At 48.5% G+C, this 285,133-nt stretch overlaps 6 protein-coding genes across 28 annotated transcripts; 3 read left to right on the plus strand and 3 right to left on the minus strand.

Moving 5' to 3' along the window:
• Positions 1–40,695: 40,695 nt before the first annotated feature.
• On the minus strand, positions 40,696–176,095 carry RGS3 (regulator of G protein signaling 3). Of its 15 annotated transcripts, XM_033237726.1 has the most exons (24): positions 175,947–176,095; positions 175,609–175,790; positions 158,296–158,346; positions 154,672–154,730; positions 153,627–153,721; positions 152,232–152,300; positions 142,281–142,341; positions 140,728–140,818; positions 140,052–140,107; positions 132,695–132,776; positions 131,759–131,864; positions 130,305–130,656; positions 129,373–129,412; positions 122,311–122,507; positions 119,325–119,408; positions 113,752–113,863; positions 107,261–107,304; positions 99,224–99,346; positions 54,121–55,095; positions 47,108–47,172; positions 43,960–44,061; positions 43,513–43,574; positions 42,728–42,894; positions 40,696–41,672 (listed from the first exon to the last, which is right to left on the minus strand). In XM_033237726.1, the coding sequence occupies exons 7-24, from the start codon at positions 142,317–142,319 to the stop codon at positions 41,487–41,489; spliced, it is 2,883 nt and encodes a 960-aa protein (XP_033093617.1). In that variant the 5' UTR covers positions 142,320–142,341; positions 152,232–152,300; positions 153,627–153,721; positions 154,672–154,730; positions 158,296–158,346; positions 175,609–175,790; positions 175,947–176,095; the 3' UTR covers positions 40,696–41,486. The 15 variants fall into 15 exon arrangements, with proteins under 15 accessions (XP_033093617.1, XP_033093615.1, XP_033093616.1 ...); XM_033237724.1 differs by lacking the exons at positions 175,609–175,790; positions 175,947–176,095 and adding an exon at positions 173,913–174,097; XM_033237725.1 differs by lacking the exons at positions 175,609–175,790; positions 175,947–176,095 and adding an exon at positions 173,913–174,096 and having other exon boundaries at positions 130,464–130,656.
• A 24,552-nt stretch (positions 176,096–200,647) lies between these two features.
• CUNH9orf43 (chromosome unknown C9orf43 homolog) lies at positions 200,648–219,993 on the minus strand. 3 transcript variants are annotated; one of them, XM_033237743.1, is made up of 14 exons: positions 219,907–219,993; positions 217,160–217,359; positions 216,910–217,045; positions 211,224–211,281; positions 209,159–209,259; positions 207,760–207,796; positions 206,852–207,024; positions 206,021–206,171; positions 205,265–205,322; positions 204,925–204,995; positions 204,615–204,702; positions 202,088–202,167; positions 201,368–201,431; positions 200,648–201,153 (listed from the first exon to the last, which is right to left on the minus strand). In XM_033237743.1, exons 2-14 carry the CDS (start codon positions 217,308–217,310, stop codon positions 200,924–200,926), a joined length of 1,398 nt encoding a protein of 465 aa, XP_033093634.1. In that variant the 5' UTR covers positions 217,311–217,359; positions 219,907–219,993; the 3' UTR covers positions 200,648–200,923. The 3 variants fall into 3 exon arrangements, with proteins under 3 accessions (XP_033093634.1, XP_033093633.1, XP_033093632.1); XM_033237742.1 differs by lacking the exon at positions 219,907–219,993 and adding an exon at positions 219,700–219,837; XM_033237741.1 differs by lacking the exon at positions 219,907–219,993 and adding an exon at positions 219,473–219,820.
• Positions 219,800–223,239, plus strand: POLE3 (DNA polymerase epsilon 3, accessory subunit). The gene is made up of 4 exons (XM_033237744.1): positions 219,800–220,250; positions 220,337–220,422; positions 220,749–220,867; positions 221,487–223,239. The coding sequence occupies exons 1-4, from the start codon at positions 220,185–220,187 to the stop codon at positions 221,657–221,659; spliced, it is 444 nt and encodes a 147-aa protein (XP_033093635.1). The 5' UTR covers positions 219,800–220,184; the 3' UTR covers positions 221,660–223,239.
• Positions 223,240–228,502: 5,263 nt separating this feature from the next.
• ALAD (aminolevulinate dehydratase) lies at positions 228,503–243,104 on the plus strand. Of its 3 annotated transcripts, none has more exons than XM_033237745.1 (12): positions 228,503–228,659; positions 236,100–236,290; positions 237,245–237,295; positions 237,793–237,889; positions 238,489–238,624; positions 238,742–238,825; positions 238,926–239,014; positions 239,598–239,653; positions 239,750–239,837; positions 239,912–239,998; positions 240,329–240,458; positions 241,079–243,104. In XM_033237745.1, the coding sequence occupies exons 2-12, from the start codon at positions 236,151–236,153 to the stop codon at positions 241,138–241,140; spliced, it is 1,020 nt and encodes a 339-aa protein (XP_033093636.1). In that variant the 5' UTR covers positions 228,503–228,659; positions 236,100–236,150; the 3' UTR covers positions 241,141–243,104. The 3 variants fall into 3 exon arrangements, with proteins under 3 accessions (XP_033093636.1, XP_033093637.1, XP_033093638.1); XM_033237746.1 differs by lacking the exon at positions 228,503–228,659 and adding an exon at positions 234,408–234,497; XM_033237747.1 differs by lacking the exon at positions 228,503–228,659 and having other exon boundaries at positions 236,173–236,290; positions 237,079–237,295.
• Positions 243,105–250,384: 7,280 nt separating this feature from the next.
• Positions 250,385–254,080, plus strand: HDHD3 (haloacid dehalogenase like hydrolase domain containing 3). Of its 3 annotated transcripts, XM_033237749.1 has the most exons (3): positions 250,385–250,577; positions 251,975–252,048; positions 252,976–254,080. In XM_033237749.1, the coding sequence occupies exon 3, from the start codon at positions 253,152–253,154 to the stop codon at positions 253,905–253,907; it is 756 nt and encodes a 251-aa protein (XP_033093640.1). In that variant the 5' UTR covers positions 250,385–250,577; positions 251,975–252,048; positions 252,976–253,151; the 3' UTR covers positions 253,908–254,080. The 3 variants fall into 3 exon arrangements, with proteins under 3 accessions (XP_033093640.1, XP_033093639.1, XP_033093641.1); XM_033237748.1 differs by lacking the exon at positions 251,975–252,048 and having other exon boundaries at positions 252,976–254,079; XM_033237750.1 differs by lacking the exons at positions 250,385–250,577; positions 251,975–252,048 and adding an exon at positions 250,621–250,644 and having other exon boundaries at positions 252,976–254,079.
• Positions 254,081–256,265: 2,185 nt separating this feature from the next.
• Positions 256,266–279,011, minus strand: BSPRY (B-box and SPRY domain containing). Of its 3 annotated transcripts, none has more exons than XM_033237752.1 (6): positions 278,739–279,011; positions 273,846–273,944; positions 266,693–266,923; positions 265,060–265,082; positions 259,142–259,266; positions 256,266–257,911 (listed from the first exon to the last, which is right to left on the minus strand). In XM_033237752.1, exons 1-6 carry the CDS (start codon positions 278,943–278,945, stop codon positions 257,385–257,387), a joined length of 1,212 nt encoding a protein of 403 aa, XP_033093643.1. In that variant the 5' UTR covers positions 278,946–279,011; the 3' UTR covers positions 256,266–257,384. The 3 variants fall into 3 exon arrangements, with proteins under 3 accessions (XP_033093643.1, XP_033093642.1, XP_033093644.1); XM_033237751.1 differs by having other exon boundaries at positions 265,060–265,085; positions 278,739–279,010; XM_033237753.1 differs by lacking the exon at positions 259,142–259,266 and having other exon boundaries at positions 265,060–265,085; positions 278,739–279,010.
• Between the last annotated feature and the right edge of the window lie 6,122 nt (positions 279,012–285,133).

A 285,133-nucleotide genomic window follows, 5' to 3' on the forward strand; every position in this document is an offset into this window, starting at 1 on the left:
AGATATTACGCACTTGAGGTAGGAAAGGATTTCTTAAAAAGCAGTAAGCATAAAGGAAAAATTTGCTGCATTTATTACATTACATTTTTATATGTCTGATCACCAGAAAGTGCAATCAAGAAAGTGAAAAGACATCATTGGGTGCAGTGGCTCACACCTGTCATCCCAACACTTTGAGAGGACAAGGCAGGAGGATGGCTTGAGCCCAGGAGTTTGAGACCAACCTGGGCAACACAGGGTGACCCCATCTCTATAATAATAAGAAAAATTAGCTGGGTATGGTGGCATGGCATCCAGCTACTTGAGAGGCTGATACGGGAGGATCGCTTGAACCTGGAACCTGGGAGTCTGAGTCCACCAGCCTGGGCGACATACCAAGATTCCATCTCTAAAAAATTTAATAAAAATAAATAAATAAATAAAAAGGACTTTTAAGGGATAAAATTAAACTCTGTGGTTTAGGAATGCCTATGTAGATGCAAACCTATAAAATAAAGCAAAATATGATCAAAAATCAACTAACTCTAGTAGAGAGAGAAAGGTGCACTGGGGGGTTCTAGTTGCTGATAATGTTCTATATCTTGACCCGGTGTTAGTTAGGTAGGTGTTGGCTTTAAAATTATTTGTTAAACTATACACATATGTTTACACTCTTTTCTCTCTATATGAAATATTTGAAAATAAAAATATCATAAAATATAACAAGAAAGAAAATGCTGAGAGATGTGCAGTTGAGAGAGAAACTATATGTGCCCGAGGAAATCAAGGAAGACTTCATGGAAGAGGGAGTTCCTCCCTGCATACTAAGAGTCCTCCACATGCTAGACCCTGGGATGACAAAGGTCACCAAATACACACTCCCTGCCCCCAAGGAATTTACATTCCAGGAAGGGAGACAGACAGGAATCAAATAAACATGCTGTAAATGCTTAAATTGCAGACCAAAATCATGGCCATATTGGTCTGTTCTTACAGTGCTATAAAGAAATACCTGAGACTGGGTAATTTATAAAGAAAAGAGGTTTAATTGGCTCATGGTTCCATAGGAACCACGGAATGCTATGTATGCTACGTAGGAAGCATAGCAGCGTCTGCTTCTGGGGAGGCCTCAGGAAACTTACAATCGTGGCGGAAGGTGAAGGGGGAGCCAGGACCTCACATGGGCAGGGCAGGAGGAATAGGGAGTGGGGAGGTGCCTCACACTTTTAAATGACCATATCTCAGGAGAACTCGCTCACTATCACGAGAACAGCACCAAGGGGGAATTCTGCCTTCATGAGCTAATCACCTCCCACCAGGCTCCACCTCCAACACTGGGGATTACAATTCAACATGTGATTTGGGTGGGGACACAGACCCAAATCATATCAGTGGCCTTGCAGGTAAAGTTCATGGGCCCTCACTCTGAATATGCTGGAGATGCCGAATGAGCTGAGATTTGACGGGTGGGCATGGGTTGCTCAGCATGGTGAGTGAGAGGGGGCAGAGGGTGCAGCACCCAGTAGAGGTCCTCAGGAGGGCAGGAGCTTGTCTGTGTCCCCTCAACCCACAACTGCTGAAAGGTCACGTGGCCATGTGCAGAGAACCAGTGAGGGAGTAGTATGAGATGAGCAGCATGGAGAGGTGGGAGAGGATATTTGAACTGGATTTTGAAGGGTGGATAGGAGTTCAACAGACAGAAATTATGAAATCCTTGAGGGCTTGGAATTCTGTGTCTTGCTCACCTATGTCTCCTACGTAGTCATGCTCAGTAAATACTGTTTTTCCTGGAAAGTGAAAAGCCAGAGAACAGAAGAATGGAGAGGTTATAAAACGGAGGCCACTGGTCTTGACCTCAGGGGAAAGGAGTGCAACTCGGGGAGAGAGTTTCCTTAGCATCCTGGGGTCTGTCTTCTCTGTCAGCAGCTTTTGTGGTCCAGTGAAGTCACCAACAGAGGGAGGTAGCAGCTGGAAAGGATGACTCCAAGAGACAAGTCATCTGCTTCTGGAAGCGGCTGAAAATGTTGCCCTACCTGCCACCACCACCACGAGGCTGGCTTGCACCATCTCTGCCACACCCCAACCCAAACCCCAGGGTCCTATGAGGGTGACAGCAGCAGGGCTGGGGATGCTGGAGCCAGACGCAATCAGAGTGGGCAGCCGCGGCTGCGGTGGCTTCGGAATCTGGTTGTTAGTGGGCGGCTGAGGGAGCCGTGCTGTCTCCCCTGTGTTTACTTGGCTCCATTGAGGGACTGGAAATTCGATCTCCGTGGGGACCAGGCCCTGGTAGCCCCTGCCTGGAGTCCAGTGGAGTCTTAGCCTCTCAGAGCTGGTCAGAGGCCATCCTGTTATCTGGGGAAACTGAGGCCAGGGAGTAAGTGGAGAAGGGACTCTCCCAGTCGTAAACTGAGTGATAACAGCCACCGTTTAGGGGGTACTTCTGATGTGCCAAGCACTGGGACAAATGCTTTCTGTATAATATCCCTGCAAGGAAAGTACTATTATTCTTGTTTGGAAACTGGTGCTCAGAGAGGGCAAGTAATTTGCCCAAAGTCACACTGAGCTGGAACCAGATTGGCATCCAGGTCTGCCTGATTGCCAGTGTCTCTAATCAGCCTGCAATCCTGCCCGCAAGGGCAATGTTCAGCATGTGGCTGGGGCTCCTCAAAGATCTCCGACCACAGTGAACCTGGAGTTGGGGACATCTCTTCTCACCTGGCCTGCCCACCTTCTCATAAGGAGGCTTCACACCTAGTGCCCTCCCTAAGCCCACATTTCTTGAGCCCCTGCAGCTCTGCCTGGCCCTCCGACTGCCTCTATTTACTTATTTATGTTTCTTTCTTTTTTTCTCAGGCGTGGGATTCAAACCCACGCTTCCACGGGAGACTGCATCCACTGCCTTTATGTCCCTGGAATGGGTCTGGGACTTTGAGCTCCCAATGGCAGGAATTCCTCCTCTAAACTGGCCATAGAAAGTGTATAACTATGAGAATGGGGTCTGTCCTGTTGTTCCTGATCCACAGCCCCTGACCACCACCATGCAGCACAGCTCCTGACACAGAGAAGGAATGAGAAAGGCCCCCAGCCTGGGCACCTGGCACGGGTGTCTGTGGCACAGCAGAGAAAGCTAGATCTGTGTGACCCTGGGGGCAAGGGATGCGACCTCTCTGAGCCCACAGCCCCTCTACCGATATTGACTTTTCGCCACACACTCCACGATTTCATGCAGGCAAAGGACTTGGCCCTCAGTGTGTACTCGAGTTTAATGTCCTGGATTTGAACTTTGACTTTTTTTTTCCTTTTGTTTTGGATTTTGACTCTCTAGTTTTCAGATTCTTCTAGCAATGTACTACAAAGTTCTGGGGTAAAGGAAATATGTGCCCCTGCCAAGATGCCCAGTGCAGTACCAGCAAGATGGCCAATGCCTAGAGCTCCCTTGTTGATCTGAAACCTCCCCTTTTCCTTACTTCTCCCTCTTTGTTCAGAGTTTGTAGACTTCTCTAAGCTTTGTTAAACCTGTTTACAACTTCAGGCCAAATCCCTCTCAGCGTAAAAGATCCAAGTGACTACTTAATCTGGTTGAACTAAGTGTCTAACTGTAATCCCTCTTGTGATTTGAGCCCATTTTCTCACATTCGGTCAGAAGTATGGAAGCAGCTGTTCTTTCTCCTCTGGGAATCCTGTGTCCTAAGCAGGGAGAAAGCACCCACGCCCCGCAACCCAGGAATCTCCCTCGTACCTTTCCTATAGGAAATTCCTGCACAGCATTGCTTTCCTCTCTTTGATGCAGCCATGCTTCTTTGGGCCAGTCCCTCACCCACCAGGCCTTTTAGGGAAATGCTTCGAGCTTTCCCAGCTTGGGGAATTCCAAGGAACTCAAATCAGACTTCCACGACCCTCCCCACTGCACAGGAAGGAACCTAGCCAAGGCCCGTTCTTGGATAGATGGGGAGCGAGAAGGTCACCCAGTGTGTTGGTGGCACAGCAGATTCCTGACTCACTGTCTGCTGCTCCCAAGCAGCTGGGCCCACCTGTGGGGCCCTCGCTCCCCCTGTCTCCTGAGGCAGGGTCCCCTCCAGCCAGTCTCAGAGAACAGAGGGTCAGGCTTTCTTGCATAAAGAATGTCAGGTATCCAGTGGTCTCCAAGCCTCCAGCCCCACTGTCACTGTCCTCCTAGAATTTCGTGCCCATGTCCTGTGTCAACATTTGTGACCTCAAGTGCAGACTGTTCCTCATGAGATGGTGAAGGAAAGAAAGCAGTGTCAACTCAGCATATCTACGCACACACGCATGCGCATGTGCGTGCGCACACACACACACACACACCGCTCTACGTGTGTTAAGGGCAGCAAGGGGGCTTTGTGAATCAGCCAGGTTTCTTAGCAATGCCTGGTATTCAAACTCTGTGACCCAGTCCTGGGAGCTCATCAGCAATCCCCACAATCCTTCCCAAAGCCCACAGCTGCATCAAAGAGCTAAGTCCTAGAGCCAAGGACCATCTATTCTCCTTTCCAGAGCAGAGTCCTCTCCCAGTTGGCCCAGTGAAAGAGAGCTCATTACCTCTCAAGGCATCTTACTCCACTGTCAGATGACTCAGGAGGCTGCCTGAAGGAGCAGAAGCAGGGCTGTGCAGTCAGAGAGACCTGAGTTCAAACCCTGGCTCCAGTGCTTCGTAGCTGTGTGACCTCAGGCAAGCCACTTCCCCTCTCTGAGCTTCTGATTCTTTTTTTTTAATTAATTAATTAATTAATTATTTTTTGAGACCAAGTCTCGCTCTGTCGCCCAGGATGGAGTGCAGTAGTGTGATCTCGGCTCACTGCAAGCTCCGCCTCCCAGGTTCACGCCATTCTCCTGCCTCAGCCTCCCGAATAGCTGGGACTACAGGCACCTGCCACCACACCCGGCTAATTTTCTTGTATTTTCAGTAGAGAGGAGGTTTCACCGTGTTAGCCAGGATGGTCTCAATCTTCTGACCTCATGATCTGCCCACCTCGGCCTCCCAAAGTGCTGGGATTACAGGCATGATCCATCGTGCCCAGCCAGCTTCTGATTCTTTATCTGCACAACAAGGAGTCAAATATTTGCCTTGTGGACTTGGTGTGAGCATTAGATGAGAAAGCGTACTTGAAATCCAAATGTCAGCCGCCACCTCCCTGCCCCCAGAGACAAGGGAGCATAGGAATCATAGTCTGTGATCAGTATCAACTAATATCAATGGAGAAGCGTGTCAGGGGCTGCGCTCAATGCCCTTTCCGGATCCTGCTATTTCATCTTCGCAACGAAATCTAAGGAAGCACTAATGTTACCCCCATTTCACAGATGAGGACGCCAGCACACTTAGAGAAGTGTGTGTGACTCGCCAAGGTCACATGGGTAGAAAGGGCAGGGCTGCGATTTGGGCCCAGGTACCCTGAACGGGGGAACCTGCTTGTTTAGCCACGGTAACTCACTATAGGCCCGTGGAAGTTGCAAGCCCTCCCCGAGATTTTCTCATGGGGGCTCTTGCCTTCTCGCAGTCTCACTGCTCCTCACCACTGCCTCCTCTGAGTCAGACCAGCTGTGGTTCATCTCAGTGGCCCTTTCATCACCATCTCAGCTCCTCAGTGTGTCTCCTAAGATAAACCATTCAGCCCCTTCCTCAATTACCAGGAAAAACGCCTATTCCCAAGAAGCATGTGAGTGGGTGTAGACTGAACTGATGATGGAATGTGGAGGCATGTTTACACCGCAGTACACACTTCACACTGAACATTTGACATCCCTGGTTTTCAATATGCTTTTCTGCCCAACTCTGCCCCTCCAAGAACCTTCCTCTGCCCACTTTGCCTCCGAGGGCCCCCACCTTCCAGGGACCCAGTGTTCCACCCATGCCTTCTCCTCTCTCCTCTCCTTCCACGCCTCCTCGTCCTGCACCCATTCGGGTTTGCTCTCTCTGTCTGTTAAGACTTGGAATTCCGATCCCTCCAACCCTTAATCCCAAACCTTCCCACAGTCACACCCACCAAGGGACCTTCCAGCTAGCCAGACCCACCCTCTTATGGGACAGTCTTTGAGGGGCTTCTCCATTCCTTGGCTCTGTGCCTGTTGACTCCAGTTACATTAGCATAGAAAAATTCCTCCTCAGATTAAGTAGCAATGAGCTCCTTTCCAATAACAATCTTAAAATATCAAAAGCCACAGACCTGGGAAATGATCCTGCCCAGAATTTCTCAATGAGACACAAATGGCCTTCATGATATGAGACTATCCTGTGCATGGCAGGACACTTAGAATCCCTGGATTCTCGGCATTAATGCCAAGAGCATCCTGCCTTCACCCTTGTGGCAACTAAAAATGCCACCCCATTTCCAAATTTCCCCATCTCTCACATAGGCACACTCATGCACAGCCCATGAACACACACACACACACACACACACACACACACACAAAATGAATGGAGATCCAATCATCTCTTTGTACACACGGGTTCATGAGACCCAGAGAGGCAAAGGTATCTGCCTGAGATCACACAGCAAGTGAGGTTAGAAGAGAGGACTGGCGGACTGGGGGAGAGCCTCTCTCCCAATATGCAGGCTGAGGCTGCCCTGCCACTAGGCTGGGAGCCAGAGGACAAGGGCCCTGTCTTGCACCCCACTCCAGATTTTTGCAAACCCAATTCCCTGGATCCCTTGGTAAGGACCAGCAGGATGCCAGACAGACACCAGCAGAGAAAACCTCAGCCTCTCATATTTTGAGGACTCGGCAGATTCTGCCTGGTTCCCAGTAAACCAGAAACATGGTCATGAAGTGAGGTTAACACGGAGTGCTGCCCAAGAAGGCTGAGCCAGCCAGCCCTCTCTGGGGAGGCCGAAATCCTTCCCAGAGCCTGAGACCCCTCCAGCCTGGCTGTGGGGAGTCAGCTGCTCTCAGCTGCCCAGAGATGGAGGTCAGGGGACAGGAGCGGGGATTTCCAGAACCCAAAAGCCAAGTGTGCCAGCAAGCCTATGCCTTCCAGATGTGAGGACCTACCAGGCCAAACACAGCTCCAGTCTCATCCAGAGACACAGTGCCAGGAGACGGGGAGGCAGGCTCAAGGAGGAAGATGTGATCCTTGACGCACCCCTTACAGTGCGCAGAGCACCCCCATTCACCTCTGTGAATCCTTATAGTGACCCTGCAAGGTAACCATAGCATCCCCATTTCACAGATGAGGAGATAGAGGCTCAGAAAGGCAAATCTACTACCTACTAGCTGTGTGACCAAGGACATGCAATGTAACCACCCTGGGCTTCAGCTTCTCCTTCTGGATCATCTGGAGGGTATGGCCTGCCTTTAGGATGTTTTTGAGGCTAAATGAGGCAAACCTTTGTTATAGTAGCCCAATGCCTAGCTAGCAACAGGTGCAGAAATAATGCTATTGGAACCAGCAGGTTGAGCAAGCCAGACTGGTAATGTAATCAAAAGCACAACCTTATTTTTGTGTCCCATTATCTCTTCAAAATGTAGTCAGTGGGACAACTCCAGGAAGGGTGGGTGGGGGTGACTTTTTTGCTCTTAGTAATGACCGTTCCTTTAAATTGCAAACACAGTCCAAGACAATCATGAGAATGCCCAGACCACTGCAGAATGCTCTGGTCCAGAAATAGAGAGAATGTCGCTTCTTCTCACCTCCAAGCCCATTCTCCAGGCTGCGGTTTCAACCCACCCAAGGTTTGAGTAGTCAGGAAGAAAGAGGATTAAAACGAGTGCACAGAGGGTTCTTTCTCAGGTCATTTTAAAATTGAGACACACATGACATTTCTTAGATGTCTGAGTGTGTGGTTGCATCTGCATCGGCTACACGCGCGCACACACACCCACACACACACATATTCTAATACTGTTACTTTTTAAGAATTCTGGTATGTATAGAGTATGGTAGATACTGCAGCTAAGTTATGTGCCTTGTGCTTTTCCTTTAATAAACAATGAACACTGTCTTCTCTCATTGCACACACTTTTTTTTTTTTTTTTTTTTTGAGACGGAGTCTCGCTCTGTTGCTCAAGCTGAAGTGCAGTGGCGCCATCTCAGCTCACTGCAAGCTCCGCCTCCCAGGTTCACGCCATTCTCCTGCCTCATTCTCCTGCCTCAGCCTCCCGAGTAGCTGGGACTACAGGTGTCCGCCACCACGCCCGGCTAATTTTTTGTATTTTTAGTAGAGACAGGGTTTAATTTATTTTTTGAGATACAATTCACATAACGTAAAACTCACTACTTTAAAGTGTACAATTCAAGCCTGGCATGGTGGCTCACACCTGTAACCCCAGCACTTTGGGAAGCCGCAGCAGGTGGATCACCTGAGGTCAGGAGTTCGAGACCAGCCTGGCCAACATGGCCAAACCCCACCTGTACTAAAAATACAAAAATTAGCCATTAGCCAGGCGTGGTGGTGGGTGCCTGTAATCCCAGTTACTTGGGAGACTGAGGCAGGAGAATCACTTGAACCCGGGAGGCAGAGGTTGCAGTGAGCCAAGATGGTGCCACTGCACTCCAGTCTGGGCAACAGAGTGAGATTCTGTCTCAATAAATAAATAAATAAATAGTACAATTCAGGGGCTTTTAGTATATTCACTACCTAATTCTAGAACGTTTCTATCATCCCCAAAAGAAATCTTATACCTATTAACAGGTTGGTGCAAAAGTAATTGCAGTTTTTGACATTTTAATTTTAAGTGGCAAAAACCACAATTACTTCTGCACTGACCTAATACTAGCCAATCTCCACTTCCCTTCCCCTCATCTCCTGGCAACGGATCTGCTTTCTATTTGTCTAGATTTGGCACCTTGGATAGGTTATATAATTGGAATTCTACAACATTTGACTATTTGTAACTGGCTTATTTTCAAGGTTAAACATTTCAAGGTGTAGCATAAATCAGTACTTCATTCTTTTTTATGGCTAAATAATACTCCACTGTTTAGATAGATCACATTTTGTGTATCCTGTTAGCAGCTGATCAACATTTGAGTTTTTCTACCCTTTGGAAATTATTAATCCTGTACTATGAGCATTCGTTTACAGGTTTTTGCGTGAATATATTTCCACTTCTCTTGGATCTATACCTCGGAGTGAAATTTCTGAGTCCTGTGGTAACTATTTTTTTCCTTTTTTCTTTTCTTTTTTTTTTTTTTTTGAGATGGAGTTTCATTCTTGTTGCCCAGGTTGGAGTACAATGGCACGATCTTCGCTCACTGCAACCTCTGCCTCTCAGGTTCAAGTGATTCCCCTGCCTCAGCCTCCCAAGTAGCTGGGATTATAGGCATGTGCCACCACACCCAGCTAATTTTGTATTCTTGTCAGAGGCAGGGTTTTTCCATGTTGGTCAGGCTGGTCTTGAACTCCCAACCTCAGGTGCTCCACCTGCCTCGGCCTCCCAAAGTGCTGGGATTACAGGCGTGAGCCACTGCACCTGGCTATTTTTTTCTTTTTTTGAGATGGAGTCTGGCTCTGTTGCCCAGGCTGGAGTGCAGTGGCATGATCTTGGCTCATTGCAACCTCTGCCTCCCAGGTTCAAGCAATTCTCCTGCCTCAGCCTCCTGAGTAGCTGGGATTACAGGCAAGTGCCACCACACCTGGCTAATTTTTGTATTTTTAGTAGAAACGGGGTTTTACCATCTTGGTCAGGTTGGTCTCAAATTCCTAACCTCAGGTGATCCACCTGCCTCATAACTCCCAAAGTGCTGGGATTACAGGCATGAGTCGCTGTGCCTGGCCCCTATGGTAAATCTATGTTTAGTTTTTTGAGGAACTGCCAAACTCCACATCCACTTCCAATTTCTCCACATCCTCACCAACAACAGTTATTTTCCCTTTTTAAAAAGTTACAGCCATCCTAGTGAGTGTAAAGTGGCAATTCATCATGGTTTTTATTTGCATTTCCCTAATGACTAATGCTGTTGGTCATGGGTATGCTTTTAAATTATGATTTTAATGGCCATGCAAATTCCATTGTAGGTTACTATAATATATTTTTAAATTGGCTATTATTGAATATTCAAGTTGTTTCTATTTTTTCAAATTCACTTATACATATAAGCCTTTATGAATCATAGTCATCTCTGATTCCACGACATTCATCCATTCACTCATTTATTCAACAGCTATCTACCAAGCCAGGCCTGTTCTAGACAAAACAGATCCGATCTCTGCCCACCTAGAGCAGACGGTCCAGTGATTTATTAAATGGTTGTGCAAATAAGTCTATCAGCAGGCTGACGAGTACCAGTAAGGAAACACACAGGACACATAATGTAAGAGGAGCACATCATTCAGAGTGGGTGGCCAGGAAAAAACAGCCAGGGGTGGGAAATGGGGAAGAACGTTCCAAATAGAGGGAACAGCATGTGCAAAGCCGTTGAGAAACTAACAGAGACCTGAGTGCCCAGGGCGACAAGAGCAAAGAGGGAGGTGAGGGCTGAGGTGAAGGGGATGGAAGTGGACATAGGATGGACTGTGCTGATTGGTAGCCCACTGCGGGAGGGCTGAATATGTTGACAATTGTTTTCTTTCCAATATGCCCTTTAAAAATAGCAAAGAAGGGATGAAGAGAAGGAAGAAGACAGGGAGAGGGGATTTCCGAAGATGGAACACAAAGGAATGGGGTCCTGCCCTATCTGTGCCTACACTGGCCAAGGTGAGCATCTGTCAGTTGTCCAGCCTGTCAGTCACCTGCCAGCGTCCATGCCCAATCTCAACAGCTTACACCACACACGAGACTGAGTGATCTTTACCCCTGACCAAGTGGGTATTTTGACCTAAGAGCAGCCAATCTTGAAGTTGGCCAGTGGGCTGAGAAGTGACCTGGTGTGGTATAAAATATAAACATTTGGTCTTGGTCTCTGATTCCTGGCACAGAGCTCCTAAAACCCTTGAACATATTGCCTTCCATATGCTAATGAGATGACTTATGAAGGAGCCCTAGAGAGCTTCATGATGAGGGCTGGTTACCCCTACACCCCCCAGCCTCCATGGGGGCAAGATGGGCTGGAGATTGAATTCAATCGGCAATGGCCAATGATTTAATCAGTCATAATGAAACTGCAAGAAAAAACCCTAAACAATAGGGTTTGGGAGCTTCAGGGCTGGTGAACACAGGGACTCGCTGGGAGGGCATGGAAGCTTTGTGCAAACCACCCCATGTTTTGTTCTCTGCATCTCTTCCATGAGTCTGTTCTTGAGTAGTATCCTTTATAATCCACTGGTAATAGTAAGTAAAGCACTTTCCTGAGTTTTGTGAGTTGTTCTAGCGAATTATCTAACTAGAAGAGGAGGTTATGGGAACCCTGAAATTCAGAGCCAGACAGTCAGATGTACAGATGGTCCCTGGATTGTGACTGGTGGCTGAAGGGTAACAGCCATGTGGGGCTCAGCTCTAAACTTTGGGGTCTGCACTGACTCCCAGAGTTAGTGTCAGAATTGAACTGAATAATTGAACACCTAGCTGGAGTTAGGGAATCAGAGATCTCATATAAGAACTCGCTTAATCCACTGCCTGTCCTGATGGGGGACTTCCAAACCAATCAAGTCCTCCCTCTGGGGCACTGAGTATAAGTTAAGAAGTTGGGAGTGAGAGTCGAAGCAGGAAAGATTCACAGAGGGAAGGAAAGAGAAACTGGGCTACAGAAGCCATGAGCTCACCGGAACTGGACAGCAAGAGAAACTACAAGGAGGCAGAGGCTGCAGGAAGCAGAAAGCATGCAACACAAAGGGGAGGAGAAGACACAGGAGGTAACAGGGCAGGTAGAGGAAGACACAAGCTGATCACCAGAGAAGGGCTGGAGATGACAAATTAGCCTGGCTCTGAGCAACTCTCCACTTCTCCTAAGAGCTTCTCAGGCTCTGAAAGCCCTGGCTAGGCTACGGCGGAGGTTCTGTTTTCCTCGTTTCCTCCTGGAGTCTACTGCAAGTGACCTGGCAGTATCTGCTCCTTATGCTGTCTCTGGTTCCAGGCACGTGGGCCTGGGCTTGGCTCAGAACTCCCCAGCCTCATTTTGCAGAAAAGGGATCTAGGAGAAGGAGAAAGTTCTGAAGATGGCATAGGAAACCCTTAGGGTGGGGCCGCCATGGAGAACAGGGGTGCTAGGGTGGGCATAGGGGTCCTGTGGGTACAGCTCAGGGATCCAGGAGCCAAAAGGCACAGATTTGACTCTGGGTCACTGGAGGCCCCTGAAAAAAGGCTGTGCCCTCTCTGGGTCTGAGTTTCCCCATCTCTGAAAGTAGGTGACTTCTGCATCCCACCCTAGTATGAATATTTGTTGAATCTGTGACATGAGAGGAAAAATCATTTACAAAAGAAAGAGCCAGAAACTTAGAAAGCCAATAAATGTTTAAGAAACACAACATCAAACATTTAAGATAACTAATACAATTTCATTTCTAAAATCTGAGGTTTCAAACTTCATAAAGTTGAGATATTTGAAATACTGGGCTCTGACGGCTGGTAGGAGGACCTCCTCTACACCAAGAGGACACCATCCACTCTAAGACCAACAGGGCCCCAAAATGAAATCTCTCAAATTCCACAACATCAAAAGATTCCTAAAGTTCCCCAGGTTTAAAGATTCTCTAGATCCTAAAATGTCCAAGATTTCAAAAGATGCTGAAAGCTCTGAAGTTTCCCAGGTTCTCAAACTTTCACAAGGCCTCAACTTCCCAAATTCTAAAAGTCCCAGATACACACTGTGAGCCTAGTCAGGATCTGGCTTGAGAAGCTTGAAAGCACAGGGCCACCATCTTTACCACCTGCTTTTTCTCCAGCCAGAGGCTGAGGCCCTCCCTTTGGGCACAGCTGTCCCTGAGGGCAGTGTTTTCTGTGATCAGGGTGGTCCCCAAGTGGAGTCAGTTGGGCCTTAATCCTTCTCCATGCCTCCAGGGGCCCTAACCCTTCTCTCAGTAAGGACAGCTGCTGTCTGGGGTCCTGGGCCCCAAGACTCACCTTGTCATTCATTCCCAATGGCTCTGTCCTCGAGAGCTTACTGTCTAGTGGGGGCCACAAACAAGCAAGAGAAAGGGTCCCTGGAAAGTATATTCACAGGGCAGTGGCCTGGCCAGGTGTGACCCCCTCTGGGCGGCCTGAGCTCCTGCCCTGCATGGCATCCCCACCTGCTGGCTGCACCCAGGTTACATCCCAAGGATGCCATTCATCAGCTCCAGCCTCAGGAGAAAGCATCTTAGAGGCTCCAGTCCATGGCAGGTCAGAGGGCATCTCCGAGACTGCTGCCTGCCTTGGCTTCTGCTGTTTTGGACCTGCTGGTCCAACTGCCCATCCCAGGCCTAAGCCTCCACCTCAGCCCCATCGGGACAACTCCAGCTCAGCTTCCGCTCTGGTTCTGCTGCTCCCTGAGCCAGGCCCCCACTTTCCAGCTCTGATCCTTCATGGGATGACTGTACCTCAAGTCTCAGGAGAGATGGAAGATGCCTGAGGTCAGCTCCCAGCCTCCAAGTCAGGACCCCTCCCCAAAGGGATGTTGGGTAGCACCAGGTAGAGGGAAAAGAGACTTTGGAGGGAGCACTGGCCCAGAACCCAGACTTAACTATATATCCCCAGGTTGCAATCTTAGAAACATCCATTTCCTCCACTATAAAGGGGGATTTTAATTTCTACCTGACTCGGTAGTAGGGGAATTGGGTGACCAGCTGCCTCCCTACTTGTTAAAGGACCTATCAGACGTACTCCCCTTCCTTTCCATTCCCCACCCCCAACCCTGAGTGAGTGTTGGGAGCCGAAAAGGTCAGTCTCTCAGGAACCAGCAGCACAGAAGGGGTGGTGCTAAGGCTCGCCCAGGGGTGGAGAGTCAGAGAATGGGTTTTAACACAAACACTAATTGTGGATCCCAGAATGGACTCCCTGGCTCCATTCATGAAACTGGTATTTTTAGCCCAGGATCAGCTGCCTGCAGCCCCAGAGGGGGTGGCCAGGCCATGTGTCATGTCTCAGTGATGATGGACTCACTCTGCCCAGGAAACAAGCCCACAGGGACCTGCTGCCAGATCCCAGGGCTGCCACTGTATCCGGGAAGAGGCAGATGTTCAGTTAAACCCTCTCATCCCCAAGGGCCACACCACAGGGTGTCAGGAATGACAATAATAATGAATATGCATTAAACATTTCCTAGGTACCCAGCACTGTCCTGGCATTACACGCATTAACTTATTTAATCATCACTACGAGGTAGATACTATTATTATCCCCATTTTATAGATGAGCAAACTGAAAGCTGGAGCAGTTAATTAACCTACCTGAGTCCACACTGCGGTAGCTAGTGGAGCAGGGCGATTTAAAGCCAGGGAATCAAACTCCAAAGTCCATGCTCTTTCTGTCTGGTCACTTGGAATCTGGACCAGGAGTGGACAGCCTTCAATGGCCAGTAGGTCCTCCTGCCTCAGCCCATTGAGTTTTCTGGGATTGCAGAGTGCATCTAGTCGGTCCTTCCCCCCTGCAGAGGTGAGGAAATTGAGGCCCACCATGATGTCCAAGGTTAAGGAACCATTTGGCCCTAATTCCCAAACCACAACTTTTCCCACTGAATGACTCCATGGGACAAGTTCATCTTGTCACCCGTTCACCTCCTCAGCCTATCCCCAGCTCCCAGATCAGATGAGCTTGCTTTAGGGCAAAGAGCCTGGACTCTGGATGCAGATATGAGCCCCGATCCTGATGTGTTATGTGACCTTGGGCAAGTTAGCTCACTTCTCGGAACTTCAGTTTTCCCCTCTGTAAAATGGGTGTGACTGGGCTATCTTCATAAGGCTGTGTGGTGGGTATAAATTGCCTGGAGATTCATCAAACATGGGTCTCCTTACTTTGGGCTCCTTGAACTATTAATTAATCCCTACTCTGAACAAGACACATGGTATACACCTTCCCAGGGTTACTCCTGGAAATGGAAGATCTGGTGATGGAATTGTAGACACTGTGACCACATGTTGGGGAGATATTTGGAGCAAATCATGCCATGACTGCATCTATCCAGTCTTCAGATTCCCAACAGAAAAGAATTTGGCAGAAAGAAAGGGAAGAGAGACAAGGCCTGTCCATGCTCTGAGCCAGCTGCCAGGGTAGGAAAACAGAACATGCATGGCAGAGCTCAGGACCAGCTTAACCACGTCCCCTCTGGATGACCATGGGTCAGTCTCTCCTCTCCCTGGGGCCTGAATCTCCCAAATGCAGAGAGGGAAACAAGACTCATGCTCTCCCTGTCCTGATTTCTGTGACTTGATTAGGACAAGCCCCTCCCTCAGGGGCTTGGGACCCTGTGTCCTGCCCCATACTCCAGCATGTGCGCGCAAGCACACACACACACACCACACACACACACACACACACACGGACTGTCTGCTCAGGAAGCCGCCACAGCTCAGCTTCCACATTCACTCTGGGCTTGCCCAGGGAACACGAGGGTGGGGCTCCTTGGGTCCTCAGCCTCTGAGTCACAGTCCGCAAGTGCAGCTCCCATCAGAACAGGCGACTCTTTCCAGCTCTGAATCCCAATCGCAAATTTCCTGACCGGAAAATCTGATTGGCCCAGGTGGCATCAGGGGGCCCAGTGGGCTGGGTCATGTGTCCTGTGTCATGGGCCAGGGGTGGAGCAGCTTCTCCAAGAAGAGGGTGCAGATGAGAAGGAAATGAAGGCACCTCTAAGTCAGAAGCAAAATGAGTTCACCCGGAATGTAAATTAGTTACGTGGAAAAATCTATCTACACTCATTTCGCATTGATCTAGAAAGCTCTCAGAAAGCATCTGGTATTGGGGTGAAAATTAGAAAGAAAAAAAACTACCCCTTATTCTCAGCTGCCAAAATAAATGTCAAAAATCCATGTCCCTGACCCATCAGAGAATCCTCTCATTCATCGATCATGAACTCTTACACTCCATACCATCCTGATACACGTGGATTATTGGTTTTTCATTTGAAGGAGTCATGATAACATGGTGAGAAGTAACTGCTGATACCTCACAAGGAAGAAATCTTTAAAAATATAGAAGCAAAGCAGAACTTTTAAAAGCAGATACAAGGGTTAAGCAGCTTGGGGGACATTCACAGGTCAGGCACAGTGAGTTTAGGAGTCCCTAAAATTTACATCAATGCATATGGTAGGTTAAAACTCACAAAGACAACCCTGGAGCATTGAGAATGAGTAAAATTACATTTCCTGACCTTCACTTAAGGTGGTATAAATAGGTAACACATGGGGAAAGACTTCCATTTAAAAAAAAAAATAAAAAGAACAGTTTTAAGTTTTTAACAGAAAAAATAAATCTCATCTGGAAAATGCATTCTTGTGGAATAATGCACTATAAATGATGTATGACTATATGAGGGTTTATAAGCCAATCCAACAAAAATAATAAATGGCACAATTTTGAAACCAAACTCTGTAACTAGCAGCTCGAGTTTCATTACTGGAGGAATAAAGTGCTTTAACAGTGATTTCAGTTGGATCAAGGACCCCAGAGACACTGCCAAGAGCTTGAAAGCAGATAATTGTTAGGAGCCATGCCCAGTTCCAGCCCACCCCATAATTTTACCCTCTAGCTTCATAACTCTACACTTCGTTATGAGGGGGAGGGAGGCTGAAGAACTGTGATGTGTTCAAACTTGAGACTGGGTGGAAAATTCAAAGTCCTTGGTGTCGTGGGTCCCAAAACTTACATACATCAAAATCATTTAGAGGTGCATAAAAACTTTAGGAGGTCTGGAAGAGGAATCAGAAATATCAGGAACAGGCATAAACACATTCCCTAAATGATTCTGATACAAGGTGGTCCATGGACCCCTTGTTGATGAACGTGGCTCCCCTCATTCTGCAGATGGAGAAATCAAGCCCAAGGAGGAATAGAAAAGTGGCTCAAAGTCACACAGCAAGTCAGAAGCTGAGCTGGCCTCTGGCCCACGCCTTGGGCTTCTTTCCACCAAATTCCGCCTGCCCATGGGCTGCCCCCTGGGGCTCACATTCCAAGGAGCCATGTAACGGGAAAGGAAATGTCAGCCGTGACTGTTCCGATGTTCGAAGGCCCATTGTAACTCCAGGTTCCGCCAGACACAGTCCTCAGAGCTCGGGCGGCCAAGATTCATGAGCCTGCTTTTTCCAGATGGGATCAGGGATGAGATTACAACAGCCAGTATTTATTTTTATTTCCCCAGGAAAATAAATTGGCAGTTTTGCTCCAAGAAAAGTGATCAGAGGAAGCAGTGTTCCTAACCAGAAGGAGGGCCTGGACCGTCTCCAGCCCCTCACAGCCCCCTCCAGGCCTGCCTCCCATCCTGAAGGTACCTGACATTAAGTCCCAGCCTCAGACAAAGCACCCTTTGGGCTTGGACTCAAGAACCCTCTCCTGCCTATCTACGGCAGTGGAGAAAAGTCTTAGGAGCTAGAGGGTTACTTTCTCCCACCTCAACTTAGGTGAAAGACATTTGGCGATGTCTGGATTTGAGAACTGGAGAGGGTGCTACTGGCCTCTAGGAGGTCGAGGCCAGGGAGGCTGCCAAATATCCCGCCAGGAAAAGGACAGCCCCCACAACAAAACTCCTTGGCCCAAAATGTCAACCGTGTTGAGGGTGAAAAATCCCCAAACATGGGCAAGTGGCCGCAGATGTTAGGAGTCGGGATGTGAGTCCGGGTTTTGCCTGTAAATGCTGTGTGAGCCTGGGCAAGGCTCTGCCCTCTCTGGGCCTCAGATTCCCAACTGCACAAGGAGGAGGCAGGGGAGGCTTGTCTCTGGGGCCCCTGCCATTTGGGTCATTCCAGGCTTGGGAGTGTGCCTTGCCTTACAACTAAGATGTGGCTGTCAGAGGGGAGGGGTCTACGCAGCCCCACTTGCCTGAGGGATGCACAATCAGCTTTGTAGTGCCCCTCCCCCAAAGTGCTGTATCTGGAACTCCTGCTCCACCAGGAACGGAAAAACCATTATCTGCAGATGACATCACTTTGCAAAAATGCAGGCGGGTGGTTGCCAAGCAGAACTCCAGGGAAACGGCGGGAAGGAAGGTCTCAGAGCATGCCAGCCACCAGCGCATCCAGCATCCGGCACCTGCACAAATCTCAGCACAACCCTGGGCAAGTTATTCCACTTCTCTGGACTTCAGTCCTTCCATCCATGCAAAAAGAGAATGCATCTGGGTTTTGCCAGGAGCCCTTCCACTGGAACAGTCCAAGATCCCGCGACTCTTTCATGTCAAGCCTCGGAGGGCTTCTGGGCTGCAGGAGCACAAAGGGAGCCTCTCCGGGTACAGGAGTCCAGAGTTAGGACTGAAAGGAGAGGAAATTGGCTGCCCTGCTTGACTGACCACACAGAGGCTGCTGATGCCACCAAACTGCTTGAGAGCACTGGTCATGTGTCCTGCCCACCGACCCAATTCCTTTCTTGGTCTAGCATTTGGAGCACATCGTGAACCAGCAGAGCGCTGGCTAATTGCGAGCCAGGGAACTTGCTTCAGTGGGGGAACCACAGTGACCTGCAATGCCCATCTTTCTACCTGTGGGCTCCCAGGATACGAAGGGTGGTAAACACCGGTTCTGATAAGCAAAGCAGGCTCAGGTCACACTGGATGGAGTCCTGGGTTGCTCCCCAGAGGCCTGGGTTCTAGCCACAGCCATAGGACCTCAGTTTCTCCTTCTGGACAGTGAGTAGTTTGATCCAGAGAGTCTGTGGGGTCTCCCTACGCTGTAGCAGGTGGTGGCTCCAGGAGCAGATAAGAACAAGTTACACATAAGGCAGAGCATGGAAGAGCTGTGTGTCTTCAGCAGGGTGACAATTCCCTCTCCTGCCTGCATGTTCATCAAGAACGGAATTGCCTTTCACACCTGTTGCTTTCTAAATGGAAGAGGAAGGCCGAGCACGGTGGCTTCACACCTGTAATCCCAGCACTTTGGGTGGCCGAGGTGGGCGGATCACCAGAAGTTGGGAGTTCGAGACCAGCCTGACCAACATGGAGAAACCCCGTCTCTACTAAAAATGCAAAATTAGTCTGGTGTGGTGGCGCATGCCTGTAGTCTCAGCTACTTGGGAGGCTGAGGCAGGAGAATCGCTTGAACCTGGGAGGTGGAGGTTGTGGTGAGCCGAGATTACACCATTGCACTCCAGCCTGGGCAACAAGAGCGAAACTCCGTCTCAAAAAAAAAAAAAAAAAAAAAGGGAAGAGAAAGGAAGGAGAAGGCAGATCAGCCTCAGTCAAGCTGAAGGGAGGGGTGGCATCTGGCATGAAGGGCACTGCCCCCGCACCCTCCCTCATTGGGCGCTGCCCACTGCCAGGAGGCAGTATAGCTTACAGGTTAGAATAATCAGGCTGGCATCACCTAGACCAAAGTCCAAATCTTGATCCAATTCCCTCTAAACTGTGCCAAACATGACTCTCAGTTTCCTCAACTGTAAAATTGAGTCAGCAACATATCCCTCTTTTTTGGGTGATTCTAGTTCCCCCCTTGCCCCCACCACCACCGGATTCATTCTCACCCCTCCCTGTCCTGCTCTGATCCCCAGGAGGCTGACCTCACCCAGGTAGGATATTGGAAGGCAGCAGGAAGAGAAAGAGGTCGAGGACTTTTCCCACTCCCTCTGCTGGGCCATAGTTTGGCTGTGGCTGCATCCCTGTCCCAGGGTGCCCCATCCTGTCGGGCAGCCCCTTCCACAGCTCCTGCTCTGTGATTCTGGTACCCAGTGCCCTCCTCTGGCCCACAGGGCTAGAGGTGGTTACAACATGCTGCTTTCACTAGTCTCTGGCGCATCGTCGTCCCCTACCAGGTCTTTTCATTATTTCTCCAAAGATGATTTACAAACAGCTGACAAGCACATGAAAAGACGCTCAGCACAATTCATCATTAGAGAAATGCAAATCAAATTCATAATGAGCTAGTACTTCACACCCGTAAGGATGGCTACCACCCAAGAAACAAAATAACAAGTGTTGGCGAGGATGTGGGGAAATTGGAGCCCTTGTGCATTGTGGGTGGGACTGTAGAATGGTATGGCTGATGTGGAAAACAGTAGGGTGGTTCCTCAAAAAATTAACAATAGAATTACCATATGATCCAGCAGTCCCAATTCTGGGCATATATATTCAAAACAATTGAAAGCAAGGTCTCAAAGAGATGCCTGGAACCCCATGTTCATAGCAGCATTATTCACAATAGCAAGAGGTGGAAGTCACCTCAATGCTCATGGACAGATGAATGGATAAAGAAGAGGTGGTACATACATACAACGGAATACTGTTCAGCCTTAAAAAGGGAGGAAATCCTGCCATACGTGACAAGGATGAACCTTGAGGACCTTATGCTAGTGAAATCAGTCAGTCACAAAAAGACATTCTATGTAATTCCACTTCCTTTTTTGTTTGTTTGTTTGTTGAGATGGAGTGTAGCTCTGTCACCCAGGCTGGAGTGCAGTGGCATGATCTCAGCTCACTGCAACCTCCGTCTCCTAGGTTCAAGCGATTCTATGCCTCAGCCACCTGAGTAGCAGGGATTATAGACGTGCGCCACTATGCCTAGCTAAATGTTTTTTTGGTCTTTTTAGTAGAGATGGGGTTTCACCATGTTGACCAGGCTGGTCTCGAACTCCTGACCTCAGGTGATCCACCTACCTCAGCCTCACCAAGTGCTGGGATTACAGGTGTGGTCACTATGCCCAGCCTGTGTTCTATGAGGTACCTAGAGTCATCAAAGTCATAGAGACAGAAAGTAGAATGGAGGTTGCCAGGGGTTGGGGGAGGGGGAAATGGGGAGTTGTTTAATGCGCGCAGTCTTGGTTTTACAGGATGAAAAAGGTCTGGAGATCCTCGCCCAATATGAACATATATATGAATACACTTAAAAATATACCATGGAATGATACATTTAAAATGGTTAAAATGGTTTTTAAAAACTTATCAAATTGTATTTTTGTCCAAGAAGTAGCAACCTGCAATGTACATATGCTTACCACTTAAGGACTTTTAGCTGGTCTGTGCTTGCGGGGCCCCTTCTAATTTTTCAGGGTCCCCAACCACCCTTGGCAGCTGTGACAGGCCCTCTCTCAGCCTCTCCTCTGGGCTCCCTGGTCTGAGGCAACCACGGACTGCCACATCCGTTTACCTGCAAGTGTCTGCCCTGGGGCCCTTCACCTTGCTGGGCTGGCCGTGGTTGGGGGACAGGGGGCGCGGGCCGTCAGGGAGGGAGACCACATTACCTCCCTTGGTTGCCACGTGGGAACTGGAAGATGGCCTAAGGCCATGGTATCGAGGTTCACCAATATGGTAAACTCTTCCGGCCAGCAAAGGATTCTGGTCAAGGAGGTGGAGCCACCGGCCCAGCCTGGATTTTCTGCCCTGCAATCGTAGGCCAGGCATCCATTCCAAAAAATATTTCCTAGGCTCCCACTACATGCCCGGCCTGGGGCCCTGAGATCCAATAGTGAACAAGACGCCCTGGCAGAGCTCAGGTCTGGCTGGAGGGAGCGGGGGTGCAGCAGGAAGGAGAGGCCCCCGTGGCAGAGCAGCCCGGGGCAGACAGACAGGGCTCACATCCCAGCTCTGCTCAGTACCAGCTGCAGGTCTTGGGAGAAGTCGATCCACCTCTCCAGCCTCAGTTTTGTCTTCTACAAAAGAGGGTGACAAACCCAGCCTCACAGAGCTACTGCTGGAGGGAATGAGACAAGATGACATGAGGGTCCCGTTTGGCACCACTTGGAGTTCCTTCCAGGAATGAGGAGCGAAGAGCAGGCGCCTCCACCCGGTTCCAGCACAGGCCGCTTGCAGGGGCCTGAGCTGCAGATGAGAGAGGCAGCTCTTTGGGGACAGAGCTGTAGCCAGAGGCCAGCACCTGGGGCTCCAAGAACCACAAACCCACAGCACGAAATCCTCCTCTAGAGCCTGGAGCCTGGGTGCCCGGGTCCCCACACTGCTGGCTGCTGACAGCGCTGGGTGAATGTGGGCAGTCCCGTCCCCAGTCTGGAGTCCACCTTCCTCCTCTGGCCAGCAGAGCTCAGGCTGGACACCAACGAATCCTTCAGCAATGACATTCCAGAAAAACGGAAAGCCCTCATGATCCCTTCTTACAAGTGGGAAACTAGAGGCCTAAGAAGGACAGTCTATTCAAGGGCACACAAGTTCACACAGCAGAGTCAGAAGTAGAAAGCCAGATCCCCGACTCCAAATCCATAGCACCTGTCCACACTAGCACCTCTCCAAAGGCTTGTGTCACGGGATAAGCCAGAGTACCAGGAAACTCAGTTAGAAGGTGTGGCTCCTTCTCTAAGGAACTCCTCGACAAAGCTCTCAGCTCCAATGAGGTAATCAGCCTCCCCTCCTCCAAGATCTAGAGAAGTCACTCCTTTAATCAAGAACCTTCCACAGCTCTCCATCACCCAGTGAACATCTCACCCAGCATTCAGGGTCCCAACCTTCCTCTCCAGCGGCTCCCCTGGGTCCCCCACCTTTGCCTTCCATCCTGGTCGCCACACAGTAATGACTATCCCCATCTCCTGGTCTTTCGGATTCTGTTTCCCCATCCTAGAACTTCCTTTCTCCTTCCTTTAAGACCATCTGAATGTTACCTCCTCCAGGAAGCCTTCCTGCTCCCCAGGTTAAGCATAACCTCTCCCTCCCCAAGGCTACCAGAGGAGGCAGGCTCAGGCTGTATCTGGATACCTCATGTGCCCATCTGTCTCCATGAGATGGGGAAGTCCTTGGGCACAGAGTCTAAGAAACTCCCACTTCTTGTCATCTTCTCATCCTCTATGCCAAGAATTGAAAGAGGAAGGGTTAAGTGACTCCTGGACCCACAACAGGACAAATAAACAGGGACTGTTTGGTGCCCATTTGGGACACAATTCCAGGTCAGAGGTGGCTAGAGGCTGGGCCTGGCGCCCAAACCCAGGCGTTGATCCCGCCTCCAACGGCTGTTTCTGTTTTCCTTTTCCCTGGGCAGAGGCTGTGGGGGTGTTCTGGGCCACAGCTGGTTTCTATTGCATCAAGGCTCAAAAAAGCCCTGAGCATATTTTTAGAGAGAAGGGGAAAAAAAGAATCTTTTCTTCCCTGACCCAGGATGAGGGCTTGCTCCAAGTTTCCATCTGCTCTCTCTTCTGGGTGGAGCTGGCCAGGAAGTTTCTCTGCAGGAGAATCCTTCAGGACGGCAGTTTGTGAGCTCATAGTTAGGGCAGAGTGAGAGGCTGCCGGCACAATGCCGCCTCCCTCCCCGACACACACACACACACACACACACAAATGTGCACACGCACACAACCTCGGGCATGGGATGTGGAGAGGAGAGCCATATGCCTGAGTAAGAACAGTGGAGAAGCAAGAGGGACTTGGAGCCACCAGTGGCTCCAGCCCAATCTTCCACTGGAAGCAGGTAGCTGAATGGTGGCCTGAACCAGGGGTTGCCGCACTTGCACTCCAGAGCCCTGGGATGTGCCGCATTCCCACTGGGGTGCCTGGATCCCCAAGACCTGGGCTCATCTGGGCCTGGAACACAGAACGTGTTTGATGCATCTTTGAATGGCTGGTTTTCAATTGTCTGAAGATTCTGTTGGGAGGAATGAAAGACCAAATCATTTTAAGACTCTGAACTCTTAGAGCTTTGGTTGAAATGCATTTTCTCAATCAAAAAATACTAAATGCACTAGCGCTCTACTGATATGTGTGTGTGTGTGTGTTTGTTGTGTGTGGTGTGACGTGTGTAAATCTATGTGTGGTGTATGCGTATGTCCTCTATTTGTATAACACGTATGGTGTATTTGTTGTGTTATGTGGTTGTGTGTTCTTTTTCTATGTGTACTGTGTGTATTTGTAGTATAATTTGTGTGGGGTGTGTGTGTGGTGCATGTGTTTGACATGTTTCATATGAGATGGGGTGTGTATGTGTGTCATATGTGTTTGAAATGCGCTGTGTGTGTATTGTGTCTGTAAGATACATGCTGTGTGTTTGATGCATGCTGTGTGTGTGCTTGATGTGTGCTGTGCCTATGTGTGTTGTGTGTGTCAATGTATGTCGTGTGTGTTGTGTGTTGGATGTATGTTGTATGTATAAGTGTGTGTTGTGTCTGACGTGTGTCGTGTAGCATGTGTGCTGTGTGTCTGACATAGGCTATGTGTCTCTAATGTGTGTTGTGTGTCTGACACAGGCTGTGTGTCTCTAATGTGTGTTGCATGTCTGATGTGGGCATGTGTGGATGCTGTAATCAGAGGCCATTCTTGGTACCAGCCAGAGGCACATCTGGAACTGGGGGAGGGGGCTGTGCAGAGGAGAGTGTCCCTGTTTCCCCCAAGCATACTCTCCAAAGTGACACCTTTTAGAGATGTTCCAGGCCAATCTGTTGAGCAAAGCACCGTGGGGAGAGAAGGTAGTTGGAGGGAAAGAGCCCTTTTCTTTTCTTTTCTTCTTTTCCTTTCCTTTCCTCTCCTCTCCTCTCCTCTCTTTTCTTTTCATTTCTTTTTTTGAGACAGGGCTCTGTTGCCCAGGCTGGAGTGCAGTAGCATGATCTCCGTTCATTGCAACCTCTGCTTCCCAGGTTCAGGTGAGTATCCTGCCTCAGCATCCCAAGTAGCTGGGATTACAGGCGCCCGCCACCACGCTTGGCTACTACCAATTTTATGAACTTGCTCCCCACCAGCCCCTGCCCCTGATGTCAGACCAGTCTTTGCCACTGGTAGCACCCAGTTTTAAAATCCTCCAGCCCAAACAGCTGCAGGCCACAAAGCCAAAGCACAGAGAAGCACATGGCCCAGCATTACCGACAGGACAGGGATCAGAGCCCAGACCCTTCCTCCTCCTCATGGTCAACCTGGCCTTTAAGGCCCTGCAGTACCAATGAGACAGCCTGCAGAGAAGAGGTAAGGCTGTGACAACGAAAACCACAGCACACCCAGAGTCATCATTACAGCCCAGCAACTGCACCTAGAGCTGGCTCTCAGGTGCCTGAGCTCTCTGCAAATGCAGCCTTACTTCCCTCTTGCACTCACCCATCAAGGGAGTATCATTGCGCCCTTGCATCAGAGGAAACAGGCTCGGACGGGAGACAGAGGTGAAGGCAGGCCCCTGAGCCAGGAGGGTAACTTCCTGGCTTTGGGGATCAGGTAGGGAAGTCGGCGGCAGCTTCCAGGGTCCAGGGTTTTACTCCACCAAGGGGCAGTGCCTTTTCTGTCCTATCTGCAGAGACACAGGCCCTGCCCAGAGTCAGAGCCAGGAGGCAGGTGGGCACACCAGCGTCATGGGCCTTTGCTCTGCCCAACTCTCCACCTTTCCCAGGCAGCTTGGTCAGGCCAGGCACCCTCTTCCCCACAAAGCCTCTTCTGTCCCCAGGCAGGAAGGGCTGCTACAGGCTCACCCTCCAACTTCCTAGAAACCGAGGCAGCCCAGGTAGGGCGCAGGAGAGTTTCTTGGAAGATGGGCTTTAAAAAAAAAAGAAAAAAAAGCCCAGATTCAATGCTTCCCCAGTCCTTTGGCCTTGGGCAAATCCTTCTCCGTCCCTGAGCCTCAGTTTCCTCCTCTGTAAAATGGGGGTGCCACCCGTTCCCTCCTGGGATGGTTGGGAGGAACACGTGCGGGTGCATGAAGTCCTTGGCACAGGCCTGGCACAAGGGAGGCGTTCAATCCACGTGCGTCCTGTTCCCCTCTTCAGCTGCTCTGGTCAGCCACGAATTGGACTTGACTGGTCCAAAGGTTCCCCTCCTGACCCCAGCAGAAGCTGCAGGGGAGAAACAGTGATTCTTGGAAAGTCACCACAAAGTCCTTCCAGAAACTGGAGGGCCACTGGTCAACATGTCACCTGGCATCCACACCAACCACCAGGCCCTGAGTAGCCTTACCTGACCTCTCAGCTGACCACATCGAACGCCACAGTCCTGCTCACCACTCCGTGTCTACCCCGCCCTGGGCAGTGGGGACTCATCAAACACCATCAAGTCCTCCCTCTCTAAAGTCATCTCGCTCAGCTCTCCCCTGCTCAAAGCTGCCAGGCGATGTTTCGGACAAATGGATGATATCCATATACATTTACACACATGCCACACCACACCACACCTGCAGAGTACTGCTGCATTTAGCACGGAGTCCCTAGTCTGCAGCTGGGCATTCCAGGCCCCTCTTTGTCAGGCCAGCTTCCCTGTTGTCTTTCCTGCACCTCTTCAGCCTGCACCCCAAACCCAAGCCACAGCCAGCTCTCCACTCCCACATGGCCGCCTGCTTTGATCACCATGGAAAGAGCTTAGTTTGGGGTCTGGGCCACAGGAAGATGTGATCCGGAGTCTGCAGAACCTCCAGGCTTCAGCCTCGCGGGGTCTCGTGCTTGCAATGCCACTACCCTTCTCTAGCAATCTATGACACACGTCCAGACCCACCTTGGTCTTCACCTCCTCCAGGAAGCCTTCCTTGATGCCCACTCCTCCAGGCCAGTATAGGTACCTTATTCCCAGAGGGAGCTGCCTGGTGTCCCCAGATCCTCCTGTCACTGATGTCCCATCAGGATGAAATAGCACTGGTCCCCACCCACCATCCTGGTGTGTCCTCTCCCCAGTTCCTATAAATGTGGGTGTCCACCTGCCAGTCCTCCTTGCTCTCAGCACCTGCAGCTGTCCTCTGCCCAGCAACCTCCTGGGCTCCATTCTGGAGACACCCCAACCCTCCTCTTATCCCAAGGGCCTTGCAATGCTGAGTTAACTTGGATAAGAGCAATCCCAATGCTGGCCACCAAACAACTTGACATTCAGGGTTAGACATGATGCTTCTTAGGAATTTGTCAACCATCTTTCCCCACAGAGAATCTCTCACAAGCTGGGAGTCGGGACACCTAACCTCTCAGAGTGTTCTGGAAACTCCTTCTCCCTTCTTGGGTCCCCTCACCCTTCTCATTTCTTTTTTTTTTTTTTTTTTTGAGACGGAGTGTGGCTCTTTCGCCCAGGCTGGAGTGCAGTGGCCGGATCTCAGCTCACTGCAAGCTCCGCCTCCCGGGTTTACGCCATTCTCCTGCCTCAGCCTCCCGAGTAGCTGGGACTACAGGCGCCCGCCACCTCGCCCGGCTAGTTTTTTGTATTTTTTTTTTTAGTAGAGACGGGGTTTCACCGTGTTAGCCAGGATGGTCTCGATCTCCTGACCTCGTGATCCGCCCGTCTTGGCCTCCCAAAGTGCTGGGATTACAGGCTTGAGCCACCGCGCCCGGCCCACCCTTCTCATTTCTAATGCCAAAGCTATTCAGAACTTCTGCTCCTTGGAGGTCCCAGGAGGAGCCTCACCTGACAGGATTTACTCTCTGCCAATATGCAAAAGTGGCTACTGTCAGTCATTTTAAATCGACATTGCTATGGAATGAAAGGTGTCTCCCACATTTCCAATGTTGAAGTCCTGACCGCCAGTTCTGGAGACTGTCACTGTATTTACGGAGGTTATTAAGTTACAGTGAGGTCATTAGAGTGGGAATGGCTGTCTTCCTAAGCCAATGTGACAGATGTCCTTATGAGAAGAGGAGATGAGGACACAGAAGGGTGCACAGGGAAGACCCATGGAGACACAGGGAGAAGATGGCCAACGACAAGCCAAAGAGAGCAGCCTCAGAAGAAGCCAACCCTGCTGTACCTGGATCCTGGATTTCCAGCCTCCAGAACTGGGAGGAAATAGATTTCTGCTACTTAAGGCACCACCAGGCTTGGGACTGCATTCTGGCCGCCCTAGCAGACTCATGTAGATGTTTCTCATGCATCTGGCTCATTGTGCCGTCCTCACCTATTAATGAGCCTGGGCAGATCAGACCATTCATCCCACAGGACCTAGAAACCACTACGCCCAGAATGCGTTTCCTGGGTGAAGACCTTCTGTGGTGAACAGAACTGGCTTCACCGGCTTTTTAAATCGTCAGACACGGGAAGATGGCGGCCGGACAATGTTGCTCCCTCCCCATCTGCGAAGCACCATCCCATACGCCCTGAATGAAAGGCTCCCCAACATTTTACTAATGAGTAAACCAAGGCCAGGGAAGACAAGTGATTTGCCTGAGGTCATTCATGGAGTCAGAGTCGTTAGAGAGGAGAGACTGAAGCCCATAGGTCCCAGGGGGGCCTGAGAGGTAGCAGGCTGGTTTGGGTGGCTCTGCAGTGTCCACACTCTGGAAGGAGACAGAGAGGGCCTGGGTTTGAATCCTGACTCCTCCTCTTATTTGCTGTGTGTGAGCAGGTTCCTGGCCTCTTTGAACTGGGCCTCAGTTTCCACATGTGAACAATGAGGCTGATAAATATGAGAGGACATGCAGTGCTCAGCACCGTGTCTGGCCCACGGAACGGGCTCAAGAATTGTTGGAAAGGCTGCTGCCGCCGCTAACAAACACAGCATTCCCAAAATACTTGCCGACTCCGCACCTGGCCCCACAGGAAGTCTAACAAAGAGCTTGGGTAGAAGCTTTTCCTGCCAGTCGGCATGGGGGAGGTGGCCACGCAACCTCTGTCCACCTCTGAGCACTACCCCCACTCGCTCTATCATTTACCCTCCTCCTGGCCTTATAGGGCCCAGGGGCTCGATAAGGTTCAATGGCTCATTGTTCTCCATCCAGGCCCAAACCAGGCCAGGCCTGCCGGGAACCAGCAACTAAAAATAGCCCCACCGGGTGTTTGGGTCCAGTTGCTTCTCTCAGTCCGGGGGTCAAGAGGTGCCCGTGCTCTTCCTGGTCACTGCTTTGGGTGAAGGCCAGCTTGGCCGACTGCCAGATCACCCTGACTGGAGAGCCCAAACTCACACCCGCAAAATATTTAATGGAAAATTCAAGAGCTGCTATGATTCCCCAAGGGACAGAGCCTTGGTGCAGACTTTCAGAGGGAGTTCAGAGTTCAGAGGTGGGGCGGGGCTCAGCCTGCCAAGGACTGGGAGAAAGGGCCTGGAAGAACAGGCTGGAATTGGCAATGCAAAGAGAGACAGGGAAGGCATCCCAGGTGGCAGGGACCGCAGAAGCAAGGGATGAGGAGGAGGCTAGGGGTGACAATGAGAGGCTGCAGGAGGGCTATTTGGCAGAGCAGGAGGGGCATCTTCAAGGTGAGGCCCAGGCTCATTCTAGAAGGGCCCTGAATGCCTGGTGAGACTTAAAAAAAATAAAAGAAAAAAAGAATAAAATGGGAAGACTCACTCTACCTGATTTATTTATTTATTTATTTATTATTATTATTATTTTTTTTTTTTTTTGCGGAGGGGACACAGTCTCACTCTGTTGTCCAGGCTGCAGTACAGTGGCATGATCTCAGCTCACTGCAACCTCCGCCTCCCGGATTCGAATGATTCTCCTGCCTCAGCCTCCCGAGTAGCTGGGATTACAGGTGTCTGCCACCTTAGCTGGCTGATTTTTGTGTTTTTTAGTAGAGATGGGATCTCACCATGTTGGCCAGGCTGGTCTCGAACTCCTGACCTCAAGTGATCCGCCCACCTTGGCCTCCCGAAGTGCAGGGACTACAAGCGTGAGCCACCATGCCCGGCCCACTCTACCTGATTTTAAGACATCCTATAGTACAGTAACCAAGACTGTGTGGCACTGGCAGAGAGATGGAAACACAGATCATTGGAACAGAGAACCTAGAACAGAGAACCTAGACATACACCCACAGGGTGTGACCAACTGATTTTTGACAAAGGTGCAAAATTTCATACCCACTGGGATGGCTGTAATAAAAAAGACATCATAAGTCCTGGTGCGGTGGCTCACACCTGTAATCCCAGCACTTTGGGAGGCTGAGGTGGGCTGATTGCTTCATCTCAGGAGTTCGAGACCAGCCTGGTCAAGATGATGAAACCCTGTCTCTACAAAAAGTACAAAAATTAACTGGGCACAGTGGCAGGCACCTGTAATCCCAGTTACTCAGGAGGCTGAGGCAGGAGAATCAGTTGAGCTGGGGAGGCAGAGGCTGCAGTGAGCCAAAATCATACCATTTGCACTCCGGCGAGGGCAACAGGAGTAAAACTCTTGTCTTTAAAAAAAAAAAATCATAACAAGTGTTGGTGAAGATGTGTAGAAACTAGACTCCTGACACACTGCTGGTAGAGATGTAAATGGCAAAGTTTGGCATTTCCTCAAAAGGTTACACACAGAGCTTGTTTATGACTCAGCAGTTGTACATCTAGGTAAATACCCAAGAAAAGTGGAAATGTAAGTCCCCCAGAGAACTTTGTACATGCCCATTCATGGCAACATTATTCATAATCGACAAAAAGTAGAAACGACCCAAATGTCCATCAACTAATGAATGGATAAATCAAATGTGGTCTATTCTGTGGTATATAAAATGTGGTATACACAATGGAATATTATTAGGCAATAAAAAGAAACTAACTACTGATAACACGCCACAACACGGTGAACCTTGAAAACATTATGCAAAGCGAAAGAAGCCTTTGCGAAGGACCACGTATTGTGTGATTCCATTTACATAGAAGGTCTACAACAGGCAAATCTGTAGAGGCAGAAAGTAGATCCGTGGTAGTCCCAGGCTGGAAGAGTGAGGTACATGGGAGGGAGTGACTGCTAATGGGTATGGTGTTGTTTTAGGGGCTGATGAAAATGTTCTAAAATTGATTGTGATAATGATTGCACAACTCTGTGAATACACTAAAAACCACTGAATTGTAACCTTGAAAGAAGTAAATTGTCCCATATGTACTTATACCTCAATGAAGCTGTTTTTTAACAAAGCAATTCAGCAGAAGGATAGTCTTTTCAGCAAATGGTGCTGAAGCAACTGGCTATCCTTTTTTATTTTTTATTTTTTTGAGACGGAGTTTCCCTCTTGTTGCCCAGGTTGGAGTGCAATGGTGCGATCTCGGCTCACTGCAACCTCTGCTTACCGGGTTCAAGCTGTTCTCCTGCCTCAGCCTCCTGAGTAGCTGGGATTACAGGCAATCACCACCATGCCTGGCTAATTTTTGTATTTTTAGTAGAGAAGGAGTTTCACCATGTTGGCCAGGCTGGTCTTGAACTCCTGATGTCAGGTGATCCAGTTGCCTCAGCCTCCTAAAGTGCTGGGATTACAGACATGTGCCACTGCTCCCAGCCGCAATTGGCTATCCTTGTGCAAAAAAAAGAAGAAATTCAACCTAAACCTCACATCATACGAGAATTAGCTCAAACTAGATCAAAGATTTAAATGTAAAACAATACAACGTTCAGAAGAAAGCAAACGAAAAAATCTTCAGGATTTTCCTGTACAACCCAGTAATTGCACTCCTGGTTATTTATCCCAGAGACATGAAAAGTCACATCCCCACAAAACTCTCTCTACAATAGTTCATAGCAGCTTTATATGTAACAGCCTCACTACCTGTACAGCTCCTAGGGCTTATTGAAAAGCTCCTAGACAATGGCAAGAGCATGATCCATTTTTTAAAAAGGACAAATTGTACTTCACCAACAGTAAAAACTTTTGCTTTGCAAATGACAGTGTTACAAGGATGAAAAGACAGGCTACAGACTGAGAATATTATTTGCAAATCGTATATCTGACAAAGGATTCATACATAGACTGTATAAACTCTCAAAACTCAACAGTAAAAAAGCAAACAATCTGATTAGAAAATGGGCAAAAGACATGGAAAGACATTTCACCAATGAGGACATACAGATGGCAAATAGTACGTGAAAAGATGTTCAATATCACCAGCCATTAGGAAAATGCAAATTAAGACCTGGATGAAAATCACCACATATCTGTTAGAACAGCTAAAATAAAACATTGGGACAACATTAAATGCTGGCAAGAATGCAGAGACGTTGGATCTCTCGTGGTACAGCTACTCTGGAAGATAGTTAGTTGGCAGTTTCTTAAAAACTAAACCTATACTTACAGCACAACCCAGCAATTGCACTCCTGGTCATTTATCCCAGAGAAATGAGAAGTTACATCCACACAAAACTCTCTCCACAACAGTTCATAGCAGCTTTATATGTCATAGCCCCAAACTGGAAATGACCAAAGTGTTCCTCAAGAGGCAAATGGCTAAACAAACAGTTGTACATCCACACCACAGAATGTTACTCAGCAATAAATAGGATTGAACGCAACATAAATAGGATACCCACAACATCTTGGATGAAGCGCAAGGACATTATACTGAGTGAAAAAAGACAATCTTAAAGGGTCACATACTGTACAATTCCATTTATATCACATTCTTGAAATGACAAAATTATATAGATAGAGAACAGATTAGTGGTTGCAAGGGGTTAGGGATGGGGAATGTGTGTGCCTATAAAAGGGTATCAAGGGAGATCTTTGTGGTGATGGAATAGTTCCATATCTTGATTGCGGTGGTGTTTATACAAGTCTGCATGTGATAAAACGGCATAGAACTCTACATACGTATTGTCCCAATGTCAATTTCAATTTTTGATATGGTACCATAATTATGTAAGATGTGCTCATTGGGGCACACCAGGTGAAGGGTACATGAGACCTCTCTATACTATCTTTGCAATTTCCTGTGAATATATAATTATTTCAAAATTTAAAAGTTTAAAACACATACACACGCTTTCACTGCAGTGAGAACTTTCCCCAGGTAGACCCTGACCCTTCTGCCTGGGGGAAAAGAGTTACAGTGAGCAGATCTGAGCCCAGCCCACAGGGAGGGGCCATGTCCAGCCCAGCTCCTCCTAAGTCAGTTGACTCCAGAAGCATAAGAGAGAATAAGTGATGGTTATTTGAGGTCATTGTATTTTGGGATGGGTTTTATTGATTCATTGATTGATTGATGATGATTATTTTTTTCGAGATGAAGTCTCGCTCTGTCGCTCAGGCTGGAGTGCAGTGGCACAATCTTGGCTCACTGCAACCTCCACCTCCTGGGTTCAAGCGATTCTCCTGCATCAGCCTCCCAAGTAGCTGGGATTACAGGCATGTGCCACCACACCTGGCTGATTTTTGTATTTTCAGTAGAAACAGGGTTTCACCATGTTGGCCAGGCTGGTGTTTAACTCCTGACCGCAAGTGATCCGCCCCCCTCAGCCTCCCAAAGTGTTGGGATTACAGGCGTGAGCCACAGCGCCCGGCCCGGGGTGGTTTGTTTTGCAGCACTGTTGTATCGATAGCTAGCTGACACATACCCACTTGCCCCACCTCCTCTCCATAGCCCTACGAGGATGGACATCTGTCATTGATGACAGTGGCGGAGACAGCTTGTTGTCCCCAACATCTGCTCTGCCTTTGTATTACCCGAGGGCAACAGAACCTCTAATTTTTATCTGGTCACATGGCTATCTAGATTAACACTACATTTCCCAGCTTTCCTTCTTCTCATTTATTTACTTATTCATTTTCAGAGACAGGGTCTCACTAGGTCACCCAGGCTTGAGTGCAGTGGCACCATCATAGCTCATTGCAGTCTTGAACTCCTAGGCTCAAGGGTTTCTCCCGTTTCAACCTCCTGAGTTCACTACCATGCCTGGCTGATTTTTTATTGTTTGTAAAGACAGGGTCTCATTGTGTTATCCATAGTGAGGCTCATAGTGAGGCTGGTCTCAAACTCTTGGCCTCAGGTGATCCTCCACCTCGGCCTCCCAAAGTGTTGGGATTACAGGTGTGAGCCACCGCTCCCAGCCTCCTTCTAAACAGGTGTGGCCATGTGCTCAGTTCTGGCCAATGGGGTGTAAGGGAAAGTGTCATGTGACAGTTTCTGAGCACCTTCTCAGATACAACTGAAATTTACCTTTTACCCCCTCTTTTTTGGCCTCCAGCCTTGCCTGATGGCTGGAGCTCAAGTAGCCATCTTGGACAGGAAGCAGAAGCTACATTTTGAGGATGGTAAAGTAACAGAAGAGTCAAAATCAGGGTTCCTGATGATCACAAAAAGGCCACGCCAGCACTAGGCTGCTTATACCCAAGTTTCCTTTATGGGAGAGATAGAAACTTCTGCCTTGTGTTTTTGTCACTCACAACAGAACTCAGTCTTTACTCATGCAGTGGCTTCTTATCCAGACTTTTTGTTCATGGGCTTGTCCTGTGCAACCCACCATGCTAAGCAATATATGGCCTTTTATCCAATAAATAATTTATTAAGCACCTCCCATGCACGAGGCACTGTGATTGATAAGGCTGGGGATACAGCGAGAAGTAAGACTGACAGTGTTCCTGCCCTGAGGGGCTTATGGTTGAAAGGAAGAGACAGCAATGAATGAACACATGCCTGTGTATAATTACAACCTGTGACAAGCGCCATGAAAGAGGAGTAGGAGAGTTTGGGAGCAGTCAGCAGGGGCCTTCTTATAGTCAGGGTTATCAGGGGAAGGGATACAGCCTACTGAAGAGCACAGGCTTCAGAGCCAGCCCAGCCTGAGTTCAAATCCCATTTCCTCTTGCTACTATGGAACCTTGGACAAGGCGCAGTCTCTCTGTGCCACAACTGTTTTATCTGAAAAATAGACATTTAGTTGATAAAACATTGATACTGCATTTACAATGTGCCAGGGATGGTTCTAAGCACTCTGCAGGTAGTAACTGTGGAGTCTTATAGCTACCTTCTAGTACAGGCACTATTCCTATCCCCATGTACTGAGTACTGGGTAAACTGAGGCCCAGAAAGTGAAGTCAGTTGCCCGAGTTTACACAACTAAGTGGAAGAGCTGGGAGTTCCCCTAAGCAATCTGTCCCCAGGCCTGGCCTCGGGGCACTGTGCTGTAGTGATTAATAATAACAGCTCTTAACTCCCAGGATTTTTGGGAGCATGAAAAAAATAAAACATCAGTCAAGTACTTAGCACAGTGCCTGGAAAATATTAAATGTTAGCTATCATCCTTATCCTCCTCCTCATCATTATCATTAACTAAGGGAGCGGGGGAGTCTCCGGGGAGGGAGGACGGCAAGTGCTAAGGCCCTGAATGGAAGGAAGCGTGGTGCATTCCAGGACCAAAAGGCAGACCAGAGGGGCTGAATGCAAACAGCTCACCCCTATACTGTATTTTATTTGAACACAACAGCTGTACTAGGTAAGAACTATTATTACCTAGTTATAATCTCTTTACTGCTCTATAAATGCGGAAACAGTGGCCCAGAGAGGTTAAGTGACTTGCCAAAGGTCACGCAGTAAAGAATCATCTGAACCTGGACTCAAGCCCAGGTCTGTCAGCCTCCGAAGCCCGTGCCTCGAGTTACCACCCTCCCCTGCCTTAGAATGGACAGAACTCGAGAGCAAGCCACTTCCTGCTGCAATAGCACCTCAGAAGGAAAAGCTACACAGCCTGACGTCACAGTTGGATGGTTCCTGGAGAGCACTTTGAACATGCCCCACCCACTTTTAAGATGGGGAATGTGAGGCCCAGCGAGGAAAGGGACTTGCCACTGACAGACTGGCAGCAGAACTGGGCCCAGAGACTGTATTCCCCTCCAGTCTTGGGGGGGCCATCAGCTTTGCCTTTGTTCAGGCCCTTCTTTTTTATATCTCCCTGGGGATAGCAAACTGCGCTGACTCCCCCGAGAGGGGCAGCTCCAGTGGGTGCTGTGCTTGTGTGCGCTGGGGGTAATGTGGGGATGGACTTTGCCTCAAGGGCAGGAGCTTGTAAAAAAACCAGCAGATCAGGCCCCCAGCCTGGCTGGAGGACACAGGGGGCAGTGTCCCCATGGGCATGAACCCTGTAGACTGTGGGACTCCTTGGTAAACAGACTGCTCCATCCAAGTAGGCCTTCCAGTACCCTGGGAAGCAGCTCAACAGAGCCCTAGCAGCTCGAATGCACAGCTCACATACACACGTGCATACACACGCCCATGCACACACACCCCGCCGCGTACAGAGGCAGCTTGGCCTGGATCCCAGCCCCTCACACCCCACAGAGCACCATCTGCTCCTTCAGAAGATCCTCACACAGGAGGAAAAGGGGGATTCTCCTTGTGTGTCAAGAGAAGAAGCCAAGGACCAGAGCAGAGAGGGGCCTCATCCAAGGTCACACAGAGGTTTGGGACAGATCTGAGCGCAGAGCCCAGAACTCCTGACTGCCAGGCCAGCTACCTGATGAGGCAGATGCTATTCGGTTGTTTTTGAAACAGCAGGCAGGCAGGACCCCGCTGAGCCCATGTGGAACCTAGGGTGCAAACCCCACCCCCTTGGGGCCCTGCCTGTGTAGCTGAGTCACTGGCCTTGGAGCAGATGCGGGGGCAGCTTCCTCCTGCACAGCTGGTTGGGGCTTGGCCTGACAGCGCCTCCTGGACCAGCCTTCCTCCCTCTGCCCCGCAGGGCACGCTCCGTCTGTGCCTGGCCCCGTGCTGAGGGTTCACACATATTCGTGAACCTGCTGAGTCCACACGAGTCCCAGGAGGTGGAATTATCATTCCCATTTCATAGTTAAAACAACTGAGGCTTGGAAAGGTAAAGCAACTTGTCACACAGTTCTACCAAGAACTGAGATTCCTTGCAGGACCAGACATCCGCACATTCATAAGCTCACTTATTCCTCAGACTTCCTTAGAAAAATTCTGCCCACAAGCCAAAGAGAACCATCAAAAGCCCCCATCTGCAACTCCAGCTGAACCACTAAGTCTCGCAGACTGACTGGAGATGTGGATTCTTTTGGAAAGGCCTGGCTGAGGCTGCCTGGAAGTCAGGGATAGAGGTCCCCGTCCCTGTTCAGCCACGATGGGCTGTCCACTTTCTCTAAATCCTAATTTTCTCATTTGTAAACTGAAAATAATACTCAGCCCTTCCTCCCAGAGCTTTGTGAGGATCAATGGCAATGAGGCATGGAATGTGTGGTGTGTGCCTCTGCGTGGTCTAGGCTCCTATTGCTACCTGCCGCCTGGTACCGCCCTTCCCACTCCCAGCCATGCCTCCACTCTCTTCTGTACCCGGCAGATGGGATCAGTCCCACAGCTGTTCCTCAATCCCCCACTGCCTCCTCCTACCCAAGGAAGGGGGCACCACTGCAGCAGGGGGTCCAGGGTACCCCTTTCCTCCTCCCTTCCCTGGCTAGGGAGAGGAGAGGCAAAGCCAGATGTTCCACAGATGTTGCCAGTTGTTAGCAAAAAACAACAAACAAGTGACTTTTTTGAGACCCCTGTCAGGTCCATTACTTGAGGGCCTGAGAGCTCGGAGGGAAAGGTGGGGCTGTGGGGGAGTGGCCAGGAGCCTGAGGTTTGGGCAGGAAGGGAGGTTAAGCAGAGAGGCCTTCTGGGGTGGGACGTCAGTGGGAGGAGTTTGGGGAGGGGACAGTAGGCTAAGGGACCCAGGGATGCAGAGGCAGGGAGGTAGGGCGGGGAGCTGAGAGCTTGGTGCAAGCAAGAGGAGCAGGGAGGAGTGAAGCTGGAGAATCTGGTAGGTCCAGGGGTGGCTGCCTGGGCAGGAGGCCTGCAGGGGTGGTACTAATTTATCCCTCCTTCCCCACCCCGCCCCAGGACCCGACTTCAGATGGAGAGAACTTTGGAACCCCCAAGGGGCTCCCAGGCCCTCCTGAGCTCCGTCATGGAAGGAATCAGCAGAAATCCAAGGGTCCTAAGCGCTGGGCAGCAGTTTGGACTCAATGGTCTCTTCCAAGCTGGAGAGTCTAGGAGGCCGCAGCTGGCCCAAGACAGGTCAAGAGAGCACGTCACTCACATGGCAGAGGCCGAGAGCGTGAGGGACTTGACTCTCCCACCAGGAGCCTGGCTGCAGTTGGCACCTCTGCAGCTATCATCCAACTGAGTGGCACCCCCTCCTGCTGGCATCCAACTGAGTGGCACTGCTGTGCCCTCTTGCCTCTCCACCCACCACAACCTATTTGCCAGCTGACCCCAACTGCTCCCGGCAGGGCCAAGATTGGGCAGCAGTACGGAACAGGCTGTTTCTGATTTCCTCCCTGGAACTGGCTGGCTTTGTCCTCCAGCAAAACTGTTCCTGGAAGGACAAGGATCTGGGGTCCGAGACTAAAGGGCCCCCATCTTCTCTGGCCTGGGCAAGTGGAGAATGAGTTTTGCCACTCATCCTGTGACCCTGAATAATGAGATTGCTAACAGCAGCTCATGTTTATGAAGCACCTACCCCACGCCACGCACTGAACTAAACTTGTTGCATGCACGACCTCACTTAGTCATTGCAACTCTGGGGTAAGTGCCAATGTGCACAATTTATAGATGAGAAAGCTGAGGGAAAGAGAAGGTATGCGACTTCTTCAAAGATTTGCAGCTGGTAGTAAATGGTGGAGTCAGAGACTGAGCCCCAGAGCCTGACTCCAAGGCCCTTCACCTCTACGGTGAAGAGTCCTGCTTCCCTTCCCTCCCCTCAGTCTTCCCATCTGTGGGATGGCGAGGAGCTGGACGGAATGACCTCACAGCTCCGCGATCCCACATTGACCGCCTGGAATTACCAGAGACCAGAGAGCACTGCTCCTTCCTCTCCTGTGAAAGAAAATGGGAACCAGCCCAAATGACACTGTACAGATGAGGCAACTGAGGCCTAAGAGGGCAGAGAATGTACCTAAAGTCCTCCAGGGAGCCCAGGCAGGGCCCAGGGAAGGGGGTAGGGGGAAGGGGGACCCAGACACCTTTCTAGTCTGCCCTCCAGCTGCTCTGCACGGCCAAAGCCGCTTGGAGGCCAAGGGAACCAGGGTGTGTGTAATGGAAACCAGGCAGTGGGGCCTTCTGAAATGGGAATTCCATCTGCCTGACTTTGTTCTCCTGGACTTTGGTTTCCATGGCAACTCTGGGAACCAGGAGGTTGGGAAGGTAGAAGCGGGAAGGCCTGGCCCTAAACTGAATCCCTAGAATCTAAAGAACTGGAAAGGTGGGTCTCCTTGTGGACCCAGTGGCTCCTCCCAGCAGAAGATGTGAGAGAGGCCAGGTCAGGCAGGGAAGTCCTAGGCCCAGACCCAGTGTTGCCTCTACCATTTTGGGGGAGTAGGGGGTAGTATTATAGTCCTCCCTGGGCACCAGTTTTCGCAGCTGTGAGGCCCCCACATCTCAGGCCTGGAAAAAACCTGGAAGGTGCCCTTGTTCAGAATTAGGAGCACGACTGTTCCCAGGCCCTTCCAGCCTCAGTGAGGCCACGAGTCTCTACAGTGGGAAAGCTCTTCAGTCTGTAAAGCCCAATGACACTCATTGCCAGGTCCTGGAGAAAGACCCAGTGCTGCTCCTGGAGGGGCTCACACTCTGGTGCCAACATGTATCCAGCACCTACGGTATGCCTAACCGCAGCTTAGGACCCTTCTACAGAACTGGCTCACCGGCTCTTCATCCCAGCGCTGAAAAGACAGTAGAATCATCCCCATTTTTGCAGGCTCAGGGATGGGCAGTGACTCGCCAAGGTTACAGAGCAAATCAGTAAAGACAAGACTCAAACCCAGGACTGCCTGATTCCAAAGACTGGCAGCCTTTGGAGACAGAAAAACCCATGCCTGACAGTACATGTGGTAAGGGCTAGTCAAGGAGAGGCCGCGGCTGCTGGGGAGCAGAGGGAAGGGCTTCTCTGCTGACCCGGGCTACTGTTGTTGCACAGAAGACTCTTCCAAAATGGGTTTCAAGGTTTGAAACCTGTTACAAGGTTTCAATTGTTTGATCTGCTGGTTTTTTACAAGCAATGTTTCAAGCAAGCATTAGGGATCCCATTTGCAAGAGGGGCAGGAAAAGTCAGGTGCGGTCAGAGCGGCAGTCAGACAGCCCACCTCTCCCTCCTGATGAAGGTCTACCCAGCACCTGCTCCACACCCAGGCCCTGGCCCTAGTCCCCTGTAACCCTGAAGAGGGCTCAGTCCAACTCCCTGAAGGCCTCCAGAGACCAACAATTCTGATCCTCTCACTGTGCAGAGAGGCCAACAGGGCTGGCCTTGCCCAGGGAGATGAATGAGGGGAGGCAGGGCAGGGAGGAGGGAGCTGTACATGTCATCTGCAGCTGCAAGTCTCTGAGACCCTGGGCAGGGAAGAAGATCCAAGGAGACGGGGCCCAGCTCCTCCTGCATCAACTCCATCTAGCTGCATCTAAGACAGCCCTGCTGAGCCAGACCCCACCCTGGGCCATGCCCTGGCCCCTGGGAGGTTGTATATGTGGGGTCAGCTTTGGCATCAGCTTATACGGGGCTCTGGGCCTCTTCTGCCCACTTCTAGGCAAGTGGCCCACGTCCTCTCTTGAAGGATGCCCTGGGCCGTTCCTAAATTTGCATCTTCTGTTAGGTAGGAGGGGAAACAAAGGTACAGTGGGGAAAGCCTTGCCTGGGGCTACAGGAAGACTCTGTGAGTCCCATCTCCTGTCTCTACAGCTGTTCCTTCTGTCCAGAGGCCTCCATAAGCTCACCACCACCCTTCCTGAGATTCTGGCCCCATCCACCTTCACCAGCCATCCCTGCACCAAGTGAAAGTTCTATTCGAACCTCAGGGTGTGGCGAGGCAGAGAAGTGAAGGAACTTGCTGAAAGACATGTGGCCAGCCGGCGACAAGCAAGGACTCCATCCTGTAGCTGGCAGAGTGTAGGCTTTGCAGCCAGTCAGACTTGGGCTGAACCCCTGCCACCTGCTGGCTACGTGACCTCCCCTGTCTGTGCTTCCATCTCCTCATCTGTAAAATGGGGATAAGCCCTACCTCCCAGGCTTGGGGAGGAGATGCAGTGACCACTAGAATGAGTGGCATGGCGCCTGGCACAGAGGAAGGCGTGCGAGAGCAGCCCTCACTAGTGTATCAGTGTATCTGGCTCCAGGATGGGGGTAGGTGATGGCAAGAGAGAAGTGGCTGAATCAGCAGCCCAATGACCAACCCTCCCAGCCCCAGCCACCCTGCGAAGGCTTGAGACCAGGAACACACAAAAAGGGTCAAGAACAAGAAATAACACAGGCCTTTTATTTGCTCCAGAACTCGGCTACTGTGTGGTCTGAGGGTGCCATGCTTTCCCAAAAGCCCCCAAGGGACACCCCACCCAGGGGGTGCCAGATCTCTGTGTGCAGCCAGACTGCAGTGTCCCCCAAGGCTGCCTCAGTCCAGAAGGCCAGGTGCCCACCACTGGTGCCCGGGACAAGCACATCCCCTGAAGCTGAAGAATGATGTCCACCTTTGCGTGGCAGCTTCTCACAAGGCATTGGCTAAAATATTGCACTTGTAAATCAGGAAAACTGATGAGGCAAGGATTTCCTATTACAGGACAACGTGCCAAGCATCCAACTACTATTTAAATAAATAAAACTCAAAGTGGGGGTCTGAGCTGCGAGCTCCAGTGGCCCTCCTGGAGGGCCTGAGAGCCCAGGCCTGGACCTCCTGCCCCATCAGCCAGTTCTTTAAGGAACTTGGTCAACATAAAGCCTCCGCGGTCTCCGAAGCAGGGAGCAGCAGCTCCAGATCTGGCTCGGCCGGGGCCCCTGACCTGCCAGGGTCCTTGGGCCCCCTCGTACCGGGGCAGTGGGGACCCCACGGGGCCCATCCTTCTACTCCTCCAGTAGCCTGGGCCCCTCTTGGTCCAGGCCTCGCTTCCGTATATCTATCCGTCTGTCCAGAGACACAGCCTCTGGGGGCTTACTTGCCCCCTCCGTCACAGTGGGGAGGGAGGCAGGTGGGCAGGAGACCCAGCCCGCCTGGTGTGAACGCTGAGCTCGACTCCAGTGGCTGGCCCCTAAAGCGGGGGACTCATCTTCTTCTGGTTAATAAGGTCCAGGTAGAGGTCAGAACGGAGAAAGCGAGGGTACGAGTCCTTTTCCATGAGCCCGAAGATGCGCTTCTGTGCCAGGTCGAAGCAGCCCCGCGTGACGCTCTGCAGGTTGTCCTTGGTGTGCTCCCGCGTGTAGGAGTCCAGGTTGACCTGCGGAGGCAGAGGGGCACGTGGTCAGGGTTGCCTGCTGGGGACTGACCGTAGGGCCCATGTGCCTGGAAGGGACCCATCCAGCCTCTCACCTCCAAGCCCCTCTGCCCACATCTTAAGGTTCATCTGAAGTGGAGACCCTCAGACCAGAGGATTCAAGTCCTGGCTCAGTCATTTCCTGCGGGGCTGGCAGCATTTATAAGGCTGAAAATACCACTCCGAGGGTTAGGCTTCCTGGGTTCAAATCCTAGCAGTGCCACACCTGGGTGTGTGACTTTAAGGAAATCACTTAAGTGCACTGAGCTTTAGTTGTCTTATCTACCAGCTAGCAATAATAGTACATTCCTCAAAGCGTGAAAACCAAGCAAGATCATCCATATAATGCGCTTTGCACATCCTGCCTGGCACACAGTAGACGCTAAATAGATGGGAGCAATTATGATTTATCTCTCTGAGGCTGTCTCCTTTTTTTTTTTTTTTTTTTTTTGAGACAAGGTCTTGCTCTGTCACTCAGGCTAGAGTGCAGTGGTGCAATCTCGGCCCACTGCAACCTCCGCCTCCCAGGTTCAAGCAACTCTCCTGTCTCAGCCTCCTGAGTAGCTGGGACCACAGGTGCCTGTCACCACACCTGGCTAATTTTGTAATTTTAGTAGAGACGGGGTTTCACCATGTTGGCCAGGCTGGTCTCGAACTCTTGACCTCAAGTGATCTGCCTGCCCCAGCTTCCCAAAGTGCTGGAATTACAGGCATGAGCCACCGCACCCAGCCTGTCTCTTTGTTTCACGGTTTGTTGTGAGGATTAAACATGAGAGCACATACATAAAGGGCTCAGCACATGCCTGGCATGTGGCAGTGCCTTGGTGGTGGCCATTTTTATTACTAACTGGGATTCTGTTCTTCCCCTGATCTTAGCTTGCATCTTCCCCGCTGGGTACCTGGGCTCATGGAGTCATTGTGGCCTCTCCCCTTCCTATGCTGCTGGCTGCCACCTTGCAGCTGAAGAGCCACTGGGTCCTGGGGATTGGAGGGGCTGAGGGTTTGCCCTGAGGTCCTACCTCCTTGCATGCCTGGATCGCAATGTATTCAGCAAAGATCTTCTTGGCCTTGGATGCCATCTTGGACTGTGACTTGACCTTCTTGAAGTCCTCACAAGCCAACCAGAACTCCAGATTCTCCTCGCTGAACTCAGTGCGAAGGAAGGCTTGGAACACTGCTAACCCGTCTGTGAGGAGAACAGATCCTGGGGTAAGAGGCAGAGTCAGTCTCTCCTACCCTTAAGACCCCCCAGCTTACCCCTACAGGACTTTGAATATGGGCGTGCTGGGAACGGAGTACAATGCCCGTCTCCGACAGCCAGGAGCCCCGGGATGTGGCCCCAGCCCTGCCACTGCCTCTTTCAAGGTCTCAGCCGGGTCTCTCCCTTTCTATGCCTCAGTGTCTTCATCTGTGAAATGGGGACTATCGATTCTGTCTCACGGAGCCATGAGAGGAGCCGATGGGACCGAGTCCATGAGATGGCAGGCACATTACTCCCCGTGAAAGCCCTCAGTACGTAGAAATGTTTATTCTTATTCTGGGAATACGGATCTGAGCACACAGGTCCCACGGGCCTCTGGCAGGCAGTGCCAGCTCCCATGGATGGGGAGGGGCTGGCAGAAGCTGGCTCCAAGGCCAGACCAAGGGCCTTGGCTTGGGCTCAGCCTCTCTGCACCAGCAAGGACACCCTGGCGGCCCAGGAAAGGGAAGGCAGCCTCTCTAGCACCAGCTATACAGGGTCTGGATGGGGGTGAAGGGGAGAGGGAGGGAGGGCGCAGGGAAGGGGTAGGCCAGCCCAACTTACATTTGTGAACCAGCAGCTTCTCCAAGGACTCGCCCCACTTGAGCGCTTCCTCTGAGGTGGGCCTGAGGGGTGAGGGAAGAAACACAGTGAGCGTACTGAGAGGCTTGGGGACCTGGGGGGAAGCTGGGCCTGGAGGCCTTTGTTTACTGCCCTGGGCCCAGGCTGTAGCTGAGCCCAGCTGGGGTGCCCAGGAAGGAGGCCCACCCTCTTTCTTGGGGCCAAGGTCCCTTCCAGCCCCCACCTCCATCCCACCTAGCCTGCCCCTAGGGCAGCCCCTCCCTGTGAGGGCAGCTGCTCGCCAGGTACTCGGCTCCGTCTGTGAGAGCCTCTGTCTCCCCAGAGCTGGATCAAGCTGGCAAGCCCCTTCCCCTCAACCCAGCACTCAGTCCTACTCCCCGGGGAGGCAGTGAGTCCCCAAAGGGTCCCCAGGTGCCAGGGAGGACCTACTTGAATGACTTCATCATTTTGTCTGCCTTGCCCGCAGGAGGGGCTCCAGGGGACTCGTTCCGCCGTCTGAAGATGCCCAGCTTGTTCTTCATGTCCTTGGCTCTGGGGGCAGAAGCAGAAAGGAGGATTGCTCAGCCTGGCCCACTCGCCCCCACAAATACAGGGTCGGGAGAGCTGGGTCAAGGGCACCTACTCCTTCATGGTGTGTCGCCTCTGCAGGTTCCCGTTGCGAGTGAGGTACATGCCTCGGAGCATCTCTGTAAGGCCCCCCACCTTGGGGCCGCAGAATGGTCTGCAGGAAACACCCCTCTGGCTCCTGTCCCCTACCCCGCGTCCTGGGCAGCTGGCAGCAAGGGTGCAGGCTGCAGCCACACGCGCTCGCTGGAATTCTGGCCTGATGACTGGACTCCCGGGCACAAGCCGGGCTGGGACTCAGACAGGAGGAGCCAGGAAATGGGAGGGACCAGGACGGGGAGCGGAAAAAAAAAATTCCTTCTGGCCAACCCTGAGAGGGAGCCGTGAAAGGGGCATGTGTCTGCAAGGGACGGCCTCTGGGGCCGCCCCGGCAGGAAGCTAGTCCCAGCTATTTGTGACTGGCCTCCTCGTTACCATGGCAGCAGGAAGACAGTGGTTGGGGGTGGGGGACAACAAGTCAGCAAATTGCTGAGAGGGAAGGAGGGAGCCAGGGGAGGCTCTGCCCACCAGGGTGGCAGGACAGGCTATTTTTAGCCAAGAACCATTTTTAGCTTTGTCAGTCCCCAAGGAGGCAGCAGAATTCAGCACTGGGTGAAACTGCTGGCAAGAAAGGGGTTAAATGCCTCTTGCTCACGTTCACGCCCCCACCCCCTCCGTTTTCCCCAGACCCCCTGTACAGGGTACCTCCCAGAGAATGGCTCCTGCCAGCCAGCCTCTCAGCCTCAGTCACACCCGCATTGGCGACATCCAGTCATGAATACACAGTGGTTCCCCAACGTCTTAGTAGTTTTAAGCCTGAATAACTTCAGAAGCAGAAGTCCTATAAACTTACAAAAACACCATTTTAAAGTTTAATTATGTAATGTTGTGTACACAGTTTTGTGATTTTCGAATAATTAATTTTTCACTTTAAGGTTTGGTCTCCATCCTCCCAAAGACGGAAAATGCTCACTGAAACCAAAAATGAAAATGAAAAATTGATTATTCAAAAATCACAAAGCTAAAGACGCGCAGAAGAAATTTGAATTTTAATCTTTCAAGGGGCTTTGGTAAGTTTGAAGCATTTATACCTCTGAAGCTCTTCAAGCTTAAAATGGCACTAAGACCTAGACACCCTGTCTAATGAAGGAGAGTCCTACGGGGAGGCTGAGCCCAGGCTTTGGAACCAGACAGTCTTGGGTTCAAATCCCAGCTCCAGCAGTTACCAGCTGTGCACTCTTTGACAAGTTTCCTGACCTCTCAAGTTTTCTATCAAGCTTTTTTCTCTGTCAAGCTGTTTCCTGTCAAACAGAAGCCAGCAGGCCAGGTCTCCAGGTCCCAGCTCCACCACTTTCTTACCATGTAACTTAGCCTCTGCACAGTAGTTTATTCATGTGTAAAATAAGGGTAAGGTCAATAAGAAAGAACGGAATGTAAAATAAAAGTAGTAGTAAAGATTAAATTAGATCATATAGGAAGTACGCACACAACAGTGCCTGGCATAATAAACAATAATGATTATTTTTATTATTAGCCTAGATGTTCTAAGACTCTTCGTCTAAGCTTTTAAGAGTGTGAGCTTCAGAGGCCAGGCGTGGTGGCTCATGTCTGTAATCCCAGCACTTTGGGAGGCTAAGCCTGGAAGATCACTTGAGGCCAGGAGTTTGAGAACGGCCTGGCCAACGTGGCAAAACCCCCGTCTCTACTAAAAGTACAAAAAAATTTGCTGGGTGTGATGGCACACACCTGTAATCCCAGCTACTTGGGAGGCTGAGGCACAAGAATTGCTTGAACTTGGGAGGCAGAGGTTGCAGCCAGCCAAGATCGCACTCCAGCCTGGGTGACAGAAGGAGACTCTGTCTCCAAAAAAAAAATGTGTGGGCTTCAGGCAATTCAAAAGGCAGCACCTATACTGAAAGGAGGCTAGACAGGGCAGCTCCAGCACCCGGGGTGCCTGCCCTCTGCTGCCACACACTGCTTCCCTCACCTCCCACTTCAGCGCCACATTCAACAGTCCTGGCACCCCCTGGACCCTCTCTCATCCTACAAAAGGTTAAGTGAAGATGGTTGGTGCAAAGGACTGTTTTGGTTTGTGCATTTCACCTTGCTAAGAAAGTGCAACTGGCTGTGGAGTAAGAGAAGCCAACAGTTGCTGCAGAAAACTGGAGAGGTCAAGGCAGCTGGGGCGAGAAAGGTTTTCTAGGGTAGTGGACCCCACCCAAGGTCAAGGCCAGGGAAAAGGGTTGCAGGAGGCTCCTCCCCATAGCCCAATTCCTGCCTAGTGGTGGGTGCTACAGGACCTGGAAGGGAGGGGCTTCCTCGGGGGGGGGGTCACTGGGCACGCACCCCACTGCCTCCTCCCTATACCTCCCCCGAGTCTCCAGGGCCTTAGGCCTGGGGATACAAGGAGACCTGAGGAGAACCCACACACACGTCTTTTTCATTGACACATCTAACAAACCTCCCAAAGTATAAGAAGGCCTGAGTGTGGCCAGAAAGGCTTGGGGAGTGCGGGATTCGGCAGCTGGGCCAGCAGCGCCCCCTCCCGGCAACGCCTGAAACTATTAGCATTCAGGAACTCAGGAGGAGAAAGAGGAGCCCCATGACTGTTAGTTCCACCCTTTCTCAGGTCACTCGTGGGCCCAGAGGGAGCAAAGGAGTTGTCGAAGCCATTTGGCCCTGCTTGGCTCAGAAGCTGGGCTAAAGCCAGGGCAACCGGGCCGGTGGCCTCTCGTTCACTGTCTTCCGAGTACCGAATCAGCACTTTGCCTCACCTGGAGAGAATGCTCAGGACCCAGGTGACCCCACTCTGGGGTCACTGCAAAGTTCCAAGATCCAGTTTTTCCTTGGTGTCTGTCTGGGGTTGTGGACAGGACCAGGCACAACCCCTTCTCCCCACCTGGACCCCTAGAGGAGAGACCCCTGGGGCAGGGGAGGAAGAGGAGTGCAGAAGCCAGTGATCTTCCCAACTTACAGGTTTTTGCTCTTTCTCTTCCGGGAGGCTTCATCATCATCCCCAACGGTGTCGGCCCCGCTCATCTGTGGAGAGAAGACAGACACGATGCAGTCTGAGCACTCAGGAGCTCCTGCCTAAGCAAAGAGAGGCTCGGAGACCCAACAGTTCCTGCCACCAGCCCCTTCCACTCCCAAATCCCCCCACCCCCGGCACACAGGTGAGGGAGGGAAACCCCCCTGCTGGGAACAGCCTGGCCATGAAGTGGAATTGGCCTGGCAGACCCTCTGGCCACAAGGATCTCCTCCTGGGACATTCAGGTCCCCAGCTTACTGGGGAGAAGCCAGACAGCTGGCACTCATGACAGAGGCTTCACTGCAGGCAGTGAGCAGGTGAGAGAGCAGGGCTTCTGCTGTGTCACTAGGCCAATCCCTGCCTCTTTCTGCACCTCTGTTCCTTAATTTCTAAAATCAGGATCATAATGATTAAGTCAGGATTCTGAAGCTCAAAGGAAACCTCAGATGGTCAGCAGTGCATAAAATAAATCATTACATAGGCCTGAGCGCACGTCTCTTGCCTTATAGCTTTCCATGGCTCCCTAGTGCCCTCAGGATAACGTCCAAACTCCATAACATATCTGGATCTACCATCTTAGGATTAGGGCAGAAAGTTCCATTTTAACATCAGTTACAACTCCTTCAGTTATCTCTCCAGCCTGGCCCCTACTTCAGCAACCTCCTCAACTCTGCCTTCCAACCAACAGAAGGTCTTCATCTCCATGTGCAATTCCTTCCCCGGAGGATGCTTTTGTGAGTCTCCCACCTGCCTGCCTGGATGGATGGATGGATGGATGGATGGATGGGTGGATAGGTGAATGGATAGATGAGTGGATGGATGGATGGATGGATGGATGAATATATGGGTTGGTGGGTGGGTGGATGGATGAGTGGATGGATGGATGCATGAGTGGATGGATGGAAGAGTGGATGAGTGGATGAGTGGATGGATAGATGAATGCATGGGTGAACAGATGGGTGGGTGGATAGATAGATGAATGCATGGGTGAATAGATGGATGGGTGGGTGAGTGGGTAGGTGGATGGATCAATGAGTGGATGAGTGGATGGATGGATGAATTATACCTTCGTTTAGCTCATACTATAGGCCAGACCCTGGATGGGGCATAATTCAGATACTATCTCATTAAACTTCACAATAAACCTATAAAGTAAATACAGGCTCAGAGAATTTAAGTCACTTCCCCAAGGAGACCCAGCATGTAAGTGACAGAGGTGGAATCTGCCTCAATTCAAGACCTGTGTTTCTCCACCAGAGGATGCTGCTACTCAGAAATGCAAGGTCAGAACACATTTTAATGTTTCCGTGAAAGACTCGGGAAGTGCTGCCTCCTTCCTGAGAATGCTGCCCCACCAGCGTTGTAAACACACATGTGTGTACGTGCACACAGAGGCACACACCGTATGGTGTGTGATTTCAGAGCAAGGGTTTGGAACCAGACCTGGATATAAATCCTGCTTTCATCAACTTTGGGTAAGTTTCCTTGCCTCTCGGCTTCTGTTGTTTTAGCTATGGCTTAGGCATAGTGACAGCCACTTCACAGGGCTGATGGAAGGTTCACCAGGATAAACTCTGGACCCCAAGGCCCAGTCCTGGCACCTACACTAACCTCAGTAACCAGTGGTCATTGCCCAGTGAGTGTTACCACTGTCACCGTTCAGTGCACCCTTCAGTGCACACACAGGCTGCAGTGACGCTGGCCTGGTGAGGCCATGCCCAAGGCCCCCACCCGTGGGAAAGAGCCCTCGGGCCCTGGGCTTCCTCCCATTCTAACCTCAGCTTCCGTACTTTATCGGCTCCACACAATGGGCCTGGGGACCGCTCCCACCCAGCGGCCATCCCCAGCCTCTGTGCTGCTGTGAAATGGGCTCTTCCTTCCACTGAGGGGAGAAGAGTGTCTTCAGCAGGTACTGACCCAAGCCCAGCAGCCTGACAGAGGTGCTGGGCAGCTCTGGCCCTAGGAGTCGGCCCCCTGGGCTGCTGGGGAAACCCCAGCACCAAGAAGAGGCTGTGGGCCAAGGAGAAATTGAGGTGAAAAAATTGGGTTCTGATTCCCAGCCCTAGGGACTCCCCATAGCTGCCAGGAGGCTTTGGCCTCTGACCTTGGAGGGGGCCAGAGTGGCCCCCCCGACTCCTCCCTCCCACAGCTGCAGCAAGGCCTGCCCAGGGCCCAGCCTGCAAAGGCCCTTCAAAGGAATTCTCCTTTCCATCTTCTCCCTACTGTCTCACTATGCGACCCTGTCCGGCTGAAAAGCAGATGAAGGTGAGTCCAGGATCATGCAGCCCTTCCTTCACTCCAGGCAGAATCCCCAGGCCCTGCCCAGCCTCATCCAGCCACCTCCAGGGACTAGGGGCTCATCACCTCTTGGAAGAGTAATTATAATTCTTATTGTAATTATAACTGTAATTATAGTAATGTTAAGAGTGTAGATTTTTAATTGCCTGGATTTGAAGCTCAGCTCAATCATTTATTAGCTCATTGACCTTAGCTCAGTTACATCCCTCTCTGTGCCTCAGTTTCCTTATTTGTAAAATGTGGGTAATAACTGGACCTCCCTCAAAGGGCTGTGGTGAGGATTATGTAAGTTAACACGGGGGATGTGCTCAGCACAGCAACCAGCACACAGCAGTGAGCAAGTACTCTCAGCTAGTGTGGGTTTTGCCATTATTTATTGAGCATTCACTACATGCCAGGCGCTGGGCCAAAGTGTTTTAACATACTTTATCTCATTTAATCTTGGCAACAATTCTAAGAGCTAGTTACTGATATTTCCCTCAGTGTGCAGCTGAGGAAACCGATGCCCAAGGCAGCTTGGTAACTGGCCTGGGCTCTCTGAACTGGCAAGTAGCAGAGAATTGTGGTCTGGGTCCAGAGCCCACTGGTGACAGAAGGCTGGTCTGTAAGCAGGGCTCAGCTGGTTTCCCCTATTGGTCCTGGTTGAACTTCTGGGGCTCCCTGGCCATCCATGGCTGCCCTCTCTGATCCAGCCCAGCCTGGCAAGCCCCATGGAACCACATGGAAACAGTGGATCTAAACTCTATACTTACTTGTTTACACATCTGAAATAATTCTTTAGGCTTTTTAAAAACAGGAGACTTGAAGGTATTATCATCTTCGAGCTGGAAGGCATTTTGGGGGTCCTCTTGTCTGACCTCTGACCTACATGGGAGCTTATGAAACAGGGCTGGCACCCTCTGTGGACCACCTCTGCCCAGGCCAGTCCCCTGTAGGGGAGGACGGAAGCAGGGCCAGGGAAGGGCTGCAGCTTGTGGTCTCCTCACTGTCAAAGAATAGCCCATGACCCTCTGTGCTGAGCCAGAAAGACTGGAATAGAATTCAATGGCAGCATCCTGGACCCGAACACAATTATTCTTCAGAGCGTCCTTGACTCCCCAGGAAAAAGGCCTGTGGATCTGCTCTGCAGGTCCTCCAGGGAGCAGCCAGGAAGGCAGGGGTCTGGCGGCAGGGGGCACCATGAGACCACTCAACTCAGCACAGGGTGCCAGACCCAGAGGACGGCCAGCTGGAGAATCGTGGGGGATGGGAGGGTGGCAGCGGGGGCGGGGTGGGGGAGTGGCAGAGGGGGTGTTCTCCCTCTCTGGACTCAGTTGGCCCATCTGTGAGATCACCATGGCCGAGCCAACCATCTCTGAGGCCTGCCTGTTCTGACATTCCTACTCGCAGTAGAAATTGCTCAGCACACAAGACAGCAGAATAACAGGAGTGTGGAGTGGTGACAACGGTGAGACTGAATGTCATCCTGTGGCAGGCAGCATGCGCTCTGGACAGCCTCAGTTTATCTGCACGGCAGCACAAATGACCAGCCCGAGCTTTCTATGTACTGCTCCCTGGAACCCTTGGTACAACTCCCGGGGGACTCTGTGTTCCATTTATAAGAGAAAACCGAAGCTTAGAGAAAGAAGCAACTTGGCCAAGGTCTCAGAGCCAGGGAGAAGGAGGCAGAGCTGAGACTTGAACCTGGGTCTGTCTGACTCCACAGCCTGAACACTTCACCCCTCCCCTCTTCACCTCTTGCCTGGCATTGCCTGGGAATAGTGGCCCATCCGCATCAGCGGACCCTCCCAGAAGAGCCAGGCCAAAGCCAGGAAGACAGAAGTCATGGGGGAACCCGCCGCAGTCCCTCTGCCAGTCCCCCACCCCTGGACCCTCATCAGCCTGAGGTCACAGGGTCTGCAGTAGAGCCACAGAGGAGTGACTGGACAAGGGTGAGACCTTGTCCAGCGCCATCATCACTTGCTGCTGTGTGGCTGGGGGCAAAACATCTCTTGCTAGCCTCAGCCTCCCACTGTAAGACAAGTGCCTGTCCACCTTGCAGCGGTGTTAGGAAGGTGAGAAATGGGGTCTGGTGCTACTTTGAATGGTGGCACAGCCAGTACTACCCTGGTTACTGCTCTTCTCTCCCTCCCCCTCCTCATCACATGATTACCATTTATGCAGCCCAGGTGCTGAGCGCCAGATACTCCCCTAAATGTTTTACCTGTGTTAAGCTATTTAATTTTCCCAGCAACCCTAGGAAGGATTATTACCATACCCACTTCACCAGTGAGGAAACTGTGGCTCACAGAGGGGCAGGGACTTGCCCAAGGCCCAGTACCAGTAAGAGATGGAGCTAGACTATGGTGTTTGTCCCATCTGGGCTTCATCTCCTTTTCACAAGGGTGGGTTTCATACTGAAGCTGCTGGCGGGACAGGGCAGGATGTGAATGGCAAAGCGCTCAGGGACTGGTGTGTGGAAGCCACATGGAAGGGTGGCCACCACCAGGCTGGAGGCAGTCTCAGATGTCTCTGCCAGCTCAGCCACTCAAACACAAGAAAGGCAGTGACCGGCTAAAAGTTGGTGGGACAGGGGAGGGTGCCAGTGGGAACCTTGGAAACCCAAAGGAGGAAGCTGAGACAAAAGAGAGCTGGTACAGGCCTGCTGGACTCCCAGGCATAAGTATCTGTCCCAAAATAGGAGCTGAGGCCAACTGAGCCGGGAAATTAGATAGATGCATACACATGAATGTGTGTGAATTTGTCTGTATATAAATAGTTTTATTGGAGCAAGTGTGCTGGGGGGAATAGAACTGGGAAGGGTGTAGTGGGGGAATCAGGATTGGGAAGCCCAAGGCAGGTGGGCCTCAACCGCCCTCCTAAGAAGAGTGGCCAGGCCTGATCTGAGTGAGCCTGAGGCCTTGCCTTGGAAGGACAGCATTCCAGACTCTCTCTTGTAGAAACCATCAAGAAATGGCCTCAGATGGTGATATTCAAACTTTGGCAAGATCATGATCTCTCAGGGCATGTTTAAAATACAGGGTCTGGGAACCACCCCTAGAGATTCTGATTGTGGAGTTCTGGGTATGGGGACTAGGAATCATATATTAATAACCTCCGCTTGGTGATTCCAGAGCACACCACAGTGTGAGAACCACACATGCTTACAGAGAAGGAAACGGAGATTCAGTTCCCAGGCCAAAGTTCAAGACCCTTTTCTGGAGGGCCCCAGCCTGCCCTTTGAGAATGACTAGCTTTCAGCAGAAGGCATCTCCCCAGATGCCAAGTCTGCCTTTTTGCTAGTGGCTAAGAAGCTGAGCAGGCTTCTGAGGACATGTCCCAACTTGGTGAGGAAGTATGCTGGAATCCGTTAGTGATGTCTGCCGCTGGTTGGAGGGAGGACTAGCAGCACCTGTGCCAGGCATCTGTCCTTTAGGAATGCTCTGCTCTAGCCAAAGAATGCGTGCCTCTACCTCTGCTTATTCTAATCCTGCTCAACCTTCAAGGCCAGGCTGAGAGGTATCTTCCTCCAGAAGCTTTCCCTGATGACCTTAGGCCCTGGGGTCTGTCATCCTGGAGTTCTAGATCTCTGAGTCAGTTGTACTCCATGGGCACTGACCACCCCTACTCACCTGGCCTCACACCAACACCTTGTACAGGCTGTTGCATTTCAGGAGAAGGAGGGGGCCCATCATTCCCTGAGGGCCACCACTCATGTGGCTAGTGTTGTCAGGCACCAGCCTCTTCCATTCATCCTCAACTGTTCTGGGATGTGAGTGCTATTAACCCCTACTTTTCAGAGAAGAAAACTAAGGCTCAGAGGAGTTGAGTGACTCAACCAAAGCCACATGGTAAGAAACAGAGCCCAGACCCAAACTAGATGGTGGACTTCAAGATCATGGCACAATCTGTTCACTGTTAGGCCACTTTCGAGGCTCACACAGATAACTTATTTCTCTCAGGCTGAGACCAGCCTCACACACTTCTGTGGCTCCTGCCTTGTTGCACAGCGCAGGGCCTGGTACACAGCAGGAAATCGATAAATACTTATTTATCTACATATAAATATTCATGAGAGGCAAACAGTGTGGTGGTTGGTTAAGAGCACTGGCCCTGGAACCAGATTCTAATTCTGGTTCAGACACTGATAAACTGTGTAACCTGGAGCAAATTAGATAACCTTTCTTTGCCTCAGTTTCCTCTGCTGTAAAATGGGCACCAAAATACTATCTACTTCAAAGGGCCATTGTGAGAGTTAATGAGTTAATGCAAACTGCTTAGGATAATGCGGACATGGAATAAATGTGTGTTGTCGTTGTGACTGGCTGATGGATTTCTAGTCTGGCTAAGCTGTAACTCTATTTCTCCAGCTACTACCTCAGATCTTTTAAATCCAAATACACAATGGCCTGGGCTAAGCTACACCTGTTCTGCTTTCTGTGGGGACCAGTGGAGCTATAAGAACACAGCATCTAGAGTCCTAACGTCATGTTAAGTCCAGGCTCTGCCTTCTTGGTCCCATTGGGCCTCAGTTTTACCTTCTGTCCAACAGGTGGAAGGTTCGCTGGGAGGCTGCCGGGACAGTGGGGGTGGAACACGGTGACTGCTCATTCCCTGCAGCCCGTGGGCCAGCCCTCCCCACATTGCATGTATCCTTCTCCCTCCCCCTTTAGCTTTCTCACCTTCCTGTGTCCCATGAAGAAGAGGGAAAGGTGGTGCATGGAGCCACCATTGCGGCCCAGCTCTTTCTTGAGGGTGCTGGGCGAAGGCATGCCCCAGGTGGAGGCGGCGCCCTCACCGTCTGAGCAGTGCAAGGTGGTGTCGGAGGCGAAGCAGGGCCCTCGCGGCTCCTGCAGCAGGCTGCCCTCGCTGTGCGTCCGGCGCCGCAGCGAGTTCTGCACACGCAGTGAGAGGCCACCCTCAGCCCCCTGGCCTGTCTCGATCATGCTGCTGCGCTTGGCCTCACTGCGCTCTCCATAGTTGTCATCGCTGGTGTCCTCATCCTCGTCCTCCTCCCCTTCCTCCTCTTCCTCCCCCTCCTCGGCCTCTTCCTCCTCCTCATCTCCTGAGCAGCCCCGCTCTGCCCCTGCCTTCTGGCTATAAGTGCTATCCAGCCGGACCTCGGGGATCACGAAGGCTGGCCTGGAGGCCGTAGGTTGGTCCCCGGTGGTTGCTAGTGGGTCCCCAGAGCTCATGGTGTCCTCAGTAAGGGCCTTGGCCAGCAGGGAGACCTGGCTAGGAGGCAGATCTTGACAGGGTGGAAGGTCCTGGGTGGGGGGTTCCTGGATGGCAGGGAGGTCTTTGGTGAGTAGAGGGTCCTGGTGAGGCAGGGGTTCTTGACCAGCAGGCAGGTCCTGGCAGGGTAAGAGGTCTTGGGCTGGAGGGGGTTCCTGGCATGGTGGTGCATCCTTGCTGGGCAGGGCATCTGGGCCTGGAGGGGATTCTTCACAGGTAGCTGAGTCTTTGCTGGACAGTGGTTCTTGGCTGGAAGCAGGTTCCTGCCCAGAAGGGGAGTCCTTGTTGGGTGGCAGGTCTCGTCCTGGAGGAAGCTCCTGGCCAGGAGAGGGCTCCTTGCTGGGTGGGCAATCCTCGGCACCAGGCCCCTTCCCTTCCTCCAAGGACATCTCCGTCTTCTCATCTGCCTCCGTCTCAAACATCTGGGAAACAAAAAGAAAACAAGAACGGTTCAGAAGAGGAGGCTCCGAGATGCCAGACACCATGCATGAGCTGACATGAAATCAGGCAGTAGCCTGAATCCCGGCCCCCCAGTCTGAAAGCTGAGGTGCCAGATGGAACCCCCAAAGCCCCTTTGACTTAGCTGTGTAACAATTCTCACCCTGTCTTCTTGCTTGAACTTTCCACTCCATCAAAAACACAGCTGGTCATTTACAGGAGAAGAGGGAGAGGTAACCACTGTCTGTCTAGCTCCTGCCTTGGCAGCTGCTAGGGCAGCTTGACCCCTCTCTCTTATATGGCCTTCCCAACAACCTTATAAAAGAAGCATCACTGTCCCCATTTTACAGAAAAGGAAACAGGGTCAAAGTCGCCTCTGGGGATAAAGGAGAACGGGCAGTTTCTGCTCATGGACCAGAACCAAGTCAAGCCCCAAACCCAGGGCAGTCACTGAACCCAGCCCAGGGTGTCTTCTACCTGAACTAAAGTTTAAAAAATCCTAATGAGTCATTCAAACAAGAATATGCTCTGAACGCTTAAGTATCTTTTTGAAACTAGTAAACTGGAATGAAACCGGAACTTTAAAATATTGCCCACACCTGGACTCACCAGATGTCACAGAAATATGGTACCTCCCTGAGGAATCACCCATCCAGGGATTTTTCAACTGCTTGGAGGAACCTCAAGGATTCCTCAAAAAACACAGCATCTCCTGCCTCACACACAACCCTCGGGATCCTAGGGGGTTTTGCTGAGTTTCAACAGTAGATTTCATGCACAAAGAGAAAAATGTTTCTCTTGATGAAAGTCTGAATAGCAGCTATGTCACCAGAAGATTGGGGCCCCGAGAAAGTCAGGAGTGTCCATGGTGCCACAACCTCACTGGGAGGCAGTTCTCAAGCCTGGGCTGGGCCCCTCCCACTCAAGGTCCAGGAATGCGGGAGCTGGAACTATTTATTTAGAGCCCAGGTTCTGTCCTTTAAGAAGCCATAGCTGCTGAGAACAAATGAAAGAGAAATACCCCACCCATACTCAGGAACTGAACAGATGCTTGGGAATGTGTGCACATGCGGGCACATGTGCACACTGGCAGAAAACTTCAGAGGTAAGTACCCCCAGAACGTGGATTAAGAGCTCTCATTGTAGAAATCATTAATGTCCATTTGATGGATGACAAAACTGAGTCCAAAGGCCAGTGACTTACCCACTATTATACAGCTGCCCTGATACCCAAAAGGCCATGCTCGAAGCTGAGAAGTCTTTGAAGCCCCGGGGGTCTGTAATGGTGAAGCCCCACAGCTGGGAGTCAGTGATCAGCCATGGCTTGGAGCAGCTGCAGGCTGCTGCACACACGTGTCAGGGGTCACGTTGGCATCTGGGAGCACAGATGTGAGCGGATGTGAAAGCGCGGCATGGGTAAGAGCCACAGCCTGGGAGCATGAAAGTGAAAGTGGAGCCCTGTAGAGCAGAGACGGTGGCTGGACAAGGGAGGGGAGGCCTCGGAGGACTCTAGTATGATCTGGCTAAGGTCAGGAAGGGCATGCCTTAGGCTGTGGCTCACAGGCCAAAGACAGGTACCTGCTGATGCTGTGGCCTTCTTGCCCTGGAAATCCTGCCTGCAGCTCAGAGGTAACTCCACACAAGGGCCCTCTCAGACCTTATAGTCTCAGACTCTGGATCAAGAGCGATCCGAAATCCCCACTGCATAGACAGAAAGGCTGAGGCCCAGAGGAGCAAAGGGCAACCTAGAATCACACAGGCATGTCAGGTAGAGCCAGTCACCAACCTTCAGGCCTCAAGGTGTCCATCTATGAAATGGGATAACCAGCGTGCCTGAGTAACAGATCAGGAGCGTATGCTGGAAAAGGCGGAAAGCTCCTACAGGAGATGGTGGTGTTGGAGGTAGTGATTTAAAAAGCATTGATCTAGAGGGAAATTCTGAAGTTAAGGACCTTAACCAGTGGCACATGTTTCCCACGTACCCCAAACTCTGTCAAACACCAGAGTCAGTGTTGGCAATTGTAATGTCAGGGCCTCCAGTTCAGAATTCTCATCTGGAAACTAAGGGTTGTGCTTCAGTCCCATCAGGCTGTTCCCAGGTGGACAGAAAGACCCTCCACTGGGTAGACAGGAAGGCTGAGGGCCCAGTCTGGACAGTGACTTAGTGACTTGCCCAAAGCCACCCTGCACAAGTCAGGGGCTAGGCTGGGGCCAGAGCCTAGGCCTTCTGGCCCTGTTCTTCTCAAGCCCACTTCTGATCTCTGTCCCCATGAACAACCCAGTCCCCAGCCCATCTCCCCACCCACCAGGGAGCATTCTCCATCAGGAGGAACAAACTGCCCTGCAGCCAGCTCCCTGGGGCCCCTCAGTCCTATCACCCTAGCACATGGCCAGACCTCCCCCCGACCCACCCCCCGGCCCAGCCACCTGCCTCTGATAGTCCTTGGGGAAAGGCGGAAGGAAGCAGCAGCCGGGTGCCCTCAGGGCCTGGCACAGAGTGGCACTGAGTGGGGAGCAGGCTGCATTTCCCCTTTCCTGGGTGGTGAGGGTGGGGCCCAGGCCTGTCCCAGCGGTGATGACAGTCAGAGCCCGCCTACCCCTTGGGGAAAGTGCAGCAACAAACCCAAAACCAGAAATGCAAGTCAGCCTGCCTCTGCCAACCCTGTTCTAAATCGAGGCCAAACCAAACAAAGCCAGGAGGGGAAGTGCCGCTCAGGCAGGGGTGCCGTCCCCAGAGGGCCCCTACCCAGAGGGATCAGCTGAGAAACTAACCAAGACGGAAGGGTTCACAGAGGGCCCAGTGGTTATGTGCTCAGATACCTGAGCCAGGCTGATTTTGATCCCAATGGGGCCACTTTTTAGCTGTGCAACTCCGGCCAAGCCTTTCAACGCCTCAGAGCCTCTGTTTCCTCATCTGGAATTGAGCCTAGTGATATCACACTGGACTCACAGGACTATTTGAGTCTCCTCACAGTGCCTGGCCCTGGAAAAGCTTTTGACACAATGGGAGCTATCAATGGTCTTATTTTAGAGATAAGAAACCTGCGGTCCCAGAGGGTATGGGAATTACCTAAGAATGAGAGGCTGATTCAGGATTAGAATTCACATCTCCTGCCCAGTGTCTCTCCCTGTTTCCTTGCAGCCTTACACACAAGTGTTTGGGGGCCCTCAGGGGGCTGTAGAGGGAGGAGGAACAGCCTGGAGTGCTGCCTGAGGCCCCTCACTGGGTGCATCCCACACCAGCAGATGCTGGTGAACAGGGCCCAGGGCTCATGGTTTTCTGTGCTCGCAGGCAGGCCTGTATGAACAGGGACTGCGTGCAGGTTTGGTACGGCCTGTGTTCTTGGGAGAGCTGGGGTGGGAAGTGGTTTGACGGGAGCTCCGGAGCAATTACAGGACACCCGAGAAACCCAGGGGCGGGGGTGGCAAGTGTAGGAGAAAATTAGGACAGGAGGGGAGGCAAAGATGAGGGGGAGGTTGCAGAACACATGGTAGGCATGGGATTGCCCTGTGAGCAACGAAATGCCACAGGCAGAGCTGTGCTGTGTCAAAGCTGCTCTGGGGAATGTGGGCAGGATTTGTGGGTGGCAGGGAGGACTGGGGCATGCACACATTCATGCATTCATTCATTCATTCTCCAAGCACTTAGGTAGGTACTGGGGGGATGGCAGGGAACAAGTCAGACACAATCTCTGCCTTCACTTAAGCAGAAAAAACAGAGGTTAGGTAACTAGTCTCAAGGAGCATGGGGATTGCTCTGATAGAGGAAGTACAGGCAGCTGGGGACCCTGTGAGGCAGCTGTTACAACCAGCTAGAGTAATAAGAATCCAGCCAGGGTGCCAGGGAGACCAGCCTGCTCACCCAGGGCCTTGGGTCCAGAGTGCTGGAAGCCACTGCCCCGCCCTTCTGAGGTGCAGGTCTGTGTCTTTCCCATCCATCACTTCTTTGGCTTGACTAGACCAGGTTAATTCTGCCCGTGTCTCATCTGCTGTAAGCACACAGGAAATGAACCAGGCCCTCTAAATGGAGCCACTATTTAGGACCTAATCAAATCCTCTCCCAAATCCAATCCAGAGCTCGGAACAGGCTAAGGAGGGATGGCAGCTATAACACCCAGAGTTCACACTCATACCAGCTTTGGCTCCTGGGCCCCAGACGCCCACCGGCTGTTGGGTTGGGGGTAGTGGTGGGCTGCTGGAAGTGACTTGTCCAACATCACACAGCTACTCACTGAGCAGCCAAGTCTGCTGACCCAGGGACAACCTGCAGCTCTCACTCTGATGATTCATCACAGCCACCATGGATGCCAGGCTCTGCATCTACCCTCGAAAACCACTTCCTGCACTGGGGGGTGTAAACTGGGGTTTGCCTCTGTCTCAGGGTGGCCCTTAACAGCCAGGATTTTACCAACAGAGCACTGGACATGCAGCCAGAAGACCTGGACTGGAATCCTCACTCCATCATTTGCTAGCTGTGTGACCCCAAGCTACCCCACTCCAAGCTTGGTTTTCTCTGCCATGAAAGAGGGTGAGGATGCCTGCAGCTTCCTATGCCAGAGACTAAGGGGACCAAGTCTGAGAAAGGGCAGGAAGGCACTCTGTGAACTGTAAAGTCCTTTGAGAAAGGGAGAGGCTGTTAGAATTCCTGCCCCACGTTGGACCTCCAGGCTTTCAAGATGGGCTGTTCCTTCAAGCGTGGCATGCTCTGGTTCCCTAGCTTCAGGTCCCTGACTCAATGCTAGCTTCCAGGAACCTTGACAGCTCAGCTAACACTTAGCTCTCCCGGCTCAGCGTCAGCCCAGCTCCTCCAGGTCTGGCCTCTTGACCACCCAGAGTCTGGCACACCCAGTGCTTCCTCCATCACCAGCTCAGAGACCCTCCAGGCCATTCTCCTGTCCCCTCTACCTCCACTCTCTCCAACACAGCAGGTTTGGCAAAATTCAGGAGGATGGAGGCGGTGCTTACATTAGGGGGAGCTCCAGATACTAACTTCACACTTACTTGCTGGGTGACCTTGGGCTTAACCTTTCTGTGCCTCAGTTTCCTTAGCCATAACATAGGAATTCTAGAACACAGGATTTCTAGAACCTCCTCACAATGTTGAGAGGAATAAATGAGCTAACGAGTATCCAGAGCTCAGCACCATGAGGGCACACATGAGCACCCAATAAACAATAGCTATGGTCACCCCAGCACGGCGTGGTTTTAACATCTCCCTCCCTGAATTTCCACTGACCCCTTCTCCATCCTCTCATGGGCCTGTCTGCCTGTCCCTCAGGACCTGCTGCAGGGCCCCTGTCATCACAGTCCTGTCTACTCCCTTGGGAACCCATCCACTCCCCAGGCCACAATCACTATCTGTACCATCTGGCTACTGATGACTCGCAGTCCACACTGCCAGCCCAGACCCCTCTCCTGAGTTGAGATGCCACAGGCATTCACCAAATCCTCATGGAATAGTTCTGCATCCAGACACTGTTCTAGGCTCTGTGCATAAAGGAAGGAATAAGAAAGACACGATTCCTGTCCTTGGGGAGCCTACAAACTAGAGAGGAAGGAGGGATATTGACCAAGTCATCACTGCTGTAAACACAGGATAAACAGAAACCAAGATCTGCGGTGTGAAGGAAAACCCTCGGGTGCTGTGAGGGAGTCCAGGGGAGTGTTGGGAAGGCCGCCCTGTGGAACGGCTGGAGACTGAAATCTGCTCAAGGGGCAGGGTGGGGCTCACTAGAGGAGGAAGCAGCACAGGCCAAGGCCCCAGGCCAGGAAGAGCCTTAGCATGCTGCTGAGACAGAGGACAGCCATGTGGCTGCAGCCCAGGAACAGGGATGGAGGCCTCCTTCTGCATATCTCATCAGTGCCCCCAACTCAACAAGCCTTACACTGAATGTGTGATCTCCCCACAAGTTCATCATCCCTCCTCTCATGACCCCTGTATCAATGAAGCCACCACCAGTTGCCCAAACCAGGGAACTGGCCAGCATTTTCTCCTCCTTTTCCTCCACGACCACCCCCATGGTCAGTCCTCAAATCCTGATCATCACTTATACAACTTCAAGGATCTTTCCACTAGGGAGGTTGGCAATAAGGAGGACAGAGTATATGGGAACTCTCTGTACTTTGTGCTAATTTCTAAAGCTACTCTAAAAAATAAAAGTTGAGGCCAGGCACGGTGGCTCAAGCCTGTAATCCCAGCACTTTGGGAGGTCGAGGTGGGTAGATCACCTGAGGTCAGGAGTTCGAGACCAGCCTGGCCAATATGGTGAAACCCCGTCTCTAATAAAAATACAAAAATTAGCCAGGCGACATGGTGTGCACCTGTAATCCCAGCTACTCAGGAGGCTGAGGCAGGAGAATCCCTTGAACCCAGGAAGCAGAGGTTGTAGTGAGCCGAGATCATGCCACTGCACTCCAGACTGGGCAATACAGTGAGACTGTCTCAAAAAATAAAAAATTAAAAAGTTGATTCATCTTTTTAAAAAAGAGTGTTGCTACTCTCTCCATGTCCACTGCCACCACTTCCCTCCAGACCACCGTCATCTCCCATCAGGATGATGCGGGGCTCACAGTGGCAGTGCAGACCCTGCTGGCCATTCTCTGTGCTATGTCAGGGGAGCTGTCTACATGCAAACCTCAACTTGTCACTCCTCTGCTTAAAACGTTGCTGTGGCTGGCTCCCCAATACCTCTCAGATAAAGTCCAAATTCTGTAGCCCTGGAAGACCCTGGGCTCTGTCTCCCTCTAGCCTCACGTCTGACCACTCCCCACCTGAAGTGTTTGATGAATGAATAAATGAACGAAAGAACAATCGCCGGGCGCGGTGGCTCACGCCTGTAATCCCAACACTTCAGGAGGCCAAGGAGGGCGGATCATGAGGTCAGGAGATCGAGATCATCCTGGCCAACATGGTGAAACCCTGTCTCCACTAAAAATACAAAAATTAGCTGGACGTGGTGGTAGGTGCCTGTAATCCCAGCTACTCAGGAGGCTGAGGGAGGAGAATGGCTTGAACCCGGGAGGGGGAGGATGCAGTGAGCCAAGATCACGCCACTGTACTCCAGCCTGGTGACAGAGCAAGACTCTCGCTCTGTCTCAAAAAAAAAAAAAAAGAAAAAAAAGAAAGAAAGAACAATCCAGTGAACCTCACAGGACCATCTAGACTCTTAGCCTCAAAGTGCAGCCCAAGAGTCAGCAGCAGCAGCACCCAGGAGCTTATATAAAATACACACTCGTTTTTTTAAAATGCTGAGGAGCATCTTACAAATGCCTGTCTGGACCCAATCTAAGACCTGCTGCATCACATTCCCTACGAGTAAGGCCCAGGCCTTTTTACTTTTTTCTGACTCCCAAGACAATTCCGGAGAGTGGCGTCAGGTAACAGGCAAGGTGACTGTCTGTTATGTGAGGCCCAGAGAAGGGAAGTGATAAGGCCAAGGTCATACAACAGAATCAGCACTAAAATCCAGCCCAGAACCTTGCCCAGGACCAGTTTCAACACATAAAACCCTCTCTATAATGAGGAGCCCGTGCAGAAGAGGCATGACCTTGGAGCAGGATTGGGGGCTGGCAAGTTCCCTGGAGGCAGCTACCCATTCATGATCCCCAAACAGAGGCCCAACTGCAGGAGGAGAGAGGGGCAAAGGAGACCACAGACGAATTCTGTGAGGTTCAGGAGGGCGGCACACCACAGTAAGGAGCGCACCCACTATACAGAAAGCAATACTGAGGAACAGAAGTTTAGCTCACCCCCGCACAGGGACTCTCAGGACAAAGCCAACACTCATGGAAAGGGAATCCCTGAGGAAACAGGAGATAGGAGGGCCCCTCAGAAACCCTCCCTACTCTTGGCTATCGCCTGACCAAGCCAGAAGGACCTGCCATTTGCAGCCTGCTGGAGACCCACCACCACCTGCCTGGATGCCCAGCTTCTCCCTGGGCGGCGAGGTGGCTCCTGGGGTCTGGGTTTCAGCATGGTGCTGCCCTGTCACACCCCCACCAGGCCCCTTCTCCTCTCGCCTCTGTTTCTGACACCACTGCTTCAACGTGGGGTGGACTCGTAGTCTCTGTCCCCACCCACCACCCCAAACACCCCTTCGACACCTCCAACTCTCTTCTCTGAAACGCAGGGAGTTGAGAGTTGAGAGCAGGGGAGTTCCCAGTCTCTTCCTGAGCTAGTAGTGACTGACACCTTGTAAGAAGGGGAACTCCGGGACCCCTGGGGCTCTGCTAAGGAATCGGTTCGCCTGTGGGATCCATCCTCACTCCCCTTCCCACCCAGCACTCTGCTTTTCTGCCTGCTCCGTGTGCATGTATGCTGGGGCCATCTCATTTCCCTAAGCTCTCTATCCCTCAAGTCCACTTCCTGCCCATCCCTGTGAGCACTGGTTCAATCTGCCTCGGATGCCCTGGCTAGAAGGCTCTCTGCTGCCCTGCCAAGACCCAGCCTGCCCTGCTGTCATGGCCCTGGGCAGGTCCTGTTTGGCTCATCAGAATCATGTCTGGCTTATTCACACCATTTCCCTCAAGACTTACTCAGCAAATACCGACAGAGCTGCAGCCATGTGCCAGGGCCTGTGCTGGCTATCGCTGCCAAACAGCAGCAAGCCATGTTCCCTGCCTTGGAGGTGCCACATCAATCTCTCACCCACCTGCTACCACCCTAGGAGGCTGTGGAAGTAGAGGCAGCAGGGACACCTAGGATGGCTCTGGGAGGAGGTAATGGGGGAAAAGATGGGACAGGATATTCCAGGCTGAGCCAGAGCCAGCAGGGAACATTCAAGGAAGTGGAGGTGGTTGGATGGGGCAGGAGCATGGATATATTAAGGAATTCCGACGTTACCCTGAAAGCAGTTTTACTTAGTGCTGCAGAGGTAGGGAAGGTAAAGCTAGAGGTGTTTGAAACAGATAATGATGACAAAGAGGAGAGAGAGACAGATCATTAACTGAGCATCTACTGCACGCCGCACACTGTGACGGTTGCTTATACTTTAGGCTCTACTTCCAACAATCCTGTGAGATCAGTATCATTTTTAATAAGAAAACTAGGACTTAGAGATGTTAAGTAACTTACACAAGATCAAAAAGCAAGTCAGTGGAAGAGTCAGAATCGAAACCACTGTCTGCCTGACTCCAAAGCCCTGCTCTTTCTACTCCTCTGTGATCTCCTTTCCTGCTCTCTTCACTTCCTCCTTCCCTTCCTTCAAAGGATGCTTCCTGAGGACAAACCTGGGCCAGGCTCTGTGCTAGGCAGTGGTGAGCAATACCAGACACAGGGGCCCTGCTCGGACTCCACATGGTTGGATATTGAGGGGCAGGAAAATGACACCTGGTATTGGGAGGGGCAGTGCAGAATTCTGTACACCTGGTGACCCTCCCAAATCCTCTCCCTCCCAGGGGCCCCTTCCAGGTGGGGAGAGCTAGAAGCGTGTGGCTTCTCTGTGATGTTTTATGCTAGGTTAATCAAAGAAGCTCTGCCATGCCAGGACGACCTCAGGAAAGGACACAAATAGCGCTGCAGTCATGAGGTCAGCATTTGGAAGCAGGAGGGCCTGGGGGTGAATCCCACTTCCTACCCATATGCCACCTCCCTCACAGCCAGTATGCTGCTTCCTCACAGGGCTGCTATGGGGCATACGGAGGCATTGCCTGACACACAGTAGCCCATGGTGGTGTGCCTCTGCTCCTTGCCTTCCTCTCCACAGCTTGACTCTCTCATGAGTGGGCACCAGGGACCAACCCAAAAACTAAGATTTTAACTCCAAGCAACAGCTCTGAGAATAGGGACAACTGAGAGCCAGAGGTGGAAGGAAGGAAGCCTATTGCTGATGAAGAACTGGGGCTTGAAGACCAGCAAATCTAGCTTCAAACCCTGGCTCTGCCACCTCATAGGTCAATGCACTGCACAGGCTGCTTAACCTATTCAGGTTTCCTCATCTGTAAAATGGCAATGTGAATATTGAGTATCTACATCACAGCTCTGTGGGGAGGGCTTAGCATAGGGCCTGGCACCTAGTAAGTGCTCAATAAGCACCTGCAATTTCTATAATCATAATTGTTACTCTCATCATGATCATTGACATCATCAGCTCCCTCTCCTGCATCCAATTCCGGGACAGGGCACTTGGCATATTCTGACCCTTACAGCAGCCTAGAACAGGAGTCCTATTAGTTGCAGGTTTCAGGGGAGGAAACTTGGAAGCTGAGAAGGCATATGAGTCTGTGCTCAGCCTGCCCCTAGGTTGGGTCGGACTGGCTCACTGCATGGCCTGGGCCAAATCACTCCCCTCACTGGGTCTTGCTCTCCCCAACATGTCTGTCCAGCTCTGCATCTCAGCTAGCCTAGAAAGATCAGAGTTCAGGGCCCAAGGCATAGCCAGGTCTCCTTGTGGGGGCATCAAGGGCAGGAGGAACAGAAAGGTCCCCCTTTCCAGATATGCTCCCTTCCTTTTCTGTCTGCCCCAGTCTGCCCCACTGCCCTCCTCCTTCAGGGCCTGCAGCTCTGGGGGCACTGGGTTGGGGGGGGGGGTCCACCCAGAAAAAAGAGGCTTTTTCACTCGAGGACACTGGAATGGACATGTGGACATGAGACTAAGCCACAACCCTGTGGCTGAAGGTCACCCTCCCAAGCCTCTGGTACCCTTGGCCTCACTGCTGCCTTCTGAGGCAGGCGCACCCTATCTCTGCTTGGGGGTGATGTCAGAGTTAGGTTTGGCTGAATTTACTATCTTCTCCAAACCCACCCTCTCGCCTCCCTCTGTCATAAGACTTTATCTTATCTCCCTCGGCCCTGCACCAACTTGCCTACCTTGTTCTCCTGTTCAAAATGCCTCCATCCCTCTAGGATAAAGTCCCATCCTCTAACCCTGTGTGTTCTGCCCCCGCCAACCTCTCCACCATACTGTTTCTCCTCCTTTCCCTCCAGCCAGTCTGATACACTCTACCCTCAGGCTCCTCTAAACTTATGCTCACACCATACGTCCTGCCTAGAGCAACTTCCCCTCCCCCGTCCACCTGCCGAAGCTCTACTCATCCTTCAAAATTCAAGTGACCCACACATGTATTGCCCCTCAATTTCTGACAAAGGTGGCATTGCCCTATAGTGAGACAGGATAGATTTTGAATGCATTGAATATTTATCCAAAGAAAATGAGTCTTGACCTGTACTTCATATAGTGGACAAAAATCTATTTCAAGTGGATTTTAGATCTAAATATGAAACATAAAACATCTAAAAGAATACATAAGAGAATACGTCCATAACCTTGTAATAAGCAAAGAAACAGGACTCAACAAACACTCTCCATAAAAGAAAAAAGATTAACAAATTGGACTGTGTTAAAATTAAGAACTTCTGTTCTTCAAATATACCCTTAAGAGAGGGAAAAGGCATGACCGGGCGCGGTGGCTCAAGCCTGTAATCCCAGCACTTTGGGAGGCCGAGACGGGCGGATCACGAGGTCAGGAGATCGAGACCATCCTGGCTAACACGGTGAAACCCCGTCTCTACTAAAAAAATACAAAAAACTAGCCGGGCGAGGTGGCGGGCGCCTGTAGTCCCAGCTACTCGGGAGGCTGAGGCAGGAGAATGGCGTGAACCCGGGAGGCGGAGCTTGCAGTGAGCTGAGATCCGGCCACTGCACTCCAGCTTGGGCGACAGAGTGAGACTCCGTCTCAAAAAAAAAAAAAAAAAAAGAGAGAGGGAAAAGGGGAGAAGGCAAATCCCAGAGTGGGAAGAGATACTTGGAATGTGCATATCCAACAATAAACACATATCTACAATATTGTTTAAGCTCCTACAAATTAATCAGAAAAAAAAAATCCAATAGGAAAATGGGGGAAAGACTTGAACAGGCACTTTTCAAAAGAGGTCATCCAAATGGCTAGTCAACACATGAAAAAGGGACTCAACCTCACCAGACATCAAGGAAATTCAAATTAAAGCTACAATTAGATATCACAATATCTAATACCAATAATGTTGGTACAGACATGGAATAACAGGCTCTTTCATGTACAGCTTGAAGTGAGTGTATTCCCGTCACACTTTGGAAAATAATATCATGGTATTTACTAAAGCTAACTCTGTACAACTCTATAACTCAGCAATTGCAAAACTTAGGTATTTACCCAACAGAAGCATCCATAGTACATCAAAAGATATGTATGAGAATATTCATAGTAGCACCATTCATTATAGTCTCAAACTGTAAACAACACAAATGTTCATCAACAGCAGATTAGATAAACTGTGGTGGTATATACAAGGAAATACCACAGAGCAACAAGAATAAACAAAATAAAACTTGATACAATATTACTGATGAATCTTGCCATCAAAATGCTGATCAAAAGAAGTCAGCATGAAATAATATGTACTCAATGATTCCATTTACACAAAGGATAGGCTCCATTCATCAATGAGAGAAGTCAGGACAAGGGCCAGGTACAGTGACTCATGCCTGTAATCCCAGCATTTTGGGAGGCCGAGAAGGGCGGATCACCTGAGGTCAGGAGTTCGAGACCAGCCTGGCCAACATGGTGAAACCCCGTCTCTACTAAAAATACAAAAATTAGCTGGGCATGGTGGCACGCGCTGGTAATCCCAGCTACTGGGGAGGCTGAGGCAGGAGAATTATTTGAACCTGGGAGATGGAGGTTGCAGTGCACTGCACCCTAGCCTGGGCAACAGAGCGAGACTCTGCCTCGAAAAAAAAAAAAAGGAAGTCAGGACAGGGTTTACCTTTGAGGTCACAGAAACTAAAAGAGGGTTATTTGTGGGGATTCCTAGGGTACCAGAATGTTCTATTTCTTGACCTGGATGGGGTCTATGCTTTGTGAAAATTCATTGGCTGTATTCTTCTGATTTTTCTGGAAGTATGCTATACTTCGATTTAAAAGGTTTATTTTAAAAACAAATAAAACCCCTCATCCCAGTGTCTCCTCCTCTGCTCCCTGGGCTGAGGCTCACTGCTCCTCAGTGAGTTCCTTGCTTTGTACACATCTCTGATTGCACATTCCAACTGCTTCCCTCCAGCAAAACGCTGCCGTGCTGCCTCCTGAATGCCTGCTCATGCCAAGCGCCTCATGTACATCTCTGCATTTAATTACAGCCACCCATGAGATAGGTGCTAGTGGCACTCCCACTGCTGGCAGGACACAGAGTCCAGTCACATGAAACATGTCTAAGTGCTTTACAGCTATCATCTCATTTAACCCGAGGAGGCTAGACCACTGCTCGAGGACATGAAGGCAGGAGAAACTCCATTCTTGTCCAAGAGCACATGACTGTAAGGTAGGAGAGAGCCTTCCCTCAAGTCCAGAGCCCCTATTCCTATACAACCTCCCTAGACAAGGAGAAGCATGAGGCTGGACTCACAAAAACAATTTCCATGGAGGGAATCACGTCTACATCTCAGAGGGGTGGATAGACTGGAATGGAGACCTGCTCTTCAAAGGGCAAGCATCTGTACAATCACCTTCAGCTTCACCTCTTGTAGGAAGATTTGCTGAGGCTCCCAGTCTGAACTGGGTGCTTCCCTGGCAGGTCCCACAGCTCCGCACCACCACCCCGTGCCTCTCCATTAAAGCTGTGTTGTTAATGTCCATTACCTGACCATCCTGGCACTAGATTAAAGATTGGAACTTTTAGATCGATGCCTCCAGTAATTTGCAAGTACATGGCACACAGTAGGTGCTTAACACACATGGAAGGAAGGAAGGAAGGAAGGAAGGAAGGAAGGAAGGAAGGAAGGAAGGAGGAAGGAGGGAAGACAAGGAAGGGAGAGAGGCAGAGAGTACAGTACAGAGCTGCTGCTGTTTGAATCAACTGGGAACTAACTGCAGGAAGTGAGGTCTCAGAAGTGAAGATTTCATGTTCTGGCTGGACATTACTTACAACTCTTGACTTGAGGAGTGGCACAGCCATGCCACCTCCCATTCCACGGTCCTTCTCCTGGCTGCCTCCAGCTTGCTGTCAAGGTTCCTGCCAGTCATTTGGTCCCCAGAGGCACTACCAAGACCTTTCTCTGTCTCTCCCCTTGTTCCCTTACCCTCTGCCACCCTTCCCCAAGTCCCCGAGCTCTGCTATTTGCCCAAAGCTAACCTCAGTAAGAGGTAACTGAGGACACCACAGAGAGCCCTGGTTATGTAGTGAAAAGCATGCCCAGTTCCAAGTAACTTCCTGCACACCCCCCTTTCTAAGTTGGGAGCCGCTGACAGTTCTCCAGCAGCAGCCTGAGCCATGGTGCCAGGTGCAAGCGGGCTGGCCCATGGAGGGCAGGGAGAGGGGAGAAGCCCTGGGCCATCTGGAGCACCGGGCATACCTGACAGCTATCCACACATCTCAAGTGATGACTCAGGCCCACTGCCAGAAGGAAGAGGGTATCCTGGGACCCTCTTCCCTCTCGTCTGTGCCTGGAAGCTCTGATTTCCCAAGAGGCTTACGGCTCTAACACCCCTCCCACCATCCTGCCCCCATCCCCACTCCAATCCTGGAAGCCAGGGTACAGCTGGTTGTGTAGGGGCAGGCAGCACTCCATGGGGCTGAGCCTGGCTGGTCTGCTGTGAGTGGCTCCAGCTTCTCCGGGCTTAGGGGGCTGAGCCATAAGCAGCCTTGTTTATTCCTGGGAGGAATGATGGTTTCCCCTAAGCAATGACATCTTAGAAACCATCTGGCTCCACAAACAACAACAAACCTCCCAGCTTCGGCTTGGGCTACAGCTTGCATGAGAAGCCTCCTGCCCAGAGGCACCTGGGGAACAGGCTGGGGGCTGCTTCCCTGCTGCACCAAGCCCTGGCCCTGACCATTGACTCTTGGAAGCCAGGAAGAGGAAATGGCCTACAGAGAATCAGAGAACTGGATATTTGGAAGGCACCTGGCAATACGTGGTCCAGTCCCTAGTTGCTACAAAGGAGAAACTGAGGTGAGAAACAAGACATATTTGCCTGAGATCATCAGTAAGAGGGACTAGAAGGTGCTGCAGTCTCCAGCCCACCGACCAAGGGCTTTGTCTATTGCACATGCTGCTTTTCCCAGAGGATAGCAGGGCTCTAGTCATAAGCCCAAAGGTCCAAAAGCGACATGTAACTGGTGAGTCCAGAAAAAGAGAGAGCCCCAAGATGAAACCTGGATACTCAGACATCCAGTTGGTGCAGTACAGAGAGGCCTGGGCTGGGGAACCTGAGCTCTTGTCTCTGCTTTCCTGCTGAGTCGCACGTCACCTTAGGCAAGTCCTTCCTCTCCTGCCTCAGTTCTCTATCTAGCTATCTATTAGGTTGGTGCAAAAGTAATTGTGGTTTTACATTACTCTTAATGGCAAAAACCGCAGTTGCTTTTACACCAACCTAATAGAAGGCAAGGAGACTGCCATCTCCAGGGCCTTAAGAGGCCAAATGGCAAGCAGCTGTTGGCCCCCAGGGACCCAGCTGGAGCTAGGCACTCTCTCCTCAGCTGTGCCTGTTCCGAGGGAGCCACACAGACCACTGACTTGAGGATCAATCCCCCCAGACCTACTATGGTTGGCACCATCCCAAGAGAGTCCAGGGAGCTGAGCTCCAACCCCCTGTAGTCTGTTCAAAGGATCTTGAGCACTGCATTTCAACCAGCCAGGGATACCCCTCCACTCTTCATGGCCCAGGCTATGTTGTGGATACCACCTAGCCCAACATGACCCCTGAGTGGATTCTCCCTATGGTCTCTGCCAAGATGAAGCCAAAATTCTCCCCGCCTCACCTCCTATCAAACCCAGCCCACATCCCTTGGCCCTATGGACACAACTTTGACATTCAGAACCTAGGCCTCTCCTAAAGGGGCTCCCTGACAGGCCCTCTATGCCAGGCACAGAGGTAGGAGATGGGCAGACACAGCTGACTTGCACGTCAGTGTTTGTCCTCAAAGAAAACCTGCCCTAGCCAGGACAATGCAAAGCCCCTCTCCAACCATGCCCCAGGCCCCTGGCCAGGTCCTTGCAACTAAGGGATGAATAAGGCCCAGATTCTGCATAAATAGGACACAAAGCAATATTCATGGGTGCCACCACCAATGGACAGACTCATTCTGGCTGGAGTATTTGCTCTAGTTGTGGAAGTTTGGATAGAATAAGACATGGAGAGGGGAGGGGAGGGGAGCAGAGGGGACAGGAGGGGAGAGAAGGGAATAGGAGGGGAGGGGTTTCCAGGTAGCTGGAATAGCATGTGCAAAGGCAAGAAAGCCTGGAAGTGCAGATTTCACTGATACTACATATTTATCATCAGAAGCCCCATCAACAATTTCTGGCTCAAAGCCCTGGAGACCTCTCACGAGGAGTGGTCACTTGCCTCAACTGCCTCATCTTCACCATGTGCCTGCTTCTCAGAAGCCAGCCTGGGCTTGCAATGAGCCCTGTTGTGGAACTCGGCTCCCAGAAGGGCCTGCCCTAGGCTAAGCCACACCACGTGTTAGGGCTGGGGAAAAGGGGAGGTGCCCCTTGGCTGGGCGCAGAGGACTCAAGGGGCCTTGGTGGAAACTTTGACTATGCCTGCAGTGCCCTGGCTGGGATCCCGCAGGCACCAGCAGGGCAGCCTCTGCAGCTCCTTCCCTCGAGGAGATGTACCCACTCTAGCACTGGGAGAGGGAGCCAGATAGCCACCCAGCCAGAAGGCCTGAGGGCAGCAGGATGTGGAAAGTTTTCAAGCATCGCTGCGGGGCCTGGTGTACCAAGCTTCTCAGGCCAGGAGGGTCAGATTTGAAGTTGAGTTATAATACTTAGCACAGGTCAGGGAAATGGTTTCCCACATATCCTGTTCTTGCTGTTTTAGGAGGCAGAAGTCCTCCATCCTGGTCCCTGCTCAGCCAGAGACCTGCTGCTCAAACTTGGACTAGGCTCCTCCCTTTCTGGGTCCAGGTTTATCCTCCTGCCCTGAGTCCTAGGGTTCAAGGGTTCTTCCTGGACACCCCGGAACAAGAATAGAGATGTGGACCCTCCAGGCTGGGAAAATAATTCGCTTCTGCCTGCTCACAGTGGCCAACTCTGTGGTGTGAGCCTGTCTCTACCACCACCCCCTGCCTGATGGGTCTCAGCTGGAGCCAAGGAAGCAGGTGCAGGCCCTCTCCCATGGGGTTGGAGCTCGGAGGCAGAGCACTTTGCTTGTGCTTCCAGTGGACATTTCAGCAGAGGCCGTCTCTGGGACCAAAGGCTACCCACTGAGACTAGTTCCAGAGACCACCTCTTCCCCCGCCAGTGAAGCTAGACACGAGCTTCCATCCCTGGTGCCTGGTGTGCGGCCAGCACCCCTGACACAATAGCCAACCCTGCTGACTGAGCACTCCCCTCCCATGCAGTGTCCCGACTTCTTGGCCACCAAACATTTCTTGTTTCTCCCAGAAAGAAAAGCTGGCTGGCCAGCCTAGAAGTGGGGAGCAGCCAACAGAGGAAGCATCCCCCCAAACCTGCAGGGCTCCCAGCCCCTGAGACAGCTGGACAGACAGACAGACAGACAGACACACACACACACACACACACACACAGAGCTATCTCAGAACAGAGCATAAATGGTTTGGTTGCAACATGCCTATCAATGGCTGCCCTGGGGAAGAAACAATAGAAACAGGGGCATAGGGTGGCTTGGACTCCCGCCCACCACATACACAGCCCTGTCACCAAGGCACCTACCCAGCACACTCCAGCAGGAACCCAGGCGACTCCTGGCTGCTGCTCCTGCCAGCTCGCCCGCCCGGGTCTCCACCCGGCTCCTCCCGCAGGCGGGCGGCCGTGGCTGTGGCAGCTCCTGGCGGCCGTGTCAAGCGGCCGCCTTCCCCAGACAGAGCTCCTTTGTGTCAGCAGGGCTATTTATGGACTTACCCAAGTTCCCCAGGGGAGCGATACCTGCTAGGAAAAGCAGAACCAAATGACCGGGTTCCACCTCCCACATCTAGGTAGCGCTTTAAAAACCCTTGCATCACCCATCCCTCCTCCTCTTCCTCCTCCTACTTGTCCTCCTCCTCTTCCTCCTCCTCCAGCGTCTTTCCCAAACACACACCCTGTCCAGCCGGCCACCGCCACTCTGGAGAGAGGCTGGATTTCTTTCTTCCATTAAACAGAAAACTCTGTGGTTTCTCAAAGCACTTTCATCCGAGATGGAGTCCGGGATGTCTCAAAGAAGAGAGTCCTGGGCCAGCCCGTCCTTCTGCCCACCCTGCGAGGGGCTCAGCTGGCTCCCGGGTTACATGCTCACACGCATGGGCTGTGGGTCCCCTGTGGCTTGTCCCCAGGGCCCAAGCTAGCCCCAAAGTGCTGCTCCAGGGGGAGAGGCATCCATCCCTCACAACGGCACCCCGTGGCACTGGGATCCCTAGCAGGCTCCACCCCACACACATCCTGAGGGCTCCCAGGCTGGGGCAGAGCAAAGCCGCCTCCAGCCAGCCTGCCAGCAGCCGCTCCCTACAAGACCAAGCCAATCATCACCGAGGCTTCCTTGTCACACCCCCACCCCGACACCGTTCCTGTCCCAATGGGAGGCTACAACTGAACCCAGGGTCCTGCAGCCAGCACACGCTGACTTCCAGAATGTGACCGCCCCCAGGGTGGGGGGCGGGTGGCAGCTTCAGTCCCTTCCCAGCACACAGCTGAATCTTTGAATGCAAAACTCTGGGGAATCCTATGTGGAAAGAGAACCTGGGGCTTCCTCTCCCGGAGACAGACAGCTGGGAGGGCAATTTGGACTGTAACAGTCCATTACAATTAGTGAATGACAGAGACATCCCTAAGGAGGAACTGCGGGGGCAGTGGAACAAGCCCTGGACTGGGAGGAGAGGGTCCCCAGCTCCAGTTCCAGCTCCAGCACTAGTTGATTGGGTGTCACTGAACAAATTCCTGCCCCTCTTTGAGCCTCAGTTTCTTCATCTGTAAAATGGGGCTGCTAACCTTGACCCGCCCACCTGTGGGATGAATAGAGGATTCTCTGAGCTGGCTCTTGGCTACCCTTTCTTGACCATGAACTCTGTGCCAGGCCCTGTTTCCAGAGCTCTGCCTGCATTAATTCACTGAATCCTCACCAGCAGCTTGTGAGGAGGACTATGATTATCCCAGTTACAGATGAAGAGTCCGAGGTACAGAATGGCAAAGGAAGTTGCCCACAGTCACTTAGCCAGTTGGCTATATAGCCAGGACTGAAAACTACTCGCTCCAATCACCTTGCCCGCTCTTAACCACCATACAGCCCGACAACTGCAAGACGCTGCTGTGCCAGCACAGAGCTGTTCTCTGGTGCTGCAGCTTGTCACAATGTCAACAAATGCACCCTGGGCTGTCCCTGAGACCCAAGTTGGGAATGCCCAACTTCTGACTGGCTCCCACCAGAGCAGCAGGCATCCTGGGATGATGGCACAGAGAAAATGGACAGAAGGAGCCTCTATTTTCCCGTGCCCAGCCCGCCCATCTTGGCCACCTAGGCTGAAGCACAGTCTCTCTGTCTCTTTCTCTCCCTATGGTAGAGACCCCCTCCAGGGTCTCGGGATGTTTCTGCCTGTATCCCTGCCCCTGTCTATCTCTGACTCTCTGTTCCTGACTCTCTCACATACACAAGCATACACATGAACACTGCTACAAGAAAACATTCTTTATCAGGTCGACTCAGAACAGCCCTCCTCTGAGTTGGTCACTCACAAACTCCAACCTGTGTTTCATCTTGTCTCTGGGGGCAGAACCAAGGCAGTCCTTGCAGGGCCCAGGAATCTTCTAGATTGGAAGGCTGTCATCCGGCTGGCTCCTGAAAAGCAGGATTCACACTTGGCCTGGGAAGCTAAGGAGGTGAGTCTCAAGAGATGGCCAATTCCAATGGAGCTGACCAATCACCAATGAGGCTGGCTGGTTTCCAGGATGGAATTTCCAGTGCATGGGATAAGATTTTCTTAAGGTGGGGAGCCTGAATGTAGGATTCCTTCATGTCACAGGTGCCCTCGAGCTTCAGCTGAGTTGTCACCTTCTTTCAATCAACAAACAGTTACAGAGCATAGACTGTGTGCCAGGCACTGTGCTGGGCCCCAGGGATGCGGTGGAGAACTGATAGGCTGGGCCTTGCATTCACAAAGCTGACAGTCCAGTGAGAGAAGCAGACATTAGCCATGGAGTGGGACTAATGACTCCAAAATTACACCCTATGCTGTGATGGGCAAAGCAGTTCTGCCAACCCAGTGCGCCAGTTCCAGAACGAGTCCAGAATACATTCGTCAATGCTCTGGACCATAGCATGGTGAGGAAAGGGTAGAGCAGCTCAGTGCCCCAAGGCCCAGAGCCTGCCAGGCCCGGATAGGAGAGCATCCCATGACTGGAGGAGCCCTGTGGCAGCCACTGCCCTCTGCCTCCCATAGCTCCAGACACAAATCAGCAGGGCTGGGGGGTCTCCCAGTGTATAGCCTAGGGCAGGATAGGGGAGTCACTGGCAGCCAGGCTATCTAAGCCAGAGGGCCCTCAGAGATCTTTCACTGTTGTTTCCCATTTACAGCCAGTGAAACTGAGGCCCAGAGAGGGAAAGTAGCTTTCCCAAGGAAACACAGTAACTGAGTGGCAGGGCTGAGATTGCTAACTCCCAGTCCAGTGCTCCTTTCACCACATCCCAATGCTTCTCAGAGGTACATAAATGATTGTGCTGTTCAGTACAGGATAAATTGGGATCTAGAGAGTGGTAAGATCTAGGCGGCCCACAGGCCCAGGGGTCAGCACTCAGGACCTGGGCCTCAATCACTGATCCACATATTTCACATAACAAACACTTATTTGACACATGATAGCACTGCTCTAAGTACTTTCTGAATACTGATTGACTGATTGATTAAATCCTCATAACTCTATCAGACATGATTTCTTTTTTTTTTTTTTTGAGACAGAGTCTTGCTCTGTCACCCAGGCTGGTGTGCAGCGGCACGATCTCGGCTCACTGCAACCTCCGCCTCCTGGGTTCAAGCAATTCTCGTGCCACAGCCTCCCAAGTAGCTGGGACTACAGGCATGCGCCACCACACCCAGCTGATTTTTTGCATTTTTGCCATGTTGGCCAGGCTGATCTTGAACTCCTGCAGGCCTCAAGCAATATGCCTATCTCAGCTTCCCAAAGTGCTGGGATTACAGGCAAGAGCCACGCACCCGGCCTCAGATATGATTTCTAATATCCCTATTTTATGGATGTGTAAGCAGAGGCATAGAGAGACTATGAAACCTGCCTAAGGTCAAACGCTAGTAAGTGCAGGGCTACAGATGAAGCCCAGTTCACTTTCCACTGTGTCCTGTACCATGGCCCAGGGCAGTCCATGGAACAGATGAGCCCATCAGTTACACAGAGAACTGTACAGCCCGACCACACAGGTCAGGCACTGTGCTGGGCCCTAGGGATGTGGTGGAGAACAAACTCCCCACTGTTCACACAGGTTGGCAGCAGCTCCCAGGGCTAGGACCAGGGAGGTTCAGCAGGGACCCACCTCCTATTTTTGGAATACAGTACCCTCAAGCAGAGCCCAAGTCTTTAGACAGAGATGCAGCAATAGCCTGGGATGCAGCCAGATGCCAGACACAGGCTGTTCCCCTACAGTCCACACCACAGCGAGGTTTCCACTGTCTTCCTTTACTGCTTCCACTGCGTGAAGACCAGTGCACCTTGTGGGTTTATGCTCCCAAGACCCCATCATGAGCATGTAATTCAGCACTTTGGGAGGCTGAGGTGGGAGGATCATTTGAGCCCAGGAGGTTGAGACCAGCCTGGGCAACATAGGAAGACTCCATCTCTAAAAAAAAAAAAAAAAAAAAAAAAATTAATTAAAAAAAATAAAAATTAGCTGGGCATGGTGGTGTGTGCCTGTGATCCCAGCTACTCAAGAGGCTGAAGTGGGAGGATGCTTGAGTCCAGGAGGTTGAGGTTGAGGCTGCAGTGAGCCATAATAATTGTGCCACTGCATTCCCACCTGGGTGACAGAGCAAGACCCTGTGAGAGGGAGAGAGAGAGAGGGAGAGAGAAAAAAGAAAAGAAAAGAAAAGAAAAGAAAAGAAAAAGACAAAGAAAAAGAAAAGAAGGGAAGAGAAGGGAAGGGAAGGAAAGGGAAGGGAAGGGGCCGGGCGCAGTGGCTCACATCTGTAATCCCAGTACTTTGGGAGGTGGAGGCAGGCGGATAACTTGAGGTCAGGAGTTTGAGACCAACCTGGTCAACATGGTGAAATCTCATCTCTACTAAAAATACAAAAAAGTAGCTGGGCATGGTGGCATGCGCCTGTAATCCCAGCTACTTGGGAGGCTGAGGCGCAAGAATTGCTTGAATCTGGGAGGTGAAGGTTGCAGTGAGCCGAGATCACATCACTGCACTCCAGCCTGGGCAACAGAGCGAGACTCCATTTCAAAAAGAAAAAAAGAAAGAGAGAGAGAGAGAAGCCAGGGAAAGGTGTGGTCCCAGGAATTCCAGAGCACTTCAGAGTAAGACTAGCCCCTTGCCCCTACTAAGCTGCTTAGCTTTCATCACCCCCAGACACCCCAAGACTGTGCTGGGTACACACTGGCTTCAACTTCTGTAGAGCCCTGCCACTGTCCCAACTCACTACAGAAGAAAGTGACAACCCCAGGCTGCTCTTTGAAACTCTCTGGAAGTGTCTGTATATGGCCACCGCAGTCCAAGCTTTGAATCTGCTAACTCACTTAGAAAGTTCTGAGCTTTTACTCCCTGGGGTTCACAGCCCTGGTTTGGGGGTCTAGAGACTCTATGCAAAAAGGCCCTCCCACTGCAGAATCGGCCAAGCAATGTTAATTAGTTATTTCAATAACCACTGAATCCCTGCTCTGTGCTGGAGCCAGTACTAGGAACTAAGGATACAGAGCTGGCCGGAGCAGCCCACCCATGGGATGGAACTTGGAGGGGGTCATGGCAGATGAAGCCACTGATGCTGCAGGCGGGGGCTGCCTTGCCATGTTTTGGACTCTAGGACCCTAGCACCCGGGCAAGGGACACAATCTCCTACTGCTTGCTTGGTGTAGGTCTTGCTCTTCCTGGTGGCACGGGCCTTGTTCTGGGGCACCTGCCACAAGTGGTGGGGTGGGGTAAGACAGAGCAGGTATCCTTAGGTTCAGGTTCACAGGGAATTCTGTGGCTTGTGGCCTGCAGAACCCAGGGTAAGCCCCTTCCCCTTCCTGACCTCAGTCCTCCATCTCTAAAATGAGACCAGGAAGTGGGTGTCTAGTGGCCCTAGCCCTACTCCTCCCCTCCCATGGACAGTCCCATGCCCCTCCAGGCCCTCTCAGTAAAGGAATCAGCTCAGCCAGTGGAATTTAGAGAGAGCACAGTCTTTGGAGTCTAAACAATCTGAGTGTGAATTATCCTGGGCAAGTCCCTTTACTATCTCTGAGTCTCAGTTTCCTCATCTGTAAAATGGGCCTCACTGGACCCTGAGGAGGACTAGACGACGTGGTATATGTGGAATGCCTGGTACACAGTAAGTGCTCAATAAATAAGAGCCATCATTGTTATTGCTATGATGTCATGGTTGCTATCATCTGTGAAAAGACAGAATACACCTTGAGAGGGTTAATGTAAATAGTAAAATTAAATGTGATAACACCTGTTGAGGGGCTAACAGATGAGGGCCTGGTGTGTTCTAATAGCTGAGAATCATTTCCATTTTTTGATAAACAGGCTATTCTCATCATGCCCAGCTTACAGATCAGGAAACTGAGGTATAGAAGTTACAAGGCAGAAGCCCAGAAGGCAGCATGGCTCCCAGGCCCATGCTCTTAACTGTACATTCTGCCCCTAATCTCTTATTCCCCAACTGTCTCCCCCTTGATATCTGCCTCTTCCTCAGCAACTTGAGGCAGCAATGGATGATTCCCAACCTGCTAACGGAAACGGTGGCTCCCAACCCTGCAAGGAGAAGGCCACAAGCAGCAAAAGCCAGGAGATCAAATGTCCCCCCCACAGAGCTAGCCCCCAGGCCTGCTGCTGGCTGGATTCTGCCTCCATCCGGGGCACGCTTTGCAGTCACCTCAGCAGTATCAGCCTGACCTTGGGCAGCTGTAGCAGGTCAGGATGGCTGGGAGCCATGACTGTCTCCCTTCCTGGCTCCGGTCCAACCAGCCACATGCTGTCCAGAGACTTCGAGGTTTTGGGAGCAATCCTCGACCCACTGTGCTTGTGCCAGCTCCAGGGCCAGGCTGTGTCCTGTCAGCCCATGTTCCTGGGAAGTGTTCAGCACAAAGCCACTGACTCAGCTACGGGGAGACCAGGCCTGTGACCTTGGTTGCTGGAAACAGTTCTCCACACACTCCCCTGGGTCCACCCACTGCCTGGACTGTTGGGGTTGAGCCCAAGCCATCAAAACAAAGGATCAGTGGGGGAAAGACCGAAATGCTAACTTTGCTGCTGCCTTCTGCGAACCCTGGGGCAAGGCCAATCCCCTCCACCACCTTCAAGCCTCAGTTTCCCTGTCCCTAAAATGCACCGGGGTTGAACTAGATCAGTCTACTCAAAGTGTGTTCTGCAGAACCATATGGGTTCACAGGCTGCTTGTTACCAGTCTGCAGTGAGATAGGTAGCAAGACTGAGTGTGTTTAAAGATCTTCGACTTGACATTGCCACGTCCAAGCATGAGATGAGTGGACTGGTCTCACTGAATAGGGCATGAGCTGGCTCAGGTGTTCTCAAGCCAGCGTAATAAATCACATGCAGTGTGATGCTACAAAATGTCAAAGACCCTCACCACAGGTAGCTTAAGGAGTCCTGATTTAAATGGCTTTGTTTCACGAGAACTCACTAACTCAGACCCTATCATGATACTTACATATACAGTAGGACTCGATCCTGCCACCCAAACCACCCCTCCTCCACTGCTCCCAACTCAGAGAATAGCACCAACTGTTTCCCTGAGCTAGACATTTTTTTTTTTTTTTATGGATGGAGTTTCACTCTTGTTGCCCAAGCTGGAGTGCAATGGCACAATCTCAGCTCACTGCAACTTCCGCCTCCTGGGTTCAAGCAATTCTCCTGCCTCAACCTCCCAAGTAGCTGGGATTACAGGCATCTGCCACCATGCCCCGTTAATTTTTTGTATTTTTAGTAGAGACAGGGTTTCACCATGTTGGCCAGGCTGGTCTCGAACTCCTGACCTCAAGTGATCCACCCGCCTAGACCTCCCAAAGTGCTGAGATTAGATGCGTGAGCCACCGCGCCTGGCCTGAGCTAGACTTTTGAGCACCATTCTTCTCCCAAACATTCCCCCTGCAATTAATCACAGAATTTTGCAGACAACTCCTGCTATACATCCTGTGGATCTCTCACCTCTCTCTCAATCCCTGGTGCCTCAGTCTTAGTCCAAGACGCCATCAGTTCTCCCTGGCCGAGGGCAATAGCTCCATACTGCCCCCTGCCTCTCATTTTGCCTTCCTCCTCACCATTCTGAACCCTGAGGCCAGCATCAGCAACACCCATCAACACCTGCACTCAGGATAAAGTCACACTTCTTCCTACAGCTTCTCAAGACCAGCGCTGTCTGATCCTGAACATACCTCCAGCTTCATCTCATGCTCTGTTCCCCTTCCTTGTCTTCCTGCCTACGCTGGCCTGCATTAGGGTCCCCAACTAGAACAATCCTTACATCCCAAGCCCCCCTGCCTCAGAAACTCTCCCCAGGTCCTCCCGGTAGGCGCTCTCATTAGGCCCTTTGTCACCACTGTCATCGATTTATTATATGCTGTTCATGACTGGTGTCCTGGCCCCACACTAGACTGTCAGCTCTGTCGGGTGAGGACCATGCTGGTTGATGAGCCAGGAAGTAGAGGACATCTGAGATCTGCCTAACCAGACCCCATTCACTTGAGGAACTAACCTTCCCTCTCTCATTCTCAAGCCAGGTGATTCACAAGGAACTGACCCAACTCCTGCTCCAGGGAAAGGCATGTGACCCAGGACTCAGTCCATTAGTTTAACCCATCCCACTGTCCTCAGTGGCTGGGATGGGCCTGTGATCCTACTTGTGCCAATGAGGCTCAGGCCCAGGGACTTTGATGAAATGATTGAGGGAGTCCAACTCCAAGGCCATGGCCATAACCCTGGCCCTTCTGGCAGCAGCACTGCTACCACTAAGGGAATGAGCTAACACCTAAGTAAATAGAACCAAGAGATGAAGAGGCTGAGGCCAGTTCTCAGTGACATTGCTCAAGGGTCTGAATCCAACTAGGCCTGAAGGCTATCCTTCCTAATCCAGTAAATTCCATTTACTGCTAGAAGCTAATCTGAGTTGGGTTTTTGTCAATTATGCATACTGCATTGCCAGTACTTAGCACAGTGTTTGATGGACATTAGGCACTGTAAACTTCTTTGCTCACTCACACAGTCATTCAACAAACACTCAGCAGAGTGAAGGTGACCACGTGTGTTCTATAAGAAGAGTCATCGTGGCTGCCGTTGACAGAGGTGACTACATGGACAGGAGTAGGAAGAGGGAGACCCACAAGAAGCAATGCAGCAGTCCCAGGGACAAAGAAGAGGCCTGAAGAGGGTGGCTGAGACCAAGGGAAGAGGAGGGAGGGGAAGAGTCCCAACTCTAAATTCACTGGAGAACCTCTGACAATCCCTGCCCGTCTCTGGCCTCAGTAGCCCAGTCTGTTTCAGATCCATCATCCTAGCATCCCCAAGCTTTCCCCCACTGATTACAGAGTTCCTGCCTGTTGATACTCAACATTGTCACTGGAGAGTACTGAGGGGAAGGGCAGGGTGGGCTCTGGGGTTGGGACCCAACAGGCAGGGAGTACAGTATAGCAGCTAAGGACACGGGCTCTGGAGCCAGGTGCTTGGGATTAGAACCTGGCCTGCACCTCCTAACTAGGAGACCTTGTATAATCTGTTCAATCTCTCTTTTCCTTTGTTTTCTCATCTATGACATGGGGATAATAACAATAGTGCTGGGAAGATTATATATTATCACAGAAAGAAAGCACGCTTTAATGTTAGGCACTATTATTATTATTATTATTATTTGTAGTAGGAAGTCCAGAAAGAGGAGATTGAATACATAGAATAGAAACCATTCCTAAATTAATAGAAAACTTCCCTGAACTAAAGGAAGACTTGGGTCTTCAGACTGAAAGGATTTACCTAGTTAGGACCAGGAAAAATTACCAAAAGAAAACAAACAACTAGAAATCATCTAGGGAAATTTCTGAATTCCAAAGATTGGAAAGAGGAATCCTGGTTGTTTCCATAAATAAATTTTAGAGAATCAAGGAAAAACTGCTCTTAAAACACTAAATACTGGGGAAGCCAGAGAACACTGCTCTCAGGCTTCTGGGAGAGAAGGACGATTCACTTAGAAATTTCTATTCAAGCAAACGATGACTCAAACATGAGGACAAATATTTTCAGGCTTACCAGGATAAGAAAGGATACCACCCACAGACCCTTTCTGGAAAAATTACTCAAGAAAGCTCTACAGACAAAAGTGAATTAAAATCGAGAAGTCAAGAATGAGATGATGTGGTATGTGAGAGACAGAGGCAAGCCATGAAAACGGAAACATTTAGAGCCTTAACTACTGATAACTAAAAGTGCAATTTTAAGTAAATGATTCTTAAAACAGAATAGTGCTAATGTTTAAAAATAGTCACAACCGGCAGGCATGGTGGCTTACACCTGTAATCCTAGCACTTTGGGAGGCCAAGGCAGGCAGATCACGAGGTCAGGAGTTTGAGACCAGCCTGACCAACAGGGTAAAACCCTATCTACTAAAAATACAAAAATTAGCCGGGCGTAGTGGCAGGTGCCTGTAATCCCAGCTACTCAGAAGGCTGAGGCAGGAAAATCACTTGAACCCGGGAGGTGGAGATTGCAGGAGCTGAGATCGCACCACAACCGGAAACTGAAATTCCAGATAATTAGAACAATACCTAGGAGGTATGGAAGAAAGCAGAGAAGTATGGTCCAGCCGACATGATCATTATGGGTTAGAGGCCATGAGGACAGGCTACTATGGATCTGGTGTCATTCCTGATGTTGAAATATGTTTGTGACAAAGGTAACGGTAAAGCCACTAGAATTAGGGTGTATAACTCCAAAGGAAATTTTGCAGAAGAATAATAGGGGTTGGCCTTGGGATGTTTACTACTAAACCATATTCTGAAGCTAAAGTCATTAAGTCTAACCTGATGTAGGAATAGACAGATCAACGAGGGAGATGAGAGAGCTTAGAAGCCAAACCACCCATATGTGGAAATTTGGTCTATAAGTGAAGAAAGGAAAGACAATTCAAAAAAATTGGGTTGGAAAAACTGGCCAAACCATTTGGGGGAAAAAACTAATAAGAGTTCCATCTGACACCAGGCACTAAATTAATTGCAGATGAATTTAAAATATAAATGCAAAAAATAAAAGAATAAAAGTACCTGAATAAAATTTAGATGAATATTTCTCATAATCTAGGGGTAGGAAAGACCTCAGAAAATATAGGTGCTCCCAACCCCACCAAAAAAACTTGATACAAAAAAAGTTTACTTCTAAATGATAAAAGATACTATAAAGTTAGAAGGTAAATAACAAACTAGAAAAATAATTATAACCCATATAATAAGCACATGGTTAATATTCTAACCACATAAAGGGCTCTTACAAATGAGATAATGCCTCAGTCAAAAACTGGGCAAATGACATGAACTGACAAGCCAAAGCAGAAATATAGGTGACTGATCAATATAAAAAGGGGCTGGGCACAGTGGCTCACGCCTATAATTCCAGCACTTTGGGAGGCTGAGGTGGGTGAATCACTTGAGGTCAGAAGTTCAAGACCAGCCTGGCCAACATGGTGAAACTCCATCTCTACTAAAAATACAAAAATGTAGCTGGGTATGGTGGCATGCACCTGTAATCCCAGTTACTCAGGAGGCTGAGGCAGGAGAATCGCTTGAACCTGGAAAGTGGAGGTTGCAGTGAGCCGAGATGGCGCCACCACACTCCAGCCTCTGTGACAGAGCAAGACTCCATTTCAAAAAATAAAATAAAATGAATCTCAACCTCACTAATAATGAAATAAATGTAAATTAAGATTAAATATAAATTTTCACTTCTTGTACCAACAAAGAATTAAAAGCAATTTAACATTCCATTTTACGCAGGGTGAACTCTCATTCACTGTGAGTAGGAATGCAAATTGTACATGTACTTAACCTCTGTTCTTCTGGTTTCTCAATTATAAAATGGGATAAGAACAACAGTGTTGGGGAGATGACATGTGTAAACAGAAGGAAAGCATTTTTAGAGCACTTCGGCAGTGTGTGCCACACTCTCTCCTAACAGAAAAGCGCAGCAAGATGTTTATTGCAACATTGCTCAGAATATCAAAACATTAGAAACAATCTAATCATGCATCAATACATTCAATACATTATGGTAACTGGGACTACAGGTGCCTGCCACCACACCCAGCATATATATATATATATATATATATATATATATTTTTTTTTTTTAGTAGAGACAGGTTTTCACCTTGTTGCCCAGGCTGGTCTTGAACTCTGGACTCTGGATCAGCCCGCCTCAGCCTCCCAAAGTGCTGGGATTACAGACTTGAGCCACCACGCCCAGCAGTACAGCCACTTTGGGAAACAGTCTGGTAGTTTCTCAAAAAGTTAAACATTAGTTACCATTTGGCCCAGCAATTTCACTCCTAGGTGTACACGTAAGAGAAATAAAAATATATGACCATACAAAAAAACTTGCACACAGATATGTATGGCAGCATTATACAGAATAGCCAAAAGGTATAAACAACCCAAATGCCCATCAACTGATGAACGATTAAACAAAATGTGATATTCCATATAACAGAATATCATTCAGCCATGAAAAGGAATTAGGTGCTGATATATGCTACAACATGGATGATCCTAAAAACATTATGCTTATATGAAAGAAGCCAGTTGCAAAAGTCCAAATATTATATAATTCCCTTTATATGAAATGTCCAATATAGGCAAATCTACAGAGATGAAAAGTATGAACTAATGGTCGCTTCGGGTTGGAGGAGATGGTGGAATTAATGGATGATAGCTAAGTAGTATGATTTCTTTTTGAGATAATGAAAATGTTCTAAAATTGATTGTGGTGATGGTTACACAAGTGTGTGAATATACAAAAAATTATTGAATTGTGTACTTTAAATGGGTGAATTGTATGGCATTTGAATTAAATCTCAATAAAACTACTCTAAAACAAATTATAGATATGACTAATAAGTCAGAAACATCTGTAATTTAAAGAAATTATTAAAAAAAAGGCTAACATACAAATATCCTTATTATAGAAAGAGCTCTTTGTGAATTAATAATTAAACTATAAAAGTCCCAATGGAAAAATGAGCAAAAGACTTGCACAGGCTATTCCCAAAAGAGGCAACACAAGTGACTAGAAGGCATATAAATAAATGTTCAACATCTCTAATAATGAAAAAAATGAACCTATTAAAAAATGTAATAATATACCATGTTGGTAATGATGAGGGGGAATAAACATTTTCTTATCCAGACTACCTCAGTTTGCTTGATTTGACAAGATTTTCAGTGCTAAAAAGGGAAAATCCCAGGCAAAGCAGGATGAGCTGGTCAATCTAGATGAGATTAGAAATCAGTACAACCTTTCTGCAGGGTAATTTGGCAATAGGATCAATAATCTATTTTATAAATATATAACCTTTGACCCAAAACTCTACTAACAGGCATTTATTCTAACAAAACATTCATTCATTCAACAAATATTTGTTTATTCAGTTCCTTTTTGAAATGAAGTTTTACTCTGTTGCCCAGGCTGGAATGCAGTGGCACAATCTCGGCTCACTGCAACCTCAACATGCCAAGTTCAAGCGATTCTCCCACCTCAGCCTCCCCAGTAACTGGGACTACAGGTATGCACCACCATGCCTGGCTAATTTTTGTATTTTTTGGTAGAGACGGTGTTTCACCAAGTTGGCTAGGCTGGTCTCGAACTCCTGACCTCAGTGATCCACCCACCTTGGCCTCCCAAAGTGGTGGGATTACAAGCATGAGCCACTGCACCCAACAAATATTTATTTAGAATCAAATGTGTACTAGATGTTGAGCTGGATGCTGGGGGTGCCAAGATATACCTAAGAGGATTTTTTTTTTTTTTTTCATTCAGAGATAGGGTCTCACTGCTGGAGTGCAGTGGTGTAATCATAGCTTACTGTAACCTTGAACTCAGGCTCAAGCCATCCTCCCACCTCAGCCTCCTGTACAAGGATTTTTATCTGAGGTTTTTGTAACAAAGAAAAATTGCAAGCAACCTGAATGATAAACCACTGAAGATTACTTAAACAAAGCATGTTTCATCTACACAATGAAATACTCCACAGGCACTAAAAATGATGTTGTAGAAGAATATTTATTGAAATGGAAACATGGATACACTATGCTGTTAAATGGGGGAGAAAAAGCAGGTTAGAAAATTGCACCAGTAACCCCAATTTGCAAATAAGATATATGTATGTATAAATGAATGCCTGACAGGACACATTCCAAAATGTTAACAGTGGTTTATCTCTGGGTGCTGGGATTAAGGATGAACTTCATTCCCTGTTCCTGGTTCATCTGTATTAAATGTTTTCTTCATAATAAACATCAATCACATGGATTACTTTTGCTACAACACAACAACAACAACAACAAAAGTCAACTGCATTAAAACAAACAAACAAAGAAAAAAACAACTTCCCATGCCCCATGAGTGGAGGCCCCAAGGAAGGGGGTTATAGAAAGTCAGATACATGTTCATGGCTTGGTTTTGCAACAAGAGCTACTATTAAGTACCTACTGCATGCCAGGCATTACAATAGATCCCCTTTGATCCTCACAAAGACCCCAGTGAAATCAGCGTTCTTGTCTCATTTCACAGATGTTCTGTGACCCACCAGTAATCCCATGGCTAGTGAGAGGAAGAGCTAGGATTTGAACCCTGGCCTGTCTGTCTCTAAACCTGCAGGAGCCTGCTACCACCTCAGCTGCCTCTGTTCCTGGGGAGGGGCAGGGAAAGGTCCTGAGCTACTAAGGCCTCTGTCCTGCAGGCCAGATCTAGGCTGGTCCTTGTCCTCCCTCCCTGCAGACAGTCCAAAGAAAGGAGGACAAGTCAGCAAGGGAGGGGACACCAGCAAGAGGAGGTGTGGCACTGGACAGCCGGCTGGCTGAGGTCAGGGCTCAGGATGGGCTAGCCGGGGACTCCTCGCCTGCCAGGCGACTCTCAGGAAGCCTGACCACATCCGGTCCCAGGAGTTCCCAGGCTCTGTGCGCCCAAAGGCAGTGACAGCAAACCTCACAAGGCCTGCAGCCACTGTGCTGAAAGAGCCAGGGAAAAACAGCCTGCCAACTGGGCCCTTCTCCCTGGGTTTGTTCACCACCAGCCAGTGCTTTCTGCTCTCTGGGCCTCCAGGGCCTCCTCACCTGTATGAGGAGGGGGTGTGAGAGCTGATGGCTCCAGGACCCTCCCAGATGGAATTATGTGACTCCATGGGACTTCCGCACATCGGGCCTGGCAGGAAGAGGAAGGGGGTGAGGTCTCCCCACCCAGCTCCTGAAGGAGCCCCCTCCTCTTCCCCTCAGCTCCATTCCCACTGCTATTTTTAGAACAGATGTCAGGGAGCATCTCCACTAGTCCAGCCATGCTCCTAGCTGCAGGTAAAACACAGCAGCCCCATTCATTCTGCTCCAGCAAGCACACGCCAGGAATTTAGACAAGCCAGAGAACTAGACAACCTCTCCCCACGCCATTAGCAGAGCTGCTTTCTCACTATTTCCATTACAGCCCAACATGGTGACTTGTATTTCCTAAGGCCAACACAGTGAGTTGCTGAGTGAGACAACTCTGAGACCATCTGTGCCCCTCCTCCACCCCCAGCCCAGCAGAATCTTCAGAAGTCACCAACTACATGCCCTTGGCCAAGTTTTGGCCTCTTTCACTTGGTTTCTACAATCTAGCTTGTTAATCAATTGATCTCAGTGAGGGAGGGAGGGAGGAGGCTTTCCAGCTCCATATTCAAAGTTTCTATGGTTCTACCAATATTCTAGTCACTCATAAAATAAATGCTATATTTCCAAAGTCCACCTGAGTATTGATTATAGGCCTCTGAATGCATTTTCCCACTCAAAAGTATGTTATAAATGGTGGTCAGCTTCCTAGGCCAGCCTACTTAACCCTTAATAGTCTTCCATCAAGTAGAAACAGTAGAAAACCATATTGCAATAATAGACTTAAACCAAAACAGAAACCCACTAACATTTAGGACAATTTTTTTGAAAATTTATCTTGGGTAGGGTTATCCCAGCAGAAGTGGGTAGGTACTAAAGGTAATGAAAAAGTCAATGGCGACTTATGGGGAAAAGTCTGAAGGAGACTTCTGACCACACCAGAAATGAAAGGACTACAAACCAGTGACCACAAATTCCACACAGAAATTAGCCTGATGCCTTGGACTGGGAGTTGGAAAGGTTAAAGAATGTACTTGCATACACATTCGGCTAGTGCCAAAGTAACTGCAGTTCTCATCATTACTTTTAATGGAAAACACCACAATTACTTTTGCACCAACCTATATATACGTGAAGTTGAAACAAAAGAGTTCAGTGTGTGTGCCCAGCCACCTGAGCAGAAAGGAAGGAGGGAATGGGAAGATACAGGGTTGGAGAGCCCGTCTTGTGCTGGCCTCCCACGAGGGAGGCTGGAAGAGGCACCTCTAGGGGAGAGGAGGCAGTAATGTGCTCATAATTTGGGTGTCTGTGATGAGGACCCCTTTCTGTCTAAAATATACCTATGTGTGATGAGTACATGATGAATATTTACCAGGAACAACATTTGCATAGGGCCAAACACATATACTCTGTTTCAATGTGAAAACTAAAATGCCTGTTCCCTTTCTTCTTTTCGCCTGGTATTAGAGTACTGAGGCTTTGCGGTCTGCCCATTCTCCCCTCTGAAATCCCTCATGGAACTGTTTCTATGAAACATCTGTGTGTCTCCAGACAGTGACTGTGATGAAGAACCTAGCCAATTCTCCCCCTAGACCAGGATCTCCACCTTTTCTGAGGGGAGTAGCTACTTTATCATACTCATCTTTACTGTTATATCCTGATATTCTGGAATCAGATGACTCCTGGAGACCATCTGAATTCAACTCCCTCATTTTTCTTGGTAAAGGAATGGATGATCAGAGATGTGAAGCAATTTGCTCAAGGTCACATGGTGAGTACCAGCAAAATCAGGACTCAAGGCAAGATTTTCAGAATCGCCCACTGGTTTTCTCTGCGAGCAAGGGGCCCGGTGAGTAAGCTCCGCAACCCACAGCAGCAGCTCCAACTGGGTTTCCTTTCCCTCTGGGAACTCCCCAGCGTCAGCGTGGGAACACGGTGGTATCCATGACCCTGAAGTGAAACTGGTCAGACCTTCATAAACCAAGTGTAGATCCATGCTCTGGTCTCCACAAAGCTGAGGTGCAACAGAAAAAGCTCTGAATCCAAAGAATCAGGAGACCTGAGCTCTGGTCCTGGCTCTGACACTAACCTTTCTCATGATCCTGGCCAGGTCATTTCTCTTTTTGCACCTGTTTCCTCGTCTAGTTCTAGAATATAGGAGAGTTGAACTGGACAGCCTAATTCAATCCTACCTCTACGGAGCACTTACTATGGACCAGACAACATTAGAACCACAGACAAATAAAATATAACATCCACTTGCTCCCAAGAAGGAAGCTCATAGTCATCCAGGTGCTAAGGATGAATTGTGCTAAGGCAGAAAAAGTACTCTGGGAACCACGAAGGGAGAAGTCAGGACTCCTGATGCGTGCCTGAGAAAGGTGTTCTCAGAGGAGCCATTAAGCCTCGAAGGTTGAGGATTACATCCGGCGGGGACAGCCAAGGAGGGCAGTCAACATCAGGCAGATCAAACACCCTAACTGTGAATGTACACAGTGAGTTTGGAGAAGGGGAAATAGTGCGGTGTGGCTGGGCTCCAGGTGCAAAGCAGGAGTGTAGTGCTACCAAGGAGACCCTGGAAAGCCAAGTTTTATTCTGAAGACAGTGGCCTCCCACAATGGTCTTTAAGCAGGAATGTAACAGCCCAGCCTCCCTGATCCTCCCAGCTTGGATGGTCCGCACTTACAGGAAAGTTGTATAGCTAAATAATCCAAAGCAGGTGCCCTGGAGCTGGGCTGCCCAAGTTTCAATCCTAGCCACCCACTAGCTGTGTGACCTTGGGCACGTTTCTTCACTTCTCTGAGACTCAGCATCTCCATCTCTAAATTGAGCATAGTGAGAGTAAATGTATAACAGGGATAACACATCTCATAGGTCTGCATGAGGATTAGATGAGACAGGGTAGGTGAAAAGCTTGGCCCTGTGCCTGGCTCCTCTTGTAAGAGCCCATCAGATTACCTTCTGGTATCATTCTACCTTTAAAACCAAGGATCTGGGAACAGTTTGGAGGATGGATGGCTCTATTGAGAGAAAGTCTTCAGGGAAGAGAAGGCAAAGACAGGATAGAGGGTAAGGTTGCACTGTCTTCTTCAGGAGCTAAAAAAAACAATAGCAAGACAGCTGAGACCAAGAGCAAGACAGCGAAGAAGGCAGTCTGTCCACCAATAGGGCAGCAGCAGGGAACTGGGAGGAGAGCTGGAAGCTGCCTGGAAACAGCTTTTTAGGGAGAAGAGTCTGCATCTCTTGGGGGAGATGGCTGAAATGAGATCCGATTCCCTGTTATTCAGGGCTGAGATTCTAAATCAGTCAATTAGCAAAACCTGGGCACAAAACCTGGCAGGTTCAGCATGGGCAGGCTGTCTCCCTACCCTCAGCTGGTCTCAGGTCAAAGGCCTCCTTCCAGTACTTACGCTGGGCACAAGCCACCCTGAGCCTGAAGTTATACCTCTCTGCCTTTGGCCAACATTCCATCACTGCCGAGCACTTCAGGACTCTGTCTGCTGATCCTTTTCATGCCAAATTCAAAAGGGGAAGGGGTGTAAGCTACCCATTCCAGAGCTCCCCGAGAACCTGTCTTAAGGAGCTCAATCTGATCTCTCATTTTAGGCTTTTTTCAAATCTTGTGGGAAGCTATTGATCTTTTCAGCCTGTGCCACCCTCAGGAAAATGCATTCTGGAAGTTTATCCTCCACTGGGTGGAAATTAAGGCATCTCATTTTATTTATCCTAAAAGCATCCCCTCTACAGCTTGATGGGCCACAGCTTCTGACATGCCGGATATCCCTCTCTTGCCTCTTCCTGGAGATGATTGATTTATCTTACTTCTATCCCTAAAAGGCAAACCTTTTTATCTGAAATGAGCGGTAGATGAGGTTCAAAGGCCTCGGCTTGAGGGCAAGCTTGGCCCTTGCCAGCTGTGTGACCTAGGATAAAACATCTAACTTCTCAGAGCCTTGGTCTCTTTCACCCATAAAACAAGGCTGCTGGGAGGCTGAGGGGAGATCATGCCTGGGGACCCCAGTTGCTGTCTCCAAAGTTCAGGCTCTCACTGTGGGGCTTTCGCTGTGCGGAGTCCTTCCACATTGCAAAACTGCCTGCATCTTCACTTTGCAAAACCCTCTTGGTGCCTTGGTGCCACGTGTGACAAATGAGGACTTTGGTGGGAGAATTTAGGGGGAAAAAAGTAAAGAATAAAAATATAAGACATATATAAATAAATGTCATTATTTCCAAAAGGTCTGCAAAGTCCCAACTCCCAAATGGCCAAAAGACCCAGGTCAGCAGAGATCCAGGACTGATGGCTTACAGGATAGATAAAGAGTTTTAAAAGACCCAGAGCCTGAGGCATTAAAAAAACAAACAAACAAACGTGAAAATAGGATCAGAGAGTCGGGGGTGAGTGGTGAACTAAAGAATAACTTTGTATTCAAGTTGCACAGATGGTCTTTCCAACAATAAATGGTTGTGCTCCCATCCTCCCAGCTCCTGGGCCTGAGACACCAAACCAAGACAATTGGCCCATCAGGAAAGAGGCCATTGTGTGCTTCTTAGCATGATTTATGTAGCAGGGAGGGGCTCGGCAATGCTTCCCGTGACTATAGCTCTCAAGTGCAATTTCGATAGCTTGTTCATCATCCTGGACAGCTAGGATGGACTGGGATGCTGGACAGCAGTGGCCATCAGGTCATGTTTCATCTTCTTGAGACTGTGGAGCCAAATTAATTGTTCCATCGATTTGAGAGGCAGTGCAGCAATGGTGCTATGGCTCACCACAGTCACTGCCCAAGGCCCACCAGGAACTGATGTCTGCTTCCCTAACAGCTGGGCCTGGGACCCTGATGTGAGCATCTGCTCAACTCAGCAGCTTGTCAGGACAGGCTGGGTGAAAAGTCCTGTCCCCAGGGCTGTGTGCTGCATTCAGATTGTCCATTTCTTTGTGGCCAGAGCTTCTGTCCTCTGCACCTGTCTGGTAGACACAGGTAGGTCACCAGGTCCAGGAGAGACGAGCTTGCTGCCTTCCCAGACAGGCGAGTCTCCTGTGCCTCACATTCCCCTTATGTCATTTTGTAAGGGAATCAAATGAAATCAAAGTGCAGCTTGCTGTCTGTGCAGACCCAGCTGCTCAGCCTCTCACAATTCCCCACCGGCCGGCTGAGCCCTGGAGGACAGAGATGCTGTGTATCACTGGTCCCAGTCCAGGCAGCATCTACTCCCCTGCTGGGTGGGGGGCATTGGTCTGGTCACGGGCAGATCCAGCCCATCCCCTATTAGACTGCTGAGTCAATATGTCTGATCTTTTCTAGGTTGAGAGGAGGATAAGTGGGAGGTAAGGGGTGTATTCTCTTCTAGGCCACTATTTTTGGGGTTCAAGTGGCCATAGCAGCTGAGCAAGCTCACAGGGGCACAAGAACCTTTCTCTAAAGATGCTGAGGTCTTACACAACACGAAGAATGTCCAAGGTCAGGCAGCCTCTCTGGCCTGAGCCAGCCCTCAGCCTCTCTGATCCTCTTTTCCTACGCAAGTGACTCTAATCCTCTTGATACACTTTTGCCCATGAGCCGTGCAGCAGGCAGTCAGTGGGGTGGGCTCAAACTGCTGTCCCCTTGGTTGGTCTTCCTTCAGCCTGTGGCAGGACAGTCTCCACTAGAGCTGCTAGGCCACCTCCAGCCCAGTCCCTGGCCCTTGGGAGCCCCACAGAAAGCAAGCCAAGTCAGTTTCCAGGGCACTGTGTGGCAGCTTCTATCACAATGCTCAGCATAGGATGGAAAGACAGCACAGTGGCCCCTGCTAAGGCCTGGGCAGCCGTGAACTCTCCCACCTAGCCCAGGCTGAGCACTCACTGCTCCCAACTTCCAGGAACATTCCTAGAACTCAGCAGTGGCCCCCTACCCAGGCCTGGCCAAAAGGTGGCTCTGTGAGGAAGGTCCTAATCCTCACTCACATCCACTGAGAGAGGGGCCATTGAGGAGGAGGGTAGGCAGGGGGATGAGGCAGGGAGTCATCTCTTCTCCTCCAGAGCCTGGCATTCAGGCACCCACCTCCCCAGCCACCATCCAGGACAAGCCAGCAGGACAGACCTCACCTGGTTAACTGAACGAGCCCTCTAACTGATCTCACACCCACTTGGATCCCTCCTGTGTGTAAACTGATCTTGTAGAAATGTACCTGCAACTCCCTTCCTCAAAAGCCTTCAATGGCTCCCCAGTGTATCTAGAATGAAATCAACAAGACATCAACCACCAAACCCTGCACAGTCAGGCCCTCACCCACTGTGTCTTGCCCCTCACTAAGCTCCAGTCACATTGGCCTGCTCGCCATTCCTCCAGCCCGACGAGCTCCTTCCCATCTCAAGGACTCTCCACGTGCTATTCCATCCACCAGGAACACTCTTCCCCAAGTCCAGGACTGGCTCCTTCCTCTCCAGCCCACAAGTCTAGGTTTAAAAGTTATGTCTTTCCCCATCCCCACCCCTACACACAGCAATCTAAGTACAATTCCCTCTTGAAGAAATCTGTGCTTTTTCCTTCATAGATGATCACAGCTTGCCATCACGTGTGTGCATGTGTGTGTGTTGGTGCTGACTTATTTAATGCTCACTCCGAGCTGGACTGAAATCTTGATGACAGCGAGACCGTATCCGACTTTTTCTCCACAGTATACCCAGCTCCTAGCACAGAGCCTGGCATAAAGTAGATGCACCCGACATATCCATCGAATGAATGAGTCAATGTGTACAGGTGGAAAATGAGTGAATGGGCAGAGATGTCCTCTGGCAGCAGCAGATCATGGCATTGTTCTTCATCAGGGTGACCTCTCCCAACCTCTCCTGCTGCCCCCAAGGCCGGTCCAGGAGCCATCACTGGAAGCCCAGACATGGAATGTCCTCCTCCTCCTTGGAAGGAAGAAGCCTCTGAGTCCTCTCCTCTTGGGGCTTTCTGCTGCCAGTCTCTGCATGCCCACAAGGCCTCTCACACCACTGTGGTCCTTCTGTTGACACACCCTTGGGACCGCTCCCTTCAGATGACCCTAGGCCCACCATCTTGATCCTCTGTTTCCGGTCCAGTTGAGGTGAGGTTACTGTGTGGTAGGGGATGCCCAAGAAAGGGTTAAGTTGCCAGAAGCAGAGTCCCGCCCTTGGGTTTGCTCAGCCAATCAGAGTCTGTCCTGATGAGGTAAAGCTTCTATCCTGGGTGGCATTGGTTGAGTTGACCGGCCCCATCTCCTGCTGGAGAGAGCCGAAAGGGTGGAGTTTCTGTGGAACCAGACAGAACTGGAATTAGCTCGCTTTCTACTCAGGCCGGGCTGCCTGACTGCAGGGTCTGCCTCTGCTCCTTTCTAATGCACTCACACACCCTGGCATCTCCAGGGCTGTCTCTAGTGGCCCCAGTGGAGATGACAAGGTGGCACACACCTCACTGTCACATCTGGGAGAAGTCTTAGAGCCAGAGCAGACAAAGAGGCCTCAGTTTCCCTGCCTGGGCCCCTGGAATATGGCAGGTGTCTACCAGGAAGTGACATGGAGCAGTTGTCACATGTGCTCCGAGCACCAGCAGCAGCTTCAATGAACAAGGCCCCCGATGAATCTTCCCATATGGGCAGCACTTTAAGACCATGACAGTGAGAACGATAGCAGCTAGTTCAGAGTTCGTCTTGCATGCCACTTTGCAAAGCACATCCTGAGTTCAATCCTCACAAGAAGACTCTTAATCCATCCACTTTACTGATGCAAAAACTGAGTCTCAGAGAGGCTAAGTGGCTCACCTGAGGTCACATCGCTTACTATGTTATTTTGAACTATCTGTCATGTCTGTCTCCGCCACCAGACTGTGATCTCCTGAGGAAAGGGAGTGATGGATTGCTCTGTGTGTCCCCCCTGTGGAGCACAGGACCTGCCCTGAGAACGGGGCCAGGCCCCATTGCACTGTGTCTGCCCTTATCCTAAGGGCTCGGTTTCCATGCTTCTCAGAAGGCTTTCTGGAGTCCAGTGCAGCACCAGGCACATGAAGGATACTGAGCAGGAGGCTCACGGCATAGATGATGCTTGGATAGCCAGGACCCCACTGGATCCTTCTTAGGACCCACAAGCATGGCTTTCATGCTGAGATCACCACTCCAGTGCCCTCCCCACCTCTCTCCTATTAGGAGAATTCCATAGGGACAGGGACCAGGTCTCATTCATCTCTGTGACCCCAAAGGATCTAAACCAGTATCTGGCACTGAGAAGGCATTTATTATGTATATTTGCTTGAATAATCAAAAGAACATATAACTGCCTCTTCCTTCTAGCTTAGAACCTGAATGGCCACAGGTGGGCCCGGCTCTGGGTTATTCTAGATTAGAAGCCTCGCAGCAGTTCCCCATGCAGGGAATTTAGTACAAGGATTCCCAGGCAGAAGAATAAAGGTAGGTGGCCCCCAGCTACAGACAATGAAGCAACAGAGGGGCAGAGCTCTGAAGAGGAAGGAGGGGGTGATGAACAGGAGTAGGAAGTTGAGACAAGAGAGAAAGTAGTTCATTTATTTCTACAAGAAGTGGAGACTAGATGGCCCCCAGCCCTCGGCTTTCACGAAAATCACAAAGCTTGGAGAGACAGAAAGAGCCATGGGCCCAGTGCCCAGATGGGACTACTGAGGCCACAGCAGTCAGCGGCTGCTGAAGGTCCCACAGCAAGGGTGTGACCTCCCAATTGTTCTTTAAGTCCATCTTCCCCTGACTCCCTCCACCTTCCCAACAAGCATATATTTCATCTTCAAGGTAAATTGCACTTATTATGTTTTGTGAATTTGGGAAGAGCTTTACATTCCTTAAGATATTTAAAGAATCCCCCACATCTGGGTGTCAGCAGACACTATTGAAAGTAGCATGGGAGTTTGGAAAGTTGCCTTACAAACCCCCTTTTCCCAGAGAGGCATTTGGGTGGGGCAGGGGTAGGGTGGGGGGTCTAGGCAGTGTTTTCCTTTGTTCAGCAGAAGGTGGAGCATCCGCAGAAAGAACACAGAAAAGGCATTCAAAGGTGTGCTACTCTTGAGGTCAGGAGTTCGAGACCAGCCTGGCCAACATGGTGAAACCCCATCTCTACTAAAAACACAAAAATTAGCCAGGCATGGTGGCATGTGCCTGGGGTCCCAGCTACTCAGGAGGCTGAGGCACAAGAATCACCTGAACCCAGGAGGCAGAGGTGGCAGTGACCTGAGATCACACCACTGCACCCCAGCCTAGGTGACAGAGCGACACTCCATCTCAGAGCAAATTGGTCCAGCAGGACCCTTATACCTGAAGAGCAAGCAGTCAGCCTCTGAGATCTGCTTGGCCCTTCTTCTTCTGCCCTGAAGACAGAGACCTTAGTGGCCAGCCCTTGGTAAAGAGGTTCCTGGTCACCCGGAGGCTGCCAGGACCTGATGGAACTGAGCACAAGTGGACAATGCTGTGGACCAGCTGGACAGCCAGGTGGGCCCTGTCAGTAAGGTTGCTAAAGCACTGCTAGAACTACCTACGGCTGGAGAGAATCATATTTACTGGAATTCCTCTCAGGAAGCATTCCGTAAGTGTCTAGAAGGAGTAAGTTGCTAAGACTCTTTGCATGTGCATGCTGGCGGTAGGGGTGGGGAAAGTTGAGCAGTGAGACCTCTAGGGCCTGCCTGACAAAAGACAGTTATATCATGGGCTTCCTAGGAGGGTGGCCCAAGTGGGGTGTGCCGGTGTGGTGCCAGGCCCAGTTCTTAGGCCTGGGAAGTAATTCTGAGGCTGTCCCAGCACTCGGGCCCCCTCCTTCATCCTTCTCCTGTCCAGCACACAGCTTCTCCATGGAACATGCGTTTGAAGAGTTTGGGTTTGAAGAGGTGTCCAAACTGCTCTGCCCAGGATTCCCATACATCCTAGTGTGGCCCTGAAGCCAGGCCTCAAACCCTCGGGCCCTTCCAGGGTCAGCCAGCCAAGCCCAAAGCCCTTCAGGGACCAGAGCCTGACCCAGAAACAGCCTGCCTTCAGTCACCCTCTGTTCTCCCGAACCTGAAGATGGAGAGATTCTCCAAGGTATTGAGAAGGCTGCTGCTAACACACTCCAAAGTCAGCAAACTCTGATGGTGAGGCACAAAGAGCTCTTTCCCCAAGAAGAGGAGGCACAAGCCCAAAGGAAAAAAAAACTGAGGGCATGGGTTCAGCCATTCGACGTCCCAGGGGCCACCCCATTGAAGAAGAACTGGCCTGGATTCTGACTGTGACCAACCCAGGATCAGTGGGGCAGGGCAACCTATAGGCACGGTGACAGGTTTCTGCTCAGTAGAAGAACCTGACAGTGGCAACCAGCCAGTGTTGCAACAAACCACCTGGGGCTGGGCAGGGGGCAATGCATTCCCCACAGCTATGGTTGAGCGAGTGCCTACTGCATACCAGGCACTGTGCTATAGCCCGTATATGCACCCTCTCATTTCATTCTCACAACAACACTTTGAGGGAAGGATTATTGTCCCAGGTTACTGGTGGGGACATCAAAGCACAGAGCAGCAAAGTGACTTTCCCAAGTTCCCACTGCCAGTTGGTGGTAGAGGGTGGCTCAGAAGTCCGTGCTCTTCCTACTGTCTTCCCTCATCCAAGTTATTCTTGCCACTAGCTAGTGTAAAACAAGAGAACGTTCACAGCTAAGATGATGTAATTCTCAGATCCTCACTCTTTTCGGGAATAGCTGGGGAGCTGCTGTCCACCACTGGCCCTCAGAAGAGGTTGCCAACTGCCTCTTCCCCACCTCCTGCCTCAGAAGGCCTGACCCCCACTGCCCCCTGCATAGGCCTGCTGCCCATGGCATGGCGGCCTGAGCGCACCAGGGAGAAGCAAAAAGGCCAGCAAGTTCATAGGCTGCAGCTCTCTTTCATCTCTCCTCTTTCCCCAGATCCAGCAGAGGAACCACCTCAGCAACTTCTACAGCCAACCAGACCTAATTCCCAAATGCCCAGCACTCTTAGCAAGAGAAGGGACCTGAATGACTCACCAATGAGGTAATATAACTGTACGTTGTGGCTGGCATCGGAGTGTCAAAGGGGAAGGCTGTGTGGTCCAGCTCCTATTCCATCCCCTCTCCCCAGGCACTGGATGGGCTGAGCAGTGCCTGGCCCAGAACAGCCTCCCCTGGGAGTCTCTAATCCTCCCTGATGCTCCTGCCAGCCAGTCACCAGCCCCCAGCAGTCGGCTCTACTTGGCTCTGGCCCACATGGAACTATATAGCATACAACAGTTTCTGCCGCAAACATCCCCTCTATCGCATCCGCCTGGGGCCAATGTTAAACACCAGTGTGCAGCCCCTGGGCACAGGCTATCCAATGGCAGAGGTGAACGCATGCCAGGCAGCATCAGGGAGGCCAGCCCACATTAAACCTTGCCATAGGCAAACCGAAGAACAGAGTGCAGAACTGATGGGCCACGCTTAATTTGACTCTGTCGCTCTACATGAGCACTGTCAGACCCACTCAGCAGACCCAATGACATACCAAGGAGGAGAGACATTCGGGCACAGGCCCCCGCTTGCCAAGAGCTCATTGCCCAGAGCCAAGTTGGAAGCTCAGGCTGGGCCCCAGCTCAATGCAGAGGCTCAAGGGTCCAGGCTGGCTGAGGGGAAACCAGGCAGTCAGGCCAGAGCCATTGTCAAGGCCCTTACCTTGCTGTCCGGGGGTGACGCCGCCAGCTGTTGCTGCTTGGCGATGTTCTCCGACAGGCACCAGCACACTCTCTTCTTCTGCTCCTGCGAGTGCGCTTCCAAAGTGAATAAGCACTCTGCCTTCTGACGTCAGGGAAAATAGAGAAATGGACAGTCAGGGCTGCTCCCTGGTTCAGGGGGCTCCCAGGCCCAAGCCCATCCCTGTGCTCCAGAGGGTGAGGCTGCAGCCGGGAGGGGAGTGTCCGCCAAAAGCCGCAAATGCACACTAATCCCCAGTGACATCGAGGCAGCCAGAGGCGCAGGGAAGTGGGTTCAAGGGCCAGCTGGCGAGCTGTTGGCCCACAGGTTGGGGGAGGGGAGGGAGGCAGTGGCTCCCAACACAGCAGAAGCCTGTGGAGAGCTGCAGGACAGAGCCGATGAGGTCACCCCCAGGGGCAGGCAGCACAAAGCAGCAGCTGGGAGAGCACGTGGGGAGCCCAGAGGGCCAGGGCCTCGGGCTGATGCTCTGTGGAGCCAGGAACCCTCCCCACCTCCCCGGGCTTACAGAACCCATCTCCCTCACAGCGCTCTCCTCTGATCCCAAGGCCAAGGCTGAACGGGTGGTTGGACGGGCATACCAACAGAACCCAAATAGCAACTCAGGGCCCTTTGGAAAGTCTTTGACGGGCAGGGTCATGTGGTCCTTTGCAGCCCCACTGCCCAGCACATGATCTCAGTCTAATTAGTGACTGTTCGGCTCAGTCGAGGGCAGCAACATCCCCAGCACTGCTGACATTTAGGTCCCGCTTCACTATTTAACCTTGTTAAGTACTACAGTCTCCTCTCCCCAACTAAACTATAAACCCCTTCTAGAAAGGCCTTTTTCTTTTTCTTTTTTTTTTTGAGACGGAGTCTCGCTCTGTCGCCCAGGCTGGAGTGCAGTGGCCGGATCTCAGCTCACTGCAAGCTCCGCCTCCCGGGTTTACGCCATTCTCTCGCCTCAGCCTCCCGAGTAGCTGGGACTACAGGCGCCCGCCATCTCGCCCGGCTAATTTTTTGTATTTTTTTAGTAGAGACGGGGTTTCACCGTGTTAGCCAGGATGGTCTCGATCTCCTGACCTCATGATCCGCCCGTCTCAGCCTCCCAAAGTGCTGGGATTACAGGCTTGAGCCACCGCGCCCGGCCAGAAAGGCCTTTTTCATCTAGGCCTCGTATAGTGCTTAGCAAGCAATGGCCTTGGTAAGCTCTGGTTGCCAGGAGGGACTTCTGGGATGAGGTGAAATCCAGGTCAGCTTTGGCACAAGCACCAGGGAGCTTCAGGGACCCAGAGAGTCGCCCCTAAAGCAGTCAAGTGTGCTAGGGGTGGGGTAGGGATGGTGGTACATGCCCAGGATTGCCATCCACAACCGGGTACTCTCATCAGGGGATTACAAGCTCTGTCTGCCTCCACTGGAATTTGATTATAACCCCAAAGGGCTGCGATTAGATGAACTCAGCCAGGGAGCTAAGAGCATCAGCTGATCCCTTGGAACAGAAAAAAAAAAAAAAAAAAAAGACAGTGTTTCTATCCAGCCCTTTCTCATTTTGCAGTTGGACAGGCCTGGTTTGAACCCGAGCTGGGCCACTTCCCAGCTGTCAACCTCAGGAAAGTCCCAAGCTGCCTGTGAAATGGGGATATAATGGCATCACTTGGCTTTCAGAGCTACTAGGAGGGCAAGCAAGGAGGACAACAATCAGGCCTCAACAAACAGTCACTAGTATTACTATTCAGCAATTCATTTGTTTAATAACTATTTATTGACTGGGCACAGTGGCCCATGCCTGTAATCCCAGTACTTTGGGAGGCCAAGGTGGGCGGATCATGAGGTCAGGTGTTCAAGAACAGCCTGGCCAACATGGTGAAACCTCATCTCTACTAAAAATACAAAAATTTGCCAGCATGGTGGCACACGCCTGTAATCCCAGCTACTCAGGAGGCTGAGGCAGGAGACTCACTTGAACCTGGCAGGTAGAGGTTGCAGTAAGCCAGGATCGCACCACTGGACCCCAGCCTGAGCGACAAAGCCAGACTCAGCCTGGGTAACGGAGCAAGACTCAGCCTTGAAAATAAAATAAAATAAAATAACTATTTATTGAGCACCTGCTCTGTGACAGGGATAGTCCTAGGCATTGGAAATAAAGAGATAAATGAGACATTTATCTTAGGGACAGTCCTAGGCATTCGAAATAAAGACGTAAATGAGACAGACTAAGCATGGGCTCTCAGGTTAGGGGCAAACACAATAATATTTATTATTTATACAAATAAACAATTAAAGAAATAATATATAGCCCTCCCTATCCATGGGTTCTGCATCCATGGATTCCACCAACAGAGGATGAAAAATATTTGAAAAAATATTTTAGGCTGGTCACAGTGGCTCCCATCCGTAAACCAGCATTCTGGGAGGCCAAGGCAGGGGGATCATTTGCGCTCAGGAGTTCTAGACAAGCCTGGGAAACACAGTGACACCCAGCCTCTACAAAAGTTTTTAAAAAAAAATTAGTTGGGTGTGGTGGTATGCGCTTGCAGTCCCAGCTACGTGGGAGGCTGAGGTGGGAGGATTGCTGAAGCCCAGGAGCTTGAGGCTACAGTGAGCAATGATTGTGCCACTGCACTCCAGCCTGGGTGACAGAGCAGACCTTGTCTCAAAAAAAAAAAAAAAAATTCATCTGAACTAAATATGTACAGATACCTTTTCCTGCCATTATTCCCTAAACAATACAGTTCAGCAACTATTTACATAGCACTTACATTGTATTAGGTATTATAAGTAATCTAAAGATGATTTAAAGTACATGGAAGGATGTGTATAGGTTATATGTAAATACTACCCCATTTTTTATCAAGGACTTGAACATCTTTGGACTTTGGTATCTGTGGGGTCCTGGAACAAATCCCTGGTGGATACTGAGGGACAGCTGTAATTACAACTTGTGAAAATGTCATCAAGGTCATAAAGGGAGAGGTCGTACTTGAGGTGATCAGAAAAGGCCTCTTATACAGGCCTTTTATACAGGCCAATACACAAGCTAAGCTAAGGCATGAACAGTAAGAAGGGGCCAGCAAAAACAATGTTTGGGAGAAGCTGTTCCAGAAACAGCGAATGCAGGTCTTGAGCTGGGGTGGACTATCGCATCAGATGATAGCATCTAGGGACTTCTTCTACCCTGCATCCAACCCAACCCTTAGGAATGCCACCCTTCAGAGTGGAGGCACATCCCACGCTGAGTGCCAGCCATTCCTCTCAGGCCCAAAAGTGCTCAGAAGTTGATCTTCCTAAAAGCATCTGGGGAAAGAGGAAAGAAAGCCCTGCCCGCTAGTTTCAGGGAACTGGGTGGTGCGCTGAGGCACTCCTGGAGCTTCCACTTAACAGCTTCCCTCCGCTGCCCAGAACCCTCTAGCCCATGGCAGGGGAAAGATATGGCCAGCAGAAGACCCCAAGATTTCCCAGGGAGAAGCCGGGTGAGGCAGATGCTGACCAGAAGGCCCTCTGCTCCCCGTCTCCAGTGTTCCCATGTAAAGGTTGGGGGTGAGGCAGGAACTGTGGTCCCTTCCAGCTTGGAAAGGCCATCACTCCATGAACCTGGCCCTGGCCCGAGACTCCTAGTCCTGCTTTTACCCAGCTGGGTGGGCTTTAGCCCATTCCTTAATCTCTCTGAGCCTCCATGTCCTCTTCGCTTTCTGTTCTGAAGCAGGAATTCTGCCTTAGTAATAATTCCTTTTGTCTAACTATCAATTTTAAAAAGAACTTTCCAGCTGGGCGCGGTGGCTCATACCTGCAATCCCAGCACTCTAAGAGGCCGAGGCAGGCGGATCACCTGAGGTCAGGAGTTTGACCAGTCTGGCCAATATGGTGAAACCCTGTCTCTACTAAAAATACAAAAATTAGCCAGGCGTGGTGGTGTGCACCTGTAATCCTAGCTACTCAGGAGGCTGGGGCAGGAGAATCGCTCGAACCCAGGAGGCAGAGGTTGCAGTGAGCTGAGATCGCACCATTGTACTCCGGCCTGGGTGACAGAGTGAGACTCTGTCTCAAAAAAAAGAAAAAGAACTTTCCCAGCCATGATCTCATGTTGATCTTGGCAATGCAGTGAAAGGCAGGGATGGTATGGATTGTTGTCCCCATTTTATGGAAGGGAATGGCCAAGGTTCAGAGCAGCTAAGGACCTCCCTGAGTCTCATCACCAATGAGGAGCAGAGCTGCAGCTCAAAGCCTTGGAGAACCACATGCTGGGATCTCATCTCCAACACCTGGGGAGGTCTCATCACCTGGTCAGGCTGCCACATCTGTGGCTGGCAGGAATGTTCCCCCTTGCAGACTAGACCAAGAGGCAACAAGAATGCAAAGCCTCCAGGAGAAATTCTGTAGGTGGCTGGGTCTCAGAGCAGCTGCAGAGTTCGCTGGCAGCTTTTTGTATAACTGTCCACTGCTCTAAGCTCCAGGATGGGGTCCCCCTCCCTACAAAAGTATGAAAAAGTTCCCCCCATGCTGGGAGGGCCTCTCACAATGAGAGCCACCTACCTTCAACACAGAGGCAGCCCCCTCAAATCCCATGCCCTGCACAGTGCTAAGACACTTACCCGTGATACCTTGACACTTCTTCCAACAACTTTGCAAGGTAACAGCCATGATTATGCCCGTTTTACTGACACCACAAGAACCACCCTTCACTGCCCCGCACCATGGGAATCTCCTTTGGAAAGCCATATTTCTTCACCTGAGATAGTGACCATATTGCCTGTCTCAACAGCAGAGTGTAGGGCTGGGTCTCTGGCTCTCAGAGCTTGAAGCTCTAATACTAGAGGACCCAGAAGGCTTCCAAGGCAGGGGGCAGAGCTGGCTGGCTTAGACGGGCAAACATTTTTGGGAGACCTAAGCTTTGGTCTCTCTCTCTTGGCCAGGCCAAGAGAGACAGCACTAAGCCAGCACCCTCCAGGGACGCTGAATTCCCATCTGCCTAAATCTGTCTAATTGGGGACACTCATTACCTTCCTGGCTTCCCTCACAAGTAACCCATCTCTTTTAATGCAGGGTGTGATCCAACTTGTCGGTCTCAACACTGATGCGCACTGTGCCCTCAATACCAGGCTCTGGGGTCAAGGCCATAAGCTGCCCTGAAGGCCTCTTCACGTAACTCACTCAGACAGTGCCCCCTGACTATGGGGTGGTCAGCCAAGCACAGACCTTTCAGATCCACTGGCCCTGGCCCAGCAGCACTGGGCACAGACCTGTGTATTTAAACACGGGCATCCTGAAATTCAACCAGACACCCACCTCCTCTTGGCCTCTTTAAAATCCCCTCTTGCCTTACCTCCTTGCTCCTGAATTAACTGTATCTTTGTAAAAACCAAAACCTCTTCAGCCATATATTAAGTTGGTTCATTTGCTTTGATAAAAATTCTGTCATTTAATTCAGTTCTCCTAATGACCCTATAACATAGGTAGGAAGGAAAGCAGCTGCTACCATTTTTCACATGAGAAAACTAAGGCTCAAAGAGGTTATGTCACTGGCCCCAGGAGGTCTCGGGAGAGGAGAGATTCACTGTTTGTCTTCTGCCTCCTCCAGAGCCTGTGATCTTACCATATTTGTATAACTGTATATGCACATTACAAAGAATATGAGCTATTCCTCTTAGCTTTCTTTTTAAAAGACCAATAAATCATTTGCGATTTCTCTAATGGAGAGTAAATGAATATGAAAAGCCCTTCCCCTTACTTTGAAACTGACAATAACAGTAGCTACCATTTACTGAGCCCTCATTGTGTGCCAGGCTCTGTGCTAAGTGCTTTGGATGCAAGTCTTACTGAATCTCATTTAATCATTACCACAACCCTGCAGGGTAGGCCTCATCAGCCCCATTTCAGAGATGAGTTTGTAACTTGCCCCAGATCACTCAGAAAATGGAAGAGCCAAGATTCAAATCTAGGTCTTCCTAACTCCAAAACTCTTAAATTAATGGAGCCAACATCAGATTCTAGGTTAGAGAACAGTCCCCGAACAATGCGCCCATGGACCCAACTGACTTCAGAGCCCCCTGTGTTCTGAAGCCAATTGTGGGCTGCATCTGTCCAGTGGATTTGTAGGAACTGAGAAACACATCTGTCCGGGCAATAGAGACCCAGAGCCCAGGACTACTTTAGGATAACACCACCCAGGACCTTGCAGCTAGAGAACAATCAGAGCTGCCACCACCCAGGCAATTGGGCATTTCTCAATGCAGAGTCAAAAAATGTCTCCAAATCCTGATTCTCTTTTTCTTCTCTGGGTGCCACCTGCATGTCAGGCAATGAAGAGAAATCACTTTTCAGAAGTTCCAACTAAGATCTGAGTTTCAGGCTCTTGATAGGATCCAAAACCACCCATGTTAAGAGTGGCCCAGGCTACAGAGCAAACAGGCATCTTGTCTTCCCTGAATTACAGATGTGCTTCTCCCAAATAGCAACCCACTAAGAGAAGGGAGAGGCTTCTAGCTGCCTGTAAGCTCAATCCCACAGCCCCTGGGGATCAGATCACCTGGCACTTTACTGAAACAAAAAGCCCCAAATCAATATCCCTTCACAATCTCTGGAAGCTGGGAGATCACAGATCCCAGGAAACAATACAGCAGAAGTCCTTTTCTCTGGGAAAAACTAACCCAACCTGGCAGGAAGCTCTATTGGCATTAAAGAACCTGGAGCCTCCTTTCAGGGACTGTCCCGGAGAATCAGAACCCAGTGTGGTGAGGCTGGAGGAGGAGCCTAGCCTGGTCATGGCTTCTCCTCTCTGCTTGCTTGGCTCTGTGGAACTAAACACCCTCCAGCACTGAAGTGATTCCACCAGCCACTTCCTGTACCCCAAGGGGAATGTGGCTGACACAGGGGAGGACATCCAACGCCCTCTTGGTCCTCAGGTCTGCATTTCAGGCAGCCCAGTTCCCCAGCTGAGCCGCAGCAATGTCCACTGCCTCTTTGCAACTCTCTGCCCTCCGCTAAAGCTAACTTCGCATCAACTGTCTTCTCCTCCAGGGGGCTGTTCAAAGACTCTCTCTTGGCCTTGCACTTCTTAGCTAGAAACAGAAGGAATGGTTTTCAATCACAAACTGTGTACAATTCCTTCTCAAAAGGGTGTGTTCCTCTTGGCCAGCCAATACAGACCATGTCCCACCTCCCATAAAATAGGTTCCCTGGACTGTTGCATGAGACAAACAAGCAAAGGCAGAGGGCAGGAATGTGTCTAATGCATCCTTGCTTGGAACAGACACTGCCCTGCGGTGAACAGAAAATTCACTGAAAATTGAAAAGTATTTGTATAGCTCAGTGGCTGTCCATTTTTTCATCTTCAAGGATCTCTTGAGTGAAACCTCAGCTTGAATGATATTTTATCTACCAAGCCATATCAAGTAATAAGTTACTTGCCAGATGTTGCTCAGCAAAGGCACAGCACTGCCTATCTAAGCTTCTGATCAGACTGAGATAACCAGGAATCTCAACCACACTGAGTGGGTATCATTCCAGACTGAAACCCAGACACGTGATGTTTGCTTTAGCCTGTATTATGTGGCCCAGATAAAGGTACAAATACCTTCAGACCTTTTGAAACACTGACAAGACCCCGTATGAGGGTCGTGGCTGGTACTCCCTGGGCAACATGGAAGCAAGAGGCAGGTGCAAGAATCAGGGCGATCTCTAGAGGAAGGGCTATTAACCAGTAAACAGGGTGATGCACAGCTGCCCAGCCACACCCCCACTGAGATTCCTGCAGTTCAGGAGGTCCTGCACAGAAAACCTCAAGGGTCTGTTCTAAGCACTTTCCTTTCCACTGCTCTTTAACACAGAGGTGAGAGAGGCATGGGGCAGGAACGGCTAGTCCCATTCTACCTAGCAAAAAAACTGCTACTCTGGCCTTGCCCAGGACTTTGGCCTGAGTGGGTGTGGAGGCTGGCATTAGAACACTGGTCTAGATCCCAGCCCAGTGTCTCCCCTCAAGCACCAGGTCGAAGATCTCTCTCCTCAAATCCAGAGGAAAGGACTCACCTCTGCTAGATAGAGCACGCAGAATTTCAGGTCTTCTGAAGAACCTTTGAGGGAACAAAAAGTAAGATTTGCATTAGAACTGGCTAAAGAGCCTCAGTAGTTTGCTCCAGCACAGTCAGCTGTCTTGCTCAGAAGGCTGTGTGTGGCACCTCCTGGGAAAAGAGAGGCAGGCATGGGAGGCAGGGAAGTCTCTGGAGGAAAACTGGCTAAGTAACTAACCAGGGTAATGTACAGCTCTAAGGCATTTGCCTGCGGGTCAGCCTGGCCCAAGGAATGCTGAAACCTCCTCCCTAGGAGAGGTAGCCAGGAGCACCCTCTGGGCATGAGGTACAGGGAGGGAGCCCTCATCCATCCCAGGAGGCCTCCTCCCTTCCATGATTTCTGCAGTGAGAGACCTGGAGGCAGCACACATCTGGATTTTCCTTTAAATGCTCCAACTGCCTTTGCCATTTTGAAATTCAATAGGGAGGCTTGTTTTCCACCAAGGAATGGTGGGCTGTGCAGTCATAGACTGGGTGGAGCCCAGAGATGGCTTCCAGGCCCAGGCTTCACCTCTCTGTGTGTTTTCCTAGAGACTTCTAACCCCTGGTCCAGGATCCCAGTCGCAACCATTCACTAGCTCTTCTCTACCTGGGAGGCATCTGGGAGGGCTGTCAGCAACTCCCTCCTTCAGCAGAGGAGCTAAGGTCCAGTGTCAACCCCGGGGAAAGGTGATTGCTCAGAGCGCTTCAGAAGCAGGAGGACCAGGAGATAACACTCAGATTCTGGGAAAAGCTTCCTGAAGGAGGGTCCTGTTGAGTTTGGACTCAAGGTGAGAAGAAAGGACATTCCAAGAGAAGCACAAATTGTGTTCAAGGAAGAGCAAGTGCAGAGAAGCAGACTGTTCCCTTCCTCCAGGACACCGGCCCTGCCCACTGCAGCCACTCTTCAGGGCCTGGCAGCACTCCCGCTTAGGGCACTTGTCTGGGCATGGGCCCGGGATGGTTCTCCCTGTGCAATGGGCCTCGTTGGGCAAACTGTCATTGTTGAGGGAAGCAACCACAAGCACGTAAAACAGTAAATGCTTAAAGGGATAGGACCCTGGCGCACCACAGTGCTCCATGCCAACCACTGTTCCCTATGCTTCCCATGGATATGCTTGACCCTCACAACAACCCCTGGTAGGCAGGGCTCTTTTCACTCAAGACTCTTGAGAAAACTGAGGCACAGATGAATTGAGTAACTTGCCCAGGAGTAAGAGAGAGAATCAAGATTTAGACCCAGGTAGGCTAGATCCAGTGCCCACACTCCCACCACTACACACCCCACCTCAAATGCCCACCACATAGGCCCTATCCAGCTCCTCTGTCCTCTCAAGGCACCAGACCAGTGCTGAGCTCAAGGTAGAACCCTTAACACATACTTGAAGTAACGAAATTGTCAAAGACACCAAAATTAGTTGCAAAGAGAAGACAGCAAGATAAAAATAGAGACTGTGGGTCAAGTCAATTCCTAAGAAAAGCTGTGAATAAGGGCCCTGGTGTGGGTGAAGTCCAGGGCCCCTTGAAGCAAGGTATATGGGCAGTTCTGAGACAAAGCTATCCCGAGGGTCAGGGGCTGCCAGCCAGAGCCAGATTTTAAAATCTCCCATAAGTAAATGAGGGTTCACTTCAGACTTAGGGAGAATAAGTCTTTCTACTTCTTCCCACCTAGTGATGGGCTGGGGAGAGAGGGAGTCTTGCCTAAGAAGTCCATCATGTTTAAGAAAACTGTAATTTCAAAGCTTCTGCTGGTTCCTTGTGTTGCTGAGGGTAGAGACAAGAGGAGGTGGTTTCTTTTGTTTAAGAGAACACACTGGGACATTTCTTTGGCTTTCCAGAAGCAAATTCTAGTGCCAAGTAAGAGTCAAAAAGATCTATGTAAGAAAATAACAGAAATTTGGGGGTTAGAAGCTGGCAGCGAGAAAAAAGAAGGTTCTAGAAGGAAGAGGAAAGCCCAGGAGATGACAGCTTCAGGGAAACAGGAGGCTGAGGTTAGGGGAATACTCCCTGAGACATATTCCCTATGGCAGGGAATGGTGGATGGATCACCTTGACAACTTTTCTATGCTGTGACACCCTTGCCTCCTTCCCCAACCTCCCTGCATTACTGCAAACTTTCCCTGAAATCTGTTCCACGTCACAGCCTTGTGCTGGCAGCACTTTGAGAGGAGGATGGAATGGGGGCAGCACTCAGCATGGTTCAGAGCCTCATAAAAGAAAAACAAACTGAAGAAGCCAAGGGTGCCAGAGAGGAGCTGCAGCTGTAGAAAAGCAGGCTGCAAGGGGCTGACCCAGGAGAGAAATTCTGCCCCTCCTAGAACATTAGAACTGGGGGCTAGAAGGGAGGAGAAGGGCAGCACACATCTGGGTTTTCCATTAAACAGTCCAACTGCCTTGGCCATTTTGAAATTCAACAATTAGCCATTGGGTTCCAGAGTGGGCCTTGCTTCCCTCAAGGAATACATGGACCATGCAGGAGGGATCCCCAATCATGGGCTGGGTGGACCCCAGAGATAGCTTCCTGGCTCAGGTCTGACCCCTCCATCACTTTCCCAGAGCCCTCTCTCACCTGGTCTGCGATCCAAAATTCAACAATGAAGCAAACCCCCTTCACTGTCTGAGGCAAGCAGGGTGGGTATTGCCCCCATTCTCCAGATATAGAGACTGAGGCCCATGGAGGGAGAACAACATGAATAGGACATACAGTGAGTAAGTGGCAAAGCCGAGCTTTGAAGCGAGGACTGCCTGCCTTGTCACATTTCTACCCCTCCATGGGTTACTCATCTACATTCCACCAGGCTATGAGCCCCAGAGGTGGCAATGTGTCCCTTCCACTGCTACCACCCCAGCACTGCTATCACTGATGTGGGCTCTGAGGACGTGCTCAGAAAATGGGGACTAGCCAAGAGTTAACTCCAAACACTGCAGCAGCTGAGACCAATGTAACTGACTTTCTGCAACTGCCTACCTGGCTCCAAGGTGAATGGAGAGCCCAAGAAGCAGCAGAACATTTCCAGGCCACTTCTGAGACACCAGAACAGGCCAGAAAGACACACTATGGGCGTGACACTCGCCGCCTGGGAGGCAGCAACACAAAGAGTAGCAAAGGCAGCAGGGCGGCAGAGGCAGGAAGAGACCACAATGGGCCCCGGCTGACCGGAGATGTCCCAATTGTTAGCGCCAGCTCTCCGCCTGTTCCCATTACACTGCCATTCGGCCCTGCTGAAGCCTGGGGAAGGCTGGGCAGGACGGGGGCCGACAAGATTTAAGTGACTACCACCCAGGAGCCCTGGGGGAGAGGTGCACCCCCAGCTCCCCAACTGAGGCAACACTTCTGCTCTTTTAGTCATTCATTCACGCAACAAACATTGATCAGGCACACACAGTGTTCCACGCCCCAGGCTAGGCCCTGGGAGTATGCTTGGCCAATGGAGCTAAGGACCCTTCAGACAAGTTACACAGGCAGACCTTGGTCCCTAGTGTGGGGCTGCTTCTCCCCGGCCAGGGAGCAGCCCTTGCCAGCCCCAGCCAACCAGAAAGGTTGGGTGCATTCCTTGTTTGCCATCTTCTTTGCCCCAAATTGAATTCTGCATACATGGTGATTTGAAAGAGACAAATAAGAAACCTAGGAGTCATGAGCAATATTAATCAGAGACCATTCTGCCCACAGAGGCTCCAGCTGAGGTCCCAAATGCATCCCTTAAAAGCCTCAGGCCCTTGCTGCTGCAGCAGGTCTCTTGGGGCACAGGGGAGGCAGGCAGGAAATTGGACGCTAAGACTCAGAACATTGGGTCCTGTGGCTCCAATTTGGACTGCAGGAGAAGGGGTCACTAAACTTCCATGAGCCTCTGGACCCACAAGCCTATCTCAGGGGAGTGGGGGCAGCTGGCGGAAGGCAAGGGCTCCATCAGTGCCTGGAAAGAAATCTTTTTTTTTTTTTTTTTTTTTTTTTGAGGCGGAGTCTCGCTCTGTCGCCCGGACTGGAGTGCAGTGGCCGGATCTCAGCTCACTGCAAGCTCCGCCTCCCGGGTTTCCGCCATTCTCCTGCCTCAGCCTCCCGAGTAGCTGGGACTACAGGCGCCCGCCACCTCGCCCGGCTAGTTTTTGTATTTTTAGTAGAGACGGGGTTTCACTGTGTTAGCCAGGATGGTCTCGATCTCCTGACCTCGTGATCCGCCCGTCTCGGCCTCCCAAAGTGCTGGGATTACAGGCTTGAGCCACCGCGCCCGGCCCTGGAAAGAAATCTAAGCGTTGGATTGTGCACCTATAAACGGAGCCATTTCCATCCTCTCAGCAGCTCTCAGGCTCCCTGGAGTTCGGCCCCAAACCATCTGTCCAAAAAATCCAGGGCAGGCAGACACATGCACGCACACACACATGCCCCTCTCCCACGCCAACCCAAGGGGCTCTTCTGGCCATGGTGGTCTCTCCTGAGAAGTGCTGCCTTGGCCATCCTCAGCCCTTGTGCAGCTCGCACTCCCTCTGCAGGGAGAGGAAGCCACAGTGCCAGGCTTGCACAAGGCTGCGGCTCAAACATAGCTCAGCACCTGGAGAGACTCTCTGTGACACCCCAAGTCCCCATACCACCTGCCTTGACCAACACCCAGTGGAGGATGGAGCACACCCCACCCCTAGCTTCAAGTCTTGGGCCTGGGGCCTCCAGAAGGGGAGATCCCAACCAATTCCCCATCCAGCCCCCAGAGGGGTAGAGACAGGATAGTATAGGCATGGTCCAGCTGCTCACAGCAAGCTCTGGGGTTCTGTGTGGGGGTGTCAGAGCTGGGAGGGACACAAAGCGCTGGCCCCACCCTTAGTTCCCAGTCAGAGAAACTGAAGCCTGGCAAAGGGAAAGGGCCAGCTGAAGCCACACAGCACAGCACAGCAGCACCACACCCAGACCCCAGACTCCCAGTCACTGCCCTCGGCTCCTCTACTGCCTTCTTCCCACAACCTCCACGTCCACCCAAATTACAGCCAATGTGAGCCTCTCTTCCCTCCCTCCTTCTCGCAGGAAGCTGAGCAAACCAGGGTCCTGGGTTATGGCCTCAGCCTTGTAATGTGCACAACAGAGTGAGGGTACCACTTATACCAACCAGGGCATATTACTGAGCCCTGCCCCATCCAGTGCTCCTCCCTCAAATGTGACAGGGTCCTAGACTGTCTGGGCTGGGGGCAGGGAGGGGGAAGCAGAGAAGAAAGGACTCAGTGTGAGTGCATGTGTGAATATGCACACTGCAGCCAGGCTGGAGTGACAGGTAGAATGGGCATATGGGAAGCTGGGTGTGATGAAGCCAGAGAGGGGCTGGGGGGTATGGAGAGGATGGCAGGGAAGCTCAGGAACAGAAGCCACTGGAGCTCCCACCTGCTTGCCTCCAGCAGGCATGGGGAACTCTGGGAACGCCAGTGCTGGAACTGGGTTGCTCAGGCAGCTCATTCCCACTGCCCCGTGGTCAAGCTGAGCCCGCCCGGAGGGAGGAGCTGACCCAGTGAGGTGACTTGCTTTTCCCTTCCATGGGCAGGGGAAAAGCCAGAGCCCGAGATGGAGAAGTTGTCAGTGGCTTCCTGTGGGGAAGTGAGAGTGGAGGTTCTCACACTGAATGGGTTTCCGAGGAGGAGGAATACTCAGGCACTGAGCACACAGGACAGTTTGCAAACAGCCAGGAAGCTTTCCCGGAGCAAACCCCGCCAAAACAGAATTCTTTCACTGGGTAATATTTTCCTCTCTGCCCCTGTCACTCATCCTCAAACAGGTCTGTTGTTTTCATGATCTGGGAGAGGAAACCGAGCCCCTCTCAGCGGAGACCTCAGGCGCCAAACCAAACCACCGACAGATACTCCCAGCTGGCTTCCCCTCCCACGAGTGGAGGGCATGGTGGAAAGTTTGGGTTAGAAATTCCCTCCATGCTCCCACATGCGCCTGAGGCCCAGCAGCTTGGGCTCTGCAGGGCCATGTAGCTGGGTAGGGCCAAGTTGCAGTCTCTGTCCACAGATCTGTAGGGTGAGTGGGTGGCAACAAGTATTTATTGGGCACCTGTTATGGGCCAGGCACTTTGCATTTATGACCTAGCTTAATCTTCACAGCAACCTTGTGAGTGACTATTTTTCTCCCTATTTACGCAGGAGGAAACAGGCTCAGAGAGGCTGAGGAAAGTGCCCACAGTCATCCTGGTATGGAGGGACAGCGCCAAGATTTGAACACAGGTCTGTCTGAATCCAAAGCTCCTCCTACCCCACTCCATAGCTTTCCTGGAAAGTCTCTAGAATAGAAACTTCCCTGAAAAGCTCAGGTATATCAGAAGGCTTACCAGCCTGGAAGAAATGCCAGTGTCTGAGACCTACCAGCCCATGGACAGAGCCCAGCAGCACACACTCCAGTGCCCTGTGGATGACTGGCAGCCAGGGCCCAGAGGGCTGCCCAGAGGGACTGGGGCAAGTTGAGAGGGGCTCCGGCCACCTAGAGCATCTGCTTACCTTCCTGCAGCTTCACACTGTGGAGGTAGAGAGGGTTCCTCAGGACGTCGCAGCGGCCAGGCTCGTCCTCCTTGGTGAAGAGCAGCAGGTCCGAATAGGCAAACAGTGTCACCTGGGTTGACAGAGAGCAAACAGAACTGGCTACTTTGCTGTCCCCTGGAGGCTGGGAGCCACTACCTCCCTGAGAAGGTGGGGAGCCACAGCCTCCCCAGGTAACACATCTTCATCATCTCACACAGAACCAGGAGCAGTGCTCAGTACAGCCTCAGCCAAGGGCAGACCTGACCTGCAGTCAAGATGGCCCCATCACCCTCCAGTTTCCTATACTTCTACTCCTCAAAGTAGGAAAAAAGCAAACAGAAGGGGGAAAGCGGCCCTCATGGCAGCTGGTCTCTGCAAGCCTCTTCACAGCCTGATCCCCTAGGCCTACCTCTCTCACCAAATGCTCCCGGAGTCTCCAGCCCAGCACCTGGGGCTTGGAGCCACCCTTAAGCTGTAGGATTTTCCATATTTGCTTTTATTCTGCTGTAAGTGTCTGGCTGAAAGAGCACTGGACTTGAGAGTCAGAAATCGGGAGACTCCTATCCCAGCTCTGCCACTAACTAGCCACAAAAAAATTGGTTTAAACTCCCTAACCCCTTCAGTTTTCTCAACAGTCCAAACAGGGAGAAGAGTCCCTGCCCGGCGTTCTTACAAGCTCCTTCCACAAGCTCTTTGCAGACTGAGTAAAGCGCCACACAATGTGAGCTAATATTACCAAATTCCTTGCAGATAAGTTTAATTGCATTAATGAGAAATCAGTTCAAGAAACAGCCAGTTACTCACACTCTAGTACAGACATGCACATCACTTTTATCTCTTTTATGCATCAGCTGCTCCAAAAATAAAGGCAGAGGCTATTCTTAGACTTTATAGGTAAACCAACAGGCACGCTCAGCATATTTTTATGCTAAGAAAATCCACTTGATCCTCTAATGCCACTAAAGATTACACTGTTCTTTGTTTTGCAAATCCTGCAGTGGACCTTCGTCAAAAGCAATAAAATCCAATTTTAGATTCTCCAAACAAAACAAAATGTTATTAATTATGTGAACTTCCCTTTGAGGTATCAAACACCTGACACCGTGTCTCTTCTGAAGAAGAACCAGCCAGAAGGGCCTGGCATGCACTGAAGGGTACCATGAGTGTGTGTTGCACTGTTGGTGACATTTACAAAGCCAACAGGTTAACATTCAGCTATCAACCTGTTAAAAATGACCCCACAGCCCCATTTCTGAGACTCTATCCTACAGAAACACTTACAAGGAGGTATCAATATGAACATACAAGGATGTTCTCAGCAGCATTTTTGTAATTTAAGAAAAGAAAATGACAAACATTCATCAAGAGAAGATGAATAAAATGAATTATGCTACCTTCATATGGCAGAATTGTATGCAACTATTAAAAAATTAAGTACAGCTAGCTATGTGGGCAGAAATAGAAATCTGTCTATCATAAATCAAAATAGTGCAATGTGCAAAAATACCTAGCACAGAGTCCAATTTTGTAAAACAAAATGATACATTTCTCATAATTATACCTTTTTAAAATAGCTAAGATACCACACTCCTCACTCCAGGGAGTGGGATTTTAATTGATACATTTTGATTTAATGTGTATTATATTTGCAATCACTGTTACTTTTATAATTTAAAGATATAGAATATATATTAAAAGATGGCTTGGCTTCTTGAGTGTAGCACAAATACAGAGGCTTGAGGAAATCCGGGCTGCAGAGACAACAGGGAGATGTCCCTGAAGGAGCTCTCAGGGGCTTTGGCTTCTCCGATGGAGCCCAAACATGAAGACTCCAGAACCCTGGGCTATAAGGCATCCTGGTGATGACCCTAACCCTTCCCACCACAGCCCTGTCTCAATGCAGCCCAAGAGAAGCCTTCATGTGTTGAACGCTTACTTTCTGCTCAGTGGATCCTCATTTGTAAATAACACCACTGCCCTCATTTACAGACGAGGACCCTAGAGATCAGAGAGGTTAAGTGACCTGTCCATGGCCACACAGCCAGGGACCATTACCCAGATATGGCTGACCTAAAGCTCTCACTATACAGAGAGGTAGCAATGTGCCTACAGCTGTTCAGTTCCTGAATGTGAAAGAATCCAGAGACCAAACAGGAGGAGCAAATGAGGCAAAAATAATAAATTATAATAATAATAATATTAAGAAAAGAGGGGAAGAAAAGGACCCAAGAGCTCAGAAGGAGTCAAGGAATTGGTTGTCTGAGAAGACTTCAAAGTCTGAGCAATGGAAAGAAGGCTCCAAACTAGCCAGAAACACAAGGCAAACCCTCAGAGTCCCACAAAACGTGTCTTCCCTGACTCAAGGGAAATCTGGTAGTCACCTCCAGACCCACAGGGAGGCTGGCAGGGCAAGGGCTAGAGCCAACAATCTGTCAGGAGCCTAGAAAGTTAAAAAAATAAAAAATAAAAAATAAAATAAAAAAATAAAAACAGCCCAGGCCCAGAGAGGGGTGGAAGTAGGGCAAGTGGGAGGAGCCACCAGCAACTGGGGAAGAACCATGAGCAAGGTGAGAAAAGGCCCAGGCCACCACTCTGGCTCAGATTCCCAGGGCTGAGAATATGGTCTAGACAGGAAGTGATTAAGACATAAATGAAAAATTGCCCAAAGGTTGGGTCAGGGAAAGGCCAGAACTGGCACACAGCTAGAGGCAGAGCAGAGGGGCAAGCGCACCAGGGAGGGCATGTAGACTCCCCCATCTCACCGGCACCAGCAGGGGCCATGGCAGTCCATGGGAGAGTGATGACCATCTCCATGGCCCAATCACCTGTTGCGTTCCGCAGCAGGCCACAGGGGTCACCCGGTGTCTTTCCCACACTTGCTCCAAGGACACATCTGATTTTCCAAAGGGTCAGAGTTGAGGGACCACTTGGTAAGGGGGTCCTTACCACTTGGAGGGTGGCTTCTCCCAAGTGGCCCTAATCAAGCTTCTTCTTGGGAATCTGACCTAAGAGCAGGGTTTACTGAAAACACATTGGTGCCTTAGTTAATGCTAAACTCCATGAGTCAGTGTGTAAAGGGAGGGTGTGTCTGTCTTGTGCTTCATGGTATTCCCAGGACCTGGCACAGGGTGATAGACCTCAGGGCACGTTAATCAAGTCTATTACTTCTGGAAGGGGGTGTGATGAGGGTAGGTCATGGTGTGGGACGGGATCAGCTCACAGATGTTAGCAAACTTGAGCATGCCCAGAGAAGTGATGGTACAAAGAACCAAGGAGGAACATTCCACAAATAAAGATTTCTGTTGAGTGTAAGGAAGAATGCTGTACAATTTAGCCCTCTCCAGTAACAAAACCACTGCTCTAATGGCTGCCCTAGAAGATTCAAGCACCAATCAGAAAACCATTTAACTGGAAAGTTACAGGGAAGCAATTAGAATGGATGACTCCTGAAAGCCTAACCAACGCTGAGATTTTATGAATTTATCCAAATCCCTTCGAATTTTTTTTTTTTTTTTGGTGTGAGTAGCATGACAGCGTGCCCAGATCTACATGTTTGGTTGCTATCATACTTCAAGAAAAAGGAATATATTAATATTTATTTTACTTGTCTTCAAATTGCTTCCTTCAATCTTTAAGGCAAAGGGAAAGGAGTCTCTTGGTTCTAAGATTCCAGAGATCTATAAAGCAGGGCTTCTGGACGAATTGCAACTGTCACAAGGCTCTGGCTTCAGCTTGTGTTCCTTAGTTTGTCTTTATGCAGACATGCCAGAAGCAGTGTGGGGTCATGGAAAGCATCGCTGAGCCAGAAAGACCCGAGTGCTAATCCCAGCTCCATTCCTTACCAGCTTGGAGACTCTTGGGTCACGGTGAATCTCACTGGAGCCTCAGTTGCCTCAACTACAGAGTGGGGACAATCGTGCCTCTCATGGGGGTGCTGCAAGAGCTAATTGGGGTCAAGTATGTAAAATGCATACACAATGAGGATACACAGTAAGTGCTCAGTGTTTGCAGATTCAAGGGTAAGTGCACAAACAGAAGAGTGAATTTAGACTTATGTATACATTTCAGGGTGGCTGCCATTTCTAACTGGCTTCTTGTGAGTCTGGTGAATTTATGGCCACACCTCAATTTCTGATGCTTGGATGCCTGACTTAGCTCCACTACACTCTCACTCACTAAACGTAGCTCTAAGTGACTTCTCATCCCTAAAACTTAAATCCCTCCCAACAGATGAAGTTTTACTCCCACTGAGACAATTCAGAAGATATGCAAAGATTTTTAAGTTCCTAAAGTTTGCAAAGTTCCCAAGAAGAGGTTCGGAGAAGAGGAGGTCCAGACACAGTAGACAATAGCGAGCGGTGGAAGGGAGCATGCAGCCCCCCAGGGCACTCCCTTGAAAAAGATAATGTGCATTTGGAATAGATGAGTTCCAGTCCAGTCTGCTTACTTAAAAAACAAACCAACCTCCCGCTTCGGCCACAGTCACACATAGTGTCCCAGAAGGCTGAGGTTTAAAGGGTCCTTAGAGACCAACCTCTGACCCTGCCCTTACTGCCTCAAATACACACATACTGCTGCTGCTGCTCAGATGGGAAGACTGAGGAAGAAGGAAGAAATCACATGTAAGCCAGAAGCAGAGCTGGGTCTCGATATAGACTTCCTGTCTCCAAGTTTCCTGATCTTTCCACTACCCCAAGCTGCCACTCAACTCAGCCAAGGCAGCTCTACACTGGGACCTGATCTGCAAAGACTCTGCTACCCTCACCCCACGGCCCCAGGTAGCCAGGGCAGAGCCCAGGGCTCCAACTTCTATACCCAAGTAGTTTTAAGCTCAGAGACTGAACTGGCCAGCTCCGGGGTTGTGTGGATGAATGAAGTTCTCCCAATTAGAGAAAAGCATCCCAGGCCAGCTCCCAGAAGGGTGGCACAGCTCCCATGTCAGCACCCTGCTGGGAGAGCTAGAACCCAGGCAAAATCATAGACTCGTCTCTCAGAAGAGGATGTGGGATTTGGGCTAATACAGGCCCAGAAAACTTGGGTAAACTGATGCTGGTCTAAAAATTCACTTCGGCTAATAGCTTTACTCTTCCCACCACCAAAGTTACCCCCCACAACCAGGGTAAATTGCCATCTCTTCTGCTCCTGAGAGGAAGGTGGGGTAAACAATGGGGTGTCTTTAGGGGCTGGGGAAACTTTCTTTTTCTTTTTGAGACGGAGTCTCGCTCTGTCGCCCAGGCTGGAGTGCAGTGGCCGGATCTCAGCTCACTGCAAGCTCCGCCTCCCGGGTTCACGCCATTCTCCTGCCTCAGACTCCCGAGGGGGCTGGGGAAACTTTCTAACCATCAAAGAAGGATTCAACAGCTTTGAAAGGAGATGTACAAGAAAAAGCTGTAGCCTTTGCTAGGGAGAGTGGAGGGGTCCTTTTCAGGTCTCCCCTACCCTGAGAGTGCACACTTCTAAGATACTCAGAAAGAGACCAAAGTGAGGGTCCTGGAGGATGCCAATGAAGCCCACAGAGAAAGCCCCCTAAAAAACACAGGTGAAAGTCTTACCTGGGCAGCCTTGTTCCTCCCTTCGTACAGCAGCAGCTCCTCTGACAGCAGGAGGGTCCGGGCAGGGTTACAGAGATCTAGAGGCTGGAAATAAAGCAGGCTGAGTGGGCAGTTCAAAAAGAGGCTGGGTGAGGAGCTGGGGGGAGGAAGCGGCAGCTTGTCAAAGCCAGCCACAGAGAACCCTCTGACCCAGAGAAGACTGTCAGCCCGCCACCAACCCGAGAACCCACACACCGCCTCATACATAAGATGGAAACAGAAAGACAGACGCTGCTGTCCTGTGGAACTGTTGCTGCCACCTTCCCCATCAACCCTCTCCGTGAGAGCTACACTCACTGACAGGAAGTCTAACCACAGGCTTAGGCCCTCTGCAGTCCTCAGTCCCAGCTCCCACCCCCCACTGTACTGGGCTCCTGGGCCCTCCCAGCCCCCGCCATCCCCCATCTATCCTGTTCATGCCTCACAGGACTAGGAGGCATCCTGAGAGCCACATGCCAAGAGATTTGGTCACTTGAGTTCCTTCAAGGCCAGGCCAGTCCCTGCTCTGCATTCATAACACACTCGAACTGACTGTCTCCTTCTCAGCCAATCCCCATAGGGTCAATTCACACCCAAACCTCTCACCCTATTCCATCACCTTGCCTAGCCCAGCCCAGAGGAAGCTCCCTAAGCTCTGGATTACCCAGCAGCACTTGTCCTTATGACTGTATATTTCTAACATGGCTTCTAAGTACATGACATCAAGTAAGGTACTTGAAGAAAGATCATGAAACAAACAGCAAGCTGGATCTGAAATCCCAGCTACTTGGGAGGCTGAGGTGGAAGGATCATTTGAGGCCAGGAGCTTGAGGTTACAGTGAGCTATGATCATACCACTGCACTCCAGCCTGGGGGACAGAGCGAGAGACTGTCTCTCGAATAAAAAGTTTCTTATACAAATATTAAAATGGATATGAAAATTAGACACAGGCCGGGTGCGGTGGTTCAGGCCTGTAATCTCAGCACTTTGGGAGGCTGAGGCTGGTGGATCATCCGAGGTCAGGAGTTCAAGACCAGTCTGGCCAACATGGTAAAACTCCATCTCTACTAAAACTACAAAAAATTAACTGGGCATGGTGGTGGGCACTTGTAATCCCAGCTACTTGGGAGGCTGAGGCAGGAGAATCGCTTGAACCTGGGAGGTGGAAGTTGCAGTGAGCCGAGATCGCGCCATTGCACTCCAGCCTGGGCAACAAGAGCGAAACTCCATCTCAAAAAAAAAAAAAAAAAAAAAAAAGGAAAGAAAATTAGACATCGTATATGCCAAGAACTTTGTGTCACATGCTAAGAAAGAGACCAACAGAAAGGCCAAGGCCAGGACCTGCTGACAGAGTTGTCTAAGGGGAGGCACATGAGCTCCCAGAGATGTGTTGCATCCTAACAAAGTGTGCCTACTGGACAGTGACAGGCCCAGACTGGGATGCCAGGGAGACCAGAGAGGCATAGGCAGAAATGAAGCCCTTGGGGCCAAGTCACGTCTATGCTGCTGGTAAGATGATAAACCATTAGAATCTTCCTGCAAAGCAATTTGTCAATATGTGTAAAGAGTCTTTAAAATGTTTATGACCCATGACCCAGTCATTTCCCTTTCAGCAATCTCTCCCAAGGAAAATAATCAGAGAGGCAATCTATGAGCAAGGATTTTCATCACAGGGTTATTTACGATAGCAAAATAGTAGACAGAAGTATCTGAATACAGAACTGGTTAAATAAATACAGTATACCCATTTAATAGAAGAGAGGGCAACTACCATAAAGCACAGAACATTTAGTGGTGTGGGAAAGGTACATGCTACAATTTTCATTTTAAAAAGGCAACATGATATAAAATATAGAATAAGATCTGTTTTTTAATGTGTACATGCACACAGAAAAGATGCTGAAATGTTCACACTATCATATCTGGGTGTTGGAATAAATAAAGGTTTTTGGGTTTTGTTTTATTTTGTTTTGTCTTGTTTTGTTTTTTTGAGACGGAGTCTTATTCTGTCTCCTAGGCTGGAGTGCAGTGGTATGATCTCGGCTCACTGCAACCTTCGCCGCCCAGGTTCAAGTGATTCTCCTGCCTCAGACTCCCGAATAGCTGGGATTACAGGCGTCTGCCACCGCACCCAGCTAATTTTTTTTGTAGTTTTAGTAGAGACGGGGTTTTACTGTCTTGGCCAGGCTGGTCTTGAACTCCTGACCTCAAATGATCCACCCACCTAGGCCTCCCAAAGTGCTAGGATTACCGAGCCACCATGCCCAGTCCAATAAAGGTTATTTTTAAAGAGAAAGAGAGATAAAGGGGGAGGAAAAGGGGAAAGAAGAAGAGGCTGAAGTACAGTGTTATGATCATAGCTCTCTGTAACCTCAAACTCCTGGCCTCAAACGATCCTTCCACCTCAGCCTCCCACGTAACTGGGATTTCAGGCCCAGCTTGCTGTTCATTTCATTATCTTTCTTCAAGCATTTTGTTTGACGTTGGAGAATAAGAGAGATCTAGTGAATCGCAGGCCACCAGTGAATACAGGTCAAACATGTTTGCAGAGACCAGGGAGACCAGATAAGCCACAGACCCCAAGGGTCTCCCCTCAGTTGTTTCCAAATAAAAAAACCACTGGGTGAGCCAAGGAGTGGGGGCATCAGCAAACAGGCCCTGTGACACGGCAACAAGCAGCTGGGGTGTACCTGCCCTGTCCCCAGAGAAAGGGGAGGCAAGGTGGGGGAAGGAGAGGACCCTTTCCTTGCTGGGCTCCCCCAGCCTCATTTTTTCCTGTGTATCTCCCTGGAAATCTCTGCTCCCTCAGTATAAGCCCCTAGAATCCTGTGCATCTAAAGCTACTTATCTTTCCCAAAACGGGGCCCTCAGTCCTGGGATAAGGTATCATCCCTGAGTCTTGGGGCTAGGGCCCTCCTCTTTCTCCGTTCCTCCTGAGGAAACCCTTAGGACCAGTCACGGGCTCACCTGAACAAAGACGGGGAACACCAGGACTTTGGGGGCCAGGGTGACATAGGTGCCGTAGCTTGAGTGTGTGGCATGCGGCCTCACGACTGGGCAGTTTTGGTAGTTCCCGTGGCCCTTCATGGTCTGCACTGTCTTCATCAGCCGTGACTTCTTCCCCAGGCCCGTGTAGGACTTCCCTTTACTGGGACTCCCTGATTCTGTGAAACAGAGATGGGGGACTATGAGACATTTTCATCACTCCTGCGAAGGTGTCCCCTCTGTAGAAACGGGGCACGGACTCATTCTGTCAACAACCACTTACTGAGCAGCTACTTTGTGCCAGGTCCTGCGCACGATGCGAAATACAGGGAGGCCTCACATGGGCTCGGGCCTCAAGGAATTCCCTCACACTCTAGTGAGAGACACTGACACGTGAGAAAGCAAGTCCAGGGCTAGCACAGCGCTGGGCACCACCAGCTATGACGGAGGCAGCATGCTCCACCTGCTGCCCCAGGCCTGGATCGGACTTTCCAGTTTGGCCTCACGCTTTTAAAAATCAAGAAATCGCTCAGATTTGAAAAATCAGAAGATCTGGCCTCACTGAGCCCACAGTCCCATGTGGAACAATCAGAGCAGAGTGGTGACCAGCCTGTGTGGCAGGGCACATGCGCTCCTCACCAGACCCCCACACCATTCCCACTACTCCCTGCACAACCTCAGCCCAGCCCAACCTGTTTCCTCCCTCCCTGCCCACAGACAAAAATCCACAGCAGCAGCAGCAGAGACCAAAGGCTTTCCCAGGATGTACTGGAGTCCGCCCTCTGTAGCCAAGGGAGCTAGAGCAGCCTGGACCACTCCAGTCAGTTTAGAATAAGGAGTAGCACTTGCTGCCCCAGGTCACAGTAAAGCGCACAAGCTTCGAAGCCAGGTGGCTGTGCTCAATCCTGCTCGCCTGCTTACTAGCTCGGTGAACTTGGGCAACTTATTTCACCCTCAGAGTCTTGATTTCCTCAACTGTAATAACAGTGCCAAGCGCACTGGGTTACAGTGAGGATTAAATGAAATGCTCTAAGTGAAGTCTTTGGAACAGTGCCTGGAACCTAGTAAGTGTGTGATAAAAGTTAGCTGCTAACTCGTTGTTTCATTGTTGTGATTTCTCCACTTGGAAAAGCAAGTTTGGGAGTCAGGTGCCCCGTAGGACTCTGGGAATCCCAGGCTTCACTGTATTCAGGAGGTACTCCAGCTTGACCACCAACTCACAAAGCATTCTAATCATAAGGAAAGACAGAGAGAGAAACAGAGAATGAAACCCCGTCTCAACTAAAAAAAATACAAAAAACTAGCCGGGCGAGATGGCGGGCACCTGTAGTCCCAGCTACTCGGGAGGCTGAGGCAGGAGAATGGCGTAAACTCGGGAGGCGGAGCTTGCAGTGAGCCGAGATCGCGCCACTGCACTCCAGCCTGGGCGACAGAGCGAGACTCCGTCTCAAAAAAAAAAAAGAAACAGAGAAACAAGGCCATCCCCAGGAAGGAGAGCAGAGGCTGTAATGGTGGTGGGGGGGTCCCTCTTTGAGGGGACACTGATGGACACACACCCCTCACCCAGAACAAGGGATGGTGGCCAGGTTTTTTGTTGTTTTTTGTTTGTTTGAGATGGAGTTTCACTCTTGTTGTCCAGGCTGGAGCGCAATGGCCAATCTCGGCTCACCGCAACCTCCGCCTCCCAGGTTCAAGTGATTCTCCTGCCTCAGTCTCCCAAGTAGCCAGGATTACAGGCATGTGCCACCACACCTGGCTAATTTTGTATTTTTAGTAGAGACAGGGTTTCTCCATGTTGGTCAGGCTGGCCTTGAACTCCCGACCTCAGGTGATCCGCCCGCCTCAGCCTCCCAAAGTGCTGGGATTACAGGTATGAGCCACCATGCCCAGCCTGTGCACAGGTTTTTATCATGTCCCATCTAGTGGGCAGAGGGACAAAACACAAAGTTGCTAAAAAGTCAGGGGTTCCTGGACCAAGCAGGTGGGAAGGAAACTCCAGAGCAGTCAGGGGAAACTCCACACACTCCTGGGCCCCTTCTAAGGCATTCCTGCTACTGCGTGGCAACTACCAGGTCCTCACTGACCTGGGTGCCCAGCCTGGGTCCTGGGCGCAGGCTTCCTTCTGCTGCCAGCAGCCCTGACCGCGAGGGGGGAGCCGGTGGCCTGACCCCAGCTATACCTCAGGGAAGCTCCCCACCAACGCGCACCCACGGTTTCGGAGGAAAAACTCACCTCAGAAGGTTTCACACTGGCTTCCTCCTCCCACCGCCTGCCCCTTCTCACCGAGCAAGGTGAGAAAAACAAGTTGACTCCCCCCATGCCCCTGACAAGTGACCACTGATCATAGACGAATCTGGGGGCAGTGCTCAAACCACCATAATTCAAACCACTTCCTGCCTCTTCTGTGAGTCACATAGAGAGGAGTAGAATGAGCATGAGCTCAGGATGGGCACAGGAGGAACAGACACAAGGAAGATGTCACATAGCTCCCTGTCTGATCTGGCCCTGCACATCAGTCCCAGAGGGGTGTGTGCTGCCAGGCCCTGGACCCTTTGCTTAAAGCTGTGGGGAAAAGAGAGGTCAGCCTGTTACTGTATTATAGAAAGAAGTAAGTTGAAGAGACTCCATTTGGCTCTGTATTTGAGATGCTGTTCATCTGTGACCCTACCCCCAACCACGTCCTTGCAAGAGACACGTGCTGTGGTGATTTAAGGTTTAAAGGATTTTGGGCTGTAAGGAATGTGCTTTGTTAAACAAATGCCTAAAGGCTGCTTGTGGTTAAAGGCCATCACCATTCTCTTAAATCTCAGTAAAAAAAAGCCGGGCGCGGTGGCTCAAGCCTGTAATCCCAGCACTTTGGGAGGCCGAGACGGGTGGATCACGAGGTCAGGAGATCGAGACCATCCTGGCTAACACGGTGAAACCCCGTCTCTACTAAAAATACAAAAAAAAACTAGCCGGGCGAGGTGGTGGGCGCCTGTAGTCCCAGCCATGTGGGAGGCTGAGGCAGGAGAATGGCGGGAACCCGGGAGGCGGAGCTTGCAGTGAGCTGAGATCCGGCCACCGCACTCCAGCCTGGGCGACAGAGTGAGACTCTGTCTCAAAAAAAAAAAAAAAAATCTGTCTCCTGTCGGTCCCTGGGAAATGGAACATCTCCGTGTATCTGTATGTCTTACTGCTGATTTACTCCCTTATGTTTTGAGCAATAAATACTGAGGGAACTCAGAGACCGGTGCCGGTGTGGGTCCTCTGTAAGCACAGCACCAGTCCCCTGGGCCCCGCTTTTCTTTCTCTATACTTTGTCTCTGTGTCTTCTTTCTTTTCTCAAGTCCCTCGTTCCACCTAACGAGAAGCACCCACAGGTGTGGAGGGGCAGGCCACCTCTTCAAAAGCACCATCCTGAGTCTCAAGATCCTCACTGAATTTGAGTTGGATAAGACACCCGAGCTTGATCACTGACTTCCCAAGTCAGAGACAGTCTGTGTAACCCTGAACAGCTTCCTTCCTTCTCTGAATCAAAGTTTTCTCCACTTTGAAGTGGAGATAATACTGATTGCTGCCTTGCTTGCCCCAGGGCCAGTGGGAGGTTCACACTAGAGACCTGATGGAAGAGTTTGGTGGATTGTACCACAGTGTGAGTAGTCAGGGCATTATCACAAATCCTAAGCCTCCAAGTAATCTACCTATCAGGGCTAGTAGAAGGACAGGCAGGGCTGCTGGGTCTCAAACTGTGCTGTGAATGAAACCCCATGGCCAGCCTGGATCTAGACAGTCTAATTTAACATGGTCAAGCCTAGAGCAGAGAAGGCAAAACCATGCAGGACTGACAAGTAGGTGACTGGAGCAAAATAGACCAAAATTAAAGATGGGTACCCTTTGTAGATGCCAAAATCTGGGTCCTGGGCCCCCAGTCTCAGATTAAAAAATTGATTTCTTCCCTTCTCTAGTCCAGGAGCCCAGGGCTGTCACAGAATCCTCACCAAGGGCCTCACCTAAAGCAACCAACACATAACTCTGCCTTCAGAGAGGAAAAGTTGGCTCAGCCCCATTTGGTAGACAAGGAAACAGGTCTGGAATAGTAGGGTGACTGGTCATTCGGTCAGTAAATTATACAAGGCAGGATTCACCCAACCCATGCAGCAGTCATGCCCTCGTGGCCAATCTCCACCCACCCCTGGGTAATATGTGGCCAGTGGGAGTGGCTCTGGCTCTACAAAACTGATTTTTTTTTTTTTTTTTAGAACAGTACAGCTTGCAACCCAGTTACTGAGCTCGGTGAAGGCAAACTCATTTACTTCCCACCTGCTACCGATGTCTGGTCCAAACCCCCATATCACCCTTTTTTCCTCCAACACCTGCTTCACCGACCAAATACAGTAATTACAGGGCTCTGCTCCCAGATTCTGAGGCGAGCCCTGGCAGCCACCCTGCCCTGACAGTGGCAAATCTGAAGCCAGGTCACCTTTACAGGGCAGGGACAATGCCAAGGACACCAGCAGCCCTGGGAAACATGCCAACCACAGCCAGGCAGCCACTCCAGGCTCCGGAAGGGCACCAGACCCTATTCAACTCAGGATGGCTTAACTCTCCCTTCTATTCAACTTAGGATGACCCAACACTCCTGAAGGGCTATATCTTGGCAGCCCAGCCAGAGGAGGGGGACTGAGAAGCCGGCACCCTGGTGACAGCCTTAACCTCTGGACAACTCCAAGTGTGTTTAAGGGAAATTATGTGCCCTGAATTTCACCCTTTCCTCTGAATCCTAAAACTGTGAGCTACAAAGACTTCATCCCTGGTAAAGAGTGAAGATTTATTATTATGAAGAATACATAAAATCAAGATCTTAATACAATGCATTCAAAGAGCTACCATGGTTATTAATATCATCATCATTTCCTCACTTGTCCCTTTCCCCATGGCTTAGATGACTGTGCTCTTGCTGACTTACTATGTATTATACTCTCAGAGGGGAATGCAACATGGATACAGACTAGAAGCACAGCAGGGAGACACAGAGGTACCTCTAAAACTGAGAAGGGATCAACCCCAGACACCAGCTGTGCGCATGGGCCCACTCCAGGCAGCACACTTCTCCAGTCCCCCTCCTCCACGACCAGACTCCAAAGCCTCAGAGGCAACCCAAGTCATTCTCCTTCAGTCAGTCACACAACCAAAATTCTACTGAGTATCTGCTATCTGCCAGGCCCTGGGTCCTGCACTGAACCTACACAAATGAGCCAGGCCTAGCCCTTAACCCTAATGAATTCCCTACTGAGCAGCGGCATCTTCACTCTAACCTAATGTGCCAACCGAAAGCTTTTTAAAAACTCATCGTTGATGGAATACTACTCAGCCATAAAAAAAAGGAATGAATTAACGGCATTTGCAGCGACCTGGATGAGGTTGGAGACTATTTTTCTAAGTGAAGTAACTCAGGAATGGAAAACCAAACATTGTATGTTCTCAACGATACATGGGAGCTAAGATGAGGATGCAAAGGCATAAGAATGATACAATGGACTTTGGGGACTTGGGGGGAAGGGTGGGAGGGGGGCAAGGGATAAAAGACTACAAATAGGGTGCAGTGAATACTGCTCAGGTTATGGGCGCACCAAAATCTCACAAATCACCACTAAAAATCTTACTCATGTAACCAAATACCACCTGTACCCCAAGAATCTATGGAAAAATAAAAAATAAAAATAAAACTCATCATTGAATTGCTGTGGGACTTCTCCCCAGAAGGAACACAGATTTATTTCCAACTGACCAGGCTCAACTGCCCAAATGCCCTAGACCAGAGAGAAAGAAGGTGTCTTCCATCAGCGTGCCTGAGCCTGACAGGAGTGCTTTACACACGCAAAAGTCACAAGCACTTTTCCAACTACCCCTATAAGCATCGCCTTCACATCACTGAGAGGGGAACAGCAAGGAAAAAAGTCTATGAGTGGCTAAGCAAAAGCCACTGTCAAGGAAGGCGGTCCAGACACCAGATGGACTTCCGAGTCAAAGCTCTCTGGCAGGCACTTGAAGGATCTCAAGGAATGCCCAGCCAGCTTCAGCCTCAAGACCGATATCTCAGCCTTCCTGGGAGAAGAAAGTGGTTTTGAGCTCAGCTTCCATCCCGATTTTAAAAGCCAAAGAAGAAGAATCCATCCAACAGCAGAGACATCTGTGCATTTCAAAGACAGCTACCCTCTGTACAGCATCTCTCAGTATACAAGCAACTACTCACAACCATTCTCTCATGGGATCCTCCCAACAACCCTCTGAGGTAGGAATTATTGACCCCATTTTATAAATGAAGAAACTGAGGCTCAGCGAGGGGACACGATTTTTTTTGTTTGTTTGTTTAGACAGAGTCTCTCTCTGTCACCCAGGCCGGAGTGCTTGGCTCACTGCAACCTCCGCCTCCCAGGTTCAAGTGATTCTCCTGCCTCAGCCTCCCGAGTAGCTGGGACTATTGGCGCACGCCACCACGCCCAGCTAATTTTTGTATTTTTAGTAGAGATGGGGTTTCACTGTGTTAGCCAGGATGGTCTCGATCTCCTGACCTGGTGATCTACCCACCTTGGCCTCCCAAAGTGCTGGGATTACAGGCATGAGTCACCACGCCCAGCTCAGGGGACATGATTTACTCAAAATCACCTAGTTAGAACTCTAACTCAAGACCTCCCAGCTCCACGCTCCATGACTCCCTTCCATGCAAGCCCAACCACATTGCCTCTGGCACCCAACATATATCAGTTGCTCAGTAAAATTGGATGAATCTCAGTTGAATGCCTGAAGCCTGGACACACTGCCTCTTAAACTGCCCTGGTAAGATCCCCTCTCCTCCTTCTTAGTTCTGGCTTCAAGGAAGAAAGACATTGGTTCCATGAGTGAGAAAAGGTACCACATGGAAAGAGAGTCTGTGTCGATAGGCTAAGTGACCTTGACTCCATTGGAAAGGCCTCAGAACTCGGGGCAGAGGCTGGGCCAGGCCTTAGCTGACCCTTGCTGTCTCTCTGAGCTAGGAGGGCACAGCAGCAGCAGGAGACTCACCTTCAGGGATGGTATCCTCCTGGTACACAGGCCGGAGCAGCTGTAAGGGAAAGACAGGAGAACCACCTCAGCCCCAGGAGCAGGGCAGGACAGCCCAGCAGGCTGCTGGACACAGGGGCCCCAGGGGAGAGGAAGTGGAGCACCTCAGGGCACAAGAGAAAAACAGCAGTTCTGGTAACCAGCTGAGGGAGGAGGCAGGGAGAGAACACAAAATCCCAGAATATTCAAGTTAAAAGAGGCTTTATGGGTTATGAAGTCTAACCCCTTGGCAAGTCCCCAACTTCCTTTACAGCAGCTCATTCCAAAGTGCATTCCATGGAACACTGGAATGGTAAGACGGTACCAACCACGCCCTCAAGGGTGCCCCCATCAGGCAAGTTTGGGAAATGCGGTGTTATTTGGGTGACACCACCTGCCAGAAGAGCCTCTACTAGGCTCCTTTGCACTGGGAATCTCCTAGATGAGAAAGAGAGTACGGGATATGTCTCAAGCTTATCTGGCCTCAGAACACCTTTTTTCTAGAGTATCTCATGGGACTAATGTTTTGGGGAGTGCACTCCATCATCCCACCATGCAATCATGCAGTGTCTGCTTTCACCCCTCCTATGATGGGGGCTCACCACCTACCAACACAGCCCATTCCACTGGGGAAAAGCACAGGCACTGGTAGAAAGCTCTTCCTTCTGTGAGTTGAAATCTTCCAGCCTGTGCATGCCCCGTTCTTGGATCTGTGCCCTGAGGCCACATAGACCCATCTGTCCTCCCCACAAAGAACAGCCTTGAAGAAGGCAGAGCTAGCACATACCCCATCTCCTTGCCCAACATCGCAGCCCCTCGCAGGCTCCTCATCACACAACCTTGGGTCTTCAAGTCTTCCTGGCCTCCCACAGGGACCCAATACCCTTCACCTTCCCCACACCAGCTGTCCATACCTGGCTCCCAGGATTCAGCGGGGCCAGGATGATGTAGTTGGGGTCAGTGGGGGCAGTGGCACGGGACAGTGCAGGCAGGGTGTGCTGGCCTCCGCGCTTGGCCACCTCGGTGTAGCGCTCCCAGCCGCCAAGCAGCAGCCCATCAGAGCTGTCACATACCAGGTGGCAGCTGTGGCGCTGCTCTGGCCGTGCCTGGGCCCCATGGGTACAGTTCTTCTCCCGTTTGTTGGGGGGTGACTGGAGGTCATGTGTCGACTTGCAGGAGGCCCGCCGCAGGACCCCGCCATCTGGTCCTGGCTTGACCTGGGGGACCATGCGCCACACGAGTAGGATGATCTCACTGGGGCAGCTCCTAGAAGTTGGGGGATCACACAGAGAGGTTGAGTCTGGGGAAAACCAGTATCAGCCAGAGTGAGGGCCCACAGGGCAGGGAGGATGATGGGGGGAAAAGGAGGCAGACGCAGCGGGGAAGCCCCCAGTGTCGGGGCAGGAAGGGATGCAAGAAGCCATTTAAAGAAGAGACAGCAGGCCGGGCGCGGTGGCTCAAGCCTGTAATCCCAGCACTTTGGGAGGCCGAGACGGGCGGATCACGAGGTCAGGAGATCAAGACCATCCTGGCTAACACGGTGAAACCCCGTCTCTACTAAAAACTACAAAAAACTAGCCAGGCGAGGTAGCGGCACCTGTAGTCCCAGCTACTCGGGAGGCTGAGGCAGGAGAATGGCGTGAACCCGGGAGGCGGAGCTTGCAGTGAGCTGAGATCCGGCCACTGCACTCCAGCCTGGGTGACAGAGCGAGACTCCGTCTCAAAAAAAAAAAAAAAAGGAGACAGCAAATGGGTCACCTAGGTCAATTCCTATTGATGGGCAGTGGCTGAGAAGGACCCTGAGGTCAACGCCAGGTTCAACAGGAAAGAGTTCCATACTCAATCCATGATGCTTGTCATAAGCTCATATAAGCAAGTAAAGCTCGGAGGTCACCTAAGTGCAAGCCCTCATCTGGCATTCCAGAAGCAGACCTAAAATCAGGCCATCGGGGTATCACCCTAGGGGATCAAAATTTGGGAGACTCCAACATTTTCAAGAATAATTTTTTAATTGTGCAATTGAAACATTTGCAATATCTTCATGTCCTTAAATAACAAATGGACTTAGCTCTAAGGTAGCAGAAATAATTAGCTAAAGCAGAAAGTAACCCCCTGGTGCCCCGTCCTGAACCACAGAGTCTGAGAGCATCTTCCCTGCTGTTTGCTCTGGAATCCCAAAGTGCTCTGAGCCTGAACCTTCCATTCTCAGGCCAAGAAACAGATTCCTTGAGGAGCAAAAGGAATTGCCTGCTCACAGCTGGGCAAAGGAGGGAGCAGCAAGAGCTGGGCCAGGCAAGGCAGTGTGCCCAGGGGTGGGGAGGGTGTGCCATCAGCCTGAGGCCCCAGGCCACCCGCTGCCCCCTGTCACCGGATCTCGTGGGCCAGCTCCACACATTTCCAGTGCTCCACAGGCCTCTCGTTCAGCTGCAGCACCGTGTCCAGCTGCTGCAGCCCTGCCCGTTCTGCCGGACCCCCTGCAGGGACAAAGAAAAGCCATTCAGGGGCCCCTGAAGCCCAAGACCCCTTCAAAGGACCTGGAGTCCTTTGCTGCCATGGTGACCTCAGACAAGGGCCTCCCTTTTTCTCTAAGTTTGTTCATCTGTGAAATGAGGGGCTGAACTTGGTGCCTCTCAAGAGTCTTTAAAGAAGGCATCCCTTTGCCTTCCCTTCTTCCTGCTTGCCTCCCCTACTGCTGCCTCACCTCTCTGCAGTCCACCCTTCCACCCAGGCCCTTACCCCTCCCCAGGGCCTCCTACTCCATTGAGAACCTTCCCTAGGGCCAGGTTCCCATACTCCATTCATTCCTTCTCTGTCAATCATTGTGCACAAACCGCATGCCCACTCCTGTGCAGGCACTGGAAACACCCTGACCACTGAGCCCTGGCTTCTGTCTTTGAGATGCTCACTCTGTGATTAAGAGAAATCTTCACTTATAAAAAGTAGGGAAGGATGGCTCTTTTTAAGCGCTGATCAGGCTCAGGATAGGATACAATACCAGCTTCAAATAGAGTTCACAAATGACTCTCATTTTCCCATGCAGCCATTGCTGAAAATATAGGTTTAGTTCCTGTTCAAACTGATTGGGAAACAAAATATAAAAACCTATTTTCATTTTGATAAAAACAACAAAAAAAGTGGGCATATTTTATAAATGGCAGTTTCATCTATGGTCACTTAAAAACATTTTGAAAAGCCAGGACACTTTGCTCCAGTTTGGGGCTCCCCTTTTAGTTCCAGCCTCTGTTTGCAAAGCCCATATGTGTGGTGGGCAAGGGGAGCTGGCATCCCCCTGTCACTCACTTACCAGAATCCACGGCCTGGACTCGGACTGGAGAGTCACAGCAGATGGTGAAGCCAAAGCCGTCCTTTCCCCTCGGAATGGTGATCTAGGACACAGTCCTGCCCAGTCACTGCCAGAAGCTGGAGGCTCCGGCTTCTATCCCAAGGTCAGGAAGCCCACAGCCCACCCCTGCCAAGAGCCACCCTCCTCTCCAAAGGAATTGGAGCCACAAAGGAGCTGGCCAGTCCCTCAGTGTCCCTATCTCAGCCCAGACAACTTGAGCACTGGGTTGTGGGCCAAGCAGGAAGGCCAGAGTTCAGCAGGTAAACCCATGCCGATATGGGGAGGACCTGGGATGGACAAGGTCTTGGAAAAGCAAACCTTGCCATCCTGAGCCCCAGCAGCTCAGCCCTTGACCCAAGGGCCCATCAGCACTGCACAACTCAGCCTCACCTTTGATCCACTGTTTTCCTGGCTCCCTTCTTCCTTTCTCACAGAAGTTCACAGAGCATTAGCCTGGGGCTGGCCCTGTGCTAAGGGCCCAAAGACAAGACCAGCCTGGTCACTGCTCTCCCAGAGCACAGAGGAGGGAACACTGGGACACACTCACTCCATCTCAGGCCAAGGGTCAGAGGAAGAGAGCTGGGATTCTGGGGGCCAATCTGTGGCCAGGGCCCCAAGGCATCCAGTGAGGACTCCCAGGTAAGGGGCAGGTAAGGTCACAGGCTTCCTGGCTGAACCTGAACTAGCCACTGACTCATGTGCCTGCTGAGGCCCATTGGCTTGACAGGTCCACAACTCCTACTTTCAGAAGTCCATGAGAGGGCCTTGCCATCTGGATGCTCTTTTCTTTTCAAATTGGCACACAATTATTGAGCTCCCACTGCATGCCAGGCTCTGCGGACGTACAGAAGCACACAGCCTTGGTCTCTGGCTCCCAGAGGAGCACGAGGGTACACAAATCTCTCCAGAGCAAAGCAGGGCACAGCAGGCACTAAAGTAAAGCAGGAGGACTGGGCCATTCTCAGTCCTTTATGCTCCGACTGTGGACGCCATGCTTAGCACACGATAGGAATTCAGCAGAGGCTACTGTAGGGAGGACAACCTAGCAGTGTCCCACCCACAGGAGGATGTAGGGTGGTATGCCAGCCAAGTCTGGCTGCTAAAGACAGCACAAATCAGAAAAGGGATTCAAGGGGTCCCAAGAGACCCCCTAGAGAAAGTGGGACTTGGGGTGGGCCCTAGTGAGGCACAGGGAAGGGTGTCCCAGGCAAGTTGAAAGAGGCAGCTCAGCAAGCCTAGAAAAGGTCAAGGGTGCCGGCCTTGTCAGGAGACTTCTGTCTTCTTCCTTTGAGGGTTGTCCCTGCAAGACTTGGCACCTGCACTCATTCACCTGCCAACCATCCCAGGGCCAGGCATGAGGAAGGTGAGTGGGAGGGAGCCCAGAATGACCAAGGGCCTTGGAAGCTGCAGGGACCTCTGAGGCTCTGCTTCCCACCAGCCTCGGGCCTGGATTCAAAGCGAGTTTGTAAAACAGGAAATCTGACAGACAAGGGGAAGGGGGAGGAGGCAGGAAAATACCCTGTTCCCATAAGAATTCTGGGAAAACACGCAGCTAAGACAGGAAGAGAAAAAAATGGAAAGAAAGAAAGAAAAACAAACGCGGGTGTGAGTGTGGAAAGCTGGGGGAAAGGAGCAGCCACTCGTTGCCAGGCCCGCCTGAGGCCAGGGAAGACGCCAGGAGCCTGGCTCCCTCCATGGAACCAGCGAGGATTTTTTTAGGGGTCTCACAAGCCAACCCTTAACCTAAGCACAAGCCGGGGTCCCAAAGCCCATCCAGCACTTCCACACCCCTACCCCACCCAGGGCCAAAGCCCCCTGCATAGAAAACCCATGCCAGCACCCTGGGCTCTGGATGGCCAGTTTTGGGGCAGTAGCTGGAGAGTGGGGTCTGGGGAGGAGTGTGCTCCAAGAAAACAGCCTCCTCCTTCCACATCCAGACCCCACATCCAAGCAGGACCGTGGGCTGGGGCCCTTTACTCTCCTGTGCCAGCCCAGATCACAGTCCAAGCCAGTTGGGGGTGTGAAGGAGGGGAAGAGGAGAGGGTGCCAGGAGGCAAGCTCACCTTCTAGCTCAGAGGAAGCAGAATTATGCTCTGTCCACCATGATCACTGACCACACTGAGAGGGTAGTGTCCAAAGAACCTGACCATCCCTACAGCCCCCAGGGAAATGAGTACACCCATTTTACAGAAAGGAGATAAGACCCGAAGTGCCACCCCTCCACCCTCCTGCTCTCAGCCCTGCTCTGACCAGGAGGTGAAGGGAGCAGCCCTGCCCCAAGTCCTTGGCAGCTTCTGACAGAGCCTGTCCTTCCTGCGGGTGGTTCTCACTCTTTCCTGTCCAGGGCAGGAACAGCCACTGCTCCCAGGTCTCACCCATGCCAGCCCCTCACTTCTGCTCTCCTGCCTAGTTTCTGCTCCTCTGTCCTGCCTAGACTGTAATCCCCAAATGCCGCCACGTATTAAACACCTCCTAGATAGATATGCACAGCAGACACTGAGCCAGGCTCTTCGCACACATCATCCCATTCACTCCCACGGCACCATCGCTGGATTTCATTATCCCTATTTTACTGACTAGGAGATAAAGGCTCAGAGAGGAACAGTGACTTGCTCAAAAGCTGCAGCTAAAGAGGAGCAGAGCTAGATTTGAGCTCAGACCTGACCAAAAGCTTGCTGCTCTCAATTCGGCACTGGTTTCTAACACAGAAACCATCTTGAACTCTGAATCCCTGAGCCCTAGGTCTAGCCCACAATTGCTCCTGGCCCCACGCTGATGGCAAGCATGCCCCATCTTCTAGCCCATAGCCCCAAGGTGATCAAGAACTTCTAGATGTCCCATCCAGTGCTCTCTCTGTCTCACCACTCGTGTCATCCAGATGCTAGTGTCGCAGGGGCTGCTTTTCCCAGCTCCGGGAGGGCAGGAAACACAGAGTGGGGCCTGCAGGGCAGAGCCTGAGAGCTGGGGAGGGCTAGAGAGAGAATATTGGGTCCCCTAGCAGGCAGGTGTGTGGGGGCGGGCAGAGGCCCCTCTGGGCATCTTCCTGGGACCTAAGCACTGCCTGTCAGAGGAGTCAGGACCCACAGTCCAGTCTGGTCATTAAAACAAATAGAGGGGCTTCTCTATGTGATTTTTTAAAAATCAGAACAATTTCAGAACTCCCTTCCAGATTAGATATCATTTGCCTTTACCATCCCTGATCCCATCCCTATTTTATGAGAAAAAATGGTCCATCACAGTTCTAGAAGAGGCACAGGGGGGCTAATGGGATCATCATGGCCCACTCTGCCCGCTTTCCAAGACCGGAGGCTGAGGCCAAACCCTCACTGTAAAGTTGGATTCCAAAGCCAAAGGAATCCGGAGCCATAGTGAGGCATCAGCAGTAGAGGGGAGGAAAGTTATATGTATGTACATAAACACGAAAACACCCGACCTCACATACGAGCACACGCCAACACACACACGCACAGGGGGCAGAATGGGCACTGCTGTCCTGTCAGAAGCAGGAAAGTTAGCAAAAATACAAACTCCGCTCCCAGCTGCTCGGCAACCACGGCATTTTCAATCTCACACCCACAGCCCCTCCCCAAATAAAAAGAACAGAAAGCTAGCTGGATTATCTCACCAAAAACACCACCCAGCCAGTGGTTAGTACTCCACACAGAGCTGGGCCCTAAAGGGGCCTTGGGTCCAGCTCCTGCCTCTATCCTCCTCCCCATATCCAAGTGAGCCTGCAGGGAGCAGGAGGGGGTAACAGAAGACCTTGTTGGGAGCAAGGTCCTGCTCAGATGGTCCCTCTACCCCCATCCCTGAACACTCCACAGGCTCCCCACAAGAGGCCAAGCACCCACCTGGCGGTAGCGGCGCTCCGAGCACACCTTGCAGAGCCCATTGAAGCGGTTCATGGCTGCGGGTCCTGACTCAGCTGCCGCCCCATGAAAACCCAGCTCTCCCCCAGCAGCGGGAGCCCACACTGGACCCGTCAGCCTGGCATGAGCACCCTGGGAAGCCCGCCCCACAGAAGAATGGCAGGAAATCACCTCTCACCTCCCCAAGCCCTGTCTGTGCTGTGTGCCTCTGCACGATAAGCCTGAAGGCTTCCTGAAACCTCAGAATGACAAGGAAGAGGGAGAGTTTTATATTAAAATTCCTGTCAACTAGTTAGTATTCCCCGGGCCCGGCGGGGAGAGGGCGCCTTTGTTCTGGCTGCATTCTCCGCCATGGGTCACTTTGTGATTCCAATGTTCTCACAAACACCCCTCACTGGAGGAGAACCCAGGCAGAAAACGCAGCTGCTCTATAACAACGCCTCCTCCCCCTGCAAGTCCCAGTGTCCCTACTGGAAATCCAGGAGACTACCCCAGCCTAAAGAATCCAAGGACACCTTAGGGGGTTACACTCACAGACATCCCATCTCAAGACAGGGAACATAAAACATTTAGAGTCTGAAGACCTGCCTGCCACTTGGAAACTACTTAAAAGTCAGTTTCGGCCAGGCGCGGTGGCTCATGCCTATAATCTCAACACTTTGGGAGGCCGAGGCAGGTGGATCACTTGGGGTCAGGAGTTCGAGACCAGCCTGGTCAACATGGTAAAACCTTGTCTCTACTTTAAAAATACAAAAATTAGCTGGGCGTGGTGGCAGGCACCTGTTGTCCTAGCTACTTGGGAGGCTGAGGCAGGAGAATCGCTTGAATCCAGGAGGCAGAGGTTGCAGTGAGCTGAAATCACGCCACAGCACTCCAGCCTAAGCGACAGAGCAAGACTCTGTCTCAAAAAACAAAAAAGTCAATTTATTTGTCTTTTGTCCATGGAAGTGGGTTGCTGTCAGGATCTGGTGATACATGGACTATAAAGTCAAATGTAGAAGGGATTTCCAGGCCATCAGACAATCCAGCCTCCTCATCTTACTGACAAACAAACTGAGGCCTGGAGAGGTTATGATCGAAAAGCAGGGCAGTGTGGGGCTAGGACCAGAACCCGGGTCCTCTTTCCTGCCTGGCAGTCCCAGGATAGCATCCTGCAGAGCAGCACATGGTGAGCCCAGCTGCTTTTGCCCATCTCAGAGCCCCTGGGGAAGCCCAGCCACACACTCAAGCCCTTGATGACAGAGGGTTCCTTGGTTCAGCCCAGCTTTTGTTGCTGTGTGACTGTGGGCAGGTCACCCAGGTTTCTGAGCCTCCATCTCCCCACCTGCACAGCGCAGGAGCTGAAGAGATGGACTCCGGGGGCTCTCCCCGAGCCACAGCCAAGCATCTGACAAGGACACCCTCTTTGCTGAGTCCCACAGACATCTCTGAGCACGCAAGCTCAGGAAAATCCAATACACCTCAGAAAAAGGCCCCCAGGGGCTCAAGGCCTGTGTGCAGAATCCAGCACACAGCAGGATTTTGCAAGCCACCAAGAAACCTATGATGTTGGAGGAAGCAAACTTATGGGGTTGACACCCATGTAATTTCCATGAATCATGAGGCAGACCCCCTGATCACCATGCTCTCTGTGCATGGCAAGTAGAGAGACAGGGGGAAAGGTCTTTGCAGTTCCCCACAGAAGGCAGAGGAAAGCTTTTCAACTAATGAAGCCACAGAAAACAAACCTGACAAGTTACTCCTGGCAAGTTTCTCTGTCTAACCCAGTCGCAGCTAGACACATGTGCCTGGTAAACTGAAATTACTTAAAACTAAAGTTGACACTCAGTTCCCCGGTCACACCAGCCACATTACAAGTGCTCAGTAGCCACAGGTGGCAGGTGGCACCACACCGGCCAGCTCTAGGCTGCTCCATGGGGCAGGGCCTTGGACAGGTCCAGAAATGCATCCCAGCACCTAGCACAGGGCCCAGCCCTAGGTGTAAATATTTAATGAATGATGAATAAGTGAATGACTTGAGTCAGTGAACATGAAAATGTTTGGTACATTGTAATACGCCGATATTGTGTAATATGTAAGATACTATTAGGAACTACAGCAACGTTATATATTCCCAGGTAGGCCATGCCCAGGAGGCAGTGTGCCACAGCACACTGAAAAGGCAGCCAGCCCTCACTCAGAGCCTGCCTTCACCACCTGCCAGCTGTGTGGCCACAGAGAGGGCCTAATGCTCTGAACTGTGTATGTCCCTCTCATCTGTGAGATGCCGAAGTAACACCTGCCTCAGAGTGGGCAGTTAAGATTAGGTAAAAGCACCTGGTATACAGGGGCTAATGAATTGCTGGGAGTTTGTTTTGGCTGGAATGCAGTGGTGCGATCTCAGCTCACTGCAACTTCCACCTCCCAGGTTCAAGCAATTCTTCTGCCTCAGCCTCCCAAGTAGCTGAGACTGTAGCCACCATACCTGGCTCTTTTTTGTATTTTTAGTAGAGACAGGGTTTCACCATATTGGCCAGGCTGGTCTTGAACTCCTGACCTCAAGTGATCCACCCACCTCAGCCTCCCAAAGTGCTGGAATTACAGGCGTGAGCCACCACGGCCGGCCTGTTTTTTTTTTTTTTTTTTTTGTTGAGACAGAGTCTTGCTCTGTCCCCCAAGGCTGGAATGATCTCTGCTCACTGCAACCTCCGCTGCCTGGGTTCAAGTGATTCTCCTGCCTCAGCCTCCCAAGTAGCTGAGACTACAGGCACCCACCACCATGTCTGGCTAACTTTTTTGTATTTTTGGTAGAGACAAGGTTTCACCATGTTGGCCAGACTGGTCTTGAACTCCTGACCTCAGGTGATCACCCTCCTCAGCCTCCCAAAGTGCTGGGATCACAGGCGTGAGCCAGCATGCCTGGCCAAGTAATTCCCTCTCTTATTTGTTAAAGAAAACCATAGATCCCCTGCCATGCTCTGCAAAGAGATGGAATGAATTTTGGAGAATTCTCCCAACTCCTTATGTGAAAAAGGCTCCTTTCCAGACTTTAAGCCCTAATAGAGTGAGAACCCCTTGGTCTCAGGTTCAGAATCACAGCTGCCCCCTGACATCAAGCAGGTCTAACCTGAGAGGGTAATTCAACCTCAGTCCCAGGGGAAGCAGGGGGCCAAGAAGGCCTGTGGGAAGGGGAGGACTCGGTTTCTAGAGGCCCAAAGATCCAGATGCTTGCATTTCCAGAGGTGGGTGCCTGGCCCTTTCCCCACCCCTGCCACAATCATGGATACCCCAAGAAGAGCATTTATTTCCTGTAATACACCTCAGGAAAGTCAAGAAATCATTCCTTCCAAGTGCATGACTTGCTGAGTTTCAAGCACCAAATGCTACCCCTTTAGGGGTTTCCTGGGCCCAGGGGCTGACAAGGAGGAGATCCAGCCTCTGGAACAATGCCCTAGCTTGTCCCCACCTACCTTTAGTTTCTTCCCATTCTCAGCATCCCCACCTCCTGGCATTCTCAGCAGTGGGTCTGGAAGGCAACAGAACAGAATCAGAAAACGCCTGGTGGCATAGAAGGCTCCCCTCCTCAGACCACCCAGAGGACAGTGCTGGGAAACAGGCCCATGGGTTCGCCCAGGACCACTCCTGGCCTCAGGATGTGGGGACACCTGAGGCTCGATCCAGAAAAGGACTCAGGAGCCAGGGCTGCATGTGGGAAAGGCAGAACATAGAAAAGGGCCATGAAATCCGTGTTCTGAGCCTCAGGGATCATGGCAGGACCTAAACGCCCTGTCTGTAGAGGTGGGTATCCCAAGGTGAGCAAGGCAACCTGGGGGATCCCTGAGACATGGAGCTGGGAAGGAGCCATTGGGGAAGCATAAAGTACCCCACAAGCAAGGGAGCTAAACCACATGGGATCAGGCCATAGCCTCTCCAATGAAAGTCCAACCAGACAAGCAGTGGAGGCATGGGCAAGAGGCTGCCTGCAGCGTGCACTCTAGCAGGTGCTCCTGAGAAGTCCCTGCACCCAGCAGGCTAATAGCAGCCTGGGTGGCAGGGGCCACCAAATACCAGAACTGATGCCACTATGCAGGAAAGGAGGGAGGGGGCAGGTCCTGGGAAGGGAAGCTGAAGGGGGTGTGCAGGTACCTCGCAGAGGCCGCAGTCGCCGCCTGGCCACCTTCAGGTGCTTGGTCCGGCCCAGATGCTCCCCTAGGAGGTAGTACCAACCACTGATCTCCTGTCACAAGAGAAGGAATGACACACTCAGACACAGGAGGCAGAGGCACAGGTCAGGCAGCCACCAATCCCCCTCCAAAAGTAGCCACTGGACACCCTCCCACAGGAGAGAAAGATTCTCCAGCCTTCCTGCCCCTGAGCTGCCACGCCTGTACCTCCAGGAAGCCTTCCATGATGCTCAGGGCAGAGCTGGCTCTCCCCTCTGCCGAATTCCCACAGCCTCTTATCCTGGAGGACAACCATCTACTTGCCTGTCTCCCCCACTAAGTCGTGCACAGGCTCTTTGATGTGCCTTGCACTATGCCTGGTATACAGTAGGAGCCATATTTGTTGACAGAACAGAAGTGAAGGAGTGAAAGATGGATGGAGAGGCCAAAAGGCATCCTGTGGCTCCTGAGCAGTCTGCAGGGGGAACATCTTTTCCAGGAGAATGAAGCCAAGGCTGCAGTCAAGAGAAGCTCTAGACCGGGCGTGGTGGCTCACACCTGTAATCCCAGCACTTTGGGAGGCCAAGACGGGTGGATCATCTGAGGTCAGCAGTTGGAGACCAGCCTGGCCAACATGGTGAAACCCTGTCTCTACTAAAAATACAAAAATTAGCCAGGCATGGTGGCAGGCACCTATAATCCCAGCTACTCAGGAGGCTGAGGCAGAGAATAGATTGAACCTGGGAGTCAGAGGTTGCAGCGGGTCAAGATCACACCACTGCACTCCAGCCTGGGCAACAGAGTGAGACTCCATCTCAAAAAAAAAAAAAAAAAAAAAGAGAGAGAGAAGCTCTTTAGGACTCACAAGCAGGATAAAGGTTCCTCAGTCACCCACCCCAAGACACAAATCTGCGTGGCAGGCCATGCCACAGGCCACCAGGACATTCCAGGGATGTGCAAAAGGAGTGCTCCCCACCCTCCACCTTCCAGTTCGGGGGGTCCAGTGTGGCATAGAAATTGATAAGGGACCGGTGACCCAGAGCAAGGAGTCTTGGGTCCCAAAGAGTCCTCCTCCAGCCTGAAGAAAAGTTCCACAGAGGATGGTGCTGCTCACTCCATCCTTGAGCACCTGTTAGGCCCAGAAATATCAGGCCTGGTAGACACAAGAAGAGGACCCCTGAAAGGGACCATGGGCACACCTGGCCTTCATCTTCTGGGGCAGGCCCAGGAGTGCTCTGGGCCCCAAGGGATCTGCCAGTATCTTCAACAGCAGACACCAGACTCAGAGCCTCCTGGGAAGACTTGGGGCTGCCTAACAACTGTTCTCTGGCAAGACAAACCAAGAAGGGGACCCAAACTCTCAGCTAGGCAGGTAACAAACACAGTGCTGCTATGCAGGCCACCCCACCAGGCAACTATCTCAGTGGGGCACCATCTCACAGAGAGAAGCCTTGCTCAAGGGCTGACAGAGAAACCCTGCCTGTACCGGCCCGGTCCAGTTGGGATGATTCTGACAGAAGCGTCCTTAGGACCCACCTTGTCCGGAGTCAGGAGAGACTTCATCCCAAAGCTCATGCAGCCAATGAGTCCACTCTGTCTGGGAGAACAATTGAGGCTTGAGTCAGCACTTTTTGTTGGGCTCTATTGGGAGGTCCATTATCAAGTATAGCATGGGTTTGCCTGATGCACTGCAGTTTACAAAGCACTTTACCTGCATCATCACATTTGATCCTTCTGACTCTGTGAGGCAGGCTAGAGAAGAGCTATTATCTCCATTTTACAGAGGGAGAAATGGAGACTCAGAGTCAGTCCCTTTCCCAAGGTCATAGGACAAGTTCAGCACTCCCTCTACCAAACACAAAAGCTTAGAGGTACTTCACGAGTTTTAACTGTTCTGGTGCTGGGTAGATCTGAAGAGCTGGTCCCCAGAGGAAACCTCCTTGCCCACATCAGTTGGTGATGCTCAGTGGAGAACAGTTATGGGACCTCAAGCTCAAGAAGTTTTGTCTCAGGTCCAGGAAGGAGCTGAGCAGTTCTTAGATGGCTACACATCAAGGTCCAAACCAACCTGACACAAAAGCTGCTGAGACCAATCTGACCTGGCCACCAGCAGGGCAGATAGGCATGGACCAGGGTCAGGCTTCATGGGGATGTCAGACTATGGCAAGGGGCTAAGTTCAATCTTCTTGGTTAAAAAGAATTCACAGCTGGGCATGGTGGCTTATGCCTGTAATGCCAGCACTTTGGGAGACATAGGCAGGCAGATCACTTTAGGTCAGAAGTTTAAGACCAGCATGGCCAACATGGCAAAACCCTATCTCTACTAAAAACACAAAAATAGCGCTACATGGTGGTGCATGCTTGTAATCCTAGCTACTCAGGAGACTGAGGCAGGAGAATCACTTGAAACCAGGAGGTGGAGGTTGCAGCCTGGGTGACAGAGCCAAGACTCCGTCTCAAAAAAAAAAAAGAAGAAGAAAAGAAGAAGAAAGAAGAATTCAGAGTTCCTGAAGAACGTCCACCATTGAGGCTCAATGTCCAATAATCAGGGAAGAAGAAAGAAGAAAGAAGAAGGAGGAGGAGGAGGAGGAGGAAAAGAATTCAGAGTTCCCGAAGAATGTCCATCATTGAGGCTTAATGTCCAATAACCAGGGACTAAGATTTGGCAGCTTTTAATAATGATGGCATGGGCTGGGTGGAGTGGCTTATACCTGTAATCCAGCACTTTGGAAGGCATCACTTGAGCCCAGGAGTTTGAGACCAGCCTGGACAACATAGGGAGACACCATCTCTACAAAAAATTTTTAAAATAGCAGGGCATGGTGGCATGAGCCTGTAGCCCCAGCTACTGAGGAGGCTGAGGTAGGAGGATCACTTGAGCCTGGGAGGTCAAAGCTGCAGTGAGCTGTGATTGTGTGTTACTGTTCCTCCCTCTTGGGAAGTGACCAAGTCAGCACTAACAGGAGGCAGTTGCAGCGACAGAGCGAGCCCCTGTCTCAAAAAAATAATAATGATAACATCGATTAATATTAATAAAGTCCAAAAATATCTTGCTATTGTTAGAGAAAAGGAAGTTTACAAAGCTGTAAATTTAATGAGTAATGTGAGTTTAATGAGAAAGATACCCACAAAAATACTACAATGGTTATATCTGGTAGGTGGGATTACTAGGGGTTTAATTTTCTTTCATGGGTTTTCACTGTTCTCATACGGAACAAGCACCTTTTTTGTAATCAGGAAAAAAAAAAAGACAGTCTCAGTCTACTTTTAAGGACTTTTATTGTGCCACATCCTGTTCTATCCTTACAGTAGGGTTTTTTAATGTTATCTTTCTGTTCTCCTCTCTCTTAGCCCATCCTCAACTTGGACTCCCTCACAGGTTGGTTTAATAACTATTAATCAAGAAACATCATGGATATTTAGGCTGGAGCATAATCCTGGAGGCTGGCTTCAATAGCTGGAGGACCCATATAGCTGAGAGATTTGGCATGTCCTATGGAAGGCACAATATCAAAGCCAAAGATGGAACAGGCTGCAGGATAGGTAGTAAACTCCCTAGAGATGCGTTTTCCAGAACCTGGTCTAAGGGAGCCTGAGCTAGAGCAGTGGTTCTAGCCAGAAGCGTACCACAAATCCAACTGAACAGCCTGTCTGAAGTATATGGCTCAGGACTTCTTCCTGAGCACCCAAAACTAGTTGGTCCAAGGTGGGGTTTGAGCATGGGAGCCTGGAGAAAGCTTTCCAGTGGATCCTGCCAAACACCCACTTACACCTGCCCCAGTCAAAGACCAGTGATCTATAAGGTCTTGATAAAGACATATTGTTCAGATTCTCCGGAAAGGGTGGCAGCTTACCACCTGACAGTCCTAAGTAAAACAAAACTAGCTTCTCACAGGCAGCCAAGTCAAGCAAGGGGTGGGGAGGCAAGATGCCAGGAGATTGTTCCTCAAAACTGGTCCACCTGCCTGCAAACTCATGCTCTGCCCCATGGCCCAGGGCTGAGGCCCCTGCTTCTGGCTGTCTCTTAACAGCTGCTCTCAGTTCATCACTCCTGCTCCCGGTTCCTCTAGCCTTGGCTCCATCTGCTCCCTTCTTCCTTGCCTCTCTCATCATCCAAGGCTTTATTAATAACCTATTCAAAAGGGACAATGTGCTCACCCCAATAAAGTGACTCTTTCATATCCACCTCCCCAGCCCACCACCAAAAACAAATACTCCTCCCCCTTGGGAAGTAGCCAAGTCAGCACTAATAGGAGGCAGTTGCAGTGACTATCATAAACAGCTGACACTAATCTGAGCTGCCATTCCAGAAAAGCCTTGGCAAGACTTTGTCAAAGTCCTCAAACCGATTTCATTTTATTTGTCACACATTTGAGAGAAATCCAGCTGCTATCCAGGTGCCCACACTACTCTGCTGTACACTTCTTTCCTACTGGGTAGGGCTGAAACTTGCAAAGTCTCCAGGCCAATGCATTAGCTCGGCAGCCTCTCTCTGCTCTTCACTAAGTGAAATTTTCATTCCCTGTTGTTTAGAGAATGTTAAATGGTTAATAGCCTCCCTTGAGTTTTACTTCCTGCTAAGGGGCCTCCTACCATTTCACGATAACTCAGGCAGGGTAAATTGCCACAATTAAGGTCCATAAGCAGGAACTTCTAAGTGTTCTTCAATTAGCTATTTCTTACGCCTGCTTTTGAACAATCTTTGGAGGAAGAAAGACTTCTTTTAAAGCAACCTGAGGCCGGGCGCGGTGGCTCAAGCCTGTAATCCCAGCACTTTGGGAGGCCGAGACGGGCGGATCACGAGGTCAGGAGATCGAGACCATCCTGGCTAACACAGTGAAACCCCGTCTCTACTAAAAATACAAAAAACTAGCCGGGCGAGGTGGCGGGCGCCTGTAGTCCCAGCTACTCGGGAGGCTGAGGCAGGAGAATGGCGACAGAGCGAGACTCCGCCTCAAAAAAAAAAAAAAAAAAAAAAAAAAAATAAAGCAACCTGAGCATATGACAACACAGCAGTCAGTTTATTAACTTGGGAACTAGCACTCACCCTGAGGAGTGCCTGAACTCTCACTAGATGCAAAGTCTCCCGAACCAAGCCTTGGTTATTTCTGACTACCAATCCCTCAGCTCTGGGCTTGGTGCACTTAGTGAAGGCTTGACACATGGATGAATCTATCACGCCCATGGTTGGCAGGCACTGGGCAAGGGGCCACAGCGTTAAGGAAACAAGACAAACATCCAGGAATTTAAATAGCAGTTCAAGACAGCAATACAGGGGATGTCACAAGACAGGGTGAGATTGACAGATGAACAGTGCAGGCAACATATTCTGAAGGTTCGAGAACACAAGAGGTAGCTTCGGGCTGAGAGGCTGGAAGAAGACCTATGAATTGAGCCAGAGAGAATGAAGAGCATTTTGGGCAGAGGGAACAGCCAGTATAAAGGCTCAGAAGTAACTTCATGCAGCACATATGGGGAATAGTATTCAGTTTACTTTTGAGCATAGGATTGTAGACTCATTACAAGATGAAAAAATCTATTATTTTTTGAGGAAAGGCACTTTAGTTCTTCCTCTCGGGTAAACTATTTCTCTTACAGGGTTATACCATTTAATCCTAATTGATTTTTAATTTGATGACTTAAATTGAACTTAGATTTTTCCATTCACTTTTTCTGTAAGCTCAGTACCCATCGCTGGTCACAAGCTTTCTAACATTAGGCCACTGTACTTGGCACTGAGATCTCATTTATAAAACAGATTAAAGGACAGTGTACACTTACAGTGCCTGGGACAGTGCAGGGCAAATCACAAGCAGAATCTTCTTAAATGTAGCTACTATTAGTATAAAAGATTATGCCCTGACCAGGCATGGTGGCTCATGCCTATAATCCCAGCACTTTGGGAGGCCAAGGCAGGCGGATCACTTGAGGTCAGGAGTTTGAGACCAGCCTGGCCAACATGGTGAAACCCTGTCTCTACTAAAAATACAAAATCAGCCGGGCATGGTGGCATGCGCCTGTAATCCCATCTACTCGGGAGGCTGAGGCAGAAGAATCACTTGAAGCCAGGAGGTAGAGGTTTCAGCGAGGTAAGATCGCGCCATTCCACTCCAGCCTGGGTAACAGAGAGAGACTTCATCTTAAAAAACAAAAAAAGATTATGTCCTTGGCTGGGCATGGTGGCTCATGCCTGTAATCCTAGCACTTTGGGAGGCCAAAGCAGGTGGATCACTTGAGGTCAGGAGTTCGAGACCAGCCTGGCCAACATGGTGAAACCCCATCTCTACTAAAAACACAAAAATCAGCCAGGCATAGTGGCGTGCACTTGTAGTCCCAGCTACTTGGGAGGCTGAGGCAGGAGAATTGCTAGAACTTGGGAGACGGAGGTTGCAGTGAGCTGAGATCATGCACAAGAGCAAAACTCAAAAAAAAAAAATTACTTAAAATCCGTCTCAAAAAAAATTACTTAAAAAAAGATTATGTCCTTTAATTACATATATGTAATGTTCTTTAATTACATATATAATTAATGTTCTTTAATTATATATAATTAATATAATAATATATAAAGAATTGTATATTATATATAATTTATATCTACCAATATATAATTATAATTAGGTTATATATAATTACATATACCAATATAATTATAATTAGGTTATATATATAATTACATATACCAATATATAATTATAATTTATATATAATTATATGACATATATAATTATAATTAGTTATATATAATATATATACCAATATATATTATAATTAAGTTACAATTATATTTTATATTTTATATAATTTATAATAATATGTAATATATAGTGAAGATAATCTTTGGAGGTATAAATATAATACATATATGCATTTTTTACCTTAGTACATAACATTATAATTCTCTCCAAGTCTGTTCCCTGGCCACAAATTCTGAAAATGCTATGATTAATACTAGAAGCTTCAATTTGGCTTTTGCCGTATTATCAAACAGAATTTTTAAATAGCTGAGTTCCATATTCAATGGCATATTGAGGAATTACTATTAATTTTTAAGTGTGATAATGTCATCATGATTATTTTTTAAAGCCATCTTTTAGAAATATATACTGATGAGATGAGGTTTTAAAATAATGAAATTTGCTTTAAAATAATTCACTGGAGAAGGGGAAAGTGGATGGGTGTAAATGAAATAAGATTGGCCATATATTGATAATTGATGAAACTGTGCTATGAGTATATGAGGGTTTATTATATGATACTTTCTACCTCTGCATGCATTTGAAAGAGCCTATAAAAAAACTCGCAGAACCTTGAAGCTGAAAGAAACATTAGTGATCACTGCATTTTACAGACAAGGAAATCGAGGCTCAGCATGGGAAAGGGACTGACCCGTGGTCACACAGCTAGTCAAAGCTAAGCCAAAATCTACTGTGCTGAGGCCTGGTTCTCCTCAGTTCCCACTGTGATCACCATGATGAACTGAAATCATCTGGCCCTCCCCAGAACTTCTTTGTAGATCATCTTGTTTTCTCTAATACAAGTTCACAGCCATCCCTGGAAGGATAGTGAGAATTAGCGAAACAGATGCTTTCCTGTTATCTCCTATCGGTTTCAAAATGTGACCACCACACATTTGGCTGAATAATTTATATAAAACTCCACTGTAAATTCTGCAGTAGCTCATGTCCGTAATCCTAGCACTTTGGGAGGCTGAGGCAGGAGGAGCACTTGCAGCCAGGAGTTGGAGACCAGCCTGGGCAACATAGCAAAGCACCATCTCCACAAAAGCAAAAAAAATTTAATTAGCTGGGTGTGGTAGCATGCACCTGTAGTCCCAGCTACTCAGGAGGCTGAGGCTGGAGGATCATTTGAGCCTAGGAGTTTGAGGCAGCAGTAAGCTCTAATCACACCATTGCACTCTAGCCTAGGTGACAGAGTGAGATCCTGTCTCAATCAATCAATCAATCAATGAAACTACACTATAAATGCAATGAGAAGCAGCCTGAGTCCTGAGGAGCAAGCATACTGACACAGAAACAGTATGCTCTGGAGTCATTTATCATCCATGTGAGATGGTCAAGTGTACTGTAATGTGGCTACAAGAACCTGGGCTTGGCGTCAGCTAGCCTGCATCTACATCTTGTTTTCATGGCACCCTATCTGTGTTACCTTAGGCAAGTTATCTAACGCCTTTGTGCCTGTTTCCTCACCTATAAAAGAACAGTAATAATAATACCTACCTCTTATGGTGTTGTGAGAGTTAAATTGGATAATGTGTGCCATGTGCTTAATGTCCACACACAGTAAGTGCTTGATAAATATGAACTGTTACATAACCTCAAGCAAGTGCCTCAGCTTTCATAAGCCTCAGTTTCCTCTTCTCTAAAGAGAGGGGCAATAATAATTCCTACCTCTCAGGATCATGATGAGGATAAAATGAGGTAATGTATGTAAAGTGCTTGGCACAGAGAAGAATTCCGTAAATGTTTGTTTCCTTCCTTCCACAACTGTCTTTCACGTTGATAAGTTGAATGTCCGTCCTTCGGAGAGGCACAATTTGATTTGAGAGCATTCAGCAGAGCCAAAGTTTCCTGCAATCACTCTGTCTGCCTCCTCCAGCTCAGAGGGCTTCTTGCTCCGAAACGGATCAACAAAGGAGAGAGGACGAGGAGAGTGCAAGGAGGCCAGGCCAGCCTGTATACTGCTCACAGCTTCACAGGGCCCTCTGCTCCAAAGGCCGTGGTCCTCTTGAGCTTCGGGCTGGGACTGTGACTGTGAGTTTGGCTGTATTTTCTTTAATAAGGCATCTCACTTTCCCAAAATAGGCAGCACGTGGAGACACTGCCCCATGATGCTGACTCACTTTCCCTGGCCTCATTCTCTTTTCCAAAAACCATGAAGGGCATGACCGGCTCCTTCTCCAGCAGTTTGGTGTCTGCCTCCACCCAAAGGGCTTGCTGGGTGTCCATATGCCTCTCTGACACTCTGCTGTCTCCTTCAGGACCTTCCCTTCATTGGCCTGTCCCTTCAAAGACAGGGATCAGACCCTTGGTCCTTAGCACTCGATATTCTTCCTTGACATCTCACTTGCTCAGAATTTCACCCACTGCCTTCCTGCTCGTGGCTCCCATCTCTCTGTCTCCCAAGTTACAGGTAGGCAAAGACAAGCCCTCCTTCACAGCTCTGACCTGGCTCCCCTCCAAGCACCTGCATCTCACCGTATCCCAAGCTGACTCACCTCCACCTCCAGTAACTCTGTCTTAGGTGGAGACACCGCCAGCCACCCAGGAGTTACCCTTGACTTCTCACACTGCTCTCACAGCCAAATCACCACTAAACACTACTGATTTAATCTCCTAAATATGGCCTGAGTCTGTTTTCCCCTCCCTAGCCCCAAAGCCTCTCTCTCACCCCAACCTTCCAAAGACCTGCCAACGCAATAGATCTAGAATGTGCATCCGTCATTCCCTGGCTCGACACACTTCAGCATCTCCCAATGGCCAGACATTCCCAAACACCAAAGTGACTGCAGGAGGTTCACCCTGCAAACATGTTTAAATGCAGATTTCTCAGCCCTGCCCATGAAGAGCTGGATGTAATTAATCTGACGTGGCACCTGAGAATCCAGGTTCCTGACAAGCATCCCAAGGAATTCTGATCCATATCCAGGATCGAGAACCACCCGCCCTTAGGAGAAACCTCACACTCCAAAGAGAATCTACAGAATCATCTGACTTGGCTTATACCAACCTCTTCAGCTAATCTTTAGCCAGTCCCTACTTTGTACTTAACCTTCCAGCAACATCAATGAGTTTACAGATCCCTCCTCACTCCACTCTTGCCCTGCCCTCTCTACTTTACTGGCTCTTTCCTCTGTCCTTTCACCTGTCCACCCATGAGTCAGTACAATGTTGAGAGGAAGGACCCTGGGGTCCAACTGCCTGGATTCCATCCCGGCTCTACTGTTAACTGGCTGTATGACCTTAGGCAAATTCCTAACCTCTCAAAACTTTAGTTTCCTCTTCTGAAAACTTAGGACAAAACCATACTCTTCTTAGAGTTGTTGTAAGAATTAAATGAGATTTTTAATCTGTACTGTTAACCCCTGGCTCTAGGTCAGCACCCAGTCAGCCATTGCTCTTGTTATTAACATGATGTTCCCCTCCTCACTCTCAGCTCCAAGTCTCTATGGGTGATCCAATAGGAAAGTCTTTGACCCTACGCATGCATCCCCAGCATGTTGTTGCCACAGTGATACCCAGGAAATGGCACCTGGATGGATGAATGAATGAATGAATGAGGTTTATTGTACAATACTACCCTATGATGAAAAGTGGATACTTTATTAAAAAGGAAATCCTTCATTTTGTAGGTTAAATACACCCTGACTTTAAAAACATATTAGCTAATAACATTTAGGGTACTAAAGAGCATTGAACCCAAAAATGTTTTCCAGGTCTCCGATGTTGACTTGAGCTGATTTTCATTCACGGAAGCCCCTTTTCAGTCACCATTCAGTGATGCGATTGCTCCACAAATGATCCTGACAATGGGGTATCCCAGATTCGTTACACTGCACCAGCCAAATGAGCCACTGCCGCTAACCGTGAGCCATGGCAGTCCATTGCTGTCACTTAACAGCCAATATCATGCTCACCTGCCCAGCACTCCTCCCCTGCTCTGCTCTAACTGCCGTCACTAATGGCCACTTCTGCCCTCCTGTGTCCTGCACTGCCTGCAAGACCAGCCTGTTAGGATTCTCCTATACAAAACTTCTATACTCCTCCACCTGGTCTCATCATAGCAGCCTGAGCTTACAGTGAGTATTTCTGCCTCATTGCCTTTGCTCATGCTGTGCCCTGCCTGGAACGTCATTTCCAACCTTCTTCTTTAGTTGTATTATTCTTCATCTGAAACCAAGTTCAAAATTCCACTTTTTCCATGAAGCCTTCTTTGATCATCTCAGACCACAGTGAACTCTCCCTCTTCCCATACTGATGGTCTTTATTACTCATGTCATTCTTTTATTCATGCAGCTAATATCTAATAAACACCTATGTGCTAGGCACTAGGTACCATGATGACTAAAAAAGAAATAAGCCTGTTTTTCAAGGTGCTTAGAGTCCTATAGAACTGAGCATGTACATGTTGTCATTGTAATTTCTCTCCATGCAGTGCCTGGTGTCCCCACCTGAATAGTGGGCACCTTGAGAATAAAATTCGTGTGTAAGCTGGTTGGCATCCCCAGTGACCAGCACAGTGCCTTGTTTGATACCAAGTGCTCAGCAAATATTCATTGATAACACAGTCCTTGGTAACACCTGGAGTGATGGGGACTCAAGGAGGGGCAGCCTCTGCAATTTAGTATTGCCACTAATACTCATTTATCCAGAAAGCACTAATCGAACCCCTGCTGTATGCTGGCCACCTGGCTGCCACCCACTAGCCCAGAGCAGAGTCCCCCTCCAGCTCAGCAGCTCTCCTCACCTGGACTGGCTGGCCCTGTTCCACACAGTAACCAAGAGACGCTTCTGATCATCCTCCTCTCGGACAGGACTGCAAAGTCAATCAGACCATTGGAGTGTTAGTTAGGGCCGAGCTCTAGACCATGGCTGACTCATAGAGTCAGTCATAATTCCAAAAATGTGGAAGTAACATCAACAGCTGGTTAAATAAACTATATTACAAATAAAGTAAGAGATGAGTACCTCCATACATAAAAAAGTTTATATTATGTTGTTAAGGATAAAAAGGAGGTTACAACATGCTATTATAAAACAATTCCATTTTTGGGCTGGGTGTGGTGGCTCACGCCTGTAATTCCAGCACTTTGGGAGGCCGAGGCGGGCAGATCATGGGGTCAGGAGATCAAGACCATCCTGGCTAACACAGTGAGACCCTGTCTCTACTAAAAATACAAAAAAATTAGCTGGGCATGGTGGCAGGCGCCTGTAGTCCCAGCTACTCCAGAGGCTGAGGCAGGAGAATGGCGTAAACCCAGGAGGCGGAGCTTGCAGTGAGCCAAGATTGAGCCACTGCACTCCAGCCTGGTCCATCTCAAAAAAAAAAAAAATTCCATTTTTGTAAACAGACACACACAGACATACACACACATGCAAACATACACACCCACACAAATTAAAAGGTCTGAAAAGAAATACAGTAGGGCATATCTGTGAGTAGGAGGGCGATAGGTGTTTTCTATTTTCTTCTTTTTACTCATCTATATTTTCTATTTTCCTGTCACAACCAAAATTCCTTTATGTAGTAAGAAAAAAACCAAAATATTATTATTAATTTTCACTAATAGGAAAATACAAAATGTCCATTACCTTCCCATTGGCCCCAGAGTTTAGAGATTGGGGAAAGGAATACTAATAGCTGGTACTCTGTGTTTTGTTATACTGTCCCATTTATACCCCACAGCTCTCTGAGGTTGCTACTATTATTAGCCCCATTTTACAAATAAGGAAGCCAAGGCTCAGAGAGGTTAGAAAGTTGAAGTAAAAAGGGGGGGCAGGGAGGTAAAACATCCTTCAGCTTGGAAAATTCCTTCAGCTAAAGGAGAAAGCTTGGCCCAAGGCACAGTGGGAAATTGCCTACACTTTTTAGGGGCTGCCAGCCCCAGGCTGGGCATTTTAGTTATGAGAGCCAGCCAAGTGATACCTTATCACTACGGACCTCACTGCCGGGCCCGGTGCCAGGGATGCAAGGACACGAGTGAGTGAGAAAACAAAGACATCCTTTAGAAGGCACTGTTTTGTTGTGTTTTCTTTTTTTTTTTTTTGCATAGACCCAGTTCTAGATTTGGCAAACAGAGCTGTTTCCAGATAAACACTCCTTCCCTCTCCTCTCTAGGGCCCAGCTGCACCAGACTCTTACAGGAAGAAATGCTCGTGGAAAGCTGGGTCTCTGCAGTCTGGAACAGTCTGCGTCTTCTGATGGTGTAGTCTATTATCTTCAGGGATCACAGAAATCTTGAATTGGAAAAAAGAAAGCATGATTAGCGGATCTCATGGCCCACCTAAGCTCAGCAGCTGACTCTGCACATCTCCAAGTTGGAACAAGGAGCCCAGGGCAAGAGGCATTGGAAGCAGATGCCAGGACAGGGCCTCATGGTGGGTGGTACCAAAAAGGCAGCCACGGCTCAGCCAGAGCTGCGGTACGACTTTATCATCTCTGCTCTTCCCCCAAGCAGAATGGTTTCCCCAGAAGTGAAAGATCTCCTCTCTTAGAAGTTCCCAGCAGCTGCTGAATGCTCCCTTCACAAAGGTTCCAGGTCAGCCTCCTGCCAAGGCCCCAAATCCATGCTCTCACCCCAGGGCTGTTCTAGCCCTGCTCCTGATCAACTCCTTGCCAGCAGGGGCCTCTGATCAGCCTGAAGGCTTCAGGAAGAAGGCTGAGGGCCAGCACCTGGCACCCCAGCTGCCACACTTTAGGAAGTTCCTGGCCTTTGGCTCTCACTGAAAGTAGAGCCCCACTCCTGCAAGGACCCTGTCTTTACAGCAAAAGCCAACCCAGAAGGATCTTCCAGCTCTCAGAGACACTCCCTCCACTCTACTGCCCAAATCTGGCCATCCTGCCCCTAGTTTGGGGTGAAAGTGGATGAAAACGGTGCTTTTCACAAGAGGGCTTGGGATCGCCTGTGGATTTCAGCCATCCACATACTCACTGTGCCCACCTATGTGGATGACCAAGATCTCCCTTAAGATTTTGGCTGTTACAGGAAGTGCCAGGGACCCAGCCGAGCTAAGGGAATGGGTCTGTTTCAGCACTGGGCCCAATAAATGCCTATTGACAAGATGAGTGAGACGGCAACTGCCTCCTCAAAGGTCACCAGCCCCACAGGTGTGCTGGGACCTTGGGACTGAGCCCAGTAACATGACCCCTCAATATCCCGCTCCCCACCTCTGGCCCCACCACATACCTTTACATACGGATCACAGGCGCCAGGCTGTTTGCTGATCAGGCCTTTACCTTCTATAACTAAAAGAGAAGTCAGACATTGGGGTGGATGAATGGAAAACATACACACACACAGCGAGCAAGAGAGACACACATAGGAATATCCACCCACACGAATAAAGAGACCTGAAAAGAAAAGCGTATCTGTGAGTAGCAGGGTTATGACCCCTACTACCAGGCCCTTAACCTGCATAACCACCATTGGCTATTAACCTGCTCCAGTCTAGGCCATTCCCACCATCCCCCACGTTCTGGCAGCACCCTCACCAATGCTGCCAATTCAATTCACCAAATGAATGGAGTATATTCAATTCCCTGAATCTTATAGCTGGAAGAGAACTATAGTTTATAGAATCCAACCCCTCATGTAATGGGGAAAATGAGGCTTCGGGGAGGGGGGCACAAAGATAGTAAGAAACTTGCCCACAATCACAGAACAATGGGAATGACTGTTGGATTTGGAACCCATGTCTCTTGACTGCCAGCCTAGTGCTCTACCACACAAGACTGCCTTCTAGGAATGAAGGGGCCACTGACGGTGTGCCATGAGCCATACTGTGGCACTCACGGTATGCCGTGAGCCTTGCCGTGGCTGGCGGACAGCACAGCACAGGCGTCACAAGCTGGGGCCTCAGGGGGTGACGGACCCAGGCATGAATCCAGCTGCACTGCTTACTCACCATGTAAGCTAGAGTTGCTTTGCCTGGGACAGAATTTGCCATTTTAATGGATTAGTGATAATAACATGCACTTCACATGGTAGTTGTGCCAATTAAATGAGGTAATGTGTCTGAAGTGCTCAGAGGAGTGCCTGGTAAATAAATAATTGCTCAAAACATGTTTTCTAAAGAAAAATAATAATAAATAAAGGCAAGGGGAGAGGTAATAAAGGCAAGGGGAGAGGTGTGGGGTGGGTGCAGGTGTGGTCCCGATAGTAAGCAGCACCATTTGCCTGAAGTCTATAGAAAGCAGACAATAGACCTGATAGAACCTGAGCCTCTGTTCTATCTCCTTTTACATGTTTTTTTGTTTGTTTTTGTTTTCTTTTTGTTTTTGTTTTTGTTTTGAGATGGAGTTTCCCTCTTGTTGCCCAGGCTGGAGTGCAATGGCACGATCTTGGCTCACTGCAACCTCCACCTCCCAGGTTCCAGTGATTCTCCTGCCTCAGCCTGCCGAGTAGCAGGGATTACAGGTATGTGCCACCACTCCTGGCTAATTTTGTATTTTTAGTAGACACAGGGTTTCTCCACGTTAGTCAAGCTGATCTCAAACTCCTGACCTCAGGTGATCCACCCGCCTCAGCCTCCCAAAGTGCTGGGATTGCAGGCGTGAGCCACTGCACCCAGCCTTATGTCTGGTTTTCATTGAGCCCTAGGGTTCGGCTCAGACAGTACTCCCAGTAGTCTGAGGTGCAAGGTCTGGGAAGCCAAAGGAAGGAGTGGGGACTGGTGGGAAGGGATGAAGGGCCTGAGACTGGGGTGAAGCCAAAGCAAACTGTGCAGGACAAATGGAGTGGTGGAGGCCAAGATGCATTTTGCAAAAACTGTTTGCACAGCCGGAGTCAGGCCCTGGCAGGCAGAGAATACCCCTCTACTGCTCCTTGGGAACTTCACATTGAGTCCCCCATGGCCAGGACCAGAGGACCCAAGTGCCTACTAGTCCACTCTGCCCAGTATCCTAGTTACTGTTCCTGTGTGCATCCCTTCCCTCAAGGGCATGGTTCTTGAAGGCAGGACCCAGGCCTGGTGACCTCCTGGGTCTCTCTGGCCAGCAGTGGCAATGAACCGGACCCAGTCCCTGCCCTCATTGCATTCTCAGTCTGACGGAGAGACCAGACACAGGTGGCACAGTGTAGTCAGGGCTGTGACAAAGACACAAAGGAGAAAGCAATAAACCCAGCCCAGACAGGTGGGTCGGGGGGATGATTCCTGGAGGGGGAAACAATAAGGCAAAATGAGTCTTCCTTCCTGAGTCTTAATGATGATGAAGGCAGGCATATTTCTTGCAAAATCAGAGCAGAGAGAGAGTTATTTTTCAAAAGGAGTTAAAAAAAAAAAAAAAAAAGACAGGTTATTCCAGGCACAGTGAACAGCGGGTGCAAAGGCACAGAGGCAGGAGCAAGCAAGATGCATTCAAGGGAATGCATGTAACTGGATAGAGCTGGAGGTGGAGGGTACCTTCAGCAGCAAGAGCCAGGGAGGCTGGAGAGATAAGGCCTTCTGCGCTAAACAGAAGAGTCCTGGCAGTGGGGGCCATGAGAGCAACTCATGTAACTATTTATGTGCTGGATGGAAGGATGGACACATGGACAGACAAACAGGTGGAGTATGAACTCTTCCTGTGCTGTGCTCCAGCCATGCCAGACAGCTCTTCAAATGCATCCTGCTCTCTCTGACCCCCAGGCCTTTGCACTTCCTAGCCCTGTGCATGAAGTGCTAGCCACACCCTCCCTGCTCCTCTCTGCCAGGCTCACGCCCATTCCTCCTTCAGGATACTGTGTGGACATCACCCCCTCCGCCAAGTCTTCCCTGACATCCCATCAACACCACCTGGACAGGGGTGGGTGCTTCTCCTTGGTGTTCCCAGCCCCTAGCACAGAGCTAATGCTCAATCGCTATTTTGGAATGTATGGGGTTTTTTTTTTTTTTTTTTTTTGAGAGGGAGTCTCGTACTGTGGCCTGGGCTAGAGTGCAGTGGCATGATCTCGGTTCACTGCCACCTCCGCCTCCCAGGTTCTAGTAATTATCCTGCCTCAGCCTCCCAAGTAGCTGGGATTACAGGCATCTGCCACCACGCCCAGCTAATTTTTTTGTATTTTTAGTAGAGACGGGGTTTTACTATGTTGGCCACTTTGTAGGCCTGGGCACAAACCCCTGACCTCGTGATCCACCCGCCTCAGCCTCCCAAAGTGCTGGGTTTACAGACGTGAGCCACCGTGCCCGGAGAGTTTTCTATTTTATCTAACAAAAACTTATACAGGATTGACTACAAGTTCAGCACTGTTCTAAGCACTTTACTAATAGTAACTCATTAATCTTTGTAGCAACCTGTAAGATACATACTATTACCACCACTACTTGACCCATAAGAAAACTGAGCTTGTTCAAGGCCACTCAGCAAGTATCAGAGCCAGGGTTCAAATTATAGTGGTCTGGCTCCAAAGACTGTGATCTTAGCTATGATACTATGCTGCCTGTCAACCAATGAATAAACAAATGAATGAGGAAAATAGAGAAAAGAAGAAAGGATGGAATTAAAGAAGGGAGGGAAGATAGGAAAACTCTTCTGTGACCCTGCTCTGCTGGGGCCAAGAAGGAAGTTGAGATACCCAGGGGCAACTGTAGCCTGTCAGTGAGAAAGGTCTACCATGTGGAGTCTAGACATATCCAAGGCAGGACCAGGGCTGCTCTGTAGAAAGAGCCCTAGGTGAATACTGGCTTTTATCAATAGACACATGGCAGGACACTATACAAGAATGAGAAAAGAAGCCTTGGCTTATGGTGCCACCATCCCCTGACCCCAGCCCCAGGCAGGAAGCTGAGTGGCCCGCCCCTTCCTTGGTGAGCTTGCACAAAGCCATACTCACTGTGAAGCAGCAGAACCCGGTCCTGGGCATCAATGGACAGCCTCAGCTGACCTAAGGAAACAGCAACAGAAACAACCTTGCCTCAGCTACCTGGTGGGTATGGTGGAAAAAACTGGAGGAAAGGTGACAGGAATGCTGTTTTGTTTGTGTGAAGCCATTCAAAGACTCACACAGTCTCTGGCTGGAAGGGACCTCAGAGTTCAGCCCCCGCTGAACTCATCAGGAGTCCCTTTCGAATGCCTCCAGCAGTGGTTGTCTAGCCTTGCTTGTGCCCCTCTGGTGATGGGAAGCTCACTACTGTACGGGCAGCCAGGTGGATGCTGGGAGCTCTCACTGCTGGGCCATTGTCAAATGTTGGTAAAGGTGTAGGAAAACAAGTACTCTCATTCTCTGTTGGAGGGAGTGTAAATGGAGGGTAATTTCTGCCAAGATCTACTGAAATTTAAATGTGCATATTCTTCCACCCAAAAGTCTTCATTCCAGGTCACTACTGTAGACAAACACAAACATGTGCACACAAAGGCTGGCACTACAGCATTGTTTAAGGAAAAACTGAAAATACCTGAAATGTTCATCAATATAGAAATAGTGAAGTAAACCACCTATAGCTGTACATGGAATAGTATGAGCTGTTATAAAGAATGGAGGAGCTCCATATGACCTGGCAGGGGAATATTATTGAGAAAAGTTTTAGGTTTTTTTGTTTTGTTTTTGAGACAGGGTCTGGTTCTATCACTCAGGCTGGAGTGCAGTCATGTAATCATAGCTCACTACAGTTTCGACCTCCTGGGCTCAAGCAATCCTCCTGCCTCAACCTCCCAAGCAGCTGAGACTACAGGCATGCACCACAGTGCCCAGCTATTTTTTAACTAATTTTTATAGAGAAGGGCTCTTGCTGTGTTGTCCAGGTTGGTCTCAAACTCCTGGGCTCAAGCGATCCTCCCACCTCAGCCTCCCAAAGTTCTGGGATTACAGGCGTGAGCCACCACACCCCACAAAGACGAGTTTTTAAAGGAACACGCACATTTCAGAACAATACATAGGGTATGTATCTGGCAGGGGAGGGGGGTTTCTGAAAGGATGCCAAATTAAAAACAGTGATCCCTTCTAGAGAATAGACTAGGAATTGGAGGAGGGTAGTCAAGAGGAATTTCAGTCTATCCCCATTGTTGTTTTAATAATTGGAATATATCAATGAACTATAGCACTTTTATAATTAAAAAGAAAGGAAAGAGGAAACAAAGGAAGAAGGAAAGAGGCAGGAGAAAGGAGGGGAGGAGGAGAGAGAGCAGGGAGGAAGGGAGGAGAGCAGGGAGGGAGGGGATGTGTAAAGAGAACAGAAGGATGGGGCTGGAAGGCAGGGCAAGAATGAGTGGCCAGGCGAGGCTTATCCCCTGGCTTTTCCTATTTTTGTTTAAAGTTTTTAAAAAAGGAAAAAACAGGACAAAACTTCAGGTCATCCTCACAGACACCCAATGGCCTCCAGCCAAGACAGAGAAGAGAGAGAGGGCCACACTCCTCTTCCTCGGTGAGAGACATCGAAAATGTTTCTCTCAGTCCAGTAGACTTTCCCTGGGACCTCAAAAAGCTGCTGAACTCAGTCCACCCCATGGACAGGCACTGGAGACATCAGAGAGCAGGGCAGGGCACATCTACCAGAAAGCCCAGGCATGGCTCCATCTATGACGACCCTGACTAGTAGTGCCCTCCCCCTTTCCAGTCACCTGTAGCGATGGGGAGCTTGCTTCCTGCAGTGGGAGGCCTTTCCCCTTTGAAAGAGCTCTGATTATTCAATGCTGCATCTTATATTAAGCCGACAGTGGTCGCTCAGTAACTTTCATCACCCGGATCTAGTCCTGCATTCTCTGGGCTCTTTCCTCTAGACCTGAACTCCAAAGTTCTTCCACAATCCCTCGCAGCACAGTGAGACATCCCCTCATCATCCCATCTGGCCACCTCTGGACATGCCTCATGAAATTAGGCTGGCGGCTGGGGCTGTGCTTTGTTGCTGGTTAGAGGACAGGTTTGGAAAACCCTTCGTGTCTCCTAACTCTGAATAAGTCCACCAATCACTGTGACCCAGACATCACTTGACCCTCATACTTCTGGTGTTTAAGCTTCAGTCCCAAGCAATTCAGGCTTCCGCAAACCCTGGTCCAGCCCTTCATCCATCAGAAATATCTGCTGTTCTCCTGTCCAGGACCCAGATCTCAGAAGCCCAGGAATCCTCTATCAGTTCCAGCCCTAACTGCCCTCTTCTTTCAGGACCACAGTGGTCATGGATGTGAGGTGGAGCTAATAATAGGGGTTATGGCACTCTCCAAGCTGTGATCAGATAACGCTGGTGGGTGAGGAAGACTCCTTGGATGAAAGGCGCCGGGAGAACTGACGGTATCATTATCTCAAAGTCTGAGCAATTGCTTCACTGTGGCTCCCTAGAGTTGAGAAACCTATGAAAACTGTGCCCGATCTAGTGTGGGGTGGGAGAGAGGGAGGTTTGGAAACAGGCAAATGAAGCCAGTAGTCATGGGTTGAATTTCACCAACTCAAAGACACCTATGTTTAATATGAAACATTTGTTCTGAAACTACTACCTGTGCAAAGCCAGCTCTGGCACAAACATGCTTGGATCCCAAAGCCACAGGAGCCCTGTGCTCCACAACACCTATCACCTAACAAACAGTGGCCCTTTGCCCAGAAGTCAGGGTCAAGACATCTCCAGACACAAATGGTCACTAATTCCATTTAGCAAATATTTGCTGGGCATCTGCATGAGGCTGGGCAAGTGCCTGCCCTCACAGGGCTCACAGCCCAGTGGCTAGGACAGGGACTTGGGCAAGGCCAAGCAGGAAGCTGGAGCTGACGAAGGGCTAGGGACAAAGGCTGACTCAGGATTGAGACGAGTCTGCACCGTACTGCACAGCTCCCATTCCAGGTCCTGCCAGCCAGGGGCTTCTCAGGAAGGCCAGGGTGCCCTGTACCCTGTTACAGCAGAGAAACCAAACCCAGCAGACCAGACTCCAGGCTCCCCAGGCCAGGACACACCAGCCCCAGTTCACAAGATCCCTCCCTCGGCCATGCCTGTCCCCTCCTTCCCCTCATCAGGCTACTCCACCAAATGTCTGACACACAGGTCCCTGAAGTCATCTTGTCCAGTCTCCTCATTTTGTAGCCAGAACAGTCATGCCTGAGATGGAAGGTGATTTGCTCTGGGCCCAGAGAATCCAGGGCTGGAGACTAGAACTCCACCCCAACTCCAGCACTCTTTCCTGTGCACAGTCTTCTGGAACACCCACAGCCCTCTAGCATGCACCTCCTCTACTGTGCCCGCTGTGTTTGCCAACACAACCTTCAGATCCAGGGACAGAGAGAGCCACCAGGGACAGTACCAGGTGCCACAGCTTTTCTCAAGAAACCAAGAGGTTAGCTGGGCATAGTGGCACATCCTATAGTCCCAGCTGCTTGGGAGGCTGAGGTGGGAGGACCACTTGAATCTAGGAGGTTGAGCCTGCAGTGAACCATGGTCACACCACTGCACTCCAGCCTGGACCTTGGGGAACAGCGTGAGACCTGTTTCAAAGAAAAAAAAAGAAAATGAAAAAAAGAGAGGGCAGCCTCCTAGAAATGTCTCCAATCTAGAGAAAGAAACCTCCAGGTGAAGGGGAAGTTGGGCTTAATCCCTGGAGCCTTCAGCTCACCTAGGCACCAGCTAATTAGGCATCCTTTCAGAACCACCCCCACCCCCGCCACTCGCCTCCCTCCACAGATACATACCATGTGTATTGTTCTGAAATTTGCTTGTTCCCTTAAAAATTTGTCTTTGTGGCGTGTGGTGGCTCGTGCCTGTAACCCCAGCACTTTGGGAGGCTGAGGTGGGAGGATCGCTTGAGCCCAGGAGTTTGAGACCAACCTGGACAATACAGCAAGAGCCCTTCTCTACAAAAAATTAATTTAAAAAATAGCTGGGCACTGTGGTGCATGCCTGTAGTCTCAGCTGCTTGGGAAGTTGAGGCAGGAGGATTGCTTGAGTCCAGGAGGTTGAAGCTGTAGTGAGCTATGATTGCACAACTGCACTCCAGCCTGGATGACAGAACCAGACCCTGTCTCAAAAAACAAAAACCTAAAACTTTTCTCAATAATATTCCCGCCCCTACACCTCTGGTTTTTTCAACACTCCCAGTTCCTCCCTAGACTCGGGGAGTGTTCAGGCTAAAGGACTTGAAGTCATCCTCATCGAGATTGGGCAGGGCCCTTCGACAGGGCACGGCCCCTGTTCCAATGAGACCACAGTTGGGCACCAACACTATGTGCAAAAGGTGGTGATGGATGCCCAGAGAAGCGTGTACCAGGGCCCAGAGCCAAAGGGAAAATAGACAGGGCACCATATGGCAGGAAAAATACTGGACGGGAGTCAGCTTCAGAAAGCCTGGAAAAGGCAACAAACCCATATTCTGCTGGGCACAGGACTTGAAGAGCTCAGACTTACTGGGCACCATGGAAATGGATGTGGACACCAGCTAAAGAAATTCAGTCTGGCAGACAACACTCAATAGAGGACCACAGGAAGATGAACTCCAACCCGCAGGCCACCATTAGAAAGAGACATACTCAGACAATAAAGGAAGTAGATGGGGACTGCTCACCTTTGCTAGACTCAGGGATCAGCTGGAATGTGTCCCGGGGGAGCCCATGCCACCCTGAGATGTGCAGAGAATACACCTATGATGGACTTGCCTGGTTAGCATGAAGCAGCAGGCATCCTAAAATCCAATTCACCCCAGAAGCTGCTGCCCATTTAAGAACTGTCACATGTTAAAAGCTGCAGTAAGGGTGATGATATCCAGATGAACATACAAAGGCAGCTGGTTCTACATGGAGCCTAGCCACCCACTAACATCCACAGATTTCCCCTCCATTTATAAGGACACGTCTGTACTCAAGTCTTGCTCACAGGAGAGAGGTAGCCCAGCCAGATGCCAGGCACACCCTCTCTCTGTGGTCTTCAGCTGCCTCATCCACACCCCAGCCCTGATCCAGGCTCAGAAAGGGTTAAGCATGTGTTTACCAATTTCACTGCCTGCTTGATCTAAGGGAGAAATGGTAGGCTGTAGTGGCACTAGGAAACAGGCAGCCACACAGCTCTACGGACATAACCCAGGAGAATCTCCCATGGCTACTGTGTTAAAAGAGAGAGAACCTTGAGTTCCATTCAAAAAAGTGGCCCTGGTTTGTGAAGGTGAGGACACAGGACTCACAGTGCCGGGATAAAAATTGTGATGGGTCAGTTCAATCCCCTGGACTCTCTGCTTCCTGTGAAAGCTGATACTAATGTGGTTTCCCAAGCTTTTTTTCCTTCCAGAAAGACATTGCTCTGGCCAGCATAAGTCAGAAATTCTATTTTTCAGCATAAACTAATAAATCAGCATTCAGGTCTCTTGATAATTTAGATTCCCATGGATCACTCACAAGGGATTCTAGGTCCATCTGGGCAAGCTGGTAAAATAACACTCCTGAATCTACTGCAGTCAGCATCGACTCTTGGCTAGCAGTCCTGTGGGGGCTCAGACCCAAACATCCTACAGGATTCATGCACATCTCAACCCAGAGTTCAGGACCATAGTGAACTACCAGGCTAGGCACACACATGGAGAGAACAAAGTCAATGTTTCTTAGAGGTTTACTAGGTACTCAGCACTTTACTAAAAGCTTTTTATTTCCTTTATTCCTCATGATAACTCCATGAAATGGTTACTACTTTTTTCCCAATTTACAGGCAAGGAAGCTGAAGATTATTGTGAGGTAAACAGGTTGGCTGGGCATGGTGGCTCACACCTGTAATCCTAACACTTTGGGATCATCCTGCAGCAGGATGATCACTTGAGGCCAGGAGTTTGAGACCAGTCTGGGCAACATAGCAAGACTCTGTCTCTCCAAAAACTTTTTTTTTTTTTTAATTAGCCAGACGTGGTGGTGTGCACCTATAGTACCAGCTATTCAGGAGGCTGATGCGGGAGGATCACCGGAGCCCAGGTGGTTGAGGCTGCAGTGAGCCATGATCTCACCACTGCACTCCAGCCTGGGCAACAGAGTGAGACCCCAGCTCAAAAAAAGAGCTAAAACAGGTTGTCCAAATCACACAGCCAGTAAGTAGCAGAGGTGGCGTTTGCATTTAGGCAGTCCAGGGCCCCCACTGTTAGCCTCTCTATACCTATGATGGGTTTAAAATTTATCAACAAAGTCTTTGATATTCTTCCTTTCAAGAGGTGAAGCCTAGTTCCTCCCTTCAGACATGGGCTGGACTTAGTGACTTGCTTCTAACAAATAGAATGTGGTGGAAATTACAATGGATGACTTTCTTTTTTTTCTTTTTTTTTTTTTTCCTTTTTGTGGAGAACGGGGTCTCGCTGTATTACCCAGGCAGGTCTCGAACTCCTGGGCTCAAGCTATCCTCCCGCCTCTGCCTCCCTGAGAGCTGGGATTACAGGCGTGAGCCACTGCACCTGGCTAGGATGACTTTCAACATTAGGATATTAAAGGCATTATGAGTTCCTTCTTTTTTTAACAGCTGCATTGAGATATAATTAACATATCATACATTTCATCGATTTTATTTATTACTGAGATGGAGACTCACTCTGTCACCCAGGCTGGAGTGCAATGATATGATCTCAGCTCACTGCAACCTCTGCCTCCCAGGTTCAAGTTATTCTCCTGTCTCAGCCTCCCGAGTAGCTGGGATTACAGGCATGCACCACCCACACCGGGCTAATTTTTTTGTATTTTTAGTAGAGACAGAGTTTCACCATGTTGGCCAGGCTGCTCTCGAGCTCCTGACCTTAGATGATCCACCCACCTCAGCCTCCCAAAGTGCTGGGATTGAGCCACTGCGCCCGGCCACACTTCACCAATTTAAAGCATGTAATTTTCTTTTAGTATAATCACAGGATTCTGTAATCAACCACCTCTAACTAATTTTGGAACATTTTCATCCTCTCCTAAAAGAAATCCCATACTCTTTCTCAGTCACATCCTATTCCCTTCTCCCCTCAGCCCCTGTCAACCACTAATCTGCTTTCTGTCTCTAAGGACTTGCCTATTCTGTATACTTATGCAAATAGAATCACACAACACATGGTCTTTTGTGATTGACTTCTTTCACTTAGCATAATGTTTTCAAGGTTCACCCATATTGTAGTACGTAATCGGTATTTTATTCCTTTTGTGGCCAAATAATATTCCATTGTATGGATATACCACATTTTGTTTATCCACTCATCTGGTGATGGATATTTCGACTTTTTCGCTATTATGAATAATGCCGTTTTGAACATGTGTGTACATATGTTTGTGTGATCATGTGTTTTCATTCCTCTTGGATTTATACCTAGGAGTAGAATTGCTGGGTCAAATGGTAACTCTACATTTAACTGTTTGAGGAACTGCCAAACTTTTCCAAAGTGGTTGCACCATTTTACATTCTGGCTGGCAATGTACAAGGGTCCCAATTTCCCCTTAACTTCTTCAATGCCTGTTATTGTCTCTTTTTTTTATTATAGTCATTCTAGTATAATTGTATCTCATTGTGGTTTTAATTTGCATTTCCCTGATAACTAATGACATTGAGTATTTTTTCATGTGCTGTTAGCCATTTTTCTTTGGAAAAAATGTCTATTAAAATCCTTCACCCATTTTTGAACCAGGTTACTCATCTTTTTATGGAAGTTCTTTCTTGCTTTCACTTTTGTATCACTTGCCTAGAGGGAAGCCAGCTGCCACATAATAAGGAAGCTCAAGCAATCCTACGAACAAGTCCATGCAATGAGAAACAGAAGCCTCCTAATTACAGGTAGCAAGGAACTGAGGCTTCCTGCCGAGAGCCATGTGAATGAGCCCTCTTGGAAAGGGACCCTCCAGCCCCAGTAATGCCTGCTCGGACAACTGCAGGTAGGCAGGCAGGCAGGGAGAAAGGAAGGAGGGATGGAGAGAGGGAGCAGGGAAGGAAAGGATGGAAGAGGCAGGGAGGGAGGAGAAAAGGACCGAGAGAGGCAGAAAGGGAGGAAAAAAACAAAAACCAACTCAAAAAACTTAAAAAACATATGTAGAGGACTTCCATTTCTGGGATGACAGATCCACTGAGGAAAACTAGAAATGCTAAACAAAGTATGTTAAAGCATCTTCTTAGATAAACAAGAGAGAGAGGAGCTACCAGACAGGATCTAGGGGGATGGAGGACTGTAGAAGGAAGCCTAGTGTCTTTCAAGAGGCTGAGGGAGTTTCTGCCTGCCTCTCAGGGCTAGAGGAATAGGAACAGGGACCAGGGCCCAACGAGAAGCAGGGTTCTTCTGAGCCCCACATTTTGCGTAGGGACCCTGAAGGGTTGCTCCATAGGAATAGGATGAACTGTAATCAGACACAGCTCCTCTAGGGACTACAGCTCGACTTCAAGTACTCTCAGTCCTAACACTGAATTAAGACTATCCCAGTGACCCTAAGCACCTGATAAACGAAGATTTTTTTGAAGGAAGTATCATCCTAGGTCTGCATTGAGAAGAAAATAATAATAATAACAACTCTGTGCCTGTACTGTTTGTTTGTTTGTTTGTTTTGAGTCATGGTCTCACTCTGTCACCCAGGCTAGGGTACAGTGTCACAATCATAGCTCAGTGTAGTCTTGACCTCCTAGGCTCAAGTGACCCTCCTGCCTCAGCCTCCCAAGTAGCTAGGACCACAGGTACATGCCATCAAGCCCAACTAATTTTTTTTATTTTTTGTAGAGATGAGATCTTACTATGTTGCCCAGGCTGGCCTCAAACTTCTGGGCTTGAGAGATCCTCCCGCCTCGGCCTCCCAAAGTGCTGGGATTACAAGCATGGGCCACTCACCACTCCCAGCCATGTGCCTGTTCTTTGTTATAGACACAGTACGCCTACAATGTAGATCCAGAAAGGTTGAAAGAAAAAGGATGGAAAAAGGTATGTCAGGCAAATATTAACTGAAAGAAGCATGGGTAGCTATGTTAATATCAAGAAAAGTAGACTTTATCCCTACTAGAAATAAAGAAGACTTCACAACAATAATAGACTTCATAATAAAAATTCCAGCTCACCAGAGAGATAATAATTCTAAATCTGTATGTTGTTAATATAGCTTCAACATATGTAAAGGAAAAACTGACAGAACTGCAATGGAAAATAGGCAATTTTATAATCGCAGTGGGAATTCGAATATATCTCTCTTAGTAACTGACAGAGAAAACAGGAAAAATCAACAAGGATACAGAATATTTGAACAATATAAAGAGCAAACTTGACCTAAACTTGACATACACAAACAGCACTGCACCCAACTGCTGCAGAATCCTTTTCAAGTACATACAGAACATTTATAAAAACTTACTCTCTTTGGGAGGCCAAGGCAGGCAGATCACATGAGGTCAGGAGTTCGAGACCAGTGTGGCCAACATGGTAAAACCCCACCTCTACTAAAAATACAAAAATTAGCCAGGCACAGTGGTGGGCACCTGTAATCCCAGCTGAGCCAGGAGAATCACTTGAACCTGGGAAGGGGAGGCTGCAGTGAGTTTACATTGTGCCACTGCACTCCAGCCTAGTGACAGAGTGAGACTCAGTCTCAAAACAACAACAACCAAAAAAAAACTAATTCTATGCTGAGCCATCAAGTAAATCTTGATGAATTTCAAAGAATTAAAAGGATAGAGGTTATATTCTCTGACTAAAATGCAAAGTAAATATAAAAATATTACCAGAAAATCCCCAATATTTAGAAATTTAGAAACATACTTCTAACTAACCCAAGGATTGAAAAAGAAATGACAATGAAAATTAGAAAATATTTTGAAGTAAATGATAAAGAAAAAACTACATTATCAACATGAGTCTTCTGAATACTAGAAATGTTCAATTTTTGACTCTGGTGAAAGCTACAAAAGTATTTCCTTTGTGATAAGTCACTGGATTGCACATTATTGGGGGGGGACACTTTTCTGTCTGTCTGTATAATATTTCAAAAATTTTTAAATGTTTAAAAAGAACATACAAAGCAGAATGGGAAAAGTGGTCAAAGGGCTATTTACAGGCCAGAAACTTTGAGGAATTTCTGAAAGCTCCCGAGCAGATGGACTCTGAATGACACAAAAGCCAACAAATACTGAGGAGTATGACCAGCAAATGATGAGCTCCTGAGAAACAGTTGGATAGGTTTCCCCAGCCATGCCAGGGAATCTCCCAGGCTCAGAGCAGCAGGAATGGAAACACGTGCCAGTCAGGGGCAGCTGGCAGGGACACGTTGAAGGCCTCCAGCTCAGGGCCTGACCGTGCACTGCCCAACACACCACGCAGCTGGCTGGCATCTGTTCCCAAGCTTCACTCTCACTACAGAAAATGAATTATTTATCTCCATGGCTTCTAAAGAGAGGCAGAGAAAGGAGTGGAACGGGCCCCAGCTAACATTGTGCCAACACAACAAACATGAGGCAAAAAAAAAAAAAAAGTTAAATGTCGAGCAAATCAATGACACTCCTAAGTCTACTATGTCTCCAGAACCACATCTTCCCAACTTCCCTCTGGCAAATCAGGGACTCCAGGCAGGTCCTCTAGAGCCTGCATTTATAGCTGCTCCCGACAGCTTTCATTTTGCAGGTTTACAGGGGGCTGGCATTTCTAAAGAGAGGTGCGTTGTGTCACACAATGTCCACAGCCACCTGTGGACCTCAGAACATGTCCAGCTTGCCCATCATCTCCAGACCCAGATACCCTGTAGAAAAGGCAACCTGTTTTCTCTCCTGACCACTCACCACATCCAGGTGACTAGAGATCCCAAGCAAGTTAAAAATTTGGTTCAGAGACCCCAGGTCTCTGATTCATCAGTCAAACTAATAAGTTGGTATCCCTTCAAGATGATATTTTAAAACTATTTATCCAACATTTTTGTGAACTTGGGTTTTTTATTTTCTATATAAAATATTATGCCTAAAATTCATATGGAAACTCAAGGGACCCAGGACAGCCAAAATGATCTTAAAAGAGAAGAAAAAAATTGGAGGATTTACACAACCTGATTTCATAATTTACTACAAAGCAACAGTAATCAAGACAGTGTGATACTGGAATGATAATAGATAGAGCAATGGAATAGAATTAAGAGCCTAGAAATAAGCCCGTGGGTCTATGGGCAATTGATTTTCAATAAAGGTACCAAGATCATCCAACAGAGAAATAATGATATTTTCAACAAATGGTACTGGGACAACTGGATAGCCACACCAAAGAATGAAGCTGAACTCTTACCTCATACCATACACAAAAATTAACTCAAAGTGGATCAAATACCTAAATGTAAGAGTCAAAACTACAAAATTCTTAGAAGAAAACATACAGGTAAATCTCTTGGTAACTGACAGAACCTTAGATTTGGCAGTGAATTCTGAGATATAACACAAAGTACAAGTAACAGAAGAAAAAGTAAATTGAACTTCATCAAAATTAAAAATGTTTGGGGTTCTGGCTGGGCACAGTGGTTCATGCCTATAATCCCAGCACTTTGGGAAGCCAAGGCAAGAGATTGCTTGAATCCATGAGTTCAAGACTAGCCTGGGCAACATAGGGAGAACTCATCTCTACAAAAAGTTTTTTTTACATAAGAAAATTTAGCCAGTTATGGTAGTGCAAGTCTGTAGTACCAGCTACTCAGGAGGCTCAGGTGAGAGGATCGCTTGAGCACAGAAGGTCAAAGCTGCATGGTCAAAAGGGAGCCATGATCGTGCCACTGCACTCCCGCCTGGGCAACAGAGCAAGACCCCATCCCAAAAAACAGTTTGGGGTTCAATGAACACTATCAAGAAAGTGAAAAAACCCCACAGATTGAGAGAATATATTTGCAAATCATATATCTGTTAAGGAGCTTGCATCTAGAATATATAAAGAAACCTTACAACTCAATAATAACAAGACAAAGAGCCCAATTTTAAAATGAACAAAAGATCTGAATACATTCTTCTCCAAAGAAGATATATAAATAGAGCACATGAAAAAGATGTTCAACATCACGGGTCATCAGGAAATGCAAATCGAAACTATAATGAACATCAATTCACACCCATTAGGATGGCTAGAATTAAAAAGTCAGATAATAACAAGTGTTGGTGAGGATGTGGAAAAACCAAAACCCACATACACTGCTGATGGGAACGTAAAATGAAACACACACATTGGAAAAGAGTTCAGTAGTTCCCTAAATACTTAAACACAGAGTTACCACAGGACCCAGCAAATCTACTCCTAGGTATATACTGTGTGTATATGAAGAGAAATGAAAACATTTGTCCACACAAAAACTTGTTCACAAATGTTCATGGCAGTATTATTCACAATAGTCAAAAGGGAGAAACAACCAAAATATTCATCACCAGATGAATAAATTTTAAAAATGTGGTATATCGATACAATGAATACTATTCAGCCATAAAAATGGATGGAGTACTGATATCTGCTATAACATTATGCTAAGTGAAAGAAGTCAGTCACAAAAAAACATATGATTCCATTTATACGAAATGTCCAGAATAGGCAAATCTAGAGAGAGAGAGAATAGTGATTGCTTAGGGCTGGGGACAAGGGATGACAGCACAAGCTAAAGAGCATAATATCTCTTTTTGAGGGAATGTTCTAAAATTGTGCTAATAGTTACACAACTCTGTGAATATACTAAAAACCATTGAATTGTATGGTTTAAATGAGTGAATTGCATATATCTGAATTATATCTCAATAAAGCTGTTACAAGAAAAACTAGCAAATATCCTAATCAAATGAAAATACATAATCCTGGAGAAAAATATTATGTATACCTATAATGACTTCACATTACATCAGTTTTTACAATAAAGAAAAAAAATCCCTCTAGAGTAGCTGGATCCTAGCTTCAACTTGCCTACTCCCTTCCCCTGAAGTAAGGCCACCTCCTCAGAAGGCAGTGTCTTTCAATTAATGTCACTTGAACATATCCCTTTTGGGGGACAAGGGGTTGTGTTCATGTGTACACACAAATATATATATATACATATCATGCAATACTCCCCCCAAAGGGAATTCGGATCAAAACAGTTTTGTCTCTTTATATTTCCATAGATGATTACGCTCCCTTTACATGTCTGTGTTCAGGAAACTACCAGCTAAGCAACATCGTCACCTGGTTCTACCAAGGCAAAGTTCACTGTAGAAGGCCAGGGGCTACCTACTATGCTAAGGAAAGGCCAGTGGACTGAAAAACTTAGCCAAAACCTTCACAGTAAAAGTGGTCCCCATTGGCTACAAAACTGACGCTGAATCCATAGCTTCCAAACCTGGATGACAGTCAGAACACTCTGTGGCTTCTTAAATGTTCATATTCTCAGGCTCCACCCCAGACCTATTAAACCAGAGTCTCCGGAAGAAGATTCTAGGAATCTGTGTATTTTTAACAGGCTCCCCACATGTTTCTGATATTTGGCCAGGCTTGGAAACCACTGATAGGAATCTTTGCTCATAAGCAGATCAGCGAAGATCATAGTGGATAAAGAAAATCAGCAGCCTGAAAGAGCGGCACCACGACAAATGACACCCAGGGAAACACAGCCAGTGCAGGAAACATGAGAGAATTTCTCAAATACTCTCATGAGAGATGTGAGAGGAGCCTGCACAAATAAGAGCAGGTGGCTTCCCACCCCACCCAGGCTCCTGCCTGCCTCCTGCACACTCAGGTCACAGCCACTTCTTCAAGCAGCAACCTTCCCGGATACCCATCGGACTCAGCCCTGAGGCCATGGCTGGGCAGGAAGATCCACTCCCTGCTGGGCCTGAACCCTCCCCAACTTCCCAGATCTGGCAGGGAGATTAATCCAATAGAAGAATATGGACCGATGCAAGGAAATATTCACATCAGGCCACTAAGGAAAACATATGGGTTACAAAATTGTCCATACAAACTTGATCTCAATTGTATTGAAATTTGATGTTTAAATACACACACACACACACACACACACAGAAATAGGTATGGAAATAAGCATGGAAGGATATAAATCAGAAAGTTAACAGTGGTCTGTCTCCCTGGGAAGTCAGATTACAAGTGATTTTCACTTTCTTCTTTTAACTAAGTTTTCAGCAGTAAACACGTTACCATGACAATAAGGAGGAAAAAAGCAAACATATTTTTACTTTTTAATCAGGACACAGCTAAGGTAAGAGGGCCTCACAGCTCCGACACCCTTTCCTGACCACTCCTAGCCCAGCCAACGCAGATCATCCTGGAAACTACCATTGTCTCATAGAGCCCTGCATCCCAATGGGGTTAGCAGGAATTGCCTCCTAGGCTGGGGCATTAAATGAGATAATGCAGGTAAAACACTTGACATAAGGAATGGCAATGTTAAGTGCTCAACAAATGATGGCTAGTTAATTGCCCTTTATCTTCCACCAACTGGACCAGAGAATTCCTGCTGCCAGACGTCAGGCAATTTCAAGGGGCCAAGCCGTTGCTCTTCCATCATTCCCTCTACCCCTAGGGAAAAAAAAGCAGGTTGTGGAAAACCAAGTGTGTTGGGCAGGAGTAAGCCTGAAAGTAGAAGAGCCAGGAACCCCAGGGAGGGACCAACTCCTTGGGCAGTCTGTCTTTGAAAGCTGGGCAATGTCCAGTTATGTTGCAATAATAGCCCCAACCTTTAGAAAGAAATTGTATGCAAGTTCAAACAAAAATGCGCTGGACGGGTCATCTCTTGAAGGCTTGAGCTCAGCTACCAACTCTGCCACTGGCTCATGGAAGACTTCTTAGTTTCAAGTCTTCACAGAGGAAAAATAACCCCTCTCCACAGAGGGTTGCAGGACCAGTGAGGAAATGAAGGGTTACCCTCTAGGGTAGGGTTGTTACCTTTACTATGGCTATGGGGAAGGACAGGTTTGTCCAGGCCTTTGGGCAGCTGCCGCCCAGCTGTTATTTGGGGGAACTCAGTCTGCTACCTAGGGGCTTGTGAGTGAGGCCTACTGTTCATTTCTTTCCACCCCAAACCCTGAGGCAGCCCTGGGACCCTCCTAAGGGATTGTTCTGTCTTGGAGGAGAGAATTCTCCCATCTCCACTGTGGCTCAGATACCCAACAAAGTCAGATTGCAGCCTCCAAGGTGAGCCTGCAAGGCAACAGAGCCAAAGGGCCCAGCACCTGTCCGCTCCCTGAGCCAAAGGAAAGTGGGTGAATGAGATCTCCTGTTGCTATAACAAGACCTTGATTTAACCTAAGCTGCTTGCTAATGAGAAACTCAGTGGTGACAACCCGACAACCCGGGTCTCTGAAAGATTAACTAGAGTGTGATTATTCCAACCAAGTGAGGCAGAACCAACTGCAGATGGCACCCATGGTCGGACAGCAGGTGATGTTCAGCAACTTGCTTGGACTGAGCCTGTGCCCTGAGCCCCTCCTGGGCAGTCACAGGAGAAAGGGGCCAGAGAAGGTGACCCCAGATAGAAAGAGCACCTGCTCCCAGCCTCGCCTGTCACCATGAGGGGCTGCATTTCCGGGCGCTGGGAACAGGGTGAGGCAGCCCCTGCCGCTGGCCCCAGCGGGCACTTACCAAAGGTGGCGAGGTAGAAGGACAAGTCCGGGTGGGCACGCCGGCTCCCGAGGGAGACGCGGTGCAGGGAGCGCTCCATGGCGTCCCACTGCGACTTGGACAGGAGTGCCTGCAACCCAAGGCGGCTGTGTTGCTCCCCAGTAACCGAGGCAGCAGGCTCACCGCCCCCTGCACCGGAGTCTCCAGGGCGGGAGGAGCGCGAGCGGGAGGCAGGGCTGCCCCGCGCGTTGGAACGGCCCCGGCGCGCCCGGCCCTGATTGGCCCGCGCGGGTTTGAATGGGGAGAGTTCCACCTGCCAGAGCAGCGCAGGGCCGGGATGGGAGAGGCGGTGCCGCCGACCCGCGCTGAGCAGAGAGGGCAGCCACCCCAGGAGCCGGCAGGACCGTGCGGTCACCCCGGGACTCCCGGCCCCAGCACCGCGCTCCCAGTTTGAAGGGCCAGTCCCACGAGAGGCCCCAGTCCAGGGTGCCCACTCTACTCTGGGCAGGCTTGGCCTCTTCGTCCAGCTCTGCTAGACCAGCAATTAGTCAGGTTTATAACCTGCTTTGAAGCTCACACCTATAATCATTAGATCCAAGCAAAGGAGCACCCGATGGTCCAGGGCAATGAGGTTTGGAGAAGTGTTCTCTGCGCTTGGACAGGTCGCCCCCCACCACGCTGCATCCCCTTCCCAAACCCTGTGTCCTGGATCACTCTCTTGAGCCTCCTCTTTGAACAAGTGCTGCCTGACACAGGTCCAGATGGGAGCAGCTTGCTCCAACCAACCTGATGGCCCCCCATCCCACAGCCTGATGCCATTGGACAGCAGGACAGGCCTACAGCCTCTGAGAAAGAGGAACACACAGGAAACGGAGGGGATGGGCGAATCCCCTGGCCTGGTGCAGTGAGGCAGAGTTGGAAGGTCAACCCCTGTGCTGCTTTGTCGGCAAACATTTACAGGACACCTCCGGGTAGCAGTTTCACACCAAGACATCTGCTCTGCAAATCTCTGACTGTTGCCACTGTGGGAAGGAAAGCTGTTAGTCTCGTAAATCTAAAAATGGGAAGTGTTGGTATTTGTCCCTGTTCCCCAGACTTCATCGCCAAGTGGATATTTGTGGTTCAGTGATCCACTCAAAAACAAGATGGGGAGATGCAAGAGAGAAAGTGGAGAGAAGAGTTATGTGTTGAGTACCAGATGCCAGAGGCTGAGCTGGGCAATTTACACACATCATCTCAGTTAATCTTCACAGTATGTCTAATAAGTATTAGCCCCAATTTACCAGGAAGAAATCTGAACCTCAGGCAGAGAAGACAGGTGACATGCCCAAGGTTTGTAGAGCTAGGAATAGGCACAGCTGAAATTTGAACCCAGGCCTGTCTGCCCTAAACACCACTGTCCTATTCTTCCTTGGCCTCCACATCTGCCCCATGGCCAACAGCAGGTGCAGAGAGCAAACGCCACAGGGTCAGGTGACCACCAGTGAGAAGCAGAAACTGGAGAAGGAGCCCTGAATCAGCAAACTGGTGATAAGTCACATAAATGCCATAGGATTGTTTGAATCCTGGCACTTCGTGAAGTCCTGCCCTGCTCTTTCCTGCACCCGCCACCCCGCTCTCCCCCTCCAACCCCGGTTACACACACACACAGTGAACACTGTCTTTAACAAGAGCAGGTCCACTCTCCTAGCCTCAAGCCAATGACAGATGGACTTACCTGCACCCTGGACTTGGGCATGCCTGATCCTCTTCCTGGATGGCGAAGTTTGAGTTCACTCATCTCTTCTGGGTAGAGTGATGTCAGGGCTCAGTCACCCCATCCAACCAGGGAATATGGGCAACCTCAGGCTCAAGCTACAGGAATGTAGACAGGACACTGAGCACAGAGACGTGGCAGACCTGCAGGAGCAAGATGGGAGCATGAGTTTGGCCTGAAGATGCGCCATGCAAGGGGTGTTTACTCCCAGGAGGAACTAGAAAGCATGGTGTTCAGGAAACAGAGCAAAGCAAGGCCCACAGGGAAAGAAAAGGTGATGTACCCAAGATGACAGTCACCTCTTCACAACTTTGCCAGGGACCACTGTAGAGCCTCCTCCCAAAGGGGAGACTATCTTGGAATCAGGAGGCTGTGAGCAACCTGCAGGTGCAACACTCAGGACGGTGAGATCCAGAAGGAGAATTGGGCAGAGGTGTGCTGTCTGAATGTGACCTAGGAGAGAAAAGACCGAGGCCCACACTGGGCACTTACACCGGGTAATGGGAACAAAGATCCCACTGCTTTGTAGGTCCCCTCCTGATTCCTGCCCCACTCAGCAGCTAACCTATTCAGTTGGAAGATTGCAAGGCCAGCCTGATCCTGAGCTGGCCCCTCTGGTGATATCACCTTCACCACCACCAGTAAGGCTCCTTTACTTAGTAGCATGCTGGAAGCTTCCTTTTCCTAAAAGGACAGGTCGATTACCCTTTCCTCAAGAGATGGAGGAGAGAGGTGAGGGGGAGTTTGGGCAGGGCACTTCAGGAGATACTGGCCCTATTAACCCATACTGCTGTCCACAAGCAACATCCAGAAAGGCTCATGGTCATGGCCCTGCTTTCCCCAAGAAGGCAGGAGAGTTTGACCAAGCCTGGCTTTCTCATATGTCCTGAGCATTCTAGCACCCCCTGGGGCTCTTCCACCTCACATATGTCCACACACGCTCCACACATACATCATCATACCACACACATTATAACAATAATACACTCTGTGCACATAAATACACATACCTTAACATATCCCATGTATACACACAGTCACATCATATGCACATATACACATACACAAACACACTACATACACACCTCACATACATATACAAACACACCCCACACATTATATATGCATCCTATGCATATATATAAGCACACACATCACACAGACACATGCACACAAAACACATACACTACATATATACCATATTCATATACACAGATTGATTTGAAGCACTTAATAAAGTATCAAGCAATGATGTTAGGCTTTTTTTTTTGAGATGGAGTCTCGCTTTGTCGCCTAGGCTGGAGTACAGTGGCACGATCTCGGCTCACTGTAAGCTCCGCCTTCCAGGTTCACACCATTCTCCTGCCTCAACCTCCCAAGTAGCTGGGACTACAGGCGCCTGCCACCACGCCCACTTAATTTTTTGTATTTTTAGTAGAGACAGGGTTTCTCTGTGTTAGCCAGGATGATCTTGATCTCCTGTAATCCCAGCACTTTGGGAGGCCAAGGCGGGCGGATTTTAGGCATTTTTTTAAAGACTGACTATATCTGGAAGAATAAGGAATACTTGAGTTTTGAAAGGAAGGGACTAAATGGATTTATTTGGGTGCACTTTCATAATAACTCTTAAAGAAGCTTAGTAACTTTAAGATATCATCTAGCCCAATAATAACCAAGAAAACTTAGAAAAATAATAATAAAGGGAACTTGGACTACCAGATGTTAAATGGTGTTAAATAATATAAAACTAGAAAATAAAACTAGAAAGAAAAGACAGATCAATGGAATAGAGTAGAAAGTTCAAGGGGATAATTTATTTAGAAAATAACAAAGATTTAAAGTGTTTTAACTAAAAATTCATTTCAAAAAGTCAGAAGAGGAATAAGCTAATTCAGAAGAAAAAAAAATTTTTTTTTGAGATAGTATCTTGCTCTGTTGCCCAGGCTGGAGTGCAGTGGCGCAATCTCGGCTCACTGCAAGCTCCACCTCCCAGGTTCATGCCATTCTCCTGCCTCAGCCTCCCGAGTAGCTGGGACTACAGGCACCCGCCAACACGCCCCGCTAATTTTTGTAATTTTAGTAGAGATGGGGTTTCACCTGTTAGCCAGGATGATCTCCATCTTCTGACCTTGTGATCCGCCCATCTTGGCCACCCAAAGTGCTGGGAATACAGGTGTGAGCCACTGAGCCCGGCCAGAAGAAAATTTTAAAAGGAAATAAAGGTAAAGAGGTAGCAGTGAGCTGAGATCGCGCCAGTGCACTCCAGCTTGGGCGACAAGAGTGAAACTCCATCTCAAAAAAAAAAAAAAGAATGTAAAATGTTTATAAAATATATGGCAAATATGTACAAAGAAATCTTATAAGTCAAGTAGAAAAAGACAGATGTACCAAAGAACATGAATAAGCATTGTACAAGAAAGGAAAAATAATTGACTAATGCATAAAAAGAAAACTACAAATAAACAGCTTTAGGAAAGAGAAAGAAAGCCAAGATACAAAGATACTTTAAATTATAAGAGAAAAGCATTGCAAACTGGCTGTATAAATTTGCAAATTTTACAATTAGTAATATGCAAAATTTGAACCATCTTTGCATTTCTGAGATCAATGCCAACTTGATCATGCATACACTGTGGGATTTGGTTTGCTAATATTTTATTAGTATTTTTACATCTATAGTCATCAGTCAAATTGGTCTATGTCGGGATTTTTACCTTTGACCTTTTGTCTATAGTTTCCTGTTTCTAACCTTATTTGGTTTTTGTCTTTGTCTAGTTTCCTACCTAGCGCTGACAACCCTTAATTTTTTTCCTAGGTTCTGAAATAGCCAAAATTGCATTGGCATCATTTGTTTCTTGAAGGTCTTATAGAATTTGCCTCGAAAACTACCTGGGTTTTCTAGTAACCAAGGAAATAAAAAAGAAAAACAATCTGGTCACATCATTTGCTTTCAGAAAGTTCAAGCATTTGTATGTATATATGAAGCAACAAAGATGCAGAGTTGTTAACTGAATCAGGTTGCTAAGCTAGTAAATAAACAGTGGGGAAACAAAAAGCCAGCTCCCAGCAAGAGAACCATTATAGAATACCATCTCTCCCAGCAGTCCTCCTGCTCAGAGTGGCGAGGCAGCAGTCTAGCAGGATTGAGACTTCTGTGGCTACTGACACATTAAAGTTCAATTCAACAAGTGTTTGCTAAGCACCTATGGAGCTGAGCCTTGTAACTGGGCACTGGGGACACGTATAGCAGTGAACAAGATGGAGTTTATAGTCAAGTGGGAGATTGGGTGAGCATTACAATAGAGGAAACACAGCAACCTCCAGAAGCACAGAACAACATTTCACTTAATCTGGGGAGCTAGGCAGATCAAGATGATAAAGGAGATCAGGGAAGACTGTCCAAAGAAAGTCACCTGCAGGATGAGTTAGCCAAGTATAGGAGAGGAAGGAAGGGTTACAGGCAGAAAGAACAAAACATTTAAAGGCCAGAAAGTGAGAGGGGATGTTGTACGTTTGAGGAACTGAACAATGGGAAATGTGGCAGGGAACTTAGAATGTGAGGGAATCAGTAATATGCAAAAAGGCAAAGAGGGGCCAAATCATACAGGGCCTCAGCCAGGCGTGGTGACTCATGCCTGTAATCCCAGCACTTTGGGAGACTGAGGCGGGTGGATCACCTGAGTTCAGGAGTTCAAGACCAGCCTGGCCAACATGGTGAAACCCCATCTCTACTAAAAATACAAAATTAGCCAGTGTGGTGGTGCATGCCTGTAATCCCAGCTAATCGGGAGGCTGAGGCAGGAGAATGGCTTGAACCCAGGAGGAGGAGGTTGCAGTGAGCCGAGGTTGCCGCATTGCACTCCAGCCTGGAAGACAAAAGTGAAACTCTGTCTCAAAAAAAAAAAAAATCATACAGGGCTTCATATTTTATTATAAGGAGCCTGGGCTTTATTTTAAGAGCATACAGCAGTTGTCAAAGATTTTAAGCAAGATCTCAACAGCCTTTACTTCACATTTTAGAAAGATTGCTCTGGCTAGAATATGAAAAAAAGAAAAAACGAATTGGTTAGGGGTGGCGGCATTTGCATGACATGAGGGTTGGAAGCAAAAATTGCTCTAGTAGTCTTAGTCTTTTCTAGTCATCCAGGTAAAAGATGACAATGACCAAACTAGCGAAATGGCAGTAGGGATGGAAAGAGATAGAATCAATAGGCCATGGTGATTGAGTAGAAGATGGAATGCAAGGAATTCTGGCTTGAGAAATTGTTTAGAAGTGCCCTTTACAGAGATGAAGAACATGGGAGGCAGGGCTGAACTGAGGGGAGAATGGATGAGTTCAACTGAGAGCCTGCTAAGGTTGAGTGACCCATGTGCCGCCCAAGTGAAGATGTCAAGTGAACAGTTGAACATAATGGACTAAAGCTCAGCAAAAAATACTTAGGCTAGAAATATAGATTTAGGAATTCCCTGTGAGGCCATGGGCATGCATAAGACAGCCCACAGGGAATGTTTAATGTGAGAAAGCTCAAGACAGAACCAAGAATCGTACCAACTGAAAAAACAGGCAGAGGAAGAAAGGCCAGAAAGGGGAAGGAAAAGTCAAGGGATGTATTAAGAAGGAAATAACAGTCAACAGTGTCAAATATTGTTAAGAGGTCCAGTAGGTTAATAACTGAGAAGTGTCCATTAGATTTAGCAACAAGACAGTCCCTGCTGACCTTTCATCCCGAAATAAAGTGCTGGGGGGCAACGACTTCACATGAATGAAAAGGTACCACATATACTCTAAAAGGAAAAACACCCTGGGCTCAAAGCCAGACCATATTTCATGTCCTAAATTTAACCAGCTGGAATGCTTTATTATGTGGTATTTTATTCACCCTTGAAATGAAGGATTTGCCTTTTAAAAGTGTCTCTGCAAGTCATCGTCAAGGTAGAACAACATAGTATCTTTGGGTTAATTGTTCTCTACAGGAACAGATGCTGGTTGCTGTAAATATCACTGAGGAACTTTAATTTGCCCCAGATGTAAAAGCCTCTAGTGACCTAAATACACAAACAGGGACTGAAGAGAACCAAGTAAAAGATTCAAGATTTCAAATGTAAGCTGAGAGATACTGCTTCAAAGTGGAAAAGACCAAACCTTCACCACCAAAGGAATGTGAACTAGTAAGTTAAGTCCAAAGATAAAAGCTAAAGACTTGATAAGAGCCAGAAAAGCAGAGTGCCCCGTCTCTGCTGGAATGACTCAGCGCCCTCGCAGTCAGGCTGGAAGCCCTTTCAGCCTCTTCAAGAGCTGCTTTTCCTGGCCTGATAATGAGAACTTGGCCTGGCATAATTCTACATTCCAGAGCCCTCAGTTTTTCAAAATTAAAAAACAATATAGACTTCTGCTTCTAGCCAAGATGGAATAACAGGAACTGGATTTTCCCTTCACCTGAAACAACTAAAAGACTGGACAAAATACATGAAACAATGGTTTTTAAGATATCGTACATGAGGCAACAAAGGACAGTGATCCCTGAGAAACAGAAAACAGACAAGCTGCGCCCTGTGATCAGCCCAGCTTATTCCCGGGACAGACTTTCCAAGAGGGAGAGGGAACTCAGGCCAACTCCAAATCCCTGAACTGAGAAGTTCAGGAGGCCAAGGCAGCTAGAGTTCCAAGGCAGAGTACCAGAGAGGAGACAGTCACACAAAGAGACAGCCCCAGAGGTCTCCAGAAGGTCCCCACTCACATCTTCAGCTAAGTGCTAATGAGCTCATGAGTTTGAGGAAAGTATCCCAAGGCTGGGGAAAGAACCACCAAAGAATTATAGGGAACAATTTTTAAAGCTCACACAGGGCCAGGAATAGTTCTTAAGCTCATCAACCGAGTGGAAAGACCTTCTAATTCCTTAGGAGGTGTTAGATAGAATACTCAGAAAAGTCTTGCCTCAGCTGTGGGGAATAATCAGCCCTAGATTAAATGTTGCACTTGTCCATCTAAAAAAACAAACAAACAAACAAAACTTAAAATCAAGACCCAAAAGGATCAAACTGTTTTTGATTGTGTTTTTGTTTTTGTTTTTTTGAGACTGTCTCGCTCTGTCGCCCAGACTGGAGTGCAGTAGCATGATCTCAGCTCACTGCAACCTCCACCTGCCAGGTTCAAGCGATTCTTATGCCTCAGCCTCCCAAGTAGCTGTGATTACAGGCATATGCCACCACACCTGGCTAAGTTTTGTATTTTTAGTAGAGATGGGGTTTCACCATGTTGGCCAGGTTGGTCTCAAACTCCTGACCTCAAGTGATCTGCCCACCTTGGCCTCCCAAAGTGCTGGGATTACAGGCATGCACTGCACCCAGCCAGGATCAAACTGTTTCTAAGTAACTTATCTGCATCCCAGAACAAGCTCAAGAATACTTGTAAGAATATAAAAATATCTAGAACCCAAAAAGGTAAAATTTGTAACATCTGATATCTAATAAAAAGTGAACAGGTATGACAAAGAACAGAAAAAATATAACCCATAATAAGGAGAAAATCAATAGAAACCAACTCAGAAATGACATGTTAAGTAGGCCAGGTGTGGTGGCTCACACCTGTAATCCTAGCACATTGAGAAGCTGAGGCAGGAGGATGGCTTGAGGCCAGGAATCTGAGACTAGCCTGAGCAACTTAGACCCCATCTCTACAAAAACTTTTAAAATTAGCTGGGCATGATGGCACATGCCTGTGGTCCTAGCTACATGAGAGGATGGCTTGAACTCAAGAGTTCAAGGTTGCAGTGAGCTATAATCACAGCCTGGGTGACAGAGCAAGACCCTGTTTAAAAATAAAAATAAAAAAAGAATATGTTAAGTAAAGACATGGCAGATATATATATCTATTATATTATATAATCATTATATAATGAGTATATTATATATATTATAATAAATATATTTATATATGTAAATTTATATATATATAAAAGACCAAATTGAACAACTAGAGATGAAAAATATAATGCCTGAGATAAAAAACACAAAAGGTAGGATTAATAGTGGGTTAGACACTGAACAAAAAGAGATCAGTGAACTCAAAGACATAGCAGTAGAAACCACGCAAAATTAAACATAAAGAAGACCAAAATAAATGAATAAATGGATCATCAGTGAGCTGTGGGACAACTTCAAGCAGCCTAATAGATACCTATTATTAACTGGAATAGATATGTATAATAACTGGAATCCCAGAAGAAAGTAGGGGACAGAAAACACATTTAAAGAAATAGTGGGCCAGGCGCAATGGCTCACACCTGTAATCCCAGCACTTTGGGAGGTTGAGGCGGGTGGATCACGAAGTCAGCAGATCAAGACCATCCTGGCTAACACAGTGAAACCCCATCTCTACTACAAATACAAAAAAATTAGCCAGGCGAGGTGGTGGGTGCCTGTAGTCCCAGCTACTGGGGACGCTGAGGCAGGAGAATGGCGTGAGCCCAGGAGGTGGAGCTGGCAGTGAGCCGAGATCACACCACTGCACTCCAGCCTGGGTGACAAAGCGAGACTCCGTATCAAAAAAAAAAAAAATAGTGGTTGGCTTTTTCCAAGTTTGATGAAAACTATAAACCCCACAAATCCAAGGTCAATGAACTCTAAGCAGAAGAAACGTGAAGAAACCTAAAAGTACATCATTATCAAATGCTTAAAACTAGTGAAAAAAGATAAAATCTTAAAAGCAGCCAGAAAAAAAAAAACAACTACACATTACATGCAGAGGAGCAAAAACAAGAATGACATCAGACTTCTCATCAGAAACTATGTGCCAGAAGACAGGGAAGCAATATCTTTAATGTATTAAAAGAAAAAAACAGGCTGAGTGCAGTGGCTCATGCCTGCAATCCCAGCACGTTGGGGGACCGAGGCGAGCACATGGTTTGAGGATGGCTTGAGGCCAGCCTGGGTATATAAATAATAGCAAGACCCATCTCTACAAAAAAAATTTTAAAAGTAACCAGATATGGTGGTGCATGCCTGTAGTCCTAGCTGTTCGGGAGGCTGAGGTGGGAGGATTGATTGAGCCCAGGAATTTGAGGCTGCAGTGAGCTATGATCACACTATTGCACTCCAGCCTGGGCAAGAGAGTGAGCCCCTGACTCTTAAGAAAAATAAAAGAAAAAGAAGAAGAAGAAGAAAAAAAAAAACAGAATTCTTTACCCAGCAAAAAATATCTTCCAAAAATGAAGGCAAAATAAAGATTTTTCGCAGACTTACAAAAGCTGACTGAATTCATCATCTGCAAACATGCGCTACAAGAAATGTTAAAGTCTTTCAAGTTGCGGGGAAATGGTACCATATGGAAGTCTGGATCTACACAAAGGAATAAAGAGAACACTGGAAATGCTAACTATGTGGGTATATATAAAAGAGTTTTTCTTATTATTTAAATCTGTTTAAAAGAACAATATAACTAGGATAGGAACCATTGACTAAAAAAAAAAAAAAAAAAAAAACACCCAGAGCTCCCTGCATCCCGTAATAAACTGCATATGTTGCCTTCTGATGGGATAATTGCAAGAAGCAAACTCCAGGGAAGCTATTAGCAAGTTAGCAATTGCAGTCATGTGGGAATATGGATTCTACTTATGGAAGAAAATAATATAGATATGTGTAGTCTAAAATGCAACCACCACAGTTGAGATCACCTGGATCGCACTCAGGTTTGAATGCAAGGCTTATGTAGAGTAAAGTCTGTTTCTGGATCCATGTACTGTGATGGTGAAGTGCCCCTCCAATGGACATAGCCGACCATTCTGTAAAGAAACAGGGGCAGAGGTCATGGCATCCAGAGATCCCAAATGTTCTCCAGGGAAATCTGATTGGAAACTAGAGGACATATCTAAGTTAGTTGTACTGGAGCTGGAACTTAGAGAAGTGGCATGTATTCCCTTTGCTTCCAGATTCTTTCTAATCACTCAAGGACCCCTTTTTTCTTTTCTACATTTTTTTTTTTTTTTTTGAGACGGAGTCTCGCACTGTCACCCAGGCTGGAGTGCAATGGTGCGATCTCAGCTCACTGCAACCTCCGCCTGCCACGTTCAAGCAATTCTTCTGCCTCAGCCTCCTGAGTAGCTGGGATTACAGGTGCATACCACCATGCCCGGCTAATTTTTGTATTTTTAGTAGAGACAGCGTTTTACCCTACGGGCCAGGCTGATCTCAAACTCCTGACCCCGTGATCTGCCTGCCTCAGCCTCCCAAAGTGCTGGGATTACAGGCATGAGCCACCGCCTCCAGCCTGGGGACCCCTTTTTTCGCCCTCGCCACACGGCTGAAACTTCATTCACTCAGCAGTCACCATTGTCTTCTTCATTATATGCAGACCACTTGCCTATTCACAGTCCTCACCCCCTTGCCTGAATTTTCCTGCTGCTTCTCTGACAACTCCTCTATTTTCTGACTCTGCTTACCTTCTTGTGTGTTCCTGGCTGTGGCCTTTAGTCCTCTTCCCTCTTCAATATCATTTCCCTCTGAGAGCTCATGCATGCCTATTGCTACGCTCACCTGTTCTAATGACTCCCAGATGTCTCTCCATTCCCAGGGCCCAGCACCACCTCTGCCGTGACACGCCAGCCACCAGTCTCCTTTCCCTCTGCCTCCACCCTTCTCTCTGCTCACCTAGACTGTAGTGCTTATTGTCTGCTTCCATATCTTTCTACCCAACTAGACTGTCAGCAGCTCCAATGCAGTGACTGACACGCATTTTCTTAGTATCTGCCTACTGCCCAACCTGGGGCCTGGCACACGCTTTAAAAAGCAAAATCTGGCCGGGCACAGTGACTCACGCCTGTAATCCCAACACTTTGGGAGGCCAAGGTGGGTGGATCATGAGGTCAGGAGATTGAGACCATCCTGGCTAACACGGTGAAACCCCGTCTCTACTAAAAATACAAAAAAAAAATTAGCCAGCATGGTGGCATGTGCCTGTAGTCCCAGCTACTTAGGAGGCTGAGGCAGGAAAATCAATTGAACCCAGGAGGTGGAGGTTGCGGTGAGCTGAGATCGCAGCACTGCATTCCAGCCTGGGCAACAGAGCGAGACTCTGTCTCAAAAAAGTAAAAATAAATAAAATAAAAATACACAAAAATAAAAAGCAAAATCTGGCCAGGCACGGTGGCTCATGCCTGTAATTCCAGCAGTTTGGGAGGCCAAGGCAGGCAGATCACCTGAGGTTAGGAGTTCGAGACCAGCCTGGCCAAATGGTGAAACCCCATCTCTACTAAAAATACCAAAAAATTAGCCAAGAGTGGGGGTGGGCGCCTAAAGTCCCAGCTACTCAGGAGGCTTAGGCCTGGAGAATCACTTGAACCTGGGAGGCAGAGGTTGCGGTAAGCCAAGATTGAGCCACTGCACTCTAGCCTGGGCAACACAGTGAGACTCTGTCTCAAAAAATAAAATTAAATTAAAAATAAATAAAAAGCAAAATCTGGCTTGAGAATTTGGTTCTAAAATCAGTGTATAAGACATAAATCATGAATAACCACAGTTATCCTTAAATAATCCCTATGTCTCAACCATAAAATACACATGGTTGACATGAAATGAGGAATAGCAACTTGACCTTCCCCATCTCACACTCCCTCTGGGACGTATTTTCAGAGTGGTAGAGCTGGAACAGCTCCCATTAGTTGTAGTACACCTTCTTTGTCACTCCCTCCCACTTGGGCTTTTGTTTTAACCCCACACATTGATTGAATTTTCATAAGTAAAATGTATATATAACCACAACTTCATTGTAAAGGTTTGATTAATGATCTCTATCTTTCCTTAAATTGGTTCTTCCTCTTGACTTCACATTTCCTAATAAAGCACCTCACTCCTCCCTTTCCCTTACTCTTCCTTTCTGGTTTCCGGGTTCTGGTTCATTCTTCCTTTGCATAGTATCCCTTTGTCTCCATTCTTATTGACATTTACATAATTCAGGCCTGATCACCTCCCATCTTGATTTCTATGATAGCCTCCTAACTGATCTTGCTGGTCTCTCTCCAATTCATGTTTCACTCTGCCATTAGATTAGCATTTTCTAAGGCATTGATTTAGTGCTATCACTCTCTGATTCAAAAGCCATCAATGTCTCCCCATTGGCTATCAGAGTCGAGGCCCTGCAAAATCTAGTCACAAGCTGTCTTCAGTCCCACTCCTACTCTTCTGAGATAGGAACACTATGCTCCTTGCCCGCTCCCCAAACTTTTCCCACCTATGTCACTTCCCTCCACTTCAAACACCACCTCCACAAACACCTTCACTTGCCAAAACCCAACCCAGCCTTAAATGGTAATATCCAAAGCGACCTCTCCTTCTTTTCATCACTGTAGTTCTTTCTTTGTACCACTTATCTCACACTGCTGAATTATAAGTACACTGAAGAAAGAAGACACATTAAATATTTTTTTCATTTATTCCCTCATTCAACATATATTATTAAGCACTTACAGTGTGCCAGGCGCTCAGTGAGGTGCTGGATATTTATACAGTGAAGACAGACAGAGCTCTGCCACTCACAGAAGTCAGTCTGGCAGCAGAGGGTGGCAACAGACAAGATGTGAACCCTAATAGTGGCTATACGAGAAAAAGTGAAAGAGGTGAACCTCCTCTTGACAGTGGTCAGAAAAAGCTTTTTACTAAATAAGTCATATGTAAGCTGAGACCTAAAGAATGAGTAGAAAATAGGCAGAAGGGGGAAGAAGAAGTCGAAGAAAAAGTACCAAAAAAAAAGTCAGAAGGTAAGAGAGGACATGGTTCGTTAGAAGAACCTAAAGAAAAAAATCTTGGCTGGAGCACATAGAACAAGGTGAGAGTGAGCAGCAATGGGGCTGGTGGGAGACAAGCCAGGTCATAGCCTTGCCTTGTGAGGCTTGTAAACCAAGTGACAGAGGTTAGGCTTGATCCTAAGGGGAAAGGAGAGTTTTAAGGAAAGATGTATCATGATATTCACATGGTGGAAAGATGGAAGAATGGATGGTCGGGGTAAAGATCAGGGGTTAGGCTTGGCGTGGTGGCTCATCCCTATAATCTCAGTACTTTGGGAGGTTGAGGTGGGAGGATGGCTTGAGCCCAGGAGTTTGAGATCAGCCTGGGCAACATGGTAAAACTCCATCTCTACAAAAAATAGCTGGGCATGGTGACACCCACATGTAATCCCAGCTACTTGTGAGGCTGAGATGGGAGAATAGCTTGAACCCAGGAGGTCGAGGCTGCAGTGAGCAGTAATTGCGCCACTGCACTCCAACCTGGCAGCCTGGGCAACAGAGCTGTCTCAACAAAAAACAAAACAAAACAAAACAAAAGACTAGGGGTTAATGCAGTAACCCAGATGCAAGAAGACAGAGACCTGGACTAGGGTAATAGCAGAAAAAGCAGAGAGAAGTGGATAGATTTGGATGCTGCACCTAATATGACTTGGTGATTAACCGAATTCAGATGGGCCATAAAAAGAAAAGGTCAAAGATGATCACACAAGCTTGACCAGTGCTTTGTACATAGTAGGTGCTCAATAAATATTTGAGGAATGAATTTATAGCAAATAAATGAGCAAATAAAACAATGAATGAGAGGCAGAGAAGAGTAAAAAAAAAAAAGATTTTTGAAGAGGATTCCATCCAAGGCAAAGCCATCCCAAGAAGTAATATAGACCTCCCAAAAACTATATATATCTCTCTCTCAGAATTTACTGGTTTACACCCTCCCTGCATTTTTCTTTCTTTTTTTTTTTTTTTTTTTTTGAGACAGAGTCTTGCTCTGTTGCCCAGGCTGGAGTGCAATGGTGGAATCCTGGCTCACTGCAACCTCCACCTCCTGGGTTCAAACAATTCTTCTGCCTCAGCCTCCCGAGTAGCTGGGACTACAGGTGCATGCCACCACTCCAGGCTAATTTTTTTGTATTTTTAGTAGAGACGGAGTTTCACTGTGTTAGCCAGGATGGTCTGGATCTCCTGACCTTGTGATCTGCCTGCCTCAGCCTTCCAAAGTGCTGGGATTACAGGCGTAAGCCACCATGCCCAGCCCCTCCCTGTATTTTTTAACAGATGAAATCTGGCCAAGGTAAGCTTAGGGGATACAAAGAATTATAAGTGCCTCAGATCACTTTTGGTATTTCTGCCCTTCCAAATACTGCCTTCCTGATTCTCTGCCCAACTGATGATCTGTCAGGATCATCAATAGCTCCTAACTTCCCAAAATCCTAGGCCTTTTGGACATGTGCCACCTTTTTGCCACACTCTTGGAATGATCCTTTCAATGATCATCAAAATTGTTCAGAGATGGATTCATTCATCAAGCATTGATCAAGGGCTTCCTACATGCCAGGGCTATCACCTGGGGTTGTAACCATGAAAATGATAGGCTCAGACCCTTCTCTCAAGGAACTACCAGTACCCCGGAGCATTTAAATTTACATGTGTAAATTTATACATGTAAATGGTGGAATGTGTTTTTCCTCATTTACTCACTAAGACATTTCTTTGGTTGTGGAGACACTGGCCTCAGAAGTGACGAGACACCTGCAGTTATTTGAAAGGTGTCAAGGAAAGCATGTCATTTTCATAATGTACTATCACCACCTAGTGGTTCCAGAAAACGTTACCAATTGATCCAGGAAAATTTTCTTACAAAGCTATATTCCTGGCAATGACTCTCCACCATTTCTCCAGAACTTTTCCTTTCTCTATCAAGAAAATCTAGGGGATGATTCTCTAATACGTATTAGGTACCCAATATCTGTTAAATAAATGCATATATACCAGGACAAATTAATTTCATACCCTGGTACCTTATGTCAATGGAAAGAGAAAATTTAGAAATTCCTTCCCAGATTTCTCTGGACTTCTAACCATTTCTATCTAAGAAGGACCTTCTAATCATTTCTATCTAAGGCCAGAAGTATTACTGTCCTTAATTTATCAAGCAATTCCTTTAGGTGCATTTGAATAAACTAATTTTTAAAGTGTCACTGTATCATGGATGAAACCCTCACTCCCTCCCACCAAACCCAAGGGGCTTTCTATAATTCAAAAACATTTTGGGCACGGTGGGTCACACCTGTAATCCCGGCATTTTGGGAGCTCAATGTGAGCATATTACTTGAGGCCAGGAGTTTAAGGCCAACCTGCCCAACATGGAGAAACCCTGTCTCCGCTAAAAATACAAAAATTAGCCAGGCTTGGTTGCACATGCCTGTAAACCCAGCTACTCAGGAGGCTGAGGCGTGAGAATTGCTTGAACCCAGGCGGCAGAGGTTGCAGGGAGCAGAGACTGCGCCACCACACTCCAGCCTGGGCAACAAGGGGAGATTCTGTCTCAGAACATACAAGAACAAAATCAATGAAGAACAGCATATGTCACTCCAGAGGTCGGGACCAATACCAAAACAAAGTCCAGCTGGCTCTGAGAGTATGGGCCTAGAATGTCTGAAGATGCTTTCATTGACTCTTGCTTCTACACAGGTGTCAAACTGGGCCAGGTGTCACTAGGAAGTGTGCTTAGAAAATTATGGGCCAGGCGCGGTGGCTCAAGCCTGTAATCCCAGCACTTTGGGAGGCCAAGACGGGCAGATCACGAGGTCAGGAGATTGAGACTATCCTGGCTAACATGGTGAAACCCCGTCTCTACTAAAAAATACAAAAGGAGGATTTTTTTTAGTAGAGGCAGGAGAACGGCGTAAACCCGGGAGGCAGAGCTTGCAGTGAGCTGAGATCCGGCCACTGCACTCCAGCCTGGGCGACAGAGCCAGACTCCGTCTCACCAAAAAAAAAAAAAAAAAGAAAATTATGGTAACTCAGGCCGGGCGCAGTGGCTCACACCTGTAATCCCAGCACTTTGGGAGGTGGAGGTGGGCGGATCACCTGAGGTCAGAGTTCGAGACCAGCCTGACCAACATGGAGAAACCCCATCTCTACTAAAAATACAAAAATTAGCCAAGCCCCGTGGTGGTGGACACCTGTAATTCCCAGCTACTCAGGAGGCTCAGGCAGGAGAATCACTTGAACCCGGGAGGCGGAGGTTTCAGTGAGCTGAGATGGCGCCACTGAACTCTAGCCTGGGCAACAAGAGCAAAACTCTGTCTCAAAAAAAAAAAAAAAAGAAAAAGAATATTATGGTAACCCGAAGCAAGTGGCCTGTCTCTAGCAGGGATCACAAAGTAGCAAAGAACAAAAGAAACTAAGGACTAGTTTCTTGGGAATATAAGCCTCTTAGAACCGTATTCCAACAGGCTAAATCTTAAGTCCTCTTGTTGGTTTAAATAAGTAAAGTGAATCTCCAAGCAATCCTGGCTATTAATGAAGCCTTAGTTCTGCTTTCTTAGGCCCAGATGGTGGGAAAATGGCAGTTAGCAGCAGTTACCTGGCTCCTCCTCTCTCAGAACATTGGGAGGCTCAAGCAAGGGGTTCATGAGTGTTCCTCTCCTTCTGTCAATTCTTTTCTACATGGCCTTGTCCTTCCTTTCAGTCTAAGGGTACCCCAGTCTCCGTTGTACATCAAAGAGAAGGAGTCAAAGAGGTGTCAGGATACAGTGGATGAGGACAGGCTCTAAGCCCAGGCCCCTTTACTTGCTTGCCTTTGACTTTTGGCCTCTCTAGCAGGGCCACTAGGTCTGCTTTGAAGGTTGTGGACCAACTCTAGGGGTGCTGCTCATATTGCAACCATTTTAGATTTGTATAGTCATTGAGTTACTTTTCAACAGATGATAGTAAACTGTTTTAAAGGGTGTCTTTTTCTAATTCACTTAAAGGTCCCAAATGGGCTCTCATCAGCCCTGTATTCTGAGCCTAATTTATCAACTGGATACAGTCCACATCTATCTATGTAGTTGGCCAGAGAACCAACTGAAATAGTGAGTGTAAAGTACCTTGAAAACTAACATGGTTTGGAGATTATATTTCCCAGGGTTCTGTTTGTGATCGTCTAAATTTGAGGGATCGCTATGTGAAAGGTAAAACAAGTTTCAGTCTGCAAGTGTTTTATCTCCCTTTGAAAAGAGACACAAAAGTCAGCATTCAGATAGTGCATATCTTCTCAAAATCCACCAGGATTCAAAAAGTAACTGTGTACTCATCAACAGGACTTAAAAGAATGTTCCAATTTCTGAGAGTTGCTTCACCAATAAAGTAGTTGAATTAGTTATAAAATAGTTATAACTTCTCTTCTCTGCCTGAGTCTTTAGATAAAATAAGCAAATGGAAGGCAAACCCTGCCTTGTCCTCATCTCCACCACTGACCATTAGAAATTGGGTTTGCTCCAGTAGACAGGTCTGAGGGCAGGCTAATAAGAAGTGAAGAAAATTGTAGGCTGGGCACGGTGGCTCACACCTATAATCCCAGCACTTTGGGAGGCCGAGGCAAGCAAATCACCTGAGGTCAGGAGTTGGAGACCAGACTGGCCAGCATGGCGAAACCCCATCTTTACTAAAAATACAAAAATTAGCCAGGGCGCGGTGGCGAGCACCCTGTAATCCCAGCTACTTGGGAGGCTGAGACAGATAGGAGACACTTGAACCCAGGAGGTGGAGGTTGCTGTGAGCCAAGATAGTGCCACCACACTCAAGTCTAGGCAACAGAGCGAGACTCTGCCTCAAAAAAAAAAAAACAAAAAAAAGAAAGAAAGAAAATTGTAAATTTTTAAAACCCAGCCCACATAAGTCATTCTTCAATGTAACGCACATTCAAGAAATAATTATTTTCAGGGAAACAGCCCACATAACACCTTGTTGATTCCTTTCCCTATGAAGATTCAGCTAAGTATAGCTCAGTCTACTAACACAAATGATGTCATATACTTTTGATTTGGCTTGTAAAAGAGGAGGCCTAAGCAGGCAGCAGATTTAGCTTTCTAATTTGGCCTGTTTTGAGACAATGTTTTGAAGGAGTCGAACATTTAATCTGCCTTTCCTGTATGAACTGTACTTAGGGGAACCGAATAATTGATGAGTGAGAAGTTTCACTTTAGAAAAAGATCTCAGCATTGTCTTGGCTATGCGGGATCCTTTTTGGTTCCATATGAAATTTAAAGTAGTTTTTTCTAATTCTGTGAAGAGAGTCAATGGTAGCTTGATGGGGATAGCACTGAATCTATAAATTACTTTGGGCAGTATGGCCATTTTCATGATATTGATTCTTCCCATCCATGAGCATGGAATGTTTTTCTATTTGTTTGGGTCACTCTCAGGCCCAAGCCAGAGTTCCACTTTCAGTGTGACACTGAGGACCTCCAAGATCTGCTCTCCAGTAAAACTAGTGAGAATTGTTTAAAAAACAAAACAAAACAAAAACAAACAAACAAACACTTAAAGACTCTGGAAATGGCCCTAAGGGCATACCACAAATGAAGAAATATTTGTTCAAGAAAAATCTACAAAAACTCAGAATTTCAAGAATCTGAGGTATGTGAACCAAGACCCATGCCCTCTCTGTCCTCCCACCCTCAGTTTAGTGAGGCAAAAACTATACTTCAGGCTGCTTCAGCCTGGAACACAGGGCTACCTGTCGCCTCAGCTATCTTCCCAGGAGGGACAGGATGTCAGCATTTCTCATCCTTCCCCACTACTTGTTGCTGCGGGCAAAGTTCCAGGTGAGTATAACTGATATAAATCCATCCTCCACTTGTGGAAATAGGCTCTACCTTGGGCATGGTACCGTTGAAAATACTAGGACTCTAACTGAGTTTGCCCCAGCTCATGGGCAGGTCCACACTGAGAGGCAAGCCAAGGAGACCTGTGACTGCTGCCTCTCCCATCTACCAAGCACTCAGAATCTAATATGGGGTGTCACTCAGGAAGAAGCACATCTTTGTTCCTAGGTCCTCCACCAAGAATTTGGCTCAGATATTTCCTCAGATACAGATGTAAGTCATAGAACAGAGAAATTTGGGAAACTCTTAAGTATATGGAAATTAAACAACACAGTCTTAAACAACCAATGGATTTTTAAAAAATCAAAAGAGAAAATACTTTCAGGTGAATAAAAATGAAGATGTATCAAAACTTACAGGATACAGCTAAAACAGTACATAGAGGGATATTTATAGCTGTAAATGACCATATTACAAAAGAAGAAAAGACCTGAAATCAGCAGTCTTATACCACCATAAGACTTCGGAAAAGAAGAGCAAATTACACCTAAAGCAAGCAGAAGGAAGGTAATAAAGATTAGAGTGAAAATTAATAAAATCAAGAATTTTTTAAAAAACAGAAAATCAATGAAAACAAAACTGGTTCTTTGAAAAGATAAACAAAATTGACAAACTACCTAATCGACCAAGAAAAAAGGAAAGATGACTCACATTACTAGAACCAGATATAAAAGAGGGGACATTACTACCAACCTTTAAAGGATTAAAAGTACTACTACAAGTAGGCTGGGCACGGTGGCTCACGCCTGCAATCTCAGCACTTTCTAGGCCAAGGTGGGTGGATCACCTGAGGTCAGGAGTTCGAGGCCAGCCTGGCCAACGTGGTAAAATCCTATCTCTACTAAAAATACAAAAATCAGCCGGGCATGGTGGCAGGCGCCTGTAATCCCAGCTACTCGGAAGGCTGAGGCAGGAGAATCACTTGAACTAGGGAGGTGGAGGTTGCAGTGAACCAAGATCATGCCATTGCACTGCAGCCTGGGCAACAAAAGCACAACTCCATCTAAAAAAAAAAAAAAAGAAAAGAAAAGAAAAAGAAATACTACATGTAAATACATGCTAATAAATTCAACAAGTTAGATGAAATGGACAAATTCCTAGAAACACACAAACTACAGAAATTGATTCAAGAAGAAATAGGACCAGGTGTGATGGTTCATGCCTGTAAGCCAGTACTTTGGGAGGCTAAGGCAGGTGGATCATCTGAGCTCAGGAGTTCAAGACCAGCCTGGGCAATATGAAACCCTGTCTCTACCAAAAATTAGCCAGGCATGGTGTGGCTCATGCCTGTAGTCCCAGCTACTCAGGAGGCTGAGGTGGGATGATCACTTTAGCCTGGGAGGTGAAAGTTGCAGCGAGCCAGGATTGTGCCACTGCAGTCCAGCCTGGGTGACAGAGTGAGACTCTGTTTCAAAAAAAAGAACAACAACAACAACAAGAACAAGAAATAGGCAATCTGAATAGGCTTATATCAATAAAGAGATTGAACAAATAATCAAAAAAACTACCCACAAAGAAAAGCCCAGCCCCAGACTGCCTTACTGGTAACTTCTACCAAACATTTAATTAATACAAGGCTGGGCACGGTGGCTCATGCCTGTAATCCCAAAACTTTAGGAGGCCGAGGCAGGCAGTCATTTGAGGAGTTCAAGACCAGCCTGGCCAACAAGGAGAAACCCCATCTCTACTAAAAATGTAAAAATAAGCCAGGCATGCTGGTGGGCACCTGTAATCCCAGCTACTCAGGAGGCTGAGGCAGAAGAATCACTTGAACCCAGGAGGCAGAGGTTGCAGTGAGCTGAGACCACACCACTGCACTCCAGCTGGGGCAACAGAGCAAGACTCTGTTTCAAAAAAGAAAAGAAAAGAACTAATAATACTACCACTCCTCACAAACTCTTCCAAAAAACTGAAGAGAAAGAAACACTTCTCAGCTCCTTCTACGACGTCCTCGTACCAAAACCAAAGACATCACAAGAAGACTACAATATCTCTTATGACATGGATGCAAAAAAAAATCCTAGCAAACTCAATCTAACAACATATAAAAATAATTAGACAATACAATCAAGTAGGATTTATCCCAGGAACACAGATTGGCTTACATTCAAAATTCAATTAATGTAATACACCATATCAATAGGAGAAAAACCAAAAATACACGATCATCACAATAGATGCAGAAAAAGCATTCACAAAATCCTATGCCTTTTCATGATTAAAAACAAACAAACAAAACCAAAAAAACACACAAGCACTCAACAAACTAGGCAAAAAAGGGAACTCAAGGCTGGGTATACCATAGCTCACACCTATAATCCCAACAGTCTGGGAGGCTGAGACAGGAAGATCACTTCAGCCCAGGACTTTGGCAACACCACAAGACCTTATCTCTACCAAAAATTAAAATTAAAAAATTATCCTGGCATGGTGGTGCACCTGTGGTCCTAGCTGAGGTGGGAGGATCACCTCAGCCCAGGAGGTTGAGGTTGCAAGCAACGAGCTATAATTGTGCCACTGTACTGCAGCCTGGGCAACAGAGTGAGACCCTGTCTCAAAGAGAGAGAGAGAGAGAGAGAGAGAGAGAGAAAGTAGTGCCAGTCGTGGTGGCTCACACTTGTAATCCCAACACTTTGGGAGGTCAAGGCAATAGGAGCACTTGAGCCCAGGAGTTCAAGACCAGCCTGGGCAACAAAGTGAGACCTCATCTCTACAAAAAATACAACAAAGTAGCCAGGCATGGTGGCACACACCTGTAGTCCCAGCTACTCAGGAGGCTGAGCTGGGAGGATGACTTGAGCCCTGGGAGGTCAAGGCTGCAGTGAGCCATGATGGTGCCACTGCACTCCTGCCTAGGCAACACAGTCTGTAAAAGAAAGAAAAGAAAAGAACAGAAAAGAAAAGAAGAAAAGAGGGAATGCAATATAATAAAGGGCTTCTATGAAAAACTCAAAATGAACAGCATACTTTTTTTTTTTTTTTTTTTTTTTTTTTTTTTTTTTTTTTTTGAGACGGAGTCTCGTTCTGTCGCCCAGGCTGGAGTGCAGTGGCCGGATCTCAGCTCACTGCAAGCTCCGCCTCCCGGGTTCACGCCATTCTCCTGCCTCAGCCTCCCGAGTAGCTGGGACTACAGGCGCCCGCCACCTCGCCCGGCTAGTTTTTTGTATTTTTTTAGTAGAGACGGGGTTTCACCGTGTTAGCCAGGATGGTCTCGATCTCCTGACCTCGTGATCCGCCCGCCTCGGCCTCCCAAAGTGCTGGGATTACAGGCTTGAGCCACTGCGCCCGGCCATGAACAGCATACTTAATGGGGAAAGACTGAATGCTTTGCCCTAAGATCAAAAATAAAACAAGGATGTCTAATCTCTTCATTTCCATTAAACATTGTACTAGAGGTTCTAGCCAAGACAATTAAGCAAGAAAAAGAAATTAGAAGCATGAAGATTAAAAGAAACAAAAACATCTCTGTATGCAGATGATATAATCTTGTATACAGAAAATCCTAAGAAGAGCTTCCAGATAGCTGAACACATGGAGATTCCTGAAGGGTGGCTCGCCCAGGGAAAGCATGGAAGCCCCTTCCCCCGTACCTCGACCTACACATCTCTTCATCTGTATCCTTTGTAGTATAATAAACCAGCAATTGGGCAGGTGCAGTCTTAGCTCCTGCTGGATGAAAGGAATGATAAGCCAAAAACGAGCTGGGCTGCATGTCAGAAGGCATCTTTCCCCACTTTGCCTGCAGGAGCATCACATTAGAAAAACACACTTCACTCATAAAGTGGAAGCTTCAGGACCACGTGACCACCCCGAAGTCACCTTGACATGTTAGGGATGAATTTGGAAAAGGACAATGATGGGGTTTAGGACATGCAACCCCAAAATATGGCACCTTGCCATTTGAAAACACAGCAGAACCAGGAAGGTCACTCTCATCATTCCCTACTCTCCCCAAAACAAGTTTCGCATTTTGAGAGGGACCCTCCCTATACCTAAAGGAAAAGAATATCCTTAGCTCTGAAGACACAAGGGACACAAAGAAGAATCTGCACAAACAGGCCTTGCTAAGTTCCTCCAGTTTATTACCATTAGATCATACTCTTTTGTCCTCCAATCACATTTCTCCACAACTGTCTACTCTTCATCAAACAGCATAAAAATACCCAGGTTTCCCTGTTTCTTTGTCTTCAACAGGGAGGCTCCCGTGTCATGTAAAACTTATATTAAATAAATGTGTATGCTTTTCTCTTGCTAATCTGTCCTTTGCTATAGATGTCTCCTGGCAATAAGAGAGAAATCTTTCCTCTGTCCCCAAAAACACTATCAATAAAGGCAAAACACTCCAAAAAAAATTAGCCCGGCATGGTGGTGCACCTGTGGTCCTAGCTGAGGTGGGAGGATCAGAAAATAATAAGAAATAGAAAAGAAAAAGAAAATAATAAGAAATCCAATAAAAAAACTACCAAAACTAAATAACAAGGTAAGTAATGTTGTGGGATACACGATCAACATACAAAAATCAGGCAAAGATTATTATTATTATTGGCCTCTAAGAGGCCAACAAAGATTATTATTGGCCTCTAAGACCAGAGAAGAGACACCCAGACATTATGGGCCTCCTGATGGAAGAACACAATGCCATCTATGAAATTTTCTTGCCAAAAAAAAAAAAAAACTCGTGAAGCAGTTCAAGCCTCTGGATCTAACAGTTTGCAGGAAATAAAGAGAATGAAGAAATGTGTTAAACAACATCATGAGGATACAACTGGCAAAATCAAGAATGTAGGAATCTACAGACCAAACAACCCAGTTTCTTCAGCAAATAAATTGCAAGGAAAGAAAAAGGAAAAAGGAGAAAGTGGGACCTATAGATTAAAGGATTTTAGGGGCCAGGTGGCTCCCACCTGTAATCCCAGCACTTTGGGAGGCCAAGATGGGAGGATCACTGGAGCCCAGGAGTTTGAGACTAGCCTGGGCAACATAGCAAGACCCCATCTCTACAAATAATTTTTTAAAAATTAGGTGTGGTGGCGCATGGCCGTGGTCCCAACAATTTGAGGCAGGAAGATCACCTTAGCCTAGGAGGTCGAGGCTTCAGTGAGCCGTGATCGTGCCACTGCATCCCAGCCTGGGTAATAGAGTGAGACCCTGTGTCAAAAAGAAAAAAAAAAAAAGAAAGAAATTTTTGAGCGTATCAACCAAATACAATTTATGGGCCTTATATGGATTCTAGTTTGACGGTATCAACTGTGAAAAGAAATAAATAATAGAGGGAAATTTGAATTTGCCTGGATATTTGATATTAAACAGCTATGATTAATTTTTGTAGTTATTTTTAACACTTTTCTTTTAGAAGTGTATGCTGAAATATTTATGGATAAAATGACCTTTGCTTCAAATAACCTTGTTCAGGATGGGGGTGTATATATGAAACAAGATTGGTCATAAATTGATAATTCTTAGGTAATGGACACATGGGAGCTCATTAACTTTTGTATGTTTCCAATTTTCCTGATTAAAAAAAAATGGAGCCAGCATCCTCGGGACCCACATTAATCAATTATAGAGGAAGACAGACAGCACACCAGGAAGGAGAGGAAGTCAGACTCGGGTTAAATATGATGATGAATAACCTACCATTGTTTCTGGAGAACGAGGTGAGAGAACAGCAGAGTGGAATAATGAAAAGAGCTCTGACCTAGCACTAGGAGAGCCAGATTCTAGCTCAGCCCCACTTACCAGCTCATGAGCTCAGTCAAGACATATCCCCTCTCTGAGCCTTGCTATCCTTACCTTTAAAATGGGACTGCAAATTAATGATCTCTATGTTGTGTGGTTAAATTCTTCCTCCTTAAAATTTGTCCCAAATGATGGCTCTGGGCAGTCCTAATGTTTTGCAGGACTCAGGATAAGTGTACAAAAACAGGTCTACTAACCATGTCTGAACATTTAAAAACTATAAATTAAGCTAACAAATTGTTAAATAAAACACATTCTAACTTGCTATCTTGATCAGTATACCTTCATGATCTAGAAAGCCAGGTTCATTCAAAATCCACAGATTCCTTGAAGTTCCATACTAATATGCAGCACTAGAAGAACCAGCCCTCACTTCTCATCCCCATGATCCCATCCTTACTGGGAAAGGCCACAAATGCTGATACGCCAGTCTGTCTGTCCAAGCTCTGGACAAATTCCTCTCCAAATACCCTCCTGTTACCCCCCTGAACCCAGCAGTGCACATACTGGTGGGATAGTCCACTCTTGGGAGGATGGACCCACAAAAGAGGCCTGCAGAAGCCATGGAAGTAGGCAAGAGGCCACTGGGCAGGGAATTCCAGGGTTCCAAATACCAGGAACAAAGTCTAAAAGGGGAGTCACAGACTCCAGCTAGGTGTACATTCACTTGGCTCTGCAGATTTCTCTGCCATGAGGGGCAGCACAGCCAGAACACCAGAGGACTTTCTAAAGCACAGGGCCAAGGGCCTTCCTTGCCCAGATCTAAAATACTGAATACATCAAAGTTTCATTATATTATTCTCTTTCCCTTTACATAATTTTGAAATTTTTACATTAGGACTAAAACATGAAGAAAAAAAAAAAACCTCCAAAACCAAGTTAGGGGTTCCCTGAGACTCTGAAATTCTGAGTCTTTATGAGTATTACTGAAACTTTCCTGAAGACTCAGTACCTTAGAAACTAGAGCTTTTCACCAGGCGCGGTGGCTCATGCCTGTAATCCCAGTTCTTTGGAAGGCTGAGGTGGGCGGACCACCTGAGGTCAGGTCGAGACCAGCCTGACCAACATGGAGAAACCCCCGTCTCTACTAAAAATACAAAATTAGCCAAGCATGGTGGCACATGCCTGTAATCCCAGCTACTCGGGAGAATGAGACAGGAGAATCGCTTGAACCCGGGAGGCGGAAGTTGCAGTGAGCCGAGATCATGCCATTGCACTGTAGCCTGGGCAACGAGAATGAAACTCCATCAAAAAAAAAAAAAAAAAGAAACAAACAAACAAACTAGAGCTTTTGGCTGGACACAGTGGCTCCTGCCTGTAATCCAGCACTTTGGGAGGCTGAGGAGGAAGGACTGCTTGAGCTTAGGAGCTTAAGACCAGTGACACAATGAACATTATTTGATAACAATGTAGATCCCATCTCCAAAAGAAACCATTTCTAGGGAATGAGAGAAAAATCTAGGGAGCACCATGGCAGCTCCCATGAGCCAAATTCAGCCTCCTACAACTGGAAACCTTTCAGAGCTTCAGAGATGAGAGTGACCCAAGAAAACAGATACCGAGAAACATCTTTCCCTTCCTCCTAGAAACAGAAAATGAGTCTTTTAATTGAGAAGCAGTTGTGTTTAATCACCAAAGTTATACTGACCCTAATGGAAGAGAAACAATCTAAATTTAAAAGGGCTGGGGATTTTTCTCCTACATTTATTTTAGAGGCAAGTAGAGGTGAACAAAGAAAACTGAATCCCTAAGCTCAGATCTGAGGCCCTGGTAAAGGCTCCAAAGAGCAGAAGCCCCTCTCCTCTTGCCCTTCTGTGAAACGTTGCTGCCCTCAGGATACCAACCATCCCACTTTGGAACACAGCTGCCCCAGGGGATGCCTTCAGTCTATTCCTCCAGAAGCTTCTCTGCCTCAGAGGACTGGTTCTCCTCATCCTCATCATCAGTGTCCTGAAGAATCCTCAGTAGTCTGAGCTCAGAGTTCCAGCCTGTTCTAGCCATAATTTCTGAAAAGTTAAAGGAGATCTTCTTTTGCCTGACAGCCTGGGCTTCTAGCACAGCTTCCACCGGAGCACTAATGTCCTTGTTAGTGGGTTCTGTTTCATACAATTCAGGACCTAAAAGAAGATGCAGTCATTAATCGCACCTGTAAACTCCTTTCAAATAACTACGACAAATGGAGGACAGAAAAGGAAAAACTGGGATGTTTTTTAGGACTCGTCTGAGATAGGGGAACTATGCCTTCAGGGAGGTACACTATCCTGGACAACACAGGTTCAACTCTCCCTATCCTCAGTCACTTACTAAGGTTCCTCTACTCTAGTAACTTACTTTTTACATTGTGGTGGAAATCCACATGGTCACAGTAGTCCATCTTTGGTCTCTCTGTGGAATCCTGAAATTCATCGGGGTATAAGGAAATTTGAATCAAGACTTTAGGAAACTAAAAGGATTTTTCTAAAAGATGCTTTTCTTGAAGAAATTAACATCTAAGATGAGCCAGAGACCCACCTCTTGGGACTGAAGAGAAGCTTGTATCACATGTTCTTTGCCCTCCATGCTGTCCAAATGAACCTAGAACCACTCCTTCCCATTCCCTGCAGTCAACTAAGGGCAGACGGCCTCCAAATATGGCTTCCAACAATTCCTCCCATTCCAGTATGCACATGCTGTTCCTCCCATCAAGAGATAGGGCCTATTTCTTCTCTTATTTACTCTGGGATGGACTTGTGACTTCTTTGGCCAGGAAAACGTGGCAGAAGTAACAATGTTTTAGTTCCAGGCCCATCCCTTAAGAAACTGCTTTCATGAGACTACTATGCTATCAAAAAGCCCAAATAAGCCACATGCAGAGGCCTCAGGAAGGAAAATCAGCAACTTGGCCAACAGCCTCAGCCCAGCTGCATTAAGTGACCTCAAGCAGGAGAAGAACTGTCCAGTCAACCCACAGAATCATTAGAAATAACAAATCACTACGGTTAAGCTTTGGGGTTGTTACACAGTAATAGATAACTGAAACCGGGTCCTAGCAGAGGCCTGGTACACTGTCACCTGTTTCGAGGTGGTTCCTTTTTCCATCTGCTGCTGCTGCTGCTTCCTGTCACTGTTCTGACCTGGCAGAGTTCCGTAACCTAGTAACCAAAAAGTCAATTCAATCTTCCTCTTATTGGCATATCATATCCTCTTTTGGGGCTTCTAGGTGACCCCTCGTCTACAAGTGACTCCACATCCAGGAAAAGACAAGACCTTGATGGCAGGTAAAAGGTAGTTAGACCTTCTGAGTTTTACTTGAGATTCTGCCCACCTGGGACTGTAACTTTATCTATTACAGAATTAGAGATTACGGTCAAGTGTGTGTTAAAAGACCCAGGATTCCTCCAAGAAACCCTAATCTACCTTTTCACAGCGTATGAATACTCCACTTACCAGAATGTGACTCATGTTCTTGCGCCATCCCTCATGCACCCACAAACAAAGCAAAAACAAAAACCTCTAGTTTTATGTTTCTTTTGCATCAGCTGCTTCCCCAACTAGTCCGTAAGAAGATTCATTCATTCTTTTCTCAATCTCCCTTTCCCTAAACAAACATCTTCCAAGCTGCCACCTGAGGCATTATGCTAAAATATAGCATTTCCATCGACTCCCTACCAGCACTGGTTCTCACCTTAGCTGTACACTGGGAGAACTGAAGAGCTTTAAAAAACAAACAAACAAACAAACAAAAAAACAAAAAACACTGAGGCCTAGTTCCTACCACCAGAAATTCTGATTTAACAGCTGGGACACAGCCTGAGTATTATTAGAGTTTTAAAAGCTTCTTGGCCAGGCGCAGTGGCTCATGCCTGTAATCCCAAAACTTTGGGAGGCCAAGGTGGGCAGATCACCTGAGGTCGGGAGTTCGAGACCAGCATGACCAACATGGAGAAACTCCATCTCTACTAAAAATACAAAAACTTAGCCAGGTGTGGTGGTGCATACCTATAATCCCAGCTACCCAGGAGGCTGAGGCAGGAGAATCGCTTGAAACCGGACCCAGAAGGCAGAGATTGTGGTGAGCCGAGATTGCACCATAGCACTCCAGCCTTGGCAACAAGAGCGAAACTCCGTCATAAATAAATAAATACATACATACATACATAAAAGCTTCATAATTGGTCTTAGTGTACAGTCAAGGCAGAGCACCACTGGCCTGGATGATAAAGGTCAAATGACTCAGCAGTCCACACAAGCTCCTGCCTACCTCTTTGGCGTGGTAGACCACTCTCCCTTAAATACCCAATCCCACAACCACACTCAACTGCTCAGTGTTTCCTGAGCAGCTATGATCCTCCTAGATGCCTTTGCACAGGCTACTCCCTCTCAAGAGTTATTTTCCATATCAGGAAAACTCCCACACATATTCAAGATCCAATGCAAAAATCATCTCTTCCATAAAGCCTTTCTCAACTCAGTGAGGACAGGCCACTGCTCTAAGAACATGACTCACAGGGGCACCCCAGTCACCCAAGCAAAACTGCTCCTATTGGAGGCACTGGGAAGGGGTACAAAAGGCACCAGAATGGAATTCAGGGGAGTGGTAGTGGTCACCCTAGATGGAGTGCTAACCTTGGATACATCACGTCCTGCCCGGGGCCAAGCCCTGATTCTGTCCACCTCCCATGAGAAGGGCAGGAACCTTCCAACCTTCAGGTTAGAGCAGATCATTGGCATCAGACAACTAAGTGAGATGGGAAGAAAAGCAAGAGGGCAACATCCTTCTCAGGAAACCTCGTCTCAGCCCCCCCGGTGCCCCAGGATTGGAAAGCTCTTTCTGATGATTAAACAGTTGTTTTTATATGAAAGTCTGCAATGTCCAGTCTGAGAAGGGCACAACGATCCTCCAAGGTTTGGGGGGATTCTTTTTCTCTCCTCCCATTCTCCACGCAAGTTGAAAAATTTCAGAGGGATAGGGGTAAGTATATGCCTGAGCTCAGACATGATAAGGACTCCAAAAAGGGGAGATGTCCATTCTCGTGTCCAGCATGAGCAATGGAGCAAAAGAACTGCCTGACGAGAATTGTCTCCCTGACTCCTGGATGGAGCTAGACAATGTGTTGACTTTACCATGAGGCTCCAGAGACTCTCTACTTTGTGGCAGGAAAGTTAGGGGGCCCTGGAGCTCTGCTTCCTTAGAATTCTTTTGGGGTTCTAGTGAGGAGCCCCAGCTCTCCCTGCCTCGTTGGACAATGGGCCCTCAGGGTTTTCTCTTCAATAACCTGGGCTTGCTGCTCTCCTGATCCTCAAAGTGCTCTGCCTTTTCTAAGGTAGAACCTGAGGAAAAGATGACTGTGATTCATGTTCATGGTCATCTTTCAAGCCCCCACGTGAAGCAGACAACTGACCCAGCTTGTTTGTTTAGTAAATTTCTGAAGGAAGGATGGTGCATGAGAGACCAGACAGACTGAAGCATTCCAAGAAATTCTGAGTGCCTGACAAAGGCAGGTCTCAAAATGACAAGAGCATGTTTAGCTTTTCCAGCCCTCAGATACCTACCCCTCAGGGATCCTATCACCCCCAACCAAGCATATATTCCCCTTACCATAGAGAGGGTCATGAACAGTGGTAACTGGATGTTTATGTGAAGTGCTCTGGCTCCCTGGATCACTCTTGGCTTTCTTTTTAGCCTCCTGAAACACACATCAGGAGGAACAAATTAGGATTTTTGGAAGTAAAGATAACCTTTTTCAAAAGAAATCAAAAAGAAGGAATTTAACATCTACAACCAGACAAGAACTTTATATCTATAACCAGATAGAAAACAAGGAGACTCCCACCCTTCACACGTCCCTTCCCATTCCAGACTGTAGCTACCTCTCCCGGTCCCAGCAAGCCCCTCACTGCCACTCTACCTGTTTCTTAATAGGTGTTTTCACTTTCCTCTGTTGCTGCTGCTGCTGCCACTGCTGCTGTTTCCTGTAACCTGGGGACCAGAGAGCCAGCTTGATCCTCTTCTAACAGCCCCCTCTCTCCCACTGGAATGCCTGCTGTGCCTTCCTTCACAATGGTGACTCTCCCTGGTAAGGACCAAGCCAGAGGGGCTGCTTCCTGAAACCATTGTTTCCTGAGTTCTACATGTGACCCTGTATGACTGTGACCACAAATATAACTGAATTGGACCATGTTAAAGTATGAGAAATGTGGGCTAACAGAAAATGGTGCTTAGCAATCTAGCTGCAACAGCAAATCTACCTTCTGTCTTCAGGTTATGTAATTTCTTCAAACGTTCAGGATATCGCAGTGCAGGTCTCTGGAGAAAGAAAAAAGAAAAAGAAAAGCTCTACTGCAGGTCTTTCCCTTTCTCCAAATGTATCCCCCAAATGCATTTATTCATCCAGTCAACAAGCACATTTTAAGAACCCAGTGTTTTGCAGCATTGTACCAGGGACTACGGAGGAAGGGAAAAGGTGTGGGAAACAAAGTGCAGAAGAAACAGAGAACATGGCCAGGCATGGTGGCTCATGCCTGTAATTCCAGCACGTTGGGAGGCTGAGGCGGGCAGATCACTTGAGCTCAGGAGTTCGAAACCAGCCTAGGCAACATAGTGAGACCCTGTCTCTATAAAAAATTAAAAATTAGCCAGCCATGGTGGCACACGCCTGTAGTCCCAGCTACTCTGGAGGCTGAGGTGGGAGGATGGCTTCATCCAGAGTGTCAAGGCTGCAGCGAGCCATGATCAACCACTGCACTCCACCCTGGGTGACAGAGTGAGACCCAGTCTCTCAAAAAAGAAAAGAAAAAAAAGAAGGAAATAGAGAACGTTGCTCTCTCAACGCTTTCCCCTTGACTGACTTTTACCTACATAGAGCCCAGTCTTCTGTGGGGTTTGGGTTCAGAGTGGAAAGGAAGAAGAGAGATAAGGAATAGAATGTCAACTCTTCCAGATTTGAGGAGAGATGGGTTTGAATTTTCACATAGGCTTCTTCCCTGCTGCTTCCTTGTTCTTACTTCCAGGGTGAGGCGGTGTATAGATAGAAACATCTTAGAAGAAATCGCACTGTCAGGTCGGTTCCTTTCCAAGGGAGGATTCTTTTTCATCATGGCCAATTTTATCTTCATCTCCAGAGAGGGCATGGTTTGCTTTCCATCTGGCAAAAGTCTGAAGGGACAGAGGACAGCCAGACAGTCAGCAACAGCTCTTCCTGGAAAGCACGACTGAGGAGAAAGAGATGTAAAGGGCTCCAAGAAATCTCCACTTTGGCTCTGAAAAGGCCTGTACCAACAAGTGCTCATTTGGTAACACCTTTCTGATGCAACTACGATCATCATGGCTGCATATACCCAGTGCTGATTCTATGTCAGGCTCATGTGCTTTATAACACTGAATCCTTACAACACCTGAGAACAGATATTATTTCCATTTTGCAAATGAGGAAAATGAAGTTTTAAGAGGCTAAATACATTACCAAAATTCATATAGCCAGTTAAGTTTCAATGTAAAATTCAAAGGTCATCTCACTGCAGACCACATATTCTGCCTACCACTTATTCATAATTCACCTATAAAAAGAAGAGAGTGACAGTGCGTACCTCCTAGGGGAAATTTAAATGAAAGTACATGTGATGTGCCTAGCACAGGGCTGGGCAAACGGTAAGTCTGATAAATGGTGGTGGTTATGATGGCCATCTCTGCCTGTTGGTAAGTCTAAGAGTTCAGTAAACAAGTTGGGGTGATCGTTTTCTCCCAGCCCTACTCAGAAAAAGCACACCATTTAGACCCATCTCAGCTTGAGTGAAAAGCAGGTTCTTGGCTCTCCCACAGACCTACATGATACTTACTCCTTCAGTAGATCCTGAGGTAATGCTTCAGATTGAGCCCAGAGAGATAGGAAATCTGAAGTGAATTGTTCAGACAATTGCACTGGGGTTGGGGGAGGCACAGTCACCCCTGGAGTTCCTACTCGTGTTTCTGTGGACTGATTTCCGGAGAGACCCAGAAATGACTTGCTTTTCTGGAAGAGAAACAATGGAAAGAATTCGCCAAAGCACTCTTTTTGAGCCTAGTCCTTTCCATCAATATTCTTGCCTCTCAACACTACCCTGGCATGTACTCCAGCCATGCTTGCCTCCTCTAAATGACAAGGGCCGCCTCATGTTTCCCTCTCAAGCTCCCAATTCTATCGTTGTATTCAGATCACACAGGGATTCGTTGTTTTGTTTCATTTTCCCGAAAGGTCATTCATTTATTCACTCAACAAACTGAACAAAAATTTATTGTCTAATTATGTGTCAGGCACAGGGCTAGGGATGGGGATTCACCAATGAACAAAATGAAGCAAGACACTACTCTTATGGACACAGAAATCTTACAGTGATTTATCCAAGGTCACATTTACCCATAAATGGTACAATTAGAATTAGAAGCCCAGGTATTATAACTCCTTGTCCACTGAAATTCTATCACATCACGTTGGAGATTAGTTTTTAATTGACCAAAAACTCCCCCTGAATACACAACAGTTCCTCCTATTATCTCAAGGTGCTCCTCATCTCCCTACAGGGAGGAGACAGAGAAAAGGAGTCTCTGAATAGAGAATGGTTTGGTTAATTATTCCTAAAGAAGGGTTTTCTTTAGCAGATTTGGATCATTTCAGGAATGAATGGGGGTAAGGTGGAGGAGACCTGAAAGGAAAACAAAACTCTACATAGCAATATTATAAAGGTTTGCACAAAAACATCAAACTCACCACTGTCAAGTTCTTTCTTTTCTTCTTCCCATGCTGGCTGGAGAAAAACAAAACAAAACAAAACAAAACAAAACAAAACAAAACATGCTTCTCAGCTGGACTTGAAATAAGAATAAGCACAACTTATTCCCAGATATCTTAAACAGAAGCTCCAAGGATATTTGTGAATGATGACCACAAAGATTCCTATCTTTGATCAGTACTCGAAGATAGCTGGTTGGGAGCCCAGCAGCACCTGCTGCCCAAGCACCTTCTGCTAAAAAGACCCCCCACCCTCCTATCTAAATTAGGTTTCCCATTAATCTCTCAGGCAATCCAGTTATCTGCTTTCATAGCATGAATCCAAATTAGAAATGATATACGTAGGTGTGGTTATGTCTGTAATGGCTGACTCCCCCGACAAGGCTCCAACAGGACAGGGACCAAATCTATTTGGTTCACCAAATCCTCGCTGCTTGACACAGAGATTTCGTAAGAAGTATTTTTTGCTCTGTCCTCTTCCTCCTTGCCTAGGACATGGATATGATAGTGGGAGCTCTAGTAGCCAACTTATACCTTAAAAGCACCCATGAAACTCCTTAGAAGTTGGAATTCATGGGCTAAGGAGATGGCCCAAAAAGCTAGAAGGAGCCCTGGTTTCTGATTATCTCATGAAGCTCACACGTCCTAGCCTGCCTACTTCTGAGCTTCTTTCACATGAAAGGAAATAAACCCTTACGGTTGTTTTTCATTTGTTTATACCATATATACACACACACATATGCATACATATATAGAGAGAAGCACTCATAGCATTATTTTTTAAAAAGAAAAACAAAATGAAATAAAAAGAAATTCTTAAGTTTCATCATCTCTAAATGTCACTTAAGAACCTAAAAGTCTCAAGGATCAGGAAAGAAGAACCAAACACTTTCCTGATGGTTGTCAATATTAGCAAGCCTTTGGGCCTTCACCAAATGATCTTTGTCACACTCTGTTTTGTACACAAGTCCTACGTGCTATTGCTTTTGTACACTGTACTAGGCCCTGGGGTTGAGATCAGAGATTCACATGCTTCACTGAGAACTTTTTCACTTGTTGCAAGTGGCTAACAAGAAAAACTAAGAGAGAGCATTTATTTCTTACTCAAGCCTTACAAGTAAGTTGAGCCTTATCTTGTATGCTATTTACTGCCATGTGAAATTTGATATGGAGAAGTCCCACAGCATGAATCCCAAAATGCATTACGTTAAAATTCCAGTGTAGCAAAAGGCAGATGCAAGAGACCACGACCTTCTCTGCTTGGCCTCCTGCTACTTGCAGTGAGCTGGCTAAAAGGAAGATCACAAAAAGGAGGCCTGCAGAAGACATCAGAGATTTATAGAGTCAAAGGCCTCTGAGTTCCAGATATGATACTCACCTCACATGTATCTCTGTTTCTTCTGGGATCCACAATACAACCATATTTCTAACATCTTCAGGGCAGGGAAGTTGCGTCTCATTCAAATTCAACACTGGAAGCTAAGAGAAAGATATAAAGCCTATGTATGGCTTGAGGTGCTAAACTCCTGCATCAGATTAAGGATATGGTAAGCAAAGAGTTTGGTGGCACAGAAGATGATTTTAAGTTTCCCATCTCCAAGACATCTTCATAATATTTTCCCAAAAAAAAAAAACAAAAACAGACTCCTCCATCAAATATCAGTATAGGTATCTGCAAGAGTTAGTATTAATAAGCAAATAATCTCCCCTGCTTCCCTGCGCCATTAGGGTAGCATTTAGCAACTCCCAATCCGATCCCACATGAGGGTGCCCTGGGGCTTGCCTACAGGAACACTACTTATCCTGCCTACTCCACTCCAAAGACTTAGATCCTGCAGACATTACAATCTGCAGCTTGGGAGCAGAAAGAGAACTGATAGAAACAGCAGCAAGGTGTTTTCTTTTACAGTCTGACTATAGTTATAGGCATCTATATAAAAGTCAAAGGCTAACTCTTCTCACATTTAGCTATTTAGGATCCTAGAACACTAGTGCTCAAGGAAACCTTGTAAATCACCTAGTTCATATTCCTGGTAAGAGACACACACGAAAAAACTATTCAAAATAAGGTTGTCCCTGTGAAGATGAACTGATGGACTTGGAAGTAATAGGAGAGATTCCTTTTCATTATAAATCTTTTAATGCTTTTTGAAGTTAAAAATCACGTTCATACATTATCTCTTCAAATAATTAACTTAAAATAATTTAATCTAGGCCAGGCATGACAACTCATGCACTTTGGTAGACCGAGGTAGGAGGATTGCTTGAGGCTAGGAGTTTGAGACCAGCCCGGGAAACAAAGTGAGACCCTGTTTCTACAAAAAGTTTTTAATTAGCCAAGTGTGGTGCTGTGTGCCTGTAGTCCCAGTTACTCAGAGTTTTGAGGCAGGAAGATGGCTTGAACCCAGGAGTTTGAGGCTACAGTGAGCCATGGTCATACCACTGCACTCCAGCCTGGGTGACAGAGCAAGACCCTGTCTCTTAAAATAATAATAATCATTATTATTGTTGTTGTTGTTACTATTTAATCTAATCCCCTTGTTCTAAAGAAGTCAAAGAGGTAAAGTGATTAGTCAATTTGTCCATTCAAAACCATCTACCATCGCAGTTCCTTATATTCTCCGTTACACATAATATTGAAAAGTGAAGCATCTCATGAAAAAAATAAAAGGCATCCAGTAGAACTGCAAAGAATAGTAAATCTCTCTTTACCGTAGTTAAGTAGGAGGGATTTTTCTTTCTAAAGTTCTAATTTAGCTCTACCCCTAACTAGCTGTGTTTAGCAAATCACTTCCCAACTGAGTTTCCTCATCTGTAAGATATATAAGATAGACTGTGGTCTATCAAACCATTGTAGTGTTCTTCAAACTGCAGTTGCAACTATCCATAGTTCATAAAATCAAGTTTTTTGAATCACAGACCATATTGTTTAAAAACGAAATAGAATAAAACAGAATAGGACAGAAAATATTAGAGTACATCACTCATAGTTAGGTAAGGATTGTTCCATGATTTTTTTTTTTTTGTAAAATCTATTTCTTACTGTAGATCATAAGCTGAACAGTTTGTAAGTTATCAGATTAGATGACTTTAAGGCCTATTTGGGTTTGACATTCCAGCATTCCAGTTTCCCTGATTATGAGATGACAGTATTTACTAAGTAGCTGAACATGTTCTATGCAGGAAAGAGACAGAAAATTCTCACCTACACCAAACCTATACAAATCAATCCCACTGACTTCTAGGATTTCTGAAAACAATATGGCATGTATATAGCACAGAGTCTAGCATACAGCAAGGACCCAATATTAGATGGTTACTATCAACATTACTATTCAGATTATAGTCCTCCTGAGGAATAATTTCAAATAAAGGCAGAATAGTTTATTTCCACTAGTAAAGAAAAAATGTTGAGCAAGTACCTTTTAAAATCTGTGACTTACTTTGGGAAGTCTATTAGTACAGTTGATCCAACTTTTGTCAGGTAAACCCTTCGGAGGCCTAAAAAATGGGTTCCACACATAAAACAGAAATACAAAACACTTATTGGAATGATAAAGTTAGTGCTAAGAGGAAACCCTTCTACTTATCTACAGAAAACCTTGGGCTTTATGCTTACCAAACGAATGTAGGGTCTCACCATATCCTTAAGTTTTGTTTGTTTTTCCTGGAACAGCTCCTAAACAGACATTGCACACTGCAAACACTTCACAACTATTTGTTTCATCAAACAGAATTCATAGCCTACTCTTCTCTCCAGCTAGAGACAGTCATATCACCATCAATAAAAGTTTAAGTACTTTGAGATAGATGCTCAAAACATAAAGTAACATAAAATATAAAATAAATTTATTATAAAAGAAACAAAATGCAGTATATAAATACAATAGAATATCATTCAGCTTTTAAAAGTCATGAAATTCTGATACAGTAGTCCTTTATTCATGGTTTCACTTACCCACAGTCAACTATGGTCTGAAAATAGATAAGCACCTGTAAGTAAGGTATTTTGAGAGAGAGAGACCACAAGAGACCATATTCACACCGTGAGTTTTTATCACAGTATATTATAATTGTTCTATCTTATTGTTGTTAATCTCTTAGTGTGCCTAACTTATAAATTAAACTTTACTATAGGTATGTATGTATATGTAAAAACATAGTAAATATAGGGTTTGGTACTATTCACAGTTTCGGCATCCACTGGGGGTCTGAGAATATATTTCCTGCAAATAAGGGGGAACTACAGTATATACTACAACACTGGAAACATCATACTAAGTGAAATAAGCCAGACACAAAAGGACAAATGTTGTGTGATTCCACTTATATGAGGTACTTAGAACAGGAAAGTTCATGAAGACAGAAAATAGAATAGAGATTACCAGAGGGTGGGAAGAGGAGGGAATGGGGAGTTGCCGTTAATGGATACAGTTTTTGTTTGACATGATGAAAACATTCCGGAAATGGATAGTGGTGATAGATGTTCAACATTGTGAATGTACTTAATGCCAATGAATTGTACACTTAAAAATGGCTAAAATGGTCAATTCTTGTTATATACATATTTACCACAGTAAAAAACTCATATCCTTATATTTTCAAATCACTTGCTATTTTTCCTATTTGTTAAAAGACATGTTACATGCATGGATGAATGAACAATGTCAAGGAGTAAATGAAAAAGACTTTTAGGAATGATAGTAAGAGGAGTTTAAAAACAATAAAAAGATAAAGACCTAACACTCAGCCTGCTTTATGAAGTTCTACACGACACAGACACCTGCTTTCTGTTTCTACTGCAGCTCCCCAGCCTCATCTCTGACCACTCTTCCATTCCTGCTCTATGTTCTAGGCACAATGAACTATTTTCCTGATACAGATAGAATTTCCTCTCGCCTCCAAGCCTTTGGATATGCTATTCCTATGGTTTAGAAATCTCTTCCTGCCAACCTCCCACCTACAACCCCCATTTCACTAGACTGCTCAGACTTCCGGTCTAGGCACAGATGCCACTTACACAGAAGACAGTGCCCTGGTTTGGGAACCCTTTCTGGTGTTCCCACACACCAGGTGGCAGTCCTCTCATGACACTCATCATACGACCTGCTTATTTCTTTGCCTCCCCAACTAGGCTGAAAGTCCCTTGAAGGTAAAGACTGTATGTTGTTTACTGTTGTATCCCCAGCATTCGCCACAGTGGCCCCTACTAAAATGCAGTTGTGAATTGAATGACTAAACAAATGTCATGGCCCCTGCTTTCAAAGGGCCTAAAATCCAGCTGGACTTAGGAGATAAACATATAAATATCAATAAGCATGTCAGGAACTCTAAGTACTGGGGGTGGTTTGGAAGAGAGAATATCAGAGGCTAATGGGAAAAGAGAAAACGCAACCTTAACAGAAGAAAAGGACCGTATTCTCTCAGTCAACAAATACTTATTATGTTTCCACTATATGCCATGCATTATTGAAGGCATAGGAGACAGAGCAGCCAACAAAAGAAACATACAGTCCCTGCTCTTGTAGGGACTGACATTCTCATGAGAGGCGGCAAACAAATCAACAAAAATCATTTCAGATCAGAAGAACTGAAGAAAAAGGATGCTTGGTTAAATGATGATGAGGGTGTAAGGAAATTTTCAATAGACTGGTCGAGGAAGACTTCTGTGAAAAAGCAACATTTAAGCTTAAACTCAAGGACCGAAAGGAATTAGCTGGAAGGATCTAGGGCAGTATTTCTCAACAAGGGGGCAATTTTGCCCACAGGGGACATCTGGTAATGTCTGGAGGCATTTCTGGTTGTCATAACTGGAGGTACGGTACTATTAGTATTCAGTGGGTAGAAGCCAGGGAAGTAGCTAAAATCAGATAATGCACAAGACAGCCCCAAAGGACAAAGAATTATCTGGTCCAAAATGTCAATAGTGGTTGTTTTTTTTTTTTTTTTAAAAAAAAAAAGGTAGGGGGGAAGTGTTCTAGTCAGGGAAACAGTAGGGGCATAAGCTCTGGGGTGGAAGGTGTGGCATAGATGAGGAATTGAAAGAGCAGTGTGGCCTGAGCCTATTCAACAAGGAAGGGAGAAATGCGAGATGAGGTCCAGTAGGAAGGCCAGATAAGGCCAGGCCAGGGACTTAATGAAGTGACAGGAGGGAAGAAGGCCTTTACAGTTAAGGAAACTGCATGACAGAAAAGCACAATCAGAAAACCAGTCTCGCACAGAGAAAAAGTTGGTGTTCAAGAAGAGAGGACTCTGATTAGAGAAGCCAGACAGTAAAGAGAGAGGCCACCAGTCCAGAGTTGGGAGGTTTGAGTCTGTTCTCTAGTAAACAAAGTGCTGATAAAGGGGCTTTTCAAGCAAGGAAATGAACAAAGCAGTATTTTTGGAAGATGAATCTGTTGGCCATATGTAAAATAGCTTCGAGGAGAAAAGGCAGAGAAGCCACTTCAGAAGCCACTGCAAACACCCACCATGTCATGAGGGACTGGTCTCCGACGGAGAGTGTGAAGCAGAAAGCAAGACACACTGAAGGAAGAAGATGTGGAAACAGGGAACTGACTAGAGGAGGCCGCTCTCTCACAGCTCTGCGCTATACACGGAGGGTATGGCAGGCGTGGAGTGCGTCCCTGCGTGTGAATGTGAAGCACATCATAGGTCCTGACTGAGAAACACCACTGTTTAACCAAAATTCAAGTCCTAGAGAACATGAAAGTAGTCATGCCTCTTCCTATACCATTGTGAGCCAAAGAAAAATCATCAGGGGCTACTTAAATGGAACAGGAGAAAAGAAATTACTATAAGAGCCATCACTGGTGCTTTGATTCCAGGTAACAAAGTCTTCGAATTTTTTTAGTCTAAGCTTTCCACAGATACCTGTCCCTTAGTTTCGTGTGTCAGCAAACACTCATTGGGTACATAGACATTGTAGGAGACTCAAGAAAAAAAAAAAAAAAAAGCCACTGCTTTTTCCTTTAGGAGCTTACAAATAGTTTCACACCTAAAAATAAAATATTATTATAGAAAGACAGTGGCCGGGCATGGTGGTTACAAATACTTTCATGCCTAAAAATAAAATATTCATACCGGGCATGGAGCTTACACATAGTTTCACACCTAAAAATAAAATATCATTATAGAAAGACAGGGGCCGGGCATGGTGGCTCACGCCTGTGATCCCAACACTCTGGGATTACAGGATAACCCCTTTATGTTATTCATTCATCCATGCATGTAACATGTCTTTTAAAAAATAAGGAAAATAGCAAGTGATATGAAAATATAAGGATACGAGTTTTTTACTGTGGTAAATATATACATAACACAAATTGACCATTTTAACCATTTTTAAGTGTACAATTCATTTGAGCTCACGAGTCCAAGACCAGCCTGGGCAACATGGCGAAACCCTGTCTATACAAAAAATCCAAAAATTAGCCGGGTGTGGTGGTGCATGCCTGTGGTCCCAGCTACTTGGGAGGCTGAGGCTGGAGAATCACTCGAACCCAGGAGGTGGAGGTTGCAGTGAGCAAGTTCGTACCACTGTACTCCAGCCTAGGTGACAAAGTAAGACCCTATTCCCCACCAAAAAAAAAAAGAAATAGAAAGACAGGGTTGGGCATGGTGGCTCACACCTGTAATCCTAGCATTTTGGCAGGTTGAGGCGGGTGGATCACTTGAGGTCAGGAGTTTGAGACCAGCGTGGACAACACGGCAAAACTCCGTCTCTACTAAAAACATAAAAAGCAGCCAGGCATGGTGGTGTATGCCTGTAATTCCAGATACTCGGGAGGCTGAGGTATGAGAATTGCTTGAACGTGGGAGGCAGAGGTTGTGCCATTGCACTCCAGCCTGGATGACACAGTGAGACTCTTGTCTCAAAAAAAAAAGAAAGAAAAAAGAAAGACGGCATATATGGACAGTTTTCTGATCTACAGATGTTGATAAGACTGGCTGAATTGTGTCCTCCCAAAAATCGTCTGTTAAAGTCCCAATTAGTACTTCAGAATTTGACTGTATTTGGAGATACGGTTTTTTAAAAAGTTATTAAGGGCCAGGCAGAGTGGCTCACGCCTGTAATCCCAGCACTGTGGGAGGCCAAGATGGGTGGGTTGCCTGAGGACAGGAGCTCGAGACCAGCCTGGCCAACATGGTGAAACCCTGTCTCTACTAAAAATACAAAAAAATTAGCCGGGCGTGCTACTCGGGAGGCTGAGGCAGGGGAATTGCTTGAAGCAGGGAGGCGGAGGTTGCAGTGAGCTGAGATCAGGCCACTGTACTCCAGCCTGGGTGACAGAGCAAGACTCCATCTCAAAAAAAAAAAAGAAGTTATTAAGGTAAAAATGAAGTCACATGGGGGGCCCTAACCCAGTAAGACTGGTGTCCTTGTAAGAAGAAATTAAGACACAGACGCACAGAGGGAAGACCATGTTAACACATAGAGAGAGGGGCTTGGTACGGTGTCTCGTGCCTGTAATCCCAACAATCTGGGAGGCCAACGCAGGAGAATCACTTGAGGCCAGGAGTTCAAGACCAGCCCAGGCAACAAAGCAAGACCTCATCTCTAATAAAAGCAAAAAACAAAAAAATTAACCAGGCACGATGGTGCACACTTGCAGTCATAGCTACTTGGGAGGCTGAGGTGGTAGGAGCCCAGAAAGTTGAGGCTGCAGTGAGCTATGATCACACCATTTTACTCTAGTCCAGCCTGTGTGACAGGGTAAGACCCTGTCTCAAAAAAAGTAAATAAATAAAAAGGACACAAGGGATAAAAAATTACCATCTACAAACCAAGAGTGGTCTCAAAAGCAAACAATCTTGGCAACACCTTGATAATGGACTTCTAGCCTCAAGAATTATAAGAAAATAATTTTGTTGTTTAAGCCTCCCAGTCTATGGTACTTTGTTATGACAGCCCTTCTGAACCAAGATACCTCCCAAATTAACCAATTCCTAGAGCACAAGCAGGAAGTGTTTCTTTCTGTCTCCCACTGCCTATTCACCACTTCTTTAACCAAATTGGTATTTTCTTTTTAATCTGGCTTTCTCAAAGTATACTACATGGATAAGGAAAATCATAAGCCAGGATTTTGAGACAATAGGCTGTTAAAGGAAGATTTCACAATAATTTACCTGCCATGAAATTTGGAGTAAAACTTTGAACTCCGAGACAATAAAGAACGGGCCTTAGTAAAGGTACATTCTGGTAGATGACGAGGTGCAAAGCAGGAATCTGAGATGTTTACCACGGTGAGCACTGGGAGTTTATCTGAGAAGGCAGACCAGAAGAAAACATGTTAACATGCTGCCTGGAGAAAGGAAGTCACATACATAAATACATTAAGGACCTCGTGAGGGAGAGGACAGAAGCTGGCTAATTCACCTTCAGCATCCAGGGGAGTTTTGCAGGTTGAGCCAAGGATTCGAGGATGGCCCCTCTCAATGCGGCAGATAGTTGCCCAGCATTGTGGGTGCTGACAAACAGCAAAGCCACACGTGGTTTCATCCCACTGGCTCTCATCTGGCAAGTCCATACCTAGAAATGGTTTAGGCCAAAGGCCAACCCTGCAGTATTCTAGTCCTCTGGAAAATCAACAACCACATAATTAGGGAGTATTATACATTAGCCATACGGTCCAGATCTTAATTTGAACTCAAAGTATAAAATATTTCTATTGAACCTATATAGGTAAATGATGGCCACAAAATAGTTAAAGATTGGATAACAAACAAGTATGAAAATATCTCAGCATGAGGTAGAATGGCAAGAGTTTGAGAGCAGAATGACTTCAGGTCCCCTAATTGGCTATTTAATAGCTGAGTGACCTGGGACTTAACCAGTCTGAGCCTGTTGACTTCACTGTAAAATGAGGATAAGTTTATTTCACAGGGTCATTATAAAAATTAGTTAATGAATATTAAAAGCCTGGCATATTGTTCCAAATAAATATTTGCATCCTTTCCTTTTCCCCTTTGTTAGTCATCAGGGAGAAGATGCCACCATCTCCAAAAAGCATTATCAAATTATGACCAAAGTAGTCACAGAAGTGTCTCAGAAGGCCCAAACTCCTGGAAGACATGTTTCATTTTTCAATGTGCTTCAGTTCCCATGCAGGCAGATAAAATACCCACCAGCAATGAATGTGTTTGCTCAAATAGCAAATCACTAGACACTCCTAGTTGCATCAGAGGCCATTAGCTTTTCATTTACTGGCCATATGGCCTTGGACAAGTGACTTCACACCTCTCTCTCAAGTAGGGGGAGGGGTCCTGACTTGGTGTCTCAGGTCTGTAATCACAGCACTTTGGTAGGCCAAGATGAGTTACCCCTTCTCTACAAAAAATAAATAAAATAAGCAGAAGGAGGGGAATCCCTAAGTAGGACTGCAGAAGCATTAAATGAGATAATGTACTTTTACGCATGGGAGGTGCTCAATAAATATTACCATCTTTTCCTTTCTAGAGGTGTTTTAGGCAATCAGTAACTACCACCTTATCCCTAAGAACTTTTTAAGGACAGCGTCCACTTCTTTCTTTTATTCAACATATTTATTGATTACTAAATATGTGAGGGGACCTGCTTTGGACATGAACAGTAATAAACTCCCTGTTCTAAACAGTTTATAATTTAGATAAACTGTCAGCCTAGGATTGCACCTGGCCTATGACTTGCTTTGTTTGGCTGGCACTTTGAACCAATTTTAAAATTGAAATAGCCCACAATGTCCAGATTTCTGATTCCTTTTAGGGACCAAAATATTTGACAACACTCGGCCCAATTCCAGCTGAACTGCAACTGACTAGCGCTGAGCAGCCCTGACGTTTTCAGCCAGGTCTGTTCTATCCAAGCGGAGTTCCCCCACCAGACCTTATGGTCTCTAATTGAAGCACTTTCAGTTGCCACTTATCACAGCATTTGCTCTTTTGTTTTAAAATATTTCTCTGTAAACAGGCTTCTATCGAAAGCAGGAAAACTAAATGGCGACTTGAGACTTCCCTTTTGAAGGGAAAAAAGCAGCATTAATTCTCAGTGGGAGGCCGGGCACGGGGGCTCATGCCTGTAATCTCAGCACTTTGCGAGGCCGAAGGCAAATCACTTGAGCCCTGGAGTTCGGGACCAGCCTGGGCAACATGGTGAAAGCCTGTCTCTACGAAAAATACAAAAAAATTAGCTGGGTGTGATGGAACGCACCTGTAGCCCCAGCTATTTAGGGGGGCTGAGGTGGGAGGATCACCTGAGCCCAGGAGGTCGAGGCTGCAGTGAGCGGAGACCGCCTCACTGCACTCCAGCCTGGGGGACAGAGATCCTGTCAAAAATACATACATACACACAAATCAGTGGAAGTGAGAATTTCTACAAACGTAATATAAAAATAACTTAAAAACAACTTATAACGCCATTGCAAAACCTTGAGAATGATTTTAACTGGAAAAGAGGTATGATGAACAATTTAACTGAAAAATAAATACAATTTTAACACGGTTTGTTTTTGAAAGCGAATGCAATGTTGCATTATTCTTACAATGAAAAGGCTGCTTCCCGCCCTTTCGTTACCTGCCCAGCCCGAATAGACTCCTGAGACCTAATCAGGAGCATCTCTATATGGCCAACATTATCCCCGGGCTACATAAATAGTTCACGTTAAAAACAAACAACAACTACAGCAAAAATCTAAATAACACTCAGTTTTAGTACCATTATTACAAAGGTGTGAGGGGCGAAAAGATTAAAAATGAACATCAACTTCGGTAGAGATGGAAAAAGATTGCCCGCTCCATTCCAGGAAAGCAAAAAAAAGTTGGAGAATCTGATCACGACGGGCTGAGGTCCTGTAAGAGCAAAGCGGATTCCAAATCGCTTAGGGTTGCTAAACCAAGTGGTAAAATGCGGCCCCTTGCGGCGCGGTGAGGAGGTAAACTGACCCGGCCGGCCACACCCTGCCTCCGGTCCTAAAGGGACCCTCCCAGCCGCGTCAGCCACGCCTCCGTCTCCCACACGCTACGCCCGGCTGCACCGTCGCCAAGCAGCGGCGCAGAGCACCATGGAAAACGGACGGAAACTCCATTAAGCCATAATAAGCTGGTGAGAAGGTTCCCGACGCAGCGATGGCGAGAGGCAGAGAAACAGACCTGGCGGGGGCGTGCGGGGTGGGGTGGGGTTGGATGGAAGCCTCGGCGGGCCAAAACCACTGCGCCTTCAAACTCCGGATGCGCCGGTATTTGAGGCGGAGGCGGGGCGGGGGGGAGGGGAAGAGGGAGGCTATGGCGCGCGGAGCACTGTGGGACACTGTGGGCCACGTGGGGCGGGACGGAAGCCCCGGAGGGTCAGACCGTAGCGACGCGGGAAGTCCGGACGCAGTAGCTGCCTGAAGTGGAGTCGAGAGGGAGGCTCAGCCCCGGCGGCGGCAATGGCGGAGAGGCCCGAGGACCTAAACCTGCCCAACGCCGTCATCACCAGGATCATCAAGGAAGCGGTGAGCAGCTCGGGGGGGCGGACGAACGGGCAGGAGGGAAGCAGGTGCTGGACCGGCAGCTTTGCTCACCCCCGGTCTCCTCGCAGCTCCCGGACGGTGTCAACATCTCCAAGGAGGCCCGGAGCGCCATCTCCCGCGCCGCCAGCGTCTTCGTGCTATACGCCACATCCTGGTGAGCCGGGTAGAGGCATAAGGGAGGCGCGGAGATACCTGGCTGGGAGTTCCTGGCCGGGAGGCCACAAACCCCAACGATTATGTCCTCCCTCGGTCGGGACAGGTTCACAGTCCTCAGCCAGTTCCTACAAGTTCTGAAGCAAAGTAACGCAACAAAATAACTTTGCTTATGCTTTTTTGTGTAGAGAAGGGAAGGACTTATCCGTGTCACACCAAAATCCATGCATGTAAGAGGCAGGTTTTCCCGTTCCACCTCTGGGTGCTCCTTTTCCCACTCACCCCTTACAAACAAGAGGGAGTCTGACAGCCTTTCTCTTCTCTCAGTGCCAACAATTTTGCTATGAAAGGAAAGCGCAAGACGCTGAATGCCAGTGATGTGCTCTCAGCCATGGAAGAGATGGAGTTCCAGCGGTTCGTTACCCCATTAAAGGAAGCTCTGGAAGGTAACGAGCCTCCTGTCTTCTAAACCACATAGATGGTCATCCTGTGTGACCTGTTCATCTGGCCCTGAGACTTTCTCAGCGCGGGTCCCTTTAAGTCCTCTAAGCCAGCACTTGATGTGACTCGACCCAGTTCGGTGGGCACTACCTCAGATCTGTTTTGTGATGCTGAGCAAGTTATTTTTCCTTTTCTGCCTCCGTTTTTTTTTTTGGTCTTGTTTTTCTTGTTTTTTTTTTTTTTTTTTGAGATGGAGTCCTGCTCTGTCACCCAAGCTGGAGTGCAGTGGTGGGAACTCGGCTCACCGCAGTCTCCTCCTTCTGGGTTCAAGCAATTATCCTGCCTGCGCCTCCCAAGTAGCTGGGACTACAGGTGCATGCCACCACGTGCGACTAATTTTTGTATTTTTGTAGAGATGGGGTTTCACCATATTGGCCAGGCTGGTCTTGAACTCCTGACCTCAGGTGATCCGCCCGCCTCAGCCTCCCAAAGTGCTGGGATTACAGGCGTGAGCCACCGCACTCACCTGCCTCTGTTTTTCCAGTTGTACAATGTAATTAGCTCCTGCAGTCTGTCTGGCTCACTTTCAGCTCTGTCTCCTAACCCCTTCTTTCCTCCTTACAGCATATAGGCGGGAGCAGAAAGGCAAGAAGGAGGCCTCAGAGCAAAAGAAGAAGGACAAAGACAAAAAAACAGACTCAGAAGAGCAAGACAAGAGCAGGGATGAGGACAATGACGAAGATGAAGAAAGGCTGGAAGAAGAAGAACAGAATGAAGAGGAAGAAGTAGACAATTGAATAGGTTGGGAGACTGTAGCACCTTGGAAGGTACCACTTGAGATGAGACGTGCTACATGTTTCTGTGAAGCTTTTCCATGCTGGGCAGAGGAGTCTCAGGCAAAAGTGCCTGAAAAGATCAGAATAAAAACTGACTAGAAATACCATCAAAACCAGCACTTACCAAACTGAAAGCATCTGAGTAGCAGAATCCTGTTTTCCTTCATCAATCTGAAGATTATTACTTTTTGACAAGAGGGATTCTGAGTGGCTAAATTAGTCAGTTTGATCGCTTTTGGTTACTTAAATGTATGGTTAGATGGTTTTTGATCTGCAGTCTTCCCTATTCCCCCAAATAAATAATAATAACTTCCTTGCTGCCTGCTGTGTTCCAGATCACAGAAGCAGCCAGGGCTCAGGAAAAATTGGGGCTTTGCTTATGGTCAGCCTATGTTTGATTGCACAGTCTTTGACAGTAGCTTACTAAGACTCCTCAGAATGAGTAAGCTTTAGGAAAGTACTAAAATGCTGTGGGAGAATAACAAAATCTCTCTCTTCACTTGACAGGAGCATTAACTGGGTTTTGTTTTTCATAGACCCGCTTGGCCCAAAACCTTTCTATATTGCCTGCAGATGATTGATCTGCTGGTGTGGTGGTAATCTGATCACAGATACTCTTAAATCAGCAGTGTAGAATGGTGTTAGTCAAGCAAGGGTGCCAGTGTCTTACTTTTACAAAAACAGATGACATAGTGTCAGGTGTACCTTACTTTCTGCCACTATACAGCTTTAGGATTTGTCATCACCTCCTGGAAGGTGTAAAACCCCAGGCTTTCTCTTCTTGAAGTCCATCTCCCAGACTTGTGACTGTAGCTTTTCATTCTTCAATTCATGAGTTCCGAACTTTATTTCCTGTAGGCACAGCTTTCTCCCTGTGTGCCTCTTGCTTCCTTTCTCTCCTCTGCCTCTCCTCTGCCTCTCCTCTGTCCCCCATCCCACTTTCTCCTCTCCCTCCTTTTCTCACTTCTGTCAGTCTGGAAGCTTTGATTACCTGCTTAATACTCCAAAGTGTGAGTTCCTCTGATCTCTTGTTTCCTTAGTTCTAATCTCATGTTTTGTTTTGGTTTTAAGAGATGGGGTCTCTCTGTGGCCCAGGCTGGAGTGCAGTGGCATGATCATAGCTCATTGCCTCCTTGAAATCCTGGACTCAAGTGGTCCTCCCACCTGAGCCTTCTGAGTATCTGGAGCTACAGATGCGTGCCACCAAGCCTGGCTAATTTTGTCTCGTGTCTTCTAAAAATTATTTTGTGAAGCCCCTCTGAACCTTAAGGGAAATCTGATGGTGCTCAGGAATCTAACTCTCCCCAAACCATCCTCTTTAACTGCTTCTAAAATATCTCTGTTAGCCTTTCTTAGTTTTTTTCTGTTTCCATTCAGTGCTCCAAGCACTTTTTGTTTCTCTCTTAAGTTCAGCGCTTGGGGTTTGACAGGTAGTGACGTAGTTTGACACTGTTAACTTGTTAAATACAGTGAAAAGTTTATGAGTGAAGAATGCTGAGAAGATTGTAATGCTTTGTACAAATAAAAGTCTTGTTAAAAAATGATGCCTCCTGTTTCATGCCGCTTGTTCGTAGTGTGTTTTTGGAGAGAACCCCTAATGATACTCTCCATAAAAGTTTTTGGCGTGTGGACTTGGCCAAACCTTTGTAAACATGAGATCCTGCATCGCCTTGGATGACCAGCAGGTGCTGCTCATTCACAGGCAAGGGCTCTGAACTACTGCAAGAGTGTTTTTATGTTTTTTCTTTTTTTTTTTTTTTGAGACAGAATCTCAATCTGTCACCCAGGCTGGGGTGCAGTGGCATTATCTCGGCTCACTGTAACCTCCTGGGGTGCAGTGGCATTATCTCGGCTCACTGTAACCTCCTGGGGTGCAGTGGCATTATCTCGGCTCACTGTAACCTCCTGGGGTGCAGTGGCATTATCTCGGCTCACTGTAACCTCCTTCTCCCAGGTTCAAGCAATTCTGCCTCAGCCTCCCAGGTAGCTGGGATTACAGGCGCCCGCCACCACGCCCAGCTAATTTTTATATTTTTAGTGGAGACAGGGTTTTACCATGTTGGCTAGGCTGGACTGGAACTCCTGACAGGTGATCCACCCGCCTCAGCCTCCCAAAGTTCTGGGATTACAGGCATGAGCCACCACACCTGCTGAAAGCTTTTTTTTTTTAATCCTTGTTCTGTCTCCCAGGCTGGAGTGGCGTGATCTTGGCTCATTGCAAGCTGTGCCTCCAGGGTTCACGCCATTCTCCTGCCTTGGCCTCCCGAGTAGCTGGGACTACAGGCGCCCGCCACCATGCCTGGCTAATTTTGTTTTTGTATTTTTAGTAGAGATGGAGTTTCACTGTGTTAGCCAGGATGGTCTCAATCTTCTGACCTCGCGATTCGCCTGCCCGAAAGTGCTGGGAGTACAGGGGTGAGCCACCATGCCCGGCCGGTGCAAGAACTTTTCATGGGTCTGGCTATGTTGCCCAGGCTGGTCTCCAACTCCTGGACTCAAGCAATCCCCCTGCCCCAGCCTCCCAAAATACTGGGATTACAGGAGTAAGCCACCACACCCAGCCCTAAGTATTAACTCTTAAACCCTATGAAGCAGCACTGCTGTTATCTCTATTATCTCTCAACCACAGTGTTTTATTATCTATGTAAGCAGCTTTTTCTTTTCTTTTCTTTTGAGACAAAGCCTCACTCTGTCACCCAGGCTAGAGTGCAGTGGTGCAATCTTGTCTCACTGTAGCCTCTGCCTCCCGGGTTCAAGCAATTCTCCTGCCTCAGCCTCCCAAATAGCTGTGATTACAGGCCTGCGCCACCACACCTGGCTGATTTTTGTATTTTCAGTAGAACAGGATTTCACCATGTTGGCCAGGCTGGTCGCGAACTCCTGACCTCAAGTGATCTGCCCGGCTCGGAATCCCAAAGTGCTGGGATTATAGGTGTGAGCCACCGTGCCCGGCCAAATCTACATAGCTTTTTCAAATCATAAATTTATAAATAACATTTCACAAAGATACAATCCCCAATACTCATTAGATCTAATAGCTTTTTCCTTCGCAGTAGAAACATCCTTTCTTAATTCCCATGAGCACTGCTCAACTCCTGTGGCTTCCTTTAAGCTCGGTCCCCTGCCTCATCTCCACTTCCCCTAGCTTCCTCTGTGGATTACTTGGCATGTGGATCTTCCTGGAGCATTGCTGGGTTGCAGACCCTCCTAGTTTCCTATTAAATATATACTTAAACCTATTATTCAAAGCCTGTATGAGAAGGGCTCGCCCTGCTACCAATTTTAACCAGCCACTCTAACAAGGCTGTGTGCTCTAGTCAAGGATGAATCCTCAAAAGAACTCATCCATATGGCTTTAGTTAATTCTGTCCCATTCATCACCAAACTTGGACTACCTAAGAAAAACATGTTTCCTGAGAATAGGGACTATTACTTTAAAACTACAGAATTTGGCCGGGCACAGTGGCTCACACCTGTAATCCCAGCACTTTGGGAGGTTGAGGCAGGTGGATCACGAGGTCAGGAGTTCAAGACCAGCCTGGCCAAAATGGAACCCCTTCTGTACTGAAAACACAAAAATTAGCCAGGCGTGGTATCCTGTAGTCCCAGCTACTCGCGAGGCTGAGGCAGGAGAATCATTTGAACCTGGGAAGTGGAGGTTGCAGTGAGCCAAGACTGCACCACTGCACTCCAGCCTGTGTGACAGAGCAAGACTCTGTGTGAAAAAAAAAAAAAAAAAACTACAGAATTTAACAACTGGGAAAAATCTTTGACATTACCCACCAGTTTTTCCCCCACCACACTTCTATCACTACTATAGTGGTTATCTGCACTTTTCAAGTTCCTTACTAGGCTAAGGTAATGTTATACTTTTAAACCATAGCCCTTCATGCCCAGAGATGCTGATTTGGATTTGGGAGGTGGGGTGGGGGGTTCTTGTCCCTACCCATTCAAAGCTACTGTTGCAGCCTAACCTCTTATTTTTACTGATAGGAAATTGAGGTTCTTCAGAGAGAAGTGACTTGTTCAAGATCTTACCACGAATTTATGAAAACTGGGATTCTGTTCCAAAGACTTTTGGCCTTGCTCTGTTTTTTGGTTTTTTTTTTTTTTTTTTTTTTTTTGGTTTTTGGTTTTTTTTAAATAAGCTTTTTGTATTTCAACAGTTTCTCTACTTACGTCCTTTTTCGATTACAGGGGCCAACCCAGAATACCACATTGCATCTAGTGAACTCACTTTTTAAGACTGAGATGAAATTCAAAGAACATAGAATTAACCGTTTTTAAATGAGCAATTCGGTGGCATTTAGAACATTCACAATATTGTGCAACTACTACCTCTATCTGGTTTCAAAACATTTTCCTCAGACCCTGGCAATCATCAGCAGTCTGCTTTCTTTCTTGTTCCTTTTTTATGCTTTTCACAGCATTTAGCACAATGCCATATACCTACCTAGGAGACACAATAGTTTAGTTTTAATTTTTTTTATTGAAATACAATATACAAACCAAAAGATACAAATAAGTGTGGAGCTTAATGAATTTTCACCAATTAAACACAGCCATGTAACTCACCCAGACCAATAAACATTAACTGCACCCAAAGAAACCTCTTTAATCTCCCCCTGCTGCCCCCCCTTTTTTTTTTTTTTTTTTTTTTTTTTTTTTTTTTTTTTTTGAGACAGGCTTGCTTTGTCACCCAGGCTGGAGTGCAGTGATACGATCACAGCTCACTGCAGCCATGACCTCCCAGGCTCAACCAATCCTCCCACCTCAGCCTCCCAAGTAGCTGGGACTACAGGTGTCCACCACCACATCCAGTTAATTTTTGTACTTTCTGTAGAGATGGTTTCACCATGTTGCCAAGTCTGGTCTTGAACTCCTGGGCTCAAGCGATCCACCAGCCTTGGCCTCCCAAAGTTCTGGGATTACAGGCATGAGCCACCACACCCAGCCTAATCTCCCTTTCAATCCTCCCCATCTCTCCAGTGGAAATCACTATTCTGAGTCCTAACAGCACAGCTTAATTTTGCTTGATTGTGTAGTTAATATAAATGAAATCATATTATATACTCTTTTGTGTCTCACTTCTTTTACTCAACAATGTGTTTAAGGTTTATTCATATTATTGCATTCACAATACTGAAAGATTAAGGTAAAATGTTTCCAAAGGTGGAGGCTGGGGGGAGAGTGGGAACAGGTCTTTCAGTCAAGAACAAAAAAAGACATAAGGGAAATAGGCTACACCAAACAGCCACATTTTAAAATTTCCCATTCTATTTGGGCTCTTAGATGGTCCGAATTATTTTTAGTTATCAATAACCTCAGGGAGGGAACGGGTGTCAGGAAAGAAATGTTGGGCAGGGAATCTGGGAAAAAACAAATAATAATTGTCCCTATGGAGTGTGGTTATTAGCAGGCATTGCAGAGAGAGCCCAAAGTAACATGGGGCAAATTATTTAATCTAGCTGGCAATTGTTTTCCCAATCCGTAAAGTGAGAACAGTAACATCGTTGCTGTCAAGATTAGATAAATGAATGTAAAATGCATGGTACTGTCCCTGACTCTTTAATGCAGAGCAAACATTATTTCCTTTCTATCCCCTTCCTTGTTGAATACAGATCAGAACTCTAGTAGCTGGAAACTAAGCAGTGTCATATTTCCCTAGCCTTAGGCCGCTATGCCCCTTAAATTTAAAATTATAAAGTATACAACAGGTTTGGGGTACAGATTTTGAGAAATAAAAAAAATTTTTTTGAGACAGAGTCTCCCTCTGTCACCCAGGCTGGAATGCAGTGGCATGATCTCAGCCCATTACAACCTCCGCCTCCCGGGTTCAAGCGATTCTCCTGCCTCAGCCTCCCGAGTAGCTGGGATTACAGGAGCCTGCCACCATGCCCGGCTAATTTTTTGTATCTTTAATAGAGATGGGGTTTCACCATATTGGTCAGGCTGGTCTCGAACTCCTGACCTCAAGAGATCCGCCCGCCTTGGCCTCCCAAAGTGCTGGGATTACAGGCGTGAGCCACCGAATCGGGCTGAGAAATAAAATCTGAGAATAAGTGTAATGTGACCCACTAGTGTCCTCTACATTTCGAAGTCAACTTTTCAATAATCCCTGAAGAACCACTTGAAAGGCATTCCTTCGCTAGGGCGATGATCCCCGATCGCTCTTTTACCCATCCAATCCTACTAGTTTACCCAAGCCCCCATAAGCCTCATCAGATCCCTCCTGCCTCTGCACATGCAGACCTTTGGTCGGATCTATCATTGTACCTATCGTAGGTCTGATGCCCCTATCAAGACTTGGAGTTTTCCTAAATGCCCATGTCTTTCACATCACATCTCTCAACTCATAGCATTGCCGTACCCTGAGAAATAAATGACACTGGTACAAAATTTCTCTGAAACCTTAGAAGTCTGGCGCTGAACTCAACAACTTTAGCTTAGTCCGCAAAAATGGACTAGCTAATACTGTGTTAGGCATAATGGTGCTGTTTTAACGGCTTTGACATCCAATTATTCTTTCACCAAGGCATTAACCAGAGCCAAGTTTGCCCTAGGCTGGGAAAAGGAATGCTGTGAAGTGAACCCTTGGCTGTAACCGCCTCCGGGACTGGCTCACACCCAGGGACCCTCCCACGCTGTTCCTGCGCCCCCTCGTTGCCTCCCTCTTGTGGGTTGCTGCACAAGCGCAGGACCCGGAGCGGGGAGGGGAGGGCCCTCCAGGCACTCGGCACACCCAATTGGCCAGACCTCAGTGCGTGTGGGCGGGGCTGCGGCTGGAGCGGAGGAGTCTCCAGAAGAGCGCCTTCAGGGGGCTGGCCTGGATTGTGGAGGGGGCGGGCCGTGGGGGGAGCTGCTTCCGGATGAGCCCCTCCGCCCCCTACATGGTCCCTGGGAGGCGGGAGCGGGAGACAGCGGTGACTGGCGCAGCGACCGGGAGGCCTTAGGGAGGCAGGTGAGCGGGGGCTGGATGCGGGGAGATGGCGGACTTGGAGGCCGGCTCCAGGGCGAGGCGGAGACTGTGGCACCAAGAGTCCCGCGTCCCCAGATTGTGCTGTGCGTCTGAAGCCCTGGCGGTGCAGCCGTGTACGGAGTCCCGCGGAGGGTTTGTTTGGTCTAGATTGTCCCACTGCAGCCGGGGTTGAAGGCCCGGGTTCGGGGCTCCGCGCCTCTTCTCTGGGGTTTACCCCCTCGGATACCGCCGGGGCAGACTCCATCGATGCAGAGCCCGTGGTGTGGGTGGTCGTTGGTGGTGGGGGGGCGGGTAGGGAGGTGAAAACACTAAGAGCCGTTTTGTACTAAGCATTGCGTGCATTGACCCTTTTTTTTTTTTTTTGAGACCGAGTTTCGCTCTTGTTGCCCAGACTGGAGTGCAATGGCGCGATCTTGGCTCACTGCAATCTCCGCCTCCCGGGTTCAAGCGATTCTCCTGCCTCAGCCTGCCAAGTAGCTGGGATTTTAGGCATGTGCCACCATGTCGGCTAATTTTTGTATTTTTAGTAGAGACAGGGTTTCTCCTTATTGGTTAGGCTGTTCTCGAACTTCCAACCTCAGGTGATTCGCCCGCCTCGGCCTCCCAAAGTGCTGGGATTACAGGCGTGAGCCACCATGCCCAGCCTGACCCATTCATTTCTTACAACAACCCACTGACGTCGGTTCAAGTCCCCATTACTAAACAAAGAAACTGAGGTCACACAACTAGAAAGCTACAGAACTAGGATTTGTACCCACATCTATCAGACTCCAGAGCCCACACACTTAACCATCCTGCTACCAACAGCAACCAGGTCCAGAGTCAGTTCACTCAAAGCTCTCCACAAGCCCAACATGCTGGGAAACAGATTTGATATCTATCCTTAAAGTATGGAGGTGTCATGGTGGGCACTGAGGACCGGGCTGCTGGAGACCTTCCCCCAGATCTGTCGCTAACCCACTGCGTGATCCTGGGCCTGTGTCTACCCCTCTCTGAGCCCAGTTTCACCCGTTTCAGTGATACAATAAGCAAACTTTAAGAAGCCTCTTAGCCAAGATATTCTAGGATTCTGGGAATGGCAGCTTCTCCTTCTACCTCCAAATGGCTAACCCCAGAGGTCAGGCTCTTCAAAACCCCAGGGCAAGGCTGGGTTCTCATTCTTCTCTTTAATCCCTGTGTCTAGCACTTCAGCAGGCCCATAGTAGATATTCAGGAAATGTGGGTTGGCTAAATGAACACTTCGTCCCTTTTGAGAACTGCTTGACAGCCACTCTCCTGGGCCTTTGTGGGGCTTTGGATTTCTCAATTCTGGCCACCTTCTACCTAGCTGGCTCTCCTGACTGCCTCCTCCCTGACCAGTGGCAGAGTCTGCCAGGGCTGGCAGCAGGTCCTAATCCTCTGTGCCAAGACCCACAGCCTCTGGAATCCTCAGCATAGTACACAACATGCTGGGGTGGGGGGTGGCGTATGAAGCTCTGTCTCAGCCCCTCCTGGTGGCAGCGCTCAGGGCCCAACTTCAGTTACTCCCAGTTTGGGGATGTTGCCTTCCATGGGAGGAGATGCTTTCATATTAAATTTGAAACACTTATTATCCTTCACTGTCCCCTCTTCCATGAAACCACCCTTGACTCAGAGACACAGTCCCTTTCACAGCACCTGGGCCACCCCTCTACTCTGGCAGCTGGATGGTGATTATTTTGTTTTTCCTTCACCACATAACCTGCTGGAAGGCAGAGACTCCACTTCAGAAATCTTGGAAAACCCTGTGGCCCTCAAGGGTTTGAGCGCATATTCCCATCTGGGGAGGTGCAGAAGGTATAGAGCTGTGCCAGGACATCTTGTTCCAACCCGGCCCCACTCCTAATAGTAATAAAATTAGCTACATGTTTACTGTGCAGCTACTTGGTGCCAGATACCTACCTCAGCCCTATCAATAATCTCCACAGCCTTGCAAGTTAGAGATATCGTGCCTATTTTGTAGATTATGAAACGAACACTGAAAGGTCAATGACTTTGCCCAAAATTACACAGCAGAGCATAGACCTTTGTAACTGGGACTGTCTGACCCTGAAACATAGTTCTTTCTGCACTACCCTATACTCTGCGTCCCAGCAAAGCTAACCTGTCTGATGTGGGTGGACAGAGGTGCTGGACCTCCTGGTGGCTCGCTCCTGTCTTCAGTGTGATGATGTCACAGGAATTTAAGTTGTGGTTTGCAAGCTCACTTGATTTGGGAGAAGTGCCCTCCCAGTCTGTGAAATCCTCCCAAACTCTAAGGGCATTTTTGCAAAGCAAAACCCATCCTGCATTTGGCTGTGCCAAGTGGAGTGGGAAACTCCACTTATTAAGCACCTCTTAACAATGGAATGACTCTATGGTGTAGGTATCATGGCATTGAAATAGAAGTAAGGAGCTGCAGGGTCAGTTTCTAGCTCTGTATGTCATTCACTGTGATCTCCAACAAGTCCCATTGCCTCTCTAAACCCCATTTACCACATTAAAATGTAAGGGATTAAACAGGATTGGCAATTTTCAAGCTTTTAATATTTTCAGCACTGACACCCGTTTCTCAAATCAAATCTCTCTCTGAATCTTAAAATTCAAAAACAGATCAAAGTGAACTGCTATAGTGAGACTGTTCCCTTTACTCTAACCCTGCCCTGGTCTCCTAGGCAGTCCTGCCGCAGGGTTTCTGCTAAGCAGGAGCCAGTAGTTCCCTCAGCTCCTAAAGGCGATGAGGAGTTGAGGCTAGTGGAATGCAGCTTTGGATTCCAGAAGCCAGAAAACAACAGAAGTTGTTTGTGGGAAGTGAATCAGAGAGATTAGCCCTCTCTTCAACATCTGACTAGACTCTAGAATGGCATTAAGCAAGTCACTAAACCACTCAGAGCCTCCGTTTCCTTATCACTAAAAGTTAGAACAATTCTTGCAATGAAATGAGATACTACTACAAAGTACCTTAGTGCTGTGCCCAGCACAGAATGAATATACTCAGTATGTTTTCCTTTTGTTTATTCTGTCTCTCCAGCGCCCAAAGCAGAAACAGTATGGGCAAAGAGACGCCTACTGAATCAGGTGTTTATCAGTATTAAGGAATACAGTATATAAAACCCAGCATTTGGAGTCCAGAACAAAGTCAAATTCTGGCTCGGTCACCAAGTAGCTATGTGGTCTTGGGCAACTGGGTTACATTTTGGTAATTCTCTCAATATTCAAAAATAGTCTGTCAGCCAGGTGTGGTGGCTCACACCTGTAATCCCAGCACTTTGGGAGGCAGAGGCTGGCGGATCACTTGAAGTCACGAGTTTGAGACCAGCCTGGCCAACATGGCGAAACCCTGTTTGTACTAAAAATACAAAAATTAGCCGGGTATAGTGGCACATACCTGAAGTCTCAGCTACTCGGGAGGGTGAGGCAGGAGAATCGCTTGAACCCAGGAGGTGGAGGTTGCAGTGAGCCAAAATCGAACCACTGCACTCCAGCCTGGGTGACAGAGCCAGACTCCGTCTCAATTAAAAAAAAGAAAAGAAAAAGAAACTCCTAGCAGACATGAGAGCAAAATCAAGTAGAAAATGGGTAGTCAGGACTATCTACTGAATAATGGTCTGTTTGGAGGTTGAGACATGATTGGGGAGGCCTGGCCTGTCCCTGTGTCAGGTGATGGGGCTGGCCCCCCAGGGGTGTGGCAGCAGGGCTGGCCCCTGTGTGACTTGTGATAATCCCACCCTACCAAGGAGGAAGACCGGATAAAATGGGCCCCTGAGATGGCTGTGGGGAGCCAAAGGGGCCTAAGAGACTATGGGGAGAAGGACAGCCGGTTCCTAGGAAGCCCTGCCCCACTGTTTCTGATAAGCAGGAGGCAGTTGTTCCCTCAGCCTCCTGAAAGCAATGAGGAGTTGAGGCCATGGGAATGTAGCTTTGGATTCCAGGCCTGTTACAAAGGTGGTTTTCTGGGAAGCAAATCAGAGGGATTAGACCTGGCTTCAACATCTGACTTGACTCCAGCCTACCAAAGGATCTCCCAGTTCACCTGGGAGTTAACACACCAGGGTTCTAGTCCTCTTACTTGCTGTGTGGCTTTGGGTAAGTCCTTGCCCCTCTCTGGACTTTGAGGTCCCATTCATACAAAGTGTAGTTGGACTCAGGCCTGCCAGCCCCCATTTTGTGGCCCTTTTCCCCCCATCCTTTGGCTATGGGATGTTCTCCCAGGCACCTCCAAAAGGAAGTGTCTAAAACAGAGCTCTCCACCTCCTCTCCAAGCCCAGCTCCCCACTGCCCTCTTCCTGCCCTGTTCCTGTCTCCGCTGCCGTCCAGGTCAGGCAGGCAGGCCTAGAGCATCTACCCTGAGACATTGCCTCTTGGCTGCCTTAAGACGCCCCTTTCTTCTCTGCCCCCAGCCTCTGCATTCCTCAGCCTGCAGGACTGACACCTTCCTAAAGCCAGATGTCAACCAGGCCACTAACCCTACCCACTGTTCAGAAATCTTCCCACAGCCTCAGCCTGCCCCCCTCTCATCCATCCCCTCCATACACACTTGCCCCAATTGCCTCCTCAGCTCCTCAGAACAGTCCACAGCCATCTTCCTTCCCCACCTTTGCCCCTTTCTTCCCTTCCTAAGGAAATGTTGGCCCCCTTCTCTCCACCAGGCTGAACCCATTCATCCTGCAAAACCAAGTTCAACCCCCTGTCATTTCGGGGTTTTTTTTTGTTTTTTGTTTTTTTTTGAGATGGAGTCTCACACTGTCCCCCAGGCTGGAATGCAGTGGTGCACTCTCGGCTCACTGCAACCTCTGCCTCTTGGGTTCAAGTGATTCTCCTGCCTCAGCCTCCAGACTCTGACTACAGATGCACGCCACCACACCCAGCTAATTGTTTTATTTTTATTTTTATTTCTATTTATTTATTTATTGTGAGATGGAGTTTCTCTCTTGTTGCCCATGCTGGAATGCAATGGTGCCATCTTGGCTCACTGCAACCTCTGCCTCCCAAGTTCAAATGATTCTCCTGCCTCAGCTTCTGAAGTAGCTGGGATTACAGGCATGCGCCACCACACCCGGCTAATTTTTTTTTTTTTAATTTTTAGTGGAGATGGGCTTTCACCACGCTGGTCAGGCTGGTCTCAAACTCCTGACCTCAAGTGATCCACCTGCCTTGGCCTCCCAAAGTGCTGGAATTACAGGCGTGAGCCACCGTGCCTGGCCTAATTTTTGTATTTTTAGTAGAGACAGGGTTTCACCAGATTGGCCAGCCTGGTCTCAAACTCCTGACCTCAAGTGATCCACCCGCCTTGGTCTCCAAAGTGCTGGGATTACAGGTGTGAGCCACCACACCCGGCCCCTGTCTTTTTCTAATACACCTCTTCTGACCTCCTCACTCCCACTGGAGCCATGGCTCACTTCTGGTCAGGCTCCATGCACTCAGTCCTGCCTCGCAGGACTGCAGTACCCACTCAATGAGAAATCACCCGTGAAAATGCCAGGCATGGTCTGGCACACAGTAGGTGCTCAAGAAACAAATGTTAATGCCCCAGCTTCCTTCTGTCTTGTATCCACGAATTTGGCATTTGGGGCATGTTTTTGTACTTCACGTAATTAAATATTTACTGTGTGCCAAGGTCAGTGTGTGACAGAGCACTGTGGGGGAGGCAAAAATGAACCAACTCTGGACCTTGCCCTGCAGAAGCTCTGTCTACTGGCACGAGATAAGACAGGTCCACAAATAACTTATAGAAGAGAGACTGCAATCTGGACAAGAAAGCCTCAGTGCGAGAGGGAAGGAGAACTCTGTAGATTTGGGTGTGGGGAGAGCACAGCCTTTCAGGTAAAGGGACAAGGTGAAGAAAGCAAGAAGGTGTACTTGTGCTCGTGGAGCCCAGGAAACTCCTTGGGCTAGAAAAGATTTGGTGGCACTCTATACAGTGTATGTATGTATCTGTCTGTCTATCTGACATGAATGGTACTATTTTCTCCTATTGGTGTGCATTGTACCTAACAAGAAGTCCATGTCCCAAGGTGTTAGCCGTACTTTTCTCTTTTCTTTCTTTCTTTCTTTCTTTTTTTTTTTTTTTTTTTTTGAGACGGAGTCTCCCTCTGTCGCCCAAGCTGGAGTACAGTGGCCGGATCTCAGCTCACTGCAAGCTCCGCCTCCCGGGTTTACGCCATTCTCCTGCCTCAGCCTCCCGAGTAGCTGGGACTACAGGCGCCCGCCACCTCGCCCGGCTAGTTTTTTGTATTTTTTTTAGTAGAGACGGGGTTTCACCGTGTTCGCCAGGATGGTCTCGATCTCCTGACCTTGTGATCCGCCCGTCTCGGCCTCCCAAAGTGCTGGGATTACAGGCTTGAGCCACCGCGCCCGGCCTTTCTTTCTTTTTTGAATGAAGTCTTGATCTGTCGCCCAGGCTGGAGTGCAGTGGCACGATCTCGCCTCACTGCAACCTCCTCCTGGGTTCAAGCCGTTCTTCTGCCTTAGCCTCCCCAGTAGCTGGGATTACAGGCACGCACCACCATGCCCAGCTGAATTTTTTCTTTGTATTTTGAGTAGAGGTGGGGTTTCACCATGTTGGCCAGGCTGATCTCGATTTCCTGACCTCGAGTGATCTGCCCACCTCAGCCTCCCAAAGTGCTGAGATTACAGGCGTGAGCCACCATGCCTGGCCAACAGTACTTTTTTCTAGAGGTAGAATTGCAGGGGATTTTTCTCTTTTTGCTTATCTGCACTTTTCTAAAAGTTCTGCCATGAACATGGGCATTTTTTGTGGAATAAACAAAGTTTAAATGTTGGCTTCTCAACATGCCCAGCTAGAAAATTATTTTTTTGGCCAGGCACCATGGCTCACGCCTGTAATCCCAGCACTTTGGGAGGCCGAGGCAGGCAGATTGCTTGAGCCTAGGAATTCCAAGACCAGCCTGGGCAGCGTGATGGAACCCTATATCTACAAAAAATACAAAAATTAGCTGGGTGTTATGGTGCACACCTGTAGTCCCAGCTACTTGGGAGGCTGAGCTGGGAGCAGTTGAGCTCGGGAGGTCAAGGCTGCAGTGAGTCGAGATTGTACCACTGCACTCCAGCCTGGGCGACAGAGACCCTGTCTGAAAAAAAAAAAAAAGAAAGAAAATAATTTTTGTAAAACAGTCATTGCTTGCTCAGATGTTTACTTTAAAAGATAATAATGAACAGAAAGCAGTCATATAAAATACAAGCCCAAATTTTATATCATTAGATTCTGATTATTATGAAAGTTTCTAAAGACTTACTTTCATTTCTCAACTTACCTTTTTGACCAGCAGGGATTGGTGAACGATGCTGTGAGTAGCATTAGGCTAGAGAGAGGGGAGGCAGGAATCTGGAAGAGCTGTCTTCCAGATGTGACCATCTCCTGAGGACAGGGACCATGTCTCATGTGCTGCCCATCTCGCCCCACAGACAGAGCCTGCAGCCAACAATGCCCCAGGAGCCCTCGGTTCCAACCAACTGATGCCCCTGTGTCCACTGGCCCATGCCATGCAGCCCCAGTCCGTTCTGCACAGCGGCTACTTCCACCCACTGCTTCGGGCCTGGCAGACAGCCACCACCACCCTCAATGCCTCCAACCTCATCTACCCCATCTTTGTCACGTGAGTCTCCAGGAATGGGCCAGGCCTCTGCTCTGCTAGTTGGGATTGGGGAGGGAGTATTGACTGCAGCAGGCATCAGTATTGCTGGGGGTGGCAAAGTGAGCTGTCAGCTTGAAATTCAAGGTACTGGAAGCAGCCTACTTGGATTAAGGACAGGAATCTTAGGAACAAAACAAACTTTGAAAGAACTCATTCATCCCATTTGGAAAATTAGAAGAATAACCCTTGCCTGCCATCCTGAGCTCTTGCAACAAGACAGAAGCTGAGAAGGTGCTCTGTAGGTTGTAAAGTGCTATGTACCTGTAAGAGATGGCAATTGTGATTGTTAATAATAATGCAGACATTTACTGAGTACTTACTCTGTACCAGGTACTATGCTAAGCACCTACACACATGATCTCATTCAATTCTGAGAGCATTTGTATGAAGAAGGAGTAGCTATCCTCTAGAACATCAGCTCCTTGAGGGCAGGGATATTTGTCTGTTTTGTTCACTTTTGTATCATCAGGGCCTAGAACAGTACTTGGCACATAATATAAGTACTCAATAAATATTTGTTGAATGAATGAATTAACCACACATGATAGACATGAAGACCTAAGTCTCCAAGAGATGATAGAACTTGGCCACGGTCACCCAGGCAGTAAGTGGCTGGGATAAGAAGCAAGGACCTGCCAAATTCAGAGTCCAAGTTCTTAACCACTTAATTCCTTCCTGTAATTACCATTCTTTTAGTACAGTTGCTACTGTTGTCACTGTTATTTTTGTTGTTCCTATTATTATTTCAGGCCCTGGGCTTGACCAGGCAGGGAAGCCAGACACTGGATCCCACCCTCCTCCCACCATCTCCACTCCCATATTTCTTCCCTGCTTCCCAACCATCCCTCTCAGTTGCCCCCTCACCACTGGCCCTTCCCACAGCCACCAATCCATATCCCACCCCCGCTCTTACAGGGATGTTCCTGATGACATACAGCCTATCGCCAGCCTCCCAGGAGTGGCCAGGTAGGAGACATGGAGGTGGGGGGCCAGGGTGTGGTGGAGGGAAAGACTCCACAGGTGGAAGTGCCGGGAGGTAAAAGCAGACCTAGTAAGTAGAAGATGCGGACAGGCAGACATCAGCTCAGTAGAGGGAAGGGTTTCCCCGGGGCCAGAGCTGTTCCACAGTGGGAGGGGCAGCCCTATAAAGTAATGAGCTACCCATCACCAGAGGCATCGCGGCAGAGGCTGTTGCAGAAGGGAGCTGAACTGCAGATGGGAGTTCAATAAGAGGGCCTCGGAGGAGCCTTCCACAGCCGAATTCCAGAAGAGCTCTGCTACTCAGGGCCTCGGTCTTCCCTCCTATTTAGCGGATGTGTCCCTGCCCCTTCCTGTCCTGGGGGCTTGAACTCTCCTGGTGCCATATGCAGCTTGGTTTCTAACAGAGGCACAGTGTGGTGGAGTCCAGAGGACCTTTGCCTGGGACCTGCCTTCCTTCAACTCCTCTCCCCACCCCCACACAGGTATGGTGTGAACCGGCTGGAAGAGATGCTGAGGCCCCTGGTGGAAGAGGGCCTACGCTGTGTCTTGATCTTTGGCGTCCCCAGCAGAGTTCCCAAGGTGAAGAATCAAAGGAAGGGCTAAGAAGGGAGGTTGCGCTCACGCCCATAATCCCAGCACTTTGGGAGGCCAAAGCGGTTGGATCACTTGAGCCCAGGATTTTGAGACCAGCCTGGGCAACATGGCAAAATCCCATCTCTACAAAAAATATAAAAGTTAGCTGGGTGTGGTGGTGCATGCCTGTAGTCCCAGCCACTCAGGAGGTGGAGAGGTGGGAGGATCGCTTGAGCCCAGAAAGTCGAAGCTGCAGTGAGCCAAGATCACGCCAGTGCACTCTAGCCTGGGCGACAGAGCAAGACCGTCTCCAAAAAAAAAAAAAAACAGAAAAAGGAAGGGATGTTGGGCGAGGGTGAGCTGAGGGTCCACACTGACCGCTTCCTCACTCCCACATTATGCTGGCCCTGGGGCCACAGGTAAATGGACATGGTCCCTGCCCTTAAGTCAGCACCCAGGTAGGGTCAGTCCTCTGTGCTTCCTTATCCAGGGGCTGTGATGATGAAGGAAGGAGAGGGCCAGGGCTGTGCTTTGTGATGGCTGCCATCCTGCCTTCCGAAGCAACATGTAACAGATACACTGTTTTGTCCTTCCCCTGCCCCTAGGACGAGCGGGGTTCCGCAGCTGACTCCAAGGAGTCCCCAGCTATTGAGGCGATCCATCTGTTGAGGAAGACCTTCCCCAACCTCCTGGTGGCCTGTGACGTCTGCCTATGTCCCTACACCTCCCATGGTCACTGCGGTGAGCTCCCTTCCTCCAGCCCTGCTGGCACCCACACTCCCACTGCCCACTTCTCACCAGGGTGGGGACAGGCCAGGGCCCAACGTGCTCCCTAAAACCCAGTCATCTGTCCTGCAGGGCTCCTGAGTGAAAATGGAGCATTCCGGGCTGAGGAGAGCCGCCAGCGGCTAGCTGAGGTAGCACTCGCATATGCCAAGGCAGGTGAGTGAACCACCAGCAGGGATGGGTACCTCTGGGTCAGGGAGGTCACAGAGTGGCTAGGAGGGTCCCAGAATTCTGAAGACCAACCTCTGCCCCACAGGATGTCAGGTGGTAGCCCCGTCAGACATGATGGATGGACGTGTGGAAGCCATCAAGGAGGCCCTGATGGCACATGGACTTGGCAACAGGGTAAGGGCAGGGAGTGCGGCACGGGGTTGGGAGGAGAGAGTCTGCACCAGCCCTGCCCCGTGTCTGCTAAGAATCACAGAACTGCCGGGAGCAGTGGCTCACGCCTATAATCCCAGCACTCTGGGAGGCTGTGACGGGTGGATCACTTGAGGTCAGGAGTTCAAGACCAGCCTGGCCAACATGGTAAAACCCCGTCTCTACTAAAAACACGAAAATTAGCTGAGCGTGGTGGCAGGTGCCTGTAATCCCAGCGACTTGGGAGGCTGAGGCAGGAGAATCGCTTGAACCCAGGAGGCGGAGGTTGCAGTGAACTGAGATCATGCCACTGCACTCCAGCCTGGGCAACAGAGCTAGACTCTATCTCAAAAAAAAGGAATCACAGAACTGAAGACAGTGCTGGATGAGGTTTTGGGGAACGATGTCAACCTCTGGGCCTCTGATGGGGAAATCAAGCCCAGCACTCCAACAGGACCAGAACACAGGCACTCTCCCTCCCAGCCTAGGTTCTTTCTCTCCCTGCCACATCACCCTGGGACACCTGGCAAGGGCCAACTAAGCCAGGATCCCCGTTGTCTCCCCATAGGTATCAGTGATGAGCTACAGTGCCAAGTTTGCTTCCTGTTTCTATGGCCCTTTCCGGTGAGCGAGGTGGGCAGGGGTGGGCAGGGGTCTGCTGTTAAATCCCTGCCCATTTGGCCCAAAGCTGGAGTCCACCCGGATGACTCTGTTTTGCAGGGACGCAGCTCAGTCAAGCCCAGCTTTTGGGGACCGCCGCTGCTACCAGCTGCCCCCTGGAGCACGAGGCCTGGCCCTCCGAGCTGTGGTGAGTCACTAGGACTTGAGCCCCACCCTCAGCCCCCTCCCAGACACCGCCCACACTCTACCCTCATCCCTTAGGACCGGGATGTACGGGAAGGAGCTGACATACTCATGGTGAAGCCGGGAATGCCCTACCTGGACATCATGCGGGAGGTAAAGAACAAGGTGAGCGCAGGTCCGAGGCAAAGGGGGCTCAGGGGGCTGGGACAGTGTTTTCCACAGACTCTGGAATCTCAGTGTTGGAAGCAGTCTGCCCTTGAGCAGAAATCCTCTCCTCCCCATCCCTGCCCAGGAACCACCATGGCCTTCTGTGTCAGGGCTTGCAGGAGCCTCAAACAGCCCTGCTTTAACAGTTCAAGAGTGGGCCAGGCTGCTGGCCGCAGTAACCCAGGACACGGGGCTCAAGATGGTCACAGATTGAGCAGGGGGGAAGGGACGCTCCCAGAGCCACATCCACCCTCCATTTCAGCCTGTCCTCTGCCTGCTTCCCTGCAGCACCCCGACCTCCCTCTCGCCGTGTACCACGTCTCTGGAGAGTTTGCCATGCTGTGGCACGGAGCCCAGGCTGGGGCATTTGATCTCAAGGCTGCCGTACTGGAGGCCATGACTGCCTTCCGCAGAGCAGGTAGGCAGGCAGGGGTTGGGTGTTTTGACGTGCGCCACAGGGACTGATAAGCACTCTGCCTAGATCAAGTCTCAAGGACTCCTGAGAGCTTGGAGTCTTATTTCGGGAATTACTAGTGATCTAAACAGACACACATTGAGGAAGAGATATGGAACTGCAGCATAGAACACGGCATGGTGAAGCAAGCAGAGCCCTTCATTCATTTTTGGTTGTAAGAACGTGGGCAAGCCACTTCTCAGAACCTCAGTGTCCTCACCCGTAACTGGATAACTGGGGACAAGATACCTGGTGCGTGGTTGTCCTGAGGATTAAATGAGGTAATATCACTCCATAAAGGGAGCTCATTTTGTTAGAATTGTACACTAGCACAGGAAGGGAACTTGCATCTTACCTATATCCTTCACTGTGCATTTTATTCTTTGGTAAACTGAGGTCCCAAGAGAGAAAATGACTTGCCCAAGAAATAGAGCTGCCCAAAGCTGGACTCCGTCTCATGTGGTGTGCCCACAGGCTGTGCCTCTTCATGGTAGCCTTCATCCCCGCCTGGCCTTCCCATCCCAGAAGGTGTGCTCAGAGCTGATCACCGTCCCCCGCAACTTTCCGCATCTCTCCCAACACAGGTGCTGACATCATCATCACCTACTACACACCCCAGCTGCTGCAGTGGCTGAAGGAGGAATGACGGAGACAGTGCAGGCCTGAGAACTGAACTTTAAAACGTTCCCGGGGCCTCAGAGAAGTGAAAACCAAAGTAAATCCTGCTTTTAGAACTGTGCCCTCGTGCCCTCTTCCTGCTCACATGCTGGCGGGGCCCAGCAGCCCTGGGTGGTTTTGCCAGCATGCTGACTCTTGTAACTCGCAGCTGCATCCTATGAGCTCGCCCAAGCTTCCCCGCCCCTCGCCTGGGCAGCCATGAGGCTCACCTTTGCCACCCTCAGCTCTTTCCTCTGGTGTGGCTTCAGCTTGAAAGCAACCTGGAATCGGGGGCACAGGCTTTGGGGCATGGCTGGGAGAGAGTCTTGAAGCATTAGGGGAGGAGGAGAGCAGAGAGATCTTGGGGCCTGAGAAGCCTTGGAACGCTTCTGGCAGCAGAGCTGGGTGTGGGAATGAGGCCTAGATCTATATCCCTGGGTTAGAGTTGAAATTTGCTGCGATTCCACTGGAAGGCATTTCCCACACAGGCCAGAGGTTGCCAGGCTGCCTGAGGTCTCCTGTTCTACTCTGAACCATAAACCTAGAGAAGAATTACTCATTAAGCAGCAGAAATACTGCCTGAGGATCAAAACTCAGAGGCAAAGAGGGAGTTCCTGACTGCTGGAGATGCCACCAGCACAAACACTTTTTATTCAAGAGATACTTTTTGAGAATCTCTGCTCTGTTCCTAGGTTCAGTGCTGGGTCCTGGGAATACAGCAGGAGAGACCTCAGCTTGTCTCTCCATAGAAATTATACAAAGAGAATAGGGGAGACAGCTAAGAAGAAAACAAAGAAATAAAGCAGTTACAAATTGTGATAAGTGCTCTGAAGGAAATAAGGGATCTGAGACAAAGAACAACAGGGCAGGGGCCTCTCTTGAAACGGTAGTTGGGAAGGAGGCAGACATGCACTGGTGATGTGGTGACAGGTGCTGTGAAGGAAGTCACCAGGACTTGACCTGCTTTGAAGGATCAGAAAATACTTCCCTGAAGGACTGACATTTGAGCCTAGACCTGAAGGGTGAGCCATCAAGCTAAGACATAATTGGAGAAGAACGTTACAGGGAGAGGGAGGAGTTGTGCAAAGGCCCTGGGGCTCCTAGCCGGAGGAATGCAAGGCTAGCCTGTCTGGAGCACTGAGAGGATGGCCTGAACTGAGTGGAGACAGACCAGGACCAAACCATGCAGAGATCAAGGGCCACATTCACCTTTTCAGAGTGACTCAATCAAATTTTGCAGTTTGTAAAAGTATTTTAACAGCCCTGTGGCAAAGTGTAAATGAAAAGTCTTGATGCCATGGACTGGAGCGGGGACAGTGGGGATGGAAAAAGGAGAATGGATTGTGGATGTGTTTAGAAGATAGATTAGATGCGAGAGAAGAATCTGGCTTGATCTTCTGGGTGGCTGATGGGCCATTTACTGAGCTGGGGCAGCCTAGAAGAGGAACAGCAGCAGGGTCGGGGTGGAGGAAGAATACTAAACTTAGCTTGAGACATTTTGCAACGAGGAAGCTATATCTAGAGAGCTTATGGGACTCACCTAAGGCCACTCAACAAGTTTGTGGCAGAACTGGGTTAGAACAACCCAGAAAACAGCCAAGCTGGGATCTGAACCCATGTAGTCCAACTCCAAGGCCTCTGCCCCTAACCACTGTGCCATACCACCTCCCAATAATCAGCAGCAAAATTATGGGTCTTACAATGTTATACAGATATCCCTCCACTTAAGTGATGGGTTTGCATCCTGATAAACCCATCATAAGTTGAAAATATGATCATAAGTCAAAAATGCACTTAACCTACCAAACATCATAGCTTAGCTTAGCCTAGCCTGCCTTAAATATGCTCAGAACACTTACATTAGCCTACAGTGGCCAAAACTATCCAACACAAAATCTATATTGTAATAAAGTTATAAAGATTTTTGAATCAAAATTCAATATTTGAAGTACAGTTTCTACTGAATGTCTTGTTTCATACCGTTGTAAAGTCAAAAATCGTGAGTTGAATGATCATAATTTGGCGACCATCTGCAGTTAGTTCCAGTTATAAGGGGAAACCAAGGAGACCAGGCACCTACTTGGTTGCAAGTGATGGAAATCCAGTTCAATAGTGAAGAAGGACATGATTGGTTTTCATAACTAGATTGAGATAAGAATAGGTGTGGTTGGACCCAGGGTCAAACGCCATGGAGGACTCTGTCCCTTTCTAGCTCTCATCTGTGTTTTCCCCAGCTTTATACTCAGGTGGATTTTTGCCACTTGCCAGCAACATGATCCTCAATAACTCTAGGCTTAAATAGTCATTGAGATTTGTAATCCCAGAGAAAGAGCCTTTCTGTCCCATCACTCACATAGCAAATCTCTGGAGGGCTCTGACTGGGCCTGTTCAGGTCACATGGTCCACTCGGCTCAGTCACTAAACAGTGGGATGGGAGATGGGAGCACCACGATTGACCAGGTAGGCCTCATTATACAGAATGCTGTCTTGGAGTGAGCTTTTGCACCAGTGGCCTCCTTGGCCTGGAATGCTTTTCCCCTAAATCTATATGGCTGTCTCTCTTGTTAAGATCTCAGCTCAAAGCATCCCTTCCTCTGAGAAACCTGACCCAACACCCAATCTAAAGTCATTGTTGTGGCTGGGTGTGGTGGCTCACACCTGTAATCCCAGCACTTTGGGAGGCCAAGGCAGGCAGATCACTTGAGGTCAGGAGTTCAAGACCAGCCTGGCCAACATGGCGAAACCCCATCTCTACTAAAACTACAAAAAATTAGCCGGGCATGGTGGCAGGTGCCTGTAATCCCGGCTACTTAGGAGGCTGAGGCAGGAGAAGGGTTGAACCCAGGACTCAGAGGTCGCAGTGAGCTGAGATTGTGCCACTGCACTCCATCCTGGGCAACAGAATCAGACTCTGTCTCAAAAAAAAAAAAAAAAAGGTCATTCTCCATCACTCTGTATTAATCAGGATTCAGGTTCAGTGGATATAACAAAAGCCAAAATACTGATAGCTTGAGATGAAAATTTACTTCTAAGCAATCCAGGGCTGATATGTCAGCGATATGTTGTGAGGGGGTCTCAGCTCTTGCCTCGTTCTGTCATCGTCAACACGTCTTGCCCTCCATCTCATGAATAAAGATGGCTGGTGCTGGGCACAGTGGCTCGCACCTGTAATCCCAACACTGGGAGGCTGACATGGGTGGATCACTCGAGTCCAGGAGCTTGAGACTAGTTTGGGCAACATAAGGAAACCACGTCTCTACAAAAAATACAAAACTATCTGGGTGTGGTAGCCTATAGTCCTACAGATGCCTATAGTCCCAGTTACTCGTTACTCAGGGGGTCAAAGACGCAGTGTAGTTGTGATTGCGCCCCTGCACTCTAGCATGGGAAACAGAGTGAGACCCTATCACGAAAACAAAACAAAAAAAATGGCTGGGCCAGTTCCCATCATCAGGTCCTCTTTTCAGCCAGTGGGAAGAGAAGAACAAGTGGAGGGCGTGGCCCTTCTTTATAAAGTCATGACCCAGAAGTTGCACACATCATTTCTGTCTACACACCCTTGTCTCAAATTAGTCACACAGTCATGCCCGGTTGTCAGGGAGTCTGGAAATAGTCTAGTGGGCCAGGCATATGCTCAACTAAAACTCCGGAGTTCAGTTACTAAGGAAGATGGAGAGAATGGATAGTGGGGCAAATGGCCGTTTCTACCTAATGGAGGTTCTTGGGATCACAGAAACAGTGGTCAGAATATTAAAGAAAAAAGATCCTTAGAGACTATCTGATTAAACACTCTGATTTTATAGATGGGGAGACAGACCCAGAGAGGTGACTGTCCAAAATCAGACAGCAAGCTCATCAGTGGCAGACCAAGGCTAGAATTCAGGTCTCTGAACTCCAAGCCCAGTGCTCAAAACTCGGGAAGGGACTGGGCATGGTGGCTCACGCTTGTAATCCCAGCACTTCAGGAAGCCGAAGTGGCAGGATTGCTTGAGGCCAGGAGTTCAAGACCAGCCTGGGCAACAAAGCAAGACCCCATTGCTACAAAAACTTTTTTTTCAATTAAAAATAAAACTAGTGAAGGGATTCGTTTTAGAGGGACTTGAGCTTTATATGTATTATTTCTATTCATGTATTATATGTAACAAGGATATATTCATGTGTGGCTATGTAAATAAAAATTGAAAACTATATGAAAAGGTGTTATCTTCATTACTGGAGAAATTCAAGTTAAAACCACAATGAGATACCACAATATATCCACAAAAATGCCTAATACTGTCTGGGCGCGGTGGCTCATGCCTGTAATCCCAACACTTTGGGAGGCCGAGGTGGGTGGATCACGAGGTCAGGAGTTCGAGACCAGCCTAGCCAACATGGTGAAACCCCCGTCTCTACTAAAAACACACACACACACAAAACAGCCAGGTGTGGTGGTGCACACTTGTAATCCCAGCTACTCTGGAAGTTGAGACAGGAGAATTGCTTGAACCCAGGAGGCGGAGGTTGCAGTTAGCTGAGATCATGCCACTGCACTCCAGCCTGGGCAACAGAGCAAGACGCCATCTCGAAAAAAAAAAAAAAACCTAATACTAAAAGGACAATGGGACAACGTCAAGTGTTGAGAATGTAGAACCACTGGAACTCTCAGATATTACTGGTACACCTTTTCAAAATGCCTGGCTTAGAAAGAAAGAAAGAGAAAAGAAAGAGAGAGAGAGAAAGAAAGGAGGGAAGGAAGGAAGGAGGGAAGGAAGGAGGAGGGAGGGAGGGAGGGAAAGGAAGGGAGGGAGGGAGGGAAGGAAGGAAAACAAAACAAAATGTCTAGCTCCAGCCTGGGCAACATAGTGAGACCACGTCTCTACTAAAAAATAAAAATAAAAATAACATCAGCGGGGTATGGTGACACACGTCTGTGGTCCCAGCTACTTGGGAGGCTGAGGCAGGAGGACTGCCTGAGTCCAGGAGGTGGAGGCTGCAGTGAGCCATGTTTGGCCTGCACTCCAGCCTGGGCTACAAAGGAAGATCCTATCTCCAAACAAACAAACAAAAAAAATGTCTGGCTCTGCTAAAGCTGAACATTTGCATACCTTATGACCCTGTGATTCCACACCTAGGTATTTACCCAACAGCACCTATGTTCATCAAGAGACATGTTCAACAGTGTTCGTAGCAGCATTTTATAATATATGTAATAAGGCTGGGCATGATGGCTCATGCCTGTAATCCCAGCACTTTGGGAAGCTGAGGTGGGCGGATCACTTGAGCTCCGGAGTTCAAGACCAGCCTGGCCAACATGATGAAATACCATCTCTACTAAAATACACAGATTATCCGGGCGTGGTGACAGGCACCTGTAATCCCAGCTACTTGAGAGGCTGAGGCAGGAGAATTGCTTGAAACCGGGAGGTGGGAGGTTGCAGTGAGCTGAGATGGTGCTGCTGCACTCCAACCTAGGTGACAGAGTGAGAATCCATCTCCAAAAAAAAAAGAAAAAAGAAGTGTAATAAACAAAATTGGAGATAACCCAAATGTTCATCAACAGTAAAATGTGGTCTGTTTATATAATGGAATATTAAAGGTGTGAGAATGAGTTAACCACAACTACACGTAGCAACATGAATGTATCAAATACAATTTTGAGCAAAAGAAGCAAGGCATAAAAGAGTGCATGCTGTATTATTCTGTTTATATACGATTCAAAAACAAGTACAACTATGCAATTTGAAGTCAAAATAGTTACCTTTTGGGTGGTAAGTGACTGGGAGTGGACAGGCTGTGGGGGGTTTTTGGAAATTGTTCTTTTTCTTGGTCTGGGTGCTGGTTGCATGGGTATGTTCACTTTGTGAAAATTCACATTTTGAATATTGGGAGACTGAGGCCCAGAGAGAAAACTAATTGAATGGAGAGCTCACAGACAGACAGATGGCAGAGCTGGGACCAGAACCTAAGGGGTTAGGTTTCCAGTGACCTTGAAAAGTGGACAGTATCAGACATTCTTGGATTCTGTGAAACGCAGCTAAACCTCTGGTCTCCCAGTCGCCCTTCCCACCCCCACTTGTGCTTCATGCTTGTAACACAAAACCAGTTTTGCAAGTGAGTCCCCAAGTGAGTTGGGCTCTCTCTTGCAGGGCCAAAGTCTGTGACTCTGCACTTCGTGTTTCTTCCCAGGCCTGAACCCAGTAACAGACCAACTTGGAACACAGGAGAAAGTTTTGTTTTTTTGTTTTTAAGAGTTGAAAGGAAGACAATTAGACCAGGCGCAGTAGCTCATGCCTATAATCCTGGCACTTTGGGAGGCCAAGGCGGGTGGATCACTTGAGGTCAGGAGTTCTAGACCAGCCCGGCTACATGGCGCAACCTCGTCTCTACTAAAAATACAAACAATTACCCGGGCACAGTGGCGCACACCTGTAATCCCAGCTACTCAGGAGGCTGAGGCAGGAGAATCGCTTGAACGCGGAAGGCAGAGGTTGCAGTGACCCTAGATTGTACCACTGCACTCCAGCCTGGGTGATAGAGTGAGACTCTGTCTCAAAAAAAAAAAAAGAAAAAAGAAAAAAAAGAAATGGGCTGGGCGCGGTGACTCGTGTCTGTAATCCCAGGCGGATCACCTGAGGTCAGGAGTTCAAGATCAGCCTGGCCAACATGATGAAATCCCGTCTCTACTAAAATACATAAATTATCTGGGCATGGTGGCAGGCACCTGTAATCCCAGCTACTTGGGAGGCTGAGGCAGGAGAATCACTGGAACCCAGGAGGTGGAGGTTGCAGCGAGCTGAGATGGAGCCATTGCACTTCAGCCTGGGCAACAAGAGCGAAACTCCGTCTCAAAAATGGAAGAAAGTGAGAAAGAGAGAGGGAGGGAGAGGAAAGCAAGAAACGCAAGAGAGAAAGAGAAAAAGGGAGAAAGGAAGGAAGGAAGGAAAGGAAGGGTGGGAGGGAGGGAGGGAAGGAGGGAGGGAGGAAGAAAGGAGGGAGGGAGGAAGAGAAAGAGGAAAGAAAGAAAATTAGATGTATGTTTGTGTGCTCCTAGAAATCTGTGTTGTAGCATAACCAAAACTGTCACCTCAGCAATCCCTGGGGGGTAAGTAAGATGGGGTGGCAAAGCCCTTCTCTCCCTGCCCCAAGGCTGCTGCCCTTGTTCAGTAAGCAGGCTGAAGCCCCGCACCCTTGTCCTTGCCAGTTCCTCACCTGGAGTACTTGTTCCTTGATCTCAACCTGACAACCTCCTTCTCACCGTTCAGATCTTTGTTCCTCCCTTGACCACCTCATCCAAAGAGATACCCTGTCACTGTTCATAAAATGATTCTGTGTTACTGCTTCCACTTCTCACTTTCTGAAATCACTTTATTTATCTACTCAATGGTTGTCTGCCCCTCCCATGTCCCATGCAGGCAAGAACCACCTTGTTTCCCACTGAATCCTCAGAGAAGGACAGGGGACACAGAGCCCACAGATGCTAGGTGTTCAATGAATGAGATTGGGTGGTGGGGGGCTGGCTTTTTACTTTGTACACATTTGTATTTTGCATTATTATTATTATTATTTGAGACAGAGTCTTGCTCTGTCACCCAGGCTGGAGTGCAGTGCTGTGATGTTGGCTCACTGTAACCTCCGCCTCCCAGATTCAAGTGATTCTCCCGCCTCAGCCTCCCAAGTAGCTGGGATTACAGATGCCTGCCACCATGCCTGGCTAATTTTTATATTTTTAGTAGAGATGGGATTTCACCATGTTGGTCAGCTGGTCTCAAACTCCTGACCTCAGGTGATCCACACGCCTCAGCCTCCCAAAGTGCCAGAATTACAGACGTGAGCCACTGCACCGGCCTGTTACTATTTTTTTATGAGATGGGGTCTCACTTTGTTTCCTAGGCTGGTCTCATATCCCTGAGCTCAAGCGATCCTTCTACCTTAGCCTTCCAAAGTGCTAGGATTTCAGGCATCAGTCACTATGCCCAGCCCTGAACATGCTTGTATTTTTTTTTTAATAGGAGAAAAAGCATCCGGCCAACATGCATTACTTTTGCAAACAAAAATAAAAGTCTTTTTTTATTCTTCAAAAGAATAAAAAAGCTCCCTGGTGATCTAGTGGTTAGGATTCCAGGCTCTTACCACAGGGTTCTTAAAAACAAAAAGAGGCCGGGAGCAATGGCTCACGCCTGTAATCCCAGCACTTTGGGAGGCCGAGGTGGGCAGATCACCTGAGGTCAGGAGTTCAAGACCAGCCTGGCCAACACAGCGAAACCCTGTCCCTAAAAATACAAAAATTAGTCAGGTGTGGTGGCACAGGCCTGTAATCCCGGCTACTCCGGAGGCTGAGGCAGGAGAATTGCTTGAACCCAGGAGGCGGAGGTTGCAGTGAGCCGAGATCTCGCCCTTGCACTCCAGCCTGGGGCAACAAGAGTGAAACTCTGTCTCAAAAAAAGAAGAAAAAAGAATAGGCCTGGTGCAGTGGCTCAGGCCTGTAATCCCAGCACTTAGGGAGGCTGAGGCGGGCAAATCAGTTGAGACCACTCTGGCCAACATGGTGAAGCCCCGTCTCTACAAAAAAAATACAAAAATTAGTTGGGTGTGGCGGCACGCGCCTGTAATCCCAGTTACTCGGGAGGCTGAGGCAGGAGAATCGCAGGAACCTGGGAAGCGAGGTTGCAGTGGGTTGAGATCGCACCACTGCACTCCAGCCTGGGCGACAGAGCGAGACTGTCTCAAAAAAAAAAAAAAAAAAAAATAGAAAAAGAAAGAATAAAAAAGCAGGTTACTGCAGTTGGATTTAACCTCACCAAATTGGATTTAACAAGTTTCCAACTGAAAGCAATTTCCTCCAATACAAACTGGGGACCCTGAGACCAGAGAGGGGCAGGGCCTTGTCCAGGTTCACACAACACTAAGCAAGCCAGGCTGGGTCCCAGCTCCCCTCTTCCCAGTCAACCTGGTACTTCTCGGGGGTATCCCGATCCAAAGGAGGCAACGAGCGGGGTGAGGGATGGGGAGCGGGAAGAGCGCGGTGGGGAGGGGCGGTGTGGTGGGCAGGAGGTGAGCAGACAGGGCAGAGAAGGTGCTGGTGACGGGGGCTGGAGAGCGGAAGGGTGTGCGGGCTGGGGAACCGAGAGGGTGCGGGGAGGGAATAAGGGGCGGAGCGGGCGCAGAGTAACGGAAGCGCGCAGTGAAGGCGGCTGACAGGGGCGTAGAGAGGCGCACAGTGAGCCGAAGGAGGGAGAGGGGACGGCGACGGCGACGAGGGAGGCGGGTGGAAGAGGGCGAAAGTGAGGGGACAAGGGCGGGGAAAAGGGCGAGGACAGAGGCGTGTCGGAATGGGAGGAAGGGGCGGTCCGCACGATCCCCGCCCCGCCTCCCGGTGCCTGCGCACCTCCGCCCGAGCCCGCGGGACTTGCGGCTGCGTTCTCTACCGGCTTCATTGCAACTCTGGTAGGTCCTGGGCCCGGGAACCGGCGCCGAGCCGTGGACGCGCTGCAGCGAGAAGGGGACCCAAGGGGTAGGCCGCCGCAAAAGTCCCTAGGACCCCCGCGCCAGCTCACGCTGCCAACGGCAGCTGTAGAGATTCTGCGTGAGGTTCGGGCTCCTGGACTTCGCCTTTCCCGAGCCGTGGAAGTGGGAAGGGCGAGCAGTTCATGACTGCAGGCCATAGCCCCGAACCCGCGCTTTTAGAAATAGAAAAAGCCAGGCCGGGCGCGGTGGCTCAGGCCTGTAATTCCAGCACTTTGGGAGGCCGAGGCGGGAGGATAACGAGATCAGGAGTTCGAGACCTGCCTGGCCAACATAGTGAAACCCCGTCTCTACTGAAAACACAAAAATTAGCCAGGTGTGGTGGTGGGCGCCTGTAGTCCCAGCTACTCGGGAGACTGAGAAAGGAGAATCGCTTGAATCTGGGAGGCGGAGGTTGCGGTGAGCAGAGACCATGCCATTGCACTCCAACTTGGGTGACAGAGTGAGACTCTGTCTCAAAAAAAAAAAAAAAAAAAGGAAAGAAAAAGCCGGCCGGGTGTGGTGGCTCACGCCTGTAATCCCAGCACTTTGGGAGGCTGAGATGGGCGGATCATCTGGGGTCGGGAGTTCGAGACCAGCCTGACCAACATGGAGAAACCCCATCTCTACTAAGAATTAAAAAAAAAAAAAAAGCCGGGTGTGGTGGCGCATGCCTGTAATACCAGCTATTTGGGAGGCTGAGGCAGGAGAATCGCTTGAACCTGGGAGGTGGAGGTTGCAGTGAGCCAAGATCGCGCCATTGCACTCCAGCCTGGGCAACAAGAGCGAAACTCCGTCTCAAAAAAAAAAAGGAAAAAGCCATGGGTCAGGAGCCAGAACCCTCTGCTCTAGTCTTAGCTGTGCCAGTGTGACTCCCTGTGTGATTTGGGGGGTAAATTACTGCCCCTCACTGGGTCTCTGTGTACACACCTGCAAAATGAGAGGGTCTTTGGATGAGTCTCCTTAATTCATTTCCTGGACAGACTTCCTCCAAGGCTTCCCCAGATTCACCAGCGATGCCCCTCCCTAAGTATCAACTTGGCTGTACTTTGAACTCTGGCCCCTCAGGTTTCAAGGGGACGGCCTTGTCTGGGATCAGCTCTGTCTGGGGAAAGAAGCTGCACCAGCCTCTGGATAGCAGGCTGAGTCATTTGTTTCTTGTGCCTTGAGTCAGTTCTCTCATCAGCTCTCCTCCTAGGCCAGTGTTATTACCTCCAGTAAAGATGGAAAAGTTGGGGTTCAGAGAGGGCTAGAGACAGACAGCCTGCTCTGTCCAGTCTTTTCTCCTGTGCTGTACAGGTTCACCAATTTTTAAAATCCAAATATATTTCATGGTACAGTGGAAGAACCGGCCAGAGAGTCTGGAAGTTTGGGTTCTGGTCCTGGCGGTGCCACTGACCCACTGTGACCTTAGGTAAGTACCTGCCCCTTTCAGGCTCAGTCTACTCTGCCCAGCAGCCAGGATATTGTTCAGATGCTCTGCAAGGCCCCTTCTGTCTTTGACATCCCTAATAATGATAATAGCAATCATAATAATTGTGTCCTGACCTACAAGGTCCTGCCTGAGCTGGCCTCTGTCAACCCAAAGCACCAGACTCCTTGCCCTGCCTCAGGGCTATTTCCACTGACGGGAGCACTCACCTACCTCTGTTTCTTGCACATTCATTCTTCTGATCTCCATTGAAACTTGACCTGCAGGGCCGGTAACGGTGGCTCACGCCTGTAATCCCAGTACTTCGGGTGGCCAAGGCTGGGGGATCACTTCAGTCCAGGGTTGGAGAGCAGCCTAGGCAACATAGTGAGCCCCCACCGCCCCACCCCACCCCCCGCCCTGTCTCTACAAAAAATTCAAAAGTTAGCTGGGAATGGTGGCTCCCAGCTACAAGGGAAGCTGAAGCAGGAGGACTGACTGAGCCTGGGAGATCAAGGCTGCAATGAGCCGTACACTCCAGCCTGGGAGACAGAGAGAGACTGTGTCTCAAAAAAAAATTAAAAATAAATAAAAAGAAACTTCACTTGCTTATGACATTCCCTAACTACACAGACTAGATGCGTTCCCTGGATTTATATCCTTATGGTATCTATTGACTTCATTGTATTTAAGTATTTGTGTAGTTCTTTGCCTAATATCCGTATCCCTGTTCTTCAGTGCCTGTAAATGCCATAAGGGCTGGAAATCTGTCCCATATGCTAGCAGCTAGCTCAAAAAGGTGCTCAGAAATGTGCTGTGGATTCAGAGTGACTTTCTTAGGGTCACACCATTGGCAGCACCAGAATTTGAACCCAGTCTGTCTGATGTCAGGGCCTGAGCTTCCACCTTACCTGCTGTTTTTCATTCTAGGATCTTGTGCTGTGAAGACATTTCCCAAGTGCTTCATGTTAGCCAGCAAATCTGACCCACAAGGCCTGGAAAGAGGTGATTGTTAGGTTGTGCAGAGGTGGTCTTATCCAGCTCAGCGTCCCCCTGGGACCCACTGTGGGACCTGAGGCAGAACTGGGGTGGACTTGGCCTCCTCCATGGCACACCGGCTGCAGATACGACTGCTGACATGGGATGTGAAGGACACGCTGCTCAGGCTCCGCCACCCCTTAGGGGAGGAATATGCCACCAAGGCCCGGGCCCATGGGCTGGAGGTGGAGCCCTCAGCCTTGGAACAAGGCTTCAGACAGGCGTACAGGGCCCAGAGCCACAGCTTCCCCAACTACGGTCTGAGCCAAGGCCTCACCTCCCGCCAGTGGTGGCTGGACGTGGTCCTGCAGACCTTCCACCTGGCAGGTGTCCAGGATGCTCAGGCTGTAGCCCCCATCGCTGAAGAGCTGTATGACGACTTCAGCCGCCCCTACACCTGGCAGGTGTTAGATGGGGCTGAGGACACCCTGAGGGAGTGCCGCTCACGGGGTCTGAGATTGTCAGTGATCTCCAACTTTGACCAACGGCTAGAGGGCATCCTGGTGGGCCTTGGCCTGCGTGAACACTTCGACTTTGTGCTGACCTCTGAGGCTGCTGGCTGGCCCAAGCCAGACCCCCGCATTTTCCAGGAGGCTTTGCGGCTTGCTCGTATGGAACCGGTAGTGACAGCCCATGTTGGGGATAATTACCTCTGTGATTACCAGGGGCCTCGGGCTGTGGGCATGCACAGCTTCCTGGTGGTTGACCCACAGGCACTGGACCCCGTAGTCAGGGATTCTGTACCTAAAGAACACATCCTCCCCTCTCTGGCCCATCTCCTGCCTGCCCTTGACTGCCTAGAGGGCTCAAGCCCAGGGCTTTGAGGCCGTGAGGGAAGTGGCTGGGCCCTAGGCCATGGAGAAAACCCTAAACAAACCCTGGAGGAGCCTCTCTTTCTCCACAGCTCTGGACTTTTCCCCCTCTGCCTGCGGCTTTGTCACCTATTCTGATAATAAAGCAGTGAGTGCTGAGCTCTCAGCCTTGCCCCACTAACCAGCTCCTAGCCTCTGCCTTCCCTCGTTCTCATTCGCACCCTTTTCCACTAGGAGGCCTCTTCACATCCAACAGGATTCACAGAAGGCCCAACTAGCTTCAAAACCAGGCACTTTCAAACTTGGTTTTAGCAGCAGGGGCCTTTTGTCATGGGAGGTCTGAAACCCCATTATGCAAAACTAAAAACAAACTGAAAAACTGCTGGAGTTGAAGCAGAGGTCCGAAGGTCTCTCTTTCAGCTTCTGAAACACCCTCCCTCTAGAAGCCTGGGGTCAGCACTTAGTTTGAAAAGCAGTATGCTAAGCCGTCCTGTAGGGACACTGTCCATTAGTACCACATAGTATGAAGAGAATTTAAGCAAGGAACCCCATAACAGTCATGAGAAGAAATCCTGTTGACATATGCCTGCCCCGTGTTAGGTAATGTGCTAAGTTACTTATATGCACATATAACCCTCAAAGCTACCTCGTTGGGCCTAGGTGGTTTGACCCCCACCACAACTTTACGAATGAGGAAACTGAAATTCAGAGGTTAAGCAGCCTGCCTGAGGTCACAGCCAGCATGCAAAGAAGCCAGGATTCCAGTTTAGGCACATCTGAATCCAAAGCCCATTGGCTTGACCACTAGGTTGTAAGTAGATGGGGATGCTTGTCATGTGAAACATGGTACAGTGGAGATTCTGGGAGAATAGGGGAGGTGTCCTAAAGAATGTCAATCTCGAAGGGCACCTCTGTCGCAGAGACCAGTGGGGAGGTAGGAAAGTATGGGGAGCAAGGACTGGAGTGTAGAGTAGGTTTCGGGGGAGGGGGGAACAATTGGAGGTTGAAGTAGGTTGGGTTTTTCAATTCCTTTTCTCACTTTAGGAGGCTGAGGCAGGAGGATCAGTTGAGCTCAGGAGTTCGAGACTAGTCTGGGCAACACGGTGAAACCCCATCTCTACAAAAAATTTAAGAACTAGCCCAGTGTGCTGGCACACACCTTTAATCCCAGCCACTCAGAAGGCTGAGGCGAGAGGATCACTTGAACCCAGGAGTTCTGTTACAGTGAGCTACGTGCCACTGCACTCCAGCCTGGGCAACAGAGTGAAACCCTCTCTAAAAACAAAAACAAAAATTTTTCTTCCTGCCTCCCCACCTTCCCACACCTTTCTACTTGGTATTTCCTGGACATCTCTGTGCCTTGCCCAGTGCCAGGGGATGCCACACATTAAAAACATAGGCACACTCCTGGCAGTGTGTTCTGGTGCCAACAGCCCGGGAGGGCTCTAGAGTGGATGCTGAATTGAGTGGCACTGGGGGTGGCTTTGGATGAGCAGGGGGATGAGGAGGACGTTCCTGCAGCAGGTCCATGAACTGTGGAATGAAGGCTGCTGTGAGGAGCTGGGTTGGTGGGTTGGGAGAAGCATGGCATGGGGGCCTTCAGGTGTCAAGAAAAGCCTTGGCTTTGACCCAGATTTTTGAGCAGGGGCTGTGCCCAGGCAAAGGCAGGGAAGATCTCTTTGGGACTTGACCAAACCCCTTTTGGTCTGTCTTCCTTGGGACTGGCACCAAGGCCAGGCAGCAGTAATTTCCTTTTCTTTTTTTCTTTTTTTTTTTTTTTTGAGATGGAGTCTCACTCTGTTGCCCAGGCTGGACGGCAGTATTGCAATCTCGGCTCACTGCAGTCTCCGCCTGCCAGGTTCAAGCGATTCTCCTGCCTCAGCCTCCTGAGTAGCTGAGATCACAGGTGTACACCATTATGCCCAGCTAATTTTTTGTATTTTTAGTAGAGATGGGGTTTCACCATGTTGGCCAGGCTGGTCTCAAACTCCTGACCTCAGGTGATCCACCTGCCTCGGCCTCCCTTTGAGACTGTCTCAAAACAAAAATTAATTAATAAACACTGGTTTTCAAACTGCTCTGTGGCTCCCAAAGAAAGTGGGGAGGGCTCTGCCTTTCATCTTCTTTGGACCCATGAGCCTGAAGTTGTAGGTAAGATTACTTTAGAAGAGAGTTCCTGGATAAAAGTTTGAAGACCACTGTTCTAGGGTGAACTTCTCATGGAGACAAGCATACAGGGACTTGCCTTGGGTCTTGGTAATGTCTCCAGGCTCTCTCTGCTACAGTGAGCTGCCGCCCACTTATTTCCAAGAATGCAATAAGGGTATGAAAACAGGCCAGCGTACAGTATACACGCGATTAGCAACAAAGAACATGGAATAAATCTTTAATGCTTTCAAGACCTTTACTAATGCCCACATGCCCTGACGTTGGCCCTCTTGCTCCCTCAGCTCTTTCTGGCTTTAAGCCATCACCCCAAGTGTGCAGTTTATGTTAGAGGGGGCCATCAAGTAGGGAAACTTCTCAGCTTCTCTAAGGGAAAAGGCCGTCCCTGCTATTACCGGTGAGCACAGGCTAGAGCTCAGTCGACAGGTGTGAGACAGATGCTGATGATGGGGCTGCAGTCAGGTTACCTGGAGACACGATCCCCTGGTCCTCTGAGGGCCTAGGCAGGACATGGGGGAGGACACGGTCCCCTAGGACAGAGTCCGCTGGCCAGGAGCAGCCTTTCAGGTTGCTCTTGTGTGCTAGGAAAAGTATTTTCTCTATGTGCCATGTCATGAAAAAGAAGCACTGAATTAATGGGATGCGGAAACTTTAGCCACAGGCTCCTCTGCCTGTGAAGAGAAGCACTTCTGCATGTGCAAAGCTGGAGCAGGAGGCTGAATGGCAGTGCTTCTCCAGAGACCACCACATCCACCCAAGTCACCTGTCCACCTACATTCACCTATCCATCTATCCATCCACTCACCTGCCAAATATTTATTGCATACTCACTATGCACCAGGCACCATGCTGGATGCCAGAGACAAAGTGAAGACACCCTCAGACGGGCAGATGCATGGTGGATTTGGGAGACTAAGGCCCAGGGAATAGTGGGTTTCCCACAGATAGCCAGCATTCAGAGCAGCAATCTCCAACCCTTTGAATGCAAGGACTTTTTTGCTTATCTGTGGTGGCAGATATCACGAAAATGTATAAACAGACTTTTTTTTTTTTTTTTTAGCTCATCAGCTATCGTTAGTGTATTTTATGTGGCCCAAGAAAATTCTTCGAATGTGGCCCAGGGAAGCCAAAAGTTTGGACACCTGTGATTTACAGGTTGTGCCTAGATCTGAAAGAGATTCTCATCCCTCCTAAAGCTGCCCACTAGTCGTGGGCCTTGTTTCCCTTAGAAACACCACACACATCATTTGGGAAAAGGACACTGAGTAGAAACATGGCCTGAAAGGGTGGTGGGAGGTGGACCTGGCTTCCTGTGGCCAGAGGTCAGCGGACAATGGAAATGGTCTGATCGGCCACAGCAAAGACTGGGAAGAGGGGCCCTGGGAAGGACCCATGATGGGTATAGAGCACTGTGCCGGAGGCTGGCTCATAGAAGAGCAGCTCCTGAGCCTGCAAGTCCAGCAGTACACCCAGCTGGGCTGGGCCCCGCAACAGCCCCAGGGGCTCATGCTGCCCATTGTGTGAGAAACGAAACTCCTGATCATAGCGAGAGAAGACCCAGGAGAAGGCATTGTGGCCCAGACGGCAGTCACTGCCAGAACCCTTGCGGGGCAGGTGACCTGACGCCACGCCCACCTTATAGGCACAACTGTTCTGGACATTCACCATCCAGGCATGGAGCCCATTCTGGAAGGAGGTGGCAGCCAGGGCATTGGGCCAGTGGTCGAAGCGCTCCGGGCCATCTGCACAGGCCTTTGACTTCTTGGTGCTGAAGGTCAGGGTCTTTCGATCATCTGACAATTGCAGGAAGGGGCTGACTGTCCTCTCATCGATCCGTATGTCCTCTGTGCCTGCCAGAAAGAATGCTCAGAGTTGCCGAGAGCCCACCCTGCCCTAACCTGGTCCTGCCAGGTAGCAAAAGTTCCTCGCCACTCATTAGCATGGTGACCTCATATAAGCCATTTACTTTCTCTGAGCCTCATCTGTAAAATGGGGGTCAAAATAGGACTTCTCACTGGGTGATCACAAGAATTAAACAGAATCATACATGTAAAGTACCCAGCATGTAAGTGCTCTGTAAACTGTAGCCTTTATAATGATAGTTACTATCAGTCAAGACCCTCATCTGTAAACTCTGATAGAAATAAGGCCCAGAGAGGAAAAAGGGAGTTGCCCAAGTTTACACACTGAATTGGTGGCAGGGGCAAAATGAAGACAAAGCATTTTGTTCCTATACCTAGCACTGATTATACTCCTTTCTACTTGGTCATATCTGTGACCTCCAGATTGGACTTGTCCTAGAAACACAGCCTCTGGGAGCTAGGAAGCATGAGATAAGCGATTTCTAGCAAATATCTAAACTGCTGGTAAATCAGGCATCACTTGATACCAGAACCTAGAGTAGACAAGCTACAGCTTGTACCAAAATTGTAGGGATAGTATGAGGAGGGAGGATTAAAACTGAAAAAAAAAGATCAGTCTATTAACCTAACTATTCCAAGAATTGTGCAAAGACTATCATTGGGAGAATGGAAGCTTCCATCTAACTTGGAGGAGGCCTGCTCTGGAGAACCCCTGTGCTAAGTTGGAATTCCTGGAGGCAGAGGACCATGTCAGTTTACCTCTGTGGCCCCAGCATGCAGCACAGGGTGAGGCCCACAGTTGGTCTGAGTCAGTGTGTGTAAAGTGAGTAAGTGAGGCAAATCAGGCAGCTTGATTCTTGGTCCAGATGTTCTTCAGTTGGCCATCAATTATATCTTCTTAAAGAGAAACCCCAGGTTTCCAATAAATAATACTGAGCTGCCCTAGTAGGTCAGGATATAAGGAAGACATGACTTGTAGGAATGAGATTTATCTTTGACCCAACCACAGAACATGTTAGTCTGGAAATGGGCAGGACTTGGCCCAGCTGCCCCAGGCCTGTCTGGAACCTTGACCCTACTGACCAGCCTGCATCCAGGATGACTTGTTTAAGCTACCATTTCAGAAGCACGGGTCCCCATTGTGAACCAGGAGTGAACCCCAGACAGACAGACAGAAGCCCAGTTGTCCTAATGGTCCTGGGCTCTACTGCTGCTAACCTGAGAGGGACCCAAGAACCGCCGTTGCCCAGAGTTGGGTCAGTAGTGGGCTCCGTGTGCACTTCTCATTAAAGTTCAACATTTCCGACTCCTGGGGATCCAAAATGCCCTCTGCTTCTTCAGTCCTTATATGGGGAAAAACAGAGACAGAGATTCAGGATGGTTCTGGAAATATATCTGGATCAATATGGGATGAAGAGAAGAACAGAAGGAAAATCCTCCTATCCAGGTGACACCAAGATTGGCAGCTAGGGCCAGGTGCAGTGGCTCACCCCTGTGACCCTAGCACTTTGGGAGGCCGGAGGTGGGAGAGGACTGCTTGAGCCCAGGAGTTTGAGACCCGCATGGGCAACATAATAAGACTCCATCTCTACAAAACATTTAAAAATTAGCTGGGCATGGTGAGGCATGCACCTGTAGTCCCAGCTACTTGGGAGGCTGAGTTGGGAGAATTGCTTGAGCCCAGGAGTTCGAGGCTGCAGTGAGCCGAGATCATGCCACTGCACTCCAGCCTTGGTGACAGAGTGATACCCTGTCTCAAAAAAAAAAAAAAAAGAATGGCATCCAGGCCCCAAACAAGGGCTTGGGCCCAAAGGGAAGGTGGCCATTTCCCCTGTTCCCCCCAAGAAACCTTAATTTTAGCAAAGCTGGTGGACAGTTTACAGGGAAATGTATTCTTGGTGCTAGTATTAGAAATTGAAGGTGGTGTGCTCTGCAGAGGAAGCAATTTGCCAGAGTCCCTCAGTAAGTTAATGGCAGAGCTGGGGCTAAGACCTGGGCCTCTGGAACCCCTGCACGATAGTCTTTCTACTCCAACATCTTGCCCTTGCCTAGAAAATATCTCACCTCCCTCTCAGACCTGTTGGGGCAGTCATGTTTCCCTGGGTTTTGTCAAAAGGTACAGCCACTCCTCTACTTTAAAAATGCAAACACCTGAGGGGTCCACAAAGGAAAGCGCCATCAGTTATCACCCCAGCCACAAATGAATCATGGCACTGTGCTCTTAATAACTCTCTCCTCAGCTCACAATGGGGCCTGGGTTTTGCTGGAGAGGTAATTTGGGACAATATGATGCCTAGGGGTTGAAAACTGCCACGTATCAGCAGCGAGGCCCTGGGCTTGCTGTTTTCTCACACTTCCTTTGCTATAACCTGGGAGACAGTGGTTATCTGATTTGACAGGACAGAACGGATTCAGAGCTAAAAAGGGGAGCTGTATTCAAGTCCTTCCTGCATGCAAAAATAGAACAAAGCTGGGATGAAGCCCAGACAGCATTCAACATATTTTTTTCCTTGACCTGGAGTGAAATCTCAAAGGAATATAGGGCAAAGTAGGAGTTTACCATGGAGCTCTGCAGCCTTTTGACCCAGGTGCTGAGAAAGACCTTTCCTACTGCCTCTAATCCTGAAGATGGCTTTGAGATCAGGCAGTGGTTCGGAATACACACACTCTCTCCCCATATCTCATGGCTTTGCCTATAAATGGAGTGAGGAAACAGGGGTGGGGCATATACCCTGATGGCTCTTTGCAAGACTGTCACTGACTGTTCTGTCTTGGGAGGCATGAGGTGAATAGAGCCTTAGAAATGCTGGGAGCAAGCTTAGTAACAAAGGCTCTTTGTGGTCAGGACAACAGAGGGTCTATTGCCATCTTCTCAGAACGCAGGAGCTCCAGCCAACAGGTGGGTAAGAAAGAGAAGCTGATGTCAGCGGTGCTAAGCTGTCATCCCAGGGCAAATCTGAAGCTGAACATAGAGAGTAAAGTCTACAGCAAACCACCTGGGCTAGATGCCCTATGGTACAGAAGACAAAACTCATGGCCTCAAAGGGGTGGAAATGAAACAGGGCCTGAACACAGCATGCCCCGGCCAGGATCAGAACACCCAGACGGTGCAGCAGGATCTGCTGCAGTGTCCGGTCAGAGTTGAGCCCAGCCACGAGCGTGGAAACACCAGAGCCAACAAGGCACTTCTCAGATAAGTGAGTTTCCAGCTAGATGGGGCTTGACAACTTCTGAACACAGTACTTTGAGAGTATATTCCCTGAGCCTGGGGGCATAAAGAACATACAAACAAATCTGGAACTTTATGGATAGGCCTGTCAATAGTAGTATGGGCTTTGCAATGCCCAGACAACTTTGTATGTATTGTAGGATTGAGCAAATATTGTTGTTGGGGGCTGCAGTCCTCACTGTAAAATAATAAAAGGTACAAATGTAGAAAGGGAGAGGGCAAAGGAAAAACCTTGAGGTGTTACATTGGAATTAGAAGTTGTGATATGGGCTGGGCATGGTGGCTTATGCCTGTAATCCCAGCACTTTGGGAGACTGAGGCGGGAGGATCACTTGAGGTCAGGAGTTTGAGACCAGCCTGGCTAATATGGTGAAACCTTGTCTTCGCTGAAATTACAAAAATTAGCTGGGTGTGGTGACACATGCTTGTAATCCCAGCTACTTGGCAGGCTGAGGCAGGAGAATCGCTTGGACCCAGGAGGTGGAGGTTGCAGTGAGGCAAAATTGTGCCACTGAACAATAGAGCAAGACTCAGTTTCAAAAAAAAAAAAAAAAAAAAAATGAAGCTGTGATACAAACTCATGCATCAAACAGCTACACACACACACGCACACTCACTCTCTCTCTCTTCCTAGTTCCATCTGCTATACACTGAGTGAGGCCTGGAAGTGAGGTCACTGAGTACCCTTAATGCTCAGATCTTGGTTTCTAAATATCATTCTCCACTAAAAACAACCAGGTCCCCTGGAGAAGTAGCTGATTCAGGGGCAGGAAAAGTACAAGTTGAGCTGGGGTTTTCTTCTTGTGCTTCTTGTGCCAGAGAGCAAGAAAGTGCTCAAAGAATGATGGGAACTTTTCAAAAGGACACAGAGTCCAGTCTGAAGGGGCTTCTACTGGCCAAATCTGGAACAGTCTGAATGTCAAAATTAGTAATTACAGTGACAGATTATAATTGAATAAAATAAGAATCCATGAGTCTGTATTAATATTGAATAAGAGAACAAACAAGCAAATAAAGGAATAATTCAGGCAGGAGTGACCAATGGTTGCTAAACTATTGGGAGAAAGTCTGAAGGGCCACAGGATATATATGCACAAAGTGTCTCCTCACAGACTGCTTAGTAATTATAAAAGGAAAAGTGTAACTTTATAATGAGGAAACCTAGTAGACATCACCTTATCCAAGTGCTCAAAATGGACATCCTTGATAACGGACAAAGGGACATCATGTGCCCCCAGATATGATGAACTGAAGACACATCACTTATGAGGTATTCCTGCTAAAAATGTATAACCCCAACTGATGGAGATCCTGTAAACTGGCCTTGACCTTGACTCTTTAGAAATGTAAAAAAAAAAAAAAAAAAAAAAAAAAGCTAAGGAATTATTCTAGACTTAAAAAGACCAGCTGAATTAGGAAAACAAAATAAAACACTGTTAAGAACATTTGCACAAATGGAAACAGTCGGCTATGGACTGTGTATGAGATTATAGTATTATATCAATGTTAAATGTCCTCAATTTACACCAGGGTTATGTAAGGGAATGTCTTTGTTTCTAGGAGAAACATGCTTAAGTATTTCGAAAGAAAAGTTCATGTTTTCTGGAATTCACCCTCAAACAGACCATAAAAAAATAAGTTTCTAACATATATACTAGATAGATAAATAGGAAGACAGAGAGAACGCGCGACAATGAATGTGGCAAAATATCAACAATTGATCTTTTTTAGGTGAAGCTCATTATACTACCTTTGCAACTTTTTTCTAAGTTTGAAATCATTTGAATAAAAAATTAAAGATCAATTTTAAAAACTCAGATCAGCTTGATATTAAGGATAGACTGTATTAAAGGAAGATGATGAAGATAAAGGAGATAGAGAAGATGGGCAGAAGTGTGAAAAGATTGTACAAGGGGAGAGGCGAGAACAAGCCAAGCATGCATTAGGAGACAGTAAAATAAATATGATCCATCTACACTGTACAATACTTCACAAACTTTCAAAAAAGGGACGTGAATCTAAATGTACTGACGTGGAAAGATGTCCCAGATAGCCTAACAAGTTTCACAGCAACAGGTATAACATGATCGTATCTGTGTTTTAATTTTTTTGGTTTTTTTTTTGAGATAGGGTTTCAGTCCCATCACCCAGGCTGGAGTGCAGTGACAGGCTCTCAGCTCACTATAACCTCTGCCTCCTGGACTCAAGCGATCCTCCTGCCTCAGCTTTCCCAATAACTGGGATGACATGCGTGTGCCACTGCACCCAGCTAATTTTTGTATTTTTAATAGAGAAGGGGTCTCACCATATTGGCCAGGCTGGTTGTGAACTCCTGACCTCAAGTAGTGATCTACCTGTCTAGGCCTCCGTAAGTGATGGGATTACAGGCGTGAGTCATCACACCCAGCTTTCTTTTTTTTTTTTTTTTTTTTGAGGTGGAGTCTCACTCTGTCGCCCAGGCTGGAGTGCAGTAGCGCATCTCAGCTCACTGCAACCTCCACGTGGGTTCAAGTGATTCTCCTGCCTCAGCCTCCTGAGTAGCTGAGACTACAGGCGCACACCACCACACCTGACTAATTTTTGTGTTTTTAGTAGAGACGGGATTTCACCATCTTGGCCCAGCTGGTTTTGAATTCCCGACCTCAAGTGACCCACCTTCCTTGGCCTCCCAAAGTGAACGGATTATAGGCATGAGCCACCAGGCCTAAAACATTTTTTAAGACAACAACCAAAAAACCCCCACGTACCCTCCTATGACTATATATAAGTCCACAAACGCACATCTATTCAAACCCATCGCTGTCAGACAATGGGACTGGGAAAGAGTGATGGAGACTCATTTTTCCTTTTTCTTTGAGACAGGGTCTTACACTGTTGCCCAGACTGAGTGCAGTGGTGTGAGCACAGCTCACTGTAGCCTCAACCACCCAGGTTCAAGTGATCATCCTGTCTCAGCCTTCTGAGAAGCTGGGACTATAGGTTCTCAGCACGATGCATGGCTAATTTTTTATTTTTTTGTAGAGATCAGGTCTTACTGTATTGCCCAGGCTGGTCTCAAACTCCTAGCTTCAAGCTATCCTCCTGCCTCAGCCTCCCAAAGTGCTAGAATTATAGGTGTAAGACACCATGCCCAGAAAGATTCATTTTTCATTTTAAATGGCTTTATATTGGTAGAATTTTTTCTCTCATGCACATGTATTGCTATTGAAACTTAAATATGAAAATAAATAATTTATACCCGTTGAAATACAGAAAAATAAGTAAATAAATAAGAAGAATGGACTGTGTTCCCTAAGTATAGCTCTGAAATTTCACACAGAAGGTTTGTGAATTACTCTGCCTGGCAAATTATGTCCTCTTGACCACTTCCTTAGGCCCTCAGCTCTTTTAGAACTCAGGCAGGACCTGGTGAAATTCTTTTATTATTGAAGAGCTAAAATGCAAAGTTTGAGCGGTAATGCAGACTTAAGTTTCAAAGATTCCTCCATCAGGGAAAGGAGGAATGAGGCAGAGGTGACAGTACTGGGCAGGTGTTAGACGGGTCCAACCCCCTGGTTCCAGGCTTAGGGAGGTCGCTTCCCCTTTTAGAGTCTCAACATTTTCATCTGCAGATGGAGGTGGTAAAACCCTCCAACAGGTAAAAACTCTCTTTTTACAGAGGAAGTTTAAGAAAGCAGTGGCAAGCCTTGGATTACTAAGTATTCCACTGCCTTTCCATGTGTATTAAAGTAGTTCTGTAAGCCAAGGGCAGATAGATTCCCTGTCCACAGAGCTGGGCTCCAGGAAAGCCACTCAGCTGCATACCCTGTGCATTCTCCCAAGAGCAGCAGGGCCTGAAGGCAGTGGGGTGTGAAGAGGCCTAAGGGTCTCCAAGACTACCCAGTCAAATCACGGGGTCTATACTCACCTCTCGAAAATCTCTTGCTCCTTCTGCTGTGAGAAAAGAAAACAAAGTCAAGCTTGGCACCAGATACCCAGCAGGGAGTCAATGCTAGGACAGATTTAACCACCAGAAAGGGCTCCATGTGGACTCTAGAATAAAAACTTCTACTCTTTAAGACCAGCATAAAGTTTTCTAGGCTGTTCTACACACACACACACACACGCACCCGTAACACATGCTCACAATGAATCACTCTACCCCATGTCCCAGGGCATCCTGGATTCCCCTCAACTCCACTCAGGACCATCGCCTGTTTACCTGACAGCATCCCCATGAAGACTGCCAGCTTCTGGATGGCTGCGACTCTTTCTGAGTCTTCTATTGTGACTGTCCCAGTGTCTGTGAAGGAGCATGCTGTGTCCATGGACGCTGTGACTAAATGAATGCACAGTTGCGGGCAGTCATGGAAACTGCCCTACTTGCAGAGGCAGTGGGACAGCTCAGGTGTTCCACATTCTCCTTCCTCTGCTTGTGACTCAGATGCCACCTTCTCCCCTCAAAACTGCAGGCAGCTGCCTATCTATATAAAATGCTTTGAAAGGCTATGTACCAAATATGAATCATGGTGATTTCTGGGTGGTAGGATTAAGGATGAGCTCTGTGTTTTCATATCGAAGACCTCATCAGCTCCCTGGAGCACGGTGTTCTCTCTACATGCTCCTGAACTCTTTCCACCTCCTCACTTGACACAGCTAGTCGTCTTATCTTTCAGGCATCAGCTTCTAAGTCTCTTCATCCGGAAACCTTCCCTGACCCCTCTTTCCCCTAGCCTGGATTGTCAGTCCCTAGCATGGGTGAGTTCCTCTACTGCAGCACATATCCTTCCATATCCTAATCGTCAGTTAGTGTATTTGTCTCCTTTGTAAGGCTGGGAGCAGCTGACAGCTGCATCTGGTTACTCTGCCCCATAGCACAGCGCTTCACATATAATAGGCACTCAGTACACATTGACTCACTATCAAAAGAAAACTATTATCAGTGCCAAAGAAACCTAGTTTTATTCCCTTGCCTCATGTTAGAGAAGAAATTATTTAATGATACCTGTTAGAGCACAGTAAGGCAGACTTTATTCAAGACTTCACTGCAATGGGGTCTTGCAATGGGAGAGAGACTGGGTTCAACTCTGAACACAGAGTGGGCAGGTAGGAATTTATAGCTAAGGACCAGGGTCGGGGATTAGTGGATGGAAAGTTACTAAGAGGAAACATTAGGGGTAAGGGGGATTATGGCTAAGCCTACCTAACAGGATTCTTGCTGCAGACGGAACACAGTGATCAGACATCACCTGGGGGATGGTGGTGGATGAGGAACCTCATCAGATATCAACGATGATCAGATATCAAAGATGGGGGTTTCTGGCTACATCGACTTAGCAGGGTTCTTTTGTAAAAACTGGATTTTATAATGAAGTACACAGATGGGCCTGGGAGAAGGCTCAGAAGCCTGACTAAAGTTTGGCCAAGCAAAGAATCTTTGTCACTCATCCCTGCTCCAAATTCTCATCTCCACCCTCCTCATACTGACAAACATTCTCCATATTTTCAGACTTTCGGGGAGCCTGGCCAACTGGTCATGCCCTCACCCTTGCCTGACTTACAATCAGCTGCAGGTCATCCAGGTGGGTAAGCATGCCCACCAGGCTGGTGCGGATGGTGTCAAGCTTCTGCAGTGCCTCAGCCCAGTGCACCCGCTGTGTCAGGATGCTCTGGTGGGCCCGCTCCTCTTCGCCATGCACCTGTTCCAGTAACCGCTGCTCCTCGCTCTCGCAAAGACTCCTCACCAGACTCAACCGCTGGATAACCAGTTCCCTCGCTGCACTGGCCATGCTCTGATGAGGGATAAAATGAGGAGCTGGGTGGTCTGTGCAAAGCCCCGGTCAGGAATAAAAGGGTTTAGGCTCAGTGGAAAGGAGTGTTGAGATTGATTAGCAATGTCTGCCACGGGCTTAGTAATGGAAATAATAGCATGTAAGCCTTTTACTTTGACATCTCTGCCCTAAGACTTCCCAAATATGGTTTAGGGTAAAGAAATTTGAGATACAGACACATAGGCCATATCTCAGGGAGCCATGATCACATAATGGAAGACCTGGACAGGACTTAGAGCCCAACTAGAATACTCTACTTAATCACAGTTGGGAATACAAGGTCAAAGGATCAAGGTCAGATAATCACAGAATTGCAGAGCAGAGGGCCTAAAAAGTCATCCGCATCAGCAGGATCCATACCAGCAGTGGTACAGTTGAGATTTCACCATTTTGAGGGAAAAAACTGATGGCTTCCTAAAGCTGTCCATTTCAACTGGTTATGTGGTAGAATTTTTATCTGCCACAGAAGAGGCCTGAAATCAATTCTCAGACAATTAAGTTAATAGGTGTCTTCTTGTAATTCTTAGCACAGTGCCTGGCATGCAGTAGGTACTCAAATATTGACTGAATGGGAAATGTTTTCTTTTTTTTAATTTTTTTTAAAAATAGAGATGGCGTTTCACCATGTTGCCCAAGCTGGTCTCAAACTCCTAGGCTCAATCAATACACCCAACTCAGCCCCACAAAGTGCTGGGATTATAGGCATGAGCCACTGTGCCCACCCAGGAAATTTTTTCTCACTTAGGAAAAGATCTCTTGGTAGTGCTCACATGGCAATTCAGTAGCAAAGCTGAGACTGGAACCCAGTTCTCTTGACTCTCAGTCCAATCCCATTCCCTTACACCAGATGCCACCTGGCAACCAATCCTCCCCAAAGGCACCTGTCGCATAAGCAGGTGCACTTGTACTCTTGCCAGACAAGTGGGAATAGAACTGCCTCCTTCATGTGAGAAAGTCAGGGATAGCCAGCAGCTTCCCTATGCCCTGTCCCTGAAGACCTGCTCTGTACAGTGCATGGGGCAGTCATTCCTATTTCACAGAAAACTCTGAGACCCACAGTTTGCCTTACAGGGAGGAGACAGTAGCTAAGTGAATGGCAAGTGAACTCAGAAGGTAAGACTCCAAGTTTATAGTGTGCTCTTGAGGCAACATAACATAGTGGTCAGGAAATTAAGCTTTAGAGATAGTGTCTAGATTTAAATCTTAACTGCTCCGCTCATTAGCTGTGGAACTTGGAACATCTTCCTTATCTTCCCTATGCCTCTATTTTCTAATCTGTAAAATGAGAATAATAATAGTACCTACCTCATAAGGCTATGGTGAGGGTTAAATGTGTTAATATATATAAAGTAGAACAAAGCCTGCCACATTATGTGTTCAATAACATTCATTCACTATTGCTCTTCTTCATCTTTTTTTTTTTTTTCTTTAACAGACAGACTCTTGCTCTGATGCCCAGGCTGAAATGCAGTGGCACCATCATAGCTCACTGCAGCTTTGATCTCCTGGGCTCAAGCGATCCTCCTGCCTCAGTCTTCCAAAGTGCTGGGATTACAGTCATGAGCAACTATATCCAGCCCACTATTATTCTCCTGTTTATCCCACCTTAATGCCTTACCCACAGGGTGAGCCCCTGAAACCATGGTTGTACTGTTTGATCCTGGATCAAAACAGATCCTCACCCAAGATGAATAAGATTCTGATTCCTGTCTAAAAGACTCTAGTCAATCTCAACAAGTTTGTTGAGCCATTCCCAGAAAAGGAGAGCAAAGCAAAGAAAAAACTTCCCTTTCCAAACACATGACAGAGAGTAGACAAACCAAAAACCCTCTCAGAATAAGGTAGAGAAATGCTGGAAAAATAGCCTAAGCATCCTTTTAAAAGTGTATTGGGGCTGGACACAGTGGCTTATATCTGCAATCTCAGCACTTTGGGAGGCCGAGGCAGGTGGATCACCAGAGGTCAGGAGTTTGAGACCAGCCTGGCCAACATGGTGAAACCCTGCCTCTACTAAAATACAAAAAATTACCTGGGCCAGTGGTGGGAGTCTGTAATCCCAGTTACTCAGGAGGCTGAGGCAGGAGAATTGCTTGAACCTGGCAGGTGGAGGCTGCAGCGAGCTGAGATCACACCACTGCACTCCAGCCTGGGTGACAGGGCGAGACTGTCTCAAAAAAAAAAAAAATTATTAAGTAGAGAGCAGATTTGAACCAACGAATAAGTGTTTTATTTTTTGAGACAGGGTCTCGCTCCGTAACCCAGGCTAGAATGCAGTGGCGCAATCATAGCTCACTGCAGCCTCAAACTCCTAGGCTCAAGTGATCCTCTCACCTCACCCACCCAAGTAGTTGGGACTATAGGCTCATGCCATCATGTCTGGCTAATTTTTTAATTTTTTGTAGAGACAGGGTCTTCCTATGTTGCCCAAAATAGTCTCAAACTCCTGAGTTCAAGTGCTCCTCCTGCCTTGGCCTCCCAAAGTGCTGGCATAATAGGCATGAGCCACCACGCTCAGCCCAATGAATACGCTTAATAGACATACATATAGAACTCTACAGGCCAGGCACAGTACCGGGTCATGCTGGTAATCCAAGCACTTTGGGAGGCCAAGGCAGCAGGATCACCTGAGCCCAGGAGTTCAAGGCTGCAGTGAGCTATGACTGCGCCACTGCATTTCAGCCTGGGCAACGGAGTGAGACTTTGTCTAAAAAAAGAAAGAAAGAAAGAATGAAATTAAGACAGAGATACAAAAGAGCAGATCAAAAATACTAGAAGCTGGTTCTAAAGACTAATAGTCAAACCTGTGGCAACTTTGATCAAAACTAAGAACAACTTTATCTTAAGTAAACCCTTAAGAAAAAAGAGCTCTGTTTCCCAATCCATTGAATAAGGCTTACATAACCTTTATACCAAATCTGAAAGGACTGTACAAGAAATGAAATTCATAGACTAATCTCACTCCTGAGCATATATGCAAAAATCCTAAAACAAAAATTAAAAATGTTTTACTGAGATTAGCAATCCAAATTCAGAAATTTTGTATTAACAATAATACAAGGGGAGAGGAAAGGGTACATTGGCTATAAAAGGGTAGCACAAGGAGTCCTTGTGATGGAACTGTTCTGTATTTTAATTGTGGCAGTAATCACGTGAATCTATACCTGTGAGAAGATAGTAAAATAAACACACACCATTTGAGAGCAGTGATCTCTTCCACGTCCTTGGAACCCATGCTGGGACACTCTGTTCTCTTAATTTACTTCTATTTCATTAGCTGATTTCTTGGTCCCCTTTGCTGGTTCCTCCTGTCTTCTCAATAGGAGGTGAAGTGCCCTAGAACTCAGTCTTTGGATCCCTGCTCTTTCATGTCTACACTCATTCACTTAGTGATGTCATCCTTTTCCACAGCTTTCAATACTATTTATACACTGATAAATCCCCAATTTTTATCTCCAACCCAGCCCTCTCCCAACTCATATATGCAGCTACCCACTCAGCATCTTCACTTGGATGTCAAATAGGTATCTCATGCCCACAACAACTTAACACGCCTGATCTCCCCCACTCCCCTCCCCGCCTCTGCCAACTATCACTCCACATGCAGTCCTTCCCCACCCCAGTTCATGGCTGCTCCATCCTGCCAGTTGCTCAAATAAAAGAACTTAAGCATTATCCTGACACATCTTCTCTTTCTTTCATAGCCTACATCTAGTCTATCAGCAAATCCTGTTGCCTCTTCAAAATATATGCAGAATCCAGCTACTTCTCAGTAGCTTTGCCACCATTGCTTGGGTCCAGATCACACTTGTTTCCCACCTGGATTATTACAATGGCTTCCTAACTGGTCTCCCTGCTTTAACCCTTGCTGCCTATAATCATTTCTAACATAGCAGCCGAAGTGTTTCTTTTTTTTTGAAACGGAGTCTCGCACTGTTGCCCAGGCTGGAGTGCAGTGCGCAATCTCAGCTCACTGCAACCTCCGCCTCCTGGGTTCAAGTGATTCTCCTGCCTCAGCCTCCCGAGTAGCTGAGAATACAGGCACCCACCACCACGCCCAGCTAATTTTTTGTATTTTTAGTAGAGATGGGGCTTCGCTATGTTGGTCAGGCTGGTCTTGAACTCCTGACCTTGTGATCTGCGCACCTCGGCCTCCCGAAGTGCTGGGATTACAGAAGTGAGCCACCAAGCCCGGCCAAAGTGTTTATTTTAAATCTTAAATTATACTATCATGCTCTGCTCAAAAATTTCCAACAGCTTCCCATCATATCCAAATAAAAGGAAAAATCCCTATGTGGCCACTGAGGATACAATCTAGCTCATTGCTTCTCTGGCCTCATCTTCTACTGTCTTCTCACTGCGTTCCTCCACTCCAACCTCACAGGCCTCCTTGCTGCTCCTACAGCATATCAGGTACACTCCTGCCTCAGGGCCTGTGCATTTGCCATTCCTTCTTTTCAGAACAGTCATTCCCCAGATGTGTGGTCCATTCCCTTATCTCCTAGGTTTCTGTGCAAATGTCATCCTTCTTCTTCTTCCTTTTTTTTTTTGAGATGGTGTCTCACTCTGTCCCCCAGGCTGGAGTACAGTGGTGCGATCTCTGCTCACTGCAACCTTCGCCTCCCAGGTTCAAGCGATTCTACCACCTCAGCCTACCGAGTAACTGGGACTACAGGTGCCTGCCACTACAGCTGGCTAACTTTTTGTATTATTATTATTATTATTATTTTGAGACAGAGTCTCGCTCTGTCGCCCAGGCTGGAGTATAGTGGTGCAATTTCGGCTCACTGCAAGCTCCGCCTCCAGGGTTCACACCATTCTCCTGCCTCAGCCTCCCGAGTAGCTGGGACTACAGGTGCCCGCCACCATACTCTGCTAAGTTTTTCTATTTTTAGTAGAGACAGGGTTTCACCTGTTAGCCAGGATGGTCTCAAACTCCTGACCTCGTGATCCACCCACCTCAGCCTCCCAAAGTGCTGGGATTACAGGCGTGAGCCACTGCGCCCAGCCTCGACCCTCTTAATGAAGTCATTCCTGGTCACAGCACATGTAATTGCAATCCGTGTTATTCCCCTTTCTGTTTTATATTTCCCCAAAGCACATATCACCTTTGGACATAACATGTATTTTATTTGTTACTGTCCCTCTTCTGTGACAAGAATGTAGGCTTCATGAAAATAGGAATTTCTGTTTTGTTCACTGGGGAATGCCTAACCCATTGAACAACAGTATCTGGCACATGGTAGGTGCTCAATAAAGATTTGTTAAATAAATAACTGGTGACATGTTGGTAGCTTTCCTCTTAAAGTCAGGATTTGTCAGGCCAGGCACAGTGGCTCACGCCTGTAATCCTAGCACTTTGGGAGGCCGAGGCGGGCAGATCACCTGAGATCAGGAGTTCAAGACCAGCCTGGCCAACATGGTGAAACTCCATCTCTACTAAAAATACAAAAAATTAGCTGGGTGTGGTGGCGGGCGCTTGTAATCCCAGCTACATGGGAGGCTGAAGCAGGAGAATCGCTTGAACCTAGGAGACAGAGGTTTCAGTGAGCCGAGATCACGCCATTGCACTCCAGCCTGAGCAACAAGAACAAAACTCCGTCTCAAAAAAAAAAAAAAAGCCAGGATTTGCCACACTAGCTTCTATTTATCTATTTAACACAGTACTAAGGTCATAACCAGTGCATTAAGACAATAAAATAAAAAGGATAAGGAAGAAGAGGGGAAGAGGGCAGAGGAGGGAGATGGAGACCATCATGCAAAGCGAAGCATAGATGGGCACCAAATAGCTGCCTGGACCCCTAGCAGCTTTCTGGTGCCTAGTCTAGCCCCTTTTAGGTCCTAAGAGGACCCCTAGTGTCCTGTCAGGAAATGCCCCATTTTCTTATGCTTGTTCAACTGGGTTCTGTTTCATGCAATTAAAAGAACCCTGACTAATGTGGTACCAAGTCTGCTCCATGTACTATAGGGAAAGGAGGGAGGGGATGTGCAGAAAGAAATTCATAGGCTCTTCCCCTGATATGCATACTTAAGAGTGATGACACAGGAGTGGTCATGAGTCCACTGAACAAAAAATCTGCAGTGGAGGCCAGGCACAGCAGCTCACACCTGTAATCCTTGCACTTGGAAGGCCAAAGAGGGAGGATGGTTTGAGTCCAGGAGTTTGAGACCAGCCTGGTCAATATGGTAAACCCCTTCTCTAATAAAAATTTAAAATATTAGCCAGGCATGGTGGCAGGCACCTGTAATCCTAGAGCTTTGGGAGGCTGAGGCAGGAGAATTGCTTGAAACCAGGGAGGCAAAGGTTACAGTGGGCCAAGATTGTGCCACTGCACTCCAGCCTGGGTGACAGAATGAAGCTCTGTCTCAAAAAGAAAAAAAAAAAAAAAAAGAATCATCAGTGGGATGTAGCAAGAGCACTAGCCTGGGAGACAGAAGATCCAGGTCACGGAACCCACTGCCAGGAGGCGGCCTTGGGCAGGTCAGTTAACCTCTTTAACCTCTATAAGGACCCATTTTCCTATTTGTAAATGGGAATGTTATTGCTACCTACTTCATAAGATTGTCACAGAGAATATTCAATGTAAAAGTCCTAGGTTATTTTATAATTCTGGAGCTGGGCAGAAAATGACTAGATGGTAGGTGAATAGGACCTTTCTTGATCCCCTCTGCCAAGATACCCAAGAAAGTCATTTGCTAGCAGAGTCTTTGCACCAAGTATGGTACAGGAACAAGTCCACCCTGCCCAGATGGTAAAATTGAGTCTCTGAGGGATTGGAAGCTTTGCTAGTAACACAATGAGTCTGTGAGGTTGGTAAGGGACCCTAGACGTGCCCAAGTCCGTAAGTCTAAGGGGGCCAAGCAGAGAGGAAAGAAGAGGAATTACCACTGCTCTTTGGTTCTTCCCTGGCAGGACGTCCGCCACATACTTGGTGATGGCAGCACTTTGTAACTGCAGCCTCTCACACTGGTCCACAATCTTGTTCTGCAACACAAACAACGCTCATGGCATCTTGGTCCATGTACCTGAGCCATTCACTCCATCCCAGTGATTTTCTCCTGTTACCACACCTCAGCCACCCACTCCCATGGTCATAGCCCAGATATCATGATTATCAAAAACTGCACCACCTCCTAAATCTCCACTTCAAGGATCCACACTCTCCCCACCATGCCCTATCCTTCTCACTACCTAATTCTAGGATCCCTGTTCCAGCAACAGCTCAGTTGAGGCCACCAACACATTAGTGGGACCACCTTTCACTGTCCATCATCCCCTTCTGTGACCTGACTTCCGTCTTTATCCCAGAACCCCAGCCTATCATTATAATAACTTTAAAACAAATTTTTCCTTTATGAACATTCTCGGGCTATATTATTTAGAAACATTTAAGATTAGAATCATTATATGTTGCTAGTGAACTGCACACTCTCTAAGTGACTTTATCTTTAGCAGTATGTTTGCCTTAAAGTCCATTTTGTCTTGTGTTTATTTTTATTTTTATTTAATTTTATGTATGTATGTATGTGTATGTATTTATTTTTTGAGACAGAGTCTCACTTGGTTGCCCAAGCTGGAATGCAGTGGCGCGATCTCGGCTCGCTGCAACTTCCACCTCCCAGGTTCAAGCGATTCTCCTGCCTCAGCCTCCCAAGTAGCTGGGATTACAGGTGTGTGTCACCATGCCCAGCTACTTTCTGTATTTTTAGTAGAGACAGGGTTTCACCATGTTGGCCAGGCTGGTCTCGAACTCCAGACCTCAGGTGATCTGCCCGCCTTGGCCTACCAAAGTGCTGGGATTACAAGCGTGAGCCACCGCACCCGGCCGTTTGTTTCTTGTTAAATTTATTTACGTATTTATTTTGAGATAGAGTCTTGCTTGTCGCCCAGGCTGAATTCAGTGGCATGATCAAGGCTCACTGCAGCCTTGACCTTCCAGGCTCAAGTGATCCTCCCATGTCCTTTCTGAGTAGCTAGAACTACAGGCATGTGCCACCACACCTGGCTAATTTTTGCATTTTTTGTAGGGATGGACTTTTGCCATGTTGCCTAGGTTGGTCTCCAACTCCTGGGCTCACGCCCCCCAAAGTGCTGGGATGTTACAGGCATAAGTCACCACGCTCAGCCCATTATAATCACTTTCTGGTGCACACACTCTTGGTTCTCTGCCATGCAGACAGGTCCCTGACTGTCCATATCTTCTGTTCTGTACAGAACTGCTCTCCCCCAAGTTATCCCCATTCATTAAGCAGCACCATCAATCATTCACCTGTTATCCAGACCTAAAACCCAGAGTTTGTCTCCAACCCCACATCAGTTCCATTAGTGAGTCCTATCAACCCCATCTCCAAAGTCTCTCTCTCTCCTCTGGTCACCTCTACTCCAGTTATTCTATCCAGACTGCCATGATCTCTCACAGGAACCACTGTTAGAACCTCCTAACTGGGTACCCTGCACCCCCAATCCCCCAGCTAGCCAGAGCCACCTTTTGTAAGGAAATCAGACCAGGTCATGCCCCTATGCAAAACCCTCCAATGGCTTTCAGTACACTCACAATGACATCAGGCTTCTTAGCTTAGCCAACCTAGCCCTACCTGATGTGACTCAGCTTATTTCTCCAACATCACCTTCTACCTCTCTCCACGCTGGCCTTTCTTCTTTTTTTTTTTTTTTTCTTAGACGGAGTCTTGCTCTGTCACCCAGTCTAGAGTGCAGTGGCACGATCTCGGCTCACTGCAAGCTCCGCCTCCCGGGTTCACGCCATTCTCTTGCCTAGCCTCCCGAGTAGCTGGTACTACAGGCACCTGCCACCATGCCGGGCTAATTTTTTGTATTTTTAGTAGAGACGGGGTTTCACCATATTGGCCAGGATGGTCTCGATCTCCTGACCTCGTGATCCGCCTGCCTCGGCCTCCTAAAGTGCTGGGATTACAGGCGTGAGCCACTGCGCCTGGCCACTGGCCTTCTTTCTGTTCCTTAAATGCACCAAACTTGTCATGACCTCAGTGCCTGTGCACCTGTTGTACCATTTCCACCAGTCTGTGTGTGTGTGTGCGTGTGTGCGCGCGCGTGTGTGTGTGTCTCACTCCCCAACTCCATTCAGATGTCACCTTTTCAGATAGGTCTTTACTGACCATCTCCTTCCTCACCCAATCTCTTACTTTGCTTTATTTTTCTCCCTTGCACTTATAACTCTCTGAATATATATTATGTGTTTGTTTACCTTTTGGGGTATCTGTCTCCCCCACCACTGAAACAGAAGCACCATAAGTCTGACTTCTCTATGTCCTAGTACCACAAAAAGAGTTTCTGAACATAGAAGGCCCTGAATAAATGTTTGTTGAATGAATGAATGAACACCCACTGCCTTGACCACAAGAGGTTCAGCAGTTCAAGGCTCTCAAAGCTATCAGCATCATCCATGAGCTCAGGGGAGTTTTAGAAATGGGAAAGCTCGCCAGGAACGGTGGCTCACACCTGTAATCCCAACACTGCGGGAGGCTGAGGTGGGCAGATCACCTGAGATCAGGAGTTCGAGACCAGCCTGGCCAACATGGTAAAACCCCATCTCTACCAAAAAATACAAAAATTAGCTGGGCGTAGTGGCATACGCCTGTAGTCCCAGCTACTCGGGAGGCTGAGGTGGGAAGAATCTCTTGAATCTAGGAAGCAGAGGTAGCAGTGAGCTGAAAGAGCGCCACTGCACTCCACACTCCAGCCTGGGCAACAGAGTGAGACTGTCTCAAAAAAAAAAAAAAAAGGAAAGAAAAAGAAATGGGAAAGCTGAGGCCCAAAGAGAAGTGACTTGTGACTTCCCTGAGAAGGTATGGGCCAGGGCCCTGCTTTTGCTCTCCTTTTCTCCAGGTGATACCTACAGCCTGTCCAAGCAACAGTCCCTCCACTGTTTCCCCTAATAGTTCTGCCTCAGTTCCATCTGCCAAAAGTCAACTTAGCTACCTCTTCCAGGAAGCCCTTGTAAATCTTTCCACTCAGTAGTAGAAATTAGTCTTACATTTCACAGGTCCAATTACAAAGTTACAGAACTGAGTTGACTAGGAGGAAGCTGTGATCACTATGCACCATGGATTGAGAGCACTAAGAAGGCTTCTGAAAAACCACAGGGCAGGAGTCCAGAGGTAGGAGAGCAGTAGAACTGGTGCTGGTTTTGGTAACAATCTTGCCCTAGGGTGAGATTTATTTGCTGACTGGATGGATAGAGGAAGGAATGTGCAAAATACAGAAATCTACTCTAATACAGAGGAAGAGAGGGTAAGACCCACCTCCCTACAGGCAAAGGAGATAAATACGCATAGGGCCTCAGAGGGGTTCAAAGGAGGCTCCCTGGGGTAGAGTACAACCGAAACTAGCACTAGGCCTGCCACCTGCCCCAGGCTACACTCTTTCCACCACTCAAATCCAGTCCTGATAGCTACTTTTAGGGTTTCCATGACATTCTCACCCCCATTAGCATCACTTCCTCCCTCCAACCGCCAAAGCACAGCAGCAGTTTCCTCTTGCCTAGTCAGTGACTCCCTGGGTCCCACCCCTGAACATTAGGAAGCTTGGAGGAGTTACTGCCTTGTTCTGGGCCTCAGGTGCCTCATCTGTAAAATGTAGGTAGGACCCCTTCAAAGGCGTGGTCAAGACAGAATGAGATGACAGACATTTAAGTACTTTGGAGTTTGCAGTTTTTGTCTGTTATGCAAGTTGATTACACCGCATTACCCAGGTTTATCTTCGTCATCATTATTGTTAATAGAGGTAACAGGTAGGATCAACCAGGAACTTTTGGGTGTTGCTGAAAAACTGAACCCCTCCCAAGCCCAGCACCCTATATAAGATGTGTTTATTACAGGTCACTCTGAGTAGGTGAAGTCCCCAGCGACAGCCCTCAGGCTTCACAGCAGGGCTGAACTCCAGAGTGGGGTTGGGAGAAACAAGCTGTTTAATCAAATTGCAAGGAAATCCCCAGGGGCCACAGAGAAGCCCCAAGGTGACTCCAACTCTTCCAGTCTCAGCAGCTCAGGAGAATGGCGATGACAAGGAGGTGGCCATCCTGGAGCCGAGGGGGAAGTGGAGGTGGGGAGAAAGCCTGGGTGAAGGGGAGTCTCCTGATATTCTCCCTACTCCCTCCGTTTATCCAGCTGAAACCCTTAAACCAGCCTGAAGTACAGTCAAGGCCAATCCTGAAAGGGAAAAAGATCACGGCACCAGATGCCAGAAGGCGGCAGGAGCAGGGTAAAGAGGCGAAAGGAGAAGGAGGGCTTTGAGTCCAGGGGTTAAGGGATAAGGACGCGCTGGATTTTATCAGTGTCAGTTTCCACAGGGGCAGGAGCTGGGGCACACCTTGCGCTGAGAACTGGAGCAGCTAAGACTTTCATTGTCCTATGCCAGCCCCAGCTCCCACAACAGAGCAATGGAAGGGGCCTGGGGAGCCTGGATCCCCTTATCGCTAAGCATTTTACTCACTATCTTATTTATACCTCACAATTCTAATAAATACGCGCTAGTATTATTGTTGTTGTCCCCAAACTACAGATGAAGACACTGAGGCTCAGTTACGTGACTCACAGGGAGTGGATTCGAACTCACACCAGCCTGACTTCAGAGGCGACACCCTTAACCGCCTAGTCCTACAGCCAAAGCCACCGAGGAGCCTGGGCTCCGGGGCCGGCTGTCGTGTCCGCCAAGCCCCAGGCTCCCCAGTCCCTGCCGGGTCCTGCCAGGCGCGCCCAGTCCCTCCAGAGCCCTCGCCTTCCGGCGCCCACGCCCGCTCACCCGCAGCTCCTCGGCGCGCTCCTCCGCCCGGCGGATGCGGTGCCCCCGGCAGCGACCGCCCAGCCCCGCGCAGGCGGCGCACACGGGCCGTCGCTCGGAGCGGCAGAACCAGCTCAGAGCCTGGCCGTGTTCGGGGCAGAGTGGCCCCGGCTCAGGCCCCGGCACGGGACCGGACCCCGGCCCCGGCTCCGCGCCCTCGGCGGACATGGCCGTGCTCCCGCGCAGTGCGCTCCACCTGTCGCAGGTGGCTGTGGGCGGGGCCTGGTTGACCCCGCCCCCGGCTCTCCCGGTGCGCCAGCGCGCCCGGCCGCTGCGCCTCCTCCCACCCCACCCGCGTTCCCATCCCGCCCAGGGCGGCACAGCAGGTCTCTTTAAATTCTTTGTTGAATGAAATCGCGATTGTATGCGTATTTGTTCTACAACAAACATAAAACTCCAAATATTAGTGTGACCGTAGGAAACTTTATTGAGCACTTATTAAGTGCCAGGCTTTCGCTGAGAACTTTGCAAGCGTTCTGTTATGTAATCCCGACCACTGCGCTTTTTGAGAGGCAGCTTTAGCTGCCTAGCTTCAAGCAAGGCTGTGCTGACAAACTGCCTGAGCTCAGTTCCTGTTTGGCTGTTCACTGGGTGGGAACCCCAGCTGTAAAATGGGGTGAGAGTACCTGTCTCCCAGACGACTGAGGAGTAAATGCGCTAAATATGTAAAACAATATCTGGAACACAGCAGCTGCCATCGCTAAGTGTCTACTAATAGTGCGAATAAAGCACTATTAGGATCCCATTTTTATGGAAGTGGCTTGCCAAAGGTCACAGTTACTAACTGGTAGCCATGAGATTGGAACCTAGGCAGTGTGACTTAAGGTTACTATAATTAATAATTTTTTAAATGGAACATTGAGGCCCAGTGAGAAACATCTGTATTAAGCTGATTTTCTCAAAGTATTTACATCCAAATTTTTTGAATATGAATATTTGAGTTTTCTTTTTAAACTAGCATTGAAAAAAAGTAATGCGTTTTTATTTTGAAGAAAACAAAATATGAAAATAAGCATGTGGAAGAAAAATCCACCCACCCCCCACCCCAGAAAGAAAAACTGCTAACATGTACCTCAACTGTTTAGGGTTTTCCCCCCTAGGATCTTATATATTAGTCTGAGCCCACATTGAGCCCTCTGCTGGGGATCCAGTCTCTTCCGCCTGCACATACAAGGAGAACGCTGCTCTCCAACTCTAAATTCTTTTTTCTTCCTCTTTTTTTGAGATAGGGTCTCACTGTGTCACCCCGGCTGGAGTGCAGTGGGGCAATCATAGCTCACTGCAACCTCGACCTCCCCAGCTCAAGTGATCCTCCCACCTCAGTCTCCTGAGTAGCTGGGACTACAGGCACGTGCCACCATGCCCAGCTAAGTTTTGTATTTTTCGTAGAGACAGGGTTTTGCCATATTGCCCAGGCTGATTTCAAACTCCTGGGCTCAAGCCGTCCTCCCCATTCAGGCTCCCAAAGTGCTGGGATTACAGGTGTGAGCCACCGCACCTGGCCACCAACCCCAAATTATTTCTTAGGGGTCTTGGCAGAAAGCTGGGCACTCTCTCAAAAGGGGAAAGGCCCAGGCCTTCAGGTGTCAGAGAGTACTCTGAGTGCATCAGAACTGAACACAGGCGGGAGCTAAACTGAAAGAGAAACATTACATTGCATAGCTCACAGGGGCTCTAGCACCTCTACTCTGAAGCTTCTCTAAGCAATGGCTACACAAAGGAGATAGAACCCTTTCCTTCTCAGCCACTACTGCTTTAGCCCCTGAGGGGTAAGGGCAGCTAACAGCTCCAGAGCTACCCAGAGCAGCACACAGTGGTGTCGTCATCCACTGGGGACACATTGTCACCCCAGATAGACAATATTACACCATATGACTAGAGAGGACACAGAGTGAAATACAGTCATTGGTTTCATCCCGGCTACACAGCTTACAGCTATGAGATCTTGGTCAGGTTACTTACATCTTCTGTGTCTGCTTTCTTATCTCTACAATAGAGGTGATAATAATACTCTCTACCTTAGAGGGCTCCTTCAAGAATGAAATGAGATCTTGTCTGCAAAGCGTTCAGTTTGGGCGTCTGATATACACTAGGGGGATAATAAAAGTTTTTATTATATGCGTGAGGATCTGTAAATATAGTTGTAGCGGGTTTCGGAATGTAAATTGTGTGAGGTTCTTTGGCGACAGGGGTGCTGCGTTCCTGGCATCAAAAGAAGTTTCCAGTGCATCCCAGTGGGAGGGTGATGGCCTCATAACAGCATCTACCCTCCTCTAGGGGTGGGGAGGGAAATAGGCCACGGTAATTAGAGATTGTGGTTACCATTTGTTCCTTCTAAGGACTGGGGATGGGGAATTATTAAACCCTACGGTGAAACAAAGAAAACAGGAGGTGATTTTTGTGTGGCTCACTGCAAGCTCTGCCTCCTGGGTTCACACCATTCTCCTGCCTCAGCCTCCCAAGTATCTGGGACTACAGGTGCCCGCCACCACACCCGGCTAATTTTTTTGTATTTTTAGTAGAGACAGGATTTCACCATGTTAGCCAGGATGGTCTCGATCTTCTGACCTCATGATCCACCCACCTCGGTCTCCCAAAGTGCTGGGATTACAGGCGTGAGCCATCGCGTCCGACTGTGTGAAGGCTAAAAAGAAAAGAGGTTATGTGGCTGGGAGCAGTGGCTCATGCACTTTGGAAGGCCGAGGCAGGCAGATCACTTGAGGAGTTTGAGACCAGTCTGGTCAACATGGTGAAAACCCGTATCTACTAAAAACACAAAAATTCGCTAGGCGTGGTGGCACACACCTGTAATCCTAGCTACTGGGGAGGCTGAGGCATGAGAATCGCTTGAACCTGGGAGGCGGAGGTTGCAGTGAACTGAGATCGCACCACTGCACTCCAGCCAGGGCAACAGAGCAAGACTCTGTTTCAAAAAAAAAAGAAAGAAAGAAAAGAAAAGAGATTGTGGAGGGCAGCGGGGAGGAACAAGGGTTAAAATCCTTAGGGAAAGTTGGGGTGGAGGGCTTTCACTGGGTGTGGTCCTAGAGCAGTCATTGGCCCTACCAGGTCCAGGATCTGGAAAACAGCCCCTAAATCACCAGAGTTGCTTTCAGGCAGAGGTCTCAGCAAATGCAAAGGGCTAAGGTAGGAGTGGATTTACTTTTATCAAGTCAGGTTCCTCTGTTTCACCACTTGTGAGCCAAGTTGGACTGGAACTGGAGAATCGCCCTTTCCCTATCTGTTCATCAAGCCCTGCAGGACACATCTGGGATACTCATAAACTCCCCGGTTGTGGCTCTTAAGCTTTTTCAGGCTTCAGAATTGTTGGAGGACAGCAGATGGTCAGGAGGGGAAAGAGGAGGAGCTGTAAAACACACAGACTTTCCAGTAAGATTTTCATCCATTAAGTGTGGGGGCATTTGTGGCAGTCACTCCTTGACTAGGATGCAAAGGAGCCCCTTGACTGTTTCTAGAAACACTGCCCTAAGGCAGTGGCAACGCTTTATTAGGTGGCATATCAATAAATTCAAGGGGTGGATATCAGCATCTTTTATAAAAAGAAAGAAAAGACTGGGCACAATGGCTCGTGCCTGTAATCTCAGCATTTTGGGAGGCCGAGGAGGGTGGATCACCTGAGGTCAGGAGTTGGAGACCAGCCTGGGCAACATGATGAAACTCTGTCTCTACCAAAAATATAAAAACTAGCCAGGTATGATGGCACATGCCTGTAGTCCTAGCTACTCGGGAGGCAGAGTGAGACTCTGTCTCCAAAAAAGGAAAAAAGAAAGAAGAAAAGAATGAAGAACAAAACAGAAAACATGCTCTTAGCAAGATTTTTGTTGTTCTTTCAATTACCTGTATATAGTTAAACAAAATGAATGGAAGGCCATTGTTTTGTACTGGGCTTCCACACTAGGCCCCACCAGACCAGACTAAAACAAAATGGAGTTACTCATGCTAAATTTCCACTTCACCAAACCAAAACTAAGTTGTTTATCTGAACTTCCAAGAAATTGGGAGAGAAAAGAGAAAGAGAGAGCGTATTAAAATCCCCAAACAGTACAGAATTAGCTGGAATGATAAGGAAGTCCTCTCTGTTTTAACCCTGAAAGGAAATTAACTTTGAAACGAGCAATCCCCTTTTTTCCCCTTATTTCTGTTTTTTTTTTTCCCCCAGCTCTTTTCTACCTATAAAACCCATCTCCTCTGTTCAGCTCATTGGAATATTCTGTTTTATAGAACGAGCACTGTGGAGAATGAAAATATTTCTTTTTTTTTTTTTTTTTTGAGACGGAGTCTTGCTCTGTTGCCCAGGCTGGAGTGCAGTGGCCGGATCTCAGCTCACTGCAAGCTCCGCCTCCTGGGTTTATGCCAGTCTCCTGCCTCAGCCTTCTGAGTAGCTGGGACTACAGGTGCCCGCCACCTCACCCGGCTAATTTTTTGTATTTTTTTTTTTTTTTTTTGAGACGGAGTCTCGCTCTGTCGTACGGGGTTCACCGTGTTAGCCAGGATGGTCTCGATCTCCTGACCTCGTGATCCACCCGTCTCGGCTTCCCAAAGTGCTGGGATTATAGGCTTGAGCCACCGCACCCGGCCTGAATGAAAGTATTTCTTTATGAGGTTAAAAAAGTTTGAAAGCTGCTTAGAACTCTTAGGGGACCTCTGGAGGCTTCATGGGCATGGGCAGGGCTGTACTTGAACTTCAGGCACTCTGAGCTAGGGAGAGAAGAATGGACACCTTTGTTACATTTTAGTCATTCAACAGATTTATTGAGCCCCTGGCCTTCCACACTGGGGATACAACAGTCAAGAAGAACAAAGTCTACTTTCATGAACAAATAAAATGCAACAAATGGATATGTAATATAATGTCAGTAATGATAAGGGCTATGAAAAAGATCCAAGTTTTGCAGGAAAAAGTGCATGATGGAGGTGCTGGTGTAGAAAGGATGGTGTAGAAGGCCTCTCAGGTAAGTGACACTGGAAAAAGCAAGGCATGAAAACATCTGGGGAGGAGCTTTCCAGGCAGAGGACTAGCAAGTGCAAGACGTCTTTCTGTACCATCAACTCTGCTCCCCAATCTTCAAAGAACCTCACATGATTTACAATGTGTGAAAACCTGCTACAAATATACTTATAGGTCCTCACACATAGGTTAAAGCATTCCTTAGCTCCCACTATATGATACAAGCTGGAACATATTTATTTTATAAAATTGGGATTATGTGTACAACCTGCTCTCTAACCTGCCCTTTCACTTGCTCATTTATAGCATTTGGTTTGGATCTTTTTTAAAAAACTTAAAAAAAAAAAAACTTCTGGGCCAGGCACAGTGGCTCACACCTGTAATCCCAGCACTTTGGGAAGACGAGGCAGGCGGATCAGGAGGTCAGAAGATCGAGACCATCCTGGCTAACACAGTGAAACTCTGTCTCTACTAAAGATACAAAAAAAAAAATTAGCTGGGAGTGGTGGCGGGCACCTGAAGTCCTAGCTACTTGGGAGGCTGAGGCAGGAGAATAACATGAACCTGGGAGGCGGAACTTGCAGTGAGCCGAGATAGCGCCACTGCTCTCCAGCCTGGGGGATAGAGCGAGACTCCATCTCAAAAAAAAAACAAAAAAACAAAAAAACAAAACCATAAAAAAACTTATGTAGAGTCCTGAGTCTTGTTATGTTGCTAGACTCAAATTCCTGGCCTCAAGTGATCCTCCCACCTCAGCCTCCCAAATTGTTGAGATTACAGGTGTGAGCCACCAGGCCTGGCCTGAATTTTTTATTGTAATGAACATTTTGGAAAGTCTTTTGGAAAGGACTATTCTTCCCTAGCCTTTCCTTTCCCTCAGGCCTTCTCCTCGGTGTGAGGCCCAGCCTTTTCTGCCTGCCTGCCTGGTGGGGCCCTGGCCTGGCCCCGCCCAGCCCCCTTCTGCCTGAGCCTGTGTCCATTCCTCCTTCCTTCTCAGAGACTGATGCAATATCTCTGGTGCCAGGACTGGAAGTCATCTGACTGGAGGTTGCATGGTTTCCAGGAATAGCAATAAGACTACCAACACTGTGGCTTCTTTTCCTCCTGGGGTATTTTCACAGTACAGCCAGCTTTAACCATCACTTTTAAGAGGGATTTGGCAGCCTGCCATGCAGACAAATTCAGATCACATGGGTCCTCTATGATGAAGTCCAAGTCTTCCAATGACAGAGTCCTCTCTGCTCAGGCCAGACTGAACTAGATGAGAACAGCTCTCTTCTCTAGAGGGCTCTTCAGACCAGCCCACTTCACAGGAGGGATGTTATCAATCTGGGCAAGTCCAGGAGAGAACAACCAACTCAGGCCATAAAGAGCCAAAAACTAGGATTAT

Source organism: Trachypithecus francoisi, unplaced genomic scaffold, assembly GCF_009764315.1.
Source record: "Trachypithecus francoisi isolate TF-2019V2 unplaced genomic scaffold, Tfra_2.0 Lachesis_group16, whole genome shotgun sequence".
Classification (NCBI taxonomy): domain Eukaryota; kingdom Metazoa; phylum Chordata; class Mammalia; order Primates; family Cercopithecidae; genus Trachypithecus; species Trachypithecus francoisi.

Bases quoted from the DNA above. Each gene is read 5' to 3' on its own strand.
- ALAD (XM_033237747.1), top strand. From the start codon at position 236,173: ATGCCATGCAGCCCCAGTCCGTTCTGCACAGCGGCTACTTCCACCCAC. The intron at 238,826-238,925 runs GTGAGTGAACCA...TCTGCCCCACAG, and splicing joins ACTCGCATATGCCAAGGCAG to GATGTCAGGTGGTAGCCCCG. The intron at 239,838-239,911 runs GTGAGTCACTAG...CTCATCCCTTAG, and splicing joins GCCTGGCCCTCCGAGCTGTG to GACCGGGATGTACGGGAAGG.
- POLE3 (XM_033237744.1), top strand. From the start codon at position 220,185: ATGGCGGAGAGGCCCGAGGACCTAAACCTGCCCAACGCCGTCATCACC. The intron at 220,423-220,748 runs GTGAGCCGGGTA...CTCTTCTCTCAG, and splicing joins GTGCTATACGCCACATCCTG to TGCCAACAATTTTGCTATGA. The intron at 220,868-221,486 runs GTAACGAGCCTC...TCCTCCTTACAG, and splicing joins ATTAAAGGAAGCTCTGGAAG to CATATAGGCGGGAGCAGAAA.
- HDHD3 (XM_033237749.1), top strand. From the start codon at position 253,152: ATGGCACACCGGCTGCAGATACGACTGCTGACATGGGATGTGAAGGAC.
- BSPRY (XM_033237751.1), bottom strand. From the start codon at position 278,945: ATGTCCGCCGAGGGCGCGGAGCCGGGGCCGGGGTCCGGTCCCGTGCCG. The intron at 273,945-278,738 runs GTGAGCGGGCGT...TTTGTGTTGCAG, and splicing joins AGCGCGCCGAGGAGCTGCGG to AACAAGATTGTGGACCAGTG. The intron at 259,267-265,059 runs GTGAGTATAGAC...TCCCCATATAAG, and splicing joins GAGCAAGAGATTTTCGAGAG to GACTGAAGAAGCAGAGGGCA.
- CUNH9orf43 (XM_033237743.1), bottom strand. From the start codon at position 217,310: ATGGACTTGCCAGATGAGAGCCAGTGGGATGAAACCACGTGTGGCTTT. The intron at 211,282-216,909 runs GTAAATTATTGT...CCCATTTTTTAG, and splicing joins TACTCCAAATTTCATGGCAG to GCCTCCGAAGGGTTTACCTG. The intron at 201,432-202,087 runs GTGACAGTGTAC...GATGAATTTCAG, and splicing joins AAGGAACCACCTCGAAACAG to GATTCCACAGAGAGACCAAA.
- RGS3 (XM_033237724.1), bottom strand. From the start codon at position 173,991: ATGGAGCGCTCCCTGCACCGCGTCTCCCTCGGGAGCCGGCGTGCCCAC. The intron at 44,062-47,107 runs GTAAGTTGGGAA...TTCTGCCCCCAG, and splicing joins AAGAGAAAGAGCAAAAACCT to AGCCAAGGACATGAAGAACA. The intron at 41,673-42,727 runs GTAGGACCTCAG...CTGCCTCCGCAG, and splicing joins CGATCCAGGCATGCAAGGAG to GTCAACCTGGACTCCTACAC.